The sequence below is a fragment of the Xiphophorus hellerii genome, chromosome 5 (genome assembly GCF_003331165.1).
Source record: "Xiphophorus hellerii strain 12219 chromosome 5, Xiphophorus_hellerii-4.1, whole genome shotgun sequence".
NCBI lineage: Eukaryota > Metazoa > Chordata > Actinopteri > Cyprinodontiformes > Poeciliidae > Xiphophorus > Xiphophorus hellerii.
The window spans coordinates 13,251,182-13,486,087 of record NC_045676.1 but is presented as its reverse complement, the minus strand read 5'-3'; the positions used below and the strand labels follow the sequence as shown (position 1 = coordinate 13,486,087).

Sequence of the window (234,906 nt, the reverse complement as noted above, 5' to 3'; positions counted from 1 at the left end):
AGAAAATCTCAAGAAGTACAGTATGACAAAACATTTAAAGCAAGATGATTTGATAAGATGCATGAGGCTACCGAGAGCGTCTTGGTGCGTGATCGTTTTGTGAGTTAAGAGTTACAAGTTAAGTGAAGTAAAGAGACGATCATCAAATTCAAAAGGAACGGATATTAATTGTGCAATTCTTGTGCTTTTATTTGGTGAGCTGCAAAGATGGGAACCTGAGGGATATTACTGTCTTGATTTTAAAAAATACTTCAGAAATTTGAATTCAAAGAAACAATAAAAATTTATACTTTGTATATTTTTTTATGGGGTTCACCAAAGTCCAGTCCTGTGATCCTTGATGTTTTTACTGTTATTTACACATATTTGGAAACAAATTTCTACACTAAACAAAGAAATATTTTTTGTGGAAAGCTGCATTTATTACAAACAGTGGAAGAAGAAGAAGTAAATAACTTAGAGTATGCTTCATGTCAATTTAACTACATATCTAACTAAAACAAAATGCATATTTTGTTCATTTATGAAATAACTCAACAGCTAAACTTTTACAAATTGATGCTGAAGCTGAGAGAATGTCTAAAATAAATAAAAAAAACATCTCAGAATAAAATTAGACAGTAAATCAAGTTATATATGAACTAAATCTCACCTCACCTTTATACAGCTGAACCCAAAATCATTCAGAGCCCTTACAGATTTAAAATTATTTTATTTTATAATAAGAAGTTTGTAAAGAATAAATTAATAAATAAAAAAAATAAAATAAAAAAGTATTAGTCTCAAGAGGGGAAAAAACAATTTTTGATGAAACTAATTTGATTTAATTTAATGAAATCATTCTTTTGTAATTGGTGGTTTATTTCTGATGCTGCTCTTCAGGTTTCTGAGGTTGGAAAGCCTCTTTGCCATCACCTTAATCTTTAACTCCCCCCACAGTTTCTCCATCAGAATCAAGCCAGGCCTCAAAAATATTAACATTGAGGTGAAACTATTTAATTTGCATTGTTTAATTCATTTTCTGCAGAGTCTTTCCCTGAATATTATTGTTTAATAAGTTTGTTGATTTGTGAGACTGTCGGGCATTTAAAGGCTGATGATCACACTTTTTGGATATGTGTTTACAATGTATTTATCTTGTACTAATTAAAATAGTTTTTAATGGTTATTTTAAACTGTTAAAGCTTATTTTGTGTTTTGTTCTTTCCTATTTATTTCCATTTTGAAATAAGTAGAGAAAAGTAGCTGCAAAATTCCTGAAAAGGCCGAGTAACATCAGCAGTGACCTGAAAGTGTTCACAAAGAACTTAAAAAGATAGAGCCAGCATGAATAAATGAAATCTCTTTTTCATCACAAAACCTGAAAAATGTTTCCAATGAATTTCCTTTGTTGTTTGTTGTATTTTTGTTGGACAGCAGGCAAAAAAAAAAGCTAATTCATACAGTTTATTCGTTTGATTCAACTGTTTTAAGCTTTAAAGTCTCAGAAAATGGATCATTCCAGTTTCATTTATTTATCACAAACATAAATGTAAATGTTTCCCTTGTTTTCAGAAATGGCCAGACAGAATTTTGGGCAAAGAATTGGATCAGCATTTCTCGTTCGGCGACTTAAAGGCCTTTTACTAACAGCCCTGTGACATCATTACGTGCTCTCCCTTCATGCTCACCTGCTCTGTGCGATGAAGCATGTCAGTAAAGGTGGCAGCATGCTGTTCACGCCAAGCTCATTGTTGAAACAGGCTGCTGTTATTTCTGGATGACTTCTTCAGTAGCAGACATATGTCTTTCAAAAAGACACTTACGCATCACCACGGCCAACCTTTGTGTGGGTGAGGTATGGAGGACTGGGTGTGGTGATGTTTTCAGTGAGTTTGGCTTCACTGTCGTCCTGCAGTCTGCACAATGGACAAGCTTCCTTTCTTCCTTTATGTTTTCTTCTATTGTCTTTTATTATATGCTTTGAGAATGCTCTAAGATACAATCAAAATTCTTATTTGGTTTCTTAAATTTTCTCTTTGATCATAAAAATGTTGCAGTGCACTTCCTTGTTTGAGGAAGGAGGACAAGCAAAGCAAAATTTTAGCCCAATTATCTTTTCAGTCAGACACAAAAGGCGATGCTAAAAGCTCAATTTCTAATCAAAACTTTCTTCTAAACATAGTTTTTTTTGTCTGTGATCAAATATCAAATAAACAAACGTAGGAATTGGACTTCAGTTCTTACCATTTTACATTTTGTCACAACAACATGCATCAATATATTTAATTGCAATTTTATGTAATAAAATGTATATTTTTGGAGTGGGAGAAAAATTATATATTTATTATTATTATTTTACAAATAAAAAAGTGTACCTTTCTATTCACCTGCCTTACTCGGATGCCCCTAAATAAAATAAAGACCAGCCTCTTGCCTTTAGAAGCCACTTGATCAGTAAATAGATTGTATCTGTGTATAATTAAACCTCAGCTGTACAAAAGTCTAAATCAGGATAAGGATATAAAACAATAATCTAAGCTTTGAAAATCTCACAGAGCTCTGACCAGTTCAACATCAGAATATGGAAAGATTGTGGCACAATTATTTTGGCTGTTATTACAGATTATAAGGTACTAATCAGACATGCAGCCAAAGGTGTCAAAGGTAACCCTGAAAGAGCTGAAGCAATCCACAGCTCAGGGGGGAGAATCTGTTGACAAGAAAGAAACTAGATTAGCATTTCACAAATCTGCCTCATTGAAAGACAGATTTCACCAAGAAGAAAGATGTAAGAAAACCAAAAGAGGTTGGGAACATTGTTGGGACCAAAATGTAACTTTTGCTAAAAATCTTTCTGGTCTGCACATGAAATGTCATGTGTGATAGCCACAGCTGTCCCAGCTGTGTGTGGTGGCAATATTACTGAATACTCAGCAATATCATGCTGTCTGGACAGAGAAGGTTCGAGTCGATGAAGACAAATCAAGCTAAATACAGGACAATCCTGGAAGAAACCCTGTTTAAAGACTTGAGACTTTGATGAGCTTCAGCTTTCAGCAGGACAACGACCCCACACATGGAAGGGCTTAGATCAGAACCTATCCATATAATAGAATGGACCAGTCAAAGCCCAGACCCAAGTCCATTTAAGAATCTGTGTTAGATGACCAGTTATTATATTATGGCACAAAATAACTTCAAGAGACTGAAATTTGTTTGTTAAAAAAACGTTTTCTTCTTCATCATGATCTATACTTTAAAAGTGCATAAGATCCATGTAATATCCTCTGAAAGTTGAAGTTTAAAAAATAAATAAATAGAAAAACATTTTTTCTTCTACGTCATCTATACTTAAAAGTGCATAAAATCTGAGTAATGTACTCTGAAAGTTGGAGTTCTAACATGACAAAATGAATAGTTTTGCAGGGCTGCCTTTGTTTGGAAAAATTAGGTACCCAAACTGGTAACACTTTCTTTGATGGGGCTCACCTGAGACTGGTATGACACTGTCATAAACATGAAGGAGTGTTTGTGAATGGTTATGATAGTTGTTATTATGTCTCATTTGGTAAATACTTTTAATGCAAAGTTAACGTTTCTAAAGCAAAGTTGAATGAATAGGTTCATTATTTACCAAATTACACTTAGTGACAACAGTCATAAAAATTCCTGAAGACTCAGGAATATCAGTCTTATGCACACCCCTCCATTTAGTGTCACCCAACAACTTTTCAATGACAAGAACTGCGTTTTCAGGTTTTTCGTGCCAGCAGTGATGCGGATATGAAAGTATAAAGTGTAACGTCCAGAGAGATGAGTGCGCACACAAAGCTTCCTGTTATTCAGGTTAATTTTTTTGCATGACTATCTCCAGATTGTTTTTAGTTGATCCGCAGAAACATCTATATTAGAAGTATTACTATAAAAACAGTACATAAAAATACAATGTGGCAGTTGGGAGATCAAAGTGTTTTCCTGTGAACTTTCCTTTTCGAGTTTTTACCTCACCTCTGTGGATACGCCCAGAAAACTTGACCTCAGTGACCAAAATGGCGAACAAAATCTGCAATCGTCCCCTTGGCAGCAGCGATCTGCAGCAGTGACAATCAGGATTAGTATTGTGACAACTACAACCACATTACCTCTAAATAATACCTTACGGTGAAATAAATGCGACAAAAATGAAACAACCCCAGGTCCTGTAACTCTAGATTAAGCATTAAGTGATACTTCACATAATCCTCTCAGTTTATCTGCTCACTAAAGCTGATAATCTCTGTTAAAAACACATCCATGACTGGAAACCCATGTCATGTCTCTCAGCTTAATTTACTCAAGCAAAACATGTTTTCCTTCCAAGAGAAGTCATCTGATACAAAGAGATTTTTACAGTAAGGCAGTCCAGAAAACACTAATATGTTGTTGTACACCGCAAGTGTAATGTAATACCACTGCAGAGGTTTGGTGATACGGTTTAAGATTAGGCACAAAGACTTTGTCTCGTCAGTCCAGTGCTGCACATTAATAACTGCATTCATTAAACCAGAAGTTAAGGTAGAAATCAGCTCAACACGACACACCAGCCTGAATTCTCTCTCAAACAAACCGTAGCTGCACAAGTTCACAAAGTTTGACTGCAACAAACACATTTTTGGGGATTTGTCTGGTGCTCAAGGAATTATGATCCATCTCCTGCAGAGATCAGCTCATGTCAGTCTTACATAAGGAAGAAAAAAACCCCAGATGAGTTCCACAGAATGTGATCCATCCATCATCAGCTTGTTTGTTGGTGTCAAATACCTTGCTGGAAATGAGGAGGATTCATTCCTCAGATTTTTTTTTGTAACTATACTTTATGCATGACAGTGAGGGATCTTATAATTATGCTGGGTGTGGTTGACTTTGCACTTACTTGCCGATACACCTTAGAAAGATAGTCAGACTTAACTGATTATCTTAGTAACTCTTCGTAACTATAATACATCAAAAAAATTAAATTAAAAACACGAACAGGTCCAAGTCTAAATAGTAAAATAATTAAAAATAAAATGTGTTAGTGGTTATTTAAAACACTTTATTTTCTTTTTAATAAGTAAAAGAAAATACTCCAAATGAAGATGATCAATATTTAAAGATAATTGATTGCAGCTGTCATAGTTTTTATTATTAACCTATTAATACAGACAAAAAATAAGAAAAAATAAATGTTGTTTATGAAATGATCATATACAAACCTGCATGATGGTATATTATTTCATAGCAATTTCTGAATTAATACATTTGTTATAAATTATGTAATAACTACTACTAATAACAGTTAAGTACAGATGTAAGGTATAAAACTTTACACATGAAATCTAAAAGTTGAGTTACCAAGTGCTCAAAGATAAATTGATAAGTCATTATAAATTTACACCTTATCTGCACCTGCCTGCATTTACCATCAAATCTGAAATATGAATGAATTTAAATGTACAAAATAAAACAAACAGCTAGGTATTTCCTGATTACCGAATATCCCTCATGTCTTTATTAAATTGTGTGTGACAGACACTTTTTAAGAACTTGGCCTTTGAAGTGGACTCTGTCCACAGATACTTTAGGCCTTTTAACTGATGATGCCATGACAGCATTTCTGAAATTCTGTTACCTACAGCATCCATGTTATTAGCCACTCCACCTTGTTCCAGAGAATCCGAAAAAGAAAGCGAAAGACGAGCAGTTTCAGCCTTTGTGATATCATGTTACATTTGCTAGTTAAACAGAGGCAGAAATTCGACTGAAAACAGCCCCGCTGTGAGGGTCTGTCTCTGTTGCGCTTAACTGTGGTGTAAATAAGGACAGATTGGATCATGGAGAAAGAAAATGTATGACATCAAAGACTAAAGCACAAGATGTTTGCTTGCAGACCTGGTTTAGCACAGACTTAGGAATTTAGTCTCCAGTAATCTGCATCAATATTTTAAAAAGAAAAGCAAAAATGTTTCTCTTTTCTTTAACCATCTTTGTCATGCACGAATTATTATATGTCTCAATTCATAAAATCTACCGTCTGCAGTTTATTATTCAAATATTAGGCAAAAAAGAAAAAAAAACACATTTTCTCCTTCTTTTACACAACACCAGATTTGTCCTACATGGGTTGTGTCCAACAAAGAGAGCAGTCTGTAACTAAATCCAGCTACAAACAGAAATGTGTTGCAAACACTGAAACAAGCTGCATCTGTGTCCTTCATGCAGTCAGAGCTGGAGTGAGGCATAAGCAAACTTAGCATTTCTTTGCCCCTCAGGTTGAACTGCAGCAGCAGAGAGCTTCTGAGTTTAAACACAGGAGATTTTGTGTACATTGTTATCAGATCAATTAGGAGTAACCTTTTTTTTCCTCCACTGTTTAATTGTGAATAAACTTTAAATTACCAAAATCTCTCCAATCCTTCTCAGGGTCCCATGAAACCTGGGACCAGCCATTCAGAAAGAAAACAGGCCTCACTACACTTGCAACCAAGCTATTATCGCATTTATGGTTAATACAAACTGTCATATCAAATTAAAAAAGCAAAAAGGAAAAAGAAAATTTACAATTTTAGTCTTACAACAACTTAGTGTCATGCAACACCGTGCAACTTCTGTTCTTCAAAAGCCCGGCCTGCAGCCAATAAAGGCTGGAACTCGAATTTCCAGGGAACGTCAAGGTAGATCACCCACACTAAAAGGAAGATAGACACAGTATGTCACAGGAATTTTTACAATAGAAACAATAGCACTTCTTCCTCATACTGCTGTGTTTTGTTGGAAACAAATGCAATTGTATTGATATTTCAGCTGAAAGAAACTGGCAGTTACATAGAGTTTAATGTGCAGAGTTTCTAAGCAGGTCATGCATGAAGATAGACTTGTTATTACAGGTACCATGTCACTTGTTCTCAGAGTCTCTGGTCTCTGCTTTCAGTCATTGTTGCCTTATGATATATTAAGATTAATGTAAATATTGAACTATTTCATTGAAATGTTGCAAGAACGGTTCCTTACTCTACTATATTTTTACCATGCAAGAAGGATCAGTTTCAGTCATAAATTTGATCATGTGTTTTGGATCTGTGTCCTGCTGAAAGACCCAATGATGACCCAGTTTCTCTGGTAGATTCCACCAGATTACTTTAAATCCCCTGACATTATGAGAGTTTGTGACGGCATGCAGTACAAGCGAGGTCTCCAAGTTATTCGGAAGAAAAATAGATAAACAGCATTCAAACAATCCAGGGAAAACCCAGGTTATGATGTCAGGGCTTCGCAAGCTTCTGATTGGAGCCACACTCAAGGATGCAACACCTAGATTACAGATTACTGCCTGGCGTGACATGTCACTCATGTCACATTTAAACCCCAGTGAACCCAGCTGGTCCTTTACTACCGGATAAACGTTTCTAGACTGAGTGATCAACGTTACAAAGTAAACATGAAAATTAAGGCACTTTAGTTGTATTTCCAGATGTGGACATAATTTTTATTACCGGCCAATTCATGACCAAATAACTTGAAACTAATAAACACAAATGCATTTGTCACCCATTAAGCAGGCAGATTGACTGATTACAAGCTTGAAGACACCTATGATGCTAATTTGAGAAGAGAACACACCTCAGTTTGACATTTCCCATTTTGTTTCATTAGCTTATTATTATTATTTATTTTTTATCTTTCTGTTGAACAACATTTCAAAAGCAATTCTGATTTTCACTGGTTAATTTTCAGTACATTTTTTTTATTGTTACTTTTGTCCGTTTCAAGTTCCATTGTGGGCGATTTGGCCATTAATTGTGCCAATAATTTTGTGTACGTGCGTATTTGACAGGAGTGTGAAGCGGTAGTAGAGTCAAAACGTACCGACAGGGCAGGTCAGTTCAGTGCTGCACACAGTGTTAGTGAAATGAGTTCTTTTGGCAAGAGCTAATAATTGTTAGGTGGAGCCTGATTGTAGTTTATAGGTTGAGCTTGACTCCACATTGGCTCACATGTGAAGCGCTAAGTTCATGAAAGTGCAACTCTCATACAGGCATACCAACATTGGGCTGGGTCAAAGTCAAAGAAAGCTGCAGTCCCCAAGGTAAATCACACCCTATGTTGAAAGAAAAACGTGCAATCTTCGAATCGGCTCTAAAGGTGTATCCTGTTGCACAGGGATTGTTTTCCTGAAAGAAACTCATCTCTACATATTGCTCCTAAATTTAATTAATTGACTCCCATGTCTTGTTTTTTTTTTGTTTGTTTTTTTTTGCATCTGGCAGTGAATTTACATTTTAATGTTGACTGAAGAGACGACCAGACAAAAGAATCACATCAGACCCGGTTATCTTCTGCCTGAGACGTCTGGATGATCCACACCACTGACAACAAGTTGGACCAGCAGAAAAAAACTCCTGAAGAAACCACAAAATTGAGATGAAAACTTGAACTCATTTATCCTATTAGAAAGTGCAAATTTTCGAATGAAATTCTTCGTCAGGTAAAGTTAGTCAGCAAAAACAGCCCAGGTATGAGGATGGCGCAGGCAGAGGAGAAAAAAAAAACAAAGAACAGGGAGGGGAGGAAAATCAGTTCTCTGGAAACCACTAAGGTGCGATGAGACATCGTGATAACCTCATTCCAAAACAGCACCAAGCACGACTTCCAGGTGCAGCTGCAAAAACAAATACGCAAATTATGCTTTTAAACACGACGATTGTTTATGCTTTTCATTAGTGTTTTGTTTTGTTTTTTTTAACCCTTCATATTCTAATCTTAATGAAAAGTTTTGCAGATTTTCTCTAAAATAGACTCATTTTTAACATTTTTCCTCCGTTATCTTAACCAAACAGTAACTGGATGCTGATGCTTTGTTTTCTTTGGACGTGTATCTTTATAGATCAGCTCCTTCCTGATGATCATTGCACTCTGCATGCCGGTAATGATTGTCTGACTTGCTTTGACGTTGCCATAACATTGCCTTCTCTACTACCGCTTTTAAATAAAGAGACACAGAAAACTTATCTCCTTATCTCCCTGTTGGCTGCACTGACACTGGCAGGTGCAGCAAACGCATATATTAGTTTGTTTTCAGGAGTTCAGTGCAAATGTTTATCACTTTTGTAAGGAGTGCAGTTCAGATCCAGCAAATAATAAAGCAAAAACTTTCAGAAGGTCTTCAAAGTTTTGCAGGAGTAATCATGTGTGATCGTCCCTTATTTTAAAAACAGTTTTTTATGTTGGAAGGGTTTAACTGAACCCAGCAGGCGACTGTCACTCTGGATTTGAGACTGATGGGGTGTCAGGCTGTTATTGTAACTTAAAGAAAAACATCATACCTATCGGTGTCTTGTTCAGAGATGAGATAGGAACTCAAGATTTTGCTTTGAGTGTTGAAAATTCAACAATTCAGAGTTTTAACATGACACACACGGAGTTGAACATTTAAAGCATTTATGCTTGTCCTTTCCTTTGCAACCTTTTGCATGCAGAGTCAACGTAGAAGAACCACAAATTTGTGAGTATTTGGGGTGATTTTATAACAACACAAACCAGAACTGAAGTAGAACTCAATTCATTTCAGTTTACTTTTAGCCCAAATCACAATAAAGTCTCAAGGCAATTACATGCGTTCCTATTTGATCCTACTTGTCAAACAATGCAGTCAAGTTCAGTTTGTTATTGAAATTGGTAGAACTGTTTTCTGTATAAGGAAACTCAGGAGAATTCATCCAGTCACAGACTTGCAGCAGATGGACTCAATATAACGTAGAAGCAGCTTTCACTGCCAGAGCTTTGGGGAATGTTCTTAAACATGTAGAAACTAAAACTTTCCATTCTTCTTTGCACAATGGTTCAAACTCAGTCAGATTGGATAGGAAATAGTTGTTCCAATGGACTCTCAATAAGGTAAACATTTGTACTTTGACTAGGCCATTCTAATGATAAATTTGCTACATGCAAATTATTTGGGAATATCACTGATTTTCTTTCAACCTTGACTTTTTATTCTCTCAGTACTTTGCACTGAAGGCCAGAATTGTGATCCTCTGGGCCTCCGGATTCTTCCACCTGAGCTGTGAACCTCTGCAGCTCATCAGGTGCTGCTTGACAGCTTCTCTGATCACTACTTTCTTTGCTTGACCCCTCAGATAGAGTGGATGCTCCTGTCTTGGTAGGCATGCAGCTTCCACTCTCCATGAGGGACTGAGCATTGCTCCTTGAGACGTTCAAAACTTGGTATTGTTTCATAATCCAACCCGGATTAAAACGTCTCCACACGTTTATGCCTGACCTGCCCGCTCTGGTCTTTTGTCTTCATGATGTTCTCTAACAAACTTCTCAGACCTTTACAAAATGCCTTGATTCAAACTTAAACATTTGTGTGTAAATTACACACATTTGTCTGTATTTACTAATTAGGTGACTTTTAAAAAGAAGCTCTAGATTTAATTTAGAGGTGACAGAGTGACGCGGTAAAAGTATGTGAAATTAGGTTCTTTTACACACTTTTTAGAATTTAATTTTGAAATAAATGTTTAAAATCCATGTGTCACTTTTGTTTCCCTTTGCCACTACATACAACTTCATGCTGCTCTTTCAAATAATATGCAAATAAAAGGAACTGATGTTTGTGATTGTAATCTGGAAAAATGTGACAAAGTTCAGGTGATATGAACACTTGTGCGACTTATAAATAAAATCGTTTGTTTTAGAGAAAGAACATAGGATTCCAGAAACTATTCCAGCCGTGTGTTTCACCTGAACTATGCCATGCCATTATTAATCATACTGATGGGACCCATCCATCATTTAGAACGAGTTGAAAGATTTATGTTAATTGGCCTCATGCTTTTTGTTGCCATAAGATAGGTGGATCCCTGCTCTATGAGTAGGAAGAGATTTATGAGCTGTCAGGCAGTTTAATTAAAGGACAACATAAGGCGTTGCCTGTGGAGAGGACAGTTGTGTTCAGGCAGAAGCTGGACAGCAAAGATAAACCCCAGTTATCCCTTCATTGTGACCTGCAGTCACAGGTTGGGATGCTTTTACATGACCGTGTTTCACACTCTGCCTGCAGACTGTCACGTATGACAGAACTCCTTTTGTAGGAAGCAAAAATTATGCACCGAGACCAAATAACGGCTGCTTTATTTAAAAAAATCTCTGTTGGAAATTAATCCACCCTTAAAACAACAAATGAATGTCTCATTGAGGCCAATCATGTTAAATCTTCCTTCTCAGAATAACATCATAAATTGTAACACTCAGACTATAGACACACCTTTCTCAGCCCTCCTTTTTTTTGTTTTACTTATATTTGATCTCAGACTGATAACAATGATTGAAATTAATTCTGAACACTGGTTTGTGTTGATTCAACCTGTTTCCCAGCGACAGATGCATCAGGATGAAAGGCCTGGAGCACAGGTGAAGAAGCGCTGATGACATACCTATAAATGCTTGTACAAGCGTCACTGAACAGGCTGCAGGAACGAGAGAACACAAAGACTTTTCTTCTCCGACAGCTGAGGTGCAGATGTGAGAAACATCAGCGGCTGCTGAGGCGCATGTGAAGCCGTGACCGGTGACTGTTAAAATCTCCATCCTCCGAGATCATGTTGCATAAACGTCGGGCACACGTTTGTTGCCGTGGCAGCACCTGATTGTTTCTATACCCAGTAGTGTACGGAGCTTGCCTTGAGGTGATAATCAGACTAATGCAGCGATGAAGGCAGCCTGAAGGAAAGTCATTCAGTCCAGATTGAGCAAAGCAGCTCTGTGTCTGTGAATAAGAATGACTCACGCAGGTGTCTGTTCATACACGATCTGTTTACCTGTGGTTGTCAAACGACAGAAAAAGCGTGATCGATGTTTCTGTGCGATCTACTGTTTCTGGAAAAAATGTTTCTGAGAGTTGCATGGTGGTGGCAGCATCATGTCTTCAGCATGCATTGTCTGAGAGTGAAGGAAAATGGTTGGAGCTAAAAACAAATGCAAACAAATAAAAACAATATAACCCTTTGAAGAAACGACTATGAGTTACACTTTGTTGGTCTATAGCACAAAATCTCATAAAATGTAAATTTGAGATTGCAACATGAACATGAACTTGGTGTTGCAACAGAGTGAAGTTTTACAAGGAATATTTCCTGCTAATCCAGAAATGGCCTATTTTCATATAATTGTGACAAAACTGTAGTACATTAGGAGTAGCCGTTGTAAATGTCCTTGTTCTTGACATGCAGTGCATATTTTGATTGTATTTCTGTATGTTATTTATTTGATGCTGAAACAGTTTTGGTCTGTTCACTGCGTGATATTAGGGGCGATTTTACACAATTCATGTATTCAAAAACTTCCTGAGACACAGGAGCAAATAGGAACATGATTTGTGTTTAGATTAAAGGGTTTCTCTACATGGTGAAGCATCACAGTGCTTCAAAATTCAGAACTTCTTAATGCCGCTGCTAATTCTGCAAAGTCAGAAATGAAGAAGCCACCTAATAGTGACCAAAGCATATAGCATGATTATGATCTATTCTATTCCTAACAGAAACACAACAATTATTCCTGAAAATAATATATATTATCTATAACCAGTGGTGGTTCTTGACACAAATGGGGCCCTGGGCATTGCCTTCCTCCTGCCCCCATGAGTAAAATAATCTACAGAAAAGAATAAAGATTTAATCAATCATTAATTTAAAGCATTTTCATTTAACAAAAAATGATCTAGTTCAAATATATTAGATTAGTAGTGTAGAGAACGTAAAAGCAAGGAAATAGCTCTCGATTCACAAACTCCTAAAGAGATGCAGACATTAGCCTTCACAGCCAAGTTGCACCATGATGTGTACAGTGTGCACAACATTATGGATCTTGCTTACTATTGGCTGGATATGCAAATAAGCTCAGAATGAACATTTGTTTTGAAAGCAACAAGTGCTGAGCTGGTCCCGTATGAGGCGTCACACTCGGCAGTGAGCCAAAAAAAAAAAACAACTAACAAAACAAAGCATCATAGATTATGAAAGTTAGAATCAAACGATCTGTAATATTTATTTGATATCATTTTTATTTTCAAATATAGACTTTAGTAGAAACATCAAACAGCAAACTTAGCAGTATGATTGTGCAGCTGATATCAGCTGGACAAACAGTCAGGCTTCCTGCTTAACAGACAGGCTGATTATTGTCAACTTTAGCTTCAAAAACAGGCTTATCTTGCAAAACCGTGTTGTTTAAAACCTTAAGTATGGCTTCAAGTCTAATTTCTGACTCTAGACAGCATCAATTTGAGACAAGGCACTTTTGCCAAAGAGGCAACGATTGTCAAAAGAATGTTAACATTTTATTATTCCAGTAAATAATATGTTGATACATAAACTTTATGTAATTATGTGTCTTTTTAAAATGAAATGGTCTTGAAAAGGCCTGTAAAGTGTTTTTTATTGCCTTAAGGAATTTTTGTTTCAGACCATATGTGTGGCAGACTGCTGCAATTTGGACTTGAATGATTTTGGATCAACGAGATGCTAAAATTAAAATCAGAGAGGCAAGGTCTGCACAGCTGGTCTGCATTCCCATTTCTTTGCTTTGTTGTTTTTCCCATTCAGTGACCAAAAAGATTATCTGGGCTTTATTTTGAACCACAGCCTGATCCAGATCCATAATAAAAGCGTAAATAAACTTGACTTCTGTGCTGCGCTGCAATATTACACCTGACTAAATGCGGATAAAGTGACTCCAGCACATAAACAAACAACAAAGATTTCAACAGCTAAACAGAACACTGAGAAAATAATCTATTTTTACTGGGCTCTTAAATATTCCTTGGCAAAGTAACAGAGCAGGAATCCAGCCAAGTGGCGTGTGCCCTGAAACCACTCCCAGCTCTCCAGTTTCTATTGTTCAAACAGCTCGCTTGTTTGATTGTATAACCTTCGATCGCGCTGTTGTTGCCACAAAATAAAACTCATTTTCCTCTAGCTCTTTTCCATTCCTCCATCCCTCACACACACACACACACGCAAACGCACACCTGCTATTATTTCAACACAAGCTCCACCTCTTCTGCTTTGCATATAAGAAACGGTATTCTTTTCACTGTGCGTGCTCTGGGCGTCAGCCACAAATATGTCTGAATAGACTATATAAGCTGAAGCAATGCAAAAGAGCAAGTTGCAAACTGAACAACGCCGGTTCAGACAAGCCCAGTGATTGGGGCGACTTTAAGCATTCTATAAATTCACTTTTTCAACTTTAAAATGACAGACAAAGGCTCTAAACGTTTTGTTTATGCTTCGAAACTCTGCATTATTTGCATTAAAATCACCTGTATTGGTCTATAGACATATAGCAATAAAACTGATTTTTCCCAAGATGCCTCACAAATACTATTAACAACACACAAAGCATAACATCGCCGCTACTTATTAATTTCTTGGCTCTAGTTGCCTTTATTCACGTAATCAGACAGAAAAAGGCATAGAGGGGAAATATGTAACAGTTCTACATATGAATATAAGATATGTACACCTCTCTTGTATATCTCAAGAAATCAAGTAAAATTTTACATTTATTTTCATGTTTATACTAAAATATGAACAGAATCATAAAGATAGATGTTTAATAATTTTGCCTTTGTTTGTAAGTGTTTTCTAATGAGTCTAATGAACCACATTGTGCTTAACACCTGGAACCACCGGCCTTAGTACTTGACTTTCTGTGCACTGAAAAAAATAACCCACATTTTCAAATGTGACTATAATTTTCTTTGGCTAAGTACCAAAACCTACTCGCGACTCCTCCATTCGTTCTTGTTTTGGTTGTACTTGGTGGTTCTTGAATGATTTTAATTCCTACAAATTCCTACCACGAGTTTTGTGGTGTTTGTTGTGTGAGTTTAGAAAACTGAATAAGTCGTGCCTCTGAAATGTTTCAGGTAATGTTTGTGTGAAGATTCATCCTGAATACTGTTCATATCTTCCATGCATGCATGCATACTCTGCACTTCCTGCAGGTTTAGTTTTACAAAGCCCTTCGAAAGTTGAGTGAAGCACACACATCATCCATTTGGCAGCTTTCCAAACTGACTGATACAGTTCGTTGCAAACTTGCAGTAGAGTTTCATGTTTTCGGTAACATATCAGCTTACCATGTTTTTTAAAGATAGTGAACTCTGGAGAGGCCTGTTTGTTCACGCACAACTTCAGGAAGTGACACTTAATTTGATCTTTCACACATGAAATGCAGGTTTGCCAGGTTTATAGATGTTTTACGCATGCAGCACTCTCCACATTTACTGACATCCCTAATAAAGGTTTGAAAAAATCTGTAAGATGAATTATTCTTTAATGTGAAAAACATAGAAAAAGTTAATTTGATTACCTGTAATTGCTGGTAATATTTTTTAAAATCTTTTCCTTCTCCTCTTCTCCTGATTCCTACTAAAGAAATGTGACTGAAGGTTTATATTGTATACATTTTTTAAGTTAGAGTAGAAATAGGAAGCTATTTGTTTATATGATCCAGGTATATATCCTAGTACATATCTAAATATGCCAGAATATATACCTGGTTCATTCCTTGGTTCAGAATTCCTGGATATATACCAGGAATTCTTTGTTATGTGAACAGATAATTCACGTAATGTTGGACACTTTGGTGTCTTTAATGTATTGAGCAGCTGCTGGATTTTCTTGGAGACACGACTGTTGACAAGAACAATATCTGCAGTCTCCATCATGCTGCAGATATGATGGAGCATGATCATATCTGCTGGCATGGTGGTTGAAACCGCAGGAAACATCATTATGTTATTTAGATTTAATATCTATGTATATATATAATATATCATACATATTATATCTATATAATATATCATTTATGATATATTATATATTTTGTAAATGATATATAGATACTTTATATGATATACCTTGATCACCTGGCTCAAGGTGCTCACCTTGAACCAGGTGATCACTTGATCTTGGTTCAAGTAATCACCTCCCCAACCTGTAATTGCTCCCTGGTCCAGTCAGTACCTTGACAGATCTTCCTGTTTAACACAGGTTTCACATTTTCTAGCCAGTTAATAGGTCTCTTGCTCCTCTTCTGTTCCTCACTGATTTTTATAAATCCATTGTGTTTTTCCTTTCTCCATTTTATTTATAAATCACCATAAAGAGGAGGTATTCTGAAAACCTCCACTGTCAAAAAAGTTTTAAAAAATGTCTTTCTTGCCTCCTCTGTAAAAAAAAAAAAAAAAAGGCCTTTTTGAGCTTTATATCATGTTATAATGTTATTCCCTCATCAGAAGTACACCTGAAGTGTTGCTTTGATTCTTTCATTGATGTTTGAGAAATCCTTGAATCTCCCATGGCAACCATTTGGCGGTGCCTAAAAGCACCTATTTACACAAAGATCCTCCTGGAAGCTGCAGCCTCCAGCCCAGTTTCCACCTCACAGAGCGCCCCTTGCCTGCGCCTCCTCCACTCAGCTCCACCAGACTAGCGGCAGCAGCAATTAGAAAACACCTGGTGGAACCGCATGTCTGCCGAGTTTATCACTGCTTCACAGTCCAGCGCTCCTAAAAACGTCTGAAAACGGCATAACGGAGAAATGTGATGAAGTGCTGAAAGTGGAGAGTCAGAAAGAGCAGGAGCATCTTAAAGCGATAAAGGTCTATTTTAAGGTGTCATATTACAAAGTTACATTTTTTAAGACATTTGACATACAGCTCTTGAAGAAATTAAGACAGCACTGCACTGAACCCCATTGAAAACCTCATGGTTATTCCACCAAGTATTAATTTCTGAACTCTTCCTGAGTTATTTGAGGTCTGAAAGCGCCTCATCTTTTTCATTATTTTGACCATTTCTCCTTTTCTGCAAATAAATACTGTAAGTGCGGCAAGCTCTCACTAGTCTAGCCCCTTAAAGCTCTTTCATACGCGACACCTTTCTTCTAAAAAAAGAGAGGTCTTGAATCCGACGGTCATCTTTAAGTCTTTACTGAACTTAAAAGAAAATAAAAATAACAAACAGATTCAAAACAAATAGAAAGTGACGGTCAAAAGACTGTGTTGCTCTCAAGGTGCCAGACTTCTACAAAGAGCAAGTACTTTCGTCTTTCATAAACTAATTAGTCACTAACCAATCAAAAGGCACCATGTCATAAGCTCAAACACAATACAATTACAGACGCTTATCTTTTTCAAATAACAGAGTAAATACTTTAACTCACATAAACACAAAATAACATTTTGTATTAAGCTCCAAAAATGTATATATGGCTCCTACAAATACTACATTTCTTGCTTGGGATTTCAGAGACATTTTGTCTCTGTAAAATGAATAAAAACAACATTCTTCATTTTACTCAGACATTTACCTATAAAAAGTAAAATCGGAGAAACTGATCATTTTAAGTGGTCTCTTAATTTTTTCCAGAGATGTATAAACAACTGAAGGTAACATAGTTTTGTTTGTGCTATAAAATGATTCTATGTGCCCGGAAAATACAAAATAACCACTTTGAAATCAGACTCTGTGTTTTCTATGAGTCCATCTACACAATGGCTCAAAACTTGACCGTGTGATGATGTTTTTAACAACCTTAGTGACTCATAAGACCATCTGCTACTTAGAAGGGTTTTTTTTACAACATCTCACCTTTGATCAGGGAAAATTAACTAGTTCTTGTTTTTAAGGAGGTGAAATATGAACGGTTCAGTTGGGATCCACTGAATTAGATGTTGCTCTTTTTATGGGGTGAATTTGCAGACTTCAGGCAAGAACTCTGTCGCTTCTTTGCAAAGCAATACATGAAATTTGGAGCCGCAAATCCATTCCGGAGGCCCAACCATGGATCAGTCTCTATGTGTGCACATTATTGTGCTTGTATCTTTGTGTGTGTGTGTTGAGTGTTGTGTGTTTTTGGGTGGGGGCCACATGAATCGTCTCCCCACCCTGAAGGGAGTAGTGCTTCCTCTCCACAGTTCAAAAATAACCAACAGCTTTATTGTTCAAGAAAACCTGCCTGCTGCTTTGCCTCACTTTCTCTCTCTCTCCTCTCTCACTTGCGCACACACAAACACTCTGCCCCCGTCTCCTTTAACAGATCTGAGAAACTGACAAATAGTCTTGGTTACGCCCTGGCTCTGAGGAAAGGAGAAAGAGAGAGAGAGAGCAGGGGGTAAAGGGAGGGGTTATGTGGACACTTGATGTGCTGACAGGACAGTGGTGGTCACACCCAAATTTTGGAACCTGACCTTCTACAACAAACAGAAACACCCTTTCACACACGCATGCACACCCCCACAAATAGTGTAACATCATCCTTCCCAAGTTTTCCAGTGCGGATCTGTTTTCTTTGCTCATCCTGCTGGTCCATGGAAGCAATTAGTGACTCAGCAGGATGACTAGAATTGGCCTCATTCAAACTCCGGCCAGCCTTCTGCTCTGAGCTCAGACTCTGCAGGACTGTTTATACAACTCCAGCTATTGTTTGCCTTACTAGTTCCATTTTTGAGCTTCATTCTCAACGGCGCCAGAGGGGATGGGGAGACGGCGGTGGATATCATAAACTCTACAGTGTGTTGAAAATTTCTCACATCCCCCGATCTTCTTCACTTTTGATTGAATTCGCTCCCAGCTTACGTTTCCACCAGCTTTGCATTTCAAGAGACCAAAATGATCTCACTCTTAGTCCGACTGGATGGAGAGTGTAGTTAATTTCCAAGGTTTTCTATAGATTCTCAATTGGTTTGGACTTTCACTAGGCCACTCCAAAAATATCCCCACAGCATGATGCCTTCACCATCATGTTTCTTGATAGGGATGGTGTTTTTTAGTACCCAGTTTCAGTTCCCCACCATAAAATGTTTTGCTAACTGACCACAGCACTTTTCTTCTTCTATGATTTTTCTTTCCTGAACTGTGGATCTCTGCTCCTCCATCAGAATTACCACGGATAGCTGCTTCTCTGATTAATGCTCATATGAACCGCACAGCCATGTGTTGATAGGTATGCATACTATTTGGATGGCTTGAACACAGCCCCGTGAGACGTTCAAAGTTCAGGAAATTGTTTTATGTGTTAAACTTTTCCACAACTCTCTCTCTGACCAGTCTCCTTGGTTTTCATGATTCTCTTTGTTCATTAATGTTCTCTAACAAACCTCTGAGACCTTCGCAGAAGAGATGCTTACTAACGTCTTCTACTTCCGAAGCCAAATTATTGCACTGGATTTTATCCACAGGTATCACAGTAAAGAGGTTTTAATACAAACACGCACTGCAGCTTTTAGATTGATAGTAGTTAAAGAAAATAAAACAATTTTTTATGCACTTCAAGGTTATGCTTTACTTTTTTGTTCACATAAAACCCCAACAAAAATGTGGTTGTAGTGTGAGAAAATGTACATTTAATGAGTTGCAACATGAGTTTCTTTCTTCATTAATGCTTGAGTAATTTATTTGCACTGTTTGACATTCCTGACCCAACCATCCATGACAGCTTCATAAAAACAACCACCTGAAATGTTTTTTTTTTGTTTGTTTGTTTGTTTGTTTTTTGGCTTCTGGTTTTACTGAACTCCTCAGAGACGATCAGCGTCCCTCACTTCTTACGTCTCTCTGGATGCAATCGTGTTCGTTTCTTAACAATGCTGTGCTTCACACGAGAATGTTAGAATTTTGACAAAATACAATTTATTCTGTAGCTATTTTATCAAACGTTGCAAATGCTGTTTTTGACATGGCTTTTATTTAAATCAAACTTCCCCATTGAGTAAAACAAGACTTCTATAAACAACACTGAGGCAGAAGTTTTGATCATACAGAGTTCTTTGTGTAGGTAATTGATATTATCCATTAGGTAAATACAGGAAAAGCTGACCTGAGGACTGAACTGTTAACTCAAGTTTGTCAGGTGCAGTAAATGTTTTTGAGGCTGACTCTAAACTATAAATCTTCCAATAAAAACAATCATTCAATGAGCTTGAAAACAATAAAGAAATTAAATCTCAAGCTTAAAATGCAGGGGGAAAAAACAACAAAAAGACAAAACATAATAACAGATCAATCAGTTGTGAAATGCAAAATAAACAAGACAGAAGCCTGAAAATTATTGTGCTTTTATTCTGTGGCTGCAGAATATTGGACTTTAAAGACCAGAATCAAATCAAACTGAGGTTTGGATTTGGAAACCCAAACTGTCAGATCACGCTACCACATAATTTAAATGTGGCAACATTTAAATATCACACAAAACTGAGGCAAATATTAATTTGGATAAAAGGAGAATTGCGTAAGAGGGCAATGGCCAAACTAGAAAACAATGTAATTGTGTAAAACAATAAGTGTGTAAACTGTGTGCTGTTTAATTAAGCAACATCCTTGCTGGAAAGTGTGCACAGCTGACACATTCTGCTTTTACTAAAACAAGAACTTAAATCACTCAATCTGCTTGCTGGTTATCTTTTACCCTGTATTTAGAGGGAACACAGGGACAAATGCAACAAATTGCACTTAATATCACAGGGAAAGTTTCTGCTAATAATTAAGAGAGTATTTTTTTTTACTATTAGTATAATATTTTAGATTTTAAATGTATTCATTAGCAAAAGATCTTTGACACACGAAGCAGCTAGAAGTTAACAAATGCTTCAGATTAGGAAGTATGAAGGCAAAAATACATAAACAGAGATGTGAAAAAATATATTAGCTTTGACTGTGTTTGTCACTTACATTTTTCAGATCATCAAACAAATATTAAAATTAAGAAAGATAAAGGAACAAATACAGAATGATGGTTAAATAGGATAATTTTATTAAAAGAAAAAACTTATCCAAAACAACCAGGCCCAGTTTGTAAAAGGAATCACCTCCATTCTCATAAATGAACCTCATCAAGGTCTGATAGCTGCTAGACCTGTACAAAGGTCTAGCAGCTAAAAACAATAACATGGTGGTGGTAGCATGATGATACGGGGCTCTGCTTCACAACCTGACATTTTATAATAATAATCAGAGACACACCAGCAAATCTAGCTCTAAATGACTTAAACAATTATGTAAAAAAAAAGGTTAACTGACTTGATGTCAGTTGTTTCTGCCAAAAGTGGCACCATGTGACAGTTAGCATGCAAATAGTTCATTTTCACATTTATTTTCTTATCGGGTCTCACAGCCAAAGTGTTAAAATGTGTTAGAGAGGTTACTTCTGAATTAACTGAGCACTGCGGCGACACGTTCACCAGTATCTTAGAGAGCGGAAGAGAGTGTGTGTGGTGTCATGCAACAAGCACACACACAGTGATGTTGAAAGACGTGAGGATGGATTATTTGTGCAACATCCTCACCCACACTTTGTAGAAACAACATGCTCTTTTTCTTTCTCAACAGGTTTTTGTTTGTGACTCGTTGAAATAAAGTTATTCGTCAAACAGCAACACAGGTTACAACTAGAAAATGAAAATGAAACTGCTTTACTCATTTGTGTCAAACCATTGGAAGAGATTTCAATACTGACGATGAAAAGTGATTCAAAGGAAAGAGTTTTCAAGTTGGGTAGTGTGGAGTCGTCACTAGAAGTCAGTATTTTTGTGTAGCAGAGAAAGTGATCTTTGCTACAGAGATCACTTTCTGTATCTCTGTAGCAGAGAACCGACAAATTTATACGTAAGGCAACAGCTAAAACTAGGCAAATTTCATGGGAAAAGGCTAATAGCTTAATCAGCTCTCGACACATAAGTGCTGATTCAGAGCAGGTTTCAGCTGCTCTGCGTCAGCTGTAACCTGCAGCTCTAAATTCAAATCAAGACAGCTTCCTGTGGAGAAACAGAAAATGAACAGAGAAGCTGTCAGAGATCTGAGCTCTTCTGGTCAACATCATATCAGCCAGACCTGCTCAGGAGCTGAAGGTGAGTTATCAGGATTTAGTGCTGCGTCAGCACCTTAGGGTTTTTCAGTGAATCTGCCTTCTGTTGCTCTCCACCGATGACTGCAACTCAGAATAATCTTTCATTAATTAGCTGCAGCTAACTAGAGAAACTGATCTGAGGATACTTCTTAAGCTACAGTTTAAGATTAGTTACTTCGAGAATGTGTGAAGACATTGATCATCCCAAGAGAACTGATCCGACTTTTCCTGAGTTTTATCTTTATTGTTTTAATTCTCTGTCTGGTTTAGCAAGACCCAAATAATAGCAGTGAAAAGAAACACCTTATCACAGATATGTTTCATTTATTTTAATTTTGTACGCATGGAAGCCACATTAAATATTTATGTTTAATGTTTAATTTTTTGGAAAAAAAAAAGTTGCATCTGGCTTGTACTCAGAGATCGAAATTTCTGAGTTAGGGAGAAATAAACTAAACCTGAAGTCGGGTCGGGATCTTAAATTCAAAAGTTGGAGGATTTTTACCAACGCAAGCCTTGAAATTCAATACGGCTGCTTACAAATGCAAAACATAGCAAAGACATCCAGTGGAAATAAAAACTCAACACATCCCTTTTAAATGATTATTTTTAACTTCTCCAGCGCTTTCAACACCAGTTCTGCAGGTCAAAGGTCACAGTAAAAATTTATTATCATCGCAAAAAAAACAAGAGTTTTAGCAGAGGTGTGCCGATAGCTGCACACTTTTCAAGTATCCCCCTTTCAAGTATTGGATGTATGTCTGTGCTTTGACTAGACCATTATAGCACATGACTATGTCTGACTCTAAACTAGTCTATCATAGCTCTGACTGAGCTATAATAGACTAGTTATCTTGCAGGAAGGTCAAAATTAATCCCAGTATTCAGTCTTTTGCTGCCTCTAACAGGGTTCACTCCATGAATTGTTATCTATTTAGCTCCATCAACTCTAACTGGCTTCTGTGTCCCTTCTGAATAAGAGCTTACCCTCAGTATGATGCTGCCTGCACCATGTTTTGTTGTGATGACATCGTTATGATGTGAAGTTGTAGCTCTGAACCGAAGTTGTAGTTCTGAACCACACATTTGCATGTTTTACATGTTGGCCTACAGTGGCCAGAGCCTCATGGTTGCTGCATAGTGTCTGTTATCTGCTGAGCTGGAAACTGGACCGCTCACACTGAAGAATCCACTGGTTTGCAGGTGAAACACGATGAAGGTGGACGTGACAGCACTGCCCTGTCTGGGTTCAGACATCCCTGGGCTTCAGCTGATACGCCAGACTGGGAACTGGGAAATTCCCACTACTGAGTGCAAATGGAAAACAACCTTAAAGCCACACTAAACCAAAAACAGGATATTAAACACAAACAATGTAAAAGACTTAATTACACTGTAATAGATAGGAAATAGTGCAATCCCTTCTCCTCAGAGTATTGGTTTCTGGATGGAGTCGTTCGGTGGAGCCGAGTGCAGCGGAGGGATGGGCTGAGCGAGTGTGGATGGGTAAACTGAAGCCAAATCAAATACAGCTAAACTTGGAGCACCGGCTCAGGTCCTGGCAGTGTGCAGACACTCACCCATACGCACACACACCGTTCAGAGTCAGCGCAGTGTTTACACATAGCTGAGGCAGCACTCCGGACAGCAGGCGGTCCTGATCACTCAGCCAGAGAACGAAGAGCATCTGCCCACAGATGCTGAGACTCAAACACACCACCACCCTCCTGTGGCCTTTTCAACTTTTTTTTTTTTTTTATACTTATTTTTTATTGAACATTTCTGAACACATACAGTGGAGAGGCATCAATACATTCAACTTCATACACAATGTTGGACAACCGTGTCCATATTTAGCTGGATACAAGAGTGGCATTCGGCCTGCGTCTGTAGTCGCTCCATTTTTCCCATTTAACATCAAACTTGTCCTCCTGCAGTCTTAGTCTATATGTGATTTTCTCCATTACGAAAATCTCTTCCACAATGCTCAGCCACTGCTCCACTGCAGGAGGGTCTTGTCTATACCATAATTTTGTGATGGTTTTCCTTGATGCAGAAAGTAATATTTTTAACAGATATTCATCGTCCTTTTGAATTACATCGTGTGTGAGGCATCCCAGGTAGAGTGTTTTACATGATCTGGGTATTCCGTATCCCAATATGTTTTTCAAGATAAGGCTAACATCATGCCAGTATGTGGTTAGCTTTGGACAAGACCAGAATATGTGTGTGTGGCCTACGTCAGTCTGGCCACAGAGTCTCCAGCATGGCTGTGAACTGGATACCATCCCGGACTTGATCTTTGGTGTTATAAAAAATCTAATCATGTTTTTCCAATTAAATTCCCTCCACACACGGGAGCAGGTGGCCATGCACTGCATTTTACAAATTTTAAACCATTCCTCCTCGCTTATGAGCTCCTTCAATTCGTCCTCCCATTTTTCTTTGATGTACATAGTAGATGTCTTCCTGCCTGCCATCAGTCCCTGGTATAGTGCTGAAATAACCCGCAATTTATTCCCCTCGTAGGCCTTATGAAATATCTCTATTATTTTACTTACGTTGGTTTTTATCTCTTTCTCATAATAATCTTTTATTTGCAGATACCTATACTGGTCTTGATCCTCCAGATCGTATTTTCCCTTTAAGCTATTAAAGCTCAGCAGATTGCCCTTTTCAGTCAATTTACACATTGCTGTGGCACCTTTATCTGCCCATTGTTTAAAACCTGTATCATAAATACCTGGTTTAAACCTCGGGTCCCAAGCAAACCAGCTCAAACTCTTTGTTTCTTTCTCTAAATTGTAATTATCAATCACTGTGTTCCATATTTCAATCGTAGTTTTAGTTATTGAATCTAGCTTATTGCTTAGTTTTCCTAAGAGTATTTTATGTGCTATTAAATTTTTAACTTCTATGTCTTTTCTACTTATTTCCATATTTTTCCATTTTGAAACATAGTCATCATTGCACCAACATACGAGGGGTCTAATTTGTGCGGCCCAGAAATATTCTTTTAGGGCTGGTAAACCCAGGCCTCCTTTATCTTTTGGGAGCTGAAGTGTTTTATATCTAACCCTAGGTTTCTTCCCGTTCCATATAAACCTTGAAATCCATCTGTCCCATTCTACAAATTGTTTTTGGGGGATAATCAGTGGCAGGGACTGAAACAGGTATAACAGTCGTGGTAAAATATTTATTTTAATTATCTCCACTCTAGAGCTAAGATCCAAGCCAATGTCCATCCATCGCCCCAGGTCTTTCTTAATATTGTGGTTTATTTCTAAATAATTTGCATCATAGAGTTTGTCAATTGTTTTGGTTATGTTCACCCCCAAGTATTTTATAGATTTTCCATTCCACTTAAGTTTATAAGTATCCCTTATTTTCTGCTGCGGGGAGTAATTTATTGTTAGGATCTGTGTTTTTTCCACGTTGATTTTGTATCCAGAGAATTTCCCAAACTCCTCAAGCAAACTTACTGTTTTTAAAAACATTTCATTTGGGTTTTTTAGATAAATCAAAATGTCATCTGCAAACAGCCCTATTTTATGTTCTTCCCCTCCTATTTCCACTCCTTTCATTTCCTCTTCCTGCCTAATCATCTGAGCTAGTGGCTCTATAAACAGTGCAAAAAGACTCGGTGAGAGGCAGCATCCCTGCCTTGTTCCTCTCTCCAGAGTAAGACTTCCTGACAGGTTGCCATTTATTTTAATCCTTGCAGTTGGGTCTTGATAAATTGATTTAATACAATTTACAAATGTTTCATTAAATCCAAATTTTTCTAAGACCTTATACAAAAAGTTCCAATTAACACTGTCGAAGGCTTTTTCCGCATCTATACTTATCAGAACTGCCCCCTCCTCTCTTCTTTGCAGATGGTCTATGATATGAAGAGTTCTCCTTATATTGTCTTGTGTTTGTCTTTCCTTTATAAAACCAGTTTGATCCTCATCAATTAAATCCTGCATTAAATTTTCCATTCTTTTAGCTATGATAGAGGAAAACAGTTTATAGTCTACATTTAGTACTGATATCGGTCTGTAGTTGTGGCAGTATTCTTGATCTTTACCTTCCTTTGGAATTACGGAAATAATGGCTTCTTTCCAAGATGGAGGCATCTTGCCAGTCCTGAGACTATAATTAAACGAGTCATATAACAGTGGTGTTAATTGTTCTTTGAAGGTTTTATAAAAAGAAGCCCCTAAGCCATCTGACCCTGGTGACTTTCCTATTTTAGTCCTGCCAATTGCCTTTGTAATCTCTTCCTCTGTAATTTGAGAAGTCAATGTCGCATTTTGTTTTGTGCCTATTGCTGGTAAATCCAATTTTTCCAGAAAATTACTCACCTCCTCTTCCCCTGCCGATGGTGGCTGTGCATATAAAATTTTGTAGTATCGCTCAAATGTTCCTTGTATTTCTTCTTGTTCATATAAGATTGTATTGGATAGTGGATCTCTTATTTTATGTATGCTACTTAATGTTTGTTGTTTCTTAACGCGCCTAGCCAAATTTTTTGTAGCTTTCGGTCCCCCCTCATAGTACATTTGTTTAGTAAATCTAGCCTTCTTTTCTACCTCCTCCCATAAACTCTCATCCATTTCTTTCCTAGTTTCTTTAATCAGATCAAATACGTCTGGGTCATTTGTTTGTTTATGTTGTTGTTCTAAATCTCTTAGCTTTCTTATTTGTTTATTGTATGTTTCTAGTCTTGCTTTTTTCATAAATGCTGTGTAAGAAATCATTTTCCCCCGTATTACTGCCTTCAGAGCATCCCAAAGAATTACTGGGTCCACTTCACCATTATCATTTTCCTCTTTATAACGGATTAACTCCTCTCTTACTTCGCCAACTAGTCCCTTGTTATTTAATATGCCTTCATTTAGTCTCCACAGAGTATTGTTCTTTTTGCTGTCCAAATGAATCTTAAGATAGATTGCGTTATGATCAGAAATGTCTGAAACTCCAATCCTACACTCTTTCACTCTGTGTAGTTCTCTCTTGTTCATGAGTATATAATCAATTCTGGAATAAATACCGTGTGGTATTGAGTAATGAGTATAGTCTTGATCTAAGGGGTGAAATTCTCTCCACACATCTACAATTGCCATTTCTGACATCATGGTGTTCATGTACCTACTGATTTGTTTTTTACTATTTTTCTTGCTTGTAGTATCCATCCTATAATTTAACACCACATTAAAGTCCCCGCTACATATCAATATTCCCTCTGTTTCCAAGTTAATGAGATCAAATATTTTCTTAAAAAGTACTTTGTCACTTTCTGGAGGGGCATATACATTGAGTAGTGTGGTTAACTGGTTTTCCAATTTGCCCTTTATCAATAAGTATCTTCCTTCCTCATCCCCAATCTCCTCCAACAATTCAAACTTTACACTATTTGAAATCAGTGTCATAACTCCTCGCTTATGCTTTTCTCCAAATGAGGAGGAAAATGAGTTTCTATACCCTAATTTTTTGTACTTTTCATGCCCTTTTTTTGTTAGGTGTGTCTCCTGTAAGAGAATAACTTGTACTTTTTCTTTTCTAAATTTATTTAGGACCTTATCTCTCTTTTTGATATTATTTAAACCATTGACATTCAGTGATACCACAGTTATAACCTTAGACATTGTTTGTATATCTTGGTTTGAATCTCAGCCTCTCCACTTGAACTATGAACACAAACTAAACTAAAAACAAATCTGAACTCCCGACTAAATATGGGCCATATCCCCAAGAGGCCCTGTCCCCCTGCTGGAAAGGGAGGGGGGTATCCTTTTATGAAGAGGGCCCCCCCCCTAGTGGTTTTGGGCAAACCTGTGTTGGGTTCCCCCGACCTGCTAGGCGAGTCCAACAGTCCCTTGCTTGGTGGATCTCCCTGTCGTTATTTATTCAAACTTCAGAGAAGACTGTAGTCTCTTCCATCCCCCTTCTTCAATGAGCAGTTTATGCCCCCTTTACCTCCGCGTCTTCAGTGTCCTTCTCTTTGAAACTCCTGCAGCCGTTCCCTCGCTCGGCTACTCGCATTCTGGCCAGAGCCCGTAGCGGAGGACCCGTCGCCCGACCCATGTTTCTTCCCGAAGCGCTGCCAGGATGCCGCCGTCTGGCTCCTCTCCTCGGGCGAAGGTCCGGTGTCGTTCTGGTTCTCCATCTCCAGCCCTCGTCTCCTCATGTCTATTGCAGCTTCTTCTGCGTTGTTGTAAATCTTGATCCCGTCTGACCAGTGAATCCGTATTTTAGTCATTGGCGTCTGAAAGCGGATCTTTCGGTCTTTCAGAGCCTTTTTAATCTTGGAGTAGGATTTGCGTATTTTCTATTACCTCAGTGGGGTAATCATGGTCGAAAAATATCCGCTTCCCCTCGACTTGGATTTTCTTTTTCCATGCTTTTGTCAGGATTTCTTCTTTGGTTTTGTATTTAAGAAAGTTAACCACTATGGACCTGGGATTAGCTTCGGGTGGAGGTCTCTTTCCGAAGCTTCTATGAGCCCGCTGGATCTGTAACTCGGTTCCGGCCGGTAGAGCTAGCTCACGGTGTAGCAGCTTCTCCACCCTTTCTTGGACTAATTCACCTTCTTGTTCAGCCACGTTGTAAATTCTCATGTTGCAGCGTCTGCCGTGTCCTTCCAATTCCGTTAGCTTCTCTTGTAGTTTTCTCTGCTGTTTTAAAAGGTTCAGAATGGCGGCCTTCGCTTCAGTGTTGCTCTCTTCCAGCTCTGCTATGCGGCCCTGCGCCTCGGTCATGTCCTCTTGTTGTTTTTGTATTTCCGCATCATTCTGTGCCACTTTTTTCTTAATTTCTTCTTTAAAGCCCATAAATTCTCGCTTCACCTCCTCTTTGAATTCGTCTTTGAATTGTGTGAGGTTCTCCTTCACCTCCTTTTTAAAGTCTCGGATTTCCGCCGTGATGTTATGTAGCCCCTCCAACACGGCCTGTAGCTGACTCGAGTCGCCGCTTTCTTCTTCCATTTCCTCAGCGTCGGGGTTGTATACTTCTGCCATTTTCTTCCTTATACTTCTCTGCTTGCGTCCTCCACTCATTTCGTGTCTGGTTAGAATTGTATTTTGACTGATTTCCTTGGATTAGGGAGGTTTCTTTTTTCCTTCGACAAGGGAGCTCGAACTTATGCTGCCATCTTGCTCCGCGTCCACCGGAAGTTCCTAATATCGGCCTTTTCAACTTTTAACAGCAGCGGCCGTGATACAGCGAGTGTTCAGAAACACACGCACACACACCCCCTGTTTGCTGTTACAACAGTGAGCAAATTGAAGATAAACCAAGGGATCCCTGCAGATTAGCTGCTTTGTGCATGATGGAGGCTGCCTCTGGTGGGCTGAAGGGTGGGGCCCCAAACGGAGCAGCCATGCTATTCATTCACACCCTCAGTGGAAGGTGTGCCCGGCTTCTGGATGTTGTGTCAAGAACTCGACTCTTCTTGTTGCAGCTTCATGGAAAACGCCGCTTGGCTCCAGTGTTTGGTTTGGATTAGGACATGAGGTGCCTGAAAAATACCTTCTTGGGTTCACTGGCGGTGTCAATTACAGCATCATCTCAATTGTATGAGGCTTCTATCAGGTTTGACATAAAAGGTCAAAGGTCAGGAGCAACGAGGTCTACCCGGGTCCCAATCCTCATTCTCACGTTGAGCTGCAAATGTTGAACATGTCAGTGGAGAATTAGGAAATGTCAGGCAGCAGCAGAAGAAGAAAGTCGGAACTGTAAACCATAGAGCTATAAAAAAGTTTGTATCATGAAAAAGTTCAGCATTTTTTGTCACACCAAACCATCACTGACTGTGGAAATTTCACACTGAACTTAAAAAAACACAAACTGTTCCTCCAGACTCTGGGATGTTGATTTCCAAATGGAATTCAAGCCTCACTTTTAAATGAAAACCAGTTCAGTTCTTTTTCTCCTTATTCCAGGTAAGACACCTGGCTTGACACGGGGAACGTTACATGTGGAGCCCATGGCTAGTGTTGGAGTGTGCTGACTCTGGCTTCAGCCTGAAGGGATTTTGTTTAACAATTTTCTCAAGGCTGAAGTTGTAACTTTTCCTTCCACTCAACTTTCTATGAATATGCTTGGCTGCAACACTCTGAGCACAACCAGCTTCTTTAGCAATTACCTTTTATAATTCACCCTTTTTAAAAAAAAATATGGTGAAGCAACATTCTTATTTTTGAGACACTGAATTTTGAGTTTTCATTTATAGGACTTAATAAAAATAAAGACAGACTTGAAATATTACATAGTAAATAAATCTACACTAGTTTATATCATATCAGCAAAGAAATGATTAAAGTTAAAAAAATCTTATCAAATGCTGTCAAGAAACAAAAACAGTCACTTTTTTATCAACAAAATGTTTTGAGATTTTTTTGTTGCTAATTTTGGGGAGTGAAACAAATTCATTCATCTGCCTTTGTGTGGGCCGTATTGTTTTTGCTCATTTGCTCCACTAGATACGTAGTATGTGTGTGTGTGTGTGTGCGTGGGGGGGTGTGTGTGTGCGGGTGTGAGTGTGTATGTGAGCGTACAGTCAACTTTTATAGCATTTTCACAGGCAGCAGCTAATTACGACTAAAGAGCAGAACTCAGTTTTACAGGAGCAGGACTATAAAACATTTACTCTTTTAGAATCAGAGATTTATAAGCACTGAATCATAATGACCCCACTAATAAAATTTATTTTTCTGGCAGTAGCCTAACGCCACGTTGAAAAATGTTGACAAAACAAAAAAGGGTCAACCTCTACTTTGATTTATTTTGGAAAAGATGAACAAAATCACTGATGGGCCTTTTTATGCTGCTGGTGCTCATAGTTCCAGAAAAGGATCTTTACCAAAGTCTCAACCCACAAACTGTCTACAGAACAGTTTGTTCTGTAGACAGTTTTTTTGTCTGTCTGGTAAATAATTTCTGCGTTTTGCTACCTGATGATCTTTTGTCAGGTTTCTGGCAGACTCAAACCATAACTTACCATAAAACCGTGAGTTCTTCTCTTTTTTTTTTTTAGAGGTCATAGAGTTCAACAGGTTCCCAGGAGCTGTGCAGGAGGAATGGCCCGGAGCCTCATAGATCCTCCACCGTACTTGGCAGTGGTCATGAGATACCCTCCACCTACACATCTGGTATTTTCCACTACAGCCACCTGGAGTGTTTACTAGTTGAACCTCCTTGGATCAAAACGCAGTGAACTTCCTTCACCATCAAGTGTGCATGGCGGCAAGATGAACACGGGATAACAGGAAGTTGTTCCTGAAAACCTAAAAGATTTTTGTTAGGTTTTCTCTAAAGAGAAAGTGTGGAGCATAATTGGATCGCTGCTGATTTTATTTTTAAAAAAAGATCTGTTAATATGTGATTATGTCCCACATAAAGTACTAAAAGGTCAGATTGTTCATCCAGACCAGATGGAAGATGTTGAATTTTAGTGGCATCCAGAGAAAATATTTTGTTGGAAACATCTGAGTTGACTTTGAGGAACGCTCGTCCCACCCACAGACGCAGCGTTCCTGCTCACAGGAGAACAGATTCTCATACGACATGACAAACTCAGAGGCTTGTTTTAACTGATCCAAGGTTACGCAGATGAAATTTACAGCAGATGCAAACTAACAAGAGAGCCAACTTGCCTGAGCATGCTCTCTAACGCCTCTGCAGGAGCTCCTGAACTCCAGTGATGTATGCGTGTGTGTGTGTGTGTGTGTTTCCATATGCAAAAAGCTTCAATCAGAGCCACGGCACTGAAAGTGACTGACGTGTTTAGACAGGAGGCAACCTACGACAATTGACATGTTACATCTGATCCATGATTCTTTATTGTAAGCAGACAACCTCAGGCACAAAAAGAAGGCAGACTCCATGTGTGCTGAAATAATAATGAGTTGTATTTTAAAGTACAGACTGACAATAGATCAATAAAACAGAAAATATGTGCAAAAGAGTAAAAGCAAAAAATATCTTCAAAGTGATAAACAGCTTTTCTTTTTGGATCAGTGAAGTGCACAAGAAACATTAACATTCAGACGTTCACGTACAGACGCACCAAGCTGCAGCTCGGCTCCGAGGAGTTCAGTGTATCGGGAGAATACAGTAAAACATTTACACCCTACAGATTGTCTCAGCGGCGCGGGCGTCACACCCGAGTGTGGTTTTGGAAATAACTTAGAGGAGCCTGTTAGGGCTTCCCCCGTCCTGGACGGGGAGCGCTGCCGTTTCAAAATCCCCTCCATCCTCGCACACGATTCGAAGTGTATTCAGAGGTGAAAAACAGGATGTGAAATGGACTGGATATATTGTATCACTCTTCCTGTGAGCTGCTGTCGCTAAATGAAGTTAAAATGCACACGGTCAGGAAGCTAGGAACTACAAGTGCCGAGGAAGAATCAAAAATAGCTGAACCTAGCTCACCTCCCAACCTAAACATTTCAGCAGCACCCGGCGTCGTTTAGATAACGTCACATTCAGCCTTTGTAATAGATGAAGTGAAAACAGCGCAATAGGAGGCTAATCACCAGCAGCACACTCTGTTCTGGTGTTTTCTTTGAGACCAACTTTGTGTAACAGTGATCATGTCTCAGAATACTGTGTTGTGGAGTCTTTGTTCTTCCAAATAAAGCATCAAGATGTTCTTTGGCCAGTTTACCCTGATCAGATCCAACACGGACAAATAAAGCCATGTGTGAAACGTGTTCTTTGTGAACAAACAGACAGGTGAGAATCTATCTGATGGTTTTCTGTTTGAACAGCAGAGGCTCAGTGCTAACTGGGAGTTTGTTTATATCTGTAAGAGGAAAGGAAAGCCCTCTCATCTTGCATCCTTTTCTCATTTAATGGAGGTGTGAAAGACCAAGTTGGGAGTCACTTTAACAAATTCTTCCTTTAGGGCTTTAACTCTAGCTCTTCCTGCATTCTGCCTGTGTATACTTGCAGCTATTAACATTTAAACCAGACAGAGTCCACTGTGCTGCCGTTCGGCTGTGAAACTGTGGTAAAAGTCTCATCTTTCAGGAGCTTAGGGGAGCATCTGCCCATCGAGGTCTGGGTTGATGCCCAGCTCGGTGAGGAGCCTGTGGAGGTGTGCGATGGTGTTGGCCAGCTGCTTCTTTTCCTCCTCGAGAGCAGAAACCTGCTCCTTCAGCTGTCCCTCCGACTGCGCCAGGGCCTCCACCCGACTCTCCAGGTTGCAGACCCGCGCGTGGGACACCTGCGTTAAAACAGGATCAGAGAACAGTAGCTTGAATGATCAGCGCACAGGAGAACAAACTCTCTAGCAGAACCGTGCACGCCTCTTGGACATTTCACATTAGGTCATGTTACAAACCCAAACTTCACGGTTTTGTTGGAATTTTATATGAGATTAGCACAAAGTAGTGAACAGGTGTGGAGAGGAAGGAAAAGCGTGGCCTCGTCTCTGACAGATGCTCTCCTTAGCCAGAGGTTGCATTCACAGAATATCCTCTGTATTTAACCGTTATTTCAAATGGTGATGAAAAAATATGAAGGCTATTCGTCATTTTAATGCATTACAATTAACACACCACTTTTCAACTTACAATTTGAGTGTAACAAATTCAATCTATAGAAAGAAAATTGGAGTATCATCTCTGGACACTAAACTAAACGCATCACTGACGGCGCGTTGAAGCGTTATGAATGATTTGAAGTGCGTCTGGTCAAGAAAAGAGCTCATTCCTCCTGCTGCTCCTCGTTCAATTATTTATTATGACGGGATTTTGTTAACACCGTCTGTTAAAATGAAGTACAACTAACTAACTCTAATGTGACCTCTGTCGCTTCCTGAGCTGTCAGCTCAGGGGTCTGCAACCTGTGATTCTGACAAAACCAAATAATTAGGTGACTTCTGAAAGCAATTTACCTGCACTAGGTTTCATTTAGACATATCAGAGTGAAGGGGTTTGAATCCACATAGCTTTCAACCGTGGATCTTCACATATTCTGCATGTTCGCATACCTGCAGCTCCTCCAACAGGTCCAGGTTCTGCTGCCGGAGGCTCTGATTGGTCCTCTCCAGCTGCGCAGCTCTTTGCTGCTGGTTGAGAGTTGGGGGCGTGTCCAGCAGCTCATCCTGCAGCACATGGTACTCAACCTCATAGGCCTGCAGCTGCTTGGACACATCCATCTCACAAACCTGATTAAACGAAAACCACGACATAAAAAAATCAATTTACCAAAGACTCAAACCTTCTAAAACGTTAGACTTGAACGTTTTACTAATAGCGGGCAATCGATTTTCTACCTAAATATATGGATTATGAAAGATTATTAACACAGGGCACATTTATTTACACAAACTGTCTATGATATGCCACACTATGCATTTCTTTTAGTTTATAACAGTAAAAATGGGTCAAATTGAAATATGGCATTGCTCAAACTCAAGGCGTCACACTGAAATTAGGTCAACACTTCTTTCTGAAGAGAAAAGCAAATTATTATTGGGAGAAAGCTTTCAGGAGGGAGGTAGCCGTCATCCCATGTTGCTCACAGGCTTTACTCTTCATTATGCTCAGGATTTAGGACCTGTTTGGATTATTAAAGTTGAAACGTAGATTTATTCCCATTCTGCTTTGCTTTGTTAGTCAATAGGGTTACGTAGAAGGCACAGTTTGAGTGAGAGGTGGGGCATGAGCAGCTCTGGATTACTTTCCTCAGAATAACGCTAAACACTTTGGCACTTCAGCACCAACATTACCATTTTTACAAAGTCCAGGTATTTTATTCAACATTTGAAAAAGAGCATCTAAAATAGCAATAAAAACTGCTGAACATTAAAGTTAACTGCATATCAAAATATAAAGGAAGCACATCTATGGACCTGATCAAACCTGCTATGAAAACCAGACCTTTAATGTGTTCATGCTGGTTTGGACAAAGCAATACAGGTTTTAAGGGCAACAAACAGAATAATTTCTTTTTTTTTTTAACAAAATCTATACATTTTCTATTGATAAAAGCAGCACCTTCAATAAAGCGGGCCTGAAAAGTTTCCTGCTAAAAAATGTGTTTTATTCTCACTCTAATAAGTCTTTGAACCTTTGCATTATTTTATTTCTCCTGTCCTGATTTTATGTGATCCAATTCAAATGCAAATCATGTGGATGCAAATAGAAACAAACTGTAAGAGTCATAAATAACTATATTTTCTCTTTGTAAAATTTATGAACAAGGACTTTACACTAACTTTTTGCACTGGTGTGTCTAATTATTTTTCATGAGACTTTTTAAATCACTGTCAAATGAAGGTAATATTGACCTGTTAATGAATAATAATGAAAATAGTTTCTTATTTGGAGCAGAAATACATCTCAAGATACATTAAATAAAAGAACATATTAGGAGATGCTCATTTCCTACCTGGCTTGAATGAGTTTAAATCTAGATCTGACAGAAGTACAAATAATCCCAAGTGTAACTTTATTCAGATTTTACTTTATTATATTGTTTAATATGATTCATTCATCTCGTCTATCTGGCTATGAAAATATTTTATAGAAATAGTCGACAGCCGTTCTCTAATGAACTCAACAACGTGTTTTTTTATTATTTTGTTTTTTGTTTCCAGCAGATACAACTTCTCGCTCACAAAACGAACACAGCGCCGTTTATTTATTATGTAAATATTTATAAACCGAGTTTACATTCGCTATTAAGTCTCGTTTGTAGGAACTGAAACGCAAATGGACCCTCAATTCCTGCCCTGTGCGCGCAGGAGAAACTAATAATTACCTTGGCACAACACAGTAAATGAAGTGCTCTATATTTTCAGCTTTAGTGCATCTTGGCCAGTGAAACTGGCGAAGCTGCTGGTTTTAAAACACTCCACCCCCCTTTTAATCTCAGTGGCACTGGCTCGGAGTGGATTATTTGTGGCTCGTTATCTGAGACCGTTTCCGAACCAAGTCAGAGTAACGGTAATGACTTTTCGGATGGTTCAGACCTTAACTTTTCTACTTTTTTCCCCCTCGACCACACAAAATCCACTCTTACTTGACTTTCCTAGCCTAGCCTGCTCACCGCTGACTGCAGACGTAGTTACGTAGCTGGTCCACGGCCAATCAGAAAGGAGTTCCCGCCTTTCACTGTCTCTGATTGGTTTGGACTACAACATGGTCCCAAAGTGTGTCTGTTTTCAACGCGGGTTTTTTATTTACCACCCCATCACTGGTAGCACCATTTTATTTCATCTGCAACATTTAGAAATCTGGTCGCATATACGACCAAATTGATCTCACTCCAGAGCCCTGTACAATGATCTGTTTATTACAACAGATCTGGATCATTAAAATGTACCTCTAGTTTCACAGATCATCACAACTTTAACCAACGTCCCAAACTAAAAGTTGCAAACATCATAGTTCTTGTAGCCGGGTGCTTTTTGTGCTGAAGTTGAAACTTGGTTACTTACAAACTTGGCTGCAATGTGAAATGAAGAACCAAGTCTAGAGGGAAATAACCAGTGAGAAACCAGTTTGTTACATTATGCAAATTTCAAAGGTAACCCTGAAGCTAGGTTAAGTTTGTAATACCCAACAGCTTTAAAGTAAAGCATCAACTCTGCTGCTTGACGAGTTGTAGATTAATATTCTAAAGTACAGAATGAGGGCTGTTAGTTATTGGAAACATTCAGCAGGTTCACCTGATCTTATGTATTTTCCAAAAACGGTGGAATGACATCGACTTAAAATGACTTGACACACACCCAACAACTGCACTACGTGCGGCTGGAAAAGCAGGGCGTGGCTCACACCGAGATGAGCCTCTGTCACTCAGAGCTGAGGTAGAACTGAGGCAAGTTTAAAAGGTTAACTGTATTAAATGACAAAAACAAACATAATAAGACGCTGCAGGAATTTTCACAGTGAAAATGACGTAAGCCAAGATACAAGAACTCACAGATCCATCTAATCCCTTCAGAACTGATGGAGGAGTGATTCAGAGTCAACACTGAAAGTCAGGTGATATTTACTGTCCTATTGTTCACAAATACTTGCTTTAAGACTTAAGCAAACTCCACAAAAAGTCTAAGACTGGCAACGTTTTTTTGCAAAGTCTAACAAATAGCGTGTCTCTAACTTTTTAAAAAAGGTCGTAGCTGTAAATCTGCTCTGATCTTAAGTGTAAACAAATTTGTGATGAAGGATAATTGTACAAACTCAATCAATTCTGGTTCTACATCCCACAAATTACTTTATAAAATCAATGTGAGAGAGGTGAATATTTGGTGGATTTTGAGCAATGTAAGGAGTCATCAAAGTAAAGAATAAACGCTTTTCACTGTGTGCTGCTTTAGTTTATTTTCTAAATCACTCTTAAATCTTTACAATATTATACCTTGCACTTCTAACTCCTAAATGCCGTTTCTTCTAAAGTTTTTTTTTTCATTAAATTTGTATGTAATAATAAAAAAGACAAACCTGAACAGAAACCAGACAAAAAAGTTACACGTATAGATTCGGACAAACTGGTTGCCACCCCTATTAAAGTGGTGCATTTAAAAAACGAGAGTTTTATGAGCATTTTAAATAGAAGACTATAAGATTAATTAATTGTTTAAACTGTTTGGCCATGGATGGATGTTGAAGGCAAATATTTATATTTCCAATCTATCTTTTTCAATATTGATATTTCTAGACCATGTAGAGCCCCATTTACTGCAATTTTGTAATTTTACACTGAAAACAACAAAACCTAAACTTTATTCAGAGGAGAAAATAAAGTTAAGAATAATTGTTTTAAACAAACACACCAATGTCATGCTTACTGTTCTTGAGGTCCTGCTATTAATACTTTGTACAACTAGAAAGTATTTAGTCTCATCCTATAAAATTTCACAACATTGGAGCGTACAGAGAAAGGAATCCTTCCTCTAGGTATACTCTCGATTTCTAGAGGAAGGATTTCGATTGATATATATATCTATATATAGATATATCTATCTCTATATATAGATATTATATACATCACAGAGGGACTGTGATATATATTATTATATAATAATCTCATTTATTCTTTAGATCCATCACACAAGGAGAGAAATATTCCAGCCTTTATTTCTTGTAATTTTGATTATTATGGATTAGAGATAATGAACACCCAAAATTAAGTGTCAGAAAATTTGAATATTGTGAAAAGTTCAACATTGGTATCTTATTGTGTCAAACTCTAATCAGCTAATTAACTTAAAACACAGAAAAGTTTCTTGAACCTCTAAATTTCACTTTATGTTTCTGTAGTTGTCTTTAAGTCGCTTTAAATCACTTGGTCCAACTGCAGTAGTTTCATACAGGTTCTGTAAAAACATCTGAATTTGACAATCTGTTGCAGTCTCATCCCAATCTAACTCAACTGTGATTGTTTCTATCCAGTCACAGCAAACATTCAACATTTTTCCGCTGCAATTTTATGTTGCTGAGGTGTGATGAGTGGTTGCATTTCTGCAGGACTGTGTGGGCAACAAGCTGTACACATGGATATGAACATGCAGATATTAACCTGCCCTGACTTGTTGCTTGTCTGATCTTTTCATGGGAGCTGTAAAAATTACTAAAGTAAAATGTCGTATTCTTCCGAACTAGTCTAGGCTACTAAGGTGTGTCCGTATCAGTTTTTATGGGAAGAATGAAAACAATATGAAGTGAAAATGTTAACTTTTAAAGTTGAAAGTAATTCAAGGATGAATGAGATGCAGTTGTGTTTTAAACTGAGCCAGGTTAGTGTCTTTATTCCCACCTGGTTTATGGTTTTCTCCATCTGCACCAGGCCGAGGTTGGGTAGTGTAGTCTTTATGAAGTCCACTATGGACTCCAGGCTGTCGTGCTGCAGGATCAGAGGCTTGTGGCTACCCAGCAGGCTCAAGGCTACTTTGAAGATAACCTCTGAACCCTGGAGGAACAACATATCTGGTAAAGAGAGAAAAAAAAAGCTGGTCAAATGTTGCTAAATAAAAGGAAAAGAAAGACATACAACTCAATAAAGATGGGGAAAAACCAAAGCTCTGACGTCAAAACTTTTTAGGATGCATTTGGATAAATACAAATCATGACAGGTGGTGACAGTGAAGCTTACCGTATTTATGAGTGACTTAAAGGCTTGTTTTTAAAAACAGAATAATGATCTGACGTCAATAGAATAAATACAAAAGCAAACATAAATATATGCTAGAGTGAATTTGCAGAGCTAAGCGAGGGTGTGCTTTTGTTTTTTTTTGTCTTTCTTTGAATACATCAGGGTGTGGTTCTGGGTTAGGCAGAAGTGCATGAGATCATAGATGAGAATAAGAAATGGGAGCAGAGGTGTGGAGCCCAGCATGCGATATCCAACACGTGATGGCCCTCATTCTCAGACACGCACGAACACACACTGATCGTTCTGCTCAGATGAGCTCAAGGAGACAGCAAGTCTGGTTCAGTTGCAGAGCCCGATATAAGAAATTAGGCAAGACAACAATACTAAGGATGGAATGAAGGAGAGAAAAGATAAGGCTTGAAAAAGAGATAGAAACTAAGTGGGTGTTAAAATATTTAAAGATAAAAAGACTCAAAGAGAAACAAAAGGCAAAAAGTGACGCTGCAAATCATCACTGCGTCACCGCTGTGACTCACTTTGAGGCTAAAATCTAAAGAGAGTAGGTTCTTGAAGAGACAATTACTGAAAATATACTCTAATATTTTAGTGTATTATTTCATCAAGCATTCTTAACATTTTAGACCCATTTTCTGAGGGTGTAACAAGAGTCGAGCGTCAAGGTGACTCCTACTATCTGGGATGGACTGAGAGTAGAGCCGCTGCTCCTCCACGTCAAGAGGAGTCAGGTTGGGATGCCTGCTGGATGCAGGTGAGGTGTTCCGAACATGTCCCACCAGGAAAAGACCCAGAGGAAGACCCAGGACATGCTGGAGGGACTGTGATCTTGGAACGCCTTGGGATTCCTCCAGAGCAGCTGGGCGCAGAAAGTCTTTGACGCTCTGCTTAGGCTGCTGCCCCGCGACCCAACCCCGGATACATGGAAGGAAATGGATGGATGGATCTAACAAGATCTTCTTGCAATATTAATCCCATAAATCAACTGTCAATGTAACATCAGTCTGGAAAAGAATGATCAAGTTCTTGTTAGGATGACACTATGTCTGATGATGTACACTCTGTTACCATCACCAGCCCCAGCTTCAGATGAGTTTAATGGGGGGGCATCGACTTATTTGGGGGGGGGGCAAAAATCTACGTAGCTGTCTACAGGCTACTTGCTAACAAGCTTGAGGTGCTGTATTATTAGCTAGTCATCTTGCAGGTAATGATAGCTGCATCTAATGGGTCCAAGGGTCCGGCCCTGCGTACGCGTAGGCCGGATTACCCTGTCTAGCTCTGCACAGCAGCAGCAGGTCTCCGTCGCTGCCGCAGAGGTGTAAACCCAGCGAGAGTGTCGTAGCGCTCATGTTGCGTTTAAAGGCAGCTCGGAAAAACAGGTAACAACGTGTTAACGAATTAAACAGTTTTAACTGCTGGAAACAGTGACAGAGGACACAGATAAGGGAAGTGCGGAAGCCCCTACTGTATCAAATTGATATAGGAAAAACAGAAAGTTAACCACTCTGAGGTAAAAACAACAAACAGCTTCCAGTCCAGGGGGGGCACGGCTGAATCTGTGGACGGGCAATGCCCCCCAATGCCCCCCAATGCCCGCCCATGACGCCAGGCCTGACCATCACAGAGGAATACAGAGAGACGGGACAAACAACCACACTGCTAGGTCAGATATCGCATGTTGGGCTCCGTACCTCTCCTCCCATCCCATTCCACTCCTACATATTTATCGTGATAAAAATGTATTTATTGTTATTGCATTTTCACAAATTCCCCAAAACTGCTAATTTTAATATTTTCCCCATTTTTGGATCAATGAGAGCATCAATAAATATGAATACATTTGAAAATATGATTAAATGGCCAGTCATACCTAGAATAAATATAATATTTTCTTTTATCTGTAGATTAAAAAAAAGCAAAAAAAAAAGCTGATGGCTACTTTTCCCAAAAGTAAAATCACTTTTTTTATGAACCCAATGTGATCTGGATCTATCATTACATCTCTATTATTTACACATTAGGCTCATCTCTGCCACCAAAAACTCTTATCCTGACAGGTAACAGAGGAGAGAAGTTAAATCCAAGTTTTCTGTTCCCTGACATGGTTTCTACTCTTCAGTAAATGTGGTTATCTTAGTCACAGCAAGAGGATTACCAGCAGTTAAAGTGCAGGCTGAATCTCTAAGTGCATAAGCATGAAGCTCTCAGATCTTACCGAAGACACGGGCCACAAAGCCGAGGGGGAAGTGCGATGCGAACAGCGTGAGGAACCAGGGGGTGGCGTATAAGCTGGGGCCGATCTCCTGCTGCTCCAGGTGGCCGTGCAGATCCCTGTGGTAGTCATGAAGCAGCCGAGACAGCTGGTACATCTGAATCTGATGGAGGAAAACCGATAGGCCCACAACACGTTATACTTTTACCTTACATTTAATTAAAAGTGAATCAATTACAAGCCAAACATTGAGTTTTTAAACCTTCATCTAGGTCTAATATTTAATATAAATTGCAGAAAGAAGACAGTCTGAGAAAACAAGACTGTCTAGAATTAGTTTAATGTAATTACTGTATATCCAATCGTTCCACAGGTGTTTTGTTGTATTATAATGCTAGTAGTTTGGTAGCTTTTTACTTGACTTTGCGTAATCAAACTATTATTAGTTAATAAATACATACGGTCACTCTTGTTAATGATTATTAACTGAAGATATTGCAAAAAGATGCACGTAATCACAAATATATAAAATCACATGACCAATGTAGAAAATATCTAACAGATGCTGCCACAACTTCACCGGGGAGGTAACACTTTAAGTACTGAGAAGCCAACTTTGTTAATAGATCTGGTGCTTTAATACAGGCCGGTTAATGACGGTGCTTATTCAGTGCTGCAGATGTCATTGGAATTTTGTCATTCACAAAAACAAAATCTGACAACACATATTTTATTAATATATATGTGCAAATTGCCACCAGGGTGCAGTTAGTTTTCAGGCTTCGTGTCTAAAACTCAGAGCTGCATCAGTTTGATGTTCATCCCTGGTGGTTAACCTCATTCTTACACCACAATAAAATCAGCTGTAATATGTGAGGTGATATCTGCATTTAGCTTTGTCCAAGTGAAAGATCAAATAAAATGCTAATCTAACAATCTTACCAGTGCAGTCAGAGCGTCATTAACGGATAGACGCTCGAGGAAAAGAAAAACCCAGCACACCAACAGTGTATTTAAAAGCTTAACTCTGGTCTTCACAGATGAGGAAATTCAAGGGTCAAAGAATCAATTCTAATAAATTTCTACCCACACCAACCATCATAAATAATAGTGATGTTTTTTACTATATTAAAGATGGGAAACAATCTGCATCTTACCTGCAGGATAATCATATCAGGCCTGTACTGCTTACGAAGCCCGACATCAAACATCAGAAATTTGAGCATGTTGAATGCATCCTCCTCCCCCATGTGTAAAAGCAGAACTCCAGCAATGAAGGACAGGCCCTGACAGTAGCCCACCTACAGCAATAAGATAAATTGTAAGCAAGAGATTTTATGCCTCTAAGAAAAATGAAACCTGACATTCACTTTTATTCCACCGAGGAACATGAAAGAAAAAAAAAAAAAAAAAACTTACCTCGGGGTCAAGCAGAGAGTAAGCTTTCAGTATGTTGAACAGCGAGAGCTGCCCTGCTCCCAGCTGCGCTTGGAAGTATGGATGAGTGGGAAAAGTACGACCTGGAGGAGAAAAAAAAACATTACCATCTTATTTATCATTAAGGAACCCTAACTAGAGCTAAAATTAATGACAAAATATTAATAAGAGTGGATGGCTTACAAAGGTTTTAAAAAGCTACCACTTTAAAACCACCAACCTTTTCTTTCAAATTGTTATTAAAAAGACACCAGAGAAAGTTCTGGAGAGACCAGAACCATTTCCTGCTGTATTGACCAAAGAGCAGTGACTCTGTCTGTCGCTGAGCACTGAAGGCCAGCAGACTGAAATGATTAATCCGATTATTTGTGATTAATTGATTATTGAAATAATCATCAACTAATTTAATAATCGATTAATCATTAACTGAATTATACAGACTCAAACAAAGGCCCCTTGTTGAAAAAAAAAAAAAAACATATTCGGAAAAGTAAACAGACCAAACTGTAAAAAAATTTATATTTTGCTTTTAAGATGAAGACGTTCTTTGTCTGCAAATATGTTCTAACCAGAACTCAAGTGGCATAAATTTAGCTTCACCTTGTTCAAATTCTGTAAAAAATAAAATCTCTTAATCACATCTCACTATCTGATTGTTAATCAATTAATCCAAATAATCAACAGATCAGCTCTACACTGTATTAATGAGTCCAGCAGAAAGGGCTGAACTTTTCACATGATGATGTCAGAAGTATTTTTTAGATGCATCATTTGCAACAAACGACCAAGCGTTCACTAAATGAATGCTGTTATTCCCAACTAAACAAGCGGCATCTCTCACTATGATTAACTCACCACTGTTTAAAAACTTTAACTGGGAAACTATGAGAGGGACGACAGGCTCAGTAACTGAGCAGATACATGGAAAAGTATTTGCTCCTTGACAGATTTCCTCTAATTTTCCTGACACATTTAAATGTTTCAGATAATCGTTCAAGTTTTAATAAAAAACAAAGAGAACCTGAGGAACTCCCAAAAACATCTTTCAAATAATTATTTCATTAATTAGGGAAAGAAAGCTATTTAAACATGGACTTATGTAAAAAGATACTATGAAATCAGAAGGCATGTCTACTTTAAGACTGAAGATCTAAACTTGTGATGTGAGAAGAAGAAAATTAGGAACCTGTGAGTTCGTATGTGAGGAATGCGCTCGGAGGGCTTTACGTTTCTGAACATACCGAACACGACTCTGCAGCCAGCTCAAACAAAAGCGTGTCTGCATCAGATGTCGAAGCTCTCTAATTCACACACTTGCATTGTTTCCAAGAAAAATGTGCATTTTAGGTCAAGTGCTTTGACTGATATATCGCTCTGCTTCCTCAATATCGCAAACAATGAGCTTCACAACACATCACACCTCCTCAACAGGCCGCGTCAGTAAAGGGTCTCGCTCGTTATCACGGTCCTATCTGGTGCTCAGCCAGATGATTGACACAGGGTCAAAAACAAAAACGCTGGAGGTTAAATGCAGCAGGGATAGATGTGTGGGTGGTACCCATATATGTGGGTGTTATATGGGTGGGGTGTAGGTACTACATACGCATGTGTGGGTTTTTGGGTGGTAGGTGTTAGATGTAGTTTTGCTGTTAGATTGAAGTTAAAGAGAAATACTGCCAACACTGTTTATACTCTACACATCAAATCTTTTGAAAAAGCACCAAACAGAAGAAAACACATACAATGCCTTGCAACGGTTTTTATACGCCTTCAAATTTTCCTCGTCTTCTGTTTATCGCTACAACTACAAACTTTAATGCAGCAGAAATCCTTCATGCAGAGGGTAATGAAATATGGAGGACGTGTTTAAACACGAGAATGTCATGTTTTAGACCTCATATGATCGTAAGATGAAAACAAAGGTGTCGGTTTATCGTGAAAGTTTTATTATAAATGGTGCTTCATGATGACAAATATCCTTTGTTATTTACGGCCCTAAAATTTATGAAGCAAAACTCTGAAAAACTATTAAAAGGCATCAGTTTAAAAAGACAATTTTCAGGAGAGTAAAAAAAAAAAAAAAAAAAAGGGGACTTCTTGCCTCCAGCAGTAAAACTCCTCTTATAAAAAAGGTAAAAGCAGGATTTAAGGCACATTTTAAGACCTGTAAAAGTAAATAAATATAGTATTGAATATACGTGCGACTGTAAAAATGTTCTTTTTGGTGTGGTTATGTTACCGAGGTCTATGAGGATGGCGTGCTGCTGCGAGGTGAGTTGCTTCAGAAGCTCTTTGTATGGAGTGTGGTTGGAGGGGGGCCGCGAGGGAACCGTCTGCTGGAGTAAATACTGCTCAGAGAGGAACTTCCAGATCTCACCTCGATGCTGCCTTGGCACACCTGTCAGGAACAGGAAGAAAAGTGATGCTTGGATTTGGGACAAATATGCCTAAAAATTCTAATGAGACCAAGATTTGACATCAGACTGTAAAATATGGTTTATGGCCTGTACTTGCATAGCATCTATATAACACGACTGAGATGAGCAGAGCAAGATACAATTTCCTATTTTGAACGTGCTGGATTTTTTCCCCCCCTGCCTTTCAGAAAGTATTTTGAAAAACTTGCCTTTATTTTAGTCATTCCTTTTGGGAGTTGACCTGAATTCAAAGTCCAACTAAATACAAGCTATAAAACATGCTTATAAAACAAGACAGTAGGACCTTGGTGCGCTGACATCACTCTGAACTATGGAAACCCTTGGAGTTGATTAGTGAAAAAAAAATAAAAACCCAGGTTTTCAAAAAAAGTAATCTTCATAAACAGAAGATTTGATTAATAAAATTGATTTATCACCCAGCACCACTAATATCAGACGTTATTCCATCTAAAGGCTTTTAGGGAAAGATTGTCACATTTGCTGAAGTTTTGTGACTTCTTTCAAATCAAATTACTTGTTTGATTTTTATATTAACATTTATTGTATTTCTTCCTAAGGTTTTCACTCTGCAGCTGTCATGCATGAGTTTAACTCCACCACTGTTCAGATTAGTTTTAATGTCAAGAGATAATCTTCCTAATGTTAATAGAAAATAAATAAATAAATAAGTAAAAGAGATTATGATTTTGCACAATGGACAAAACAGAGCACTGACCCCCAGGCAGCTATAGATGGTAAAAAAAAAGAAAGAAAAGGAAATGTGTAAAACGAATGAAAGGTAATTGTCACATAAGTGATAACATGTAGCCAATCAAGGCTTTCAAGCAAAACAGAAACAACATTCCAAAACAAAAAGAGTCAGAGGATATCCGTACTTTAACCAAGTCTCTGACTCCGACTGCACACCTCACCACTGTCTCCCCGTCTTCATTCATATCCTGTACAATCCCACATCATCTAGCAAAATATGCTATACAAAGCATAAATCAATAATATTTAAAATTCAATTTACATAAATACTGTGGGGTTTTTCTTTTGCTAATGAAGAAGAAAATGTTTACCATGTGGATAGTTTTAAAAAAAGGTGCTGAACGTATGAAGAATACAGATGACTAAATATCTAGAACTCTGCTGCATCCTGGTACGTAGAAAACAGAAACTCTAAATCCAAAGTGACTCAGATGAGTTTCGAGGAGAAAAGAAACTTAATCAGCACGGCCCTTACATCACGTCTAGGTCAATATTTGCGAATGTTTGCTGATTTTAGGGCTGAACAAATAGTTCCATGCAGCACTGCTGTATGCATCTATCCGAGAAGTCAAATGAGTACCTTGTGCAACTGCAGCATGTATGGTCTCTGTGTCAAATTTGACTTTTGTTCTGCCAGGTGTACTCAGGAGTTTCTCCCACACCACAGTGACCTCCTTCAGACATGGAGTGATTTCTTCATAATCCAGCTTCAGGCGCTTGTTCTGCAGATCGCTCTCTGAGGCTGTTAAGCAGACACAAAAACAACACAGGTAAATCTCTGAATACACCAAACCAGTCACAGACCAATGCTTTAATTCAGTCATAGCTGTCTGTGTTGTCACATGATCACCTGATAGGAAATATTTGCTACCTTTATGTCATTGGAAGAGTTTATAATTGCCAGCAGGATTAGTGGTGCAAATATATTGTCTATCCAGGTTTTTATTGTAAACGGGATTGTTATTTGCTATTATTAATGATTCATGATTCAACGATCAGTATGAAAAAAAAAAAAACATCCAAGATGAAAACCACTGCTGATCAAGACTCGAGGGTCCAAAACCCATTTTGATGATCTCCAACAAAATGTTTGATAAACTGACATGTAAAAAAGCATAAATAATTTACATCTGGAATAAATTTATACAGTTTACCAGAATCATCATTTAAAACATGCATTTACTGCATTTATATTACGGTAGTCTGATATATCAGTATAGCTTGTTTTTCTTTCCAGCCCTCTCACACATTTCTTAATTTCTTTTTCTGACCTCATCCCTCTTTGGTTTCACACTTAGCATGACAATAACACAATGTTGTTTATTAGGAAGCTCTGGGCGGTGGCTGCAAAGCTGATACATGCCACATCACATCTTCGTAATTAGAAGGTTAATTTCATGCATTCCTATGCAGAAACATTATTAAACAGCCATACAAATATTTTTTTTCTGCAAAAGTTAGATTCAGTAATATTATGCTTCGGATATCTGTAATTTCCAACAAGCAAAAAAAACCCCTGAAAACTTAATTGCTGTATGTTGTTGAACATTATAGTCATTATAGGTAGATGGCTACAACCTCTTCCTGCTGAGGGAAATTCATTTGCATGGTGTAACCAAGCCCAGAAGTGTCAGATTGATGCAACAAAAAAACACAAAACTGTGATTTCTGTTACCGTTTTCACAACCCTGATCAAAGAAGGTGAGGAAACACCCAACACCCCTCTGCTGTTCCTCTCTTTTTTGACCGCACCCTTCCTCTCTGCCTCCCCAGGCTCTTCACAATTCATCTTTGCTTCTATTTCTTTCTGCTTCGCTCTCCTGACTCAGATAGTTCCACATTTGTGTCAATCATGACCTGTGCTCTCCCTCCTTCCTCCTTTCCAGTCATGTGCGGCGTACACCCAGTGACCGCCTGTGACTTGGCCGGGAATCTGGAGGAGTGATATGAGCACTTTGGGACAGGATGGAGACAGTGTAGCGTGTTTCATTACAAACTGTTCCTTTATATCTTCCAGGAAATGGAAGATATTATGGCATCATCATTGCATCACAAAATTGCAGCCAAAAACATCCAGAGACAACTGAAGTTACACCACAACCATTTTGGTAGGCTGCTTTTAACACAAGTAACCAAAAATATGTAATAAGTATATTAAATGCCGGATTCAGAGCATTAGAAAGTTGAAATTGTTTTTCTGACATGCTTTCAAAAGTTCCTTCAAATTTTTCACATTTAAAGACCATAATTTCACAGACTGAAGTAAAAGGTATTTGGCCTTATAGATTCATGACACTAATGGCCTTCATTGACAATCATCAGAAAGGATTATGTTCAGGAATCAAATCTCAAACACCTGCAACACAAACTAGGAGCCTCAGTATTTTTTCTCCCACTGATTTGTGATGTACAAAAACTAAAAATCAATAAAATACACATTAAAAATGCCATGCAGATCTATCTATTGAGTGAGTATAAGCTTAAAATATCTTGAACAAGCCTGCAAAACCATGTGAGAAAGCTTAAGAAAGTAAGAGGGACCGTAGATGGGAAAGAAGAGAGATATGTGACAGACAGATGGATATAACTTTTAAAACAGAAAATAGAAATATAGTATGAATATATAGGCATTTTCCCTGCTCTATTTTCTTTTCCTAAACTTATCAAGACTTGTAAAATATCTAAATCAAATTCCATATTTTTCAAAGCTGCAAAGGAATGCTGATTATAAAGTGAAAAATCAGCGGTCAAAGAGAGATACATAATGGAGACGACCTGGAAAGCAGAGAGGACAATAAAAAATAAAATAAAAAACTGGAAGGAGCTGGTGGTTGACACACCCAGAGCAAGAATAGAGGTTGTCTGTCTTATCTGCCTGGAGCAAGCAGAATCAAGTCCATCAAGACTCGCTCTTTGGCAGCAGCCCAGCTGGCATGCAGTGACTCCACCTTCCAGTCTCTCCTAGCCTCCTACTCTCTGGTTCGTTCCCTTTCTCTGCTGCCGGAACACTCCGCCTTTGATAACACAAAACAAGACAGGATACCCCACCCAGGAGCTGACAAAGATCCACACATAATGAAGGAGAAACGCGCACATGCGCTTTCATAGCTGACCCATAAACAGGGCAGAGAGACAAACTGAGCTACACACAGACTAACGGGCAGAAATAGGACACAAAGGTGGAGCTCCAAAGTAAGAAAAGACAAACAAGCACTCTGCCGGGAAGATTCAACGTGGTAAAAATACAAACATGGGCGTACGACTGTAGAAAATTTGTTATCTTAGAGAGATTCAGCAGGGGTTTTTTTGTTGTTGTTTTTTTAATAACACGCCAATATCTCCGACTCCACCCGACTGCGGAGGTGATCATTTCTATTTGCGTGATGGGTGTGTATCACTTAGGGGTTTACAAGTAATACAGGTAGTTATGGCAATGACAAACAGCTACTTGAAGTGTAGCTCCATGCCAACTCGGTCATCAAAGAGGTGGAGCTCCTGGCACACCCTGAAGTTTTACTTCCCGGTAAACACATGCAATGTCACAAACAAACCATAATATGCTCTATTAATTTGTGGTTGTGGTAGGTTTTATATGAGAAAAGGTGTGTCCTTAATTACAGAATCATATTTAATGCACATCTTAACAGGCAGTGCGTCATAAAGAATAACTTGTTTTGACTGAGAGTGATAGCTGTTTATAAATGAAGCACTGACAACTTTAAGACGCTCATACTGTAAAAAGATTTTATTTAAATAGATTTTGGTATTTAAGATGAAATAATATTTTGGCACGTTTTGAGCTGCTGACTGGAGTTATGCATGATGTATTCACTGATTACAGTTTTGTCATTTCCAGCCAAGTCAGGGAGAACCGAGTAGAAAATCTAGAAAATCTGCTGATTCTGATCACCATTCCATTTCTCTGTGTATCTTATTACATTTATGATGATTAATTCATAATTTCAAATCCATTAACGTTTGCAATGAGTTTATATTGTTAAATTTGGATATTAAGCTGGTGTTATTTCCAATAAAAAGGCCAGAATTGTCTCTACATATAGAGTCCCTCCTCCACACCATGTGCTGCTGTATTTATGCCACAGCCGTCTAGAATGTTTTGCAAATCTATGAGCAAATATCACGTAAGTTTGGTTTGTTAAGACACGTCCAGAATAAGCAGGTAACATTTACACTTGCCCATGCTTCCATCTTACCTTGCAGTTTCTGGTTCTCACTCTCCATTCGCTGCAGCAGGATCTGCTGTAGGATGGCCTTCCTCCACAGCTCCCTCAGCTCCACTTTGCTCCTCTTCGTCCCCTCCTCTGGCACGGCTCTCATGGCTGAGTCTCCATTTCCTACCCCTGACACCTGGCCCACACATATCAGACCCCCATCTAGGCAGGGATCCACCCGCTCTGAAATGGAAAACAAAATATAGGTTTAAAAATTATAGCTTTAATTCTAGAATCAAAAATAATGTGTGATCTTAGTTTGTGATTTGAGCTGCAATCGTTATGCAGCTCATTATGCAAAAATCCCAGAAGTCTGGTAACTTTCATAGGGAAACTGTTTGGATTGTGCAGAGAAGTTGTTGTGCTGTCTTTAGATGCCGTGGTGGTATTCAGCAGGATGCACGACTTAACAGTTTTCACACTAGTGATGTTGGGAGAAATCAATCTTCTTTCTATCGTTTTAGACATTTAAAAAACATCTCTAATTTGTGAAACTTTGTGCTCTCGCATCGGACCTCTGCACTGCTACAGAAATAAAATCCTGTAGATTTCATAGCTGGAAAACTGGAGCAAACCAGAATGTTTATGTTGCACAATAAATGTAAGTGACTGCAACTTTAAGGAAGTAGAAAACTGCACTGTTAACCATTTAATAGCTGATTTGCATCTATTTACTGACCCACCTGTGTGTGCTTTAGATCTGTCCTCTGGAGATTGGTGGGGTTGATTTACCTGTACATTTATTATTTTAAAAATCTATATATTTTGAGGAAAGAAAAACTGATTCTGGGGTGAAATGTTTAAAATCAAAGAATCAAAAAATGAAAAAAATAAATAGAGTGATTTACAACTGATGGCACAAGTGAGTAAAATTTGAAGCACGAGGATAATTAGCACAGTGGAAGGACACTTAAAAAAAAAAAAAAAGTCGACTCAAAGTACTGGCTGGACCCCAACTTTCAAAGTAGCCTGTGTTGTTTAGAGGAAGGACATGCCAGTTATCTAGATGGTGCTGCTTCTGTTTTAGTTCTTAGGAAAATCATGATCAGTTTGATTACCTTGGCATCCACATGCACAAACAAGCATCCGCACACACATATTTCCGTGCTAGACAGGTATGCATATTTGATCCTGATCTTTTTAAAAAGTTCTTCTGAGGAAATTTTAAAAAAATGCAAGACAGCTTTTTGAAAAAAAACAACTTATAAAACAGAGAAACCTTGATGCCAAGACATAAATAGACAAACAGGATTACAACTGTGTACTCTGTGCCAATGTATGAACAGTTATCTCTTTATGTCCGAGTCAGAGAATTTCTCAGACATGCTGAAACCAGCCATCACTATAAAGAATTATAGCTCTGCAGGTAGAAGTAAACGCGCAGACTGATTCAGGGGTGATGCAGACGAACACACGAATTTAGATAAAAGCTATTTAGATCCTTTGAGAGATATAGAGGTATGCATTTGTTAGACAAACTCAGACAGTGACACTGTTGCAACAGAACCTCTGTGAGGCGTGGGGTGTGAAAAAAACCTTCATAGCTGGAGGCTCGCCTGCATAAAAAAAAATAGATAAATCGCATAGTTTTTCTCATCCTAATTTACCCTTTATTGCTAAGGCTCTGTGTATGTCTGAATACAACACAAAAACCCCTCACAACCATTCACTTCTGCAAAGTGGCACACAGGCCATTTCCTGGGCAAACAGCATTGCCAGAACTTTGTTGAACACACACAAAACATACAAAGTGGGTCAACAAGGCTGGTGCTTTCCTCTGGCGCTGTCTGTGTGTGGACTGTCAACATGACCTTGAAGTACCACCATCCCATGCCAACACACACTCTCTAGACACACCCATGAGCTCACAAAAACACACCCAACTCAACCAAAACATAGCGCTGCGTTCAGCCAGCACAAAGTCCTTTGTAATGACCCGCTAAAAGCTCTGTTTTTCCTACTGCTGACTCAAAACTAAATGTTTGGTTCAGATCTTTTTATTTCTGCAGACAGATGTCTTCCCTGCTCCTTACTGGTTTCATTAGAGGAGGGAAGCGTAATGAACAGAAAACAGGCACGCCCTCCCTACTCCCTAATGAACAGCAGTGGGATGGCAGATAAAAAGGACACAATAGTCCCACATTCCCCAACGTACTCACTAGATAAAGTTACCACCCCAGAAAAAATCCTGCGTGGGTGTGAATGGTGGTGAAGACATGGGGAGGACATTTAAAGTCACGACTAGACCTGCAGAAAACAACCTTCATATTGGTATAAATGTTTTTATGGCTGCATTAGAGGAGGTGATCATTTCATAAACCACAACATTATAGTTGTGATTAATGTTAAAGTCATCATGCGTAGAAATGAAAATTGCTGATGTATCCCAGTAGTAACATAAAGGCACTGCAGGAAGTGGTGGGATTTTTACACAGTGACTCATGCAATAAATAATGGTTTTTCCATCATATAAGAATTAGAAGTGAACATTTTAATTATGCTTCATGGATATTTTAGGTAAATATCTGGTTGGGAAAAGGTAAAGCTACCTAAAGAGTGTGAGGTAGCCATGTTAGCAGGGTTAGCTATAGGGAACAGCAGAGATTTACAAATATTTTGCTGGCTGTAAAAATATACTAATTCAAACAGGGGATATGAATTGTTTTTCCGTGTTGCCAGGACAAGGTGGAAGAATTGCACAAAATAATACATTCTGCTGGAGAATCAATGTGATAAATGAATGTCAATATTCTTACTATCCACTCTGTTCAAGTTTTCAGTCTCTCCATTGTAATGGCCTAATTCAAGCCATTGCATTTTTTTTCAATAACTACTATACCACCTGATGAGTTAGCGCACAGTACCTAACTGCTACCCGATCGCCATGACAACAGTTTTGGAGCAGAAGTTGTTAGCTCTGGAGGAAGGCTAAAATGTTATTATTTTCAGTCTCTGTGGTGATAGAAAACTGTGATTTCTACACCTCCAACATGATGAGACACATCGAAGCTTCATCAGGGCTGTGAGAAAGTGAAAGAGAGCAAGACTTAAAGCAGACAACAGGAAGGTTGTATATTTTACAGCAAAGTTTCTGTTTTAGCCTTTTGATATTTTTTTGTAAGGGGACATGCTGTGTTTGGACAGTGGGATTGGACAATATCAGGAGTGCATGAAAATGTTACACTAATACATTGGAATCACAATATCAATTACAAAACCTTCTTTGGATTATCACAAAGCTCCCAAGACTCTCTCAGAGCATACGATACAATACTACCAAAAACATCTAGCGAGGAGATTCTCTAATAAATAACTCTTAAGCAAAACTGAAAAACAAAAATCTGGATTATTTAACCTCGGACAGTCTTGGCTCCACCAGAATGTGCATGAAGCAGCAGAATCCCATCCCTTCTTGTTGTCATAATTACATGGTTGTGACTTACTTGTAGTTACCGTGTTTGTTTGGTAAACACACAACTAACGTGAAAAGATCAACACCACGGTCTTTGGCATCTCTAGTGGACATAAAAAAGTGCTTAAATGGGCTATTTTTGTTGTAAAAACAATATTTCTGGTAATGTGCAAATTCAAGCAGTTAGAGATGACAAAACCTGTCACTGTCCAGCTACTGAAAAGGTGAAGCTAATTTTATTTATATAGCACATTTTCAGCAACAAGGCAATACAAAGTGCTTATACCAAACTCAGCTTAAGAACATCAACTCAACGGCTTAAGCTGCCAAAATCTATTTTTTTTAATAAAAACATAGGATTTAATATTATGCAAGCCAAAGAATAATAAGTTTAGTGTTTCCAAGGATGATTTGCATACATTTCATTGTGAACAAATTCTGCGACAGGTGATTGATATTGCATGATATTAAACAAACTACTTGCTTAAAATTAAGAGAAATACTTTAACAGAACAGTGCTGAAGTAGCCTGGGGTTTGACAGTGCTGTCAAATGTTCTGCCTGACTGAAAAATACAAGACAGAACTGTTGACTTAACCGTCGACAGCTTAGAAACACAAATCACCTGTCAGCATATTTGTTTACAAAAAAACGTATGCAAGTCATCCTTGGAGACACTAAACTTGTGTCATTTGTTGGGTTGCATGTTTGCAACTCTTTGTTTTGATCATTTTAAGCATAAATTGTGCATAGAAAAATACATTTTCACAGCTCAAGTAGTCAAAAGATTAATGTTCTTGTAAGGAATACATACAGGGTTCCTTTGCAGTTTGGAAAAGTGGAGTTTGAGAATAAAAAAGGGATAAAAGAAATATGTATGGAAAACTGGCAATTTTTATACTTGATTCTTTATTTTATTTTCTGAAAGATAATTTCTTTCATCAAATTGAGATTTTTAATACTTTCAACATATGCTTTCAATTTTAACCCTCGTTAAAAAGAGAGAAAAGAGCAGAAGCTGATGAATAAATTTGATTATCTGGGATTTGAGATTTGAACATGTGTGCCCTGCAGGGTATCACGATAATCCTATAATTCATATAAACCTTTCAGATATTAAGTGTAAGCTGCTGGTTAGTCTCAGCTTTATCCACTCTAAGAAGAGCTTTGTTATTAAATGCGCTGGGTTTATTCAAGAGTACGAGTCTGATTAATGTTTCCTGTAATTTTCCAAATGGAAATTTTAACTGGTCAAAGAGTATGCAGTCCTTTACACCAGTACTGCAGGACAAAGTACCAAAATAGTAGAAACTGTGCTGCTTTATGAATTATATACTAGGAATGGGTATTAGAATATTATTTATTTTGATTGAGTAGGTAAAAATAATTAATACTGTTAAGAATTTTGATTTATTGTGCAAACTATCAAATATAATTGATGATGTTTGCTAACGTCAAAGTGACCAAAAACTGGGTCGGATTGTTATTTTTAACTTGTGAATTAATTTGTCCACTTTTTTTTTTTTATTTTAAATTTTTTTTGCTTTAACAAACATAAAAAAATGGGACAATAAACTCTCAGAAGTGAAAAAGTTCCAGAAAAAGTTGTGGAGGTACGATTCGTGCCTGTTTCTATAAGTGATGATTTAAATACATTTTCTATCATTTGCTTCTAGTCTATTGGGAACTTTGGTTGTGATACTTCATCAGATTAGGTCTATGTACGAGCAGAAAATTGCTCTGAGTTCTTTTGGTTCCATAAAGTGTCTTAACCTGTTACCTTACCTTACAATAGTGTAAAAAATATCATCTGTGCATTTAATATCTCATGAAGGATTTTGTGTAGTACGGAAAAGTCTCCAGTAAAGATGAAAAAAAAACCTTCATTAATTTGAACAAAAGGGTGACACAGAGTGGAAAAGTTTTGTCACTGCAGCCTGCATGTGCTGCTTCTTTCTCCTACCGTCTTGGCTAACATTTTTAGACTGAAAACGAGTTGATTTTACAACTTGTACAATAAGAGAAATAAAAAATACTGTCTACATCATGAAAATAAGCAAATTACATTGGGGGAAAAAAAAAAAAGAGGACATTTATTAAATATTGTGAGTTCCTACCAGTGGGGTCTGTGCCTTTCTGAGGAGTAGCAACCCGCAGGAAGATCTGCTGCCTCCACGAGTGTCTGTGGTTTCGCAGTGGACTTTCACCGGCCACACAAGCTGCTCTTGATGTAGAGAGAGCAGCAACATCCCTGAAAGAACAAACACACAAGTGTGGTTACAGATGGAAACATAAGCTGTCATTATGTAAGACAGGATAAAACATTACGGTTTACACATGTATGAGTTATACAAGAGAAGGGATTCATGGAACACTTGGCACACCCATATAGATATGATGATTCTGTGTACATGTGTACCTGCTTTTTGGCTCGGGACAATCGTTCTCTTGGACAGGAGCCAGAAATTGAAATTTCAGAAAGTTAGGGACAGAGGAGGAGGAGTGCAGACGGGCACGGAGACCACCCAGAGGACTGAGATGGAGGTGATGGAACAGGAGGCAAAACACAGATGAGAAAAGGAAAACATGGACCCACTTCACACAAAGATATGTTGCATGAAATCATTTAAAGAAACAGTTAATGAAATGATACTGCAGAGAGGTAAACTGAAAACCACACTCTCACCTTCTTTTATTGAAACGGGCTCCAGCAGAAGGTGAGGAAGGATGATGGAGGAGAAGAGGAGAATGGCATGAAGGAAAGGGAGGAAGAGGAGGAAGGGTGGAGTCGGTTGGGAGATTTCTGAAAATTGGTGCAAATAAAGAAGGAATAAAACAGAAGAGAGTCATAGACTTCGGGCCTTTTAACTTAACAGAAAAAAAATTTAGAATTTGGAAAAAGGAAGATGATATGAAGAGTTTCAAACCTACTTCTGATAAACAGTTTGTTTTAATATTTATGTAAGTAAGAATAAGTAATCAAACATTTAGGGTAATCCCATTTCATAGAATACATAAAGACGATTTCCAATTTGTAAATGTGTTGTAATGCAAACAGACTGGACATCAAGTTCAAAGTTTATTAGGAAATCAAAATGTGATGCAAGATACTTAAAAAAATGTAGATACTACAATTTATTTAAAATATATTTATACTGTACTGCCAATATAAACCTCAAACATATGATAGTTGAAGTATAATGATGATTAACTTTTACAGCAAATATATTTCAGTTTTAGAAATTATCTTGTAATTTATAAAACATCAGAATACAATGAAGTGGACATGAAACAGTTTCTTCTGTTATTTTGGTAATTTATATTAAAAATTTTAAATATTTTTTTTTGTCAGTACTGAAAACATCTAAATATACCAAATATGCAATCTAATGACATTCTGATAGTAAAATATTATAAACTGAAAATTTCAGTTCTGCAATTTAGTATACTACATGTTACTAAATTGTAGTATACTAACTTCAAGCCAGGTTTTACACTAATTACTGTCCCAGTAAAGATATGTTAACTGAGAAAATTTGAACAGTTTTGAGATTGAGCCTAGAAACTTCCTGCTCTGAAGGACTAGGAAGTCGTGGCCCATTGACTCTACACCACAGAAAAAAAAGGAAGAGGTGAAATGTTGTGCAGTTGCTTTGTTAGTGTGATATATCTTCAAGCAGGTTTTACAAGTAAAAAAGAAAAGAGGAAATGAGTTAGCAGCAGTTTCAGGGGGAAAAAAGGTGCAGCTGATGACTAAAGTCAAGAGGTCGTGTTATGCCTGCCCTATACTCAGATACAGTGGAGAAAAGAAATATTTGACGCACCCTTTACAAATCATTCAATTTGATTTTCTGAAATTTTTTAGCTTTTGTATCTCATAGTTGAGGAGTACCGTCAAAGAAAATTGCAGACGTCTTCATTCTTAGAAAGAGGAAACTTGGAGATGTATTAAACACTTAATTATCCCACTTCCTAATAATATCAAAATCTAATTGTTGCTGTTAAACCTAAGGTCATTAAGTTTAGTTTGACACAGTGTATAGATAAACCAAAACAATGCTGAAGAACAAGTCTAGTTGGCTGAACAAATTCCAAACAAATTCTAATCTCTGCTTATCGTGCTTCCAAAGAGCAGTAAAAGAAACCAAAACAAAACAAAATGGACAGATTGATGCATACTTAGCCAGCTGGTTTTGCAATGCTTACCTTAGTTGTTCAGGTTTTTCCTGGCTAATACCAATTTATGGCCATCTTTAAAGCTGGGCGCCTTCTTTAAGTTTCTTTTACACATATTTATGGTTTCTATATAAAAATATGAACTTCTTACTTGCTTTGGTGAGGATTGTCTGTGCTCACAGAGTAGTGTCGCACGAGCTTGGGCTTCGTAGCTGCACTCAGTTCCTGTGGTGAATGAGTCTGCATGTATAGGGGGGAGTCCTCGAGCACTGACGACGGGGTGGGGGAATGACTGAAGGTGCTGGCCCGTCGGCGGAAGCCCTGCGGCTCGGGATCCCCAGGTAGAGAGGAGGACGACGAAGTCAGAGGAATAGACGAGTCAAGAAGCTTCAAGTCTCCAGTGGAGTTGTGGCCTCTGAGAAGATGACAAGGAAAGGCGGCAGAGATAAATAGATGGCATGGACACTAACGTTAGCTTTCATATGTTTTAGTAAGCATATGAAGCTAAAAAATTGTTTAAGATAATCACCAAGTAGCAAATAGAAGTTAGTTCACACATATGAGCAAAATGCATCAAACTACATGTAATAAACATTACAAATGACCAAACTTTAACTTTCATGTGGGTTTACCTGAGAGGGCTGGTGGGTCGTAGATGAGGTGAGGGAGTTATGGGGTCCTCGAAGCACGGCTGACCTCTGCTACTGTTGATAGCACCAGAAGAAGAGCTGCTCTCACTTCCCTGACTGTTCTCCCTCTGAGGTTTGGCTTTGTTGCTCCCCTACAAAAACCATAAATGAGACGTTCTAGACATTACTTTAACTACGTTCATCAGTTCACACCTGCTATGAATCTCTAAAGGCATATTATGAATTTATGCACTCATTTATAAGAATAACACATATAAGACAGATCACAAGATCAAACATCACCTTAGCATTATTTCAAAACTCTGGATTATATTCAGAAGACTAGAAGAAAAATTGTAGATGCACCAATCAGGCGTTTCCTGATCAATGAAGATTTCCACGCTTCTCTGAGGTTGTTTCTAGTTTTGATTAATTTTATTTTAAAGTTTATTAAAATGGTAAAAGAGCATTTATATAGAAAAAAAAGGTCATGTTTATAGCTTAAAATGTATTATCTGTTAGGAAAGTAAACATTATAAGTGCATACTTGTCCAAAACAGCTTTCTAAATGAGGCCGAATATAATTTAGTACCTTCCAGATGCCTTCTAAGGACTCGGTAAGAGAGCGCTTCGCTCTGGACTTGAACTGCTCCAGCCGCTGCCGACTGCTGCTCTGCTGTTGTGTCTCCTGAGGTGCAGGAGCTGCATCTTCAGAGACCTGCACACACAGCGTGGATCAAACAAACATGGACCATGAAAAAAACAAACTCTCATCATGGTCAGTTAAAATAGGAAGGTCCAAATTAGGACTGTACCAATCCAAAATGCTGCTTATAACATCAGGAAAATGAATTTGGAGGTGTGCAGGTCATACCTGTTTGCTGTTGTCAAGAGAAGAGTGCAGATGACCTTTCTGTTTTTCCTCATACATATTCCTTAGGGAGGCCATCACTAGTTCATTTTCTTCCTGATCGCTCTTAGGACGAGCCCGCTGAACACACAAGAGCAAAATGCAGATTTAAAGTTACATAGAGTAATGTTTTATAAACCATAGGAAGTATTTAGTTTAGACATTTAAACAGAGTTTTTTGATCTGAGTAAAACAGCAGGAATAAAAAACACTGAACATTCAATGACATTGTTATGGGGAAAATATAAATCAAAACAGGATTCATTTCCTTTTTTCCTTCAGCTTGGTTTGCAAAAGATGATTAAAGCAATAGTCTGTTTTTTGTTACATATTTACATGATCACCATGTAACTGATACTAAGATAGAAGCACCATGCTAACCAAGAACATGTGGTTTATTTGGCAATTCTGACTGAAACCATTTCTGCTTGACAAGCAGAAATACAAGATGGATGAGTGTTTTCTCTATTTTTGGTCCCCAGCACAACTACAATGTATACAGATATTTAAACCTCACATTATCACATTGCAAACACAGATTTCTGCATCTTATTGGAGATTTTATATGGCATACAGCACAAAATAATGCATAACTGTAAAGCACACAGAAAATGATACACAGTTCCAAAAGGTTAAAGCATTCAGAAAGCATTAGAACCCTTTTCTCTTATATCTCAACAAAAAAAATCCAGGATAAAGACTTGACTTCAGAAGTCATTTAACATCAGAATAAATCCAGCTTAGATGGTTGCTAGAGAACATTAGTGAACAAGCAGCATCACGAAGAGCAAGAAACACAGCAGACAGGTTAGGGATCCGTTTAAATTGGAGGAGTCTAAAACAGGATTATGTTATAAAATAATACCCCAAGCTTTACATCTCTTAAAAAGCATTGTTCAATCTACCAATGAAAAATGGAATACACAACCACAAAAATACTAAGACATGAGTTGCTGGACAAGGCTATTGTCCTGAAGTTTTGGACTTTTGCTTTGGAGGCTGAACCAACATTCGGCTGCCAGACCGGAGACTGGAATTACAAGCGCCACTTCAGGCAAAGTTTTGAAATCAGGGAATATTTCTCTAAGTGAAATAATCAGAAGACGGCCAGATTCCTTGAACGAGGAGCTTGATCCCACAAGCACTCGCTTCAGAGGGAAGAAAATCCTGCTGCATGTTCTGCTTGTGCGTTCGTGGTCCAGCTACACCAAACTGTGACCCTTAACTCTTCAACACGCCGTCAGCTCCTGGATATTGGGATGATTGAGTAAGGTATCCAGTTCGGAAAGAATGGCCAAATGGGATTTTTTCTTTTCCTGATTGATTTAGTTACCTACGTAGTGTACAATGTACAAAGTTGAAAATGTCCAAGTGGTCTGGCTTGTGAATTGCAATTTGTCAAAATGACAAATGACCTTCAGATTTTTTGGTCACCATTTTAAAAATACGATCAAAGACAGAAAATATTCGGTTAACCTCTAAGAGGTTACAAAAGGCTAGAGATGGAGGGCGGTGCTTCACCTTCCAGCAGCACACTGACACTAAGCAAACAGCCAGAGCTACAATGCTGCGTTGTACATCAAAGCATATTCACATTTTAAAATGACCAAGTCAATCTCTAGACCTAAATTAGAATTCATCTTGATTCGTCTTGATTCATTGTGGCTGATAACAAATCAGTGAAATATATCACACATTTAAAAAAAAAAAACTTCTCTTCCATTTCACAATTATGCACCACTTTGTGTTGGTCTATAACATTACATTGTGTGGTTTTATTGTGTAAACAGTCAAATTGGTATGAATACTTCTGCTGCCCTATAATGTATCAATCCCATTGAGCAGTTCTTGATGTAGTTCATCCAGATCACCAGCAGATGTCAGCTGTGCCACAGAGAAATGAGGATCCACATTCCTCTACAGTTGAACTCTTATAACCTGTCTTGCTGCTACTGTTAAACATGTGACATAATCACAGGAAAGACTAAAAATTGTGTTGAAACGGATGTTATCAAACAATTTCAATGATTTTTTAGCCAAAAACAGTTCAAAGTTAAAAGCATAAATCAATTGAAGCTAGTAAGCACGCAGCACTGGTTGGCTGAAATATTCTAATAATGTATGATGTGTGTGTGTGTGTGTGTGTGTGTGTGTGTGTGTGTGTGTGTGTGTGTGTGTGTGTGTGTGTGTGTGTGTGTAACCCCACAAGAGGAAACACTTGATTGAGTCATGATAAACAACCTGCCGACTGACTGGTTTGTGTTCTCGCTACAACATGTCCTTCAGATTCACAGACACCTTACCATAGTGTTTTCAAAGACTGAAGCCTGCTCATCATTGTCTAAAGTGGCCAAGTGCTTCTGAAGCTCTAGCTTTGTTTTGGAAGGGTGCAAACCTGCAAAAGAATAAACAGACGGTATGAGAAAGCGTCTTTTTATTTAAGATTTGTTGTGCATTTAAAATGTTTGGTTCTTCATGGTTTGTATCTATCAAATATAATTGAATACATTGCTTAAATACATATTTGCTACCTTCTATTCTCTCACACAGCCTGTGGAGCTGCTGAACAGGGCAGCTGTCACACTGCTGGCTCTGGGTCTTTGCGTTCTGCTGTAGGGCAGCCACAGAGAACGCCTGCTTCAAAGTCAACATGATCTCATCCACCTACAACATCAACACAGACGACCTTTATAACACTCTTCCATACGTTTGACAAATGATTAATTAAAATATAATTGTGTTCAATCAATTCATTTCTGAAAACGGAAGATCTGAGTTTAGTTGATGCGAACAGAAAAACCCCCACCAGAAATTAGCCTAAAAAAGTGAAATTAAAATAAATACTGTACAGATAATGTGTAACAATATATTTTACAACTATATTTGAAACCCTGAATGATGTGTCACTGCATAACTAACTAAAAAAGATATATTATCAAAGGTGATTGATTATTTGTGTTAGAAAGCAGAAATGAAGGATCTAAATAAAGACTTCCTTACCAATGATTCATCAGTGCACTGGAAGACATAGCACACAAAATGGCAGCTTCCGCCTTCTGCCATTTCTCTGCAAATGAAGCCAAAGTGATCGACATGACGAATTCCCTGGAAAGAGATGGAAGCAAAACTTATTTCAAATGAAACCCAGACCCAATGTGGCACATTTGGGTAAAAACTCTGCTTCTTACCTGAGAGCAAAATGAGATTTCTCGGAAACTCTTTTCTATGGCAACTTTCTTAGTGTCTGGACTGACCAAGAAGATCTGGGACTTGCCCACCTAATAAGAAAAAACACAGAAAAATATTTTAGTGTGCATAAGTGGGGTATTGTGTAAATGGTAAAGAGTTGAAACCAGACATATACATATGTACACTGTACAGTGAACCCTCGCTATATCGCGGTTCACTTTTCACGGTCTCGCTGCTTCACGGATTTGCATCGTGCATTGTGTTCTGCATTCTGATTGGCTAAACAGTCTCTCCGCTTCTTCTCTACCTGTGTGTCAACAACGATGCGGTTTAATATGTACACGTACATAAAACAGCTTGCCATATTTAACATAATCGATGGTGGCATGTCGGTTTATAAGAATCTTTTTGAGCAGAAGAAAAAAGAGCGACAACAACTACCGATAACTATGTTCTTCTCTCGAATAAAACACACCTGCACCGCGGGCTTTAGAAGAAAAAAACGCTACAGAGCGGAGTCAGGATGCAGCGGCTCAGTCAGAAGAGCAGTGAAATACACGTGAGTCACTATTTGCCCTACTTACTTTGTCCTACAGTACTTTGTTTTGTTTTTGTTCATAATCATTTTTTATTTTCTCCCGTTCTAATCCAATGACTCAGGTCGCAGTGGGGCGGTGCTGATCTCCGCAATTCGGGCACGGGAATCCGCCTTCAGTTCGTATTAAAATTATTATTTTACAGTACAGTAGTTATTTGTAATAAAAAAAAAGTTTATACAGTACTTTTTATTTGTTAAACAAATGTCTGGGCCTGTAAAAAGGTTTTGTTCTTTGGTTTCAATGTATTATGGAGTATTTCATTGTATAATAATTGCAAAAAAAAAAAAAAGTTACTGCTTCGTGGATTTCGCCTATCACGGGTTCTTTGTGGAACGTAACCCCCGCGAAAAACGAGGGTTCACTGTATACACATTAAATCTGTCTCTTTTTCTGGTTTTCGGGAAAAGCCCTAAACTTTTCTATTAGCTAAATGCAAGAATAATGAGAGAAGAAGTGTAAATATACTTGTTAGGATAACCTTTAGACTTCAACACCTGGGCCAAATGTTTTTTAGTATCCTTCCATAAACATTTCACAACACCTAGCTGGAATTTTGGTCTATTCCTCTTCACAGTTCTATCAAGTAAACTCCCTCACACTCTCTCACACACGCACACCTTTCTGTGCTCACACATTTCCAACTGTGCTGAAATCATGGCCTCTCCAAAACACTGACGTTTTTTTTTTTTACCTTAAGCCACTTTGAGCACAAGCTTTATCTTTGTGACTCATTTCTGAAACTGTTGCTTCTATATTTTCATACAACGTTCTTTCATCTAGGGTGGGAATTTATCATATCACTTATCATGAGAAAAAAAACCTCATCACCACAATGAGAATTTTGATTTATCAGGTCAACCACAAAGTTCTTTTCACTTTTGTCGGAAACCCATAAATTTGCCATTTTTAAAATTTTTCCATTGAGCATCAAAAAATGTACAAAAAAATCCTAAAATATGATTAAATGCACTTACTGTGCTTAGGTTATTTTTGTCTGATGCTAAAATGTATTTGATAATTTGAAACATGCAAGTGTGAAAAAAAGTGAAAATATAAGAAATCTGTAGCAAGCAAATAATTTTTCACAGTACTATAAAATGATCTTAACAGATATGGAAATTGAGCCTGCAGACTTGTGGAGCTCTGCAGTTCTCGCTCTGACATCTTGGCTGACTTCATTTAATTTTCCATGATGTCACATAAGAAGGCAATTTGTCACACGATTCACATGAATCTAAAGAGCAGAAACCTCCCTACAGATCGTTCTATATGGACTCTAGAGCCTGACCTAAGTCAGTGACTTTTGGGACAAAAAGTAAAAATAAAAAATAAATTTTTTGCTAAATTTTCTAATGACATTGTTTGTCCTCCTCCTCCAGTTTCCTTCTCTATTAAACTTTATTCCCATACTGAGACTGTTCCTAATTTAATAATTTGATCAGGTTGTTCAAACCTGGGCCAAAAAAGTGACGTCACACAATGAGATCAGGCTGTGGCGGCAGCAGGGTGAATCATGAATGTCAATAAGAAGAAGTCTGATATGTGCTGAACTGGGCAGTACTACGATGATTCCTCTGCCAGTGATGACCATTTCCTCTCTGGAATACAGTCTGGAAAATCCATGCTAGCATAATACCGGAGGAAGCAAGTAAAGGTCAGGCAGAGGAGTGTTGCTTTGGCAGATTTGAGCACCAGTCAGCATTTGTTCCTGCTGAGTCGATATTATTTTCTATCATGTTTTTGTTCTTTGCCACTTATTTTCTATCAAGTTCACGTAAACTGAGTTCACAGAATCCAAACTCTTAAATGTTACAAAAATCCTCTCAGAAACGTGTTACAAGCATATGACTTGTATGGAGTCAACTTGGAAAACTAGAAATATGTTGGGGGGTTTTCCATCAGCAACATTAAAACTGTGAGATATTTAAAGTCTTAAAATTTCACAATCAACAGTTTTGAACTACAACAATAGCTTTTGTGTTTTCTGTCCATAATCTGACACATTCAAAACAAATAATCCAAATTCAAACATTGATATAATCTATAGGAAAAATATGTTTCTTTTTCCCTCTTTAATATTAAGTTGGCTCAATGAAAATTACCTTATTTAGTCAGTGAAGGGAATGTGCTGCACTTCTTTTTAGTTTGGTTGTTTTTTATTACAGGCCATTTAAAATATATATTCGCATATTTATTCTACAAAAGACATTTTGTAATGACAACTACATTTTTAATTAACCTGGAAAATAGACAGAAAATATATTTATATATTGTTAATGTTGGCAATTATAGTACCTAAAGACATGAATCAGCTGAATCTAATGGTGAAACAGATTCTCTGTTCCCGTGCTTATAAAATTAAAACAGCCAATACAAGTGGCTCTGTTAGGATTACAGATCAACAAGAGGCGAGTGCATTATTTCCTCAGCTATATTATCCACTATTTCTACCGAGGAACACATAAAATTCATTTTAGTCAGAATTTCTGACTTTTGTGGAACATACAATAAAAAGCTTCTTCTTAATAATTGCAAGCTTTAAAAATAATTTTAAAATATTAGAAATAATCATTTTTCCTAATTTTATTTTACAGGTGGAGAAACAATAATTGATCCGTCGCAGTCACAAAGCATCCACCATGATCAACAATATTCAATGAGTGTGATTTTATGGGATTATTCATAGAATAAAATTACCGTAAACAGCATGGTCCGGTTCTCCTGCAGGCTGGTTGGCTGCACCGTCGTCGAGCAGGTGATCGAATCTGTAGTGTTGTTGTTAGAAATTTCTGGACAAAGGCCGTTTTCATCGAGGTGCAGGCTTGGGAAGCTGGAGTCTCTCTTAAACAGAGCAGAGCTCGTCCCAGTGGTGGCGCTTCCTGCTGTACCGTTCCGAACAGAACCATTTCCCAGTCCAGAGGATGGGAAGGTAAACGCCCTCCTGAGCCCATCCACCAAACCTCCACCTCCCTTATCTGTTGTCCCTGAGCCATGCAGCTGACTGAACTTCTCAATACACTCATCTATTAAAGCAGGTGGGGCTTTCTTGTGAGCAACACTCACTCTGCCGCAGAAAAGTACCTCAAACTTTTTAGCAAACGTTGTTGGAGACACAGCAGAGGTGGGAGCGGTGGAGTTTGATGTAGTAGAGGCTGAGGAGAGGCATGTTTCTGAAGAATCACTGCCTTCTGAACTTGTGGACGTCTTTATGGAGTCAGGGCAGATGTCATTGTTGCGTGCTGAGCTTTTGCCAGCCTGCCTCAACGTACTGATGATCTCAGGGACCTAAAACAGAGACACAAACAAAGAAAGCTAAAGTACCTTAATGACACACTCACCGAATACAATTCAGGTATATTGCATTTGAATGTAGGGACTATGGAAGAGAAGAACACATATTCATTCAGTTGAGGATAAGCAAAAGTTTCCTGAAATATCCGCAATAAACTATAAACTTTAGACTGAATTATTAAACGTACACAAATTGTGAGTGGAGGTTTTACAAATGCAGCTGACTTTATGATCTGGCTGCTAAAAACAACATACAAGTCAAAGTGGGGGGGCTTTGCAATTTGAGCACAAAACTGACCTGCAGGGGGCAGTAATGTTGTTGCCTCACCTCACTGTGCACTAACCTGCCTACCACTGTAAAGGGTTATGATTTCCTGGAATCAATGGGCTTTTGCAAGATTGTCTTGTATTAAGAGAAGCCAAATTAGACGTTTCATCACAAAGCTGGCTTTGTTCTTTCTTGGGAGTGTGTTTGGTCCTCATCTGACAAAAGCTTCCCATGCTCATGTTAGTTTCCCCATGTTCTACATGTGATTTATACAGAATAAGAAATTGCAGAGCAGAATATTTAACACATCATCATCCAGACATTTTTGTATTTTAACCTTTAATAAGTTAATAGTAGTACTGTTTTTGCATGTGAAGAGAGCAGCAGACTTTGCTCAAAATAGAACCTGCTCTGTCTTTAAGATCTATAAACTTTATTTCACTCTACTACTGACTAACTGCACCACAAAGGAAATTTGAGGATGTAAAACACACACACAGAAAGTGGAACCAACAGGTCGCTGATAAGTGTGAACTTCCAGCTCACACTTATCTGCCCACATATAAACATTAGTGTGACGTGCTGAAACTTTTGGGTTTTATGAACAGCTGATGATTGAACTCTGTCTCCATGATCAGGAGTTCCTTCAGACAGCATTGCTGAATGGATTTCTTTGTTGTGGACCGAGACTGAACAATGAAGATAAATCTAGGTCGGATTGTGCAAGATGTGTTATGGCTATGTTGTTATTCAGAGAACATCAACATTGGCATGTTGTGTAGTATACTATGTGCAAATATCTTGCAGGCTGATAACTGTCTGGACAGGCTGATAACCGTCTATTTAGAAACAGATTGTTTTTGGTTTCAATATACTGTTTCTACTAAACACTCTCCATAGATATTTTTCTGTTCACAACAACAAAAATGTAGCTTATATCTCCCTACTTAAAACAAAGCTCATAAAGAAAAATATAAAACAATATTTCAGTAAATGGTTTGTTGGAGCTGTAAAGAGTGACACCCATTGATGCAAAAGTAAACAATACTCATTTTAACACAAAGTTAAGGATTATTGGCCTGCTGGCATTTGAATTGGCATAACAAACAATGGCGTAACTGTTGAAAAGAAAAGGTCTGCAACAAAGATACACCAGCAAAAACATAAAAAACAGCCTGTAAATTAGTTAGAACAGATGAATGAGTGCCATCAGAAAATAACATCTGGCTGCCATTTCTGCTTTTCCTATTTTGGTCCAATTTAACACCACCACAGTGGCAGTGTACCAAACCGAGGAACAAAAGGGAGGAAGTAGATGAGCTAAGCAGAAGCAGTGGTTGAGTCACACCAGGAATGTCAGTCGGATGAAATGCCTGAGCAACAAATAAGTTTTACAGACTGAGAGCCAGGTCTTGCTGCATCTTGTCTCGGTATGAGGTGTGCTCAAGCCAGTTAATTTTTTTATGTAATCAAACCAACACCTCTCTAACTATGAGACGACAACATCTGAGAATGCTTAAGGTTTCTGTAATTGGAAATCCAACACATCAACTGAAGTTATATTAATACTTTCAAAATCAGGATGTCAAGGACAATTACAAATGGTTTTCAATTGTTTTTACAAATATAATCCTGAAGTCTGTGGAATTTATTTGTATGCACCTTTGTTGAATCAATACTATTTAAAACCACGACTGCAATTTTTAGAGATATGTCTCTACTAATCACGACTAGCCACTCTGGTCATGAAGGGATTTTTGGCAAGCGGTGTCTACACACACTCAAGAAAATCCAGATTCTTTGCATGTATTATTTATTGCGTGATGGTGAAAAGACTGAGCACTACAAGAAAAGTCTGTCAAGCTTCAAGAAACTCTTGAAAAGCCAGCTCTTACGAGGACATCTCCTGTCCTAGTACCCATCTCTTTCTGCCTGTCACCTCTGACAGAGCCCAACTACTGGTCTTCCTTCTTTATGGATGTCTCAAAATAATTTTGTCACTACTTTTTTTCATGAGCTGTTGAAATTGCTGGGCTATATTAGAGGCTGCACATACACATCAGACAGAGAAATGCATTTTTTATTTGAAGGGATTTTGTTGTGGGTGCTGGGGGCCTAACCATGTGGTACACACTAGGCATCACTGCCGGAAGGAATGACAAATTATCAAGCCTGTATGTTTTTATCCTTGTGACAGCCATGTCATTAGTCTAAATGTTTGCTTCATTAACAAAACTGTAGAGAAAACAACATGAGCTAAAATAAGGACGTTTCTGACAACCAGTCAGCCATTGTTATGAAGATAATAAAACTATCTGTTCTATGTTATTAAAAAGTTAAGAAACTACTGTATCTCAGTTGCACACAGAGACCTGAATTAGAAGACACGTTGTACTCAACAAACAATCTTAGCATTGGACAAGTTTGACTGAACGTGTCTTCTAATGCTACGTTCTATAAACCAAAGCTTCATCTGCTCAATCTCAAAGTTGGCTGGGCTCAACATGAACATCCAGACACCCTGTTTGTCAGCTCTTTGCCACAAGTGTCTACTTGAGAGTAGAGTGGTCTGTTTGTCCACTTACAGACTTTCTGTTTTGCCTTCCCCTCAACCGGCCTATTCCTCTTCCCTTAATTTTCACATTTATTTTCAACAACACCTTGACTCATTTCTCTCTCCTCTTTAAAAGAAACATGGAATATCAGTTAAAGTATGCACTGAGAAGCAGCTGTGGTTAGCATTTCGTATGTTCTCACAGTTTTATCAACAGTCAACAATGAAAATATTCATTTGTTGCAGCCTTGAGGCAATTCGTGTCCTTTCCATTTGATTATATAATCAATTCCAGTGAGCAGGAGCTCTCAGAATATTCCTTGTATTGGAATTTGCTCTATTAAAGTTTTTTTTGTTCTTGTTGTTATTCTCACTTAAATGTTTCAGACCATTAACCTAACTCAGTACAAGACAAATACAGTCTAAGTTAATATAAAATATATAAATGGTTTTCTAAAAGAGAAACAGTCTAAACAAACATGGCCCTGTTGGACATTTGGCTGAAATTAAGGCCATCAATGATCAATTGTGACAAGACATACAGGCCCTGAAGCAATCCCAGATAATCATGTTATTCTGATATGTTAGTTTTAGAACAGATTTAACAGGGTGTACTTTTGTCTCACCAGTCCAGCAGATTTTATTGAAGGATAACCAAGATGTTTTTGATTTCTTTTGCCAAATGTGTCATTTGTGTGTTATTTTTAGTCAGCAGTGGTTTTGGTCTTGAAACGCTTCCATGATGCATTTTTTGCCCAGTATCCCTGTCTTATTGTTGAATAGTGAGCACTGACTTGACTGAGGAAAGTGAGACGATGCTTATTATTAAAAATGTTGTCATTTTCAATAAATTTAGAACTTGCCTTCCAAAGATATTTGTTTATAAGGCTTAAAATATAGTTTAAAAACAAGAACCTTTAAGCAGGAATCAAACACCATTTTCATTAAGCTCACATTTCTGCATTAAAAATGTGTAATGTAATTCTAATTTTCAATTACATTTTCATTTTCTGTAGGAGGAAAATCATTATAATTGACAGGAAATAAAGGCTTGAAAAGATCCACGTTTCATTTAGTGAAATGAGTTGATTAAACGTTTCGATAATATTTTAATTTATTGAATGTATCTGTAGTTAATTGGTTAATCTATGATTTAACAAGGGGGACATTTGTTTTTCACAAAAAGCAGAAACTGAAATCTGTAAGAGGCAGATGCATTTTTTACAGCCCTGCGTATGGCCGGTCATCTGTGTCATTCCATGCTCCTTCTTACAGTTTTAAGGTCATACATTTGAGGAGTGAAGTGAAATGGATGGAAAAAGGGTTTGTCAGATGGCAGCTTCGGCTACAGTCGACTGTTTTGCTCACAGTGGAACATTTATAACAGGCTGATCTCACACAGGAAGGCATCTGGACTCAACCTCATGCAAAGACCCACAGATCGGTCCACTCACAGTGCAGTTATACTGAAAAAAGCTCAAACTCCCTTAGAGAGAATTAAGTACAACTAGCGTAGTGTTAATTTCAAGAGGAAGGAAGTTACACAAGCGCTGCCAAAAATAGAGAAGTTTCAGCTTAGTGCAATAAACAAAGTGAACTCTTTTGGGTTTACCAAAACAGGCAAGTCAGAGGTGATTGTGATACATGAGAACAAATGTAGAATACTTTTCCAAGTACTACAACAAAACTAACCCACACAATCACCTTTTGGCAGGAGGTCAATTATTCAACAAAATTTGGACAAGAAGCAGTACAATTACCAGCCTTTGATTAGCCGTGCCTGATAACTACTGACTTCTTAACTTTAATAGATGTTTATTTACCTGATTTTATTTTCAATGTTGCTTTTTTTCCAGAATGTTTTAGTTGTAACTTTGCCTCTGAATGGCTGCTCAAAAAGAAAGCTAAAATTATAGGAGTGGTGAATAGCATATTGACTCAGTTCTCCAGCCACTGTTGCTAATTTTGCTAGCTTCAAGGGATTTTCAAATGTAGCCGTTCAGCTTTAACCAATTACTATCCAGGAAGCAGGGACGTAGACACAAAGCAGCTGTGCTGTAACAGCTTCATGTAATAGTCATGCTGCTCACTGTGCTGCTTACATGCAGCGTGACTGGCTAAGGTCCTGTACTTTTTACACCTGTCTCTTGAATCAGATTGTGAATATTTAACAAAAATGAAGTTGACATTTATTGTAAAACTCAAAAGGGAAGTAAATTTACTATTTGGGCATAGGTCAGTATGAGATGTTCACAGTATGATAACCTTTACTTAAACTACTGCAGTTTCATTGTTTTTAGTAAAAAAAATAAATAAATAATAATAATAATAATAACTGTAGATGCCAAGAGCTAATTGCTTTAAATTAAAATGGAAAAGCAGTACTTAAATGTAATACTGCCAAATCAAAAACACATATGGATTATTAAGTGAAAATAATCTTTTGCACAACTTTTTAGGTGTTTGATATTAACTTGATTAAAAAACTAAATTAAAATGGATACAACACACTGTAGGAGTTCCCAAGCAATCATATTACAGAGAATATTAAGCAACGTTTAAACAGAGGATCTTGATATTCGATTCTGATTTTTTGCTGAAATCTGATTTTTGTTTTTTTTGTTGTTGGTTTTTGCCATGGTCATTTATACTACTAGTTAAATGCAATCACAATCAGACTTCTGTGTGAACAATTTATGACTCCAACATAACCAGCCAAGGAAGAACATTGACATTACACAGCAGATTACTACTGTTTACAGAAGTAATAATACAGCACCGTTTATGGATCACTTTTACAGTTTACTCAGAAATGGAAGTGGACAGTTTTTTCACAAATAAACAAGACCAAGGAAGTTAATATAAATAAAGAACAGGTAATAAAAACTGCTTTTGTGGAGCATTGACTGCAATTTCTGGAGAGAAGTATGTTTGGATGTGTAGTCAGAGCCAAGAGAGGTGGGATTATGTGATGTGCTTCACTGACTCAGACTTCTTTCATAACTTTCATAATCTTAATTTTCAGCGATTGTTCCAGATTTACCGTGTTCAGCTTCTTCTGGTGCAGAATTATGATGCCTCTCTCACATCAATGACTGCAGACACATTGAAAACAATCAGATATGTACCTGATTCAGTACCGCACATGGAAGTGGAACAAATCAGATTTTAGGGGTTAAATAGTTTTATTAAAACTATTTAACAATGTTAAATAGTTTTAATAGGTCTTTAATAAAAGTAATGAGTGTGCTTCTTTACCTTCACCACCACAAATGTACGTGTATTTTCACGTGGTAAAGATAAAGTGTAGTAGAGTTTGTTAAGCCAGTTGACCTGCAATGCAGCAACAGGTGGGGGAGGGTGGTATATTAATACCCCATTTTCCAAGCAGACTAAGAAAATCATGGTCGCTCTGGCACGTTCTCTAATAGTCAAGTCTTTAACAACTATGAAAGAATGTGCTAGAAAAGTTTGCAACAATGTTGAAACAATAGCTTTAAAAAAATGTAACCTCTGCATCCCCATATACATCTATTGATATGGCACAATCTATGTAATGGGTGTTACACACTGCATTTCTGAGAAATTACATATTTTGTCCTAGATTTACACAAGAAGTGGGAATTCCAATGCAATAATTACATTTGAGGAACAGCATTTTTATGACAAGCAGGGGAATCCCACTAGTGGGAAAACAGAAGAGACAACCGTTTTAAACCTAAATGCATATTAATTATGATGTTTCACTAATGCCAACTAATGTTGAGGAGAACTTTAAGAACTCATTTTGTAAAAATGAACAAATGAAAAAGATAAAGAGGAGGGAAGCATTACTGATGATTTTATAGCTGGTGTGACTGAGCCTAATGGATAGACATCTGACTGGTGAGGTCAAGAGAAAGAAAAAACATAAAAATTACAGAAAAAAATCCCAATAACAAATCAGGTGGCCTAGAAAATCAAAATAAAAACAATGACGAGATGAAAAAAAGTCCCGTTCTCTTCTTTCCACGATCATGTGGCTGAGTCTTGTGCCTTCTAGAACAAACCCAAGTTCAAGGTTCAATATATATTTAACAGAAGAGATGGATCACTAACAGAGAGTGAAAGGCAAAGAAGAAAAGGAAAACATTTAAAATGGTGCAGGTTAGGCAAATGACCCCATCATAAAACACACAAAAAATGATGTCGCTACATGAACATCAGAATAAAGGAAAGCCCCTTCCCCCCCAACCGGGGTGAAAGTACAGCGTATCAGATAGCAGGCAGAAATGACAAGACGATGGGAAACATAAATGGTTTGTCAAATAAAAAACAAGACATATGTTGGTCTTGTACAGTCATATGTCGGTCACAAGAGGTGACAAAGCAGGAGTGGGGAAAGGAAAGGAAAAAAGGCAGACTAAAACTTAACCCATCATTTTCTGGACAGTACTTGGTAAACACCATCTTCAATAAGCTTTCACAGTATTTCTGCCTCAATGACCAAAGTGTTGTCCATACTGGACTTTGCTCGACTTTTTTTTTTTTTAAATTAAATCAGTTGTCCAACTGGAAAGGTTTATAGGTGAATCCCTGAGAGAAGTCATTCTGATGAGCAATGAAGTCATAAAAGCCAACCTATTATTCATTCAGTGGCCTACAACAGTAAAACATGCATCACAGCTCCATACATTACAGCCTGTACTGCAGAAGGATTCCTGGAGCTGCTGGAGAGTTAAGATCCAAAAGTATGTCTTATCAGCACCAACAGACGGCTGAACTAAGAGCTTTACATAGACTGATTCACATGCTGAAGAAAGACACCTGTCTTCTGCTGCAGGATTAAAGTCCTGGCAGGAATACAGCTACCATGACTCACACACACACACACACACACCTACAGTTGGCAGGAGAACCCAGGCATACTGGATCTTCATGCCCACAATAAGACAAGGAATCTGGGAACAAGTGAGCAACCAGCAGCTATAACACCTCAATAATCTGAAGAAAAATCTTGCGTAATTACTGTGTTTAAGGACTACACCACAAACCATATGGAGCAACACAATGAAGAAACAAGGAAACAAGCCACCCATCGCTACCCACCACTATAGCCCTTGAAGCATTAATTTCTTACAAGTCACTCTATATTAGTGATGCAGCGATCAGGTTTTTGTCCTGCCTATTCCAATTTTGACCAATTTAGCTTTTTGTTTTTCTTAAGCCTGTAAGTGGCAAACTAGAAAAATGATGAGGGATTTCGTTTGAGCTAGTAGCTACCAAAAACTGAAAGAAATAGGCAACTGTCCTCATTTACGCAAGAAAACTTAGGTCACTTCTGGTTTTTGTTAAAAGTTTAGAAAAGTACAGGCTGTTTAATGATCCACTTACTGAGGCAAAGTTGTGGTAGTTTTTAGTTTTAATGTACTTAGTTGATAGAAGTGAAAAATAAGATCGACCCATCAAGAACTGTTCAGAGCCGATCAAAGCTAAACTGGCAGATTTTGATATATGACTATTTCATTAATGCCTTGCAATAATCAAGCCTGGTTTGGGTAATTTTCTCAAAAATGTGGTACGTGGCCATTTTTTTTATTAAACAAGTAGGACAAGTACTTTTTTTTACACAGGCTGAGGTTGATTTGCAAAGCTTTTCTGATTCAAAATCAAATCAGAATTTGTAACGAGCTTGTTGTATTTATTAAGGAATAGCTGACTGACGATCTCAAAAACTAAAGATGTAACAACCAAAAAAAAATAAAAAGCTAAAACATAATAAATTATGAGTGACAAAATCTTCAGAACTGTACTGACAGTTTTCATTGTTAACTTCTCTGTAACTAGTTACCTTTTCTCAGTCACATTGAGTAACATTTTGGGGGAAAAAAAACAAAAAAACTTTCCGAGTAGCTGACTTGAATAAACTTTCTGGAGACTACCCACTGTGAGTTACTTCACTGAATGAAGAACAACGTTTTAGCCAGAAATGCATGAGACACAGATACACACACCTACAGTTTATGCTGAAGTGAATCTTCTTGTTTGTACACAAGTTTCATTGTTTTAATGCTGTTTTCTATTTATTCAGCCTCTTGTGCCATTTGAAGGTTGAGAAGATACAGTAAACACTACCTATTGTAACTACTGTAGAAGAAGTTTAACCAGTTCTACATATACCACCTACTGTAAATATTGGTTTAATGTTGAAAAGGTTTAGCTTGAAAATATTTTTTTTTCTGACTGAATTAGTTTTGCAGCTATGCTGTGCAGTATTTGCTTTTCATCTTTAAAATAACAGAACGTATATATAATTGAATATATATTAAAATATTAAATCAGATCTTTTGATCAGCCATTCAGTAATCAGCCAGCTGTTTGTCAAATACCCTTTCCTCTTTAGTTAAGTAATATCCTGGAAGGCTACTTTGTACTTGCACTTGGGTAAAAATATGTTGAAGTATTGCTACTCTTAATTTAATACATGTTTTGATATTCTACCCACCTCTGTTTATTTTGGAGAAGCAACAAAAGTTTAGAGAAAAGGTTCAGCGAATCATACACTGACTATCAGTAGTTTAGCCTTCTGGTACACACTGAAATGACAAAGTAAAGAATAATATACTCTTGTAAATTCCCCCCACTGCTGCAGCAGATATCTCTGACAGGCCCTGTGGTCTCTCAAACATATCTGTAGATATTAAGCAGAGAAGGAAAATACCAAAGTTCAAACAAAACCTTCTAAGTTAAGATAAGTTTTGAGAAGCAGGAAAGTTTACAGTGTGACCTTTTCAAAACTGCTCCTGATTGTCCCGTCCTCAGTGGTCCAACAAATAACAACAATAAGCAACAAGTGAAAAGTGAACCACCCAAAAGTGTCGCAGCGTGACTTGACCCACTTCATCATCCACAGACAAGAACAAAGACATTTATGTCCTGAAAACTGCTCTGTATGCCAGGTTAGAGGCTAAATAAATATAGAAATATTTCTACTGTCTGTTGAATAAAGTTGGTTTGTGCCAGCAGACAATATCAGAGGGCTAATGTAACTGACACCTCATTGTATCCTTTTCCAAGTAGACCGTGGAGAGACTTTCTGGCTCAGGAAAGCTGACTAAGGCTGGCTAACAAGAGGGCGAGCTCATTAAGCTGAGGTCCGCTCCTGTTAATGTTAGCTAACTGTCCACTTAGCATGCAGACAAACTTAACAGCGGTAACAACTTGACTCACATCTTTCTGCTCTTGTTTGTTGTTGAACAAGTTGAATCGCTGGAGTCGCGCTTTCATCCCATCCGCCATAAAAGTCCCAAAAACTGGACCTCAGCGCTAATATTGTGTCCGTTGCTCGTTTCTTGCCGTGTGTTGGACTTCAACACAAATTCTATGGAAAGTTCATTTTGCTCTCTAAAAACCAAGGAAGATCATGCGGTTAGTTCTCCAAGCGGCGAATACAATCCGGCGTTCATATCCGGTTTCAATCCCTCAGAGTAATGAATACAATAATGAATGTGGTGTGCAAGCTTTTATTTTGATGTTTTACGAATTAACTTCCGGCTTTCTTCTAGCACAGCCTTGGATTCTTGACCTGGTTATGCCCTCCAATGTGTTTTGGGGATGGGCTGGACAGTTCCTGTCCGCAGTACTCAAAACTTTAGGCGGTAGAAGTTTTTCCCTGGGTGGTTAACGCTGTTAACGTTACCTCAGGAAGATTATATCAGTTTTCCTCGCTGGTATGCGGGTATGTAAACAGTGTTTCCTGCAGGCAGGCAGACCAATCCCAATCTGGCAAGAATGAATGAATGAACTCCTTTCAGGGGTAATTACTGTGAAAGATCTTGCAAAAGAATTAATGTCAAAGTTGAGCGTCGTAGAATTATGGAGGTCCAAGAGTACCACGATTTAATGAATGGATAAGTGATTATTTCACGTTCTGAATTAAAAATGGAAGTTAAATATACTTGTACATTCATATAGTTATTCCACCATTTATTTTTAAATTATTTGGTCTCATGCTGAATCATTCAGTGAATTTGTCTTATCTGTCAGCCTTCCATCTTAAAATAGGTGGGCTGAGACTGCTGTAGTCAAATATTGGTCTGGAGATTTGATGTGCAAGTTTACTACTTTGACAGGTAATGCTGCTAATTTTAATTATGTTATAATGCACAGCATTATTTTTTCCTATGAGTCAAACAATTTCTCTTTAAAGCATTTAGTAATATGTTTCATACATTACTGAATTAAAATATTATCAATTTTTGTTTATTATATTTAATTATTTCAGTAGTTAATCATCATAAGATGTATGCAATAAGCATTGTTTTAATGCTTAGCTTAATTCTGAGCGTATCTGTCAATTACATCTGGGCACACAATACACACAGTTCAGGTATTATTAAACCATGCACATAAACTACATAAAACAGTATAATTTTGCATTCCCTGATTGCCTTTTGATTCAACAAAACAATAGAACCTGGGGATGTTTACTCATCTTGCAAATTTTCAAACCTTCACAAATGTCACCACCACTTTTAATTGTAAATAACTTGCGATATTTAATTATTCATTGCAGACTGCAAATAAATTTTGCAAAATAGAGAAAAAAAAATCTATAATTTCTCAAGGCATTTACTCTGAGAGACTTTGCACACTTCAGTGGTGACACCCAGTGGTTTAGTTTTAACTGTGCAGCAGAAGGGAAAACCCGTCTCCCCTGAGAGGTTTGCCATCTCTGGAGGCAGAGGAGGAAGTTGAAATTTACAGCTGTACTGCTTAAATTAGTACCTGATCGTTCATTTTCCCACAAATAAGAGCTACTTATTCACAAGACACGCACAAGAAATGTCATGAATGAACAGCAGGACAAGTCTTTAATTTTGAAAAGACAAAAAAACAGTTTCAGGAATACCTAAAGGTTTAGGTTTTATGTAGCATTTATTGCTGTTTTGGATCAAAACGAGTGTGTCATGGCCATCGTTGGAAAACCCATGCTAAGCAAATTCCAAAGCTTTATAAATACTCCTTAAATGTTGCCCTTATATGTAGCCGTCCTCTCTAAGCAGTCATGCTGCTCATGGAAAATTAAAGCGGTTAATAGCCACAAGAGTGGGGCAGGCTATAAACAGAAAGCTAAACTTTCTGGTAGCATTTTGCTCAGTTTGTAATGTAATACAAACTTTCTGGTCATACTTTGTAGTGGTTCTCATGTTCAGTAAACAAAACATGTCCTCGTCATGGAGAACATTTTCTGCATGTTTGCTAAATACAAAGATAACCTCCAGAGCTTGAAACACAACATTTCAACTAATGTAGTTTAGACAACAAAATCTATACGCTGATAAAAATGAAAAACACAAGAATACAACAAATATTATGAAAAGAACATAACTCCATCTTTTAAACACAAAGACAGAGTGCTGATGATTTGGGCTTTTGTTGCAGTCAGTAACCCAAGGAGTTTTTATCATTTCAAGTGGAAATGGATTAGATTTATACTGACGTGATCTTTGAGCAAGAATTACACCATGTCATTGCAAGTAAATTGAAACTAAAAGAGGATAATATAGAGAATTGCCTCTTTTCAATTCTTGCAGTAAATTATATAATTCATACTCCTGGTTGCCTGACTAGAAGTGCCAAATAGGTTTTAGTGGCCTACCCTCAGTCCTGATTAGAATATGACAGAATATCTGAAGATGGAGCTAAAGATTAGGGTGATGACAAGGAGGCCTTCCATCCTCAAAGACATGTGAAAGTCTTCATGTCTCTCTCAATAGAATTAAATAAGAATAAATAAAGAAAATGCTTTCTAAAATGGGATTTAGTGTGTAATGTGTTTCTAGTTAAACATTCTACCAACAGCCTTGACATCAGTATGACCACTGAACAGGATTTTTGGACAGCTTTGAGATTTATCTTTGTTGATGCAGAGATGCTAATTTAAGACACTTTCATCCAGACTTGATTATGTTCATCTAACCATGTGCTCATTAAAATGTTGCACAAATTCATAATCCTGAGACTAAAAGCAGAAAATGTATTCATCCTTTGTTTTTTGTTCCTTAAGTCTGCAACACCTCTCCATATCTCTCAGACTACTTAAACCCACTAATCCCTCATGTGGTTCTTTCTCCAAAGATCCTAAAATCGGTAGGTGCTATGCTACATTCCAAAGGGATTTCTGGGATACAGTATTTGGTGGGATATTTTACTTCTGTGCTTTAGAACTCTGCTTTAGAACTATGGTATTATTTACCATAGGTGTCATTTTCTCTTTGACACCTATGGTAAATAAGATATATTTACCATAGGTGGGGCTTTGACTGGGATTTATACCTACACCAAATTCCGGTCTTACTTATTTACTTATTTATTTAAGTTTTCTCTGTATTTATTTTTAAGTATATGTCTCAAACTCAAAGTAGCACAGAAATGATCTAAAACATTTTTATATGGAATAGTTATTTATATGGTATACAGTTTCAGCAGCATCATAATTAATTTGACATTTTCTGTTTTAATAATAGTAATTGACTCTTGTTATTTATTTTTGATTACATTATTGCATCAATGCCATTAAACTGCTTGGGTAATTTTTACCCAAGGACATCATATTGTGAGAATCTAACATTATCTACATTATATCTTCACTTGTTAAGTGAAAGCTATACTGACAATTTATCAACTGTGTTTGTGTTCTCTAGATGTGGCGTAAACCCACAATAAATGTTTTAGTTTTATGGTGTGCAAATAGCCAGACTAGTTTCAAATTTAGGTCATTTGTGGGTTAGAAAACCTTTAAAATATGGTTTAATAATGCTGTTTTATAAAGTAAAAAACAAAGCTGTATGACGATCTCACATTGCCTCGTAATTACTGCCTTCATTAAAAGCAGATCTACATGTGCGTGTGTGTATATGTGTGTGTTACAGCTCAGCTTGACAGAACCGGATCACAACAGGTGGTCAGTCTGACATCATCGCCACCATCATCCTCACATTTCTAACAGGACTTGAAGCATAGCTAGAACAACAAGCACTCACGCGCTCATAAACTCCACAACAAACACACTATGACAGGAAGTGGTCTCCATGGTAACATGGTTTCATATCCTGGCTGGGCGACATGATGCACTCTCCTTTTCTCTCAGACAAGAAACCCCAGAAACACACTAAGACTTTTAAAGTCTGTGTTTATTTCTGCTACGGCGTGCGCTCAGTAATATTTACAGTACACTCCACAGCACATGGAGGCTGTGCACACAGCCGAAGCATGCAAGTATTTGCTATATGACCCCCAGTCTCAGAACATGTGCGCATGTATCATGTGAGCAGCAAGGGGGACGTAGGGGTTAAGGTCATGCTGACATTTTGCTTTGCATCTTCCTTTAGCTTCGCATCTAATATCCCTCATTGTCTTTGGTATGTTGAACTGTGGGATGCTATCTGATGTCTCTGACCCGACGCCCGCAGCAGCTGCAGCTCTGCTGCTCCTACAGAGGCTTTTGGAAACTCGCGGCATGTGGAGGAAAGTTGAAAGGATTAGAGGTCAGCAGAGTGTGTTAGCATACACACACAGTGTTATGTGTGGTGGCGAATGGGATAAAAGCCCAGCGTAGGTGGGCTGCAGAAGGATGTCCGATTAAATACCAGTGCAGTCACACTGAACCTCCAGCCAGCTTTTTGTCATATAAATAAACACAAAGAACAAATATAGTCCCTGCCACACTGACCCTTGCTCTTAATCCCTATCTCCATCTGACATGCCATATATCTTTTAAACCGAATCAATATTTACAGCTTGAGCTTGTGTTGATGTGTTTATTACCTATTCTAGGAGTGCTCCCTTTGATTTATGGAAATGCATATGTACTCATTTGAGTCTGGCGAGTAGCTGGAACATCCTCTTAGATTTGGTTTAAAGGTCATAATTCATGTCTCCTTTAGAGTTATGCCTTATCGTGTCGCATGAGTTCTGTAAGTAGACTTCAACATGGTGCTCTGTGGAAACATAACTGGGACTCCAGTCAACCACAGTACTTATACTGTGGTTGACTGGAGTCCCAGTCAATTATCCATAAAAGCCATTATCCATAAAAGGAGAAGAGTGTGGAAAAGTGGTGAACCTTTCTAGCAGTGACTGGCCTAACCAAAATGACTCAACTGGGAGGTCACAGAAAATCCAGGAACAAACTCTAGAGCACTACAGGCCTCACTTGCTTCGCTTAAGGCTTATCAGAGGTTCATGTTGAGAAAAAAAAAGAGATTGGAAGAAAAATGACATCCGGGGAGAGTAACATCACTGCAAAGCAAAATCAAAACAATAAGGCCACTCTCATGTTTTTCAACACATATCTCCATGGGTTCATCATTATGATGCAAAATTGAAAACTGGCACTTCTGCCAGCCACCTTATTGTCAGCTCCCTCAACTACCAATACGGAAAAAATATTTTTTATGGACGGAGGGAACATAACAGTGTCTTATGTAAATGTGCACCAGGTTTTTTTTCCTTTCTCATTTTGTTGTTAATAAGCTTAGCGAAAGAGTTTAGAGCTAGATTTACTTCAGAAACTGTCTCTGGGATGTTCATTTTAAGTGGAAACTGCTCTTTGCTGACATGAAGAGAATTTGTTCATCAGATCACATACGCCAACAAATAGCAAAATACAAATCTGAGAAAGGATAGTTACAGTTTTACTCAATATGTTCATCTGTCTCCAAGCAGTTACAGGGTTGAAGTCCGCTGGATGAGCCGGAACTGGTCTGATCTCAACTTACAGCTCCTCCAACATCATGTGTACAATCCAGAGCTGTTATAATCTCTTTGGTATTACGGTGGTCTACTGTAGATTTACCTTGGTTTGATTGGTCTGTGCTGTTATTCTCATGTTTATAATTTTTCTCAGTATTTCTTACACCAGTTGCCCATGTTTATCTACCATCCGGCCTCAGTCACTGATTGCAGTCATTCAGCTGCTGTTAGTTTGCCATTATCTCCCATCTGTATACATTCTGCCTGTTTGATGATTGCCATTGTCTCCACCTTGGGACATGTTCCTTAATCCACTCTGCTATTTCAGGTCTCTGTCATTTACGGTTTAGTCTGGTTTACTTTCTCCATCGAGACTTTGTGCTTTTAGTTTCAACAAGACAACAAAGCTGTGTTTGTTTGCCACCTGCTGCTTCCTGCGCCTGGGTCCTTGACTTTTCCATCACCTGTTTAACTTCAGTTCAGTCTCACCAAAACTTGCAGCAGACCTAAACCTAATTTCTGTCCTTATTATGTTGATTTAAGGAAACTTGAGAGAAATTAACACTTTGAGGATATTTATTCAAGGGAACAACAGAAAATGATCATCTAGTCATAAGGACCAGTCGTAATGCATATATCTAAAGAACCTGGCAGAAATATTCAAACCTCTTTAACTTTTCCACATTTTGTCATGTAACAACCAAAGCTTCAGCATATTTTATTGGATTGGTGACAGACCAACACAAAGTGCAGTGTTTTTATAAATTGAAAGGAAAACAATAGTTTTATAGTTGTGTGCAGTTGCAGCTTCAAGTCTTTATGGATATGTCTGCACCAGCATTTCACACTTGGACATTAAAATCTTTGCTCTTTTTTCTTTTGCAAAATAGCTGAAGATTGGAATTAGAACACCTGTTAATGTCTATTTTTAAGTCTTGCCACAGATTTTTATCTGGATGTAGGGCTAGACTTTAACAGGACTTATCTAATATGGAACCATACTTTGATCTATTGTATCCCATTGTAGCTCTGATGTTATGTTTAGGGTCATGGTCCTGCTGGAAGGTGAACCTTCACCACAGTCTGACAGCTTTTCTTCCAGGATTGCCCTGCATTTAGCTACAGCTCTCCATCAATAAAGAAAAAAAAACCTCATAGCAAGGATTCTGCTGCCAACATGTTTCACAATGAAGATGCTGCGTTCAGAGTGATGTGCAGTGATGGTTTTCCACTATAAACTGCATTTATTATGCAGGACAAAAAGCAGTAAGACCACAGCACCTTCTTCTACATATGTGTCGCATTCCAACATTGGCTGCATTTTGCCAAAGTCCCATAAAGGCCAAATCTGTGGAGTACAGCACTATAGTTGGCAGTTTCTTGGAATCATATCCTCTATTTCCACAGGTTAGGTGAGCAGCTGTACCAAAATCAGCTTGCAGTTGTATAATATTTTTTTCTGTTTCCAGATGATGAATTGAAAAGTGCTGAGTGACAAGTTTAATCTTGCTATATTTCATAACCTAACATTGATTTAAAGTACTCTTTGATCTGTCTGCTATGTGGCTTTGATCTTCATGCACTTGTACATCAATGTTCTCCAAGAAACCTCTGATGCCTTCACAGAACATATTTAGATACACTAAGATTAAATTGCATGCAGGTGAACTCTAACTTCTGAAGCAACTGGGTGCACTAGATTTTATTTAGGAGTGTCGAAGTAAAAGGTGACTCAGTCCAAGTGCCACACATTTAAGATTTTTATTTGTGACGATTCTGAATGTGTGTTATTTTGTGTTGATCAAATAAAGTTCAAATAAAGCAAACGAAAGTTTGTAGCTCAGGTGAATAAATATGAAAAAGTTAAAGAAATGCTCTACATGCACTTACAATATGTATGTGTTCATGTTTCCCTGCACACATTTGCACATGTCAAGACACTCTTTATTCCCACAGGTGCCTACCTTGGTGCTGTCCAGGCCCTGGAAGACGTAGCAGGCACACTTCAGCGAGTCTTTCACCAGGCAGGCAAAGATACTGGGCTCCTGGCTGTTGTGAATTAACTTGGTCACTTGATGAGGACGACATTCAAACAGCACTGTGTGTGTCAGAGGGTCCCAGAGGCGGCGCTCAGCCAGGACGGACACACACCGCACCCAGGATGCAGACACACACAGAAACACAGTCTTATTACTGCATGAAGGAGAACCTCCTGCAGCATGACGTGGCCCAGCACCCGGATCCTTCTTGGAGGACCTGCAGATCTCTGCCACCACCCAGGGCAGCATGGCCATGGTGGTCAGGTAGTGAACTACCCTGAAACCAATCATTGTAAGTTGGTATCTTATCTCTTCCTCGTCCATCTGCCCCCTCCATGGTGCTACCCTCTCCCAAGCTCCGGCACATTTCTGGGGACTCTGAGCTGCAGAGTTGAGGCGTGAAAGGGAGGGACACGAGTGATGGTTCGGGGTTAGATTATGTCGAGTTTTCTCAGAGCTTCGTGGTCTCTGGACTTTTGGTTTCACATCAAAGTAAAGTCCATCCATGGTTTTCTCCACTCTACCTGTAAAACATCAGTGAAAAGTCACAGAACATCACATTTAGAGTTAATTTTAGTTATTTTTCCATATCCTTATTCAGTTAAGTTCAATTTATTTTCATTGCTTTGCAAAACCTTTCCTAGACTTTGAGCTTTCGCACATTTTGTCATGGTACAGCTACCAAACTTCAGTGTATCGAGATCCTATGTGAGAAACCAACACAAAGCAGTTCCTAACTGTGAAGTGAAATTAAAAAATGAAACCTAGATTTATTCCCTCACCCCCCAAAGAAATACTTCCATAAAGGGGGACAAATTTGAATATTTAAAGAGAATATCTTTGCAGGGCACTGTATATAGCAAAGATTTACAGCAAATGTCATCTAAACATGTACCTCCCAGTGCAAAACAAATTCAATTCGCATCCAGTTATGTAAAATCCACAATGGTGCAGATGCAATTTCTGTCAGGCAAATTAATTTCAGCATAAACCAGTCTTCTAAATTCAGGTGCAGGTCTATCATAATTATAACACAATGCACAGTCAGTTCATCCTTTAAGCCCGACTGATAAAGTTTTAATTAGAAAAGCTAGCAGAGAACAAGTTGAGTGACTTTTACAGCTACAAGGACAAATAACCACATGTATACAGATTAACTTATATAGGATCTCTTGTGCGTCAAAAGCAGGTATCCCAAAGTTTGCTTCAGAGAGAAACGGTATGATGAGTTGTCTAATTTTAAATGCAAAGACCGCTCGGTGATCATCAAATTACACCATCCATGTAAACAAAATGATCATGTGAATAAGAGTGGAAGAACACACACAAAGCGGCTCCTTATTCCCACCTCATCATGGTTGACCTTGTTTTATTTTAAATCCTTAACTTGAGTCAGCTCAGACTGAAGATCTGTCCGCTACACTGAGACACCAAGCGGAAGTAAAAACCTACACATTTCACATGTCATCTGCCACAAAAGAAAAACAAAATCTCCGTCTAAGCAAGAAGCGGTCCTCAACACACCGGCACAATGATTTATATAAACCTCGTCCACAAAGAGCCCAATCTCATCATCTGAAGCCGTCTTCCTCTTGCTGGACCAACCTTACCTGTTATACTCCCTCCTTCACTGGCAGAAACGCATTAAAAGGAGGGCTGTCGGGCAGCGAGCAGCCCGCTCATACCCACGCCACAGAAGAAGGAGAGAGAGACCTTTCCACGTACGGCTCTCGCTGTTTGTAGCTCGAGTTAAATATAGAAGACAGGGCCGATCCGACCTCCCTCCTCTGCACAAGTGCACGGCGCCTGATGATGGTGTAAATTAATAAACATTCACGGCATGTCCGACCCAACATTTCATCGCTCAAGATTTTTGTGTTGTTAGAAACTGTTTTTATTGGTGGTGAAAGTAATGCCAATGTGAGCAGCGTTTAGGAAACAATGAACATCTCACAAAAGTAGAGTACATTTCGACAGAGGTTTTACTCACTGGAAAGTAACAGGAAGGTGTGAAAAGTCCCTGTCAGTCGCAACATAGATTCATTTAACGGAATGAGCAGAGTGTAGAAGAAGGAATGCAAAATGTCTCCCCCTAGTGGCCGTCTAGGCACTCATAAAGTTGATTAAGGCAAGCCGACAGAGTATGGAAAGCCGTGTAGAATATAAATCTTCCAGCTCCACCTAAAGTTTAATGAATACAGTAAGTAGCGCCACCTATCAGTGAAATGCTAGCAGACATTCAATAAGTACCATTTCGTTTTGAAAGATAGAGCGCCCCCGGCTGGCGGCACACAGAATTTCTCCGACATACCTTTATATCGGAGAAAATCCTCACAGGGGGGAGTTACTAATTTATCTGCTCCAAGGTTTTAATTTACATACATCTGGTAGAGTCTAACGAAGGCACTAATGCGTTTATTAGATACTGTAATGGAAATAAATAAATTCAAGGTGGTGCTAGAATGCTCAAGTTTTAAGTACAAAATTGTTTTCTGTAGATTAACACCAAATTATGCAACCATTAAAGATTCCAGAGTGCCATTACGAACCTGGACTGAAATACAGAAAGGCTGTTTGACAGCTTTCATCACCCATATTACAATTTATAGCAAATTATTTATAGAAAATTTTTCATAATTCTGGCAGTCTATCAAAAAGATTTACAAAAATAAAAAATTACTGACAAAGGGAAGAGAGACTAAAATACAGGCAGTCACATATTTTGATAGCTGTTATGAGAAAATGTGTCCATACTTTAAAACTCAAACTGATATACTTCTCCAAAGTATATCAGTTTGACTTTTCTTGTTTTTCTATTGTCTGCAAATCATTTTTCGCCACAGACTTAACAAGATGGACTGAACTTTTACCAGTGGGCTATCCACCGAGTTCCACTAGGGTCGCATTTTCTTAAAAAAAAAAGCTGTCAGAATATGAAGCCACCTGAATTCTCATTCCCCCCTGCGAACACCGCCCTCTGGAGTCACAATATCTCATGGTGACAGTTTGTTGTAACGCCAGTAAATCTGCAAACTCTGCAATTAGTTTCCACATGTGCAGTGATTATAAAGGTCTAAACATTCAGTGGTAGATTTATCATTAACAACAACATGACATAATTTCAAAGCCTAAAACAGTCCCCAACATTTAGTTGTGTTGGAGGGCACCTTTTCACATCAGCAGCAGTGCACTGATACAAAGCACAGTGTTTTCAGAAGATATTATGTCAAATACAGGCAATGCACAGCATAATACAGTCTGGAAAAAAGGAATGATTGTGGCATTAAAAGGGAGCACAAGTTTCCCGTTATGATCAAAAGGAATGAGGTATACTTAAAGTTACAGAAGTATCTCTGTTCTGCTGACAAATATACACTCAGAATAAAAACACAGATGGATAAAACATAGGGAATAGGTTTTTTTTTTAGAAAGAGTACCAAAGAAAAAAATCCCTGCTTTATTCTGCTAGGGTTGATGGCATCACAAAAATTGAGCGGATCTGTTGACAGTAAAAACCTATTGTGGAAAACCTCCTGACAATTTCAAAAATAAATTCATAAACAATTGAGTTGCAAGGGATTCAACTTTACGTATCTGAGCCAGAATTTGACTCCAGCTGTCCAGCTGTGATTGGCAAAGCAGAATGTTAAAGTGTGCACATCTGGTTATATTCCAGTTTGAATGTTTCCAAGTTACTGGTTTCTGTGGACAATCAACACACAGGGTAAGTAAATGCCACAAAATACAGATAGACATAATCGAAACATCTGATCAGTTCCATTGTGCCTTCTGTGATGTAACTAGAGGAATGTGTGCAATTTATTTAAAACAAAAGTAGCAAAACAAATAGAAAAACTGGCTACAACATGTTATCTCCACGGTGATTGATTGATTTTATAGAAAAGTTTGGCTAGTAGCTTTAGGCATAAACATCCAGAGGGACTCATTCTAATTCTACTAAAGTGGGGTCAGATTTTTGCTTTCCTGATGCAAATTATTTCAAAATGAACCAAACAATTTGTCATTATTACTAGTACAACATCTAAAGATCTTAGGACAAACTTAAAAAATAGTTAATTTATCTGGAAAAAAAATACCCAATCCTATCAGGGATAATTAAGATGTGAAACGACGGTCAGAGACGTTTCCCAGCTTGGCCAGGAAGTTTCCATCAGAACTACTCTGGCTTGGGCTGCAGCTTATTCTTCACAGGCTCAAAGAAGTTCTCAACAATGGCATCAACCAAATCATCCAGTTCCTTCTTCAGACGTGTCACATCACTGAAAAACATCATCACATGATAATTAACTGAAGTCAGGTGTTACACTCTACATATTGTTTTATTTAACAAAATGTTCGATTAATTGAAGGATTTATATTTTTGCATATTTTTAAAAATTTGCTTATTGTTTTGAAAAATGTTTTGCACACCATCACAAAAATCAATGACCACTAAATTATTTTAGTTGCCATATTCAGACAATATACACTTGAGAGTGTGGTCTGAATTGCCTTACCTGTTGCCAGGTGCAGCACAGAGCTCAGTGTAGTATTTGATCTTGGGCTCGGTGCCGCTGGTCCTCATGGTGGCGACGCCACCGTTGGAGAAGGTAAAGGTGATCATCTGACTGGAGCTGGAGGTAGGAAGAATCTGGGAGGAAGGACAGGAAGGAGTGTGAGGGAGATCAAAAATGCAACATCATGTTAACACATTTAAAATATATTTTAATGTATTTAGACCAAGATTTGTGTCACTGTTTACTCTTTGGACATTTAGAGAACCTAGAAAAATATACAAAATAGGTACATCCACTGTTATATGGCTAAGCCATTATGTACTTGCAAAATTCTTGCAAGAAAACGTTCCTTTCTTTCTATAGCATTCTCCATTTAAAAAAAGTTGTAAAGAAACTTTAAAATAAATCGTTTTTACTGCAGGATAATCATCTTGCTAAATAAAATAAAAAATCTAAGAAAGGGAAAAAACTGTTTCAGACAAATCACTCATTAAACAAGTGAAGAAACTTTATATTTGACATTGTAAATTGAAAAGGTCGTGGCATTTTTCATGAGCATTGCAAGATTTCCTGTTTCCGTGGGGTATAAAATGTGAAACAGAATCTCATTTCTTATAATCCATCTTCAAAATAGGAAGCACAGAAGAGCATGCTATTCAAGTAAGGCTGAAGTATGTTCGTCATTTGTGGCTACAACAACACTGCTACTCGTGTAAAAAAAAAAAAAAGTATAAAAAAAACTAAATAAGTATAAGAACAGGAATTATCTCTGAAGAAAATTTGTGAAGAACTGCAGCACAAAGTGGCACCTTGGGGTCATCAAGCCTCCTTAACAATTGAGGCTTTTGTGAACATCTTTGTCAGAGGTGCCAATAATTGATTGTTGATGGTGTAGTATTTTCTACCTTCACAGTATGATGTCAGGATATATTCTGCTCTGAGTGGTGCTCTAATGTTGTGTTCAGGTTTCTTACTGCCTTCTTGCCGGGCTGATTGCTGTCGTAGCCGGTGGTCAGGTCTCTAACAGCAGAGATGGAGAAGCGGCCACATTCTGATGGGTATGAGTCCTTGCCACCAAAGTTGCGCAGACGTTCAAACAGATTGCGGATTACTTCCTGGTCATGGCAGATGAAGTAGGAGTTCTTGCTGATGTGATAGCCATACCTGACAATTTCGCAGGGAGAAAGTGAGAGTTAGTCGGCAGTGACACCAAATGGCACCAAGTTTAATGTTAGATCAGCATAACGTAAACATCTTACTCTTCAAAGATGGTAGTAAGTTGTTGGGAGAGGCTTTTGCTTTTGGTGGCCAGGTATGAAATCATCTCCCCTGCGATAGCTGCAGCGCTGACGCCATCCTTGTCCAACACGGAGTTACAACACATATAACCTGAAACACACGCAAACAGGCCGTCAATTTCCCATGTGTGCACGACAACCCAGCTGTGGTGGTCAGCTGTTGTTTCCTTTAATAACCGTGTGAGTACAATGGCATGCAATTCCAATTCCAACATCATAATAATGTTAGATGGAAAAGCTCCTAACCATGGATCTAAACTTGAGAAAAGTATTAAGGAGGATAAATGCCTTCAAGTAAACACAGCTACACTGAAGCTATAGATTTTTAGTTGTGGCTCTAGATACATCTATGTTTTGGTGTAGGTGAGATTTAAAGATGATTTTGGTTAACAGTGCTCCAGTTGTAACTTTATAACATCTGATTCTCTATGTATGCTTGGAGTGGTTCCAACATCAGGGTAGTTTGACCTATTTTCTGAATAATTTTGCTACTAACTGACCACTTGGGGGCTCTCAGACCCTTTATAGAGCACTGAACTTTAAGCCCAAGATGGTAAGTGAATTATTAAGCAAGTAAAATTAACCAAAAAATGATGGAATCAAGGTGAAAAGTAACTTACTTTATCTTGACAACAGATGCAATGCAGCACTCTGTATTTGCATCCCTCATGCAAATACAGATAAAAAAACATGAGCCCAGTTAAAAGAATAACACAAAACTCTGACCAGGTCTGTTGGTCTCCAATAAAAAAATAAAAGATATGGCTAATTAATTGAACAAACTGAGTGGTAAATGTCCACATCCACAACATTTTCCATTCTCAGATGATAGAAAGCACAGAAGACTCCAGTTCTTGATGAAGACATCAAGAAATGGTTCATAAATATAAATCCTGCCTGTGTCTGCGGATTTTCCCCAACAACTCTTCAGTCTTTTCGTTTTCTTTCACAAATCAAACTATTCTTTTCTAAGACTAATTGAAAAAAGTCTGATAAGAGTAAGCTAATTCATTTGGGCATACTATAGGATAATTTGATTGAAAATTAACACATATGAAGTATTCTGAAAGCTGTTTTCAATTTTCAATTCAGCTTTACAACAGGCTTTGACCAAAATGTCACTTTCAGGCACTAGTTTCCTTATTTCCTAACTCAGATAACATAGTTTAATATGACTGCTGTGATGAAGCAGCCAACAAAACACTCAAAAGATATCTTCATGAATAGGAAAGAATCCTAACACTTCCTGCCAGGGCAAATAAAACACAAGCCTTCAGACATTTTAATCTAAGTCACTCTTTGATTTAACAGAGAGATAACATCAGTTTGTGTTTGTGCCTACCTATGGCCTCCTCAAAAGCAAACAAAACACTCTTTCCCTGGTCCAAGAGGTCTTTGGCTCGGTTCCCCATCCATTTAAAACCCGTTAGGGTTTCCTGTCCAAACATCATAAGAAAAATGTCTTTAGAAACAACAAAAATGTGGGCTGACATATATCACAGCATAGAATGCCTATAAAAAAAGTCACTTAACTAAAACCATGTTTAAATACATTATATGAAAACAAAAAAAAATCTCATTGAAATTAAATCAGACTAAACTGTTAATGAAAATTATTTATTTTTGCTAAATGTCAAAATAACAGAGAACTCTGTAGTTTTCATTTTGTTTTGTAAACTACCATGTCATGGCTTTAATCACTCTGATAGATTACTTATCACCATCTGTGGTAAATCAAAGCACTACAGCAAAATGCTTGACCAAAGTAAAACAAATTTAAAGACTAAGAAAATGCATGTAAACTTCTGACTGTAAAGAAAGTTCCCTCTTTACCCTGACATTTAGCAAACAGAAATCGTCTTAGAGGATCTTTTGCAGTTTTAGTTAAATCAGAATTACTATGATACAATAATACAGGATAAAAAGTGAATACAGATTTCTTGCTTTAACTGTATATAAAATTAAAGTTAAAACAATTTACAAGAAAGTATTTTCATGCAATAGACTCTGATATGCTTGGAGTCTACAAATTTTTTCTAGAGATGTTTTACAAATGAGGTAAGAAAAGTTTTGCAAGCTGTAATGTATTACCTCAAAGTGGAAGCCCTCCTTCAGACCGATGGCTCTGAGTATTTTGGATGACACTGTGCTTGCCAGCATGTAGAGGTTTTTCACCGCGGCAGCGTCAGAGTTCTGCTCACTCCAGCAGTGGAACATCCACCAGCCGAGCAACGCTCCGAGCTCGTTGCCACTGAACACACGCCACTGTCCACTGAGCCACACGAGACAGGAAGGTTAAAGGTAAAGAACCATTTCAGTCTCCAAGGCAGGATTACATCATTAAATTAAAATGGATCTTATTGCAGTAGCATAACCTTACATAGAAAACTCAGCAAAAATGAAAAATACAAAAATATATATATATAATTAAATAGTGCATTTATTCAGTGACAAGAAATATCCGACATGGAGAAATACTCAAACAAATTCAGACAAATCCAGCTACCCAAGAATTCCTCTAAGATATAAGTAAAAGCAAAATTTTTATTATTTATTCTTCACTTTTTAAGTTAATCTGAGTTTCTGAGAACTCCTAATTAGGTCTGGCAACCTAACATGCAAGAAGGTTGATTTTAAGTCCAGTGAGCCAATTCAGTCTTGATTTTATTTTATTTTTTTACCTCCTTTACCATCCTGGTCAATGTGCAAAATGTTAAGAAGTGTACTGGTACTCATCCAGGTTAGTGGCTAAAAAAAACAGGTCTCTACGGCATGTCCTCCAAAAAAACAAGAAGTTATCAATGAGTAATTGGAAGATCTTACAAATGCTGATCAGCTCTAGAAATTTAGGTCTACATTTAAAAATGCTTCAGTTGTGTTTATCTAAAACAGGATGGCCATTAGTAAGAGCAATAATTGTCCAACTGGAGATTTTATTAAAAACAATTTCTTACTTTTTTTCTTCCACTAAATTAGTGCACTCAAGGTAAAAAAGTGGATTTTTCCTAAAGTTTTCAGAGAGATTGTGCTATTTAAAAAAATAAATGGAAACTATTTTAAGCCATCCTATTTATCTTTACTAATGATAACACAAACGCGTCTGCATTCATAAAAATGTCATTACAGAAATGTGTGATTTTTTTTTTCTTTTTTTGGAGTGGTTTTCTAAAGTCATAAATATGAAACACAAACCTTTCCTGCTTCTCTGCTATAGCTAATCGATCAGCATCAGGGTCATTGGCCAAAACCACAGAGGCTCCTTCTCTTTCTGCAAGAGCAAACGATAACGTCTGCGAACCAAACCAAAAAATTACCAAATGAACACAAACACAGCAGTGGCTGAATGATTTACATGTGGAGAGCATTGGGTTAGTGTTCAGTGCGTACCAGAACTCCCTTCCCCTCCTCAGGATTTGGGTATTTGACGGTGGGAAATTCAGGGTCTGGATCTTTCTGTTCCTCTACGGGATACGGGGGGTGAAGATCAAAAGCCTTGAAAGCCGACTGGACAAATGTGTGACCAACGCCGTGGACAGAAGTGTGCACTATTTTCACCTCTGATTTCTTGTTTATCTCTCTGCAAAGAAACGAGTTAAATCGTCTATACACTGTACCACATGAAACAGTACACAAAAGTGTTTTAAATGCTACATGCTGCTGAAAATGTGGGAAACTTATGGAGTACCTGTGATGACAGTGTTTCTGGATGGCTTGAAAATATTGTGTCTTAATATCCCGGAAGGGGTCTTTCAGCAAGGTGGCCTTCAGGGCCTCCTCTGTGTTCCAGGATGCTGGCCAGGGCTCCAAGTTCTCCTCAATGGCTTTGGAGATTCCAGAATCATGAGGAGAGACAATCTGGGCGCCGTTTTCCCAGTAAACCTGGTAGGAAAAAGATTTTCCTTTAGATTATTTTTCCATCTGTTTCCCTGTGACAGATCTGTGAGAAAGATCAGAGAATGAACTACGATGGTCTCTGACAGCGTTATGGGTCCGGATAAAAACTTACTAATGCATACGTTCTGAAGAAAACCAAAACGTAAAGTTGACAAAGTCAGTTGTACCTTGTAGCCGTTGTCCTGCTTGGGGTTATGAGAGGCGGTCACCATGATGCCAGCACACAGACCCAGGTGGGAAACTGTGAAAGGCTGCAAAAAGAACAACATGAGAAAGATGACAGTATGACATTTCAAAAACAGAAAAGTTGAGATATAGAAATAGTTTATTATAAAACTTAAGCACCTGCCTTATGACAGGCTTGCATTCTTTTTTTGCACTTTTTTAGATATCTATTTCATAGATCTTCACGTCCATGTTCATTTCTAAACATTTGACATTGAAATGTGAAAATGTTAGATTTGTTACATACAAGAACAGAAAAATGCTAAAAATAAAGTTCAACACGGAGCTTAAAGTTTATAGATGAATATTTAGATTGAAAAGTTGAGGTTTTGACAGAAAATACAGAGAACATGACAATATCCTAAACACAACCTGTGAAATCTGTGTGTTATGTAACATGCTGTGCACCAGAACTGAGTGACTTTTTAAATGGAATTTGCCCTGGAGCTTATGTCCTCACAACGTCCGTCCCACTAAAATCCTGACAGCAGACAAACTTGACTTGACTTAAAAATGTGCTTTTAATGTGGCAAATCTCTTTTTAACCAGCTAGTGTGTTATTATATTAGACACAATTAATGCCCCCAAAGTAGAGAATACAGATGTTTAAGAGCGCACCACAAACGGTGTTGGGGTGATCTCAGAGAAGAGGTGGACCGGAACTCCTCGGCTGATGAAAACTGCTGCGGCCAGGCTGGCGAAGCGCTTGCTGCTGCCCCCGCTGGTAGGGTGGGCGCGTGCGTCGTACCCAATGACCACGCCTCGTTCCTTAAGGTTACCAAAACTCTGCTCTAGGTAGCAACAGAAACCCTGAAACATCAGAACAATTGACTGAATGATTGAGAGAAAGTAAGCTGGTATTAGTTTATAGATAGTCTGATATTCTAACACTGATAGAAACTCGCCTTCCGGCCTGGCAAAGAGTTCATATTCAAATAGCTTGAGCCTCCAAATGAAAGTTATTATTTCCAAACTGCTGATATCTATGGCATCACATTCCTGCCAATAATAAGCAATCACAACAGAGCATATTAACTGAGAGAGCGTATAACTCCAATCATCATTTATTTGCGGGTCCATGAATGCAGCATGGGGAGAAGTACTGTTGGTTAAGTATTTGTCAGTCAGAAGAAGATCTCTTTTAAATTATTTGACTGGCCAGACTTTCAGCTGAAATCAGGTGACAGGCAGCATAAGACTTGGTCTAACAGGAGAAGAGGAGGAGGAGAAGAAAAAAGTAAGAAAAAGGAAAAAAATTTACTTTCCATTTCCTCACCTCTTTATTCCTCTACTACACTATTAATCAATACAAGATTTGCGCTGAAAGTCCAACCGATCAAAAATAATCACAGGAATTATTGCCAAACTCACATAAACAGTCACTAACCGGAGAGCTAACGCAATTTTCTGGAGAGAGCGTACTGATGTGTGGAGTAAGGGTGTTTTACTGCTCGCTATAAATGGAAATAAAGCTGTGATCAGAGCCACGCACTCTCTCGATTATACACTCCTCAAGGTTTTGGGAGCAATGTAACACCATGAAGATCTAAAAAAAGTGAGGTAGGGGGTTATTTAACAAAGACTAATCCATAACTTTACTCTTGTATTTGTCATCACAATTCTCTTCCTATTTGTATGTTTTTAAAAAATATATATTTTACTACGAGAGGACTATTATCAACATTTCTTGCCTGCTGATAGTGTAATGCGAATCAAATGATAAAGGCCTGACTGTTTCTGGTAAATATACAGGAAGAACCTACTGGTGACATACAGAAGCTTGTGAGCTTTAGGCTTTAACATGACGCTCATGTGACTTGAATGCTTAACGTCTGGCAGTAGCTTATCAATTAACCAACCTGCGTGGTCTGGATAATTGTGAGGTCATTCATACAGGATATGCCGGGGCCCATGGCGGCTCGCAGCCCAGCCGTACCAAACTCCATCCTGGAGGAGAAACACTTCTTCAGAGCCTCCATCGATCCGTCCTTCACCATGTCCTGCACCAGGGATATGGTCTTGGGGTTCTAGGAAATATAAACCCAAAATATTTTTACTATAGTCAGAAATACAAATAGACTCATTTAATGAAAAACTCTAGGTTTTTATCTGGTAATGATGAGGTTTACGTTACAAAATTTGCTCGTGGCATCTTGTATCAAATTTTAGCAATGCCATGTGACTTCCAAAATCTGACAAAAAGAAGTTGTACAATTTTTCTTTGCTTAATACTGACTAACCCCAAAAATTTGATAGCTTATAACAGACGAAAATAGTATGTAAGTCTAAAGGTGAAAGTCATAAACACATTTCACCTAGCAGAATACATTTAGTGTAATTTGACCTCAGACGTTCTCAAACAAAATAATAACAAAATACAAGAGTATAAAAATATTCATTTTTCTCAGTTTTATACAAACAACTTTAAAAAAATAGAAAGGTGACAACATTTCAATCATTTGTGGCACACCAAAAAGGTGGTGAAAATGTCTTTTCAGTAGGACTTGTCTTGTTCAGTGAGACCCTCTTAACACAATTATCCTAAGACTAATGAATCTGAGTCCCCTGAGTGCTCTAATTGGTGGCATTGCCTGTCTCTTTAGGACCAAGAAGGACTCTTCCTGTGCTGGTCATCCTTCTATAATTACTAACATGACTATGATAATTATATAAACAAATAATAAAAAATGAGCTACTTTCCTGCAAATGTTTTGATAGTTAACAGGATGAATACATTTTTGATGAAATGAATGAAAATAAGTTGGCTGTCTGTATTAACAGCAGACAATTCTGGTTTCCTCTGTTCAACATGTTGGCAGTAAATTAACTTCATAATCAACTTTTCAAAAGCTTACTTTATAAGTAAGTTTGTGGCTTACTAATTATAACAAGTTAATTCAACAAGACTGTAATGGGAATACAAACAGCATTAACTACTACTATATTAGTTGGTTAAAGGTCTACTATAAGTACTTTTATTTAGTTGTTGGTAACTCTAAATTTAGTGTACAAAACACTGATGAACTTTGTGGTCATAGTCATTAAATAAATATTGTTGAAGGAATCCCGTCCTTTAAGTAGTTCCCAAAGTTGGGGTCGGACCCACTTGGATTTTGAGGTGCTCTTCAGAAATTAACCTTAATAAAAATATATTTGATAAAAACATAAAAAGGGTCTTGGAAATAACTAACCAACATACTGCACAACATATTTTCTGCTAATGCCACTTTTTAATCTGACTCAGTGAAAATGAGTCTTCACTGACTCATATTTTTTATTTTCTTGGTCAGAAGCTCAAAGTTTGAAAATCGCTGCTTTAGACAACCCATTTCCCACTTTAAAAGTAAACTCACATAATTTTTAATCAATATCAGACCTTATCTGAACTGATCTGTCTGCTCTGCTCAGAGATTTTAAATTGAGATTTTGAGTTCGGTTTGAGTTGGGCTCATGTTATTTTTCAGCTGTTCATTGTGACCGCTTTCTTTCTTAGTTTATTCAGTAATAACATCATACATAAATGTGTTTACCTACTCGGAAAATACTGAAAAACAGTATACATAAAATGAAAATACTTGACAAGTTAATTTCTCACATTTTGATTCAGTTTAGCCAGCACCACAACGAAAATACCCGATTTTCTAAACAGTGGAAATCACAAATAGTTTTTGGTGGGGGGAAAGCATAATCACTGAAATTAATTGCTCAACAGTTACGTTTGAGCTGTCTAGTTTTTTAGGCTGTTCCCCTAAATGTAGTGTTTGGAAACAGCCATGCTACCAGTCAGGTAAACCCCAGAATCCTGAGTCAGCTAAGCGGCTAGCCCCGTGAGCTCACCCGGTCATACTGCAGCCACTGCCGGATAGCCTGGTCCAGCTTGGTGTCGCCGGTTGGTTTCAACCCGTCCTCCATCTTTTCTTCCCGCCTGTACACGCCGTCCTGTCAAGTTCTTAAGAGGATAAAGTACCGAGCCCGAAGCTCTCTCTGACAAATGCAGATGCGGATGTCGGCACCTGGCTGCGAACAAGGGGCGGAAACGACGTAACGCGTCACCAGCAACGTCTGTACTGAGGCGTTCAGGCGCCGTTGGGAAAAGCTGTTAACATTTTGAGAGCTTCCAAACACTCCAGACTGGACCCAATTCAGTTCTTTTGAATTCTTTGCAAAATGGCTCAAGCTATGCAGGGATTAAAAACACAAGGTTTCTTTATCAATTCGTTCACTTCTGATAAGAATCACGTCTACAAATTTTATTTGGGGGGTATCAGAAAAGGGAGTCTTACATAAATATGCATAAGAAATGTTTTACTTTTATTTGTAAAACATGACAGGTAATCTTTGTGCACAGATTTCTTTAATAATTTGACAAGGTTATAAGCTTAAAACACATACCTAGAGTAGAGGATCAACTAATGGATCAGGCATCTCAGTTTCTGTTGAGTTTTTTGTTTAGGAGACAGACACTGCTCATCTGTTAAAATATTATCTTTTCAAAAAACATCAGTTAAATCAATCAGAAGAAAGGGGGCACTGCATAAAATATCAAATTGTATTTTAGATTTTAATTTTTACACATTACTTTTCTGCTAAAAATGTGTAAGACACTGTGCTGAAACTAAAAATTGGCAGCAAATTAACTATACTACACAACATTCACTTGACCCCAGGAGTTTATTCCCAGTGTTAGAAAAAGCATCAATCATTGTGGCAAGCTTCTCTGTAAAGGAAAATGGGCTCTGGTTTAGTCCACTCCTGCAATGTTTACCATCACAGTTAGCAGCTGTGATGCTAACTAGTATATTAAAAACATTAAAAGTTGGCTAAGCCTTTTTGTCCTAAAAAGCTAGAAACTGAGTAGAATATGTCATCTTCATAGACTAGTCACTTTTAGTGTCTTAATAGTGAAAATGTTTCATTTTTCTCATATTCAAAGATGCATGAACACTTTCAAGTGAGATTTTAACAAATGCACATGAACAACACCACCACCGCCACAAAAAAAAACAACTTTCCACAGCATAGTTTAAACGGATGTTAGCGATTCATTTAATCCAAACCCCGTTTTGGGACTGTTTGCAGATCAGCATCAGAGCCAGAGAATTGTTCAGACCTAGATGTTATTATGGTCTCATCATTCATTTTGAATAAACTATTAAACTGACAGTAAAAGGTATGTTTAGAGTTCACAATGAAAGAACTCATTTCCAAGTTTTTAAAAACAAAAACAACAAATTTTCCTTTCGTTTAAAGAGAAAAAACAAGGTAAAATGTTACAGCTGTGTTTAGAACAGAGGATCGTACTGTACTTCAGTTACAGAGTGTACCTGGTAATTAACCTTACAGTGTAGAAACAAGCAGGAAACATGAAAATGCTTCACTGTAACCCAAACCTTATCAACAAAACTAATTATCACTAACAAGTGATCATGTCTGACAAAGAAACTGAAAAACTGTCAAACTGGACTGACCATACAAAGCAACCATTTTATTAACAGTTTGAATATTTAGCGATATCTGCTGTTTGAGCACTTTGACTTAAATCACAGTGAAAATGAACACTTGAAGACGTTGTTTAAAAACACAAAATAAGTAATTAGATTTGGATTGTAGCATTCATATTAGTGTGAGTTCTAAATGTATACAGTTACATAATATGAACTGTCACTAAATTGTTTATGTGAACATTATTACTGTTGCAATGGCCATCCTGGATGCAACATTTGGTTATTTAAAATACTTGTGGCTCCCTGTGTTTACACACTCTTAAGTAGAATTAGCATTCAGTAATCTGACTTCTTGCAACTTTTGTTACTGGGATGAAAAATGGTTTTTGTAAAAACATCCAATAAAGGGTTTTAGAGAAATAATTCTGGCTTCAGTTCCAATGATTTAAAACTCAATAACAAAATATTCCTAAATAAATTGATACAACCTTTCACAACCTAACACACACTGCTACTATTTGCTGCGTTTCCGCTGTTTAATGAGAAACAGGTTATCTTCTTCTGAATACGTGGCTCCACGCAGTTGTTTTTTAGCAGTCTTATTGGAACGTCCCTTCTGTCTTTTCTTCTGTCCCGTCTGACTCTTTTTTGACGATTGTGAGTCCTGACTCCTCTCTCCTCCAGTCCTAAAAATATGGTCTGCTATAGATGAATTAACTTGTTTTGTTCTAAAGCCCTTCTTTTTCTTTCCCGTCTTCTCCTCCTTGTTTCTTGGAGGCCCTCCTCCTCTGGGAAAGTCATCTGCTTCATCAACAACTAGCTTACTCAATAGCACTGGGTCTCTTGTGGTGGGAACAGCTCTTTTAGGCTTCCATGGTTTTGCACTGCCACCACTTTTGGGAAGCTTAGCCTTCTTTGTTTTGGGTGTAGCATCATTAAAGTCGTCATCATTGAAGATGATGTGACTTGGACTTGGTCTGTAGCTGTTTGGGATTCGGTGAGGCGTATTTTTAGGGTGGGGGCTGGCGTTGTGATGGTTGATTTTTTGTTTCTTCCTTAGTGGTCCAGGGGTTGGAGGGGCTGGGGATGCAGAAGACAGATTGCCATTTCTTCCCAAATCTAAGAACAAAAAAAAAAGGATTTAAACATTCAAATATTTTTTATCTTTGTTTGATATGGTACAGAGAAAATACAGGCTCATAGCATCCTCCACACTTACCGGCATAGCAGGTAAAGATGTGTAGAAAGCCTTAAAATAAATTCTGAATCTCACACTGAACATTTTTGAAGAATTCATCCTTTAACAATTTTATATTATATTTTAATAAAATTACTACTGTCACATTTAGTGGTACTTCTAGCAATCCCTTTAACATAATGCAACTGAGGCATTACTAATCAGTCCACCATGACTTCCTGTTTGTCTGGTGCATAAATATGCTGTGATAGAGAAACCCATTCTTCTTAGCCACTCTTCAAAATGGGAAAGACAAGAGAGCATGTCATTATGTTCTGAAATGTGTGAATTGATCTTCCTAAGTTAGGACAGTGACTTTAAGCAGTAGTTATGCCCACTGTTAAGTTAGGTGGGAGATCTGTGATGCTGTGGGCCTGTTACATTCCAAAGACCAAGGGAATCTTGCTGGAATGAGAAAGCAGGAGATTTTAAACAAAAGTCTTCTGTCATGAAATTAAGATGCTTCCCCTTTAAGTGCTGCAGGAGTATAATAATCCAAAACATTTGGCCAAATCACAGAAATAAATGCCTAATCGACTTTATTTCAAGGCCATCTCAGCCTCCACATCCAAATCCTACATGAAACCTGTGGGGTCAGCTAAAAAGTAGAGAGAATTTGAAAAAAACTCAAGATAGACATATTGTGCAAAGAGGAACGGTCAAGGATTTCTCTTGTACGCTCCATCCTGGTGAAATATGAAAAGGTAAAATTGGGGACTTTTTTAGGAAAAAATTGATTGGAGGGGAAATTTGTCTTTAACCTTAACCTTAATTGTTTCTATTACTTTTTCCTTTTAAAAAAAGGAAACTGTCTTTGTGTGACTTACCTCTAGCCTTTGTCTCCATCCTGCGTTGTCTGCGGTTTATGTCCTTCACAGTGTCATAGTGACTGATGAAAGGGTAGCTGGGAAAAACCCCACTGAACATCCTCTGTTTTGTACATTCCTGAGGAAAATGTGCACAAATGTGCGTCGACAGAAATTATAGTTGTGTACCAGTTTTAGGTTGTTACATAAAAAAGGGTGTAAATACTTTTTACGAGACAATGGAAATCCAACCTGGAAGGACAAAGACAGATTAAGATACTCACATAACCAAAGTGTCCCTTCTTGGAACAGTTGTAGCAGTAGGCAGCAGACGGAGCACCGTCGTCTCCCTGTTTCACAGGAGGACCTTTCTTAGTCTGAGGGAAAAGACAGAAATCAAACCTGCTTGTAATTATAAAAGCAACATCTTTTACTAAATTCTCCATCTGTCTGTGTTTCATCTACAAACGGGACAATAAAATGGAGGTTCAGCCCTCCGTTTGTCTGCCAGTCCCCCTCGCCTCTGCCATCATTCCCATGCTCTCCATTGTTGAGGACGGCTGAATATGGTCGGTGATATGAACCGCTGATTACCAAGGTATAGTTAGAGGCCTGTAATGACCCTGTACGATAAGTAACTGTGTGTGAAGGGGTGTGTGTGTGTGTGCGTGTGTGTGTGTTGGACACAGGGTCCCGTCCCCTATGGGCCAGTGTTCTCAAAGCCTTCCATGCTCCAGCGCCCACAGCAAATATACACTGATAAAGAGAGAGAAAGGAGACACAGGCAGAGTGCATTTACTGCTAATGTCTCACACACGCACACTCACACACCAACACACATCTAATGCTATTCTCTGAAACACACAAGCCCAGAGCTGCACACACCATCACGCTATCACCTATGGTCCCCCTCCTCTTTCCCTCACCCTGATTCTGAGATTACAAATGATTTGTGGCCCCCATCATTTCTTAAACATAGCTTAGCTCACCTCCCCTCCCACCTGCACCACTAACCCTCCCCACCCCCTGATCCGTACACACCCCTGCAAACCAACATCTACCCCTCACATTTGTTTTTTTTTATTCTTGTCCTCCCCTCTCTCCCTCTCTTTTCCGCTTGAGTAGTTTTGCGGTAGAAGGGATGAATGCTATTAGAGCGTCGCGTCATTATCGGGTCGGGCCTGCCGGGTCCATCTCCATCACAAAGGCCAGGAGATCACAGACCTCTCGCAACCACACACACACACACATATTAACACAGGCGTGTGCACCCTAAGGAGATCACAGTCCCGGTCTCGAGCCCCCCTCCCCGACCTCCACCCTTCCTGCCCCTCTTCCCATTCATCTCTCATGTAAATTGGCTGCAGGTCTCTTCCTCCCTGACCTTGGGCTCGCGTTATCTCCACGTAGTCTGATCCAGCACACGGACTGAATGAAGCAAAGCACAGCAGAGGGAGAAAGAAGAAATTAAATCCCCTCCTATTCTCCCACCAACCTGTTATAGTTCTGAGAAATGCTGGTAAAAAGCTTTTTTCGAATGTGTGTGTGGGTCGCTGTCTGTCTCAACCAATATTAAATCAAGTAAAGAACCATTTATCCCTGAAATATTTCCACATTTCTAGAGCCCATCATAAGTATTTAACTAAGGGGAACCTAAGAAAATCACACCAGTTTGGTCTCTTTAGCACTGGAAACATGACAGCTCATGCATGATATTTGAACCAGACATTTATACACACTCAATAACTGTATGAACACAGTTCTGTCATCATATTGTTTAGGAATCAGGTGAATTTCATATTCCAAAGAGGAACACATTTTGGTCAGAATTTGGGCTGAACTGATTAATTAGCTTAATCGTGATGAATCGATTATCGAAATAATCATCAACTGATTATAGGTCCCTGGAGCATAAGGACTCAAAAAAAAAAAAACACCAGAAAAATCATGAAGAAACAATATTGAAGCAACATCTCAAGAAATCACCCAGGAAGTTCAAGCTTGGGCACAAATAGATCTTGTGTATAAAGCCAAATCTGCTAAACACTACAGGGCATTTGTGGACAGAACTAGAGGCGTGAGAGCGAGGTTGTCTACAAACTCAGGTACAACAGTTCTGTTGGGGGAAATTTACCAAAATTACAGCAAACTGCTTAAAGAAGTTTGTAGAAACATATTTAAAGCACTTGACATAAACCATAAGGTTTAGATAATGCCACCTACACTAAGAAAACTTATATAATCCTCTGAGTTTGAAGGAACTTTTAAAAAAATCTCCCTGTACTTTGGCATTTGGAAAATAAAAATATATCTGGTTAATTTTAGCAGACCTAAATCAGGAAAAGTTTAGTCTCATTTATTCCTTAGACAACAAGACAAAAAAGTAGCTACTATTCAAAAAGCCATATTAATCTCCCACCCTATTTCTACATCCTCAGAAATGAGAAGTACAAAAAAACATTTAAACCCAAACAAGAGTTTGTGCTTTTGAAACTCATGGATCGTCTTGAACTCTGTTGAAACCGAGATGCTTGTTGCCCTCAAAGTAGAGGGAATCCCGGAAAGACACTCATGGCTGGTTTTAGGACCTGTGTGTGTGGGTGAGTGGTCCAAATGCCACAGACAGCCAATCATCCCCATGTGAACACGCACAAACACACACCCCTACTGACACACACACACAAATGTATTTTCCCACAGTTGTCCCTCCACATATGTCGTGTCTGACTAAGCCCTGCTCTACTCCTGCTCCTTGCCTTGGCTGCTGGTGGCAAAGCTGTGATAATCCTTCGGCCAACACAAAGCTCAGACTGTTACAAACTACAATCTGAAGGAACACACACACAGACAGACACACACAGTTATCAAACAAAATCCGAGGAGCAAACACGCTTGTGTGTATGAGGAGAGGGGGTGGGATCTGGTGGGAGCATGGGGGCCGGGGCCAGCAGCAGTGTTTTGCATATGTTATTGCAGCAATGGGGAGAGGTTTGCATATGTGACTGGACCCACAGGGGACCAACTCTGCCTGTTTTATCATAGACAGCAGCTCCGCTTCCCAACATCGGACTACTGGGCTCATACCAAAGCAAACACGCCCCTGTGCTGTGTGGGAGAGAAAGATGCCAGTATATATATATACTGGCATATAGTATATATATATACTCCTGTTTATTAGGTAAACAGGAGGATTAAACTCTGGGTGAGAAGAAATGCCTGGAAGGTAAGACACAACACAATAAATGCACTGGAAGCATCCATTTTAAACCCCTTTATTCTCATTGGCAAATTGGCAAAGTAACGTAAAGATTTTTTACTCAGGAAGAGAATAAAATGCAGTTAAGGTGGAGAAGAGGTGGAACATCTACAGCAGAATTTAACTTCCATGCACCACAAATCTGGAACAAACTTCCAGAAAACCGCAAAACAGCTGAAACATTGAGTTCCTTTAAATCAATCTGTTTATAGTTGCCTTTGATTTGTAGTAAATGGAACACTGATCAACATGTTTGATGTGTATTAATGACTTTGATGATGACATTTGATAAAATCTAATGTTTAATGTTTGTTTCACAAATGGTGACTGTTTTTAATGATGTCGAGTACTTTGGACTGCCTTGTTGTTAAAATGTGCTACACAAATAAACTTGACTAAATATCAGGATCTGATTCTTGCTGCCTTTCAGAACCAAAATAAGATCCTCCTTAAATCCGACTCAAAGATACCACCAATCCTCTAAAAACGAATCTCCTCCAGAATCAGCAACTCTGAAGAAAATCAGATTTTCTGCTCACTGGTATAAAAAAATAAAAGAGCGCTTCTGAACTGTGGTGATAATATGATGCAGGGGTGAAGCAGGGTGGGGTGCCACCACTGGAGAAAAACCTTCTTTTAGGGCAGGAGCTGGCGATAATCTGGTCACACCGTGGAAAGTCGAACAGAGGAAACAAGCTAACCCATTCAAATGTAAGTTGTACGCTTTCTATTCTTAGCGCTCAAAGCTGAGCCCACAAGCCTGACTCTGCTGTCGCCAGCGTGAGTCCATGTTTATATGGAGGTGCCCACTTATCCCCCACCAATTAGACAGAGACGGCATCTGTGGGCACCGGAGACGGGGATTTAGATGTGCTACGTACAGATGGACAGAGTCGCGTAGGCACCAGGCGGGACGTTAAACCCTAAATTTACATCTGAGCCAAGCAAACATACATCAAATCAACACCATCCTGCTAAGCACAAAGCCACAATGACCTGCAAAGCCTGCAAGACCTCTGATAACACTGCACCTGTGTGTGTGTGAGTGTGTGAGTGGGTATTGTGGGTGCATTCCTATGGTTCTCTATGTGCATGCAACAGCTTATTTAAGAAAATCTGAGAAAAAAAGACAACTGGGATGTTGTTTTCCACCAAAGTGATAGCAATCTGTTCATGTTTATTTATGTTTGTCCTTTTTATTTGAATTTAACTATTTCTATATTACTAAATTCATAGTTTTAGCTCAATCAAAGCCAGATCAAGAAATGAGGGAAATATGCAGCTTTTGCAGGTTAATACCGATTTCAGGTTCAGGTTTTCTTTTTTAGGATAACACAAAATAGAAACATGAGCTTCAGGCTCTTTGATAGACGTGGGTCTTTATGCGTTGAATCAAACAGAAAAAATTAATTTCAAGATTATTCAAGATTAATCAAAAAACATGTACCTAATCGTGATAATATTCTTATTCCCCCCGCACAAAGTGCATTTAAATTCACACTAGTAGATTTTTTTTCTTGTTCAGGAGTTTTTCACTGATATACTAAAATGAAAACTTGATGTTTCACTATTTGACTTGTCAAATACAGAAGATTCAGTGACATTGAAAATGTTTTATAGAAGACCGTGAAGTTAGTCTGTAAACATAATTCTGAGTAAATATTTTGTCGTACAATATGATTGTTCCTCAGTCATAGTTAAACTACTTAAAACTACAACAATATGCGGAAAAATTATTAATTCTGCGGGAAATTATCTGGACTATGTATTTGAATTAACAATGTGAAGATCAAGGTGTATTATATTGCTTTATAGAGATATAACATATTGTGCTAATATTTTCCAGTTGTAAACTATAACAGTTATGTTAAAAGTATAATGCAAAAACCTTTACATATGAACACTAGTTTTACAAAAAGGATATTACTTTTAATAACAACTTAGGGTCTCATGAACCTTAAACCAGATGTGGTTAAATCCATCATGGAAATTATTGATCACATTGCTTTGCTTCACTAATTAGATGAACATGCACAACTTCACCAAAATGCTCCTCCATGTCCGCAGCGTGTGAGGAAAACTCAGCAGAAGTTCTCTCTTTCAAGGCTGTTATCTGCTCTGCATGCACTGCTGTTAGTGCCTCAGTCTGAGGCGAATAAAGAGCTGAGAGGCTTTTGACAGGGCAGAGAGGAGCAGGCAGGACAGTCTGTACTCTACAATGATGAGGCAGCAAAAACAGCTTTCTGCACAGAAACGGATTTAAGGGATTTCTACAGGAAATCCATTTGAATTGTGCACATTCTTAAGAGAAGAACGAATGAAAGCGGTCAGCCAGAGAGAGAAAGGAGGACTGGGGAAAAGTACAACGAAGGTCAAACCGTTGTACCTAGAAGAACAGGGGACCTGATGCCAGAATGGTTCAGGTCGAGGAAATGTGATTAAGCCACCTGAACACAGAGCCATGATTAGCGTTTTCTTTCATTTGTTTTCACATGGTGTTTGTTTTTTTTCTTCAATAATTTATTTTTGCATATATCCAAATAAAAAAAAGATTACGGTAAAATATGAACTAAAAAACAAATATTTAGAATTTCACAAAAAATAAAATGTTTGGATGTAGTGAGAGGTCCAACAATAATAAGAAAACGGATTTCCTTAAGACTGTGGAAACAGAGTTATTTCCCTGGCTGACCACCGAGTGGCGCTCCATCCCCAGAAAGCAAAATGAACTTCACAAGCCCCCGTTGGGTACAGACAGATGAATTCAGTGATTCAGTCTTACTTAGATAGAAGTAGGAGACGAGCACTTCTGCTGTTTACATCTGGACACTCCCAACAGTTTGGTTTGATGAAAACAAAATACAATTAAAGAATTACTGAATAATTTTACATAATCTAAAACTACACATTACATGTTACATAAAGCATTATATTTTCTCTTAACGAAAAATAAATCAACTCAGTCTAATGTGAGAAAATATATTTATATGACTTATAAATAACATTTGCAATCAGGAAGTTAATAGGTATTATTTTGGTTTGATCAAGGGTTATAATCTGTCATGTTTTGTAGGAGTCCATCAGAATCAGAATCAATGGAAACATGGTGCAGTGAAAATCTTCTGATAATTATATTCAGTCAATTCAAATTAAACATGGGATTTTATTAACTTTATAAAAGTGTGTCACAACTTCCTCAAAAATACTTAAAAATATGATATTAACCCGCTTACTGGTTCATGGCTATGAAATGGTTTATGCGTAAAAAGTGAATGAAGCTTCACTTGAGAACAAGTTAATGAAGGTTGACTCTGGGTCAATCTGCCCTTTGTCAATTTACATTGAAAAAAATAAGTGTGTAACTTTGTGACTTTTTGAAAGTCCTACTGACCCCAATTTATTCTGTTCCACCAAAACCCCACAAAGACGAAGAAATGATCAACCTACCTTTGAATCAAGTGCTTTAATTTAACACTGACAACCTGAAGAGCCTTCTGTGTTACCATGAATTTCACCCTTATTAGAAATTTAACAGCACTTTCTTTGAGAGAATATAAGAGGATTTAAGGGACAAAATGTCCTAACCTTGGCCTAACAATGGGCATGTGTGAGTTGAGCATGTCTACTGAGACAGAAATGCATTAAAAAGGTAAAACGCTGTGAATGATGGGGTGAAGAAGGGCAGTCAGGTGGGAAACAGGAGAGTTCAAACAGCTTTATTTCAAAGTCGGGCAGGAGAGTTTTTTTCCACAGGAGAAGGGCAATATTACACACATCCACACCTGTCCCTCAGGAAAAGATCAATGCACACCCATCCAGATAGGAGCATGATGAGAAAATCCGCTCAACAAACACACAGCACTGTCGGCAAAGCTGCTGATCGATAAACACCAGCGTACAGGTGTCACCACTGCTATCTCAAGAGTGGCCAATCAATGTTCACAAGCAGACATACCTGTACCTATCAGCAGCTGTGTGCTCACAGGCAGTCTCCATGTCTCTGTCCAACAGTTTAATAAACTCCGTCCACCAGCCCCTCCCTCAGCGTCCCACCTTCTCTCCTCTCTATACCTTACTCACATTCATGCAGCTCGTAAAACGCACCAAACAGATGCAGCTAATATCTGACGAATATTTGATGAAGCCACAATCAGATTTCAAGAAGTAGGGTCGAAAGAGGTTTTGAATTCCCACTTCCTCCAGCTACCAGAAGGGGGCGCTTCAGTCTAAACTCTGCACATGTTTATGGAAGCAGAGGACAGAGCTGCTGAAACAGTTAATGTGTTTTGCATGTATGCATGCACGCAGCGAATGTACAATCATGAGAGGCTTTCATGCAGTCAGTCCACAAACAGTCGGCCACTAAAATCCACACTCTGGCCTTTTTGTCCATCATCGACATTCATCAACTTTCTGTTGGAAGCAATTAACTCGATTGATGCTTTGATTTGTCAGAAATGTGATTTCAAAAAACCTAGTTGATCATTTTGGATACTTATCTTTTGTTCAAATGGTCATTTAACGGTTTCTGGTACTAATGATTATCAGAAACTTTTTTTTAACAGTCTTGGAAATGTTTTACCGTGCCAACACAGAACTGCAGATTTCAAAGAGGTTGAAACAGACGCACACACACAGAATTTTCTTCTGAAAACACAATTCGGTTCCAGACTCTCCCTTCTGTTTTTTTTTTTTTTTTTATATTACGGACCTACAACATATTTAGCTGGAAACTGTACAGTAATCCAATTTTAAGCTCTGCATGTTCAATTCGCAGAATAAAAGTTGGCTTTCAATTCGGCAGCTTGGTATACGGCCAATTTTAACGGTTTTTTTTGCATCTGGAGCAGCTGAAATCACCTCCGTTTTAAAATCTTCAACACTTGGACTCGCCAATTCTGGGCTGTATTATCCTACAATAAATTCTGACTCTTCAAAGCAAAGTTTATGAAGTCTGATGCCTTTATTTTGTTTATAAAAATTTTAAAAATAGTTGAAATACTGCTTTATCTGGGATTTTAATATAGAGAAATGTTCTTAGTTTTGAAATTCTGACAAAATCTACACAGTCATCTTCTCAATCAGTGTCTCAAAAACAAAATTACTTAAGATTAAAATGTTTAAATCAAGGTGTGATGTGGCAAATTGAAAACAAAAGGTGTCATTTGAATACCAAACTATTTTTAAAAACACAACATTTTATACATGTTTATTCATTTCTTTTAGAAAATGGGAGAAGGAATCAAGTTTGGAAAGGTAAACATTTTTCTATACGTAGTTTCCTTTTTCCAAAATTATCCAGCCTTTGAAAGATCAATGTAAACATTTCAACAACGCATAGGAACCAAATGGGTATCAAACTTTTAAAACGTCACAGTTTCAAAACCACTGAAATGTTGCCATCCAATTGCTATGTTTTACAATTCTTATAATAAAATGCCAGAGAAGATTCTGGAGCGAGCAGAGTTGCTTCTGCTTTCTGGAGTTCAGTCGCTCCTTGCTGGGGCTCTGCTGCTCACTCCCACACATTCTTTCTAATTTACAGGGAAGAAAGGTGGATGTTTGGAAAGCGATAGCATGGAAGCTAAAGGAGTGTTACCTATTAAAGTAACAAAAGTAAAATTTTAGGATAAAGTACAGATGTCCTGCTAAAAGGCTTTATCTGGGTATGTTAAGTGGCTGATTGCAGGTTCACCACATGAGCAGATAGCTTGAGTAATTAACCAGAAAACTCAGCAATAATCCTAAATTATAACATTTTTCACAATAAACAAGTTTACTTAAAAACTGCTAATAGAGTTGCTGTATCTGCATTTTTTATTTTGTGTATATTTGTAATAAACAAAGCTAAATCTCTGCACGCAAATGACAACTTAAATTTGTCTCACTACTTGTTACCTAAGCAGAATTAAAGCTTGGATTTTTAAACAAATAAGAACAAAAATCTATAAATATGTGCAAGACAATATGGCTATAATTGGGATCCACATTACCTTTGTAGTGGTAATATATAATTGATGCTTTTCAGTTTTGAATTAAAGCAAACCGACCATCCATTTTTGTTAAATATTTTTGCTAGTAGCATGAAACTTGAGGAACCACACACCCAATTGAAAGCAAATGTATTAATAAAAGTTGTTTCTTGGTACCATGTTTTTGGGTTTACTTAGGTCAAACTAATCATTGCATTATGTTTACATTTTAGCTCTACTATCCATTCTCTGTGAAGTCATGTTTAAATATCCTTCAAAAAGCAATTCAATCTGCAGTTGAACTTCATTTTTGCTCGTTCTGCACATAACCTGCAAGCCCACTGCAAATGCAGAGGAAGCATAAACCCATTCAGCAACAGGAAGTGACAGGCATTGTAGATGCAATCATACAGAAGGACCTGGACAGGTTAACATTTAGCCACTGTTGGCCCAAATACATCAACTTCAAATCTTTTTGAATTTTGGGACATGAAGGCAAACCCAAAAGACGACTTGCTCAGCCTGAATAAAGCAGCATAGTATTTTGGTGGCTTTTCTATCTGCAGTTAGTGTTTGCAGTATTCAGTGGGAATGAAAAGAGCAAGAGAGAAGGAGGCTGCAGCCGTCACAATGTAGAAGGTGCATGAAAAAGACAGAAGTAAAACCAGGCCATCTGCAGCCGTGTTTCTGTGTGTGGGTTCGTGAAAAAGAGGGACAGCCGAAAAGAGATATTGAAATCAACCTGTTCTTTAATAAGAAAACATCTTTTTGAATAAGTATAAGTAAAAAAACAGAAAAGAAAAGTGTTCAGATCCCTTTGACAGAGACATGATGAAAATGTTGCGGGTTTTCTTTTTACTCCATTTCCCGCTCTTTATATTTGGACGTGCACGCATGCTTGTGTGTGTCCATGTGTGTCAGTATCGTAGTTTCTCAGTAAATGCCCCTGGGCTTTGTGGTCTATACTGAGGGGTTTGGAGGAGTTTGTTAGTTGAGAGCCAGGTGCAGGCAGACAACACATACACTCACAGAAGATAAATGGACCGAGCACGCATGCACGCACACACATACACACATATACATGAACGAAGGACGGATAAATGGACCCGGTAGCAGGGAGGTCTGACAGAATGCCTTTTCACACCTGGCTGAGCCCAGCGGAAGGTGACAGAGCCACATCTCCCAAAGCGAACACACACACACACATTCAGACACACACCTTCTCACATTGGGGAGTTCAGGGTCATAAGCAGCATCATGAATAAAATGAGGCTGTCTTAAACAGAAGGAGCCCTTTGTATGCATGTGTGGAAGTGTGGTTGTGTCTGTGCGGGGCCCCTAACCCCCATGCCAGTTTGGATCTGTAACGACCTTCTGTTCCCAGTGCTTAAATGGCTTAAATACTTCAATTAGACCTGGGTCACAATCCTCCACCCGTTAAAGCATGGCATCTCTCACACACACACACAGAAACACACACAGGAGAGGCTCCATCGTCGAGGAAGATGCAGGAGACCTTCGTGGGGCCTGTCCCCTCTGCTCTGTGGCTCTCGGTGAAACTAAAATCGGCTGTTTTCGCCAAAACACGAGCAACAATTAAAGTCGTCCTGTCTGCCAGCATCTCCCCTGGAACGTCTCCGTCCCGCTCCCTCCGCCTTCCTCTTTTTCACTCCGTCTCTCCCGCCGAGCCGCCCCGGTGCTAACGATGCTGCCTTTTCATTAGACAGCCCCTGCTAATTAATCTCCATAGAGGAGAGTGACAGACCTCCCCAAACACACACATTGACACAAGTGCACAGCAAGATGTATGCAAACACACACTCTTCTTCCGTCTTCCCCGCTCCCCTCGTCCCGCGTGGTGTTGGCAGCCCATTTCATGCTTTATCACGTCTTTTAATTGACAAACAAGCTGCTCTTTTCTCTTAGGCTGAGGTCTATATCACCCCCTCGCTCAGATGCACACACACGCACACACACTGACAACAAGCCAGGAAAATTAGTTATCTTTTTAAATTTGGGAAACACACACACCGACACACAGAAAAGGGCTAATAACTTTCTGCTGACTTATGGCCCGTGTGTTTGTCGCACAGTTTTCAACTCTCTCACACACCCCTTCACGACAAACACACACACATGGTGCACCTGACGTCACATGTTAGTGCTTGTTTGATCTTTGCCTTTTTTCTCAATACTCTTGCCATCCGGGTCAACCTCTATAATCAGGATTTCTCCAGGTTTCACCAATTTAAACTTAATAAGTTTTTAAGACCTTTTTAAAACCATTATGAATGAGATTTAAGACCTGTATCACCACCGAAATGTACAAAAGAAAAGCAGATGTTTCAAATAGTAGTGCCAAGCTTTATTGTACCAAACGCACATAGCGTTGCATGAGTCAGCAACAGAGGTGAGCCAGCGGCCAAGATGAACGTCGTCCAGCCAACTGGTGATAATTTACATTTACCAATAATAGATGCAAAATGGCTAGCTAGTTCGCAAGGGTTAATTAGCAGGTAGTTAGTGTCTGTATGCGACTCAAACATTTGCCTGACAGAAGAGGCCTGGGAGAAAAATAAACTACGTAGAATACACAAGATTAAATACAAGACCCGTGATTATCTTATTTAATGTCAACTTACACATTTTCTAATGAGTTTAAGACGTTTTAAAGACTTCATTTTTGACAGATCAATTTAAGACTTTTTAAAGATGTGCAGACACTTTGGTAATGTATTGATTTGAATTGATCTTGAGAGATATTTTTGTGCTAACAGAGAATGGAAATTACACATTTTATGAAATCTTAAATCACCAACACTGCTTGGTTTCAAGCACTATATTGAGGAAAAGCAAAAAGATTTAAAAGAACTGGTTTGAACATCACCTTTGTTGTTTCCAGCAGGTTGAGGTGTTTAGATGCGACATGTTTCCGGTCTGATTAGACCCGGCGTCGAAGGCTCTATAAAGCTCTGGGTTCAGAAAGCTGCTGGCTTAGTCTGCCCATTCACCATCACCACCCTGTTCTCTGCTTTAATTGGAACCGCTGCAGTAACAACTACCGGGCCTCACAAAAGCATTCATACACCTAAACCTAGTATATCTCGTCACCTTACAGCCACAAGTCTCATCGTACTTTATTGGGATTTAATGTGACAGACCAAACCTGAAGCAATAAGTAATTGCCAAATAGAAGGAAAATGGAACATTGTTTCTAAATTTCTGACAAAAATGTCTAACAAACATGGTGTGCATTTGTGTTGAGATATCTCAAGAACCACGTTTTTTGAGGCTGTGTGTTTACCAGATTTTCAAATCACTGATTTCTATTTGCATTCTTCATGGCAAAATGACTCAAGTTCAGAAAGATGAAATGGAAATCATCTGTGTACAGTAATTTTCAAGATTATAGAATCCCTACAGGCTTTAGCCATGCTAATAAACAATTAACATTTCCATTACAGATTTGGCTGTATGTTTAGACTTTGTGTCCTCCTGAAGGGTGAAATATTGCTTCATTAGCGTCGTCCATCCTCACTTCAACTCTGACCAGCTACCCATGCTACCTTATGATCTTACAACCACCATGTTTCTCTACGGCGATTGTATATTAAGGGTGATCCAAAGTGAGTTTTCTACCAAGTGTATCATGTTGCAGGCATGCAAAATTTTTATATTTTAAAATTTAAAGTTTTATTCACACATGTTTGCTGTGTCAACAAAGTGGCTTGAAGCAAACTGGAAAATAGAAAATGGCTTTCTATTTTCAACTTTACTTACAAATGTACCAAACATAGTTCTATGAGATGTTCAAAGTTTGGATTACTGTTTTTAACCAAACCATGCATTATGCTTTTACAAAACTTTATCTCTGACTCCTTCATGATTCTGCTTGTTCTCCAACATTTTCTTTAAAAACCTGACAGGTCTTCAGAAAACAGCTGGATTATCGGGTGACTTCTAAAGGCAATTTGACATCAAAATGAAGGAAGATAAATTCATACCAGTTACATTTTCTTAGTAAAACCTTTAAACGTTGCACCTTTTTTATTCCACTGAATAATTAAGACCCAAATTTTGTTCATTTTGTTACTGGGTTCAGTAGTTTCTGAGAAAGGATGTTTGGCCACAGTGAATCACACCAGCACTGTTGCACAATCGCAATTAATCTAACCGAATGGATATTGCATTGTTTAATATTTGGTGGAGACATTTTGTGTTATTTGTCTTATTTTACTGGTTTTAATTAAGGTTTTGTTTGTTTGTTTTGTTTTCTTTTTGGAGACCTTATATGAAAGTGTTTCTACAAATTAGCCAATAATTATTGGACTTATGAACAGAACAACAGTTGCTTTTATAAAATGCATGCAGTGCTGTTTTATGCCTTGTTTCTAATTCTAAATAATAAACATTTGCTGCAAAGAAGGCCCCTTTTCAATTTGCTATATATTCCAGTGCAGGGAAGTGCAGAAATTGCTGGCAGAAAACACCTGTGCTTTGCAGCATATGGACAAAAGCTGGCAGGTATTCTGGGCTCAAAATGAAACAAGCAAAAGTGGATAAACATTTGACTTCAGTGTACTGTTCAATGTTTGCGTAGAGAGAGTTGAATTATTTTAGAAAGTGACTCACTGTGATGTGGTACTGCCTCCAGATCTCAGGACAATCCTGGAAGGAGATAAAGAAACTTTTTAAAGACTTTCTACACAAAAACTGTTTGTTGAAGACAATCCTGTTTTTACACTTCATGTAAAAACAGAAGGCATACAGAAAGAGAAAACAAAAATCTGTTATTTTAACGGGTTAAAGGTGTGAGAGAGAACTGAAAGATCCTGACTAACAGACAGGAAAATAATACCAGGGTTTGTTTTTCAGTTTCCACCCTGAATCTCTCAGTCCCTTCCCACATCTTTCCCTAAACCTACTCAGAAGTGCTCTCTGTATCGGTGTTGGTGTGCCGTCAGTCACTCAGAAACAGTCAGTCAGTGAGTCAGTTGGTTGTTTTGTTGCTGGTGTGGATAAAGCATTATCTCTGGGGCTTCTCCACGCTGTTCCCCAAGCACTCCGACATCCTGTACCCGCCACTGCCGCTTCCCGCGGGGAAATTGAAAATGCCGCAGTCGCCGCAGGCAATGGGATTTATCTACTTGCATACCTACTGAGTGAGGACATAATTCAGATTGAAGGTGAAACAGCCCAATTTTAATTTGGTCTTTGCACACTAGAGGTCCTCGATCAATTTTATATGAAATAAAATGCAATTAATAAGGATTTAAATTTATCCTGAAGCCTCTTTTGTTGGGGAATTGGATCTGTTTGGACTCAAACACAGAAGAGAACTTCGATGAGTTTCTACGGCTGCATCTTTCTCCACCTTTAATCTAGCTTTTTCCTTCAACAAACCCCTCTTGTCCCCGCCGCTTGTATCCCCCCTCCTATTTGTTCCATCCCTCCAAACCGCCGGGGTAGTGTGCTGTTGTCGAGGGCGACAGGCGAGGCGAGCGACACACTCGCGCTCCATCAACCGTCTGTCTTTAATGAGAGACACAGAAAGGCCCAGGGGACTGAGACTTGACTCTTTTTCTCTCACAAACAGACACACACTAATATGTTCAGCGTAATTTATGAGTGTAAGGGGAGATAAAGAAAAAAAAAGAAAAGTTGTGCATTGCAAGTGAGAAGTAATTATATCAGAGCACATCTTTGGACTTGTGCTGTTTGTGGTACGATGTGTAGAAGAGGTGAGAAGAGGTAAGAAGAGGGAGACACACAGAAGGATCTGATTCAGAAGATGAGCGAGATTGGAGAAGAGTTTGAGAGACAGAAAGAGAGGGGAAAAAAAGAGAAATTGGCTTGTGTGTGTCCTGGTGTACCCTCTCCCTCTGGTGTTCACCTGGTTACTCATCCATCACACAGAGCACAGTACATGACTGACTGACGAAGAGGGAGCGAGAGCGAGACAGAAAAAAGAAAAAGAGGGCAGCAGCAGACTGTTTCTTCCATTCAGTTACTCCTCCTCCAAGGCTGGTATTTGTGTACAAATACACAAATACTACAGCTAGTTCAGCTAGTGATGGAGCACTGTGATAATTGTCATTAATGGTCTTTAAATGCATCTTTCAGACACAAACAGCTGGAATACCTAAGTTGTAATTCTTTAAGTACCTATTAATGTGAGCAGCAATGTGAGTTGACCTCTGGTCACTGAGAAGTGGGGTGATTACAGAGACTGAGGGGTTAAATGTGATTGGTAATGAGCTCATCTAGTTGGCAACACCTGCACGTGAATCATAATGTCCATTTTAACACAGCATTTTGCATGTGCAGTTAGGCTGGTAGATTTAGATGTAAAGTATTATTTTAGCTCTGGCCAATCTTTTTTTTCTGACTGCAAGCAATATTAATGATTTCAAGTGGACCAGCCAGAGTTCTGTGGAGGGAGATAACGATTAGGGCAAAGGCAAGGAGGCCTTTCATCCTCAAAGATTCAGAAAATACCAGTGGAAACAGGAAACTACAGCAACTTTAATAAAGGCTTGACTGCTGCAATACCAAGGAAAGGCCTTTCCATTGATTATTAAGGAGACTATAAATAATTTCTGCCTTCATTTTTATTAAATATCTTCAGGAACATACATGTGTTACTTCCAATTAGAAATCTTGGATTAATGAAAATAACTTTACATCTAAATTTGTAGAGATGACTCCGAGCCTAGCTGTATGAATATGGAAGTCAAACAACAAAAAACTGCATAGAGACACAGAAGACGGTTTGAAATCAACAAAGGTAATTAGTTCAGTATTTAATTCAGCTTATTGACTAATGTATTAGTGTAATCCATATGAATATGCTGCATTAAGATGTCATGCAAAAACTGGAAGAAGTATTTCAGAGAGATGCCTTTGAACATCACTAAATGGATTGCCAATAATTTAGCTTGACAGCTGGATCATTTGTCTTATCAGCACCATGACACAGGAACCCTTTCTTGTATCTCAGGACATATTGTTTTTTTAACGGTTCCCACACCTGTGAATGTTGTGCGAACCATGAGATTTGTCCTAAATGCACCAGTTTCTGTATCTGGAATGGTCCATAAGACATCCATGTTACACATGGATCCATGTGCAATCCATGTGCAACATCAAAAAGCTGCATTTTTGTCCTCCAGCCTCACAACAATAACTTTGAAACATGCTTAGGGACACCAGACATGCTTATGGATCACTATATGATACTCTGTATGACAGATAAATTCAACATATCAAAGCAGCTCAGTCAAAAACATAGCAATACCAGCAGGAACGGTCACTTTCTACTGGTTCTGATATTCTGGCCCACTCAGTGTCTTTAAATAAGGATATGTTGGTTTGGATAACAACATTTTGAAAATAAGTGTAACATCTCGAGAGAAAAGTGAAAAGACAATAATCATGGCCCTCTACTCACATCGAAGAAGTGTCCCCTCATGTTGCAGCGATGGCACTGTTTGTGCCAATAAGATTTCTCATTGCAGAACCTGATGAGGTGTCCAGGCTGCCCACAGTTGTTGCAGTGCTTATTGGGACAGTTAATGGCCTGGTGACCCATAGTGCCGCACAGAAAGCAAGCCATCATTTTCTGCAGAAACACAATTAGCATAATGCAGTTAGCAAGTTTGCTTGCATTTTTACATTCATCATTTACAAGATGGCCATGCTACAGCACATTAGCACAAACCTACTTTGGGGTGAGGACAGTTCTTTGACAGATGTCCTGTCTTGTTGCAGTTTCTGCAGTGAACGTTCTTCCCAGTGTAGTATCGGTTAGACATACGCTGCACTGCGATCCTGACACCCTGGCCTTTGTTAAAGATCTGAGCCTGAAATGACAGGAAAAGATTGATTATCAGTTGGACGTTTCATTTTCTACATTAAGATGTAAATGTTTAATTCACACAAAGAAAGGGAAGACATACACATCAGAAAAATTCAAATACGAATCTTCTCACGGCAAACTATTTTTATTTGTCAAAGGAAACTTAAAAATAATCTCAGAAAACAAAAGGAGATTAATGTGACAGTACACTATGAAAGTGAGCTAATTAATTCAATTTGGTAATCAGCACCAACCTCCTTATCTTTCTCTGAAACAATCCAACTTCCTTCTTCTTTTTCTTCGTCAGCATCTGATAAAAGGAAAAAATGTTAAATTAATTGTAGCACAAACATTTATGCAAAAAAAACCAAAAACATTTTAAAGTGACAGAGGGTTGGATGTTTTTTCAACAAGTTTGGACTGTATTTAATTATTTTTGATATATACCACTGTTTGTATGGACTCCAGATGAGCAGTGAGGAGTGTCACACTGGATGTCAAATACAGACAGGTTTTAGTGAACAGACCAACACAAAGTAATGCCTGGCTGGGAAGCGGAAAGAAAAGAATAAATGGTTTGCAAATATGTTTTTAAAGACTTGGTTCACATGAGTCTGTACTTTAAAGAACAACCTTTCACTGCAAGAGAAAGTTGAGCTATTTTTCCACCAGACCTTTCTTACATATGAATATGTTGTGACTTAAATCGTTCCATTGTAGCTCTTTGCATATATTTAGGGTCACTGGTATGCAGGAGGGTGAATCTCTTTTCCAGTCTTAATCAGTCTATCTGTACCTAAATAAACAAGGCATAAAACAAAAGTTTCCTTCCTTGTTCTACTGCCCCATAAAGACCTTCTGTGTGCAATGTAGGACTAAGACTCTCCAGGCTGAGCTGTGGAGCTCTGCAGCTCCTCCAGAGTTAGCACACTGTTGTCTAATGCTCTGATAGCTGGTTTGGAGAGTTTGCTGTTGTGTCACATACGTTTTAATATTCATTCTCCAACAGTCCTCTGAGGCCTTCGCAGAACAGCTGTAAAGTGACATTAGACTATTTATACTCTTAACTAATTAGGTGGCACTTGGTTATGCAGGATTTTATTGAGAGGCATTAGAGTAAAGAGGAGATGAACAAAAGAACCACAAACTTTTCAGGTTTTAGACTGGTGTATCTGAACATGTGTCCTTTTCAGTTGTGCTTTATTTTTGTCCATTTTTTTCTTGGTACCAGTAAATAAATCTGTGCATACAGCTCCCATATTTATATTTATACACAACATCTATATCTCTTTGCTATAACCCCTTATAGTCCATACATACATAGTCTTGTACATCTGTAAATAAATATTTATATCTCGTAGAGCACTTCTGGATAGATGCAAACTACATCTCGTTGCTTGTACTTGTGACAGTGCAATGACAATAAAGTTGAATTCTATTCTATTCTATTCTATAAATCTTTAAAAAATATGTTACTGCACATTTGAATCAGGATTCACTTCAAGCCACAACTTATAAACTCCACAAAACCAAACAACCCTGTTAGGAACTCTAAATCCTTTGGGATGACTTTTGCTTCCTGTGACAGAGGGGACACACACACACGCACCCCCACACACACACACACACACACAAACCCACAGTGAAACTGACACAATGGCAGCCCGGCACATCTGTATGAGAGTGGCACTAACAGCACCCTGAGGGAGAGCGTCGTATTCTCCTCAGGCCCACAGAACTGTAACCGACATCCAGAAATCCTAACGTTCACACAAGCACAAACACACAGACACGTGTAGCCGGCATAAAATTATGTGCTGATAGCGATGACCCACACATGCTTTCAGGAACACAGACACACCCACACACATCGACCTCTCGCGATTAGCTGGTTGGCAGTCTTTAGCCTTTGTATAAACACACAGCCTTGAGCCATAATCAAATATTACACTCTCCTTTCCACCCTTCTCTCCTCCAGTCCTCTTTCAGATTCTCTCTAACCAGCCCTCTTATCGCTATGCAGCTCAACCCTCCTTCCTTTTGCTTTTGCCTCCTCTCCTTGTTTTCTAACCCCTCCACCCCTTCCCCGGGTGAGCGGCTGCAGAGGGAGGTTATCACCTCTCTTCCCTGTCAAACAAATTAAAATGGCTGCTGTTTGGATGGGGTTTCTTTCTGCCTCAACCTTCACCTCTAAATACACACATAGACACCATCACAAAAACCAGCAACCCCATGCTGTCACCAACACTCAGTGAGTGCTTCAAATCCTGAAGTACAATTTTGCTTGATGAATTTGAGATAACGAAGAGTTTCTTTAAAATGAGTGTAAATCTGTGGCGTAGTGATGAACTCAGATCTGAGCCTTCAGTCACATTAAGACAATTAGAAAGTCAGCCTTTTATCACCTGAAGAACATTTCTAGAATTAAAGGAATAATGTCCCCAATGACATCTAGAGAAACTCATGCATGTGTTTGGCTTTAATCGCATTGATTACTGCAAGAGTGTCTTCGCAAATCCCCCTAAAAAACCAAACAATCAGCTGCAGGTGATCCAGAACGTTGCTGTTCATGTTCTCACTAAAAACAGTTGACAAATTACTGAATGACTTTGAACCAAAATACATTAAAGACCTGTTGTTGTTGTTGTATCAATCTTTCAGACCACTCAGGCCTCCTGGATGAATTCTACACTGCATCCCCAGGACCAAACTTGGAGAAGCATCATTCAGTTTTCATCCTCCACTAATCTGAAACAAACTTCCAGAAAACTGCCAAAACACTGATTTCCTTTAAATTTAGGCTAAAATTAAATAAGAGTTATCTTTGATTAATTATAACTAGATTATCAACTGCAGTTTGTTTTTTATCATGTTATTGCTTTGCTTTATTTGTGTTTTGGTTGCTGTTTTATTTTGCTTTTAATCATGTGAAGAACTTTGCCTTGTTTCTGAAAATATGCAATGCCAATAAAAGTGCCTTACCTTTCCTAAATGCCTCAATTTAGGAAAGGCTCTAAGGGCTGTGAATGATGTACTACAGTATATCTTACATGCTCTTATGTGGACCTATTCTTATTCTTAGTCTTTAAAAATAAGCAAGCTGCAAAAGCTGCATATGATAAATCAAGCCAAGATTTATGATTCAACAATATTCAATAAGCCAGACTGCAGTTTGCCAACGCACACAGCAACAAAAATCTTAATTTTTGGAGACTTTTCTGCGGTCTGATGAAAGTGAAGTGAAACTGTTTGACTATAACGACCATTGTTAAATATGGAGGAAAAACAGGGATGCTTGTACCATCCTAACTGTAAAGTATGGGGGTGGCAGCATTATGCTATGGGGGTGCTTTGTAGCAGAAGGACCTGGTCATTAATTAAATAGATGGCGTCAAAAGGAAAGAACATTATGTAGAAATATTGAAGGAACAAATAAAAACAGAACACAGGAAGTTGAAGCTTGGGCACAAATGGAACTTCCATGTGGATAATAATCCTAAGCATACAGCCAAAGTGGTTACAAAGTGGCTTCATGACGACAAAGTCAATGTTCTGGTGTGACCATCACAAAACCCTGATGTCCTGAGGAATGAGCCAGATCTCAAGTAAACTATTGTGATTAGCTTGAGGAAGAAAACTCAAAAGCTAAGTCATGCAGTTTACCAAATACTGAGGAAAGTAGGTTTATATAATTCTGAAGACATGATATAAACCTCTGGCACATTCGTTCTCTTGCTATTGTGGCATTTAGTAAATAGAAATTATTTTGGTAACTGACCTAAAACAAAAGAAATTTGGTCTGTTTTAACTTCACAACCTAATTCTAAGAAAAAGCCTTTCAGTGAAACTGAATTTCGACTCTGTATTAGCTGTAGGTCAACATCTTCAAATTGAACAGACGTAAAGGCTTAATACACATTACTTTATAATAAAGCTTTCTGATATAGGAATTTCACTTTTTCAATTTAATTAGTCACAAATAAAGTACTGGATGAGGTTCCAATTTATTGAGATGTTCCTGTGGCTTTAGCTCTATTTTATATAGTAGAAATGTTCAGAACTTTATTGTTTAACCATTTCAGTTTCAAAAACTGACTTGACAGTTTTACGTCTTTATAGTTCCCCAATAAAATCCATAAATTTTCAACCAAGTGGGTTTGACGCAAAGTGTACCTCCCAGCATTTGCCCACTCAATAAAGCTGCTTATGTGTAATTTCAGCAGAAGTTCACTTTAGTTTTTTAAATATCTACAAAAGTACATCTGTTTTTACTTTTATTGTCACAGCAAAGTAAGATATTTCCTTCCAGTTAGTGATTGTGAGTTTACATTGAGGAGAGAGCAAAGAGGTCTCCCAATGGTGGGCTACTATGAGCAGACTAGGGGGCCTCTGTGGGACATGTGTATGTCTCTTTGCACGCTTAGCTGGTGTTACACAACAACCAGTACCCGGTCAATGGGCAGCTGAAAAAAAAAGAGGGGTGAAAGGTGTGTGGGTGGGTGTGTGTGTGTGTGCTGAAGTGCAGGCGTGTATGTGTGAATGTAAGTAGGCGTTAGTGACTCAACGAAAGTTGTTCCCAAGGCGTCTCCCAGGGGGACTCCCCAAATAAAGAGCAGGAAGCTTTCCCTTAATCTAAAGGCCACCCCCATCTCACCGAGCCAACACACACACACGTAGATAAAGGGTGAAGCTCTTTGTCACGGCCGAGGAATCAAACACATGGGTGGAGGGGTGAAGGAGAGGAAAGGAAAGGAGAGGGTGGGTGGGTTGGTCTGTTGTCTGTACACAGGGTGAAAATATGCTAATCACCCCGGAGGCCCTGTTCAAAACCCAACCATCACAGCCTCGTTCCATCGTGGCCCGGCGGATATGAAGGAGTCTGGAGCTGAAAAAGCAGATGGCAGCAGCTTCTTCGAGCAGCTGAACAGACTCACGAGAGGCCTCCGCCGTGTCGACCGCAACTGCTCAATTTCAACAGATCTAATGGGGAGGCACTCCTTGCACCCAACTAAGAGGTGTACGCCCAACGATCTTTGATGTTAAGGTGGCTGCCATCACCATCTGACATCAGTGTGCCAAACAGCGCCTGAGTCACCCGGTAGAAATTTGAGAAAAAGTCTAATTCACTCCACTTTCTGGGACTTCGGCTGACTATTTCTGGAGGATAACTTGTTCATTATCTCATCACTCCATCGTCAAGGGTAATGCAACACAATGGCATGGAAGAGAGGGAGACTGAGAAACGGAGGGAGGGCCGGATCAGGGGAGAGAAGGCGACAGATGCTACCTGTCTGTCTCAGAGGTACCCTGATTACTAGAAGACGAGGAGGAGAGGGGAGGAAGCTGCGTGCCTGTTCATCAGAGCCGGCAGAACAAAACAAAACAGAGGAATTGAGTGTGTGTGCGCGTATGTGTGGGTGTGAATCTGTCCCTTTTACCAGCAAGAGCAGAACGGAAGTGTACGTGTGGCTAATGAACCATGAACACCCGGGTCTCCTGGGGTGATGCGCACACACAAATAGGATAAGGTTCAGACAGGATGGTTTAAGTCTGATAAACCAAGGACGAGGCAGAGACCGACCGTACGCTCAGGCTTGTCTATGTTCAGTTTGTTGTTGCCTAAAATCGGCCTCCATTTAAACCAAATCCGAGGCCTGGATTGGATTCCCACTCTCTTGTCCTAGCACTTAACCAGGCACAGCAAGCCAATCCGCCCAGGTTCATTAATCCACCAGTCAGTATGCGTTCACACACACACACACATGCACGCGCACCCCCACACACACAAGAAGTAAAACAGCGGCCTTTCACCCCAAACATAGGTTATGTTTGATACTGAAGCGACAGGGCAGGATTAGCAACAGCATACATGACAATGGTGAGGGTGTGTGGGAGTGTGTGTGTGTGTGTGAGCACAAAAAAACAAGCATTTCTGCTGGGACATCACCTCTTGCCATACAGGCTTCCCCTCAGTGAGATTGAAACACAGCAAAAGAGTATAAAACAGAAGGAAGCAACTGAGCAAGTGAGATGAAAATAAACAATGAGAAGATGAGGAGGGGCCAGGAGGAGATAAAGAACATGAAAGCTGAGTAACAGAGAAAAAGGGGCAGAAGCATCTGAAAACATACAGGAATTTCGTCTGATTTTGACTTATTGTCACTGAAATGTTTAAGATCAAACACACTTAAATACTAGATTAAAAAAAATAACATGAGAAAATACCAAATAAAACTTCTCAATTTTGTTCATTAGGGAAAACACCATCTGAAATCAACTGGTCGTGTGTGAAAGACTAAAATCATCTTCTAACTGTGATGAACCACACTGTTTGGTTAATCATTTATCACAGCCAGGCCTGATTACTGCAAGACAAGTACAATCAAGAACGCTTTTAAATAGAAACTGTCTGACCACACAAAGTAGGCTAAAGGATGCCAGAAACCTAAACACACAGATAAAAAGAAATTAAATGCATAAGAGTCAAACTTATTGACATCTACTAGGATATAGATATGATTAAACAGATGTTCTAAGGCTCAGATGGGGAAAACAAGAAACAGTTGTAAACCTTTCCAAGAAGGACAGCTACAAAAATGCATTAATGACACATCCAGTTCATCACAAAGAAATCCAAGCCAAGCAGATAAAGCACTACTGACCTCACATGCCTAAGATCAGATCACTGTTCCTTCTTTAAAACTGAGAAAGTAACTGGGCAAAATGGCCTCAATGGCAGAGTTCAAACGAGAAAACAATTGCTGACCAAATAGAGCACAAAGCCCTGTGTCACATTTAGAAAAACATTCTGATGAGACAAAATAGGATTTTTTTTTTGTCCCATTGCATACGGCATAAACCTAGCACTGTATTTTAAGTAAAGGATGTCACATCTAGAATCAAAACATGATCTGGGGCTGCTTTGCTTCTGAACCTGGACTACCTGTCATGTGTGATGGAACCATGAACTCAGCTCATTAGTAGTGGATCCTGAGGGAGAATGTCCAGCCACTAGTTGGTGCATTTTGGTAATGAAGTGTGTCCAAAGCACACTGGCAAAGCCAACTCGGAATGTCTCAAAATAAATGAATAAAACATGAAGTGGTCTAGTCAAAGCCCAAACTTAAATCTGCATAAGATGCTGCAAAAAAAGAGTGAGACAAAATTTCACCACAGCGATGTAACGTTCTTGATGGCAATTGGTGCTGCTAAGGGTAGCAAAGTTTCAGAGGTATTTATTAATATTATATATAATACAATATAAATTGAGTTGAGTTTGAGTGAGTGAAATCATTATTTGTAATCTCACAGAGGTCATCGTTTAATATTAAGATTAGTTTAACTATGCAAAACAAAGAAAAAAAACAATGTAAGACCAATAAAAATTTGAAAAGTGTCAAGGTTCTGTTATGTTGTAGTTCTGTTACAGAATGAAGAAGTGCATTTGACATTTGTCCTTTTGACTCTTAACTTCTCTGCATGTTTGACACATAATTACAGTGTCTGTATAATAACGTTTTTTCATTCACACTTTTGTTTGAGAACATAGTAGAGCCACACAATCTCAGGTAAGCATGGACTTATGATATTGCTAAACATTTTATTTACAACATCAATTCCAATTCTGCAACATTTCTCTCACTTTCGCATCATATCAATATCTCTGTGAGATTTCACATCGCGGATACCTTGCAGACATCAAGGGCAGGGAGAGAGCATGTAGCTGGACAAATATATTATTAGGATGCAGAAAATGAATGCATGGCCCTTTGAAATAAAGTTAAATAATATTATCAGATATTGACACCCAGTCTGGAGTGAACCTGGTAAAGGAAATGTTGCATCAGTGAGTCAAATACTTATATCCAAGACAATTTGGTAAAAAAGAAAAAAAAAAGGAAAGCTTAAAATTAACATTAGTTTCAAAAAAATATTTTATAGTACTGTTGGTGTGGCACATCAACACCGAAGCACTGACACTCATGTTTCCCATGTCTAACTTCTCTTTCAAACAGATTTAAAATTGTAGGGCTTATGCATGAGATTGTCACTGTATGATAACCTGGAGTAAATACACTAACGCCTTCAATGTATCTCAATATTTTTTAAAAATCTGAAAGGGTCAAATGATCTAAGCAATTGCATTAAAAACAAAAGTGGTGTACATATTCCTAAAGTTCATGAAGTAGATCGTTTCACTTAAATTCTATGACACTTTAGTTTTGCCAGTTTGATCTTGATGCATGATTTACAATTTACTTAAAAATGACCAAACAGCAGCTAAATTTAATAGCTTCTAAGTACCTACTGCACAGCATATATTAACATTTTACAGTCAGGCTATTTAAAGATTAACACAGAGATTTAGCAAGCTGATATTAGCTGATTAATTAGCTAGGCAATGCAGGTAGCAATCCTGCAGTCTGATTTACAGTCGTTCTTGCATGTAGCTTGTTGTACCAACACTAGTTTCCACAATATACCAGTCAAACTACACTCATAATCAGAAACATCTCCAAAGCAGAGGCAAAATACAGAAAAGTTTAGTAGCCTATGTAGCGTAGCTGATTCTGCGTTGTGTCTTGTAGAAGAGTGACCACAGCCAGACCACAGCTGATTGGAAATCACTTTTAATGATCCTGCATTCAAATGGCAGAAAATAGTAATCAAGAACAGGCTTTTCTTTTCACAGTGTTCCACAGCGCCTTCTCCCACGGAATCCGAACAGAAAGAGCGTGTGACTTGTGTAAAGTAACACATTTACCTTGCAAAATAAAAACAATTGCAACACTAATTAATAACTAAGCCCAAACATGGACATAATAATCTTAAACAGTACATGAATAAGAAAAGAAATAATTAAACAGAATAATTAAACCAAATAATCCCACCAAAAATAATAATGAAACATCACATACCTGCATTCAAATGGCAGAAAATAGTAATCAAGAACAGGCTTTTCTTTTCACAGTGTTCCACAGCGCCTGTTTAATCATGAACAATACTATTTTCAGCACATGGATGGAGCAATGTTTCATGTATCAGAAGAGCAGCTAGATAACTGCTAACTGCAGGTTAAGTGCTTCAGCACCCATTGTTTTACAAAAACAGTAGTAAAACTAACCCTTATTACACTTAAAATACACTTATTAAACACAAAAAGCAAAACTTCATACCTTCTCCCACGGAATCCGAACAGAAAGAGCGCGACGGAAAGCGTGGGAAAACCTTTCACAGATTATAATGGTATGACCCGATAACTTTTCTTTTTAAATTTCGAACTGATACTTTAAACAACAATCTATGAACTCAATATGTTAAACATTAAAGGTAATAATTCACAGTTTTATTCACAACATATTAAATTTGAATAAAGATAATAATTTTGGGACAGGAAGTTACCCACTGTTTTGAAATGGATTGGTCGTCTTTTCAAAATAAAAGCTGTCGGTGCTCATATAATTTCCTACCGGAATAGCTTCTCACTTTACAATCTAGTGTAATAACATCACACTGCTACATTCACCCCCACTGTTTTACACTAGATTGCGGGCACGCTACCCAAATAAAAAACAAAATAAAACACAAAAAAATAAACACACCAGGAGAGAAAAAAATAAAAAATAAATTTACAAACCTGACCACAATACATGTAACCCAAGTATACCCTCCATACAAGACCAAAATGGTCGACCAGCTAAGAGCTATTCAATGAAGAATTAGGGAAGATGAGGGGTAGCTAAGTCCCCACCTCACCATAGAAGACATGCCACTTACACATCTATCATAGAGTACACCCAAAATCACCCAAATGTGTCCAGTGCAATGGACAACCCAAATAAAATTATGACCAGACCCCTAGTGAAAGAAGTCCCAACAAAGAAGAAAAAGAAATAAATTACCCATATAACAAAATAAATGACCCCTGAAGGATCTATGACAAAATCTTAACTCTTTGTGTGGACATTGTCTGAATCAACCTGTTAACAGGTTTGATAAGTCTACCCAGTCTTGTCCGTATTCCTTCCCCTCGAACAACCGAAGGAATCCCTGAGGGTACAACCGGAACGACTGAGTCACATCCAGACACATGTGTACCACTAATGGCTTTGGTTGAACCTACAGTGTCACTTGGGTGTAAGCCTATGCTGACAGAGTTTGACAGCCGATCACTAACGTTATCCTCAGAGTGTGAGCTCTGCGACCCATGATCCGCCTCATCCAAAATGCTCCTATGGTCCCCACAGACAGACACGATCCCTCCACCCTGAACACTATCATCATTCCCTTCAATCGCTTCAGATCCACTAGCTTTTGTCACTTCACCTGCGGTCATCACCACACTAGACTCTGGAAGGGAGGAAACCCAGTGAGCTGTTCGAGCGTCACTGTCCCGCTCACCTGGAACTACGTCATCTGACGACCCACCTTCCGAAACTGTGTTAGAAAAAGAAACCTGAGTCACAGAATCATCCCATGATGGCAAAGGTAAGAAGTTTACAGGCATGATCAGATTCCTATGAACTGTCCTAACTCGTCCCGTAACAGGGTGACGGATAACATAGGTGTTCAGTTCACTGTTCTTATGGACCACAATGTAAACCGTATCCTTCCAACGATCAGCCAGTTTTCTTTTTCCCCGTTCCCCTTTGTTAGCCATCAAAACTCTGTCTCCCTTCTCCAAAGAATGTCCCTTAATCTTTCGGTTATACACCTCGGCTTGTCTCAATTGCTGCTTCTCAGCATGCCGCTGAGCCAAAGTCATTGCTTCCCTGAGGTCCGTGCCCAATGACTGAACATATTTGTCCATGTCAGCAGTCTCTCCGTCTAAGAGAACACTTTCAAACATCACATCAACAGGTAACCTAGGAGTTCGCCCGAACATTAAAAAGAAGGGTGGAAAACCTGTAGTTTCATGTACAGTGCAATTATAGGCAAAAGTTAGTGTGTTTAGCATCTTAGGCCATTTTGCCTTTGCCCGAGGAGTCAAAGCACGGATCATGCTACCCAGAGTGCGGTTTAGACGTTCCGCCTGGCCATTTCCCGCAGGATGATAAGGGGTGGTATGGCTCTTACGAACACCGGCCATCTGGAGTAGCTCGGCAATGAGGGAACTCTCGAAGTTAGCCCCTCTGTCAGAATGAATACAAGCTGGAAACCCGTATATGGAAAAAAAATTATTCCATAACACATGGGCCACCGCCTTGGCAGACTGATTTGGACATGGGTAAGCACATGCGAGCCTGGTAAAATGATCTGTCACCACTAGAACGTCGATGGACTTGTTATTGACATCCTCCGCCGACCAGAAGTCAATACAAACCAATTCTAGTGGTGCTGATGTGACAACAGAAACAAGCGGAGCCCTGGCCTCAGGTTCGGGTGCTTTGCTCAGAACACATCTCTTGCAATGACTCACATATTCTTTGACATCGTGTTCCATTGAATCCCAGTAAAAGCGTTGTCTGGCCAGCCACAGTGTGCGCTGTTGACCTTGATGGCCTGCATCATCATGCACTCCTTTCAACACCTGACCTCTCAAAGCAACTGGGACCACATATTGAAACACTTTCTTCTTGCTCACCACCTGTTTAGAAACTCTGTACAATACACCCAGCCGTGTCGTGAGTTTACCCCACTGTCGCAATGTACGGTTTGTTTCCCGCGATTCATGAATGCGCTCACGTCGGGATGGTCGACTTCCCCTGTTCACATAGAAAGAAACCCGACTGACCACAGGATCCTGACACTGCTTATCAAACAACTCCTCATGGTTGAGGACAGGCAGTGGGCTCTGCCCCACTGGCAACAGTGTCTCCAGCTGTTGGGTGTAGCAGGTTGCCCTCATTTCCGCACCTTCACTCCAACATCGGTGAGACTCAAATAAGGCTGACACCTCATCCTGAGAAATTTTTCCACCTTTGTCCTTAACGTTCAAACTGCCTGTGACAGAGCCCTGGTTGGAAGAAGTGAGCTTGCGCTTCTCATCCATAGACTCTTCCCGAGAAAGGCGAAACGTGTTCTGAACATCTTCCACCAACAAACCTCTGGCCTCTTCCAACAGAGTGCCATAAGGAATCCTCGTCAAACGGTGCATCATCTTGTGCTGAACAAATGGTTCCCTGCTCAATGCATCTGCCACAACGTTTCGCGGCCCTGGAATATACTGAATGTCAAAATCAAAGGGGGCCAGTTTGGCCACCCACCTCTGTTCGCAAGCGTCCAACCGCGGCTTGGTAAGAATGTATTTCAGAGGGTTGTTGTCAGTCCAAACAGTAAATTTATGTCCACGCAGCCAATGACTAAACTTATCATGAATCGCCCATTTCATGGCGAGAAACTCAAGCCTATGAGCCGGGTATTTGGACTGAGCATGATTCAACGACTTACTAGCAAAGGCAATAGGCCTGGCAATGTTGTGGCCATCTTGTACCTGTGACAGCACAGCTCCTAATCCAGAAGATGACGCATCAACAGAGAGCAGAAAGGGCTTTGTAAAGTCGGGGTGGGCAAGAAGAACCTGCTCCGTCAATGCAGCTTTCAAAGTCCTAATTGCCTCACTACATTCCGGGGTCCAATCAGCCGCGACAAGCTTACGCGACAAAGCTTGTTTCTTTCTGCCCTTTCCCCTCCGTGGCTTGGCAGTCCCTGTAGTCAGTTGAAATAGTGGCTTGGCAATCACAGAACAGTTCTCAATGTAATGCTGATAATACACCACCATTCCAAGAAAAGAACGAATCTTCTTAGGAGATGGCGTGATGCCATCAGGTTCCATAAGATCCGCTTCTGACACGCCTACAATTGCCTGCACTTTATCAGGGTTTGTTGCAATACCTTCTCTTGTAACAATGTGACCCAAGAACTTGACTGACTTTCTCAAAAACTGACACTTGGACGGAGACAGCTTCAGGTTATGTTCCCTTAGCCGCTGGAACACCATCTCAAGTCTCTGCAGGCTTTCCCCCTCAGACTTGCCAAAAACCAGCAGATCATCCAAGTAACAAAGAAGGCTTAAAAAGTTCTGGTCACCAAAAATCGTGAGCATCATTCGCATAAAAGTGGCCGGGCTGTTACACAGACCCTGTGGCATGCGGTTATACTCATGCAGTCCGAGAGGAGAGGAGAAAGCAGTGTATTTCTTATCATCCTCATGAAGAGGGACATTGTAATATCCCGAAGTCAAGTCCATTGAGCTAAAGAATGCATTACCTCCCAACGCTGCAAGGATGTCAGCTTGATGCGGTAAAGGGTGCGCATCTTTGACTGTACGGGCGTTCAACCATCTGAAGTCCGTACACAACCTCAAGTCACCATTTTTCTTCCAGCAAAGAACGAGTGGAGAAGCATACTCACTGCTCGACTTCCTGATGATCTCACGCTCTTCCATATCATCTAAAGTCTCTCTCAACTTTTGGTAGTGAGCCGGAGAAAGCCTACGATAAGGCAGACGAAAAGGGCGTTCATCGGTAAGTCTGATGCGATGGCAAAACTCAGCAGCCTTACCGCAGTCCAAGTGATGTCTCGAAAACACGTCTTCATACTGTACAACCAAGTCAGTCAGTTTTTCTCTCCAATGTTCAGAAACTTCACAGTCGCCAACAGACAGATTCTGCAACCCCAAATCAGCCAATTTGTCAGGTCCACCTATTGTACTAACACTGCGACTTGACTCAGCTGTAAGGCTGCCATGAGAGCTTCCTGCCCTACACACATTCTGATGTACTCTCACCTCCAAACCACCATCAAAATCCTCCAAGGCAATGCATGGATACACGTCAGCCACCTTAGCATTCCTTCTCAACACGATTGGAGACATAGTAGGATTGATGACCTTCACAGGAAGCCACCCTCCTCCCCAAAGTGGAGTAACCACTCTGCCGACCATCACACTACGGTGCACGCAGCGTGAAGTGCTCGGTTCAACAACAACAGTACTCCCCACAGAGAGTTCAGTCTTAGGTGGCAGGCGGCCCCACACCACATGCTCACTCATCGGTTCAAGAGTCACAGCCTTCTTAAGTTTGACAGTCCCAACTTTTTCCGGGATTTCCTCCCCCCTCCACCGTTCGAGGTTGGCCAAAAATCTGACAAACTTGCTATTTTCATCCAAACAGGTGGAGTCAGGTCTACTCAGTATCCGCCAATAGGCCCCGTCAGACTTAAACTGTTTCATGAGCGGTTTCATCACATTCGTGCCAACAATGAGCTCATCAGCCTGACCATCAACCACCAAAACTGGAACAACATAGTCAAACCCAAACAGCTTAAGTTTCAGTTCACAGATGCCCACTGGAATAGTCTGTTTGCCACCACACCCAACCAAAACAATATTAGTGGGAGGGATTACCTCTCCCATCACTACTCCTGCCTCACGTAGCTGAGGGATCATGTCTCCACGTACAGATGTAGCCATAGACCCGCTATCTAACATCCCCCGCAGCTCAATCTTGTTGCCAACTAACACTGTAGTGAAAAATAGGCTGTCACTGATAGGCAGTTTTGCCACATTTTGGAAAATGACAGTTTTATCATTAGATACTGTATCACAAGCCATCATGTACACAGTCTGGATGTCATCGTCGAAATTGGGGGAAACACTACAGAGGCCCACACCATCCCCCGCTAAATGAGGGCCATCTAGTTTTCCTGAGGCGAATCAGTTTGTCTCTGACCAATTGGGTGTGTTTGCGGTTTCTGAGTTTGAGTACAGTGAACACTGATGTGCTCTGGAGAGAAACATCGAAAGCATAATCTGTGCATCCTACAATGTGACCTAGTATCATGTTGCAGGTTGCCACAAACCTGGCATTTCTGTGAGCGTCTAGAGATCTGCTTATTGGGCCTGTTGCTTATAGCCTGTGTGTTACTGATAAGAGCAGTCTCCAATAGACTCAAGACCCTGTCCATTGTGGTGTTTTCAATGTCTGTTTTGGAACACTCTGGTTCCGAAACACGTCTAGCAGTGGGCAACACAGTTTGTTCATTGACAGCCGCCCCCTCATGTGAAAGAGTAGTAACTGCCACTTTCTGTTTCCCATGGCTCTGAACAACCATATGGTCTCTTAAATACTCATCCAAATGGTCTTGTATTTCACTAGCTGTCCAGTCGCGGGAAGGCTTGGTTTTAAAAACCAGCGCCAGCTCTCTGTCAGGACAATGGCGAATAAACATGAGAACCAGGTGTGAACTCAGGTCAGTCATTAATTCCCCCTTACTAGTCAACCACCGTTCAGCCACCTCTGCAGCTTTGTTAAGCCTTATCCAGTAATCAAGAGGTCCCTCGTTTGTGTATGGCGTGCTAGCATAAAAGTCAGCTAGAGGCAGGTCTGAATGAACAGTGTCACCAAAATGTTGCCTGAGGTTGTTAAAGATAATAGAAACATCAGTAACATTTGCATTACTACGCATCCAAACTTTAATAACATCTCTTGCCCTCCCCATCAATCTGTTCATAACCACTTCAACCTGTTCAGCATCAGTGGAAGTTTTCTGTCGAAGATAGACTCGCATGAGGTCTTCCCACTCAAAAACAGAACATTTATCAGACTTGTCACCCCTGAAATAGGGTGGAACATCAACATCAGAGCGTAGTACAAGATTAAGTTTTGATGCATCAATAACAGTAGTGCAACCTTGAAACGATTGTGAAGTGTTCTTGTTGTGATCCAGGGTCGAGACAGGTGAAGGCTCCGAAGCGGCGTTCCGCATTAAGGACATTTTGATGGACTCTCCTATTTCTGACCCAATGGATCTGATTAGATCAGTTAGTCGGGCAGAGGCCGCTTCTCCATCAGAAGAAAACGCTTGAGAGGACGAAGGAGTCACTGGGCTCAAACCTGGAGTGAAACTTAAAGTTTGACTAGGCAGGTCATCAAACCTCTTTTGCCTCCTAGACCCAGAAAATTTTGAGCCCAAAGCCCCTGGATTTTCTGGAGTAGACTGCATAGCAGCTGCTAGCTGCAAGACCCCTCTCCCCCTACCCATGGAAAATTCTCTATGACTAGGAGTTGACATTTCATTCACATTCTGACCCTCCATGAGGAGTCCTCACTGTTGTCCTTTATGGGAATAAGACATGACCAAGTCCAGTGTAAAAAAAACAAAAAAAACGAAAAAGAACCCAACCAACAGTGTCCGAAGAACTCAGCACTGACAGCGTCTCCAAGGAGCAGATGGAACCAGAAGGCGTCGACCAACAACACCAGCGGTCGGCTTCAGCTGACCAGACGACAGGTCACGGCACCAGTTTTGTAGCGTAGCTGATTCTGCGTTGTGTCTTGTAGAAGAGTGACCACAGCCAGACCACAGCTGATTGGAAATCACTTTTAATGATCCTGCATTCAAATGGCAGAAAATAGTAATCAAGAACAGGCTTTTCTTTTCACAGTGTTCCACAGCGCCTTCTCCCACGGAATCCGAACAGAAAGAGCGTGTGACTTGTGTAAAGTAACACATTTACCTTGCAAAATAAAAACAATTGCAACACTAATTAATAACTAAGCCCAAACATGGACATAATAATCTTAAACAGTACATGAATAAGAAAAGAAATAATTAAACAGAATAATTAAACCAAATAATCCCACCAAAAATAATAATGAAACATCACATACCTGCATTCAAATGGCAGAAAATAGTAATCAAGAACAGGCTTTTCTTTTCACAGTGTTCCACAGCGCCTGTTTAATCATGAACAATACTATTTTCAGCACATGGATGGAGCAATGTTTCATGTATCAGAAGAGCAGCTAGATAACTGCTAACTGCAGGTTAAGTGCTTCAGCACCCATTGTTTTACAAAAACAGTAGTAAAACTAACCCTTATTACACTTAAAATACACTTATTAAACACAAAAAGCAAAACTTCATACCTTCTCCCACGGAATCCGAACAGAAAGAGCGCGACGGAAAGCGTGGGAAAACCTTTCACAGATTATAATGGTATGACCCGATAACTTTTCTTTTTAAATTTCGAACTGATACTTTAAACAACAATCTATGAACTCAATATGTTAAACATTAAAGGTAATAATTCACAGTTTTATTCACAACATATTAAATTTGAATAAAGATAATAATTTTGGGACAGGAAGTTACCCACTGTTTTGAAATGGATTGGTCGTCTTTTCAAAATAAAAGCTGTCGGTGCTCATATAATTTCCTACCGGAATAGCTTCTCACTTTACAATCTAGTGTAATAACATCACACTGCTACACCTACATTCAGCAAACTGACCAGCAGTGCACAACACTGGGTGGGGTAGATGAAGAAAAACCTGTCAATATGGCACCGTAAGAACAGTTTAAATAACTTTAGCTGTTTTTAAAGCAACTTTTCAAAACCTCGGTTAACTGTAATACCAGTAGCTGACCTGAAGAAACCAAACAAAGGAATATCTCTATTAATGTACATGCTTCAGTTTCAAAAACATAGAACTCTTTAAGTTTAAAACACACAACAAATCAGATTAAACCTATAAATTGACACGTAGTACTTAAAGGGCCATACCACATTCTCAAGTTTTGGGGGTTTTTTTCCCCTTTTTTTTGGCCATAAACACGTGCAATAATAATTATTATTCTTACATAGTAATTGAAATAATTAAAAGTGGACATTTCCAAACTTTTTTTTTTTTTTTACCCCTCCAGGGGTCTTTTTTGTGGGCTCTAGTGTCCCTTATATGATAGTAGGCTGACAGGGGAAGGAGAGGGGGGAAGACATGCGGCAAATGTCGTAGGGTCCGGGAGTCGAACCCGCGACGGCCGCGTCGAGGACTCAAGGCCTCCAAATACGGGTCGCGCTAACCCCTACGCCACCACGGCACGCCCAGACATTTCCAAACTTAAACCCAAGTTGTTACATTTCTTTATACACCATCTGTTATGGTAACTGCCCTGCATTTCTTTCAGCTACCAATAACATGCTTAATTTGATATAATCTAGTCATGATCATATCAAATATGTTGAAACAGATGCACATTTTTTTGATAAATTTAAATATTTCAAGAATTTCAGCCACTTTTTGTTTTTGGACAACTAATGTGAAAAGCAATGCCTTCACCCAGGTCAGTGGGCTTTTTGTGTATGGCTTTCCAATCTAATTTCCTCCTTGTGTACATCAAACAACATACTTCAGTGCACCTCATCTTTAATGATGTGATATGTAAGCACCCCCTCACCCCCCACCATGCTTCCCCCTGTGACATGTCAAGCGCTCACCCTCTGCTCGCCCGTGCCACCTCCTCCTTTTCCTCTTCACCCCCTTCCGCACCATGTTGGCAGCCAGGGCAGGGCAGGTGGCCAAAGCTGTCAGTCAAACCTCCGCCGCCACGCGGCAACACCACAGACACCAATTACCACACAGCAGGGGCGCGGCCTGGCAACCGCATGGCAACCACACGGTCCAATCAGGGTACACAACAACAGGGACCAAAGAATGCCAAGAAAAGTAAAAGTGGTGTCATGTGTGCACTTGTGTGTGCGCACATACACCAGATCTAATGTTACCCAGAGCCAGGCCAACACATATCTGCAGGTCTGATGGAAGACAGGAAGTCACTGTGTCTTTTTAATATCCGCTTACTGTGTGTTTAGCAATGATTATTAATCTGAAACACAAAAATTATCATCAGTCTGCTGATAATCAGTTTTTATTAACCCATTCAGGCCAGATTCAACAATGTGTTCTCTGAAACATGTAAAACACTTCATCATTTTCAAGACATTTTTAATGGCATACTCCCAGGTCTGACGTTAATTAAGACAGGCTTAGAACAAGTAGTTCACAGATGATCTGACTGACCATATAACTCATTTACATACCTTAAAGATGCTCAGATGTTCCATGATATATTATGTGACAGTAAAAAATGCATGAAACAGTCAGTAGTTGAACAAAATTAGATCACACTGACACAACAGGAAGCAGGTTGTTGAAGAGCTCTGTTTTAGTCTGAACATGGTGTACCCACTGCTTCAGATGAGCTATGACATATTTATCACATTTAGCAAGGCTAACGTTTCTAAAACAGATGTCTGTGTGTATTTCATAGTGAATTGTAGATCCTTACTAAAACTTTAGCTTTTCAAAAAGCCACCAAAATCTCCAAAAAAGAGAAACTTTCCTGTTCACCATTGAGCCTTCCTGTTATCTGCAAAAACTTTTGCTCTCTCAAGACATCTCACTCTTAGTACCAAGGAGAAATTGCAGTGTTGTTATATTTGCTCTTCACAAACCATCATGGAGATTATATGTTTTACACCTTGTAATAAAACTCAGAAAACTTTACACATGATGCTAAATAGTATCAAAATACAGCAATTATTTTGATACTTTCTTCTGGATGAAAGAAGAAAACAGCATTGGTAAACAGTGGCTTGTAGCAGAACTAAGGATTTTCTGAATCTATGGGTCAGAAAAGGTGCGGTATTGGAGCACTAGTTTGAACTTTATTTATTTATTTTTAAAGTTATTTTTACTTTTTCAAATGACAAAACAATATAGCACAGGGTTTCACGCCAAGACCCTATATGTAAAAGAAGGTCAGAGTGGAGCTTCATGTCATTTGGTGAAAAGGCCAAACAGCCAACAATCAACAAGTGTGTACATTTTATAATTTAAGTAATTCTTTTTGTTGACAAAATACCTCCAATAAAAACAATGACCACATTTTTCTTGCTGTCCCTTTTGTCTTTGGCACCAAAACACAAATATGCAGTCTGTTGTCATCTGTAAGGGGGAAATATATTTTAATAAAACCACTGAGTTGCAACCTCAATTTCATTTTGATGAATTTCCTCCTGCGGGAGTGAGCCAGGCAGAGGGCGGGAGGGCAGAGAGGCGAGAGAGGGGAGCGGGCTGATGGGGGCTGGGAGGCAGATAGAATTTTCATGATTGTTATTTTTGTTATTATACAGAGGAGGAGGGGGTGGGGGGATTGCAGGAGGCGAGATAAACGGAGCTGGTTAATCTAAACCATTTTGCAGAGCGCTCCATTATCGGGCAGGTTGGGCACGTCGAGAGGGTTATTTTTCCGAGGGATCTTTGGCCCCGGTAATTAAGCTCCATTCACCAGGCCCTGTTCCCCAAATTAAAAATTTGTCATTAAGTGGAATTTACCATAATGCCTTTTTATCTGGCGGCGCTTCAGCATGTGTGTCTGCATGTACGTGTGTGCAGGATGGAGGTGAAGGAGGGGGCAATGGGATTGGGCAACCAATAACCAATAACACAGGTTCACCCCCGCACGCACACACACACACCCACACACACACTTTGAGCAGAAAAGGCAAATTGAAAAAGTGAAATAATCCTGGATAGCAGCACATGTTTGTGTGAGCAAATACACACACACAAAGCCACCCTTCAATCCTTCAAATCCATAGCCTTTGGGGTAATTAAATAATGATGCTTTAAAGTTTTAATTTAGATTTACCCATTTCATTCCTCCTTTCCCTCATCCCCCCTCAGACACACATACACAACTGCAAAAACACACATCCAAAGAGTTATTCACAGCATGTTTTTAAGACTTCATCCAGAGAGATAGCCCTCCATGGCCAGGGTACATGGGAGGGAGAGAATGATTGAAGAGCAGAATCTCTGTCTCAATAGGCTTGAAAAAACAATACAATTATTAGTCTTTAATTAGAGCAGCCCCTCTGTGGGACGGGGGACAGACAACGAACAATAGAGGATTAGAAGAGGGGCACCCAATATGGCTCTTTTATCGCTTCGTTCAAATACAGTTTATGAATCATTCAGCTGTCCTTCGCACTTTGCAGGTACCAGTTTGAACTTTGTGCAACATTTAACCGTCAAAATGTAAGAAAATAACCAGGGGCAAACATTTTAAATCATATTTTAATGCAAATCTTGCCACTACTCCACTTTACTTTTTTCTGAAATACACCTCTAAACTTTAAATAAATAGAGTTTTGTCACTGATTACTGTTCATCGGAGGCTTTAAAGCTTTAAACTGTTGGTATTCATTTTAAGTGCCCTTAATTAAAACTAAAACAGATAAAACCAGCAAAAAATATATCTCATGTAGCCCTCCTGTTGTGAGTGGTCCTGAATTATTGATATTGGGAGCAAAGGAGGTGTCACTCCACATGTGTGACAAGTCAGTCACTGTAAAACATGATTTTTCCATTTTTAAACAAAATGATTTGAAGTTGACATGTTAAACTTAATCTTATTTTGACGCAGTTAACATTTATAACAAGCAGTCTCAGTGATCATGTTCTAGGGAGTGTTAATTCATACCTTAACACTTCTAAAACCACTAGCAATAAAAATAGCTATTGACAGTCAGGAAAATTACACTGAAATCAGTCTTACATTTTTGGTAAAGAATAAAAACAAAAGTCAATGTATCCAGACTGAATATTTTAATCAGCAAAGAGAACCAACTATTATTTAGCTGTAGTTTAGACTTTATACTCAGGATTACAAAGATGTGGGCCATGGGCTGCAGTCAGTTTTGGTGTAGTTTAACTAATGTAAATTACAGTAGATTAATAAGTAGTCTAATACATCATCAGGTGTAAATTGATGCCTGATAAGTTTAATATGTTCCCTCGCCGGTAACTCCAGGGTGTTACCAAAGAATTTCAAATACTTAAATATTGTTTATATTCATAAAATCCTTGAATATTAACACAACTAACCTAAACCAAGCCTTTGAGTTTTATATAAAAGTACAATGTTTTCAAAACACAAAATCATAAAACAAAAAATTATCCCTGAGAACCTTTTCTAAAAGTCTGATCCATTAGCCTTCAGCAGCAGCATCTGATGCTAAGTAAGTTGACTTTCAGCTTCTGTTTGCACTCATAAGGATGTTCCAGTTTGTTTGCTTAGATTGTTACTAGCTTTGGTAATATCATTGAAGCTGAAGATCTGCTTGCATTCAGCAGGACAGAATTTTTTTTTTTTTTACCAGTTTGTTAACTTTATGCTGTTTTATAGCATAAAGGTAAAAGATCCCAGGCAACTTCCTGTCAGACATTTACAATAAAGAGCAATGAGTGTGTGTGTGTGTGTGTGTGTGTGTGTTTGCATATAAAGTAAATTGCTAACAGCTTCTTGTCACCTTATGAAGCATAAGAGTGTGAATGCTCGGTCCACTGTTTGTTTGAGCTGAATACTGTAATTATTATCCGTGTGTTAGGATGATTATGGGCGATGAAACGATGACAAGTACTGAGATGATAGCAATGATAAATTTGCACACACTAATCATTTCAAATATGTTCTTTTCTCTATAAATTATTATGCATTTTGTGGTTAGGAACTATGCTTTTACATGAAGAATCATGATTAAAAACTATATTTTTGCTACATCTCCCACAACTGCATTAGATGTGAACTACAGTCCTTCGTTATTATTCACCCTCTAATATTGTAGAAAATTATATGAGAAAGAAAGTGGTAATCCATTTTGTAACACCTAGAAATTTTACCAGCATCCTTCATCCTTCCATTTTGTGTCACAGCAACAGAAATCTCTAATAACAAGAGTTAATATTCCACTGAATGCAAGCAAAAAGGCCTTCATAAAGGTCCTAAATGAACAGAGGGAGGAGGGAGGTGTTGAGAGGTCCAGGGGGAGGAGGAGGGAAAAAAAGGGGAGACGGAAAACGGGAGGAAGATGGTAAGAGGAGGGGAGTGGGCAGATGGCAGAGGTTATGCCTGGCTGAAAAGGGTAGGAAGGGGGAGAGCCTTTGCAGGGTGGGGAAGTAATGGAAGGAAACACCAAGGTCTTCCCTCACTTCCTCAAATGATGCATAAATCATCTTTAAGAACATATTAATGCACATTTTCATGCTTTGATTCATTTATAGATGTCAAATCAGCATCAAATTCATTCAATAAAAACCTGAGACCTCTTTTCCCACCCAAGAGCCTGCGCCTGGCTCAGCTGATTCCATACCGGCTAAAGATGTGACTTGGTGACGAACAAAATAATTGCCGCATCTGACTGACAGATAAACCCCAGTTGAAGGTAGCCCACAGATAGAGCTGAACAACAGCGTGCTGTCAGAGTCTGCGTGTGTCAGCGGCGCTGGGAGGAATGGCATGAGAGCAGAGAGATAGGGGGTCTCATTTAGTGTCGTTTAATTTGCTCCCCTCTTTTGCATCCATCCACTGTTTTTTTTCGCCCTCTGACAGGTAATAAAAACAGCAGCTTTCCTGACAAGCCCATCTGAACTTGGACTGCATAATATAAATGCAGGGTTTTCCCACAGTGCGCTCTGTCCAAGCGTGCAGAAGAGAACCACACTGCAGACGCTGGCAGTCCCATCATGAATGAAGATTTTGGACTGTGTGGGTGTGCGTGTGTGTGTGTGGCCGTGTGTGTGTGGGGGTAGAGGGTGCGCGTGCGTGCGTGCGGGTGTGTGTGTGCGTGCTGTAGGCTTAGGTATCAAGATATACCACGGTGTTAAAAAGTTGTAGATTGTCATTTCAAAACCTCAAAAAAAAAAATGGTGGTATAACTCCCACACTTTAAAGCCGCCTTTTTAATGACAGAAGGTGTCAACTTTTTTTTGTTTTTTAAGCAGAACCAAGAGTGATGCATAAATGTTAAGTAAAAAAAAGGGATACATCCACCTTATTTTACAAATAAAATTCAGAAAAGTCCTGTTTCCCCGCAAATAAAATTCAGTACAGCCAACTACCTTCAAAAGTCCCCTAATTAGTTAATAGAGTCCACCTGGATGTAATTTATTCTCAGCCTGGAACCAGAGAGGTGGACAGAGGCAGAAAACTATTTCTTTTGGATATCTTGCAAAGTGTTCATTTTCTTCCAAATGGGAAAAGTATTTGACACAACTCCCAAATAACCAAGACATTCCTGCCCACCTACACTAAAGTAAATCCAAATAAGAAGAAACAACAAAGTTCTCCAAGTAACTCTGAAATAGCTGTAGAGATTCAAAGCACAATTGAACAATTGAATACAATGTTGACAAGTCTACTACTACAATTTAAAACTCGGGCATTTATGAATTGTTAAGAGAAATTCAAACAAATTTACCAATCAATAGTTTGCGAAGAGCCCTGTACAGCAAGCAGCAAATATAGAAGAGGCTTTGGTTAGATTAGACCAAGAACGAGTTTTTGTCCAAAATGCAAAGCAGTAGCAGAAAACTTACACTGCACATCACACTAAAAGCACAATCCCCATAATGAAAAATGGTTGGTAGCAGCATCATGCCGTGGGAATGACTCAACAAATTCTGAGGGAAAATTTGTTAAGAGGCTGAATCCTGGAGAGAGGATTGCCTTCCAGCTAAAATGACTTTTTGTTTGTTTTTTATATATATAATTTATTTTTAAATAAAATTATTTTATAACATTTATCATTTTCCATCCACTTAATAATTATGTTTGTCTAACATGAAATCCAAATAACATTCTTCTATTATCAAAAGTTTAAAAAGTTTCCAGGGATATTAATACTTTTTCAAGGCGCTATATGAACACAACCATCCACAGTTGCTTACATTATGAGATTCAATGCAACAAAAATTATAAACCACAATGCTCCTCCAGTATGCTAATCTCTGCATTGCAGCCCTAACCTCTCTCCCTTTCCTCCCTCCTCCTCGTTTCCCTTTCTCCCCTTTCCTGCTTCTGCACTTCTCCGAGATCCCTTCATACCACATCTACTTGTCTTACCTCACCGCTGCCGCTCTCCCTCCTCCTCCCCGTTTCTGCTGCTGCTCTCGGAAGCTGCTGAAATCCCATTCCCCGTGGGGCATGCCAAATTGAATTGGTGTGTTTATATGAACAACAGGGCCGTTGCTTTAATATACCTTTGAGTTTATGCCTAATGCCTTCCCGCTAATACCAGAGGAGCTTCAAACCTCGCTCAATACAAGCTGCTTTTGTGGAAGTCATAAAAGAGACGGAATAAAGAAGGATAGTGCTGGAGAAATACTCTGGGAGTGTTTGTGTTTGTAAACAAGAGGGAGCGAGGAGACAAGCCTGTTAATGCATCATAAAGACTTATGAAGGTACTATCACAGCCAATTTAAAAGATCAACTAACGGCATTCCTTCTTTTAGAAACTCACACACGCACACACCCCCACACAGAGAGACTCTCCTCTTCCCTCCAATATGACTGAAATAGAAAGAGGGGACACAAAAAGGCAGAAGGATTTTCTTTTTTTTTTTTAGATTAGTGAGTAATGCTGAATAAATATCCGGAGTTTTGGCTGAGGGAGTCAGTCATGCTCGTCGACTTGCAAACATCCTCCATTTTCTCCCCATCTCCCCCTTTTCTTTTCCCTCTTGTCCCCTTTTCTCTTCTGGCCCCGCGTCAGCCTACAAAAGGCCCGCGGTTCAAAGGCAAGAAGCAGGTCTGAGACACTCAACCCAATTACTATTGATCAGTCTGCACTCAAAGAGGGCAGAAACGCACTCACCTGCACCCCCGCACACAACGACGCAAACGCTAATCTGTTTACACAGAACTAGTCCTGTAAGATTACGGGCGGCCGTTTGTTCTCGGGCGATTTTAACAGATTCCTACAAAACTGGAAAACAATACTCAGTGCAATTTTAGGTTGCACAACCAGATCGCACAAATTTATTTTTTATGATTCTGTTATAGACTGTGCTGCAAAATGCAAAGTATTTAAAAAAATGGTTGATTTTTTTTATACTAATCCAGAAAAATACCCTCTCCTAAAATCTCACAAAACTCTTAAAAAGTATAATTTCAGTCAAAAGAGAGACTTCTGCAGAGCAATTTAGATATATAAATTTAAATAATTATGTTCTAATTTAGTTTCAATTTACTAGTTTGCCATTTTCTCTAGAATTTGTTTTCATAATTTGGATTTTTACATGCAATGTTTATAGTTTTTTGTTTTTTTTTAACTAACTCCTGGGGGGGGGAAATATATTAAAATTGTGGTGGCTTTCCAATGAATACAATCTGTGAAATCATGAAAAAGAAAAAGAAAAAAGACTTAAAATGCAGTTTTCATAAGATCAGGGTCACATAAGCCACTGTGACCGTTGTTGAGGACCGGCTTGTTGGATGAACAAAATTATTCCAAATATGCAGCTCTGAACAAAAAAAGGAAATGCAAATTTTGCACCAAATTCAGCATTTTTACAAATAGATCTATGAGAGCAACTCAGTCCCAGTCTCTGAGTTCAAATCAAACAGCGCTCTGCTCATCAGGGCTTTGATGAGGCAATCACCTGAACCCAACAACAATGTGCAGACGCATCACTGATGTGATCGAAAAATTAGGGCTATTCCACCAAAAAGTGATTTCTGAACTCATCTCAGATTTTGCATTTTGTTAAAACGAGGAATACAAATGTTTTATCTTTGTGTTATTTGAGGATTTCAAAGAGTATTTTCTTTAAAAAAAAAAAAAAAAAACATTTATCTTTATGGCAAAAAAAAAAGGTGACAAAAATGGCTCATTTGGAATTTCAAAGAAATGTTGTTTATAGATTAAAATCGCTCACTTTACACAAACATAACTATAAATAGTAAAATATAAAAACTTGATAATTTTACAATGGTCTTCTTGATTTCCAGAGCTTCATACATTAAATTAAATATCTTTAACTTCTTCTAGCAACATCTAAGAAATAAAATGTGCAGCACTGACAGCCCATTTTTACTGAACAAGCAAGCATGGCCTCTTATTTTCCTGCATAATTAGTCCAATCATTAACAACCCTGTATTTTTTTAAACAGACTTAGCAAACCACTTTTATATTTCTAAGTAATTCTACGGCTTTCTCAGAACTCTAAAGGTCTTTTTATTAACACGAGTTGATGTTTTTAGGGTAACTTGCATCTCTCCGGTCTGTGCTGCATAGCTGGTTTACGATTACATATTGCTGGGGAACTATATGAGGGTGCTTACATAGGAAACAAAAGGCGTGGCCTTCAAAATAAAAGCAGTTTTTCCAAAATAAGAGCGGCGTATTCAGATTCAAGTGGAGAATTATTACTATATATTTATTTGATTTTAGACTCTTATTCAGGATACTTCAGGGCCAGATGGAGCTGGTAATATAAGTTTTATATTGTCAGAAACTTAAACACCCTTTTTAAAATCTAACTGTAGATAATTTGACTTATTTCAAGCAAGTGGCTAAACTGATTGAACTGTTTTAGATCAAGAAAAATCACAAAAGATAAAATATAAGTATACATACACAAAAATATCTAATCAATATCGCTAGTTGAAAAGCTAGATGAGTCTTATGATAAATTTAAATCTGGTAGCATGTAAACTGGTTATAAAAAGCAGCAGTAAATATATACATCCTAGCATCATTATCTTAGAAGTGATTACATCAATCCAGCTTTTTATTTTTGTGGCTTATTTAAAAAAGCAGTATGTTAAGACTATGCATAAGCCAAATGAAGTTTGAGCTTTCACTAGAATCTTTTAAAGTTGGAAAGGCTCACGGTGCATGCACACGCTCCAACGCAGACACACAAAATCCGCCTCACATTAAGTGTGTGATGAACTCCGCGTGTTGTCTGGAAGGCTGTGCAGAAATATCAATGACTAAACTCCCCAACGACTCAGTAACTATCTCATTCGTTCTGATTTTATCCCCCAATAATTAAATTTCTTTCCCAACGCTGACTTTGGCTTTATCAGGGCACCTGCCGGCAGAATCTCAGCATTTCATTTAACCATAATCCCCCGGATAAAGGGGCGGCCAGGGTGTGCTAATGCACAGGCGTGCGTGCACACAGGATCGCAAGCATGAGCGAAGACTTCGGCTGAATTCATGAGTTAAACCTGTTAAACAGATCTGCAAGGAGAGTTCGTCTTTCTGATACAGAGAAAGGAATTCGGCTGAACCCCTTTCATCCCTCGTCTCTTCTCAACTCCAAACCCCATGTTTTAGTGAAACCCAATCCAGAGGTGGGAATTTACCAGTTACTATTTTCTCATTAAGTGCTCTAATAAATTACATTTGATATCGCTGTTAATCAGCACAAAGTATACAAAGTTGAAATATGTTATTGGAACAATGGACAACATGTGGTTTGGTGCATATAATTAGAATTTTTTGATATATTTCTTCTATTTATGACCAATTGTCACAAGACTGAAATTAGCAAAAACACAGAAATGTCTAGCTTGATATATTTTGATGCTTTTAGCTTAATTAATAACATTGGTTCAAAGTATAGTCAATTAAATTTTGTCATGCTTAGTCAGGCCTACTTAATCTACAGCTGAACATTGTGTTCATCTAAAGGATTTTCGTTACATCTTTATCTCACATAGTAGATTTATTGCTAGTGTACTATGTATAAATGATCACAAATATTTAATAAAATATAAAATAAAATAAACTATATGTAGTTTTTACAAGGATACAATGATTATGATGCTATTGTTCTTCCTCAACATGTATAGAAAGTAGAAGTAGTGCATTTTAAGGGCTGATATCCAGCTTTTTAGCACTTTGATGTACTAATAAATATTTTGGACAATCCAGATTTCTCTTAGAAAATATAGGAAGACAAAAAACCAGCAAACTAAAATTTTTTCCTTCCATTTGAGCCCTGAGCATGCATCACATATTTACATGGGAAGCAGAGGAACTATCACAACATTTGTGTGACAGAGAAAGAGGGAGAAACCAATGTAAAACTGGATTTTAACATTTTAAAACAAAGACAAAGTAATTACAGGGTTTGCATTTTAAACTGTTTCTTAGCACCTTATAATGTCAGACACAACTAGCGCTACCGAAACATCGGAATAGTCCCTCAGAGAATGCAGGTCTTTAACTTAACACAGATTCTAAATCCACCATGCACTCTGACAGAAAGCTCAAAAGGACAACACAGAGCATGTTTACTCATATAAGCCTTGCCTTCCTGTTATCAGCTGAAAGTCTCACTCTCACTCCTTACCAGCATGAATAAGCTGCAGACATTTTGCATCATTCTGTAAAAAACAAAATAAAAACCTTTCCCATTAAACAGCTTCTTAATTTTTTGTTTACCCTAGAAAATGGTATTCAGTATTAGAGACGTTAAGCCTCTGTCAAAAGACAAAACATACAGACAATGGAAATGGAACAGAAGTTTTTGGACGAAAATACTTTAAAGGCCACAAAATGGTAATAGAACAGATCCTGATCACTCCCAGCCTGGCACAGCAGCAGAAATAAAACCAGAGCCTAGTTCTGGTCAATGGATTATGTTCAGCAATGGCAGTAAGAGATGAGATGGATGAATGAATCAAAGAAGAATCAAACATTCAGATCGAGTTGGTCATCCAAGACTTAAAACCTTTTAATAAGGCAAAACTATACTGAATAAAATGTAGGAATATCTCAAAATAACCGTTTTATGATTTAAGAGGTTGCTAAACACCTGCATGCAGTTAATTACAAATGTTACTTATTAATCTACCAACTCCTAATAGAAAACCTAGTAATTGAAAATACATGAGTTGAAAAGAGCAAACCTCTCAGTATAGACGCCAGCACCAATAGACGACTACAAGACGCCATAAAACAGGCTAAAAAACCCAAATTTAATCGATAAGACAAACAAATCCCCAACAGAAAAGAACAGGTAAATAGAAAGTAAGCATAAGAAGAAGATAAGGCAAGTACAAGACTGCCTAAAATTATAGTAAGTGCCAGTGAGGCCAGACCTGGCCCAGCTGGTCTCTGTCTGAGGAGTGCCTTAATTAAGAGACGCAGGGAGAAGCCTTGGAATGGCCACATACACACCGGCGAGTCTCTGGAGAGAAACAACTGCTACACTTGTGTAAATGTGTGCCAAGAATCTCTCTCACACCCACTCACATACACACACGCACAAACAACCATCCACTGGGACTTTGTGAAAAACACTGGCCAGCTATTATTAGGCCACCCTTTGAATACCGAGGCAAAGACGAACCCCTAGCATGTTTGTGAGCTAGACGTTCTCCCTCTTATCCTGTTGACTGTTAAACTGGTCTCCTTTATGCCCGCGACGGCACCACCAGAGGAAGACGAGAGCAGAAAAGTGAGAGACTGGAGGAGGAGTGGAAGGACGGGCAGAGAGCAGGGGAGATTTTGTGGATCTATTACTGCCTTGGCCCCCCCGTTACCCCTCCTCCGCTCACACCTCTTCCTCCTGCTTCTCATCCCAAAAACTTATTAATATTAATACACAACCCCTCTCTCCACCCCCCCAAAATACCACCACCCTAGGCTACCAGTTAATAAAGCCCTCTCGACAACCCCTCCCAGCCCAAAAAGGAAAAGAAAAAAAAATCAAAGAAAGACAATAAAGGCAAAGTTCTGCAGTCAAAGAAAAGAACAGAAATTAATACAGTCCCAAGGGACCATCCTCTGTCCTACTGTTACCCCCACTATAATTTGATTTCCTATTAAGTGACTGCTTAATTATAATGATTATTATTGGTAATTGTAATTGACATTTTGTCCCCCACCCTCTCTTCCTCTCTTCTCCTCTCTTTGCTCTCCCTTCCCTCTCTTAGACTCCTTCCAAAGAAAATGACTGGTTAGGAAAATCCACCAGGGAGCGAAAAGATGCAGGGACAACTTCAGGTCAAAGACAAGCGCATAAATATGAGATGCATTCATATCAATGAGGGGTTAAGGTGTTGAGGTTTAGAAGTTAGATTTAATTCATGTGATGCTTTTATGTGTGTTTTAGGTTCTTTTATCCTGTAGCTCGAGGGCACGATGTTTAGTGCAGGTTTTCGTTCAGAGGAGTAAAAATAAACTCTAAAAATCTTATCCTCGTGGGATATTCTGCTTAAATAAAGGTTCAAGAAAAAGACAGGGATTTCCTTTTCTTCCCACCAGCCACCTCATCGCACACAGACACGTTTAACTACAGTAGAGGCCCAGTGGACCTCCATTTGTTATACCTACCTCCAGGCTACAGCGACTAAGAAACACACCGTCATCTGCTGTAGATGTGAAAGGGCCTGTTACGGACTCTGACACTCTGGACTTTAAATTTGACATTTAAAACAAAAAAATACAACAGCAAAATATTACAGGAAAAAAAAGCAAAAAAAAAAAGAAACCTCAGCCCATATTTCATTTGGAACGGTGTTCCCGCTCTGTTCAGAGCTAAAGACAGTGAAACGGCGTTCCTCTGGGCCAGGCCACGGTTATTGGGCTCACCTCAGGCGTGGTGAGGCTCACACCGGCTCACACACGTATCCACAGTTTTGTCTTAAGATGCACACACCTTCACACTCCAACACACACAACACATCCAACCTTTAGTTTCGCTAGAAAAATATCCTCTCATCTCAGAAACACGAAACATTAAACCTAAAAACATAGAGGGGGGGAAAAATGTGATATATTTAACATTTTATATTTAAAAAATAAAGCAAACATAAAAAACAAACTTGCATCTGATTTATATTAAAAATCAATATGACATCCATGCGCTGAGCATTAGTGCTTTAAAAACTGATGTTGATTGCATGCATGTGTGTGTGCGGTAAGTATTTTCTGCTAGATTATATTTAAATGCGAGCCCTCACTCACGCTGAAGAACAAACAGCCGAGTTAAAACAAATGAGCACCTGCAGCCACAACCACAGATGTCTGTGGGTGTTTTTTAGTCAAAGTTTCCAAGAAAAAAATAAATTGAGAAATTTTCATAGATTATTTTGACAGAAATTACTTTCAGACAGGATGACTTGTCCCATCCAGATGTAGATAAATGTGGTATAAATAAACTATTCGTATATCAGCATGAGACACCCGAGATGTTCTGCAGCGGATCAGACGCAGCTGCAGCCAAAACATCCACAACAGTTTAAAGCTGCAACAATTTAAGAATAACTCTGCTTTGAAAAATAGGAATTAGAAAATTGCAATTTCACCCCCCGTACTTTTAATAAACAATTCTTAGTTCATAATAAATATTTATAATTATTCAAATCCTCGAAATAAATGTTATCAAATCCAGTCAAGTTGAAAATCAGTCAAGTTTCAACTGCTGTGGCTTACAGCTTCACACAAACCACTTGAAATGTTACCGGCGCATTACAAATCTGAAACAGAAAAACACAACAAAGTGTCGTTTCACTGCATCAGAAAACACAGCTCTGCAACCAGATCTGTGGCTTTGTAAGGAGTCACAAAAGGTCAGTAGATACAAACAGAACCATCAGCCACAAACGGAGAGCAACAACAAGCAAAGCTGCACATCGCTTTGCACATCCAGAAGTACAGGCCTGTTGGAGACACTTAAGCACCTGGAGCCAAACTGTCTCACAGGACAAATCTATGGCTTTACTTTAGCTTTTCTGTTCTCAAATCACCTTCAAATAAATTAAAAATAAAACTAAGCCACATGATAAGAGCAAGTGATAGTGGACTTTCTGTTTATTTATGCATCAATTACTTATGTTTCTCTGGAACATATTTTTACCCTTCAATCAATAAGGGATTTCTACAGTTGTCCTTGTCCATTTCTTTTTAGATAAAATCTGAAGAATCAAGAAATGACCAGAACTGAACTTAATCAACATAACATGCAAAATAAAATTGACAATAAATCTGAGCACATCACTCATTTTTTAAAATAAATTATTGTCAGATTTTGAGTTACACTGAAAGAAAAATACAGCAAGTAGAGCAACTTGGTCAACATTTCAACATTTAGAAATTCATTAAAATTCACTAAATTCCTGCTGCCATTACACGTCATGATTGTTCAACCAAAAACGTAATATTTTTAAATTAAAATCTGAAAGCATCACACTTTCAATTAAATCTTTACAATTTATTTTAGCTCTAAAATTAGATGTTCACAGTAATCTCGTCGGATTTGCATTTCTTCTGTAAAAACTGGATAACACAAGTCAAACTATGGCACAGCGATTTCAACAGTGTATGTGTGTGTGAGCCTGTTCAAACACACTGTGTGGTGCTGTGGGTGTGGCGTTACACCTCGTGTGGCACTGGGCAGCCTAGATAAGAGCTGATCCTATCCATGTCTCCCTTCTGCAGCCTCTGCCCGCCCACCCACGCACCCACACAACACAAACGCACACTCAGGCACACTGACACCTAGCACAGTACCCAGCATGCCACTGTAATCGCATTTTACAATCCCAGTGCTCTGTGCATAGACACGCTCTCTCTCTCGCACACACACACCCACACACACACACACATACATGCACAATCAGAGCCATAAACACAGAGCAGAGCCAGCTAAATCCATATTCACATTCTGTATACTGGCATGTGACCTCAACATGGGTCTCAGGCTCACACAGCAAACAGTGCAATCATTTAAATATACAACATGGGAAGAAATAGAGAAGAAGAGAAGAGAAAAGGAGAAAGAAGAGATGAAGAATAGGAGAGAAGAAGAAAGAAGAGAACACAAGAAGAAAGGAAATTAAAAAAAAAGACAGAAGAAGGAAGTAGAAAAAGAAGAAAGAACAGAAGAGAGCAGAGAGAACCTACCTTTTTCTTTCTGTTACAAACACTCCTCTCCAAGTTCAGCTAGACTTTCTGCGCAGCACTTACACACATACACACACACACATGTTCAGGAGCAGTCTGATGAGATCGGCCACCCTGATAGTGAGCCATAGCTGATTCTCTAAGCCTCAAACAAAGTTTGGTGTGCAATGACCAAGACAGAGGGGACAAAAAAAAGCAAAGAAAACTGTGGGAGGAAAAAAAAAAGTGTGACCACTGAGTGAAGTTTAACCACTTATGATTCAAGTTGAGCTGCAGCACAGCCCGCCTACACCCTGGGTTCTTTCACGGGGACATAAGCGCACACCTTTTCCGGGCGGGAGAGGCACTGAACTGGATTTCAGGAAACTCTGTTTCCTATTTTTTTGTTCTGTCCGGTTGCTGCTGGACAGTCAGAGGGCCCTAACTCGGCCCCTTTCACTGCATTTTTTTTTATTTTTAATCAACCATGTTTTCACAGAACCACCTACCAACAGCTGCCCCGCTGACAGATAATCACACGAGTCACGAGTGCATGTATGTCAAGGTTTTTGACACAAACAGAACTGGCTTGAAGGAATAAATGCCTTGACTGTAAAAGTATCTTAAGTGTCACCATGTAGGAGACAGAGAGAGAGGATGAGAAAGAGGATGAACGGATTCAATCTCTGCAGGCGAGAGAGGGAGACTAAGTGTAGTGAATGCAATTTGATGGTAGCGCTGAGATGGGCTTTAGGCGTACAAACACCATTAGTCACTGTTGTGCGAACTTGTCACCAATACATGTAAGCAAAAGTCAACTCTCAGCATGGCATAAAAAATAATCATGGGTGCAAAGCCATATAGTCACACTGTAAATCAAACAAGCCATGTCAGAGAAGAAGAACTGTCTCTTCTCCTCTAAAATTATTTATTTTTGGACAAAGAAATCCTCAAAAGAAGAATCTAGCAACCTCAAAATCCTGTTCTGAAACAGGACAAAATCCAATAGTTTCAGTCACAAAATGTACTGTTATTTATTACAATAGCAACAAATGTGACAATACAAATTATTAAAATTGAACCCCATATTTTCCTCTATAAATCTATCACTGAGTAGGCTACTTTACAACAGAAATTATGTGAAGCAAATTTGATAATAACTGCAAAACTGGACAGTTTAGAATCAATTGTAGAAAAAAAAAATCAATCATGTTTGGGGTTCGTTATTTTGAGTTTTGATGTAATCTTACTAATTCATAATTACTTTCCCCCAGTTTGTTTGAATCACCAGTGTGGCAGAAACAATGCAACACATGTCCATGCCTGCTGCTGTATGTTAAAGGTTTTGCCGGTAATTCTTATTAATTGGTCTTTCACTAAATTAAAGACATTTTTTAACATGTAAAATGTTTTGTTGTAAAATATTTCAGACTGTCATATTTTTTAATATTTTGCTAAGCTCAAATGTCTATTTTTACTGGCTTTTACATTCAGGACATTTGAACCATTGGACCTCCTTGAAAACGTAGCCACTGTTGCCATCTTTATGAAGTGATCCACAGCTAAACGTATCTTACAATTGGAGTATGGTATAGAAACCATTTCACTGCAGGGATAATAAATTTAATCTGTTCTATTTGAAAATCTATTTTTCTTGGGTTTAACGCATTAGGTCGGGATTATCCTCAACCAAATGCAGATTCTTTAGAAAATAGTTAGTTAACTTTGGTGCCTTTATTTCATTTGCAAGAACTACAAAAGTATAGGAGTTTTAGTTCTTGGTTTGGTCTTATTCAAGAACCACATGTCTGGTTTAAGATCAAATTAAAGCCATTATCATATATAATTATTGAATCCACACAATAATCTGTCTAAAATCTGTCCAATGAGATTAACAGAAATATTTCCATTTTTCCCAGTCATGATCTCCACTGTACTCTAGAGTACAGTGGAGTACTGTACTCTAGAGTACAGTGGAGATCATGTACTCCACATGAGTACATGTGGGTTATATTTTGTTGTATGTAAATGTAACCCCATTTACATACAACATAAATGGGGTTGTATGTAAATGGATCAGAAACTGATTAAATGACTGGATTGTATTGGAATGAAATGATTGTTTTGAACTGAATGTGAACCTAATTTGATTCCATAATATATCTGGATATGAATTGGACCAATTTGTCCTGTAAAGAGTCTGAGAAGACACTTTTTTTTCTGAAGTGTTTCTTCCCCAGTGATTTATTAGCACCAAATGACTGAGAAGTTATTTTAATCAACATTATAATCATGGAAAATGTAAAAAAAAAAAAAAGAGAGAGAGCCGTCATCAAAGATGGCATTTTTAACTCAAATCCCAATAATAACAATAAAAAAACCAGGTGGTTATGTTGTGCCCCTTCCACTGCCACTCAGCTGACTGAAAGATGGATTCTACACTTTTATCCTATTTCCAATAAAGAAAAATGTGTTTGTTTGTAAATATTTCTGGTCACAAAAACTAAGAAAAATATAATGTAGACACAAAAATAGGGTCATTCGATACTCCTTTTGGTCCTTGGTGAGTCAAAATGGCCTGTGATAGAACTATTATGTTTTTATGCCAATTTTAATTATCTCTGTCGTATTTTTGACCAAGCCTAATGATTTCATCTTTTGTTTTCAGTTTGTTTATGTAGTGCCAATTCATACATATAATTTCAAGGCATTTTACAAGAACAGCAGATCCAATGAATATCCAGAAATATATAACTAAATCAATCCAAGTAAGTTCCAAAGATATTTAACCATCAGAAGAAAAAAAATAATGGGCACCAGGTGAAAAACTGTGAAATTCATTGTTGGAAAACAATTTCTACAGTTGACAGTGGAAAAAGGCCAAACAGCTTTTAGCAAATATTGCTGTATCGTTTCATAAACATCCTTAATAATCTTCTTTTAAAGGATCACTGAACACTTTGGACATCAGAGAGTATTTATTACAGCACAACTGGCTGGAAGTAAACAAGAGTGAGTGTGATTATGGTTATGAAAGACTGCAGCTTCCTAGAACACAAATATCATCAAAATCTTTGCCCAAGTAAAATCATTGTTAACAATAAGAAAACACACTTTTTTTAAGGCCGAAGATACAATATACCCCAGACTGACTTTGAATTAGTCAGCAGTGAAGAATTGGGGGCACAGTTCAGGACTACTGAGGCTCGTCCCTTAATTTCCTTCCCTTTATTTCGTTTTTTTTTTTTTTTGACAAAGCCCTCCCCCATCTACTCACTTTAAGTCTCCTTCCACACCACACCCATGACCCCCAATGTGCAGACATGAGGTCAAGCTCCAAAGATCACAGAGAGAAGCCAGACGAGAGGCAGAAAGACAGAGACCTAAAATCCTCCTTTCCTTCCAAAATCCAGGCCAAAACCTGCAGCCTTCCCACCAGCTCCAGACCCCCTCCTTCAGCCCAGTTGTGTGTCGAGGAGGCAGTGAGCACTCTTGCAGAAACATCAGCCCAGGGAAATTCAAATGAGGACGAAATGGTGAGGGAGACACAGAGAAAAGGGAGAGCAGGAGCACAATAGTGAGAAAATAGGATAAAAGAATGAGATGGGAGAGCGTTAGGTAGGAGGAGGAGGGGGGGGAGGATGAGGAGGGCGCAGAGGAAGAGCTGGAGAGGCTGCTGAGGCTGCAGGTTAAGATAATGTGTAGATCTAAGGAGATTTGCAGGGGAACATTTTTATTCAGTTTCTGATTACTCCCACCTCTCCTCCCTCTGCTCCCTTTTCTGCGTTGTGTTTTTCCGTTTGTTTGTTTTTGGCATTAGCGTTATGACTGTTGGTATCCACGTGGATGTACACATGCATGCTGATTAAAGCAGGAATATTTTAGAAACACAAATATTTTCACACACACACGCAGACACATATTAACACCAGACGCGCACAGGCATACTTAAAGATGCATCGGAGAGGCGAGCGACGGCACAGTCGGTGCCAGGAATGCTAAGAGCTTACAAGTTTGTAAACATGCCGACACAGATGGTGCACATACAAACATGAATTCACACAGATTGTTCGCATACAGGGTTTCTGCTGTGCCCGCGCCTTATCAACGTGCAGCAGGTAGACGAGGTAATTCTGGATTATTTGAGCCATACAAAATTACTCAGTGGTTTCATTTCCCTGGTCAAACATATTCAGGTGCACAGAAACGGATCAAAATGTCCAAACTTTGATCAAGAAACCCACTTTAGACAGTAGATGATAAAAAAAGGCCCACCTATGCTGCTGCTGTAAGACCCTCCCTCCACATTGAGTGAGATGGACTGGTCTCCGTCCTGCCTCCCCTGACCCAGGATCATCCAGTTCTCCAGATCGTCCACATCAGACGAATCCAACGGTTCTGATTCAGACTCGGATTCAGAGGATTCAGAGCTGCTGGACAGAACAGCCACTGGAACAAAGAGATTCCCTTTTCTTTTCTGGGATTTCTAAAAAAAAAAAAACAGAAAAATGACAAATAAATGGAATCAGGGCATTAGACATTATTCTGCAATCAGACATTAAATAGAACATGTCAATTCACCACAGTGATTTTCAAAAAGAGGAACACAATGTTAGTGGAAATGGATTACATTTTAAAAAAAAATCAACTTTAACTCCTGGGCAAATTCCTTAATGCTGTTTTTTAAATTTTATTAAAGTTGCACGTTCCTTTCTACAACCTCCTACACATTTATTGTTCCCCCTGGATGTGTAAAAAAGCCCTAAAATATTTTTTTTATTGCAGTAGCATAATTTTATTCTAAAACTGCTTAAGCAAAAAAGTCTAATCTACATTTATTAAGTGAAGAAAGAAAACTCACATTTAATAATTTATATTAACAAACTAGCAACAGCCAATTGTGTAATTTATATTTAACATTTTAAGCTGGTCAGAATATCTACAAAGTGTGAATTACAAATCCATGACTTCCTGTTTCAATGGGATGTAAATATTTGATACACAGGGCCATTTCTTTTAATGTATTAATGTTTTCTTCCTTTGTCAGGAAGCTGAAAATATCCACGGTCGTTATTTACCTCAGAAAAAGCCCCAGTGGGGGAGAAATACTGTTTTAATTTGCCAGGACTGTTTCAGTGAAGTTTCATGGAGGTAAAGTCAAAAGTCTGATGAGTTGGTTGAATTTTTCAATAGGTGACTTTACTAATATCAGTTTAAACTGTTTACAGCTCATGTTTTCTGGTAAATTTAAGTGTAATTATATTATGCAATTGATTAATACATTTAAGTGTCTGTTTACACTCATTTGAGAGTAAATCCTTCATTCAAAGTAACAAATGTAGCTTGGAGAAAACGTCTTCCAGATTTTATTAATTATCAGCCAATGCAACAATTTTTGTCTGATTTTGAAGTGTTTATAATACAGTTGTACACACATTCCTGTTTTTGCAGTCGAACGCCCCTTTCGCTGTTCTTCGAAACGGGCAATAGGAGAAAGCTTCTTCACCTGGAAGCTAATTTCCAGCACTGCTTGATCAGACATTGTTTATATCTGCATTTACCATGTCTGGCTTTTCCTGGTGCAGATTTATGGCGTATGTCACACATCAATGAGGTAAAACTCGGATAAGATCCGACATGACAGTTCAGAGCGCCATTAAAAACACGGGAAGTGGGCTTAACATGAACAAATGTTAGGCACGACAACTAACATGTCAACAACTAACGACATGTTAGTTGTCGTTTTGCTGCATTCCCTTTTTTTTTCTTTTTTTAAACACATTTCACTTGAGCTACTAACCTGAACAAAATTGAAAAGGAAAACCTCAAAAAATTATGAAATATGCCCTTCAAGTCTTAAATGTAATGTACGAATGCATGTTGTACTGTATCTTACTATTTCCTCTACCTGTAATGCAGGAGTGGAGGTCTGCAGGGCCTGTGAACCTTTAGCCTTTAGAGCACAAACACTTGCATCATCCTCATCATCACTGTCATCGTCAGAGATAGAGATGACGCCCGGGCTGGAGTCAATCACAATGACCTCCTCAAAGCGTGACGACAACAACTTTGGAATTTTTGGCTCAATTTTGCTTTTTTTCTTTTTTACATCCTTCTTTGTCTTTAAATGGCCATCAGTAGAGGATGTGGGGTTGCTCTGTTTTGTACATCTCAGTTTTGTGTCTTCGTCTGTAGTTTTTTCCAGCGCACCACCTTCCTGGCTTTCCTGCCTGTTGTTCTTTTCCTCTGCTCCAGGCTCCGGCTCGTCCAGCTCACCAGCATTTGAGGAGTAGTGGAGTTGGCTGTAGAGGTGGAACTCCACCTCACTGTTGGCCTCTGACACGTCTGAGTCGCCATCCTCTTGATAGAGGTTGTCCTCCAACTCCTCACGGTCCTGATAGGCACTGTACATTACCCCAAAAGCCAACCAAAACAGACACGCACATGAACGCAGCACAACCCAAGGAGAACAGTCACACCTGGGGAGTCAGAGGCCGAAGCTGCTGTGAAAAGAAAAACCGAAGAAAATGTAGATATTAGTAAAGGCATGACAATAACAACATTCCTATTGCTTCAAATGAGTCAGAGAAAATTATTATAATTAAAATGTCTTCAGATTCCTATTGTTCAAATGTATGATCTACACCATTCCACTGTAGCTCTGGTGATATGTTTGTTGTTGTTGGAATGTGAATCTCTGCTCCAATCTCAAGTATTGCTGCTTCCTCCCAGGTTTACCCTGGATTTAGCTGCATCCATCTTCAACTCAAACCTCTTTCAAAAACATTTCCGTCATAAACCCATGAAGAAGAGCTCCCACCAACTGCACTCTGACGAAGTAGAAACCATAAATACAGATGACATTACAAGAGCTGCAACGTTACAAAAAATATAGCCAATAGTGTTATATTGGTTATATAGCATATTAGCTGCACAGCCAATAAATTAAAACCGGTGTTTCACAGTGGCACAGTTGGTAGCACAATTCCAGCCTGCAGTCTTTCTGCAGGGAGTTTGTATGTTCTCCCTCCCACAGTCCAAAACATCACTTTCAGGTTAATTGGTCTCTAAATTATCCCTAAGTGTGTGTGTGTGTAGGGGTGTGTGTGTGTGTGTGTGTTGACTTGCAATGGGAACCTATCCAGAATGTCCCTCGCCTCTCTCTCGTTGACCCCACAAGGATAAGCGTGTTAGATAATGGATGGGTTGATGGATGAATTAAAACCAGCTCAATAATTTCCATTTGCATGATTATTTTTCTCCCATCTCTCTCTCTTCCTGCCAGAGACTAGATGACAAAAGACTTCAATCTGGTTCTTTGGTCTCAACTAGCTCCTTTTTTTGAAGGGCAATTTTGTTTACAGAATCCATTTTATTTGTTGTTCTTTACTTAATTTGGATATTTAAAATGTATTTCAATTCCAGTGTTAAATGTTTGTCAGAAATTTAAGTTTATTTATTTTTGATAATGCATTATTGTGCCATTAGCAGGATATTACTTGAAAATGGTCTCAAATACAACATTATTATTTATAGCAATAACTTCCAGGACAATTTATTGTCCAGCAAAATTTGTTACACAGCCATGCACACACACACCTAAGGAGAATTTAGAGGACACTAACTTCTGGTTCTGAAACCAGAAGACCTTGTTAGTCAGGCTGAGGCAGGGTGGATTAGCTGCACTAAGACTTTAACTTGTAGTCTTCCTCATCAGATCTGTTCTGATCGAAAGCAGTAATGGGTCCAAATCCATCGTCAGGCTGGTGCTGATTTCAGACACAACAAAGCCAAAATCCTCACCTGGTTCTGAATGACTGTGTCAGAAACAGGTAATTCTCAATACACTCTGTAAAACACTGTGCTGTTAATTTTTTAAAATCTCTGTAGCTCTCTCACACACACACACACACACACACACACACACGCTACAACACCATCACACATACACAGAGTGGACATGGAAAGAGCACCGGCCCATTGCTTTCTCCAGTCCTGCGTGTCTGTGCCATGATGGCTGGAGATGATTGGCCCCCAGGCCGCGCACACTGCATAAACGCCACGGTACATGGTCACAAGCCGGCCACCAGGGATTAGAGGGTCAGAAAGAAAAGTCTTACCGCCTGGTAAGGGGCGACAGTTATGTGTTGAAAGTTCAGTAGCGCACAGGGACCGGAAAGTTACAAACTACCAACGATGTTTTTCAGACAAATGTAGTGTACTCAAAAGCTCTACAGCAGTAAGGGTGAATCAAAAGTGGTGATTTTACTCAATCTGCCTAATTAAGGCACTTGTCAAGACTGTGCATAATCAACATTAGGCATGGGCCCATTAACAGTATCAAGTATACTAAAAATAAAGATACAGAATCAAAATTGCTCTAATTTTTGTCGACTTAAACTCACTTTATTGAGATGCTAGAGAAAGTCCCAGAGTAACCAGAGTTTTCTCCAGGTGTATAGCACAAAATAAATCTGGCCATCCCTTCCCTGGTCAACTCAAAACTAAAGAGCAACTAAACTTTTCCCTTGCCTACAAAGCAGGTAAGTTCTTCCCTTTATAAATATTTTGGGTGGTGAGGAAGAAATCTGAGCCAGTTGCCAAAAAACATAAAGAGGCGCCACAGAGGTTTTGCTAAGCAGCGTGGTTTTAAAACTAGCTTGCAAAATACAAGCAGAATATCTAAACCAGTCAACTGTAGGCTACTTGAGCAGATAACCTCACTAACTCCATGTTCACACCACAGTTATTAATGTTCAACTCAAACTGTTTAGGGGAGATCTGATTTTTACCAGTTTTCATTTTAAACTATTTAATTTTAATGTAACAATCAATGTCACGCCTAGTTCAAATGGGATCATGTTGACCCTCACCTTCTCTTGGGTCATACTTCAAGGACGACAGTCATAGATGAAATGCTTTGAAAAACATTTGATATACAGTATATCCAAATTAAAATCACATAAGAAGGTGGTTTGGACTTGATATAGAGGAAAAAGGATTTCCTACCATCCACATATAAAAAGTTGGATTTGAGAAGATTTTGGTCAAAATTTCATGCTTTTCTCCTTCAGTGATATATAAAATAATTCTAGTTTAATTTTAGCTTTCAACACTGTGTTACTATTGGTAGCAGTAAAATATTCTATTCAAAGTAACAAACATAACAGTTTAGCCAAATAATGGGATTATTACAAGTCAATAAATTGATATTTAATCAGGAAAATGACAAAAAATGAAAAAAACGATCACTTGTTTTATGTTTCATAAAAGTATCTAGAATTTGATTTTACAGCAAGACAATTTAAATCCAATTACTGCTTCATATTTTTCACATTTTTCCTCTGTAAACTGATGGCCAGAAATTAGGCCAGAAAAAAACCACAGTGACTGTCATTGGTCCTAGTCTACACATATCAGCTGGGTAAATATTAAGAAATGTTTCCAGAGGTCATTAAAAGTTAACCAGTACCCCCACAAAGTCATTTTGATTTTGTAAAAGTGGGGGGGCTGGTTGACCTTAAAACTTTCATTACTATTTTCAAAGTCAAAGCCAAATAAACATTTTTGCTGCACAAACCAGCACAAATGTAGAGTTGATTGACACTAAATTTGTCTGATTTGATAAGGTGGAGGGGGGCTGGATGACCTTTAATGACCTCAGGAAACATTTCTTAATATCTTTATAATGACAGCCGCACAAACAAAAAATTTTGCTGCATAATCCAGCACAAACGTAGCGCAAATGTTTGACATCATTTTTGTCTGATTTGAAGAAGGGGGGTGAGCAACTTCACTCAGGTCATCGCAACTGATTCTTGTACTTTGTATCTAAGCATTAACAATAAATCACAGAAAATAAGTATAAACTAAACAGACCTTGTGAGTGGACATCCAGGAGGGGCTAAATAATCCTTATTGGTCTTATTCTTTTATCTTTATCATTTCTCTTGAATATATTTCTTCCATTATTTTCTATTTCATGTAAAAAGTTTTTACATTTCTTTCCTCTTTGTAGAGTTAATCATCAGTTGTGTCCCACAGATATGCATCTTACGGCTCCTATGGCACTTAAATATGAACAAATGAACATTTCTGAACAAATATATCTTCTAACTACCTTTATGAAACAAACTTAGTTTCTATTATTAATGAGTAGGTGGTGCAAAAGTTGGAATGTAGAGCTCAATGGAACATTAAATGTAAAAATACGCTTACAGTAGGTACATTATGAAGAAATTACACCACTTTAATTGGTTTCAAATTAAAGTTTACCTCTGATTTCAAATTGCTTTAAAGTATTATAAAACAGAATGTCACATTTTAGAATACTTTAACCTTATTATTTTTCAACTCCATACATTAGTATCATTTGAAAGATCCACTAATGCTTTTAATTAAGTAATTGGTTGTACAAGCCAAATAAAACACGAGAATAAACTTCAGAAAAGATTACTCTGGCTTTCTAGAATGTGAGCGATAACCAAGTTATAACTTTTCATTGAAACCTAAATCAACAAAGAGAGACACAATGAGCAAAAAGGGCATCGTACAGCTATTGAGATGAACTGTGACTGTTTTAGTAGCTATGAATGGAGCTAGCTTGAATGTGGCTTCCACTGGTTGACAACATGCTAGCAGGCTAAAGCACTGCCATAGTTATTCTTACTAACATATTAGCCTGTTTGAAAACTGTCCTAAAAAATAAACACATAAATCATGCCATGTACATCTGATTATTTTCAGTTTTCTGCTTATTTCTGCCAGCTGTTAGCTGTTAGCACGTGCCGTTGCGCTCTGTGCACGTGTACTCATGTAGCCGGTCGGATGTAAACAAAGGAGCACCTCAACTCAAACACTCAATAAAAGCAAGATAAACGAAAAAGCTACAGCTTCACAACTCACATCAATCATACAGGATGTTTAATAACCAGAGTTTTGAATCAGCAGCTCACCTTTACAGACAGACAGGAGTCTTTACAGCAACTCATTTGCTCTCAGCCGGAAGGAGACAGGCACACAACTTCCGGCTTTCCGGACTGAAAATAAGTCGACTGAACCGTCCGATGAAGAAACTACACACAAGTTCCTAGCATGAATCTACAGCACGGAAATGGTCAGATTTACAATTTAGCTTCTGAAGCACTATGGGATAAAACTTAAAATAGAAATCAACTCTCAACCTAAACTTTCGTAAAAAGAGTAGTTAATTGTGCTAAGAAAATCAGCTAAATTGTAATGTTTATTACATTTTAAAAGTTTTTTTTTTGTCTTTTGCCATTTTCCACAGGCTGATGCCAGAGACTACTGACTACAACTAACTCCATGAAAACGTTTTGTGTTAAATATTTATTTTCAAAGGGTAAAACAAAATTGTTCAGTTATTTAACTGCAATAATGCTTATCAAGATTTTTTTTTTTTTGTGGAAAATTACACATTAACATGAATTATTTTAAAGAATTGTGGTGTTCTTGTTTTCTCAGAACACCACAATTATGTACGGTGAATTAAGTTGGGGAAAATCACATGACATGATTAAGGTGAAAACACACAGAGGTTACAGTGACAATGGAACATAAATGATTATTGAAATTCAGTGGTACGAGAAAGGTTTATAAAATGTGTATGGATAATGTACTGTAGACATCAGTAATCTAAAACATGCAGTTTATCAGCTTTTTGCATGTTTCCACTGCTAATTCAACGCCCCTTGATGGCGATGAGCTCCAATTCTTTGAGGTTGCCATCACTCCCATCGTCATTTCCCTCTACAGATTCTTCAACTGACCATTTTTCAGAATCTATAAATGATAACACCGAAAACTTTTTTTCACTCATGGTTGGAGTTTGGGCCATCCTATTATCAACTCATTCTTCCTCGCAGTTGTCACAGAGTTTTTGTTGGTCTTCCTGACTGTGACCTGATTTCCATTTCTTGACTAGAGTTGATTTGGATTCTTGATCCACTGGATAGCTTTTTAAATATTTTTCCTGTTTTATTCTATTTAAATACATGCATCATCTTGTAAGCCTAAGCTTCCAAGTTGTGATCAGAATCATTATTATTTAAAAAGAATGAATATCATTGTTTAAAAATGACTTGTTTCACCAGACCATCATGCATAGTTTCACACATATGGCCTGAAAATCTAAAACTCTGCCAGACTAATGTCAGCTCATGAGCACAGCGTGTCCCAGCCACTATCAGGAGCCATAATGAAGAGACGAACAGTGTAAGTCACATCACCTTTCATCATAATATTATGACTAATCAGTGTAATTATTGACATAAAAATTAAAATAGAAGTGAATAGTTGCATTGTACCTCTTTGCTGTCACTGTCCTTTAAAAGAGAATTTTTTAAAAAAAAAGCATATATTTAGCTCTATTTTTTGCAAAGGAATTGTCACCAATGTTAAACTTTTGTTCACAGAATTACAATAAATTACATTATTAGACAGATAAAACTCCCTTGCCAAAAAGGACAAGTTTCTTTTTGTGTCACATTTTTCTTCAGACAGAAACTTCTATGTTGTTTCTCGTTTTACCAGTAATTCTCTCTCTTTAATGCCCAAACATTAGCCCAGAAACTGTGCATGCATTAGTGCTCACGTGAACCTCCAGGCTCATTATTTGTTGATGGGATTGTAAATCTATATGTAAATGTAATTCAACAGTGTGCCTACCGCTATCAGTCATATTTATGACACGCATACTACAGCAAAATTATGCAACCCATGTTCTCATGCAGACTGCATAACACTTACATCCATCTTTTTGCTCCCTCCTTCATCATGAGAACAAAGGTGAACTCTGTGTTTCCTGCTCCGTCGGCTGCCGTCGTAATAACAGGGAGGAAATGGCGTTAAGATAAGGAGCCAGAGGCTGAATGCCATCTGAATCTTGTGGTTTTTCCATGCGTGTCATCACAGGAAAGGCCATCACAAAGTTGGATTGTTGCCTTGCAAAGGTTAGCTTGTACCTTGTGAGAGAACACTATCACCTATTTTAGTTTATGTATACATCTGACACACACACATAAACTAGTTGCCCTGCATCTGTTTGATCTTGGGGCTCTTCATGCTATCTCTCCAAATTGATGCAGGTTCGGGATGCCTCACTGCCTCAGTGAAATTGTGATGTGCCTGCCTGATTTGGGGTTCCATGCATTTGTTGGTATTTACTATTATTATTAAACAACAGGAAAATGGGGAAGTCTGGCTAGATGGAGGCACCTGGTTCAGCGGTTCAGCTCCACACCAGTGGTGCCCCAGACCAGTGGTGTGTTGACGATCAGTGGAGTGTCCGGGACGGGGATTTAAAGTCCCCCTATTTCCAATCACACATTCCAGAGGGGCTGGTTCTCCCTGATGAACGATTCTTATTGAGAGGAGGAAGTTAAAAGAAGCATGTCATTGCTGTCATTTGACGTTGTTTGTATGTGCCATCGTGGCTCCATCTTCCATCTGGCGCCTGGTGCTGCCACAACACTCTCCTGGATACATTTGATCAAAGCAAGATTTTTCTGTCTGCCACTATTATGCATTGGTAATATCGTGCAGCTGAAGATCATTTGTGTGCAGACTAAGAATGAATAGCACAATTCTCTTCTATTTCTTGTGAATTTAGTCACTGTAATGAAACACCTGAGATGCTACAAAAAATACTCATAATTCAGTGCGACTTTGTAGTTGCTTTTAAAATTTAAATTGCTCTGTTTTACATAGCATAATGATTACACAGTATTTTCTAGAGATTAAAAAAGCTAAAACAGTTATCACAAACTGTAGTCAGTTGGTAAACTGATAATTAGATTAGCATTTGTTCCATATTCTAAGAAAATCTAAGATGGTTTTCTTCTGCTAGGTAGTAAACTGTAACGACATGTAGCACCTTACAGAAGTATATGTGTTCTTGAACTTTCCCACCTATGTGAAGTGCAAAGAAAATGATGCATGATTTAGGTTTTAAGAATGGTCTATATCAAAGCAAGGACACGCGTTACAACAGTCTAGTCAAAGTCCAAACATAAATCCAGCTGAGAATCTTTTGCAAGATCTGAAAATTGACCTTCAGATACATTCTCCTTTTAATTTGACTGAGCTTGAGCTATTTATGTATAGTAAAGTTAGGAGAAACAACTGGACTTGTAGCTGCAGAGATAGCAAGAAGTGGTTCTACTCAGAGCTCACTTAGATGGGTAATTTCATGTCTCTACTACACTTTTCAGATTTTTATATTCCACTCCTACTAGGACGCATTATTATTTTCTGCCACATTGTTTCCCAAACAGAACCACTGATGGAACATGCATATTATCTGTAAAATTTTTGTCGATATCTTTTCTTTTGCATTGATCTTATAAATTTCATTGTATCAGTAAATTTAATTTCACAGATGAATGTTTGTTTGAGTACAGGCAATAAAAGCAAATAGTTTGAAAGATTGACCAACATGTACAGCTTACTTCAACTATGTTTTCCTCCTTTGTTTTCTGTCACTAGAAACCTTTGTCCACTCTGATGTGCACTTTAATGTAGTATGCTCATAAAAATTATGTTCTTTATCACAAAGAGAGTTATATTAACTAATAAACATACAAATCACAGAAACAGAAGGTAATCCATCTAAAAAAAAATTGCTCTGGATCAGTGCTCCTAAACAAAAATGGCTGCCCGGCATCACCCCCATGGAGCCCTCTGAGCTGGACTGCATTTTTGTTTAAACTCCTGTTTTATTTAACTGTAGCACACACACTTTGTCAAATTGTCCTCAATTAAAGTTTTATCTTCTTCAATCCCATTAATATATAGACTGTAGTTGCATTTTCATTAATTTTAATGAAAATCAAAGCATCAAATCGCTTTACAGGATAATAAACTGGAGGTGAATTAAAGAATTTCAGTAGATTCTGGAGTTAATGTAGCATGTAGAGCATCTATTAATCAGGTGCAGGATCAGACAAAGGAAGTGCAATCAGGAATGAGAATTTGTCAAGAAACTGAATTGCTTGCAATTGTATACCTTTTTAACACTTTTCTTTTGTTTATTAGTTTTTATGTATTTTTTCCCTCCAGATCTTATTCTAGACATGAACTACATGCATCATCTGATTACCAACTGAGAATAAAATATTAATTAGAGCTAGTGACAACATTACACATCATACTGAGGCATATTGACATAACTATGATCATCAGAATTAACTGTTAATTAACATACAGTGCCTCAAACTATACAAAATCAGTCGTATGAATCTTTTTTCTGTTGCATGAGTCCTGCTCGTTGGTGTGTAACATGACTCTCAGTGGCTTGATACACCTACAGAGCACACCAGCTGGGTGTGAAAAGATCCAAGGTCTACATGTCAGGAAAACCAAAGAAAATTGTCATAATATTAACAAAACAGGCCTTACAAGCAATTTGTAAGAATGACTGTTTTTGCCTCAGTTGCTGTCATTTTCCATTTACATCATGTCTTTGGGCTTTGAAGCGATCATTCACTGAGGATAAGAGGCCACAAATCTTAATTGAGAAGGGGCAAAACCAAAACTTGTATGAAATTCTCACTGTATGATAACCTTTAAACATCTAACAGCATTAACACCGATATTTAATAATAAAACGACACAATGTGATTTTAAAAAATTTAAAATACAACAGGAACAATTATACCAGCAATGTTTAACAATGCTATCAAACACGTTTCTTTATGTTGCTTATGATCATATTACATTTAAAAGATATATAATAAATATCCACTAGTTTATGTAGTAATGCTTCCAGTGTTTCTTGTGTTGGATGTTATACCTTTTTGCTGATTGTGCTTTGTGTAAAGGGTGTGTAATAAGCTGATGTTGCCATTTTATTAATCAGTCTATCTGTTTTGCTAACTAGAAGATAGTTCTTTAAACCACAGAAATGGTTTGGTGTAAAAATGTTGCTTGTGCCAAACATGGTACCTTTGTGACCACCTTATGCTTCTGAAAGCAATCTGTCTACAAGCCACCATTATGCCCCACTCTAAAAGTAGTTCAGATCCGTGATCAACAGGTTTCCTAAGGTTTCAGCAGGATAAAAACAAGAGAACAAGCCTGGGAACGTGTTTTAGACCAAGCAACTTGTGTCTATGCGGATTACATTTGTGAACAAGAAGCTCTTTACGCACAGAAGCACAAAACGTCCACATGCACACTTTGTCCCCAGACGATGTTACAGCACCCTTTTTTTTCAGCTGTGAGTAGAAAACCATATTGACAGCAGCCTTGTTCGCTCTTGTCCAATCGTCACGGTGAAATGTTTACCTTAACATACAAATGGCCCAGGGTCATGTTGTGTCACATAATGTTTCATGGGCAAATAATGTGTCCTATTCCTGAAGCCACCCTGCAGCCCTTAAGCCCCTCGCAGTCTTCATGGGGGCAACAGCACCCAGGCAGCAAGGCAGCAGCAGAAAGGGAAAAAAAGGACAACCTTGTGTCGCCACTGTGAAGTGCCACTCTGAATCAAATCCTGCGGATATAGGAGTTAAGCCCAACTAGCTCTGAGTGTTTGCGGGGAGGCAAAAGCACAAGCGAAGACAAGTTTTTATCTAAGAGGTTGTTGAAGTTTCTCTAAGCATGAAGAAATCTGATGTGGAATAGGATGAGAGGTGAACTAAAGCCAGTGGAGTATTGTTGAACAATGACATGCTTCATGTTACATATATTAAAACCTTCAGCTAAATCTCAGGGGGAGTAGGTCAGAAATTTAGTCTTTTATTGTTTATCACTTTTTAAGGTTGAAGGATTGCTTATTTTGAATGCTCTATAGTGCAGAGGATGGGACGAAAAGGATTTTAAAAGTTTCCAATCAGACATTGATTAAAGGATTTATAAATTCTTTATAAATAATCACTAAGCAGTTTCAGGCAACTTTTCATACAATGATGTAGAATCACTATTTAAACAGAAACTACTTATTTTAAACTTTAATGAATGCACTTTTGTCTGTTATTTGCTAGTTTAATAAACTGTGGGTTAATATTATTATTTATTGACTATTCATTAAACATTTGTAAGAACAAGCATGTGATGAGGTGGAGCCAAAATATTTATTTAGAGAATATGCAAGGTCCTACATTTTATATAAACTATTTCCAAAATAGTTTCTGACACAGGTTTTCTTTGAAGATGGAATTGCTGTAAAGCCAATCACTTGACGGAATTGTGAAAGTCGTCATAAAACCATCTGAAATTATATGATTAGGTGACATTAATTTAGGATTAAATTTTACATTGCATTTTAATCTGACCAGAAGAATTTGGGCAGAATTTGGCTTCTATATAATTGCATAAGAAGGTGTGTCTATATCTTCAGACAATATTTTTGTTATTTGATAAATAGATCAAATTTGAGATCTGAACTGAATTAAAGACAAAAAAAGTCAAGCATTGAAGAAACGCTTTACTGACGAAGCATATCGCCCAGAATGTTTGTAGAAATTGTGCTGAACGCAGACACAGGATAATAATTTACTATTAAGATGACTACAAAATAAACATATGAACATTTTTATAATTTTAGTAAAATTCTCAGCAAAAGAGACTGTAATCTAACTTTTCTTAAACCTTTTTTTTTTTTTTTTTTTTACTATTTTTTGATGCCTTCTTCCTCTTTTCTGACACTTTCTGCAGGGTTCTAGGGCTTTGCAGGTCCATTATTTACTGTGAATGTTTTCAGCAAAAGTTGTACTGTTACAGATAAAACTCAGTGCCTTGATTTAATTGGAGCCATAGAACTGAATATTAGAAGCCAACAAAATAATTTGAAATACACAATAAAAAAATATATTATTCTGCAAACTGATTAGACACATTCATCTACTGAGCCTTAAGTTAAAGTAGTCTAATTATGTGTCGTTCGTTATCCTTCAAAAGTATAAAATGTAATTCTTCACAGACAAACTAAAACCCCAGAATCATTAAAACCCCTGCAGGCCTGTATTTTCTTTGTGGTTTACAGTGAACAGTAACGGTCTACTGAAAGCCAGAAGTCCCAGAGAGCCAGGCAACCTTTCCTCCTGTGTTTACGTGTTTACTTATTGTTCTAATCGTCCCCTTCACTTCTCGTGTCTCGCGAGTTAATGCGATTCTTTCCGGTTCCGCTCGGTCAGAGCTCGGGTCACCGATCCAACCGCTCCCTTCTCATATTAATTAGCCTAATTAGCACGGGGAGGTGGAAAACAAACAAGTGGTGATTAATATCTAAACTATGGTGAGTCCTTTCGAGGGATTCTTGCGGGCAGGCCGAAATGTGGAGAGGAGCATGAGAGGAGAGACGAAAGAAGAAAGTGCTCAACGAAGAAAGAAATAAAAAAAATAAAAACAGGTCAGGTAAAAATGAAAGACACTTCAGTAGGCCTATTCGGTTTCTCAAAAAGCCATGTTTCAGCTAGCCTACACCCGGATAAACAATAAATAAATATATGCTTTTAGCAATAATAATAATAATAATAATAATAAATTTTGAATTTGACCAAAAATAATAATAATGATTTAACCAGTAAATTGCATTAATGTTTCTTAACTACAAGTTCATAATGTGACTAATGATTTCTCACTGAATAGGCCTTAGTCTCTTTACACTGGGAAATATGTCAAACTAAACATTTCAGTGTGACAACAGGAAAAATACAAAATTACACAAAGAATTCTCATTTTATTTTATTGAATGTCTAACTCCTACCCCGTCACACAAAAATAAAAACACGCAAAATAAAAAAGAAACACAAAAAGAACAACATAAAAAAAAAACCCCGATTATAACAGAACCTCTTCCCAGCATTTCACAACACCTTGATGAACTGCTGGAAATAATCCGGATCCATAAGGTCCAAATACCGTTTTGGTTCCAAAAGGAGAAGGAGGTTGCAAATCTATAGAGAATTTGAAATCTTTTTACCTGCAGACCACAAGCTGGATCCTGTATTTGGGCCTAATTCTAACCAACCAGCTAAATTGCGATGTCAGGCTGGAAATGCACACAAATATTTCACCTGCTTGCCTCATGCTGAAGCAGATAGCCTGTTCTGTTTCTCTTCCTTTCTGTCTTTATGTCGCGTCTTCTTTCGGAAACCTCGCGTGTTTATGTTTAGATGTTGTTGGCGCGAGCCGAAGGTCAGGGTCGGAGTGTAGCAGCGCGAGGCGACAAGCAGAGCAAAATGGGTCGCTGTCTCGCGCTTTGTTCCGCACTCAATTGTCTCGCGGCTAAGCGTGAACCCTGAGACCCACAGCTGTCTGGTGGACAGGGACGGAGAAGTCACTCAGCGGAGGAAGAAAGAAAAAAACTGTTGTGTCAATTTATTTTTTTTCCACATTCCTGGTTCTGCTTTTAGAACCACTTTTACACTTAATGATTTAAATTATGGTTGTTTTTTTTTTTGCTTTCCCCTTTCAAACACATTAAAGGCATAAGCTCGTGTTAGGCTTAACCTATGAACTTTCACCTTTCTCATGTTCATATTCTGTTTTTATTTCCATTTGCCTTTAATTTTTATAAATTAGATTCTCCACAGCAGAAAAACAAGAGGTATTTGGTTATCTGGCAAATACACTCCACACTTCCGGCTCAGGCTTCAGGCCATTTGTTTGATATCTGACTTTTACACATTCATTGCAAACAATTAATATTTTTTCCCCTAAAGATAAACTAATCTTCAGCTTTGGTCTTCGAAGCATACGCAAAAACTAACATGGGGTGAGTTTTAATTATTTTGAAATTCGTAAATTAATGAGTGGGCTTAAATTGAAAATATGGTGGGGTTTTATTATGTTTTTTTTTTTTCTTGTTTTACTTTCAGATCTGTTGGTGCTCACACAAAAAGACTCGAGGGCTGAGGACTAAGCATAATGTTGCAATTTTGTCTCTAGGTCCAAACAAAACTTGACTCTCATAAAAGAATAACCTTAAAAAAAAAAGTTACACACGTTCTAGAAATTTTCTTCATCCGATGGAGACGGAAAAGAAAATTCCGCGTACGAGCAGTGGTGGAAAGTTTCAGTTGGCAAATTAATTTTTAAATGAAATGTTGTTGTGCGCTCGCAGGTGCGTGTCGGCAAACAATCAGAGCTGAGGACCGGCACTATCCCTTTGGTAACTAATTCTTCACACACGCACCAGGAGAAAGCTGCATGCATTTCTGACTCTGTAGAGAGGTCGGTGTAGCTCAGCATGGTACACCGCTCCGTGCGTTTCCACTCCAACGTAATGCGTAAAGCGCGCGGTGCGTAACAGGTGTGCGCAGGCACACGGGGCAGCAGGAGAAATTTGTGTGAGTGCTCCGTCAGAGGAGGTTGAGTGCGCACAAAGCAAAATTTCACTCCAGGACTAACTTTCTTTAAATTATATGTGATGGGAAAAGACCGAGCACTGGTTTTTACGCATGTTCCCCTCTATGCCTCCCTTGCTGCAAACGCGATGTGCACCAGAGGAAATGAATCTAACATAAAAAGAGGGAATGGCGGAGAGAGAAGGAGAGCAGGTCGGGGGCGGGAAAGTTTAGTAAAGTGGAACTTGGTAACAGATGCGAAAGAGGGGGGCGCGGCCCTGCTGGGAAGGGTGCGGGTTGCGCGATACTGAGCAGGTTTGCGTGGTCTGGGTGCGCGCGCTGGTTAACACGTGCAAGCGCAATTTCATTCGTGTGTGCGTGCTCGGAAAGAAAAAAGGGGAAAGGACATGAGCGCACATTGAGAGTGGCTCTTTTCTTTTTTTTTTTTTTTTTTTTTTTACTCGGCGTGATCATTTCACGCTTCCCCCCGAAGCCTTTTTTCCACCTAAAGCGTTTAGTTGCAGCTGACTGAGCACTTGCTGGGAGTGCAATAGGGAGCGGAAGGGTCGAATTATTTCAGCCTACAAGTCGCCCCCCAAAAAAAGTACTGTAGGACGAACGAAGGAAAAAAAAAAGGAAAGAAGGGGAGAAAGGAGTATCAGAGAGAAAGAGAGAGAGAGCGGGAGGGAGGACGGGAGAGGGAGAGGAAGAAAGGGAAACACTGGAAAAAAAAGTTTTTGTTCTTTTCCTTTTTTTTCTTCCTCCATCCCCTTCCCCCTTTTCTAACTGGGTAACATGGACCAGGGGCCCAAGAGTCCTGCGCTACGGCTCGGGAGAGCAGGTAGGGTCACACCGACTCAATCTATTACCCTTTCATATTCTGAAACATTCTTTATTATTGTTGATATGATTATTAATTGCTCGATTTTGTCAATCTCACGCAGAGCAATGGACTGCTGTATTTTTTTTTGTAACAAATGTTTAGCTTTAGTTTAAGTTTGTTCAACTTTGTGAGTTGGCGCTCACAAAGTTTGCAAAACTTTTTCCTGCATTTCATCAATATGAAAAACTACATTTGTTACAAAACTTTTAAACGCCATTGCAAGTTCTGTCTTTAGTTCGCAAGTTTTGTATAGTTTTGTTTGGATTGTTGTCACGTTTGTTTAGAACTAAAATGATCATCCAGGGAACTAATTTTCAATGTTATCTTTTTTTTTTTTTTTTTTTTTTTTAGGAAAAGCTAAAAAACTTCAAATATTTTTCGACATTTTCGGTTTAGAGGTACTACTTTAAAATACTTTGTGATGCTGATCACAACTTTTCTATTTTTTTGAACGAGTGCAGAGAAGTTAAGCGGGCTGATGTTGAGAGGTTTGTGTTTCAGCTCCACGTGTTAATCCTCTCACAGAAACCAAACTTGCTCTTTTTGGATAACAACTCTCATTTCATGCCACGAACATATCGACTCTGTCTGTGCACTCCTGAGAAAGTGAGCTTTTATCTTAGCTTTTGAATGATGGTTTAATTCGCGGACCACATGTTTCTGAGTGTGGGCTACAGCGCTTTCATTCAACAGGTTAATGCTCCATAAAACAGCGGGGTCTGAAACAGCGATGGATGAAGCCATCGACCTCGTTATGGCACCCAATGGATCTCACATCATTTCATATTGCTGCCCGCTGCGTCCACATTGATAAAACGTCGTTTGTCATTAAGAAACCGCGGGCAGGTGATTGGCCACTTTAAACGCGGGCTGAGCGTCATGCAGCTTTTTTTTTTCTCCTCCTGCAAAGCAATGAAATCTGACTTAATGATGCGTTCATGTTTGCTTAATACTGGTTATAGTGAGCCATGCCTGATACACGTTTAAGACAGATGCAGTTTATTATGTTACGTACATCTCTGACGTGAGAGTGAGATCCCTTGTCTTTAGAAATAAATAATTTTCGGCCTTTTAATAGAAAAATGCCCCCAAATGTGCCCTAACCGGGCACTAGCCGCTGATAGACGCTGAAAGCGGTGGGATTTGTGGCAGTTGGTTAATAACCTTTTTAACCACTGAGGAAATCAGAATTTAATAGAGGCCCTCCTCTGTTGATGTGTAGAGTATTGAGGGCCCAGGGCCTTTACCTAAAGCCTCTCGATTCACCTCTCACTTTGATACGTGCTTGGATTACAAAGGAGGATCAATAAGACTGAGCGTGTAGCCTGTCGGACTCCATCCCACCGTCCAGAAGGGTGGGGCCGCGCGTAAAAACGCTCAGATAAATTACATTTTCAACACTATCTGGATGCTGATTCAGTCACTGTGGGGTCCGTTATGCTTAAGTTACATTCCTGACACAGAGTTCATTCGCGTCTCTGTTTTGGTAAAAAATGCTTGTTCACAGGAGCGTTTCCGGTTTAGTAAGGGGCGGCCAGATGGGCACCACAAACAATCTTTGAGAGGAAGCAAAAGTAAAAGCAACGACAGATTTTCAAGTTTTGTCATGTTTCTCTCCAGAATTTAAGATAAGTCAGTGTTTTGTACAAACGGTTATGTCAGAAATGAAACTTTCGAGATCCTGCAAAAGTTAGTAACCGCCATTTCAAAATACAGCAACTCTCCCAAATTGTGATCCGATATTTTTGTCCTGCAATTATTTTAGGGCGAGAAAGAGAGCGAGAGGTAGGCTATATTATATTGGTATTGGCATATGAACTGAATTTTAATAGATAGGAACTGGTGCTGTTTGTCTTGTAAAGTTCCTTGACGTGTGGTAGTGTGGCTCATAATTAAGTACAACTGGTGTAAATGTGGCCTGTGTGCATTTAATCGCCCTTGGGAAAGTTTGAACCCTTAGGCAGTTGCAAGGTTGCAAGGTTTGCTACTTCCTTGAGTCGGCTCTGATTGCGCGTAAATGCGCTGCGAGGATGATCTCATGTTGGATTTCTGGCTTCAGTTTTTACTTTACGCGCATCACAGGACGTCTGGTAGACACGTTTTCTGGCAGATGGAAAGCCAAGATTATTATAAACATTTGCAAACATGTGTGTATGATGGGGCACACTGCTGGAGCAGTGGGTGTTTTACCTGTATGGTGCCTCACTCTCCAGTCCATATACAGTGTTTTTTATTTATTTATTAGTGAGGACTTTTATATATTTCATAAGCTAGTGAAAACCTAAGGAGAGATACGGAAGCTTTTCTCATTATGTTTACAGTCAGCGGGCGTGTAATAAACGAGCTGGCGGAGTTAACATGCGCTATTAATTTTTCATTGCTTTTTTTCCCTTTCGTGGCTGCGATGGAAGTAAAAAGCAAAACGCTTTCATGGTGGATGGAAGAAGAAGAAGAAGAAGAAGAAGAAGAAGAAGAAGAAGAAGAAGAAGAAGGAGGGGATCGGTGGGGGAAGGGGGGCATTTTAGCAACAACAACAATTGCCTTCAATTTGCATCCACCTGATTATCACAAGTCAACATTCTTACTAATGTCTAAAGAAAGTATCCAAAACAGCTGCAACCCCCCTCTATCCATCCGAACTCCCGTCTGTAGCTCTGCAGAGGTAATGAAATATGGTAATGGCTTTGGATTAAAACCGTCCTACCCTGATGGAAGTTTTTCTCCAAATTTACAACCCTAAAGCAACAACAATTTGTATACATGATTGATTGTGTTTGGATGTTTTTTTTTTTTTTAATTGCTTGTATATTTAATTTGCAATTCGGAGAGACACCAGCGATTGCTGCCGTTTATACGCGTGTGGGGAACGGGTGCGTAAATTTTTGCAAATAAAATAAACAGAGGCTAAAAAGAAAGATGGAAACGACACGTTGTACTTTTAAAATTTTCTGCTCCACCAGTGCAGTTGCCTCTGCTTTTGATCACTTGTGAGAGAATAAAAAGGGAATCAGTACCAAAAAAAGAAAAAAAAAAAAACCGAAAACAAACCCTCTTGTTTATTGTGAGTAATAGAGGTTTTGTACATTTCTCATACCACTGCCATTTTTTTCCTGCTTTGGTACACCAGAGGCCTGCGAGTAGGCACTCCGTCTAAATAGTAAGGCTTAGGCATCTCGATTGATTTTGTCTTGTATATGTTAACCAAAATATGTATATAGAAGCTGGTTTGGTGTCTGTCAGGTTTGCAGGAAACCCAGTCCATTGATTGATCCTCCTGAGAAATGATGTGAAATATGTAAAATATGAAGGAGGGTCCGTTTAAAATGTTGGAAATATTTACTCAGCAGAGGCGTAAAAAATCAATTAGGATTCAAAAGTCATATTTCCACATCAAGATCCCAATCAAAAAGTAGCGGTGCTGCATGATGACGTTTATAGTGATTGCTAATTATGTTTTCACTCCTCTGTCTTAGTCTGGCCTCCAACTGGACACACCGAAGGACTTTAAAGTAATATTCAGTGTAAATCTTTTCATTTTAATTATCTGTAAATAAATGACTGTGTGCGCGCGCGCCTGTGTGCACGCAGGCCTTTTTGTCCAAGGCTGAACGCCCCCTCGTGGCTGACACTGACATTCTTCTTCAAGAAATATTTTTTAAGCTCACAAAAAATGCAAAGCTTCCAGCTTAGCGGCGAGGTTAGAAACAGAATAAAGAGGGTTTCTTTTTTCTTTTTTTTATTTCTTCTGCATTTTCCATGATGAACGCATCCAAGTACCTGGTGATTTGTTCGTTTTTGTGAATGAATTGGTTGTCTTAGATCGGTTCTTTCATAGAAGCCTGGGAATTCAAAGAAACATTTTAATTATGTGCAACAGAATGTATAAATATTAGATACTAAGAAAGTCTAGTGCTTTCATAAATTACCTATATGGACATCAGATCAGTTGGAGAATAAACTAGAAAAGATCATTTAAATAAGCTTCATTTTCTTATTTAGATTCCTTAAAATGCCACATGTATTAATTATTATGATAAAATAAGTAAGATTCGTTTATTGATACCTTCATGAACAGGGTGGGAAAGTGCGTAATTATATGTCATGGGCTCCTCTGAAATACACCTGCTCCGAAATGCAGCCGAAATGATTAAAGAGGAAAGGAATAAACTCTCCTGCTTTAGGCTATTTGTGTATTTTGACATCACAGATGCTTTGTGTGGGCCTCTGCGAGTCTTCTGGGACGAACGTCGAACCTGACAGTTTGGAGTGTGTGTTTGCTCTTCATTAAAAGCATACATACGTCTGGATCAATTAGGTAATGAGACGGGATGCATGTTTCACATGTTTTTCATTAGATCCCACCCCTTGAGATGAAGGAGGATGACGAAAGAAAATAAGAAAGAGGAATTATTCAGGAGTAATTGTTTGCTCTTGGTCGTTCTCACCCCTGTAGGCCTAAATATGACAAAAAAATGATTTTTGCGTCCTACATTTTGTTAAATATACATATAACATTTTAAAATAAAAGTCTCTCATTCGATTCACTTTGTTTTTATTCCTTCATCCAACACGGCATGCCTTCATTAAAACGCTTCAGTTTTAATACTCACTTAATTAGCAGTTACACAAAACACCAAATAAGCTGAGAAGCAAATAGCTATAAAGGCAATGCGTTTCTATATAATTCATTAATTGAAATTAAAAATATCATTTACTGCGTTGCCTCACCGAGCGACTTGACGATTGGTCAAAGGAGAAAGCAATGCGGGGTGCCATTGGCGCACGGGATTCGCTGTAGCCAATCACCGAGCCCCACCCCCCTCGCTGCCCACAGCGAGCTGAACCGGGGTTGGTGTTGACGTCAAGATAGCGCTCGAACCGTCATTGGCTGGTTTCGCGGTGAGTGACGGGCAGCGCGCAGGTTAGGGTTCCAGGGGGCTGGGAGCGCGGGCGCTGTCCGCAAGAGAGCAGGTCCTGAAACGCGCCGTGCGCCGCCGCCGGATGCTGCGCGCAGGCAGGCTGGTCATTTTGAGATCAACAGCAAAGCTCGCTTACGTGCAGTACGGTGGTTGTTTTTGGTCTCCTAAACAGGAGCGCGGAGTAAAACATCTTTTGAATTCCGATTTGACTTGAGGAGGTTCGCCTCTAAAACTCACTCAGTCACCCGGAGCCGGTTTGTGCGGCGCGTCCCGGTCCACTCAGGAGGTGACAGAAAGAAGATACAACTGAAGTCTAAGGCTTTTTACTTGAACCACAAAGTGCTTTTTTTTCCCTTTTTGTTTTTGACTGACTTTGCATAATTATTTATTTTTTTTTACATTATATTCTTAATTTTTTGGGCACGTGACATTTTTTGTTGGATATGACACCGCATGATGTGATCGCTTGTCCGCACTCAGACGCTGAACTGAAGGGGGATCTTCACGTGAGAACGGCAGCCGAGGACGATTTATAAAAAAAGAAGAAATGTGCATAGGACAACCGGGATCACTGGATCTGTAAAGAGTTGTTCTACCTTTCGCGCCTAATTTTTTAATGTTATTTATTGATTGATTATTTTCTGAAAGACTGACGGGAGAGTTGTGCCTCCATCGGTGAAAGTACGGGGGGGGTGGGAGGGTGTTCACGGTAAGCAGACCGACAAGAAAAAAGAGCAAAATAGTCATACTTTCCTTGCTTTACGTATTTTGTTTATTTTTCGTGTTTTGGATGAATAATTGTTAAAAACTTAGACATATTTTTGCCGACCTGGGACTGGCGCTACTTGACCCACAGCAGAAGAAAGGAAGACAGAAGCTCCTCTGGTTCAGGAGACACCACAACTAATCCGCTGCTGTGATTCCAATTGTTCCTTCCTTCTAATTTTTTTTTTTTTTTTTAGTTTTTTGATGTTTGAACGCCTCATTTTAACTTTTCGATCAAATGTGTTGCTTTTACCTTTAAACACAGTCTTTTTTTTAACAAGGAAAAAAAAACTATCTTTTTGAAGGAAAGCCTTTTTAGTCACTGGAGGTCCCATCTGTCATCATAGCCCGCAAAGTGGAAGACCGAAGCGGGTGTTGTTTTTAAGATCCTCTGGTTGCTTGAAGGGCCCTGGAGCCCCCTCTCTGCACCGATGGAGATTCATTGTAAGCACGACCCGTTCGCGGCGATGCACAGTAAGTTCTTCTGGTTATCATTCCCTTCATCTGCATGATCCCAACTGGCCCTCAAACACCACTCACACCACCAGCCCTGCATGCGTCCACAGAAAAACTGCACTGCTTTATTTGTTTCGTTTTAACTGAAGTTACGAACATAACTGAAATGTAATTGCTTCGTGATTTATTGCATACTGAAGATGCAGATGTACCCGTCTGAAATCAGACAATTTACCGCTCAAGTCCAAATGTCCAAATTTCGCAGAACACTGAACGACCTCTTATTTTGGAAGGTATCCAATGTTTTGCATATGGGCAACTCAAAATCATTTCAATAATAATATAAAAAAAAACATAACAGTTTATTGAATACTCTTTCCAGTGTTGTTTCTTGGTGTTTTATTAATCAATCACACTCCCCTGTGTTGCATTGTTTAAAGTGTGATGGGTTTTCTGCCCTGCGCTCTGCGAATACGATGCATGAGAATAATTTGGCATGAGTTTGGTGATGCTGTGAATAGAGAGATGAAGTGCGGTCTCTGCAGGCCCGCTTTGTGTTGTTTTCGCCGCCGTTTCTGCTTTGTAGGAGACGGTTTGTTGTGTTTCTATGGTTTGAAGAGAAGAGGAGGTGCAGAGGTCAAAAGGGGAGGGAGTGAAAGAGGGGTGATGGAGGAAAAGTGAGAGAGAATGAGAGAGAGAGAGAGAGAGAGAGAGAGGACGGGAGAGAGAAGGGAAGAGAGAGAGAGACAGAAAGAGAGAGAGTAAGAGAGAGAGGGTATCAAAGCATGACTAAAAGCTGAACTTGATCCACAAACCGTACCAGAAGAGTAGAGCTCTGGTTAGGTTCTGATGAAACGCTCTGTTTCAATTTCACCAGGGGAAGCGGTGTAACAATTTGCATTTGTTTAATTTAGGCATAATCATTATTTCTGAGTAAAAACTATACAAGTTTAACAGTTAAAATCTGCTTAAAGAAATGTGTGAAACTCTCAACCTTTCTTTAAATTTCCTAGTCCAACTCAATGTGTTCATTTCTAACTGAGAAAGATGTACAATATAAGCAACAAAAAAAAAGTCTAATAAATATGACATTAAATTGCAGAAATAGTGAAAACCTTTGTAGATCTGTTCTTTAAAAGTTGGAATGTGAACATTTTAACTTGGGAACCGTAGTACCTTAGTTTAGATGTGCCGTTCCGTGGCGATGACTCCCTTGGGGTTATTAAGAAGCTCCTCTTGTTACAACAATTTTGACTTTAGCAGCAATGTTGCCAAAGTTAACTTTGCTTAAATTTTATAGGCTTTTAAAATTCCAACCCAAATGCATTAACTTTTACTGAGTGAATGCATACGTACCATATGTGACACATATAAGCGTCTTAGCTCTACTTTTTATGCTGGACTTTGAATACCAATATCTTTAACCCATAATGAAATAAAATTATTTATCGATAAAATATTTACTGACATTACATTCACAAACTAATGTCCTTTATTCAAATGTAAATATTATTAATGGCTAACATTTAATTCTTTCCAAAAGTCCTTTTTATAGTGCAGTCAGAGCCACAAGTTAAGGCACGTGCAGCTTCTGCTCACAGGTCACAGTCTGGCTCCAGAAGACTTGAGGGAAACAGCTGCTGCACGCAGGGGGAACCTCATGTAGTGGGGGGCGCAACTTAGGCATTCAGTGATGACATGGCGGACACTGCTTTGTGTGTTAGGCTCGCTGTTTTCACCCCCCCAAAGGTCTTTGAATCAGTTAGCCTTAGCAATAGCACAACATTCATTTTTATTTGCAGAGCTTTTATTTTTAAAGGCAAACTTAGAGATATTATTTTAAAAATGTCAGAGATCACTTTTAGGTGCAAATAGGTTTAAATGCATTTTTTTTCCCTTCCCTTTTTGTTCCATCCTCAAGATGCAATTTTCTATGTGGGCTGCACTATAAAAACGAATTTTGGTGGTTGTTTATTATTAGCCTTAGAAGTTGCTGAATTACTATTTAAGCATATTAATTTCTAAATATTTGTAAAACAAAATTGTGCTAAAACATTTGATTAGAAAGAAACGGACGGTATATGTTAGTTCAGTTAGCCTGCTCTCATTGGTTATGTGCGTGACCAGCAGAGAGTGATATGGCTAATATGTGTGTTATTAATTAATAAAGTAAAAATTAAGCACTACCATTACACTTATTACTAAGAAAGTTTCAAAGTTTTAAATTGTATCTGCCACTAAATTGCTTAGCAACAGTGCTAATGCTAATGTCAGACTTGCTAGCAAGCCAAGCATCTTGTACCTGAGATGCTTGGCTCAGGTATAGGATAAGTGGCCAATGAATGTTAGCTTCAGGGAAAGATTTACATACAACTTGGAGCAGATTTAAAAATAATTACGAATACTTTATGCCTCAATGACAAACCGATTGTGTGTTTTTTTTAACATGGATGACAAATCAAATGAAAGTCTTTGTAATTTGTCTGAATTAAACTATTTTATACTTTTACCTGTAAAATTATTTCTACTGAAAAATGTGGATGTAAACATGCCAAAATAAAATATTTGCGTATTGTTAGTTCATTAGTTCAACTTTAACACTTTTATCAGTGTTGGGCAGGAGAGAAGGGCTTTATTTCATACTTTTTGTTTGTGTTTCTACTCAAAATAGTTGGCATGTTTATGATATTGTCTTATCGGATAACTGAATAATAAAAAAAAACCCTAATTCTAATATTTTATATATTTTCCCTCATAATCAGGGAACAGAAATTAATCCTTTTTATTTTTTCACACCAATACGAATAAATGCACAGTTTAATTTTTGTGTTAATTTAATTTTTTTTAAATTTCAAATGTTTACTTTGTTATTTTATCATTGAATTTTCCCTTTCTGTCTTTTGTCAGTACTCTCCAAACTGCATGAGCGCATCCTTCACACCTTTCGCATTTTATGTTTGGTTGTTCCTCTGTTCTCTGCTGCTGCTGCTGCAGGTTATTTTCGTATAGAATGTGTGACTGATATAGAGGACTTCCCACGGTGTGTTATCCCGCCGGATTAAAAAGAAAAAAAAGAAAAGAGATAAAAAAAAGAAAAAGAAAAAAAAAATACACACACACGCAGCTCAGAGCTAGAACGAATCATGTTTCCTCTTCCGCGCCATTTCACCAGAAGCCAATGATCCGCAGGGCTGACGGTGAACCAGCGGAGCTAAAGTTATATATGTCAGAGCGCGGAGACGGTTTAAAACGATTACACCTTAAAAAATGTCAAAGGTAGGGAGAGAAAGAGGTCGTGGGGAATCGAGTGTGACGCGTGGAAATGTTGTTGCGCGACTCTGGATGTGCGCCTCTCTCCCCTCTGTGTGTGTGCTGCTGCTGCTGCTGCTGCTGCTGCTGCTGCTTGTGCGTAAAAAGGCCCAAAGTTCAGCTCAGCAGGGAATATGCTGCACCTTGTTTGTGTCTCTGCGCCAAATAAAAGTTTCCCTTAAACATTCAACCAGGTTCAGACATTTTTATTTTACTAAAAAGGTTGCTCTTAATGTCTTGGAGTTTTAAAAAAATATATTATGAGGGTTTATGGTTTGTTTTTGTTTTTTTGTGTGTGTGTTTGTGTGTTGTTGTTTTTTTTTTTTTTTTTTTTTGCGTAGTTCAGGTGAATGAGCTCCCGATTATAGATTTAGGGGGGAAATTGTCTGCAGCGAGTAACATATATGTAAAGAAAAAATCTATTCCAGGTAATTGTGATGATAATGAGCTGAATTTCATAATCATGTATTGTAATGGTAATGAAGGTATGGTGAATATTAAACGCGCAAGGCTGAGTCCTATACGTTGGTGAGCAGATGTAGAAATCTGCTCACCAACTCGTAAAAGAAAAACTCGTAAAAAAAAAAAAAAGGACAGATTTTAATCAGGCTGAGTCAAACTTTACAATCTGATGAAAATAATTGTAATCACGCAAACACTTGACATTTTAAACTGGTAATTGCTGCTGCTATTTTTTCCTTGCCCCATCGTCACATTTATTTATTTATTTATTTATTTATTTATTTATTTATTTATTTATTTATGCCTGTCAATACATGGAAAGTTTTCCACAGTATCACAAAATAGTCTTAAATGGCTTTTGGAGTACCACTCATAAGCAATTCTTTTTTTGTTAAAATTTCTGGAGATGCTCTATGCTTCTACACCATTTCTATAGCAGTTTATTATCCTGTTTCTTTCCCAGACATAATTATTTTCCAAAATCAGGTTGGGAAAAAAAAGGAAATGCAGAATAACATCACAGGCCACCTTTAACACGCCAGCCACATCTATCTAGCCACTGTTTGTTCAAGTAAATTTGCTTCATCAGTATTCTTGGAGGCAACTATACCAAGCAGCTTTCAGTCAAAAGTAATTTACAGATCCACCCTTTTTATTTTCTTTCTGGCTTTTTTTTCTCTTTCACGATAGAAAATATTGAGAAAAGGCGAGAATCTGTGGTGTTTTGTTTGCCATTTCTCTGTGGCTGTATTTTTAAGTCGTCAGGCCGTGACGAGACAGATGAGAGATGAGAGAAGGACACTGAGGAATGTAGCAGGAAGAAAGAGACAGAGAGCCCTAATGGAGCTTATTTTCTGGATGGGGGAGTTCCAATATATTCTGCTTTATCTTAGTAATATTTTTTTCTTCTCCTTTTTCAGAAACAGTGAATCAATCAAACATTTAAGGAGGTGGTGGGCTCCTATAAGTCAGCTCCCATAAAGGGTAAATAAATAAAATACAACAGGGATGCATAATGACCCCCTGGGTCTCTCCTGGCTGGCTCTGCCTCTCTCTGATTCAGACGGATGAAAATGAAGCTGCTTCCTCTGCCAACACCTTCCTCTCTCCAGAGACAGCTTTGGGAGAAAGACTCCTAAAAACCCAAACCCCTAATTTGGCAAGATTTTGGTGTCTAATTTGCAACAATACCCACTGCAGGACACTGTTGATTGAATTCCTTCAAGAACGTAATGTACTTGGACATAAACTCAAATATAGGAAACAGTATAACAGGACATAGAGTAGAATAGAAATACTATAAAAATCTATAAAGTTGTCCTAGATGATGGTTTATCTGTTGAGCGTTTAGCACCTTTATTTTCATAAAGCCAATAACTTAACAGAGGATGTTACAAAATGTTTTTGGTTTGACATCACAATATATATTGCGCACTGTTGACGACATAAATAGCAGTAAATACAGCATCTTTCGGTAGTATTCATCTATGTTGTTTTTCTATTTTTAATCAAGTTGCAGTCACAAACTTTGAAGGTTTTGTGGGAGCTTTTTAATGATAGACCAACTCAAAGAAATTCATAATTACAAAGTGAAAGGAAACTTATGATTTGTATATTTTTTAGAAATGTAAAATAATACTAGGCCTTGCAAAGAGTAAAGGGAGTATTCAACTCCCTTTGCTCTGATAAATAAGGTGTTACTAGGCATAAAGTTAACAGTTTGTTTAAATCACAAATAAATTTAAATGTTAGAGTTCTTAATTAAAAATGCTATTTATGAGCATTTGAAATGTGCTTAAAACAAGTTTGCAAACAAATTTGATGTTTTGGAGGTGGGGGATATTATTTGTATTATGTAACTATATTACCGTCAGTTGCTATAAAAATGCTGAATATGTGGAGCATAACTTAAAAGAATTAATTTGACTTTGTAATTTGATGCCTTGAAATTGGGCCTCTGTCTCTGCAAGAAGAGAGACAGAGGCTCTTTCTGATACTGTGCCTCACAACAGTGCTTCTCATTATGCCGTTTCCAACCTTTCTTATATGGAAGTTGGATCGAGAAGTAGTTTGTATGACAATCTTAGTAAACACACAGTTCCACTACTTATTTGCTAATTGCTGCTGCTAGTCTGGAGGAGCTGAGAGGGAGGTTGTTCTGTGAGGCGGAAGCTCGACTTGAGATTGCAGCTCTCCTTTGAGTAAATAGGCAGTGCTTTGCGAGAACAAACATTTAGGCATTCCCCACGGTTGCCATGGGAGATTCAAGGATTTCTCAAACATGCATGAAAGAATGAAAGCAACACTCCAAGTATGTTTTTGATGAGGGAATAACATTCTAATATGATATAAAGCACACACACAAAAAAAGTTTATTTTGCATAATATCTCCCTTCCTTTAAGGTCTGTGTCTTGTATGAGAAGTCATGTGTTCTTGGGCTCCCCCTGTTGGCCTGAGAGCTATAAGCAGCTTCTTGGTTTGCTTATTCCTTAGGCCGGCGGTGATCATGCAGCTCCTGATAAACAAATGCCTTTATAGGATGCGAATGCCTCTGCGTTAGCCCCTATCAGTATTTATAGGTTTGGAAAATAAATTTCAAACATATAATCCCCAATACCTTAACCCTCTAAAAAATGTGAGAGTCTGAACGCCTAATACCAACAGTCAATACACAGATAAGTGAATAAATAGGTATCTGGAGGTTTTTTGTGGGTCACAAGTCATTCCTCTCCATCTCCTCACAAAGCAAGGCGTATTTTTCATGCCCTGGCCCAGATAGAAGGGGTGAAAGGAACCATTTCATTTACTCTTATCTGAGAAAGAAGGAGAATGGTTGGGTAAGGGTGGGGGGGGGGACTTCAGTGCAGATACCTGTGGTGAGGAGGACTTAGCACAGCAGGCTTCTATAAACGACCTGCAGAAAATCTGCTTTTATTCGCTGAGAGGTTTCGGGAAATAATAATGAGGGCAGGAGGGAAAAGGAATAATGTCCTTATACAGCCATAAAGGATTCACACAGAGTGTTTGAGAGTGTAAAAAGATTTGTCCATGTAGGTCAGCAGACTCTTTACAGCACGCTCTCTATGCTGAATGGGACTGGCAGAGATTTTGTGATCATTTCCTTTAAACTCCCAGAAAAATAAGTGGATTTCTCCTTTATAATGAAACAGGGTCCAGAGGCGCCCTGTTGGCTCAAGGGTCAGAGAATTGGCTGGGGAGCTTTGTTGCATGATGTTTTTACTCCCTCCTAATTATTACCTATTAAAGGCATAATATCAGTTGTGGTTTTTGCATGAATGTTTCCAAAACTAGGTCTTATGCTTTATAAAAATGATGATGTTTTGTGAAAAAGATTCAAACTACGTGTGTCCACAAACAACTCAGTGAGGTGAGCCCTGTTGTCCATGTCACTGCCACTGAACAAAATGCACCTGCCTTGGAAGAAGTAAATGAGCGTTTTGATAGAACAGACTCATATCTTTGAACATTGTTTGTAAGTTTTCATATAAAAACTGATACGGGATAAAACCCCAAAAGGCTTTGGAGAAATTTTCAATCTACAAAAAACAAAAGACAGAGCATTATTGGATGCTTACTGAAAACGCTATTTATGTATGATGGTGACAATGCCTGCATCCCTAATTAAAATTAAACATCTGATAGTTAAACATTATATTCTGCTCAGACTATATGACAACAAGGATTTTTAATTAATGTCGTATGTCTACAGGCATTATTACCAATTGCAATGAATGTTTTGCAAGAATATTCTAAACAAAGATGTGAGGATTAAGATACATCCTGTTGTTTTTGATGCTCGGAAATGCTTTTTTTCACTTTGCCTTATAATCTTGAACAGTTTCTGTCCGTCATCTATATGTCTATATGAGAATATCTTAACAGCCAGAGCAAACTTGATCAAGATTATTTTCTACAGCTGAAAAAAGGTCAAGTTCTGAGTCTAGTTCCCCTATTTTGCACCTGTGATTTTAACTGTGAGTTTATGAAAGATTTTCACTACATGGTTTAAAGGCAGGACTGTAAAATTGTCTCAAAGGAAGCAGTTACATTTATTTAAAACAGAAAAGCAACAATTGTTTATACTGCTTCTAACATAACATGTACATGCAGACTGTTACAATTTTTTTTATTGCTAGTTAAATTTTGATTCACTTTTTATTGCTCTGCTCTACATAGATTAAAACAGGCCTAACGAGTCAATGTCAGCTGATTAGTCAGGCTGTCTGCTGTAGTCAGCTGCTTTACATGCATCTCACCCACACTGTAGTAGTGCTGAAACAGAGTTATTAATAAATTCTTTTTATCCAGGTAACTAATGTCTCATTGGGTTAAAATCTGTTTTCCAAGAGAGACATTGCCACAAAGGCAACACATGAAACAAATAAAAGAAATAACCATTACAAAGTAAACACAGCTAAGCAGTAAACAGTCAGGCCACGATAATAAAAATAAGAGTGGTTGGCGAGTCCATGACTGTCCTTGTTTTTCATGATCGGAAAACATTTCCTCATAATACAGTTTGTAAGGGAAAATATTAGAGCCTTATTTCAGCCATCTTACTGGCAGTGCATAGCAGTGGGTGCAGGAAGAGCAGCGATGCGTTACTCCATGCTCTGTACAAAGTGAGAAAACTCGGTTCCCTAAAGCACTTTCTCTGAAATCTTAAAGAAGGAGTTTAACTGTAGAGGAAGTAGAGATGGAAACTTCAGCAGTTTTACAACAAGAACTAGGTAAAACTGTGGTAAATCTTAATTAATCATCTCATGCTCACTGTATTTAATTATTATATTTACCAAACTGGTTATTTTTGATGAGAAAAATGGCTTTGTTTTGCCACATTGTCTCATATTTTCTTGAAAGATAACATTTGTTGTAGATGATAACGTTTCATCACTGAGCCTTGGTTGAGAGTAGCTCTGAGAGGAATGGCACAAGTAGATCAGTCTCACTTTCTCCAGATACATCACTGCCTTTTGTCGAGACTGATTGCTTTCCAAATTGTGCTGGTGTCTGCTTAATGAGCCCTCTTACATCTAAAAAGACGAAGCGGTAAGTTTAGAGCCAGACCGTCCTTATTAGAAGTGTTTGTTTCATATATTGACTTATTTATGTTAGAGCTGGAGAGAAACGATGTGTTTTTACTTTTGTTTTTCCTCGTACTGATGATGAGAAGACGAAGGCAAGGCGGCTGGTTCACGAGAAGGCCTGCTGTTTCAGGCGCTACCCCTGCTGGGGTTATGTGTTTAAAATCTATTACCCCCACAGCTAGGATTAGTGTCTGTATGTAAAGAAGAGAGTGCGTGTGTGTTTCCCCTAAAGACGTAATCACTATGGTAATACAAAAGCTAGTGGATTAAACGGTGGGGAAAGTTGATTTACACTTTGCCTTTGGTGGGATTCATGTATATATACAGTACAAACACAAACTCAGTGGCTGCGGAGAGAGGGAATGTGTTTTTCCCCCCAGGATTGGCAGAACAAAGTTAACATCTCAGATCATTATTTTTAAATCTAGTCCAGAGTAAAGAGCCTTTATATGTTTGTTATGAAGTTTGGAAATGAATTCATGGGCAACATGTGCTTCAGAGTTCACTCTGATTTATTGTTGAACTGTTTAGAAAGTTTGTTTTTTAAAAACTTAATAGAAAAAAATTTACATGTATGATAGAAAATTATCTAATAAGCACATGTGATTGTTTTTTTTTTGTTTGTTTTTTTTAGCTAATAGCTATAGTACATAAAATAAATCCTGCTTCCAGGAGGTTTTTCAATTACCTTAAGCTGCAGCTTGTCTTTTCTTCCACTCTAGTGTATTTCAGTCTTGCTTTTTGTTTTTATCTATTTCCTGCTTTACTTTCATCCCTGCCTCCCTAGAGGGGAATATTACCAGCATCTTTTACTGTGGGGCAGAGCTGAGGCCTTGGTCAATAATTAATTGAAATCCCTTCACCTAATTGCCATCTTTGCTTAGCTTGCCCCTTGGTGAAATTGGAAAAAGTTGCTTTTGTAGAGCAGTGCAGCTGATATTCTTTTGCTTCACAGTATAAATGAGAGACATAGTGCAGATCAGAGGCACTAAAAAATGACTCCAGTTTGCAGGGCAATACCTGTGCTGTTGCCATCCAGAATTGATTAAGTTTTTCTTCTTGGATCAAATTTGGACTATTGCTTTGGGTTTTAATAAACACATGCTAATAAAGTGAAGGTTACAAAAAATATTACACTTAATTTATACATTAGGATGATTTGCAAAAAAAAGTTAAGAAAACAAAAAAGAGAGTTTATCAAAGACAAACCCAAAGTGACCAGCCAGGTTTAAGTTGCTACAGGATAATTTATGACCAACAATCTCAGTATCACAGTAACAGTTTTTTTCTTTTTATTAAACATGTTAACAGGAATAATAATTTATCTGATGATTCTACAAATGTTAGAGGGGTGGGTGTAAAAATAAGTTCAGAGTTCACGTTCAATTTTTCCTTTGAACGTTTAAATATACTTTACTTCTTTGTTTTGTGTGCTTTTGTTTAAAATTTATTTTGTTTGCATATAACTTTGTTTATGTTTCTATTACACTACTTTTAATAAAGTCAAACCAAACCAAACCAAAGAATTACTTTAAGAGGTAAACAAATAAAATTCCTTTAAACAAATTACATACATTTTTTGACATGTAATTGAAATTACTTGTTGTAATTTTGGTACGTTTAACAGGTACTTAGGATCAGATGCTTAATGAAATTAACAAAACTTCAGTCAATGCTTTACATTTTGTACTTTAATTCTAATTAGTTTAAATATAATTATATTCAAATAATTTATTTAATCACTTACACATCTAATGCTGAACTTTGGATGTAGTTTTTGTAGTTCATGCTGTCCTTAAACAACAAAACAATAAAATACATTTAGATTTTCTCAATTAAGAGAATTTTTTTCTGTTATCAACTCTTCCTTACAGTTGATTTGTCTTCCGCATTAAAAAGAACAAAAAATCTAAATAATTGGTTGCTAATTAACACATGAAACATTATTGAAACAGTAAAGATATCCTCGTCTTTTATTCAACAACCACAACTACGGCGTGACGTTCATTTCCAAAGTTTATGATGCTCAGTATTGTAGCAAGTTTGACTTCAACACTGTCACTGAACTAGATAAAGTATAAAATGTTCCCAAAATAGCAATGTGTTTTTCAAATCTGTTCTAGCAAGGTGCTTTTGTAATCCAGTGGTTGAGTTCGGACATAAACCACTTTATTTTGGTAACTGCCTAAACATTTTGACTAGAATTGAACTGAAGCTACTGATTCAGTCAAGTGTTGATCTTGTTTACTTTGTGTGAAGTTCATGAACAGTAAGGCTATGTTTATATGGATTGCATTGTGTTGTTGAGGAAGTTTCGAGAATTAAAGTTTTTATCCATTTTAGCTATGTAAGCAGTAGCACTTATGGCAAAGTCGGATTTGCTAGCAATCTGAACTTCTTAATCTTGATGCAGTTGCTGTCATGTAAGCTGTGGATGTCAGGAAAAATCTAAAAGTTTACCGTCATTTCAATTACACTTTATGTCTGTTACATGAGAGAACAAATTAGATCAACTAAATTATCATAAAAATAGTTAGAATTTAAATAATTTAGTTCAGTAAGAGCATTTTAAACATTGGCTTAACATCATTTAGCTCTTAAATGTAATCAATTTCACCTCAGGTATATTTGTTTTAAATCTAACCAATTATACAAACTGTTTCAAGGATTTTATTGCTTGAATTAAAGAGGGTTGTTATTAAATGCACTCTACTGGAAATCTTTAAACAAATCACCACTCCATCTTCAATCCACATGCTGTCATTCACATTTGAAAACATTTCTCTTTTGTAAAAATCATATCTTTAACAATCCAGCACTTAAAGACCCCAGTGGCTTGAACCAAAACACTGACTTTCCTCTGCCTCTGTCACTCGTCTGCATCCTTGCTGTTAACCCTCTCAGACTCTTGCGGTCTCTTTTCCAGGACATGGCGGCGTGAACCAACTCGGAGGCGTGTTTGTAAACGGCAGACCTCTTCCAGACGTGGTCCGACAGCGAATAGTGGAGCTCGCCCATCAAGGGGTTCGACCCTGCGACATCTCGAGGCAGCTACGGGTCAGCCATGGATGCGTCAGCAAGATACTGGGCAGGTAAAAGACAAACATGCCAGCACAATACTGATGACATTCACTGCTGCCCTTTGTGTGACTAGAAACTGGGAGAAAATGTGTGCTTTTATGGAAGAGAAACAAAAAGTGTCTGCATTTAAGTATTGTCCCTTTACAGTACGAAGTGAACATGAACATGGCTGGTTATTATTTGCGCTGTAGTCATATCTTTTGTTGGCATTTTAGAGTTTGAGAAATCAACTTAAAGATGCAATCACACTTTTTAGCTTTTGATAAAAAACCTTAAATTGAATTCATTTTTTATTCCAGTCCTGCAAAAAAGTTTAACAAAATCTGAAACTTGTTAGTGCTCTAAACAATTTTAAATAAATTAAAGTGAAGCATTTCTACATTACAGTTTACTTTTAGTTGGCAGTGTTGTTAAGCTACCAATAAATAACGACCGACTCTAAAAAAAATTCTGCAGGTCCAGGGCTTTTAAAGACTTAAGCCACACCATAATTTTTGCAAAAGGGACCAGAAATCCTTCCTGTACCTGTTCCTGATAATCTTTGGTGAAATTGTTAGATCTTACACAATTGTAGTTTGTAACTTCTGCTTTACATTTGGGTTGATGTGAGCTTGTTGGTGGAGAAGCTGACTGGTCAATTTTCTAAAACTTCTTACTTCTTCAGCATACATTTTCAGTCATGTTGGCCTTCAGTTTCACTTGCCTCTGTCTTTTCACCTTCCCCCTCTCGCCTCTGTGTCCCGCAAGTCTTCCCTGACGCTTCTCAGTTTTGTGAATCTTCTCACCTCCCTTTTCTCTCCTTCTTCTGTGTGCCTGTCTGGCTTTTCAAAGCTAAATTCAGGAGCAAATCCCTGCTCGTTCCGTCCCCCAGAAGAGAAAAAAAAACAGGCAGACAATGGGAAAAAGATTCATCACTTTTTTCCTTTTTTTTTTTTTTTGAATTAGCATCAAAATGAAAGTGGTACAATATTTCTGAACCGCCACGAACCAAAAAAGTGGGTAAGGTGAAGAATGGAATAAATGGAAGAACAATCAGAAAGGAAAAAGGCGTGTTAAGAGAGTGGAGTGCTGCAAGAAGAAAAATGAATGAGAGACATAGAGACCATTTGTGGGGACAGAGGGGAAGGATTAGCAACAGCGACCCTCAGCTATATCAAAAAATGTGTTGCTCATTGTTCTCTCATGCCTCCCTTTCCCTTTTTCTGTCTTTCCCTCTCTATCTCTTTCTTTCTCTCCCTCTCCTGGCCATTCAACTCACTGAAGCGTTACTGTGAGGGGGAGGAGAAGGGACCGAGGGATGGATGGAAGGAGGGAGGGCTGTTTTATCCTCTCCTCTCTGTCTCTCTGGTGCCAGCAGAACAAAAACACCAACTCTACCACCCTGTGTGTGTCTCTGAGTGCGTGTGTGGGCGTGTGTGTGTGTGTGTGGGTGTGTGCGGGTGGGTGTGAATGAGTGTGTCGGCTCATCGTTGAGCAGGATATCAATAACCGAGTTCGTTTATTCACCGATGATTCAGCTGTGAATAATTTAAATCGTTTTCCATTTGAAAATAGATTGTTTTTTTTCCTCCTCTAGTTGTGTTTATGCTCCAGCTGTGCGGAGTCAAAAAGTGCAACACACACAGGGGGAGAAAGACAAGGAGGCACACATTTACAGCAACTCGCATCTTCACGGAAAGGATTACTCCACCGTACAGTGCAGGGAGAGCAGCAGGTTTAAGACTGACTGACAGCTTGCAGCCACGCAAAGCACCCCTCACCTCCTCCACACACACGTAAACACACCCCAGCATTTTTTTTTTCTTTCTGCAAGCTGAGCGCCACACTAGCTGTGCTTCCATCTCCTGCCCTCCTGCCTTTTCTGCATGCAAATACATTCATGAAATAGCCATGGTGGACACTAAACGCTTCAATTTTTTTTCTATGTGGGAAAACAGCAGCCGTTCAGCAGATCAGCATCAGAATCATTGTGTCACGGCTGTTTGAGAGGGATACAGTCGCATTAAACAATTTAGCTGACACAGATATCTCAATGTAAATCAGACAGATGCAGCATTACGTAAGAAGCTGAAAGTGTTTGATGTCATTCACAGAATACAACAGAAGAAAGGCTATAGGGTTAATAAATAATAGTTAAAACTTTACTCATGTGTCAAATTAATTTAAAAACAATAAACATGATGATTTGATCATGATCATGCTGCAGAGCCTCACAAAAATATTCATGTTTCTTCAACTTTCTCACTTTTCATCTCCTAATTTCAATTTGGACCCCTTTTTAAGAAATTGCTTTTATTTTTTCTTATAATTAAAGATAGCTGATTAAAAGGCATTGTTTCTATTTTTATTTTCGACATGGTCTTCATAATATCTGACAATGAAATATTTTTTGTCCATTTATCTAGTTCTGGTTGTTTTGTTCAAAATGACCAGTTTTAATCACATAGACAGATTCCATGCATATTCAGACTATTTAGCCGGTTGGTAAAGAGTTTTCTGTCTAAGGAAATCCAACCAACTGAATTGAGTTACTGACTTTGCAAACTGAGCAAACATTTGGTGACAGTGGAAATAAATAATGCCCCTGTAGCATTGTAGCAATGTGTCTGCTTTAATGGGGAAGGTAGCTGGTAGCAAGATGTAGCATCTCCAGCAGTCATGCCATATTCCATTTACAGTCAGAAGTCTGAATTTCCAAATTCAAAATGGTAAAACATCAACAGTTGAAGTTTTTAATTTTGATTGGGAAAATCAGAAGGTTTTCCATAACCCTGACCTAAAGATCCAGTATGGCTGCAGCACCTGCAAAATTCAATTATAGCTCATTTAATAAATACATAATGCCTGTTTGTGAAAGTTTAGCAGTACTGTTTAATCTTATAATATCCTAAATGATGTTGATGATGATATAATTAGCCTCGACACTGATCACAACATCTGAAACAGGGTTAAATTAAATATGACTAATGACTATGTAACACTACTATGTTTAGAATAAACGTCAAAATGAAGTCTATCTTTGCTATAATAGGTGATGATTTAGAGCAAGTCTGAAAATATAAGACAAAATTATAATTTTTTTATTGTTTGGCAACCAGAATGTTGTATGCTCCCTTAATTGTTGTTCCATCATCAGCTGGTTGTTTGGTAAGTTTGTCTACTAACCAGGTATTACACAGAGTGAATATATGCAAGACAGAAGACAGTTTTTAAAATCAACAATTTTAAAAAACTATTTCTTAAAATCTGTTATGTGCGGTGCCTTGTAGAAGTACCTTTACCTCTTGAACCTTTCCACATTTTTACCCTTTAGAAGCACAAAGTTCAGTGTGCATCATCCTCAACATAGTCCACATCCTAAAACATGGTGGTGGCGCCATGCCAACCGGGGTGTCTGATAGGGAAGCTGATCAGCACTAAAGAGAAGATGAATAAACTTAAATGAAGGAAAAACACTGAAGGAACCTATTAGAGGCTGCAAAGACTTTTAGTTGTGCAACAAAAGGCAGTTCAACAAAGTAATGACTTGAGGGGCTGAATTATAATTTATGTGTAACATCTGTCTTTCAATCATGCAGCGCTTTCTGTTAATCTGTCATATAAAATTAACTAAGGGGTTTTGCAAAGCAGCGGAGCTCTTCACATAAATTCTGCCAACATGTTTTATGTTCCTGTCTGTGCTTCAGGCAAACATGTGCTTTTCCTTACAGGTACTATGAAACGGGCAGCATCCGCCCTGGGGTAATCGGGGGATCCAAACCAAAGGTTGCTACACCCAAAGTGGTCGACAAGATCGCCGATTACAAACGCCAAAATCCCACCATGTTTGCCTGGGAGATCCGGGACAGGCTCCTGGCCGAGAGAGTTTGCGACAACGACAGCGTTCCCAGCGTCAGCTCCATCAACAGGTGCCACAGTCTGTGCGATGTGTGGGTTTGGGTATCAAACTGTAACAGCAGATTGTAGACGAAGCACGGAACAACATAAATGTGTGTGTTTTATCTGTGTATCCTTTTCGGTGTGGGAGTGGAAGAGGGGAATTGCAAAGAGGCCCCCAGCTTCCATATGTATGAAGTGGCCGCAGCTCAGTGGTTCTACACGATGCTACAATGACAACCCCTTTCCCCTGAGTGCACAGAGGGAACGACAGAGGGAGGGATGGGGAAATAAGAGAAAGAACGAGTGAGCCAAAAAGGCAGACAAAGAGAAAAGGAAGGTGAAACAGATACAAAAGGAAAGAAAAAGGAAAATGGAGGAAAGGAAATGAGAGGAGAGGAAAAGGGGAGGAAAGGATGAAAAAGAAAAGAGGAAGAAAAGGCTTGCATGATCAACCAAGCAGGAAGTGTGAGGCCCCTCTGCCATGTCAGCCTGCCTAAGCCACTTCACACACACACAAACACACACAGCTTTGCTCCCACGATGGTCATGTTCTCTCTGTCACTCAGGATCTCTCAAACAAGCCACTTCATACACACTAATATCTCCTCTCTTCTCCTGCAGGATCATACGGACTAAGGTTCAGCAGCAGCCGGGTCAAGCGGGCTCGGTGTCGGCTCACAGCTTAGGTACATTCCTCCAGCAGATTCTGGTTCCTTTAGCAGTGAGATGTCGGCTGAGATGGTAGAAGCAGAGACTGCTGTAGACACTAAATATATCAGTTTAGCAAAATGTCACTATTATTAGGGATGTAAAATATATATATATTTTTTTATGACAGTAGGAATGAGTTTAAATTATTTTGGTGTTGTTGAGAGACATCTGAGCAAGTCAAGATATTTTCTTCAGCAAAAAAGTCAACTGAGTCTTACTGGAGGAGTAAAGATAAAAGTTAGTCATGCTGTTAACACCTTTGTCTCCTTTTTTATAGTACTAGAATATCATACTCCCAACATGAAGTAGAACAGAAATATCCTTTATTGTAAGGGAAAATGTCTAAAAAGAGTTTGTTGTAGTGTTATTCATAAGAAACAAATGAAATTTCAGAAACCTTTTCATGAACTGTAGTGAAATTTCATAATTCTTGGATTTGCTTCAAACTTGCCTATTTTATTAAGATATTTTCCGATAAACAAAAAGCATGATAATTAAGGAACACAAACCTGAAGATATTGCATACATTTGTATTCAACGTCCCAGAGTTGATACCCTGTGGATTTATTCTTTGACAGAAACCTCAGACTCACTCAGATTGGATGGATGCCATCCATGAATATCAATTTGGGAAAAGTGCTGCAGTAGATTCTCAATTGGATTTATTTGCTCTGGCTGCAAGTATGAAGTTGTTGCCCATCTCAGGCTCAAGTCTTCTGCAGCCTCTAAGCGGTTTTCCTGGTCCTCACACCATGAAGCACAACCATTATGTCTCACATTGGAGATGGTGTAATTTCTGTGTTTATTTTCCCGCAGAGCATTTTGCATGTCGGCCAGTGGATTTAACTATAGCACCTTCTTCCACATGTTTGCATAGTGGATGAATATATCTTGGTAGCTTTGTGCTTGTGTATTTCTGGAGGATGAATCGAACAGATCTCAGCAAGATGTTCAAAGTGTAGGAAGTTTTATAAACTAACATGGAAGTTTTTGGTTTCTATGTAAAAAAAAATGTGGATAAACTCAAGAGGTACTTACTTGTGCAAGGTTCTGCATGTTCGAGTGTGTCACAATTACATACAAGTAACAGGTAGCCAAACAATTAGAATAACTTATATAAACAAGATGTTGAAGTTCACTGCTTCTACCCTGAGTCTGTCACTTAGAGTCTACATTAGAATAAAATTGACTAAAACAGAATTGACTTTATTGTGCCACAGTGGGAAAATTTATGTGCAACGGCAATCAAAGCATGTAGATTCACACAAAAATTAAATATATAACAACAGAATAAGGAATAAAAATACAGTACAGTGAGGGAAAATTTCAACATAAATAATGTGCAGTTATTAAAAAATAGCTACTCTGGTCCAAAGAAATGAAGAAGAAGTGGGTAGGTTAATTTAAAAAATGTAAAACATGTGCAGGTCGGGCGTGCCGTGGTGGAGTAGGGGTTAGCGCGACCCATATTTGGAGGCGTTGAGTCCTCAACGCGGCCGTCGCGGGTTCGACTCCCGGACCCGACGATATTTGCCGCATGTCTTCCCCCCTCTCCTTCCCCGTTTCCTGTCAGCCCACTGTCATTTAAGGGACACTAGAGCCCACAAAAGACCCCCTAGAGGGGTTAAAAAAAAACATGTGCAGGTCTATTTGAGCATTAAAAGGCAGATTTTTTAAAATGTTGTTGAAAGTGATTAAAGACAGTGCAGGTAGCAGCATTTATAGGAACATTAATGAGTTTGTTTAGAGCAACGATGGTTATAGAGTCTAACAGTTGCTGGGAGGAAGGATCTAGTACTCCTTTGTGCACCAAGGATGCAGCAGTTTGTCACTGGAGCAGTTCTCCATTCAGCAGCAGCTTCATGCATGGGGTGGGAGACATTGTCTATCAGTGATGCTATTCTAACTAGAGACTTTCTGTCTCCCACCACCTGCACTGGGTTGACCATGGAGGAAAAAATGTCATGAAAAAACATTTTTATTCACTAAGTTTCTTATTTGAGGATCCACATTACTTCTTATATTTGAATAATCTTTCATCTGTGAACCAAAGCCTTTTACTCCCACATAGGAAATATACTATAACTCCCTTTTACTCCATGAATATCTCAGAGGACAAATACTGTCCCTCACTTTTCCCTGCAGTGGATTGCACCTCGCTGTCTTTTTGTATCTTCATGATCACACATTGTCTAGTAATCTAAATTAATTTTCGCACACTGCTCCCTGACTCCCGCCTTATACTCGCATTTATCAGATCCGCCCTCATACACACACACCTAGATATAACGCAGTGCGCGCTCTCTTTTCCACACGCACTCTTACAGATTACACAGATAAATGGCTCCCACTCCCAGGCGGAAAATTGAACATTTGGATTTGCAGAATAAGAGCGTTACGTTCTGATAAAAAAAAAAGAAGAGTGAAAAGAAAGAGAAAGGAAAATCAGATAATTGAAGTGCTAAATCAAGTGATGGGAAAAGAGGGGATATGCATTCATTATACTCTCCTTGTCGTTAGCAAAAAGAGTAACGGCTTGAGAGGACTCTGATCCTGTGGTTCGTCTTGTTTTTTTCCCCCCCCCTTACTCTCTTTTTGGTCTCGTCTGTCTGTGATTTGGGGGGTGAAGGAGTCTATTGGGAGAGAGGATTAGGATGTCTGTTGCCACACCTTTCTGTCCCTCCTGGGATACCATACTGTCACTCAGCCCGACATCCGCCTACAGATAAGGGACCTGAGAGTGACTGACTGCATGTTGCAGTTTGTGGATGTGTGTCAGGAGGTTACACAGTGTGTGTGTCACCGAAACGCCGACAACTGTGTCGCCCATCAAGAAACTTGTCTCCTCCAGGGGGAAGCTCAGAGGAGGAGACAACAAGGAGCAAGACTCCAGTACAGACATTTTGTTGCACATTTTTCTTCCTGGTGAAGTTTAGTTAATTTGTTTGAGTTTAACTCCAGGAGAACCGAGGTGCATTTGACTATCCAAAGAGAACAAATCTAATATATGTGTACACACAAAGTTTGGGCTCACTGTAACATACAGTGTTAATATTGAGACTGTTGAATAAAATTTAAATCAGTGGAAGAAATTCAGTCCAACTTTAGTTTGAAAACTTTTTTTCTGTGGAGAAAAATGTCCACAAAAAGACTATTTTTCTGATTTATGACGCATCCTTTAACCCGCCATGTGATCTGTCTGCAGCGACGTCTGTAGCTGCCACGCAGGTTTCAGCGGTCACCAGCGACTCTGCTGGCTCGTCATACTCAATCAGTGGCATCCTGGGAATCAGCTCTGCTGCTGATGTGGGCAAGAGGAAGAGGGATGAAGGTACGTAGTTATCCTGCATGTTTCTAAATCTTTGCATTTTTCCAATCAAATTGACATTTCGACATCAGAAATATCAGAGAAAGTGCTGGTGGAGTCTGGAAGATCTCCTCCACTGAAAACTATAAATATCAATGACAAATATGCATGCGAGTGTGTGCATATATGAAGTCTGGGAGCTGTAAACCAAACATCTCAAATGAGAATCCCATGTTTGTTTACCAACTGCGCTCCACTGGAGGCCCACCTGAGAAGTAATATTAATGCATGCTCTATTGATCATATGTGCTGTCATACTGGATCAATGTTGCATGCTAATGTGAGTGTGAACCTTGGTGTGTGTGTGTGTGTGTGTAGTGGATGTAGGTGTGATTATGAGTGTGTATGTGGTAGAATCAGTGGCATTAAAAAGCCATCACACAGACAGTCTCCTGCGGTAAATGAGACAGCACCAGATGTTGGAGTGAAGTAGGGTGACAGAATGCCACCAGGGGCCATTTCTCTCTCTCGCTCTTACTCGTTTGGTGTCTCTTTCTCCTTACAAGCACAAACACACACACACGCACACCCCGCACACCCCCACACACACATCATATGGGTGCATTTTCCCACCCCTGATGAATTTTGAAATCGTTTCAGCCGGATTCAGGTGAATCCCTGATGAACCATAATGTGCTCGATATTGCTTGCTTACCCATCAGTGGATTACAAAGTCCTAAACTCCAACACACCCCGACCCACTGTGTGTGTTGGAGTATTTACCCCAAATCTGAGTTTTTAATCCAAACACAAATCAGAATGAGAATTAAGCTACATTTTTGTTATCAAGTTTATCCACTTTCTACCAAGTTAACATATACATGCAAACGCCCAACTTCTTACAAACTGAAACAGATAAGTCATGCAGGGACTCATGGTTCTAAATACTGGTTAGCTCAAACTTTTCTGATACCCTTTTGAAAAAGATAGAACAACTAAAAATTCTAATTTTGGCACTACGATACTCACATTATTGTCCAAATTTATGGATGTCTTTTCTCAGCTTTCATTAAACAATTTGGGGGCTTGTCCAGGATGTACCAGAAAAAACAATTCTGCAGCTGCACTCACATCATTTTATGGAACCAACATCAATTTGATATTTTTTTATCCAAAGTTTTTCTAAATAGCACAGCAAGCAACAAATGTAAACAAACTCAAGAACAGAATAGAACCTAAGTAATGAGCATCTGTCAGCCTGGAAAGGGCTGCAAAACTGTTTGGGTTTTTACTGGGAGAACTGACAATGTGTCCTGGAGTAATTTCAGTAGATAGTGGCTCCCACTACGATTCTTGTGAGACCAAACAGGACATCTAAAGCATTATTGCCTTAAGGTCAATATTCATTATCCAGGAATAAAAGAGAGACACAGATAAAATGGCTGAAACATATATTCATCCTGTTACGTTTGGCGTAAAATGAACAGCATTTTAGATGAAGAACATTCAAACATGATGTTGGTACTGTGATGACCTGGAACTGCTTTGCTGCTTTAGGACGTTGAAAACTTGCAGTAACGAATGAAATGTTTGACAGAAAAGAAGGCCGTGTCGGAACACAAATTTTGTGAACAAAAAGTTTCCTGTGTGAGTGAAAAACTTTGATATAATAAATTTTTGGCTACTTTTGACTTAATAGCTAATAAACTTTTAACCAACTTGCACTGACCCGAATTTTTTTCAACGTCAAAATATTTAATGAATTAAAACAAAACATTGTATTATGTCATATTTCATTGAGGTGGTCAGAAAGCCTCATGTAGGCCTGATTCTGCCTACTGTCACGTTTTGGGGGAGCTTTTTATCTGCAGCGTTTCTATGGGAGAGGTCTGCGGGGTTGGCTCTGTGGTCTAATTAACAGCATTGCTAATCACAGCTTCCATTAGAGCAGCCCCCGCTGGATAATGACACACACACAGCAAGGGGCGACAGCAGGAACAGCATGCGCTGACATGGACAGACAAACACGTACACACTGACAAACAATACAGCACGCTTCTCACATACACGCACGCCCATATGTTTGTCGGAGTTGACATTCGCGCACATATACTACAGGTCATGTAGACATGAAGCCAACAATCTCATTGTTTCTTTGTCGACTTTGTTAAAATGACTGTTTAATTAAAAAACGTGAATATTTTACACAGTGCGGTAGGAGTTAACGTGGAGAACAGTGACGCTTGTTGAGGTCAGAGAGAAAGGATGATAGAAATATATGAAGATGGATGGCACAATTTTTGAGGAAATATAATTTGTGATGTGGGTGTGTGGAGCTGCGAAGGTTATGAAAATACATTTAAATGTAGGATTACACATTTATCTGCAACTAATTTATAACTGTTTACACATATTTTTGGACATTGGTTTCTATGGTTTTTGCTTAGCTCAATTTAAATGGTATATCATAAATGTATACAAGACAAACATGTCTAATTTATTTCCCAAGAATAACATTATTCATTTTATTTCAATTGTTTCGCTCCATTTGTGTATTGATATTGAGGTTTTTCTTGAAAATCCATATTTGCATAAAAGACACAGAGTCTCTGCTTTTTGTACAGGAGGTTTACCTCAAAAGTGTAAACCTTTTCTTGTTGCCATAATGATTTCCATCTTTTATGTACAGAGAAAGAGAGTTTTATACTTTAAGAGGGAAGTTTTTCTCAAAACCTTGTCTTACTAAAACAATAGATTTGGGAAAACTGATAAAAGAGGTATTAAATAGCATTCATTAACAAAATGTTTTTGTCTATTATCCAAAAGTTTGACAATCCAGTTAGACTTCAAATTATGTATTTGAAACATACATAATTTCAAATGTATGTGAAATTTGTCAGTTTTCTTGATCTCTCATTTATTCCAATAGTTTTTTTGGCCAGTAATGTCACTTTGACAACTCAAACTCCTGCTAAAGGTAGTGACAAACATCCCAACCACAGGATCGGATACATATTGTGTGGTTTGGTTTCACCCCTCAGTTCAGATTACATATTTTCATTAAAGAATAACGAATCCAATTTAGAGGTGAAGAGTAATATAAGCCTGCATTCATTACTATGACACTAATGGGAGGAACTGACATCATACCGTAGTATAAGGACTATTTTTATATCCAGAACAGTAACATTAGCATTCAAACAGCAGCTGTGCAAGTGGTGGGAACACATGAAGGTGGAATCAGCAGCATGTATGTGTGTGTGTGTGTGTGTGTTTGTGTTTTGGTGGGAGGAGTGTGTGGGGGTAAAACCCTGTGGTGACCTGTGCCCTCTAGCCAAAGCGAGGGGAAGTAGAGGGTGACTGAGAGCAGAATAGATTTGAATGGGAGTGAATGGAGGAACTTGACTTGTGGGGCCAAAAGGGGACCATTGTACCTTAACCTATTCTTGTTGCACGTTAAGGCTGCTTGCGTGCATGCACGCGTGTGAATGTGTGTGAGTGTGTCTCTGTGGATTCAACATGGACATGAGCTCCAGAACAGGTGGATCGATTACTGAAGGGCGGATGTTTTATTTTTATTTCAACCTATTTTTGTCCTATTTGAAGGAAAGTCATACGACATACAGCAGTAGCTCCAAAGGCTGTCTTTTTTTTTTTTTTGTGAAGCAGAACTTGATTCATTGGCACTTACCCAGAATGCCACATTGACCTCTTACCCCCTTGTGCATCCACTGTGACATGCAGCAGCTTACCGAATAAAAGAAACTTGGAGTGAGAAAAAGATATGGAGGATGGCGGAAAGCAAGGAGGGGGGAGATCCGTACCCTTCAACCGTGGCTCCGCTCAGCACCTCCCAAAACTTTGATCTTTTGACACACGCACACACACGCACACACCCCCCCACACACACATACATACACAACCACACACAAGTTTAGCTACAAGCTTCAGTTGTGAGGTCAGACACTTTGCCTGCTGAGATAATCTACAGTATGTCAGCTTTAATAAGATTCACACAGGTAATATCCCACCCTCAGTAGGCACACACTGGCACACTGAATAGCTGACAACTTTAATTCTTCCATGTTTTAGGATTTAATCATCCAAACTGCTTGTGGGGTTGCTTTTAAAAAAAAAGTCAAAGGCAGGCTGAGCCGTCGTCAGAGAGGAAGACAGAAGAGGCGGAGGGGAGAGGGAAAAGGCAGAAAGAAGGGAACAATGAAGGTTCATTGTTTGTTTTGTTCTGCTCTGAAAAAGAGGGAAGAGAAACGCTTCCCTTCTGAGACCGAATCACAGAGATAGAGGCAGCTGTGGGTGTGTGTGTGTGTGCAGGGGTGGGCGTGCGTGTGTGTGTGTCTGACAGTGAATAGGATTTAACCCGTCACGGCAATGAGTTTCTTTACCCATCCATGGATACAATGAGGGCCGGATATCAAGCTACCCACCCACAAGCACACCTACATCAACGCCAAGAAGCATCCATACACATTCACACACATGAATGGACAATATTGATTATGACAAGTGAAAGCTTTGTTCTTTCTGCTCAACTACAGTAACTCCTCTTCATTCTGTCGTTCTGCGGTCGTTTGAGGGTATGCTACAGTGGCGAGCTTAGGTCCGCTCAGTCAGGGTGTACTTGGGTGTGTATGTGTGTGTGTTAGAGAGAAAGCAGAAAGCAATAAGCTGGCTGAAATGGTGCCATCAGAGCTACATGATTGATCAATTGAATTCCATCACAGTGACTGGCCAGTGGGATTAAATGGGTTGCTGTGGGTTACCAGGCTAAAGCATCATACCGCCTTTATCTGTCTCCTGATTGGTCTGCCATCGGAGACCTGGACCATGCACTCGCCGTGCTCCCAGCACCTGTGTATGAGTGCGAGTGTGACGAGACTACAAGAGTAAAAGAGAGATTAGGATCGAGGTGTTTGTTGGCGAGAGAACGGTTGAAAGAGGGTATGTGTGCTGAAAAAAGTGTTTGTCAACTCTGTGAATGTGACATATAGATGCTGTCTGAAGATATGAGGTGTAGACGGAGTCTTTAAAATAAGCCCAAACCAGTGGTCATGCCAGGACTGCTACACAATTTTAACAAGGTTGAACATTAGTCTACAAAGGCAGATTAAACATTTATTAAGATCGCTGTTGCCCTTATGCTCTGTTCTGTATGTTTTTTCAAAGCTGGATTTTCCATGTTTCCATGCACAGGCTAAATGGCTAATGACAGCTTTACCACCCAATATTAATATGGAGAGAAAAGTCTTGATGTAATCCTTATGGGTTGTATAGCCCTTTCCTGTTTCATGTTTTTTAAGGTATGTTTGTACAAAAATAATATGTCATGAATTATACGCAGTTTGACAAATTATGATTTTAACTCATTCATAATTTACGCATAGTTTATCATCAGGAAATGTGGGCTTGTTATTTCAATAAATAATATTCACCTGAGTAACTTCAATCAAGTGGTAGATCTGAGGTGAAAGTTGTACTTTTCTCAACCTCAAAACTTGGCATGGCTGCATTTCACATTAAAAGCAGTGATAGTGACAAAAATAAACAATTTATTTGCTCCTACTTTTCTGTCTCAGTCATTCTGCCCTATGGACAATTTTGGCTGTGACCTCCAAATAAGTGCAGAAAATATCATTTTGTGAAAGTCAAAAGGTCAGAAATCATCTGGATTTGAATTTTTAGAACAAAAACTGAAGATATGATATTCAGTTTATTAGAAAAATATGTTTACTTTTGATTTTTGAGCCTATTTAGCAATCAAACAGCATTTCAGCATGAGCTCTTTAGCTTTCTCTCTACTTTATTTGTCCATTTTTCTTTCTTTGGTTTTTTATCTCTACATCTCTCTCTTCTTCTTTAAAACCAAAGCCTTTCCCCAAATGAATCTGTATTTTCTGTCCAAATGAAAAAAAAAAAAATAGAAATTTGAAGTCCTGTACCTCTTTTCAACCTGTCTGTCATATCACTACCCAGGACACACATACACACTCTCTGACACACATCAAACACACTGTGACCCCCAGGACTAAAATAGGCTCTCAGGAGCAGTTTGGAGCAATGAATTGGCTCTATAGCAGGGGATTTTCACCCTCATCCCCTTTTTCTCTTTATCTTTTTCTCTCGTTCTCTCTTTTCTAATCATTTGTGGGCTGCGACTCCTCAGAGTTCTTATAATTGTCTCGTTCAGTCCCTCAGCCGAGCAATAACTGCAGGATACAAGAGCTCACAGTCTAATACTGATACCGAAGCCATATATATATTTGTGTGTACGTGTGTGTATGGGCGATACGACGAGCGGGAGGGAGGATTGTGTTTATAAGAGAGGAGAGGGTGTACTTCTGAGAGATCAAGAAGGAGAGACAGCGTATGCCAGGTAATGGATTGTATTTGTATGCGATTTTCTCGGAGTCTCCACAATCTATGAAGTCTTTCAATCCGGAATCAGTTCACTGGACTTTCTTTAAGACAGCCAACTTTCTTCCCCGTATCCATCTTAGAAATATATCCAGCAAGCCATTGCTTCTAGTCACCTTTTTCATTTTACCACCTTCTTTATCACACTTTTATTCTGCATCCTCTTAACATTTTCCTGCTGCAACCTTTCTAATGTCACTCCCACCTGGTGTCCCCTCTGTGCAGTTTTACAGGAGTCACCGCTGGCTAACGGGCATGGCCACAGTGGGCGGGACTTCCTCAGGAAGCAGATGAGAGGGGAGCTGTTCTCGCCGCAGCAGATTGAGGTATTGGACCGCCTCTTTGACAGACAGCCATCTTGTCCAATCCAAACCACCACTGAGCTCTATGTGAGCCCTGACTCTGGCAAGGTAAGGGCAAGGCATTGTGCAGGCTCTGGCTAAGGCCAAAAGGTGCAGGGGTTATATGTCATAGATTAACAGTCATCCCTTATAATGCAGAAAGTTTGAAACATTTATGTTTGGTTAGTTATTTCTTTGTTGTAACAATGCGTCATGGTAACAAATCTTATACTGTGGAAAAGGATGTTTATTTCGCCTTAAAAAGGTGCCACAACTGTAAGGAAAAAAAACATTTGTGAGATGAGCAGCAGAGTTAAAAGGGTGAATGACTGATTGCAGTCCTCTGGACTTGAGAAGGCACAATACAATTACAGTCCATTTACCATTTTACACATCACACCTTTTAGAACTTTATTGTAAAACATTAAATGTGCATAATGTTCCTTCTACTTCACAATTATGCCCTATTTTGTGTCAATTTATACAGCCCAAAAATATATTGATGTTTATGGTAATAACATGACAAAATGGGACAAGGATATGACAAAATATGAATCGTCTTGCAAGGAGTTCTTGATTTTCAAGATGTCCATCTTGAATTTATGATGCTGTCGCACTGAAACATGCTGACTAACATTTGAAGCTGCTGATGCAAACCTTGCAAGCTAACAGGGGGATCTCTGCTAACAGCTAAAAAAGCCTGCCTGCTCTGCCTTGCCATGCCATGCCAATGTTGACCAAATTGTTGCCCAGCAAAATTGCTCAATCTCTGCATATGCTTTTCATTTCTCATAGCTCAATCACTGGGTGTTTGGAGAATGTGTACATGAACTTTTGTTTTCTGTTTCTGTGTGGATTCCTGTGGTCTGATAGACACTGCCGAGACGCAGTGAGGGTAGTTTATCGACATTCAGTTAATCTAGACGCACTGCAGGGGTTAATGAGCATATCGACCCAGCTTTCATTATGACCTCACTTCCTGCGGCTTCCAGCACGGTGATGGAAATGGGGCATCCGGCATGCTGATGCACACGCGGGATGAACTGCATATCCGCGTGCCTGGGAGAGACAAGAGACGAGAAAGGGTGTGTCTGTGTCTCTTAATGCTGCATCTAAATTGACCTCCCGCCCTTTTTCGGCAGTGAATTAATGTAAATCTGAGCGGAATAGACAGGTGTAAGTAGTACTTTGCATAACAAAATGTGAGCACACTAGCATTTGTATTCAGTCTGCCTTTTTCAGATGTCTTCTAATGTGCAGCCCTGCTCTCAGCATTAGGAAAATGTTTTGGACCTTGTCTCAAAATGACAATTTTCCTCTACAGTTTTTTTTTTTTTTCAGAAAAACACTTTCCAAGTTTATTTGTACAGCCAGTGTCAAGTACATGAACCCAGACAGACCCCAGAGAAGTTTTAGTAAAACAGGTTATAGCCTTAGACCTACAGGGCAGAGTTGGACTTTTTAACCCATTCACTTCCATTTGACCAACACGAGGAGGGTGGCGGGTCGGGGCAAGAGGTCGACAGGTATTGGTTGGAGTAGCTCTATAGACTGAGATCTGACATCATAAATACCCATGATTCCTAGGTCAATGTCCTCTCTGAGCCCAGCAGAGCCACTGAGGTCAGGGTTTGGAATGAGTCCCTTTAAAATCTGTGTCACATTGGGGTCAAACTGGCTTTAGGTTGCACACCACAAAGAAATCCAGGCATCTACTCATGCCCATCCCCCGTTTTTCCTGGAGAGGGTGATTGACAGTCACACCCACTGACACACTGACGGCTACAGCTTAGCCTCTCTGGTATGTGAGCTAAGGTGTGTGTATTAATAAATATGTGTGTGTGAACCAGTGGCAGTGGGGTTTTGGTCAAGTAGGGTCAGACTGCGTTGAGACTGACAGCTTTAAATGAACTTTCCCCTAACGGCGATGACGTGTGCAGGGGGGTCAGCGGATGTGCATGCAAGGAAGAAAGGAAACAGAGAACTAGTCGGAGAAATAAAAAAGGAACCACTTTTACAACATGGACATTTTGATTTCAGTTCATTTTTTTCAATATTTCTGGCTCAAAAGAATTAATTTGTCCACAGCTTAAGAGCCAAAAAGTATGTCAAATATAATTCGAACCATCAGCCTCAACTTGTTTATTTTTTAAAAAACTTTTACTCCATTGTTTTATCTCATCTCCCTGTGCTGCTCTTGTTCCCCGCTGCCTGTAGTCGATTAAGCTGCGCCGATAATTTATGTGTGCATGTTTGTATGTGTCTGTCTGCAAGTGCGCCTGTCAGGGAGAGTTCATTTGAATTTCCCTTCAATCACTTCTTATTACTCAGCTGATAAATCAGAGGGGCTGACTGCGCCCTCACCCATTTTGGCAACCCCGGGTCCAAATGCCCTCCTCTGCACACACCAGCACAGTTTGATCATTTTCCAGCCTGAAAATCAATGAAAGATAAAAAAGGTTTACACCTCTAATCTATGTTTGGGAATAAACCAAAACCTGCTGCAATGTGAAAGAATAAACCAAGATAGCGTCACGTATAGTGATCATCTTTAGGTATGCATCTAGTTTATGAAGTATATTGTTTGATTCTGGTGGAGTTAACTAAATGTTGAGAATGTGAGTTTTTTAAAAATGTTTTTGAAGCATCTTTAAAAATGTACATCCACTTGAAAACAGGATTCCTTGTTTAAAAGTTGCACTGTTCATGCTCAGAAAACTCAAAAAACTTCTACTTGCTTCCAAATATGCTGCGCTCTCCCTTCAAACTATGCTTGCGATGCTAACTTTGTTCTTCTGTAATTGTTTCATCCAAAGGTCGAACCTGCTCAAAATTGCTAAAGCGAGAGGATCAAGAAAACATTTTCATAGAAGTTGAAACTATTTTAACAGGAAAGTAGCTCATTTTTCAATTTGAACTCTTCATGGCCAGTGAAGCCATCAAAGGAGTTAATTAATTTTTTCATCCAATGTTGTTCTCACAACACCAAATGTGACAATAATACTTGACTAAACAAGTTGTAAATAGTATATCATATTGAGAGGTAAGAAAAGTAAGCCAGACGTTGTATTTGAAGCATTATATCTAGACCGCCTCCCCCTGGAGTTAAGGTCTGTGTGGGTTATCTGTCTGAAAATGAATGTCCTCCCCACTGCTGCCACGCTCAGTTTGAGTTCAGATAAATTCTTTCCAGGACAAACCCTGTCTCTGTTTGTGGGCCACTCAGGGAATTGTGTTTGTTTATAGCCAAGCCTTTTCCATCAGGGGTGCACAAGACAATGTGGCTAGGGAAAAGGGAGTCAGGAGGGAGGGGGGTGCAGGGGGGGAGAGAAATCAGGATCTATTTGGAGAATGGAGGAAAAGAGAAATACTATTATGCAAATGGTTCAAGCCAGCACGGCTGGCGTCTGTGTGTTGTATGAGACTGTGTGTGTGTGTGTGTGTTTCAGAGGGACGATTAGGGCTCATCTGTCACTGATGTGGATTTGGACTCTGAAACTCCACCTTACCACATCTGAGGCAATCTGGTGTATAAAAGGAAGATGGCAAGAAACTCACTGAGAGTTCAGCTGATTTGCTAACAGAGCCTCAGAGTAAAAGTCACCCACATTTTTAAATCAAAGATTTGTTTTTAATACATGCACATTTTATTTTATGTAATCTTAGTTTGTGCTGTAAAAGCAAGATCAGGGAAACTTTGAAAGAAAATCAAACTTGTCACTTGCTCTTTATATTAGGAGATAATTAAATTAAATGCAGCTTTATTTTCGGTCCTGTAATTAATTCAGTCAGACAAATAATACCTCTACATACAGTATATAATAATTAATCTGTCATCCTACAGAACTAAACTTACAAACCAAGACATGTAGTTTTAAACCTAATAGAATATTGTATTTCAAAGGGTAACAAATATATACATGGTTTTATTTCTAAATAAATCTAAATAAATCTTTTGTTGAGATTTAGAAGGACAGACTGTTTGCAGTTCTGACCAACCTATCCCAGAATCAAAAGACTAATGAAGGATATTTTATTTCAAAACCCATCACACCATTTTGTCTACTTTGCACTTGAATGTCATAGGAAGACATGCTGCGTTCATTAAAAAATGTTTCTGCATCACCTTTCCCTTCATTTTAGATTTTGTGTATTAGTTTATAGGAGTACTTAGCTTACATTCAAGTACTACAGATATTACCAGATGTCTCATATAAGATATTATTTATTCACTATATTTCCAGTTGTGTTTGTTTCAGCTTCCAGGGAGAAACATTTCCAAAGCTCTAGAAAATAAAAAAAAGCATCAGTCTAATTCAAGGTCTATATGCATACTGCATAGCATTTTAAGACTCAAACTAAAGAATTTATTCCGAGAATGCTCTCTATTAAAAATGAATAAATTAATTAGTTAATCATGAATAATTTCAAAAGAGTATAAAGTTTTAAACTAAGTTTTAAACCTCATTTAAATTTAAACAAATGTTTTACACGTGTTAGCAGACCTTCAAACAAACATTTTCAGTCTTATAGTTTTTACAGTCGTAGGAAACTTATGTGGATGATAAACGATTGATAAACGATTACTCATTTAAAGTCATGATGACTCCTAATGTCTGTAAAAGGTCTGATTTCTGAGGACCATCATAGTTGCTACATGTGGCATGAACAGACTGCCTTCTGAGCAACAGCTAATTTTTTGGTCACGTCAAAAAATTTGGAACTGTTACAAAATGTACCAAAGTGGTAGTTAAATGTAGCAGAAATTAGCTGATAACAACAGAGTTTCATCTCATTCTAAACTATGCAAAGGCTCAGTCTGGACTGATGAAAACTAACTTACCGAGGCATGCAGAACAGCTGAAGCAGCACCAACAGCAGCTGATCGGACATGGTCTTATATTAACATAGCCAATAATAACAGATCAATTTGATCAGATGTTCCACAAAATGCACTTTATTTATTTAAAGCAATGTAACACACTTTCTTAAATCACTATTTTTAGTGCGTTTTACTTTTTCACATCGTGGTACCGTTCTGTCCAACATCCATTTCCAAACTCTGCAATTTTGACTATAAAGAATGAACAAGAATAAAGGGAGATTCTTAAGTGTAGATTTCCCTATAAGACTTTATATGTAATCACCTATAATTGTTAAACCAGATCCAAATTTTCCTGCCATCCTCCCGTTCATCCTGCCTAGTTGTCCAATTCCTCCCCATCAGCGTTACCAACCCCCCCCAGCCCCCAAGTTCAGCCCCCTCCTCGGCCCCCCCAGCTGCGTCCCTTTTCCTTTGATGAGAGCTGATGGCGCTGTATGAGCGGTGGAATTGACAACATTTACGGGTGCGAATGAGAATGATCCATCTTGCTTAGCGGGCCTGTCACCCCACTGGCCAAACTTCATCATGACCAATTACCACAGCAGACCCTTTCTTCTCGGCTGGTGCTGCTGGCTGGCTCTACACATGGCTACATGGACACATTAGATGCTATTATAATGAGACCTAGCAGCCAAGATTTGGTTGTGTTGGTGCGTGGGGGGTACGCAGGGATAGCATCTTTGGCTGGTTTAGAAAAAAAAAAACTGCAGGACCTCTTTCTGAAAGGGAAAAAAAGGGGGGGCTTAAAATGTGCCGGAAGTGTAAAAAGACCAGAAAGAGAGAGGTGTGTAAGTGTACAGGGTAAGCTCTTATTTGGCAGGTCACAGTCCAGTGGTTGTGTTGTGTGTTGACGAGCACAGGGGTGTTTAAGAGGTCAGTGAGCACAAACAAACGCCTACACGTACACACAGATGCAGACGTATTAAAAGGGTCAGTGCGACACTCTCACCTTATCACCCCCTGCACCCTCCTTCCCACTGCCTCTCTCACACACACACACACACACACACCCACACACGGAAAAGAGGAATGGAAGACATTTGATGAGTGAAAGTAAAATATCTGATAAATAATGGTTTAGTATGTGGCGAGTTTTGCTCCGAGCTTAACTCAGGGAACAGCACAAGCGGTGCTAACTTTTCTTATTGATGCGCTCTACATTCTGATGTTGACGTAAGAGGCAATCTAGTTAGTCAATCATTTTGGACAAAATGTGGGTTAACTTTAGAGTTATTCAGTGTTATTTCTCAAAACTGGACTAGATTTGCGTGCGGGAATGATCTAAGTACAATTTTGATGTATGATTTCTGAAACTTTGTGTTTTCTAGCCAATTCTAACAATTAGTCAAATGGTGACACAGCCATCATCTGGAAACAATTGAGCTGTATTACCAACATCCATATTTATTTATAGTTTGGTGGCCTCATGCATGGAATTTGCGAACAAAATATTGCTAAAAAGGATACCTTTCAATAATAACTTCATTTCATATTATATTTTTTGCAGTTCTGACTTAGATCCTGTCTCCCTCTAAAAGTCCATATCATTTCGTCACATTACAGAGCATCAAATAAAAGCAAGCACCAAACATAATATTTTGCATAAATGTCGAGGATGCCTGAGACTTTCTCTGTCATATGCAGCAGAGTCATCTCTCCTTCAGTGCACTTGAAAAGTGGGATTACACAGTGGCCTGAAACCAAATGTTTCCATTGTCCCCCCACTGAAAAAGCTCATTATTCAAAAGGTAGTTCTAGACTACATGCTATCCTCGTTTGGAAGACTAAATTAATTTAATAGCCACTGATAACACTGCATAAAAAACAACAACACCATCTACTCTCCCAAAAATGTCGAAATTAGTCACTGCTGTCTAAAAATTACCTTCCCATTACTCTATCTTCTGTCATGTTAGTAGATACGCTCATAATTTTATTTTTTCACCTGAAGTCTTTTAAAATCTAGGTGTGTGCAAAGACAAAACTTTACATTTTCATCCTCTCTTGGTGTAGCGGTGGAAGATAAATCACTCTTTAAACATAGTTAACATTCCACCTGAAATCTGGAGCAATGTTAATGAATTCAAAAAAGCCCCATTCATCCATTTTTCAAAAAATTTAACTTTGACAGATTTTATGATCTAAAGTTGAAAATGCATTTCATTGTTTGAGGGAAGGTCCCAACCTCCAAGCATGCATGTCTTTTTTTCTAATGTATGTGGTGATTCAAGATGGCAGCGCCCAAAGTTATGCATGTATATTAAGTTAAGTTTTTTTCTCCTAAGAAAATAGAAACCAGTGATGAGATGTGAAATCTCAGCAAGTATGAATGCAAATTCGAGCAAAAAGTGCTCATCTATCTTGTTTTTTTTATGTTAAGTTTTGAAATAAAAAGGATCCTGAATCAATAGGACGTTTTGTCCTTTTATTGAAGGTTTTAATTAAACAATAGCCCAACAGCTGTGACATTAATTATTCACATACCTGAAACTGAAGATATTCTCCACCACATTTTGTGATTTAGTGCCTCTAAACTTCAGTGTAACTCTGAAATCATTCAAATACCTTGTGGATAGTAATAAAAATCTAAGCCTAAATAAGGTTTCATGGATTTGGGCCCCTGTTTCACCAACTGATTCAATTCTGTGACGCTGCTTGAAGTTCCTTGGGGGAGCGCAGCAACATAAAGCTTCTCATACTGCCTCAGACTTCACAGCATATCTCACATTCAGATCCACAGTGATGGATTCCAAAATGAGAAAAAATGGGAAAATAACCATAAACCCAATTTTTCACAGTTTGTTCTATTGATAAATGAAGACCAATGTCTTCTCCTTATTATGTGAAAATGGACGATTCTATAACAAAACATACTCAAGAGAGTCAAATGTTCATACACTCACAACTAAACCCAATAGGAGACAGGTCATCGGCCGGCCAGGAATGTTCCTGTCCAGACAGTCTCTGGTGTTTAATCTATATATTCTCGGCCATCGATGTCGCTATCATCTCTCTAAATTACCAGAACCGCCCACATATACTCACACACAATGAGAGACCTCTCAGAGAGACGAGGATGGATGGGTCATGGCTAAAAGCCGGGGTCAAACACAGGTGAGTGGACAGACTGCAGTCTGGCCTTTGGGAGGAGCTGGTATGCTGGTATGCAGGTTTCTCTGGAAAAATACAGTTTGTCGCCATCCTAGCTATGTGGTTTTAACGATCCATCATCAAAAATTTGACATAAAATTTTGCACTAAGTTTATGTTTGTTCCGGTTTGCTATAAAAGTTACAGCTACATTAGTGGCTACAACCATAAAGGTCTTTGTACTTTAATAGAATTTTCTGTGATAGACCAACACAATGTAGCGCTAAATCTGGGGTGCCCGATTGCAGCCCCGGCCTGCAACTTCTAGATGCACTCCTGCTCCTACACACCTGAATTAAATGAACCATTCATTACCAAGCCTCTGCAGAGCCGAATGACTCGTCGCTGATGAGGGAATAAAGCTAAACTGTCATTTGATAAATTGATAAACAGTTTCAAAATTGTATTTAAATAAAAATGTGCTTAATATGTCATCTTGATGCTCTTAATAGACTTTAGTGAAATCTATTGCCTTTAGGAGTCATCTTAATAATAGATAAAATCTACCTGTGCCAAAAAGCCTTTAGTAACTCTATAGGAGATGCAGAAAAACAGATGTTACATGGGAGAATTGTTTGACAGAACAAGTCACTGATTGTTAGCTCTACAAATTTGGTTATAAAGGAAGAGTGGTCAGAAAAACTAAGAAGTCCACTTTCAACTTTCCACAAGCCAAGTAGAGGACACAGAGGAAAAAGGTGCTCTGGTGAAACGAGACCAAAATTAAACTTTTGACCTCAATGCATTAGAGTTATATCCTGCACATATGATGAGGCAACATCATTTGTTTATGCTTGTGTGTTGATTTGAAGAGTCTAAAAACATGATATTTTTAAAAGACAATATACTAGAGGTTTTAAAAAACTGAAACTGTAGAAGAACTTCACTTTCCAGCACAATATTGACCCCAAACACACAGCTAGAATTAGAAGGGAATGGTTTAGATCAAAGAATATTAGAATGGCCCAGTCAAAGTCAAACTTAATTCCAACTGAGGACCTGTAATAAGAGTTAAAACTTGAATTCAGACACAGATTCATTAGTAAAAAATCTTGAAAACTGCTCTTCTTCTTACTCTAACATTACAATCATTCACCACTTTTTCGTGAACTATTACATAAATAACAATAAAATACACTGAAGTTGGTAATTATAATGTGACAAAACATGAAAAAAGCTAAGTTAATAAATAACAGATTTATTAACTTAGCAATGTTATAATTGTCAATTAGAGTTAAAAGTTTTAGATCTTTTTCACCTATTTCTGAAAATAATTGAGAGTTTTGTGCTGGAAATATTTCCACTGCTACATCAAGCACATATTTTTTTTTGTCACTTAGATCTTTTCCTCCGTGTGTGGTTTTGGGTTTTGTATCTTCCTGTAATGTTCAGAGCATTGGGAGTGTGTATGTGTATTGAGAAGATCACCATTCTTAGGTTGGTATCTGGGGAGACAAGAGGCTTTGTCTTATAGCCACAGTCTGTGGGGGTGTGTGTGTGCGTGCGTGTGTGTGTGTGTGTAAATATATGTTTGTTGTGTATGTACCGTGTGAGCGCTGGGATGAGAGGGATGAAGAGAAAGTGCGAGCTGATCCTGCGGTTACAGACTGTTGGACTTGGTTGTACAGTAAATCCCTGCCTTTGTAAACAGATCAATAAACTCTCAGCTGTAGGTGTGTTTCTGTACATCGGTGTGTGTGGGTGTGTGTGCTCCTAGGAAAAGCTGCTTTGCTCATCGCTGTGAGGAAGGTGTAACATGCAGGATGTACTGTGGACATAATAAACAGATTGCTCACAGCTGTACTCCGCACGGGGCACAATCGTGCCTTGATATTATTTTCAACACAGAGTATCATGATTTGGATTTGCTGTCTAATAAATCTATTTTTCCTTTTCCTTTCTGCTTCCTTCCAGACATCGGACTACTCGGCCATGGCCTCTCTAGCAGGCGGACTGGACGAGATGAAGAACAGTTTGGCCAATCCAGGCACAGGGACAGAGTTAGGATCCAATGTGTCCGGCCCACAATCCTACCCGCTAGTTCCAGGTAAAAATAAATAAATAAAATAATTCCTTCAGTGTTCATAACTCTGAATATCAATAATCAAATTAGTCTCATTACTGATTTATTTTGATCAGAAACAGAAACCACACATTTCCATAGATTTTACAACTGCACACATAAAGAAGAAGATAAAGTAAGTCAAACTCTGAAGTTTATTACAGAGCGCAGAGAAAAAATCCAATGAAACACTCAGTTAATCAACTCATTTACAAGACAAACAGTTCTCCTTATAAACTACATGATGCTCACTGACAGAGTTAGACAATAACAAGAGCTTTTTTATATTTACTAAATAAAGCTAGACGTCATCAAGTATCCACTTAACATACATCAAAACGGAAAACTGTTTCAAGTTGAGGCTTTGAAGAAATTCAAATTTTCAGAAGCCAATGGACATCCAACGAATTGGCCCAGACCTTGGAGGATTAGAACGGTAAATAATGATTGTGTCGTGTGTCGGATAAGCCTGCTAGTTTTCATGTATCAACCTGCTCTGTGATTTTGTTCCTCTCTAAGCTGAAGGGTTTGTCACTAAAATAGCCTCTCCTGGTAACGGCTTGTTAGGATATCCAGAAGCTCCTCACAGTGGATTCAGATCCAGTGTCATCCACTCTTTGCAGAAACTTTGCATAAAATTAGGAAAAACTGACTGTGTAGGGATACTTTAGTATAATAAGTAAACACAGCAACATGGTGTTATGAGCACTTAGTTTAAACTCAAGAAACTAAAAACTAATTTGTAAAAAAAAATATTTTCTGAATCTACTGAGAATATTTTAAATATGAATCCATTTAATGTTATTTACTTATTAATAAGTGTTTTTTTAAAGCAGCTTTTATTCTTGACTTTCACAAGAGCGTTCCTCTCATTCTCCAAACTAAGATCATTCTGACCCTTTCCTACTGCATGTGAAATACTGAATAAATTATTTCTTCTAAAGGAAGTAGTGCTTAACCAACCTCTGGCTGCACATTCATCCAATTCACGGGATGAACCAAAAACTTACCTTGAAACTTTGAAATAGGGGAAAGCCATAATTATAAACAAAAACACACTGGAGCTAATGCCTTTCTTCTTAGCAGTAGTTTAAACTGCATAATCTAAGTGCTCAAAGCACTGCTTAAAGAGCTCAGTGCTTTGAATGTCAATTAAGTGGAGGAAAGGGATTTAAGGAAAGGTGGAGGAAAAGTGAACACCTCGCTCCTTGCTCTTTCTCCATTTAGGGGCACAGGGAGAGGCGAGATTAATTAAGAGCAGACCAGGGAGCACTTGGACAAGCCTTTACCACTCCCATCTGTAATGAAGGGAATCATTGATCTGGGAATTTGGGATATCTGGGAATAGGTTCTTTCTTTTACTCTCTCTCTCTCTCTCTCAAACCACAGAGGGATATTACCTGCACACACCAGAGCAGGGGAAAAAAAGACAGTGTGAGAAAAAGAGAGAGAGATGAAAAATTTCCATTTCTGCTTATGCATGCAAACACACACATTCATATTCACATGCGCACACACCTTCTGAATATTATGCATGCATTTCCTCGGCTGTCTTTTCCCTCAGAACAGAGCTCCCTCTAGGGGATCAGACGTCCGTGTGTTTGACGCAGTGTTTTTTGCATCCTTGAAGTGTTGATACTCTGGACACATGCTGGAGAGCAGCATCTACATGCTCGACCCTTCTTCGCAACCCCGCACGGCACTTTCCTTTACTCAGAGCGTCCGCCAGTACACCAGGGTGCGAAGATGCGAAGGGGGACACTTTGCGTGTCGTTGATCCTCCTGGGCTTGACAGGGTTGTTCTGATGGCTCTTTGATGTGGTGAATGAGACAGGCAGACCAGTAGGACAGAGAACGCGTGCTCATCTGTAGCTGCAAGTGAGCGCGGAGGAGACTTGTACTTGTTTGTTGACCTCTAAAGAAAAGCTGTGGAGAACAGATACATCAATACAACTGCCATACATATGCACAAATACAGTGCATGAGAACGTACACCCCCACACCCGAACACGCCAACACACATCTCTGAGGATCTGGCCCTGTCTGCCCCCTCTAACTTGGCTGTAGAGAGTCCATCTCTCCCCGCTTCCACCCTCTTCTCCCTCTCCTCCATGCCCTGTGCACTGACCCTGAGCGGATGAGCAGCCCGTCTGCGCTAATGCCTCGCTGTCGCGTCAAACACCAAGAAAAACTTTACTACACGAGACAGGAGAGAGGAGGCTTAGAGGGACAGAGGGATGCTGAAAAAGGGAGAAAATCAAAGAAGGGGGGAAAATTGCATTCAGAGAAGGAGCTGAGGAGGCTAACGTAAGTGGACAGAAATTTTGAAGAAAGAAAATTGGATTATTTATATCTCATGATAGTTGTTTTCATTGTGAGAAAATGATTATGCATGAAAACCCATCACTGAGGACCAGAGGCAAGATTAGGTGAGTGTCTCTTGTTCTGAGTGTCCAACAGGTATTAGTTAGCGTTACTTAGCTATTAGGAGAAAGAAAAAACATCCATGATATTCCTTTTTTTTTTTTTTTTTTTTTACTAATAAAGAACCCAAGTGTGGTGTGAATTCATGTGCAGCCATCTTGAGTCAATACTCAGGATGAGAGTAGAATCAGCTTTTGCTGCAATTTGGCAGCAGGTCTTTTGAATTTTGTGTACAGGGTTTGAAGGTTTAGACGCAGACATGTCTGTGAACATCACTTTTTAAGGATTGCTACAAATTTGGGTTGTAGATTTGACTGAGCCATTCTAACACATGAACATGTGTTTCCTTTAAATGAAGCTTGAGACTGTGGCCCAGTCTCAAGCTATTTGCAACCTCTCAGGTTTCTTCTGGTTGCCCTGTGTTTAGCTCTATCCATCCTACCATCAGCTCTGACCAGCTTCCCTGTGTCTGCTGAGAAAAATCTTCTTCTCAGCATGATGCTGCCACCACCATGTTTTATCTTGAGGGTGGAGTGTTCAGGGTGATGTCCCATATTTGTTTACTACAATAAGTAGCACTTTGTACATAGATCAAAGAGATATGTCTTGGTCTCTGCTGAGACATATCTTGTACATGTCCACTGTTTCCCCTTCATGGCTTGTAACAAACTGCAAATGGGTTTTCTGGTTTCTAGGCTTCAGCAATGTCTTTTTTTTCTTGCCACCCAAGTGCTTTCGACAAGTGCTACAGCTAAATTTTACCATCTGAGCTGTGGATCTCTGCAGCTCTTTCAGAGTTAATATGAGCCTCTTGGCAACTTTGATGATTAATGGTTTTTGATGGGATGTTCAAAGCTTATTACCTAAAATAGCCTGAATTATTTTTACACTTTTCTAAGTTAACTTTTTAAAAAGCTTTGAAAACCCATGTACCATTCTCCTTCCAGTTACGTCTCAAGTCATCATCTTCTTTGTCTTTCACACAAAATCTCCCAAAAAATATACTAAAGATTGATGTTGTGATAATGTTTTCTTTAAACCCTTAATTGTAATAGTTTTTTTCATACCATTCCCTCTTTATAAAAGATTTTACAGCAGTTTTTTGCTTATTTCTCTTTTCCCTCCTCCTGCTTCCTCTCAGTTAGTGCTGGTTAAGTGGAGGGAAAGTGAATGGGATTGATGGTGTTAGTATCTGAGCTGCTTGTGATGATGATAAATGTGTGTGTGCAGACAGCAGGAGGAGGGTGCTGGTGTGTGTGTGTGTGTCTGTGATGATGATGAATGGAGGGTGCCCTCTCCTCACACTCCCAATGTCTACGGCACGCAAACATAGAGAAATGATTTGGGGCGACACACTGTCATGTAGTCTAATGCAGTTATATATCCCATCCACCTACTGACAGAAGGAGGAGGCGATGGAGGAAACAATAGAATAGAGAGTCACTAAATTAATAGATGCCAGAGGATGGGAAACAAGGAAGGAAGAAGCAAACGGGAGAGACACATCTAGAATGAGCTGCTGAAAGAGCAACATCCCAATGCTACTACAGACATTTTTGGGTCCTGTGAGTTTTAAATTAATAGAAATTTGTAGATCTCAGCACACAATTAACTGCTAGAGAGATAAGAATGTTGACGATGGCATATTGGTGACTGTAATGACACAGAGAGGAGTAAGATACTGATAAGAGGACATTGTCTGTGTCTTAACAGGTCGAGACCTGGCCAGCACAACTCTGCCAGGCTACCCTCCTCATGTGCCCCCAACTGGACAGGGCAGCTACTCCACTCCCTCGCTCACTGGCATGGTACCGGGTGGGTATGCACACAAACATGCAAAAAAATATAACTTGTTTTACCTAGAGTCCACAAATTCATCCCAAAAGTTACCACATGGCAAAAAAAGGTCACAACAGTTATGCAGGGAAATAAAATGTCCATTTATTAAGGAGCATCTACGGGCTAGAGGTGATGACAGGGTGGGAGAATCAAACAGGATGACACTGAATAACAAACACAGCACAGTACTGGTTGGCCAAAGATTATCAATGCACTGAAAAAACCCTAAACTTGCCAAAAGCCAAACCTTAAGTCAATGTTTTACCATAAACATCCATCTATCCTCAATATCCACTTACGTGGGATCAGGTACATATCCTGTTGCAGTTGATGAGGCTGCCAAGAGGCACTTTACACCCTGAATGGGTCACCTGTCCAACCATGAGTGCACACACTGACAACAAGGACAATTTAGAGTGACGAGTCAACCTAATGCATAGGACAGAGGAGGCTCTGACCAGGATTTAAATCTGCAGGATCATTTGCAGAGAAAGCTTCCATGTAAGTTAACTCAAGGCACAGATGCTGCTGTGGAAAAAAAAACAACTAATTATTATCTGAAAAACTAATAAAATATACCCAGATTAGTGATGGACTTATTCTGAAGAGCTCCATCTATTAAACAAGAACTAACAACATCTGGTATGGTGGATTTTGAGATGGGACCTCACAACCAAGAGTTGTCAAATGTGACTGGTGTTCAGTCTGGAGGCTGGGTGAATTTTTCAGACATTGCTTTTGAGCCGTAGCACGTTTTCACACCGCAGCTGCACAGTCGTCTTGAAATGGACCTGATTTTATTTCTTTGGATGGTCCACAACATTTAAGGAGAAGGGATACCTGGTGCAGACCAAACAAATGCACCCTGGACCCTGAGAAATAATCAGTTTTCTTGAATCTTGCTGCTGTTTGCTTCTTGTTATTAAGCAAACAACCAATCCAGCAGGAGTGTGATCTGAATACTTCTCTTTTCATCTATGTGGCTACATCAAGATGTCATATTCTCTCTTTCCCAGCAGTCTTTTTCTGTACAGTATATAGAGTACCATACTGGATAGCTTGCTGCCTTGCAAGCTGCTCATACTGGGAAGTTTCTTCTAATATTTTGCAGTTGTTGTAATCATATGATGCTTTAAAAAGTGCAAAAAACTAAACAAATGTGCAATATTTTTTGACATCCCCTGCCAAGTTTAACTGAGTCTGTCGCATCATCCCGGTGTGAAAACATTTCGTTTTTGCAGGGTTTGTGGTTCTCCATTTGCAGAACGAGTTTCTACTGTACAGAAAATACTGGTGTCATTTTGGGGATGTTCTTAGTCCAAAAGCTTGATGCAATAACAACCTGCTATGTGATCCTTTACCTGGTTGTATTAAAGGCATGTTATATGTTTTAAGTTCTCAACAAAAACAAACGCAAATATTGAATCTGACTTCCTTTAAAGTGATTATTTTATCTTGCAGCAGATCCATAAACATGAGTTGAGTTTCTACAGCACATATATTGTAGAAACTCTATATATGCATTGTGTAGGTTGTGTGTGTGGGGGTGTGTCGGCGTGTGTGGGGTGTGTGTGTTGGAAGAGCATACATGGCAGTGCCATTCCTCTTCCTTTTCTGTCTACCGTGGCTGACAGTGGTCCCGGAGGGTGGCATTTGTGTTCGTATACCTGTGTAAGCTGTGTATTGGAGGCTCTATATGTGTGTGTTTTTCTCTGTGTATCATTAGAAAGCAGCCACAGTAGCACAGCTGTCCCTCCTCAACATTAGTAATTTGTTTTTAATGAGAATCACCAGTGACCCACGACTAATTCATTCATTCCCTTCCACTCCGCCTTCCACTGCACTTTTGTGTTTCAATCCTGGAACGCTGTTCTTCTTCTCTCTTTTCTTGACACACCAGCAGAGGTGGTTGTGTTAAAGACTCTGCTGTAGAAAAATAGAAACACAAGGTCCAAAACAATGTTGTTTGCACGCTGGTGTCTCTGTGTATTCCCAGTCATTCACACACACACGCACACGCCCATGTCCATGAATTGATGTACACACTGAGTCTCAGTGGACATGTAGGAACAGCACGTCTAAAGATGGGTAACCCTGTCGCCCTGTCCCACTGCGCTGTCCTCGGCTTTGACAGGATATTTGAGTGTGTGTTTGGGCTGGTGAGTACCGTTGTTTGTGTGTTTGTTTTTGACAGTGTCTGTGTGTGCGACCTTGACACCGAGCTACACCAGGGAGACCCCTGAGCTTTCTTCCCTACTCCTCTCTACCCTCCGTCTCGCGTCTGCTAAACAACCTGACACATCGCCGTCACCGCGGTGATGACAAGGGAGAGGATGTTTGCGCCCAGGGGTGCCATGGAGACCACATCCTGAGACCCACACCTGACAGACGCAACTAAATGTACACTCGCAAAAACAAAAACTTGCGCGCACGAAAACACACAGCTAACGCCGCCGTTGAAGTTTTTCTTCAGTGAATTTTTAAAGCCGACTCCATGAGCTGGCTAGAAGTATTGAAAGAGATAATCTAGAAACTTTGACTTGCCAACTTTGCTTTATCTCAGCACTCCTCTGCCAAATTATCCTCCTTTTTGTTCACTCTGTCTAATATCATACCTTCATTAAGCAAGCAACTCTCTTCTGCTGTTCCCCTTCCCACTCCGTCTCTCTGTCTCCTTCTCTCTGCAGCAGGGGTGCTGACACTCGGAGGGGGTGTAGGAAAGCACTGAGGCAGAACCGACAGAACGAGAGGCAGGGAAGAGGAATGGGTTGGAGGGGGGAGAGGGAGGCAGAACGGAGGGAGGGGGCATCAGGGTCTGTGACTGTCAGCTATGGGAGAGGGATCCCCTGGGAGGAGGGATGGTTCAGGAGGAAAAAAAATGAAAGAAAGAGCAAAAGACTGAGAAAAGGAGAGTAAGTCAGCAGAGAAATGGGGGGAAGAAGTAGAGGAGAATGTTGTTTTGATGTGAAGGGTGACGGGTGGTCTGTACTCAGGCGGACCAGAGGAGAAAGGAGAAAAATAAAGATAAAAGATTGGAGGGAGGTGAGGGAGGAGAAGACATGAGGAAGAGTAGACCCCAGACAGTGAGTAGTAAATGAGGGAGAAAAGCTAACCTATCATCCACTGGGTGGAAGGACCGCTATAGTCTGACTGGGCTCTCCAACTCAGACACATTCAACTAGTCTGAGTGTGTTAGAAACACGGGATAGAGGTTAATGTTCAGCGTGTATGAAAAATAACTAAACTAAGCAAAAATTAATATAAAAAAGTCAGGATGAGCTATAAACCATAATAAATCACGCTAAACTTAAGATAAAAATGATCTAAACATAACAAATGTGAAATTAAATAATCTAAGCTTAGCTAAAATAGTTTAAACTAAATTGGTAAAACTAACTTAAACTAATAAGACTAAGCTAAACTAAATACCTTAAACTACATGCTGTGTTAAACTAAACAGGCTAAAACCAGTACACAACCAATATAATATAAGAAAAAATAATTAAACCAAGCTAAGTTAAATATGTGGAATACCATAGTTATTGTGTTCAGTTCCTTATTGTTTCTCAACATACTATGTTTTCTGTTTTGTGCTTTCTTTCAGGGGGAGATTTTTCTGGAAGTCCATATTCCCACCCACAGTATTCCACGTACAATGAATCATGGAGATTTCCAAACCCTAGTCTATTAGGTTGGTACATACTAAATATTTATATGCAAATATGAATAAATGTGCTACTGTATGTCATTTAATTTTTCCAAATCCCTTGTTCCAATGGCTCTATGTCTTCCCTTTACTGTCTCTTACACTAAAGTGGATTGTAAAAATCTTTTGCAATATTTTTCATATAAAAGGATGAAAAGAGGAGAAGTGAGGAATTGAGGACATCAGGTTATAGAAAGTGGGTTTTATGATAGAATTGTTAACTGAATTTGTAATCAAAAAAGCTGCCAAGAGGCCTTTGGCGATTCAAGAATATCTGTAGAGATCTGGTCTCAGGTGGTGAAATCTATAAACAATTGTCAAAAGAAATCCAGAAGAAGTCCCCTTTGCAGTTTGCAACAAGTCATGTAGGTGACACAGCAAACATATGGAAGAAGTTGATCTGTTTGGGTGAGACCAAACTAGAGCAACGTGTTTTAGAAAACTTAAAATACACATCAGGCTGAGCAAACCATCCACACGGTTAGGACTATGATGACATGCAGAGTCCTTCCCGCCTTCTCCTTTCCTCTCATCAACTCTCAATTTTCCTGCTTCCCTCCATCCCTCTGTCTGCAGTGTTTCAGCAGGATTATGGGTCTCTCCTGGGGACGGAGATCGGCTGCTCGTCCAGTCTCTTCACCAGTCAGGCAGGACAAATGCAAGGTAGGTGGAAAGAGAGGGAGAAAGAGAGGGAGTAAAACAGAAAAGTTACCTCATAAGGAAACAGGTGGTAAGAAGCAAATTCAGTGGAGTAAACCAATGGAAGAATGTGTGGAGAATGTGAGGACGAGATTCAGATTTGGAGACACCAACGCTGGAGAAAAGAATAAAATGTCAAATGAGTAAACCTCCTGTTTTAAAACCGGGTGAGAGGGTTTCTAAAATCTAGAGTGGGACTAAAGAGTTTGTCAGTTCGACTTAATGCCTCACTTCCCCAAAGAGGCACCCGAGATTACCTGGACTGCGGACAGACACAACCTGTCGGCGTTCAGCTGCTCTGATTGATGGAAGGGACAGAGACAGGTTTGTGTATTAAGGTGAGAGGGAGAGGGTTTCTGTGTGTGCACTTGGGGTTATGGTATTGAATTGACCTCCTCCCTGGAGAGAGAATAGACTCAAGGGATCAGTGGTGGTAGAGCTGTACTTGGCGTGTCAACTTGGACTGTCACTTGGACGGTGCGAGGAGTATCTCTGTGAGGGGGGGGGCGATCCGCTGAGAGAGAAAGAAAGTCGAGCCCAATCTATTGGTTGTACGTGAAAGAGAGACTATTTTTTCTGCCATTAGCCTCATCAGCTCATGTCATCTCATGCCTGCCTTTCACTGCTCCGCTCCGCGCTGAAATATAATCTTAGCAGAAAATTGAAGCCGCTCATTTCACATTTACACTGCATTCAAAAAGAGAATTCAGATTTATTACAGACCGAGTCATATTTTTGTCATTTTAACCATCATTCCTATCTGTAATAGAAATGACTCTGTCCAACATAATTACTGAGATTCATGAGCATGATGACATTGTGACCGAAGTCCAGGGGGGGGAAAGAAATGAGCTGGAGACGATGAAAAAAGGTTTAAGGTATTATAATATTTATGTCTTCTTGTAAAATTCTTGATTTATGACTGTAATTACCGCTTTAAATCAGAATTATGGTAACAAACATCATAAAAGCGTAAAACAATCCCATTCTCTGCACTTAGTTTGGAGACATGTAGCACGCCTTCATTTTCTGTTTTGTTGCAGTGGATGTTAATAAAGCTCCTTTGTTTTTCTGCAGTCACTGTCATTTATGGTAAAAGGAGGTAATTGTTCAGCATTGGCCACAATTAAAATGAAGATGAGTACAACAACTAAAAGTATATTAATCTTTCTGAAGAATTATGTCTTTATTCTTAATACATTCATACAGTTGGAGGAAAAATCCCACTTGAAAAGAAATTAATTTTAAAAGTTAAATGAAATAGGACAACATCTCTTCCAAAGGCCCTGGAAAGCTTGGCTAAGTTTGCAGCATTATGAATTCTTTGAAATACAAGGATCTATTAATAATAAGGATCTGTTAATAATAATATACTATACCTTTGCACTGAGCAAGAGATGTTTCAGCAAGACAAGTTATTTAAAACACAGGGGCAAATTAAAAATTATTCTTTTTTTACATTTTTAGTTTTACATTTTAAGTTGCATGCAGTTTGAGGATTTTGTCAGTAGATGTCACTATATCACACAAACCGATTACTAAAAGATGAGAAAAAAAGTTAAATTCTGAAAATAAATTACTCTTTCGCTTTTTGATCGGTATAAATTCATAGTAAAAAAGTGAGTACAACCCATTTAAATTATATTATTTTGATGAATAAATAATGTCTTCGTAGAACCTGTTGTGAAAACCAGATCAATTATTCAAGAAAAATCTTGACATATAATTGAGGTTGTATTTTCTTTTTACTACGATTAACTTCTTACACTGCCAAAGTACGAGCTTGTTTTCCTCTTTATTTGTGAATTGCTGCTGAGTCAAAAAGGAAATTTGTGCTTTATGTTGAATCCACACTTTGCAGCTTCATCACAGCCTCCATTCCTTTTATACCCAGAAACAATCATTTTGTACCAGTTCATTTCTATTGGTAGTCAAATGTTCTGACGTCTTGAGGAGATGCATAATGGTAAAAATTCTTAAATTTCACACTTATTCTTATTTTATTGTATATATCTTATATTTTAGTTTCTGAAAAAGTATTGTGGCTCTCGTTCCTTTTTATGCAAGACAGATCTTGTGTAAAGTGCACGAAAAATGCACTTTACACAGTACACATTAGCCACAAAAATGGCTAAGAAGCAAATTGAGCAGCATTTGTTGTGAATATACACAAATTTAAAAAGAGAAAATCGGTTCATCTGCATTGCAAAACAACACACTGTATCCTGACGAAGCATTTGATGTTAAGAAATTACAACCATATCTGTATATCAAACTTTGAATGAAATGTTATGTAGTTTCTTATAATTTGAGTTATTCATGTTTCAGACAGTTGAAAGAAATGTAACTGTCCGTGTTTCTGTGCAGGATCACCGTATTATTACAGTGCAACGTCAAGGGGAGCAGGCCCTGCTGCCACTGCAACAGCCTCTGCCTACGATCGCCACTGACCCCTCCAGAAAGAAGAGAAGGATGGAGAGCAGGAAGACCAGGGAGGAAATAAATGGATAGCACCAGCACCGTTCAGTAAAAACCTGCCTGTACGAGCAAGGACTGAGGCAAGAAGGAGTTTTTCAGATCTTTTGACATCAGTGATGTTTGCTTTTCATTTGATTCCAAACCAACAAACATTTGGTTTGGCTTCAAAACAATACTGCCTGGTTGTACATTACTGTACAAATACAGAAAACATTTTATTAAAAGTACCATTACAAATTTGGACCCTCCTACATTATGTTCAGACTTTTTTTATTTCCATTCATGAAACCCAAGAAGTCAAGCTAGTTGTTTTGTTTAGAGACTGCTATATATTTGAACAAATCAGAGCAAATCCCTTCTTAGACAGTACTTTTTATGACTTGACATCAATCAATTTTCTATGCCATGCTGCAGTGGAGTGAAGACAATCCAATCCTCATAAATCTGAAAGACCAAAATCCTCCATGAATTTATTCTACTTTGTTTTCTGTGGCTTCAACACAACTAATCTAGAAACACAATATTGAATGAGTAACAACTTTTTATGGCAGAAGTATACCATCCCTCTATCTTTACTTTTTGTTACTTTGTTTGAGCCTTTTATACCAGCTGAGCACAAGGAAGAAAGTGTGTAGCAATGGTATTTATACCCTTTTCTGTTATGTTACAACCACAAACCGTGAAGGAAAAGAAAATGACACGTTCTTTTAACTGAAAACCCTCCTCATAGCATGATGCTGCCACTAGTTTCCAGGATGATGTGCAGTGTTCCTCATTTCAGCTGCATACTACTTTGTGTTGGTATATCAAATAACAAACAGAAATTACAATGAAATTTGTGGTTATAATGTAAAGAAAAAAAATCTGAAAAGTTTAAGGGGAATGAATACCTTTCCCTGTAAAGTATTCAGGAGGCTGGAGTTAGTTTCCCAAAGTGGCATTTTTTAGCTTTCTGGTTGTAAGATTCAGTAAAAACGTATCAAATGTGCAGCCTGATTAGCTCATCATCACTTATAATCACTGTTTAATGGTGGGGTTTGGCAAACATCAGCACTATTACCTAATAAAACCTGCATCCTCACAACATGGTTATATTTAGAGAACTGGCTGACCGATGCCAAAGATGGCAACCACCCCTCACTTGCTTGGAAATTGTTTGACTGGAAAACCAGAAGCATTTCTTAGCTTTCCCACATCATGTGCAAAATAGCATGTTCATACACTGTACGTGCAGACAGGTTAGAATCAAACTTGCTTGTGAAGGCACTGCAGAGATCTTAACAGATTTAAAACCTAAAGTTTTAATAACACCTGACCTTTTTGTTTTCCTTACATACATGTCAATGTTTTAACCAGTTTTGATCTGACCTAAAGAGAGAATACTGAGATATTTTAGTTGCAATATTTCAGATAACCAGGTAGAAATCAAATCAGTTTTAGAAGTTTCAGGTTGTCTCAATTTATCCATGCCTTCAGATCCATGCTTGCATTTAAGTGGCGCAAATGACATCAGACAACTAGAGTATTTACCCTTTACAGTTGTCTTCTGCTTCTTTCTTTATGAATGACAAATTTATTTATTGAGGAGAAGAAAGCCATTAAAACCAGCTTCACAATTTAATTGTACCCCTGCTTACGTTTACATTTACTGTGATTTAACAAATTGTTTTTGGTTCAATTTAATCAGCCAAACCTCTGGACCTGTAAAATCAGGAAATCAGGCATTCTCCAATCACACCTCAATGTAAAGCAAAACTAACAAAGAAGAGACAAAGCTATTGACCTATCAGTCTGACCAGAGTCACAAAATAATTGTATAAGTCTTTGGGACAGTTGACAAATTCAGAAAACATCCAACACTTGTGAACTTTTGCAGGAGTGGACAGCCTTCTAAAATTATTCACAAATTCATCCTTACCCATAAGGTCCCCTGAAAAAACCAGAACAATGTCTACAGGCCTGGCTTGCCTCAGTTAGAGTCAGTGGCGAAATTGTAATCAAAAAGAACCCAAAGGCCTGTAAGGCATCTTAATTTTTCCTGGGAATTTAGGGAAACATTTTCTGGACTAGTTTGAAGAAAAGTGGAAACTGTGTCTGAGTATTTCTGTGTCTGTATTTAAATCAGGTGAGAAAATGTTTGATGATATGAAACATTAAAGCGTGACACCATAGCAGAAGCACAAGACATCTGCAAAGTGGCAAATACTTTCTCATAGCACTATACATGCCTTTCAGTAAAGCAAAACCTAAAATCTGAGCCCTCCACTATATGAACTGTTCAAATAAACCAAAAATCTTTCCCACCTATTGTTGTCACTGTACATTAAGGTGCTATCCTACCTCCCCTGCAAAGATTTTGTAGTCCTGTTCAAGAGCTATTTATCATGGAGGAGACAGAGTAATATATTCAGAGGTTTTCCTGCGCTGCACTCCTGGGTGAGAGTAAACGCTTGTGATTTATGATAGTGTCATGTGCTAGAATAGTGATAATATGATGTGGATGACGATGCAGTTAATAATGAAATCTGAAAAACCTTCAGTACAATAAGAAGTCTTTGTTTATAAATGTGATCAAATTGAGATTTTCCTGTTTATAGTTTGTTGCCTGGTACCAATGGACAGACGCGTCTCCTGCAAATGTTCAGATCAAGAACCAGGAATCAACCCTTGTTTTCTCGTTCTCTGGTTCTCCTGTGCTGTCGATTACTTTTTTAAAACTCCCCAAAGATGGCTCCCCCTAGTGGATTGGCTGACAAAAGCACAAAGAGACTCAAATCACTGTTTTTATCAAGTTCTTCTCCCCTTCTTTCTGACTGCTTGTGTTGTTTGAGATACTGAAAGAATTCCTATAAAGCTTTGTTTTTATGAAAAATCTGTGAAAGGTTTCTCCTTTTCTTTCAAGTTGACTTTGGTTTATTCCCTACATCACTTCTGCGCTGCGACAATTGCTTGACACCAAGGTTGAGGCCTTACCCATCATGTTTAGAATAGGATAGACTTGCCTTCTCGCATTGATCTGAAATCAATGTGCCCTCACACATCAGAGTGTGAGGGCAACATCTTCCTTGTTCGCAAGATTTAAAGAAATCAGTGAAACAGAAAACAATTTTATTTATTCCCATTCAAATTTCAGAGTACAAGTTTTATTCATGAAAACAGCAAACAGTTTAAAGCCACTCGCTGTGGTTTTAGCAGATACCTGCAAGTGTTTACAAAGTCTTTGGTTTCCTTTCTTTATCATGGTTGGCTCGCTATTATTCATCATTGCTGCTGTGCAGTTTTAGTAAACACCAAATCTGCAGTGGGGAACAAAACAGAGGTTTACAAACCTCTGCTAAGCAAGATCATTTTAAAACTTTTCTCTTTCTTTTATCTTTTTATTTTAAATAGTAATAGTTTTGATCATTTTACATTTGTAAAAGTTCTGCATCTACATCGCTAAAGAAGAGTTGTGTGTCAGCAGACCAGCTGGTCCTCATTTCAGCTATAGACTTTCCTTTTTTCTGTCTTTTTCTCTCAGTTCTTCTGAGGCATTATTGAACCTGAACCACACCAGCTGAAAACAAGGACAGTGCCTTTGGTTTTATATACAGTATGTCGACATCCCCCTTACTGAATGTGAGACGCTAAAACTAAAATTGGCCTCACTGTCTCTTATGTCTATTAAAATACTCTGGACATCTGCATTTGTAAATTCAAACAAACCTCTCAACAGTGACATAAAGCTTCACCTTCCACACCTAAAACTGATCTACCACAGTCTGAGTCATAGATGAGGGAAATGAGTGTGTTTTCAATCACAGACCTGCTAAACTTCATTCTCTTTTATCAGCTCTATACATGGCAGCATATTGGTCAGAATAATTAGACGATAAATTTGATTGCTTAATTAGATGTCTGTATTTTAACCGCTTCTGACTTAAAGTTTACTTAATGTTCCTTTCTCTGTTATGATAAAGTTGCCAAGATGTGCACTTTTGTAAACACCAGGCAGCTCTCTTGATGTAGACCTGAGAGCAGATCAATCAGTGAATCGATAGCTGTATCAGCTGCACTCCACTTACTTTTATACTAGAACATTCAGAAGCTGTCAATGTAGCCCATAAAGATAAGGTTATCTCATATTAAATGTCTTTATTTTATATCTTAATAGCTTAAAGAGATATTTTGGTCAGCCAAAATCAGTAATAGCAAAACTCTAATTGGTGCATCTCTAACTAATTTTATTTGAATGTCAATGACTTTTGTTGGACTCCCGACAGAAAACACACAGGCCTGTGTGGATGCTTCCAAAAGCCAAGTGAAGATGATTAACTAAGGTTTAACTTCAAAGTACTGTAGTATGCTAGGTAGTTAAAATGTTGAAGTGTAGCAAGTCAGCGTCAAATCACTTTACAAAAAGTCAGTCATCTTGATGAAAACAAACAATCAGAAACTATGAATAAGCCTTTAACATTCAACTCAGACTGTTTCAAATGAAATATTTATGTATTGTATGTAAATTGAGGGCAGGTCACCCCAAATACTGTAGAATGCTGTTTTACAAGAGGAGAACAAATACTAATATTGTGCAGATTTGTACATTGGCGCAGAAACACAATGTAAACTTATCAAGAGTTATAATATTTCTATGAATATTTCCTTATCGACAGAGCTTTTGGCCTGGATCTGTGATTGAAATGTTCACATTCAAGAAATGCTGAATAAAACAGTAAAAAGAGATGCCACACAGGCAAAAACACCCGCTTCTTTTCAGATACAAATCTAACCAACACAAAAGATACAACCCAGCCAGCTAATGATCGAAAATATTTACATTCACACGTTTATGGGGCGGCAGCCTCAAACAGGCTAAACTTAGCGCCTGCTACCTTTTGCAGCTCAGAATCAGCTGGCGATGCATTAACAGGATTATTTGTTAACTCTGCGTCTCATAGAGAAACAGCCTCTCCTGCCACTGCTTTGACCCAACGGGTTCACATGGGGAGAGAAAGGATTGTCTCTGACCAGCAGTGGTTTCGATTTGCAGCTGTGACATTGACTGGGAGACTTGTCATTGCGGGTGGTAGTGACTGTAGAAAGCGTGCTGGGCAGAGGCCACACACATACAGACACACACCCACACACATTCTTATAGAAATATTAGTATAGACGCACTCTCTCCCTCCCTTTGTCCTCTGCAAAGTGGTGATCGCCCCTCCTCTTGTTCCCCAGGGGAGCCCAAACCTGCTGTGCCATCACAAGCTCGTCCCGTTTCTCCTCTCCCCCCCAATTCCTCGGCCCTAATCTCATCATATCTCATGCACTCATCTTCCTCACTTCACTTCTCTGCTGTCCTCCTGTAGGACTGCCACACCACCAGGATAAGGTATAGCAGAACTGTGTGTTGATTTCAAGCATGTGACCTTTCTTGAAAAGTTCTCCTTGTTTCATCAGACAGCTCTGTTAAAAATCCAAACAATATTTTAGATCAGATCTTCCTCCTTGCAGTGCTATAAAAAATAATTTCCTCCTTTACAGATTTCCTGTTTCTGCTTTGTTGTTTTTTTTGACGTACTTATATTTCAGATAAGAAAAAGATGACATTAGTTAAAAGAAAAAAGTAGTTTCAAATTTTTTATTATTAATGGAAAAAAGCAATCCAAAATGGCAAAACCCCAGAACTGTTTCGCCTTACCTTCAATCATTTGGGATATCTGTCACTGAGTTTTTTACATCTCTGTGGAGGAAGTATGGCCCACTCATCTTTGTTCTAATTCAGCCCCATTGGTGGGTTTTCCAACATAAAAACATTGTTAATGTACGCACCACTTCATACTAACTGGATACTAACTAGACTCTTTGACAAGTACAATTTGTTTGGATGGAAGTTTGCTTTTGGGATTCTTTTAGCCTACTTCCTGCTGGCTTTCAGGTTCTGTTTAAACATCTGAGCTTGGCTAGTGAAAGGACAAAAACTGTGGCTGAAATAATTAAATTATGATTTAACAAAAACTTCTCTTTGTTTTTATTCAAGTTATGTTTGAATAATATGAAAAATTCTTGAAGTATTTAAGTGTAACGGAAAAGCAAAAACAGTCTAAATCTGAAAGGGGTCTAATACTTTTTACAACTCTGTAAGAAGGTAAAAAAACAAAAAAACAAAACATTCAAAACCTGCTTCACATCAAACAAACAAAAATACTTCTCCACCCCTGGATTCAATCTTCTCTAAAATAGATAACATGCATTATTTTTGAATCCAGCTTCAAGTCAAATCAGAGGCAGAAATAAATGCAAATCAGGTTGTTTTTTTTGTTTTTTTAAATTATGATTTTCCACCAAGTGTGCGCTGCTCGACTGTATCTCAATATGAATCCCAAACCAGAGGGGAATTCAGCATCACATCTTGACAGCAATTAGTGGCACAATCTGTTCCATGCTTGCAGATATAACTAGGCTTCAGACAGATCTCACGCTGAAGCGTTACAGCGTTCCCTACATCTTTATATTATTCAACTGTGGAAGAGAACTAATGCGCACGAATCAGCCTACAAAAACCTGACTTAAGCAGCTGTTTCAATCAAAAAAAGAAATGGATACATGAGTTCTCACCTTACTGTGGCCTTTTGTGTAACAATCTGGAGTTGTTTTAATATTATGTTGATTTTGTGTGTATGCTTGCGTGCGTATGTGTGTGTGTCCATGGCTTCCTATTTAGGCTGTTGAGGAGATATTTCTATTTGTGTTTTGGCTAAAAAATAATAACAAAAAAATATGAACAAAAAACACAGGAATACAGAAATACATTGTGATGCAAAGACATACAAGGAATAAATTTGGTTTCAATATTTTCCTTTCTTTAAAATACAAACACAACTAAAAGAAAACATATCCGTTAACATTCACCAAAGCCTGTGATGCCTGTTTTAAATATTCGATTCTTGTACAAAAACATACAAAAGGGCAGAAAAGACTTACAGATACATAAAATGAAGTATTGCCTTTGAATATTCTGGAGGGGATGGTTTGAAAAAAAGTGAAATGCTTCTTTATGAAAATGTGTATGTTTTTTATTCAATTTTCTAGTAGTTGCAAACAAATCTTGGTGTTTTTTCTCTCTGTGTGTCGTGTGTTGTCTTAATATTTGAATGTATTTTACTGCAGTGCGACTTTGCCAAAGATATCATATCACTTGATTTCTCTTCAACAACCCTCTGTTGTTTTATTTTTTGCTCCTGACTGGTAATTGGTTTTAATCCCGAAAGCCGGAAATAAATGGTGAATTTGTTATAAGGCTTATGTTTTCTATTTTTATGGTTATATTATGGTTATTTAATTTCCTGGCTTTGATTTTTACTGTGAAATTTTGAATTACAGTTTGCTTGATGCATCTCTTCATACTCAGTCTGTGTACCTGTCCATCTGTCCACCAGAGTGACTGTTTGTTGGTGAATTATTCCATTTATGTATCAGTAATGTGAAACTGAGAAGTAACTATTTGTAAATATTTGCCATAATTTTATTGGTCCTTCAGAATAAAAATAATTTTTTGGAAGTTAAATGCTCTGAGAGAGTTCTTTCATCAACATGTAAGCATTTACTTAAATGTTGGTTCTTTTCTTAGCAACACACAACAGTGAACAGTTGATCTCTTTGCCTGCTTTTTGTCGCCTCACAAATCAGAGTGAGTTTAGCCTCCCGGTGCTGCAGTCTTGGCTTTTGGCCGAGTCTTTGAGAGGCGGTGTGTGTGTGTTTTAGTGTGTGTCTGTGCATAGGAGAAAAGGAAGTGGGAGAGGGGTGATAATAGGACACAAGCCACGACATGGCAACAACACGCCG

General features: G+C 38.7%; 4 protein-coding genes and 1 long non-coding RNA gene across 11 annotated transcripts; 2 read left to right on the top strand and 3 right to left on the bottom strand.

Moving 5' to 3' along the window:
• Window positions 1–31,724: 31,724 nt before the first annotated feature.
• On the bottom strand, window positions 31,725–85,638 carry tbc1d1 (TBC1 (tre-2/USP6, BUB2, cdc16) domain family, member 1). Of its 4 annotated transcripts, XM_032563729.1 has the most exons (23): window positions 85,511–85,638; window positions 83,826–84,424; window positions 65,711–66,298; window positions 62,414–62,503; window positions 62,226–62,330; window positions 61,757–61,889; window positions 61,529–61,620; window positions 59,190–59,306; window positions 58,908–59,033; window positions 58,319–58,467; window positions 57,838–58,101; window positions 56,197–56,313; window positions 55,930–56,043; window positions 55,628–55,761; window positions 50,082–50,282; window positions 46,448–46,609; window positions 44,919–45,077; window positions 42,662–42,762; window positions 42,400–42,543; window positions 41,246–41,405; window positions 38,677–38,846; window positions 33,899–34,075; window positions 31,725–33,130 (listed from the first exon to the last, which is right to left on the bottom strand). In XM_032563729.1, exons 2-23 carry the CDS (start codon window positions 84,405–84,407, stop codon window positions 32,939–32,941), a joined length of 4,077 nt encoding a protein of 1,358 aa, XP_032419620.1. In that variant the 5' UTR covers window positions 84,408–84,424; window positions 85,511–85,638; the 3' UTR covers window positions 31,725–32,938. The 4 variants fall into 4 exon arrangements, with proteins under 4 accessions (XP_032419620.1, XP_032419621.1, XP_032419623.1 ...); XM_032563730.1 differs by lacking the exon at window positions 55,930–56,043; XM_032563732.1 differs by lacking the exons at window positions 83,826–84,424; window positions 85,511–85,638 and adding an exon at window positions 76,336–76,575.
• Window positions 35,743–52,504, top strand: LOC116720453 (uncharacterized). Its single transcript, XR_004339387.1, has 4 exons — window positions 35,743–35,846; window positions 48,536–48,539; window positions 50,994–50,997; window positions 52,493–52,504. It is a non-coding gene; the product is annotated as an uncharacterized LOC116720453 (long non-coding RNA).
• A 138-nt stretch (window positions 85,639–85,776) lies between the features above and the next one.
• On the bottom strand, window positions 85,777–97,878 carry pgm2 (phosphoglucomutase 2). The gene is made up of 13 exons (XM_032563736.1): window positions 97,672–97,878; window positions 95,694–95,861; window positions 94,453–94,644; window positions 93,777–93,860; window positions 93,401–93,594; window positions 93,103–93,292; window positions 92,908–93,005; window positions 91,807–91,987; window positions 91,058–91,151; window positions 89,677–89,806; window positions 89,392–89,581; window positions 88,418–88,551; window positions 85,777–88,180 (listed from the first exon to the last, which is right to left on the bottom strand). Exons 1-13 carry the CDS (start codon window positions 97,744–97,746, stop codon window positions 88,078–88,080), a joined length of 1,833 nt encoding a protein of 610 aa, XP_032419627.1. The 5' UTR covers window positions 97,747–97,878; the 3' UTR covers window positions 85,777–88,077.
• A 246-nt stretch (window positions 97,879–98,124) lies between these two features.
• Window positions 98,125–162,949, bottom strand: zcchc7 (zinc finger, CCHC domain containing 7). 2 transcript variants are annotated; one of them, XM_032563733.1, is made up of 10 exons: window positions 162,836–162,949; window positions 157,789–158,383; window positions 156,156–156,366; window positions 118,662–118,717; window positions 118,274–118,411; window positions 118,000–118,170; window positions 115,182–115,217; window positions 101,606–101,698; window positions 101,343–101,460; window positions 98,125–100,397 (listed from the first exon to the last, which is right to left on the bottom strand). In XM_032563733.1, exons 2-10 carry the CDS (start codon window positions 158,290–158,292, stop codon window positions 99,793–99,795), a joined length of 1,932 nt encoding a protein of 643 aa, XP_032419624.1. In that variant the 5' UTR covers window positions 158,293–158,383; window positions 162,836–162,949; the 3' UTR covers window positions 98,125–99,792. The 2 variants fall into 2 exon arrangements, with proteins under 2 accessions (XP_032419624.1, XP_032419625.1); XM_032563734.1 differs by having other exon boundaries at window positions 157,789–158,380; window positions 162,836–162,914.
• Window positions 162,950–172,618: 9,669 nt separating this feature from the next.
• pax5 (paired box 5) lies at window positions 172,619–234,628 on the top strand. 3 transcript variants are annotated; one of them, XM_032564041.1, is made up of 11 exons: window positions 172,619–173,030; window positions 191,019–191,184; window positions 194,884–195,081; window positions 195,674–195,738; window positions 198,969–199,094; window positions 205,728–205,828; window positions 215,792–215,924; window positions 220,077–220,178; window positions 223,807–223,893; window positions 224,485–224,571; window positions 226,975–234,628. In XM_032564041.1, exons 1-11 carry the CDS (start codon window positions 172,985–172,987, stop codon window positions 227,055–227,057), a joined length of 1,194 nt encoding a protein of 397 aa, XP_032419932.1. In that variant the 5' UTR covers window positions 172,619–172,984; the 3' UTR covers window positions 227,058–234,628. The 3 variants fall into 3 exon arrangements, with proteins under 3 accessions (XP_032419932.1, XP_032419930.1, XP_032419931.1); XM_032564039.1 differs by having other exon boundaries at window positions 205,728–205,912; XM_032564040.1 differs by lacking the exon at window positions 172,619–173,030 and adding an exon at window positions 178,039–179,230 and having other exon boundaries at window positions 205,728–205,912.
• Window positions 234,629–234,906: the final 278 nt, after the last annotated feature.

Bases quoted from the DNA above. Each gene is read 5' to 3' on its own strand.
- tbc1d1 (XM_032563729.1), bottom strand. From the start codon at position 84,407: ATGGATGGACTTTACTTTGATGTGAAACCAAAAGTCCAGAGACCACGA. The intron at 56,044-56,196 runs GTGAGAGTGTGG...CCTCCATCTCAG, and splicing joins GCCCGTTTCAATAAAAGAAG to TCCTCTGGGTGGTCTCCGTG. The intron at 42,763-44,918 runs GTAACATAACCA...TTTCTCCTCCAG, and splicing joins CGCCATCCTCATAGACCTCG to GTCGTACTTTTCCCACTCAT.
- pgm2 (XM_032563736.1), bottom strand. From the start codon at position 97,746: ATGGAGGACGGGTTGAAACCAACCGGCGACACCAAGCTGGACCAGGCT. The intron at 93,595-93,776 runs GTACAACTGACT...TTTTCCTACCAG, and splicing joins AGCAGGACAACGGCTACAAG to GTTTACTGGGAAAACGGCGC. The intron at 89,807-91,057 runs GTAGGCACAAAC...CGTGTGTTTCAG, and splicing joins TGCTTTTGAGGAGGCCATAG to GTTATATGTGTTGTAACTCC.
- zcchc7 (XM_032563733.1), bottom strand. From the start codon at position 158,292: ATGTACAGTGCCTATCAGGACCGTGAGGAGTTGGAGGACAACCTCTAT. The intron at 118,718-156,155 runs GTGGGCCTTTTT...TCCTTTTATCAG, and splicing joins GTCTTACAGCAGCAGCATAG to ATGCTGACGAAGAAAAAGAA. The intron at 115,218-117,999 runs GTGAGTAGAGGG...ATCTCCTTCCAG, and splicing joins TGAGGGGACACTTCTTCGAT to GATTGTCCTGAGATCTGGAG.
- pax5 (XM_032564039.1), top strand. From the start codon at position 172,985: ATGGACCAGGGGCCCAAGAGTCCTGCGCTACGGCTCGGGAGAGCAG. The intron at 191,185-194,883 runs GTAAAAGACAAA...TTTTCCTTACAG, and splicing joins GTCAGCAAGATACTGGGCAG to GTACTATGAAACGGGCAGCA. The intron at 224,572-226,974 runs GTAGGTGGAAAG...GTTTCTGTGCAG, and splicing joins TCAGGCAGGACAAATGCAAG to GATCACCGTATTATTACAGT.